The sequence below is a fragment of the Odocoileus virginianus genome, chromosome 8 (assembly GCF_023699985.2).
Source record: "Odocoileus virginianus isolate 20LAN1187 ecotype Illinois chromosome 8, Ovbor_1.2, whole genome shotgun sequence".
Taxonomy (NCBI): domain Eukaryota; kingdom Metazoa; phylum Chordata; class Mammalia; order Artiodactyla; family Cervidae; genus Odocoileus; species Odocoileus virginianus.
Window position 1 is genome coordinate 17,535,823 of NC_069681.1, and position 265,168 is coordinate 17,800,990.

The 265,168-nt window shown below is 39.4% G+C and overlaps 3 protein-coding genes and 2 long non-coding RNA genes across 16 annotated transcripts; 3 read left to right on the top strand and 2 right to left on the bottom strand.

Moving 5' to 3' along the window:
• Window positions 1–77,311: 77,311 nt before the first annotated feature.
• FNDC3A (fibronectin type III domain containing 3A) lies at window positions 77,312–187,073 on the top strand. 8 transcript variants are annotated; one of them, XM_020904033.2, is made up of 26 exons: window positions 77,312–77,401; window positions 96,847–96,984; window positions 115,574–115,649; window positions 137,683–137,759; window positions 150,392–150,629; window positions 153,358–153,627; window positions 154,724–154,782; window positions 156,152–156,309; window positions 158,203–158,262; window positions 159,497–159,635; window positions 161,357–161,410; window positions 163,672–163,796; window positions 164,169–164,343; window positions 165,921–166,007; window positions 168,541–168,679; window positions 169,205–169,273; window positions 170,081–170,199; window positions 171,545–171,650; window positions 171,738–171,913; window positions 173,242–173,355; window positions 174,068–174,217; window positions 174,317–174,600; window positions 174,713–174,925; window positions 178,241–178,407; window positions 179,587–179,714; window positions 184,562–187,073. In XM_020904033.2, exons 2-26 carry the CDS (start codon window positions 96,886–96,888, stop codon window positions 184,874–184,876), a joined length of 3,597 nt encoding a protein of 1,198 aa, XP_020759692.2. In that variant the 5' UTR covers window positions 77,312–77,401; window positions 96,847–96,885; the 3' UTR covers window positions 184,877–187,073. The 8 variants fall into 8 exon arrangements, with proteins under 8 accessions (XP_020759692.2, XP_070327345.1, XP_020759691.2 ...); XM_020904032.2 differs by lacking the exon at window positions 77,312–77,401 and adding an exon at window positions 78,001–78,092; XM_070471243.1 differs by lacking the exon at window positions 77,312–77,401 and adding an exon at window positions 83,007–83,095.
• Window positions 184,092–201,725, bottom strand: LOC110144141 (uncharacterized). Its single transcript, XR_002315803.2, has 3 exons — window positions 201,625–201,725; window positions 192,258–192,353; window positions 184,092–184,375 (listed from the first exon to the last, which is right to left on the bottom strand). It is a non-coding gene; the product is annotated as an uncharacterized lncRNA (long non-coding RNA).
• Window positions 201,726–201,976: 251 nt separating this feature from the next.
• MLNR (motilin receptor) lies at window positions 201,977–204,458 on the top strand. The gene is made up of 2 exons (XM_020903987.2): window positions 201,977–202,871; window positions 203,645–204,458. The coding sequence occupies exons 1-2, from the start codon at window positions 201,977–201,979 to the stop codon at window positions 204,013–204,015; spliced, it is 1,266 nt and encodes a 421-aa protein (XP_020759646.2). The 3' UTR covers window positions 204,016–204,458.
• LOC110144119 (uncharacterized) lies at window positions 203,200–211,403 on the bottom strand. 2 transcript variants are annotated; one of them, XR_011488997.1, is made up of 3 exons: window positions 211,307–211,403; window positions 208,306–208,902; window positions 203,200–206,072 (listed from the first exon to the last, which is right to left on the bottom strand). It is a non-coding gene; the product is annotated as an uncharacterized lncRNA (long non-coding RNA). The 2 variants fall into 2 exon arrangements; XR_011488998.1 differs by lacking the exon at window positions 203,200–206,072 and adding an exon at window positions 206,101–207,431.
• A 93-nt stretch (window positions 211,404–211,496) lies between these two features.
• Window positions 211,497–243,590, top strand: CDADC1 (cytidine and dCMP deaminase domain containing 1). 4 transcript variants are annotated; one of them, XM_020904027.2, is made up of 10 exons: window positions 211,497–211,617; window positions 212,376–212,473; window positions 217,029–217,103; window positions 220,161–220,338; window positions 223,071–223,640; window positions 227,725–227,774; window positions 231,491–231,660; window positions 233,283–233,472; window positions 235,804–235,864; window positions 239,837–243,590. In XM_020904027.2, exons 1-10 carry the CDS (start codon window positions 211,536–211,538, stop codon window positions 239,908–239,910), a joined length of 1,548 nt encoding a protein of 515 aa, XP_020759686.2. In that variant the 5' UTR covers window positions 211,497–211,535; the 3' UTR covers window positions 239,911–243,590. The 4 variants fall into 4 exon arrangements, with proteins under 4 accessions (XP_020759686.2, XP_020759687.2, XP_070327351.1 ...); XM_020904028.2 differs by having other exon boundaries at window positions 239,799–239,887; XM_020904029.2 differs by lacking the exon at window positions 211,497–211,617 and adding an exon at window positions 213,463–213,542 and having other exon boundaries at window positions 212,383–212,473.
• Window positions 243,591–265,168: the final 21,578 nt, after the last annotated feature.

Below are 265,168 nucleotides of genomic sequence, written 5' to 3' on the forward strand. Positions count from 1 at the left end.
GTCATTAGAATACGTCAGATGATGCAGGAGAGAGTAGTTGTTTAAGGGCTATGACTTATCCTCCATCAGAACAAATTTGGAATCACAGTCCAGCAGACCCAGACCAGCTTGGCAACTCTGCTTTCCCCTACAGGAAAGAGAGAAGTCCGGCCGGGGTAAGCAATTTTTTGACAGAAATTTAAGACTTGCCTCTGCTTACATTCCGTTAGCTAGAGCTTAGTTGAATGGCCAAATCTAGCTTCAAGGGCATCTGGTTAACAAAGCCCATACAGAGGGGCCTGTTATTCACCCCAAACTCCACAATAGGGAAGAAAGGGGAGAACAAACTTGGGTTGTGAAGAAAAGCAATCTGCCACATACTCCAAAGTTAGCACAGAGCAGCGTTTAAGAATTGGAGCCCTGGGGATTTTCCTGGTAGTCCAGTGGTTAAGACTCCATGTTCCCAATGTGCAAGGGTTTGGTCCATGGTTGGGGAACTAACATCCTGTATGTCAAGAGATGCAGCCAAAAAAATAAGAAAAAAAAGAATAGGAGCCCTGAAGACTTCTCTGGCCATCCACTGGTTAAGACTGTGCACTCCCAACGCCGGCGGCATGGGTTGAGTCCTTGGTGGGGGAAGTAGAATCTCACATGCGAAAAAAAAAAGTGAGGGAAGAGGGAAGAATAGAAGTTCTGTCTCTCTAACAGCTACTCTCACCTAGACTAATTAATTGCTAAGGACTTAGGACTTTTACTTAACCTCAGTTTGCAAAACGAAGACATTGAAATTCATACACCAGTTAGTTATGGGAATTAAATTATTTAATTTTTATAAAGTGCTTATAAAATGTTGATTGTACTTACTATATATCCAGAACCAATAGAACATCACTAGCATATGGTCAGAAGAGAAAAGTGAACATAATAAACCAAGGAAGCAAAACCCTAAACTACAAGTAAGCATGCTCAGTCACTCAGTCATGCCCAATTCTGTTGTGACACATGGACTGTAGCCCACCATGTTCCTATGTCCATGGGACTCTCCAGGCAAGAAGACTGGAGTGAGTAGCCATTTCCTTCTCAGGGGATCTTCCCGACCCGGGAATCAAACCCACATCTCCTGCACTGGCAAGTGGATCCTTCACCAGTGCGCCACCTGGGAAGCCCTACATTAAATACAGTATAGTGGCTAAAAGCGTTAACTCTAGAGCCAGGCCGCCCAGATTTACCCACTTGGCAAGTTAAGTTACTGCCAGATCTCAGTTTCCTCATCTGTAAAGTAGAGCTCTCCATTAGTATCTACCCTGTAGGGTTGCTCTAATGATTACATGAATTAACGCAGAAATAGTGCAGCACAGAGCCTAACAGATAGCAAGCACTCTGTAAGTTAGCTTCAACTCATGATTAGTGTTGCCCAAGAAAATAAACCAGCATTTTTACAAAATTCAGTAATTCACCTGAGTATTTGCAAGTGACTTCCACCTCCATACACACTGACCATCACATGAACTATCACACCATTTCCATTCCTGTTACCCAGTACTAAGGGCTCTGGGCTTTCCAAAATCAATAGATTGGTATTCCATAGCGTAGGATCTCGGAATACATTCATCATGCAAATCAGACAGGAATAACATCTACGCCCAATTTCATTTCCTTTTGGAGAGTCATGCATGTTCTCATACGTCTTCCTTGGTTCTTGTAATACATGCTCCTGAATGAACAAAAGTGTCCTTTCAGGTTATGAATCTTCCCAAAGAATGTCCCTGTTGATTCTGAGACCTTCAGATTAAAAATTATTCTCAGAAGCCAGAACTGAATTAGGTTTTGTCTTCTTTTCTATTGTTTTTAATCAATGCATTCTTGCATAATGACATATGCCCCAAAGTCCTTCAGTATGATGGCCACACTTTAGCTGCAATTAAGTTTATCTATCAAAATCAATGATGATTTGTAATCAGAAAGAAAAAAAATCAAGATGGTCAGAACCTCCCTGCAAGTTAGATTCTATCAATCTACTCAGTCTCTGATAAATGTAATTCATTTGTGGCCCATTCCCAGTTTTGCAGAGGATTGCTTTTCCAGAAACAGTGGCTTAAGTCAAAATTATGTAAGCTTAAAATTGTTTCTTCACAGACTTAAAGTCTTATTAGGGCATTAAATTCCTAATTAAAGGTTTAATATCCAACTTTGTTTTAAAATGAACCTATAGACTATGTTTCATCAGTTACAAATTATATACCTAATATATGCTACAAAATATTTAATGTCATATACCAAATTTTTATCTTCTGTATAATTTCTGCCCTACTTCATTGCATAAATCTAAGGGTAAAGGAATGTCTTCACAGAATTCAGAAAGACTTTATTTTCTAACTTGTAATTCTAAAACAATTTTAGACTTCAAGAAGGGTTTCCCTTGTGGCTCGGCTGGTAAAGAATCCGCCTGCAATGCAGAAGACCTGGGTTTGATTCCTGGGTTGGGAAGATGCCCTGGAGAAGAGAAAGGCTACCCACTCCAGTGTTCTGGCCTGGAGAATTCCATGGACTGTATGTGCAGGGAGTTTCATATCCCCTACACTCAGTTTCCCCAAATTTTATCATTTTACATAACTATAATAAAATTGTTAAAACTAGAACATTGACACTAGTACAATAAAACTAACTCATCCATAGATCTTATTTGAGTTTCACCAGTTGTTCTACCTATGTCCTTTTTCTGGTTCAGGAACCAAGCCAGGATCCCATGTTACAGTTAGTTGTCATGTCTCCTGGTCTCCTCAATTTGGAAAAGTTATTCAGACTTTCATGAACGTGTACAATAGAGTCCATTATTTTGTAGGATATCTCTCAGTTTGAATTTGTCTGATCTTTCTCATGATTAGCCAAGTTTATGCATTTTGGGGGGAAGAGTATAGAAGTTCAACCTTCTTAGTGCATCAGACCAGGAGGTACATGATATCTGTATGTCTTATTGTGGTGATGTTAACTTTGATCGTCTGGTTGAAGGAATTTCTGCCAGGTTTATACTTTTAAGTTACTATTTGGGGTTTCCCTGGTGGTCCAGTGGTTAAGACTTAGCCTTCCAATGAAAAGGATGTGGGTTCCATCTGTGATCGGGCAGCTAAGACCCCACATGCCTTGAAGCCAAAAAACCAAAACAGAAAACAGAAACAATATTGTAACAAATTTAATGAAGACCTTAAAAATGGTCCACATCAGAAAAAAAAGGTCTTAAAAATAAATAAAGTTACTATTTTTCCTTTACATTAAGAATATCTTGAGAGGGAAACTGTACAAATATCTGTTTCTCATGATGTCTTCGCCGTTGATTTTAGCATCCACTGATGGTACTTGAAACAACTATTACAGAGGTGTTTGCAAAAGAGTGGTTTTTCTATTTCAGTCATTCCTGCTCCATTCTTTAACTGGTAGTCCATAAGGAAGAGCAGTCTCTCTCTCTCTCTCTCTTGTTATTTACTCAATTATTTATTAACATCAATATGATTTCTTGGATATTTGTCTTATTTTATGCATTATAATCAATCACTATCATTATTTATTCTGTTGTGCAAATTGTCCTCAGCTTGGCCATGAGGAGCTCCAGAAAGGCTTAAAGGTTTCAGCTGTCTCTGACGAGACCTGCAGGGGAGATCTAAGTTCACTTGAGGGCTTTTTAGAAAACCAACCAAGGGATGTGTTTGTCACTCTTTTATGAAAACAATTCTGGGCAAGCACAGGTATTAGAGAGGAAGTTTGGACGCTGTTCAAAATTGCCTGGGGAACAGACATTCATTTATGTTTACTACCATAAATCCAGGAAGTATTAACATGGGTTAATATCCTTTGGAGTTTCTCTGTTCAAATGTACAAAATCACTTTCATCTCTTTTGGGAAGTCAAATTCTCCCATAGATAAAGGAGTGTCCAATAATATTTCTTATTCCTCTCTCCAGTTTATTACAAGCTCCTCCCCAAAGGGAATGAGAATTGCCAATCTGATTAGAGATTAAATGCTAACTGCACTGTGTTTAATAGTGGGCCAACTTACTGTGCGATATAAAAGATAGATAGTCATGCTCGGCTTTTTCTCTTGCTGAACCTGTGAGGTAAGCTAGCCTGAACGGTTTGCTGCTGAAACAGCCCAGTCAAGGCCTCTCTCAGGCCCATTCTACTCTATTCCAAATGAACAGAGACACTGCCTTTCTGTTTTCAAGCAGAAATGAATCCAAAGCCTTGCTGGAGCCTCCCGGCCTAAGCCACACTTGAAAATATAGCTTTTGACTAGAGAACCCTACTTTGGAGAATGTCGGGTGCTCATTGTGGTGTTGTTTAGTCACTAAGTCATGTCCGACTCTTTTGTGACCCCATGGACTATAGCCCTAACCCTAACCTGCTCCCTATTAGTTTCATTTGGCTGAGAGCTCAACCCACTCTTTAATGTTTCCCCACATATACACAGGGCAAGAAAAACAAAGACCAAACTCTGACATGTGGGAATTATCCTGACCTTCCACCAAGCCTTTTTTTTTGGCTGCACTGGGTCTTCTTTGCAAAGTGTGGGCTCTTCCTTGCATTGCATGGGCTTCTCTAATTGTGGCCTTCAAGCTTAGTCGTCTCTTGGCATGTGGGATTTTAGTTCCCCCACCAGGGATTGAACATTCGGCCTTGCATTGAAAGGCAAATTCTTAACCACTGGACCACCAGGGAAATCCCTCCGTTAAACTTTTTTAAGACAGGGACCAAGTTTTTAATAATCCCAGAAATAATTAGCATCTTGCCTTAAAATTTACGATACTAAACTGTATTGAGAGTTCCAGTTTCAGGTAAGATGGAATAAGCACATGCTACCTGTTTCTTCCACTGACTACAGAATGCATGGGGCAGCCATTCGAGGATTCTGTAAACAGTAGTAGGCAGATTAGGGGAGAAAACAGATTTCAAAGTACCCTCAAATCCACAGTGAGTTCATTATATTTCCCTTATATTTCCCCCTTACTGTCTCCCCTGGTCTAGGCTAAAGGCAGCCCAAAACCTGGAGGTGGGCATTGGTGTGGATAGAGAGAACTTCATGAGGAATCCCATAGTTCAGACTCAAGGAGGAGTCAGTCCCCAGTGGAGCAGGGCTAGTGGGGACCCACAATGTCTGCTGTCGAATTGGTGCTGAATTGCCCAATGATGGTGATAATAATAAATTATATAATGATGATATTAAAAACACTAGCTAGGATTTATTAAGGTCTTACTATGTGTCAAGAACTCTTCTTGAGTTCATGGCTAACTTTATCTTCATAAAAGTGCCATGATATAGATAATATCTATTCTATTTCAGGGATCTGCAAGCTTCCTATTAAAGGGTGAGATAGCAAATATTTCACGTACTATGAACCAAATGAGCTCTGTCACAACTACTCAACTCCACTGTTATAGTGTGAAAGCAGCCACAGAATATGTAAGCAAACCACATGGCTGTGTTCCAGGTAAACTGTATTTGTAAAAAGAGACAAAAATATGGGTGTGGCCCAAAAGCCATAATTGTCATATACATACACACACACACACACACATGTGTGTGTGTGTATATGTATGTGTGTGTGAGACTTTTTATTTACTCTTAACTTTTCACTTTGTATTGGGGTATACTGCTGCTGCTGCTAAGTCACTTCAGTCATATCTGACTCTGTGCGACCCCATAGATGGCAGCCCACCAGGCTTCCCCGTCCTTGGGATTCTCCAGGCAAGAAAACTGGAGTGGGTTGCCATTTCCTTCTCCATTTCATGAAAGTGAAAAGTGAAAGCGAAGTCGCTCAGTCGTGTCCGACTCTTAGCGACCCCATGGACTGCAGCCCACCAGGCTCCTCCGCCCATGGGGTTCTCCAGGCAAGAGTACTGGAGTGGGGTGCCATTGCCTTCTCTGTGTATTGGGATATAGTCAATTAACAATTCTGTGATGGTTTCAGGTGAACAGCAAAGGGACTCATGTATTCATGCTCCCCACACTCTCTTCCCATCCAGGCTGCCAAAGCCCATAGTTTTCTAAACCCTTCCCCATTTCAGAGATGGGAAAATTGAAACCCAGGATGGTTAAGTAACTTGCCCAATGTCACAGAACTGAGAAATGGCAGTGGTCGTGTGTGCTCAGTCATATCTGACTCTTTGCGACCCCACCAGGGTCCATGGGATTTCCCAGGTAAGAATACTGGAGTAGGTTGCCATTTCCTTCTCCAGGGGATCTTCCCAACCCAGGGATTGAACCCAAGTCTCCAGCATCTCCTGCAACACAGATGGATTTTCACCACTGAGCCACTGGGGAAGCCCACAAAATTCAAACCTGGTTGAGTCTTAATCAACTGTGCTACATGGACGTTTTTGAGTTAATGAATGAAATGATGACATAGAGATGGACCCAAGAGATATGTTTGGTATGAAACTTTTCAGAGCCCATGAGTAAATGCTGAATGTCAGGACGTGCCAAAGAAGATAAAATTACAAGCCTGAATAAGACTGTACTTGCTTCCCATTGCTGCTCTAACACATCACCACAAATGCAGTGGCTCAAAACAACACAAATTTATTATCTTAATGTTCTAGGGGGGTCAGAGGTCAAGAATCACTCTCACTAAGCTGAAATGTTGGGAAAGATTGAAGGCAGGAGGAGAAGGGGATGACAGAGGATGAGATGACTGGATGGCATCACCGACTCAATGGACATGAGTTTGGGTAAGCTCCAGGAGTTGGTGGTGGACAGGGAGGCCCGGCGTGCTGTGGTCCATGGGGTCGCAAAGAGTCGGACACGACTGAGCTACTGGACTGAACTGAGCTGAAGCTGAAGCTCCTTCTGGAGGTTCTAGAGGAGAAGCCACTTCCTCGCCTCTGTTTCCACTTCCGGAGGCTGCTTGTATCCCTGGGTTGTGAACCCTTCCTCCATCTTCAAAACCAGCAGCGTAACATGACTGGCCCTCCTATCTCTAATAAAACCCTGGTGACCTCACTGGCCCACTTGGATAGTCTGGGATAATCTTCTCATCTCAGGTTCCTTGATTTAATCACACCTGCAAAGTCTCTTTTACCATGCAGGTGACATTCACATGTATTAGAGATTAGGACGTGGACATCTTCGAGGGGCTGTTTTTTCCCCCTATCACAAAGACCTTTGGGACAAAAAGCACCGACTCAGCTGCCTTTTTCCTCTAATGTCGGCTCACAATGCCTCTGGCAATTTGAGTGAAAGCAGAACTCGTAGAAACTGTGCTGAGCCCTCATGTCTTCATGCATAAGAGTGCACAGCACAACCCACTGTCAAAGGAAAAATTAAACACTTTAGGACCTGAGATAAACCAAAAATAAAAGAACATGACACTTTATCTTGGTATTTCTGGTCTAACTGAAACTGCTAACCTCGGACTGGGACTTGAACACATGTATGGGGACTCAAACCCAACCAAAACCCATGGTATATGGTTTCAGGACCAGGTTCTTGATGCCTCATTGCAGAAAGAATTCAGTGAGAGACAAAGTGTTGGTAAGAAGTGGATTTACTCAGATTCAGAGAGAAGCACATGCCACAGACAGCATGTGGGCCATCGCATAGGGCAAGTGCAGCCACAAAATGTGGTATGATTAGTTTTTATAGGCTGGGTAAAATATGCTAATGAGTGGGAGGGTTATTCCATCTATTTTGGAGAAAGGATGGAGATTTTAAGGAATTAGGCCACCACTCCTTGGTCTTTTGATAGTGCCTTAAAACTGTCATGGGTTTCCCCAATAGTTCAATTGGTAAAGAATCTGCCTGCAATGCAGGAGACCCCGGTTCAATTTCTGGATGGGGAAGATCCACTGAAGAAAGTATAGGCTACCCACTCCAGGATTCTCGGGCTTCCCAGGTGGCTGAACTGGTAAAGAATCTGCAGGTGGGAGACTTGGGTTTGATCCCTGAGTTGGGAAGATCCCCTGGAGAAGGGAAAGACTACCCACTCCAGTATTCTGGCCTGGAGAACTTCATGGACTATATAGTACATGGGCCGCAGAGTCAGACACGACTGAGCGAGCGACTTTCACTTTGGAACTGTCAGGGCACCTTTGGGTGTGTCATTTCACTTGCTGATTGAGGATCAAGGTCTAGTCTTGTCTGCCATCTTGGTCCCATTTGATTCTAGTTGGTTTATGTTGTGTCCTTGGGCTACGTCTTTCTTTCAAAAGTTGTGCCCTGCGCCTTTCCCTTCTGTTACAAAGCTACCAAAATAAATGAAATCCTAAGCCTTTCTTTAACAGGATGGTGATGTTTCACTTTTGTTTTTCCCAGCAAAAATGTCAACCCTGACCTGTTGTTGGTCTCTGAAGATATCAGTGTTGGTTTGGTTTTCTGGGAAGTAAGGGTTAAGATGGAATTAGAGATGCAAATATTTACTGAAAGAGATGCTTATAAAGAATAAGGGGGCAAGGGAGCAGGAAGAAGCTGAGAGATACGAATGCCAGGAAAGGAGAAAGAAGACGCTGCCAAGATGAAGAAGGGGGCTTCCCTGGTGGCACAGTGGAAAGGAATCTGCCTGGCAATGCAGAGGACATGGGTTCAATCCCTGGTCTGGGAAGATCCTACATGCCTCAGAGCAACAAAGCCTATGCCCCACAACTACTGATCCAGTATTCTAGAGCCCATGTTCTGAAACAAGAGAAGCCACAACAGTGAGAAAATAATTTTTAAAAATACATGTTAAAAAAAAAAAAGATGAAGAAGAGAGCCTTGCATCTCCTTCCTGCTCTTCTATCTCCCACCACAGCCTCCCGTTGGCCAAATCGAGTCAGACACCAACTGGCAAGAAAGCCTGGGAGATGCAGGCTTCAGGGGTCAGCCCCTGTGAAACAGAGCTGGAGAGGGAAAGGGCAGAGCAACCTAACCTAGGACACACTCAAGCTCTGTGCCCTGGCCAGCTCCCTAGAACCTTCTAACTAGCTTATAAGGAAAGAAATTGCCCTTGAGGCAGATAAGGATGCACAGGTTAGAGGTTTCTTTCTCATACGATGTTGCCGCATTTTCAATAAACTGGCTTCAGATGGAGTTATGTAACCTATAAGAGGAACTCTTTGTTTTTCTACAAACTGTCTATCTTCTCTAAATGAACAATGCTTCTTTGAAAATCAGTTGCTCACGACTTCATGGTCATTCTTTCAAAGAACCGATATTGCGCACTGGTTAACTTACCAAATAAACATTTTTCAGGTATCCTTTTAAACTGTAATTATAGTAATTATATTTAAAAAATTCACACCTCTTCAGGATTTAAAATAATCTGGAATAGTCAATTCAATACTTTGGCCACCTGATGTGAAGAGCTGCTCATTGGAAAAGCCCCTGATGCTGGGAAAGATTGAAGGCGGGAGGAGAAGGGATGACAGAGGATGAGATGGTTGGATGGCATCACCAACTCAATGGATATGAGTTTGAGTAAACTCTGGGAGTTGGTGATGGACAGGGAGGCCTGGTGTGCTGCAGTCCATGGGGTTGCAAAGAGTTAGACATGACTGAACAACTGAACTGAACTGGGATATTCAAAATATTAGAATTCTCAAGGACAGTGGGACAAAATATTTGAGTTATACACTCCTTCAAATTTTTAAATTGTAGAATCCTTCCACTAAGATTACATTTGCTCCCAAGTAAAGCATATGCCTACAGGAAAATGCATTGCAATCCAGCTCAAAAGACCAAAATACATTTCTATCTCCTGTGAAATTCAAAGTGAGATTGTTTATCAAATGTAAGGAATCCTTTTGGAACTGAGGATCCAGGTAGATAAGGGAACATTTACCTTAAACAAATACTATCTTCATCTATGTATCAGAAAATGGGATAATAGTAGTCCAGTCATGGAAGTAGCCGTGTCTTACATTGTAGAGTAATACACAGTCACAAGGACTTCCCCAGTGGCTCAGAAGGTAAAGAATCCGCCTGCAATGCAGGAGGCACAAGAGATGTCGGTTCCTTCCCTGGGTCCAGAAGATCTCCTGGAAAAGGGAATGGTAACCCACTCCAGTATTCTTGCCTGGAGAATTCCATGGACAGAGGAGCCTGGTGGGCTACTGTTCATGGGGCCGCAAAGAGTTGAACATGTCTAAGCGACTATCACTTTCACTTTCACACAGACACAAACAAGGTCAGAAGACTATGTGCACCTGTCTATAAGCCAAGTTATAGCTTGGGGCACTGTTGGGAGGATTCACATTCATGTCAACAACTGTGGGTCACCATTCTAGGATTCCTTTGTCTGGATTTCACTGTCCTCCTTCTCCCCTGGGCCTGCATTTAACTGAACATCCAGACTCCGAGTCACCATAGGAATTTTTAAACTTCTTTCTTGCCCTCCTTCTCAGATTTCTTTTTTAATTCGTTCCCTTTGGTTTGGCCCCTGATCATGTCTTCATATTCTTTTATTTTAATTGAAGTATAGTTGATTTACAATATTGTGTTAGTTTCAGGTTTACAGAGAAGCAGTTTAGTTTTGTTTTTTTTTTCAGATTATTTTCCATTATAGTTTATTATAAGATACTGAATATAGTTCCCTGTGTTATACAGTAAATCCTTGTTGCTTATCTATTTTATCTGTAGTTGTTCATATCTGCTACACTCATACTCTTAATTAATCCTCCTTTGGTAAACGTGTTTGTTTTCTTTGTCTGTGATCCATTTCTGTTTTGTAAATAAATTCATTTGTATTCCTTTTTAGATTCTACATATAAGTGAGATCATATAAAAGCTGCCTCTGTCTCACTTACTTCACTTAGTCTGATATTCTCTAGGCCCATCCATCTTTCTGTAAATGCCATTATTTCATCCTCTTTTATGGCTGAGTAATATTCAGTTATATATATCACATCTACTTCTGCTTTATCGACTATGCCAAAGCCTTTGCCTGTGTGGATCACAACAAACTGTGGAAAATTCTTCAAGATATGGGAATACCAGAATACCTGACCTGCCTCCTGAGAAATCTGTATGCAGGTCAATAAGCAACAGTTAGAACTGGACATGGAACAACAGACTGGTTCCAAATCAGGAAAGGAGTACATCAGGGCTGTATATTGTCGCCCTGCTTATTTAACTTATATGCAGAGTGCATCATGAGAAATGCTGGACTGGATGAAGCACAAGCTGGAATCAAGACTGCCAGGAGAAATATCAGTAACCTCAGATATGCAGATGACACCACCCTTATGGCAGAAATCAAAGAGGAACTGAAGAGCATCTTGATGAAAGTGAAAGAGGAGAGTGAAAAAGTTGGCTTAAAGCTCAACGTTCAGAAAACTAAGACCATGGCATCTGGTCCCATCACTTCATGGCAAATAGATGGGGAAACAGTGGAAACAATGACAGACTTTATTTTGGGGGGCTCCAAAATCACTGCAGATGGTGATTGCAGCCATGAAATTAAAAAATGCTTGCTCCTTGGAAAAAAGGTTATGACCAACCCAGGCAGCATATTAAAAAGCAGAGACATTACTTTGCCAACTTTGCCAACAAAGGTCCATCTAGTCAAAGCTATGGTTTTTCCAGTAGTCATGTATGGATGTGAGATATGGACTATAAAGAAAGTCGAGGACCAAAGAATTAATGCTTTTGAACTGTGGTGTTGGAGAAGACTCTTGAGAGTCCCTTGGACTGCGAGGAGATCCAACCAGTCCATCCTAAAGGAAATCAGTCCTGGATATTCATTGGAAGGACTGATGCTGAAGCTGAAACTCCAATACTTGGGCCACCTGATGCAAAGAACTGACTTGTTGGAAAAGACCCTGATGCTGGGAAAGATCGAAGGCAGGAGGAGAAGGGGACGACAGGATGAGATGGTTGGATGCTGTCACCAACTCAATGGACATGAGTTTGAGTAAACTCCGGGAGTTGGTGATGGACAGGGAGGCCTGATATGCTGCAGTCCATGGGGTCGCAAACAGTCGGACACAACTGAGTGACTGAATTCAACTCAAATCAACTCAACTCAACTCATATATCACATCTTCTTTTTGATGTGACATATACATATATATCAGGCTTCCCTGATAGCTCAGTTGCTAAAGAATCCACCTGCAATGCAGGGGACCCCTGTTTGATTCCTGGGTTGAGAAAATCTGCTGGAAAAGGGATAGGCTACCCACTCCAATATTCTTGAGCTTCCCTTGTAGCTCAACCGGTAAAGAATCTGCCTGCAATGCAGGAGACCTGGGTTCAATCCCTGGGTTGGGAAGATCCCCTGGAGAAGTAAAAGACTACCCACTCCAGTATTCTGGCCTGGAGAATTCCATGGACTGTATAATCCATGGGGTCACACAGAGTTGGACTCAACTGAGCAACTTTCACTTTCATACATATATATCTCATGTATCTTTTTGAATTAGAGTTTTCATCTTTTCTGAGTATATGCCCAGGAGAAGAGTTTCTGGATCACATGGTAGCTCTGTCTTTGTTTTTTTTTTAAGGATATGGCTTCATACTTTTGATTCACAGTACCAAGTCTGTCTCTTCCCTCTTGTTCTAACACACCTTCTTGTCCCTGAGTGGGCTTCTAGCCGCAACCTTTCCTGGCATGGCCCACCCTACCCCACTGTCCCCACAACAGGATACCTTATATTTACACAAGTATTAATAACCTTGCAAGGTTGACCAGGCCAACCCCTTAGTAGTGACTAGACTACTTAAAATCTACTTTTGGAAAGTATTCTGAGGCCAAGCTGTAGTACATACTATGATTGATTAGCAAGATCTGCCACGGGCAGGGTACTTTTTGTATTAACTATGATGACAGAGGGAGCTTCTAAAGTTTGAATGCTTGCTGTGCATCAGGCCCTGGGCTTAATAGAGCATTTGCATGCTTTCTTATTTAACCCTCATGAAGAAAAGGAGGCTTTAGTAGTTAACAACTTCCCAGAATCGCACAGTTAGTAAAGGAAAGGCCTGAGACTTGAACTCAGTTTTGTTTCATCAGAAACCCTGGCTTTTAGATCAAACACTTCTTGATATTCTTAAAAGACATGTGACAGAACAAGTGCCCATTCCTGTGGATTGTACACTCATTAGGTGTATGATCATTGGTAAGCCATGTGCTTGTCTATTGAAATATACCTGTCTATTGAATATATATATTGAAATATAGGTTCAGACCTATAAGGAAATTGGAAAAAAGATAGAAGCTATGAGACTGAAACACTGTGGTGGGGCATCAAATTGAGGAGTGCAATGGAAAAATCAATCAAGAAAGATCTAGAAGAGATAGTAACTGATATCCTATTTTAAACATGGTGTTGAGAACAAAGCATTCATCTTACTCCCTCAATCACTGCACCCTGTGTTGTACACACTAAGGCCCTGCAACCTGAAGTCTTCCACTTGAGATTTCTGTTGGAGAAAAATGCAGCAAAGGAGCTTCAACATGCAGCTATCTGTTCCCCACCCAAGGATTTGTCTTTGCATGCATGTTCAGTCATGTCCAACTCTTGGTGACCTCACGGACTGTGAAGTCCACCAGACTCCTCTGTCCACAGGATTCCCCAGGCAAGAATACTGGAGTGGGTTGCCATTTCCTCCTCCAGCGGAATCTTCCCAACCCAGGGATCGAACTTGCATCTCCTGTGGCTTCTGCCTTGGCAGGTGGATTCTTTACCACTGAGCCCCCTAGGAAGCCCTAAGGAGACTTAGCAACTGAACAACAACTCAAACTTTCCAGCCACTGAAACCTGGGGGGCCCTCCCAGTACAAAAGCCCCATTTCTTGTCTGTAGGTAAAAGGGTTCAGCTTTCTAGACTTTCCCTGAGTTCCAACAGGTAGATTCAAACAGTTACTAATTGGGAAATAAGGGGATGCAGAAACAAAGGAAAAGCTGTGCAACAATAGAGCAGCAATAAAGTAGAGTCCTGGTTCCTCCTCGAGGGATACACATACAAATATGTCTTTGAATTTTTCTAAAGGAACTAAGGCCCTCACCCAGAGGGAGGATGGTAACTTCAGGCTGAGGACAAGATTCCTGGAGTACCACCCCACTGTCTCACCACCAACTAATCCAAAGAAAGTTGCAATCCTGCAACCCTCACCCCAAATTTTGCCTTTAAAAACTCTTCCGCCTAAACCATCAAGGAGTTCAGATCTTTTGATCTTGAACTGCCCGTACTCCTTGCTTGACCTGCAATGAACATTGCACTTTCCTTCACCACAACCTGTTGTGAGTAGATTGACTTTGCTGCCTAGTGAGCAAGCAGACCCCAGTTCGGTTTGGTAACAGCACCATGTGACTGCACCCAAGCAATGGGATCTCTAGAAGCCCAGAAAGGGTGGAAGGGTTGCCAAGTATGGGTCTGACTCCACTCACCAAACTGGGTGCTTCAGGCTCAGCCCTGTCAATCTTGGAGGAAGAATGACTGTTTCTAATTCTCACCCAGAGCGCACACATTTTTTGAATTCAGGTAATAGCCATTTCCCTGCTTATAGTCTTTTCTTGGCCTCACCAGACCAGATTTTGTCTACTCTGTAGTTCCTTAGACCTTTCTCTGGGAGTGGAATGAGCTAGAGATGGAATTTGTTTATGTTGTTGTTCAGTCCCCAAGTCATGTCCGACTCTTCACAACTACATGGACTGCAGCACATCAGGCTTCTCTGTCCCTCACCATCTCCCAGAGTTTGCCCAAGTTCATTTCTAGTGAATCAGTGATGCCATCCAAACATCTCATCCTGTGTCACCCTCTTCTCCTTCTGCCCTATATCTTTCCCAGCATCAGGGTCTTTTCCAATGAGTCAGCTGTTTGCATCAGGTGGCCGTAAACAACGTTTATATTGTTATTTTGATTATTTATCAACAGCCTCAGAAAAGAACTTGGTAGACTCTCTGGAAACCCTATTGATATCTCTGAAAAATACATTGAATGGGTATCAGTAGATCAAAAAGATATGTTGGTAGATCTCTAAAAGAATTACAGAGAAACAAAAGAAAATGTTGAGTATTGGTTTATTTGCTCAAAACTATAAAATTCTAGAGAGAAAACCATTCTCCACTGCAGAGATTGGCTTTAGTGTCTAACAGCCTCCCTACCAGCAGGGGAGACTGGAAAACAATTTCACAAAGAACTCCACAGTATCCCAGGCTCTGAGCACAAGGAATGCAGACAGTCAACAGTCAGTCTTACAGAGGTCTCCACAGTGGACATCCAATGACTACATGAACCAATGACGCAGGTTCTATTTCTGTCTTTTAAAACATTTAACCATATTGCTTTGTTCAAGGCAACGTTGTAGTGATTTTGATTGATTCAATTTCTACTCTTGTAATATCCAGATGAAAGCTAATTATTCAATAATATTAGTTGCCTTAAGCTGTCAAATTCCAATAATAGTTCATCATTTTCAAAGGCACTCAGATATAGTGGTGAAATGTTTAAAAGAGACAGACGGATCAGCATATTTATTTGATTAAAAATAAACTACCTTGTTCACTTTCTTTGCTGGTTTCTTTATCTCATCACTGTAGCAACATGGAAGAGTCTATGTTTGGGAGCAACTCAACTGCATCCCACTGCACGCATCTCCCCAGTCCTAGACAAAATGGTACTGGCAACCAAACATCCCTACATCACAACAGGAGCAACTCTGGTTCTGCGGGGAGGAATCTCAGAAGCCACACTCAACACATAGAGGACACAAGTGACAGGCTGTCATGAGCTCCTCAGATTTCCACTGGGCTAATTCAGCTTTAGCTATTTGACTAACACTTGGTCAGCCCACTACCTCGGGGGCTCATGATCTTAGTTCATTTTGCTGGATTCCAAATCCTTGGCCATAGCTGGAAAGCTTACACCATGGATGTTGTCCTGGATACTGCATCTAAACGGACTTCAGTGACCTTTGCAATGTTGTTTTCCTCTCTGAAGGGAATCATTTGTTCATACAACAGATACTTCTAAAGCATCCAGTAATGTACCTCAAACTATTCTAGGCTTTGGAGACACAGCAGTAAATAAGAAGGACGCAGTCATAGTAGAAGGGGAGTCAGATAATATACAAATATAACATGTGGCAATGATAAAATGAGCATGGAGCAATGTAAGAGAGTGAAGGGAGGAGGTACCATTTTTGAAAGGGTTAAAAAGGAAGATCTCTTTGATGATGTGACATCTGAGCAGAGAACTGAAGGAGTGAGAGAGTAAACTATAAGGCTCTTGGAGGGCAAAAAAGTATTTCTTACAGAGAAAAGGAGATGCAAAGGTCCTGAGACAAAAGTGGGCTTGGTGTGATCAAGGGACAATCGGGAGACCAATATGATCAGAGAGACCAGCAGCAATCTGTAGGAGAGGTCAAAGAGGTAATAGGGGTTGGGGGGCTGAGGCTTTTGTTCTGGAGTAGATGGGAAGAATGTTGAAAAGACATAACCGTTGATTTTAAAAGAATCTTTAGGTTTTAAAAGGCTGCTGTGCTGGGAATAGACTAAGACAAGGAGCTGGGAGGAGGCAAGAGTAAAATCAGAAAGAAGAGTTAGGGGACACTTGTAATAACCCAGGAAAGAGGTCATGGTGGCTGCAGTCAGGGTAACATCAGTTGAGGTGAAGAAGTGGTCAAATTCTGAATTTGTTTGGAAGATGGTACCAACTGCATTTGGCCAATGGATTTGATGTGAGTGACTCTGCATCACTCAAAGTTGACTTTGTGTGCCTGAGCAACTGGAAGGACAGAGAAAGATGAGGTTTGTAGGTGGAAATCAGAAGTTAAATGTCGTACATATTACATGTGAAACACCCATTAGTCTTTCAAGAGGAGGTGTTGAATAGAGGAACTGAGAAAGCGGTCTGCTGGAAGGCATTGTTTCGAGGAGGAAGGAAGATTGTTTTCAAAAGCTCCTAAGAGAGTAAGTAAAATAAGGACTGAGAATTGACCTGCAGATTTGGCAATTTGTGGGTCGATCGATAACAGTGTTTACAAGAACTATTCCAGTGGAGTAATGGGGCAAAAGCCTGATTGAGATAAATTCAAAGGAGGATGGGAAGAGATGAAAGTATCAATAGAAACAGTGAGTGGAGACAATTCTGCCAAACAGCTTTAATGGGACAGAGAAATGCAGTGGTAGCTGGCAGTAGTTGGCGGGGGATGGGGAAGTTACAGGGCAATTATTTTGATGGAAGACACTATAACTTCTTTGAATGCTAATCAGAATGATCCAGGACTTCCCTGGTGGTCCAGTGGCTAAGACTCCATGCTCCTAACTCAGGGGGCCTGGGTTCGATCCCTAGTCAGGAAACTAGATCCCACATGCTGCAACTAAGACTTGGTACAGCCAAATAAATAATAAGTTTGTTTTGTTTTGTTTTAATGAGAATGAGAGCTCTCCTGGTGGCTCAGTGGTGAAGAATCCACCTGCCAATGCAGGAGACACAGGTTCGATCCCTTTTGTCCAGGAAGATCCCACATGCTGAGCAGCAACTAAGCCCATGCTCCACAAAACTGAGCCTGTGCTCTAGAGCCTGGGTGTCCCAACTACTGAAGCCCACACACCTAGAGCCCATGCTCCACAGGAAGACAAGCCACCGCAATGAGAAGCCTGCACTCCACAACTAGAGAGGAGCCCTCGCTCGCCGCAACTAGAGAAAAGCATGCACAGCAACGAAGACCCAGCACAGCCAAAAACAATAAATAAATAATTTTTTAAAAAAAGAAACTTTAAAATTGAGAATTATCCAGTGGTAAGGGGAAAATTGATGATACATGAGAGATACCCCTGAAGAGGAAGGAGGGGAGGAGGTCTGTGTGCAGGTAGTTAGGTTGGCCTAGATAGGAGTTCCAGCTGGGCTCTTATCTTCCCACTCTAAGAATAGATAAACATCTCTTACTGAAATTCTTTGATTCTTTTCCTTCACCCACCCACACCCAAGCAGATTTTTCTAATCTGCCCACAGCAACTCCAATATGTAACCTACTTTCCCCCTATTTCCTAACTAACTGACATTGCTGATTTTCCCTGATTTCAATAAATTTTTCTCTATCACAAGTCCTTTGCTTCACTGGCTTATTCAGTCAACAAACACACCCTTCTAGCTCTCCAGTTCTCACCATCCTTAAGTCGTGGAAAATAACTACCATCCTAGAATTCTACATCCAGTGAAATTACCTATCAATAACAAAATCAACCTAAAGACATTATATAAGCAAAAACAGAAAGAGTCAGCCACCAGCAGGACCTCAAGGAAGGAAATGCTAAGGTATTATTGTTGTCAGTCACTAAGTCATGTCCAACTCTTTGCAGCCCCATGGACTGCAGCACACCAGGCTCTTCTGTCCTTCACTATCTCCTGGAGTTTGCTCAGATTCATGTCCAGTGAGTCAGTGATGCTATCTAACCATCTCATTCTCTGCTGTCTCCTTCCCCTTTGGCCCTGAATCTTCCCTAGCATCAGGGTCTTTTCCAATAAGTAGGCTCTTCGCATCATGTGGCCAAAGTATTGGAGCTTCAGCATCAGTCCTTCCAATGAATATTCAGGGTTGATTTCCTTTAGGATTGACTGGTTTGATCTCCTCACAATCTAAGCTTAAGGATGTACTTCAGGCCAAAAGAAAGTGATTGCAAATGGAAGAAATGAAGTGCATTGAAAATAGTAAATATGTACATAAATGTAAATTAAAATCATATGAAACAAACATAATACTTATATAGTAGTAATTACTATATTGCTAATAGTAATAACACTATATTATTAATGTTTAAAACAAAACAAGAATTAAATATTTAACATTTATACCATATTGGTGAGGAATGTGAACAAATGCAGTGTAAGAATCAGAAGTCTTCATATTATTTGGAAAGAAAGTTAAGCTATTAAATTTAGAATGATGCCAGTTAGGGCCCATGGTGTAATTTCCGGGGGAGTGAAAAACAGTGAAGAATAAAAATGAAGGTGTGACTGTCAAGCTAGTGTGTTACTTCAAGTTCATGGAGAAGCAGATACCACAACAGGATTAGGAAGACAAGGGATCTGCTGGAGAAAAAGTCTGTGAAAGAGAAAGAGGCTGAAGTCAGAGACAGCAGAAAAGACCCTTAGACAGACTCAGATGCAGATCTGACATCCACGAGGGACTTGGGAAGGGAGAAGGATTGGGTAGGATTCAAGCTACTACTGGGGGAGAATGTTCCAGGAAAAGGAGGAACAAATACAAAGGCAGAAAGGAGAGCTCATGAAGCATTTGTCGTCGTTGCTCAGTCGCTCAGTCGTGTCTGACTCTTTGCAGCCCCATGGACTGCAGCACGCCAGGCTTCCCTGTCCATCACCAACTCCCAGAGCTTGCTCAAACTCATGTCCATCGAGTCAGTGATGCCAGCCAACCATCTCATCCTCTGGTGTCCCCTTCTCCTCCTGCCCTCAATCTTTCACAGCATCAGGATTTTGGGGTTTTTTTTTTTTCCTAATGAGTCAGCTCTTTGCATCAAGTGGCCAAAGTATGAAGCATTCAGCAACCTCCCAAAGGTTCAGTAAAACAGGAATATTATGCAAGGAGCTCTGAATAGCAAGACAGCAGGAGACAGAACAACCTGATAAGGGTACAGTTGCAAGGACCTTACATGCCACCTCAGGAAGAAGTATGAATTTTAACCTGAAAGTGATAGGAAGTCATTGGATGATATTTTCCAAGAAAATGGCTTCTGTTCAACAGGTACTGGAGCACCTACTATACACTAGGCACTCTGGCTGCCTCGGAACGAGACAGACGCAGACCTCACCTTCCAATCAGGATTGCCAAAGGAGGTCATAGACTTTTGGGGAGGGCCAGTCAGTGGATAGCAATGTGGGGAATTAGGGTTATGAAAATGAATCAGTACGCATGAACAATGGATAAGACTCAAACAAAATGTAAGACCAGGCCAATGGAAGAGTGCCATCGTGTCTCTGTAGGGCCTAGACTAGGAAAAGGCAAGCAAGATACCCAGGGGTCAAAATTTAATGAGGTATTTAATTTTAGGCTCATGCAAGTGTGGGGTTCACACCTGAAATGAATGCTACCTTATTTTTTTTCTTTTAAATAATGGCTTTATTGGGAATTCCCTGGTGGTCCAGTAGTTAGGACTCGGTGTCTTCACTGCTGAGGGTGTGGGTTCAAACCCTCTTTAGGGAACTAAGATCCTGCAAGATTTTCAGCCAAAACAAAACAAAGAAAAAAAAGTACTATCTTTATTAAGATATAATTCAGTACCCTAAAGTTCATCCTCTTAAACTGTGAACTTTAATTCTCAGTATTATTCACAAAGTTCTGTCTCCCTCCACTACCATTCACTCCAGAACATTTTCATCACCCTAAAAGAAATCTCATACCAACCAACCCTCAAATCTCTGTCAACCAACTAATCTATTTTTTGTTTCCATGGATTTGCCAACTTGGACAGTTCATAGAGATGGAATCAGACAGTCTATCTGGCTTCCTTCAACTGGCTTACTGTTTTCAAGGTTCAACCATGCTGTCGCATATATTGGCATGTCTTTCCTCTTTCTTGCTCAATCATGTTTCATTGTATGGATCTACCTTTTCTTTATCCATTCATCCATTAACACTTCAGGTGTCTCTACTTTGGGGCTCTTAGGAATTCTACTGCTATGAACATTCACGTACAGGTTTTCGTGTGTACATTTATTTTCAGGTCTCTTGGGTGTGCGCCTAGAATCACATAGTAACTCTGTCTTTAACCTTTCAAAGAACTACTGAAGTGTTTTCTGGCCTTCCCTGCTGGCTCAAACAGTCAATTGCAGGTTCCTGCCTGCAATGCAGGAGACCTGGGTTCAATCCCTGATTTGGGAAGATTCCCCTGAAGAAGGAGATGGCAACCCACTCCAGTATTCTTACCTGGAGAATCCCCATGGACAGAGGAGCCTGGCAAGCTACAGTCGATGGAGTCACAAAAAGTCGGACAGGACTGAGAGACTAACTTTCACTTTCACTTTCAAAGTGTTTTCTAGGGCTGCTGTATCACTTTGCATTCCCATCAGCAACATATGGGAGTTCCAATTGCTCTACATTCTGACCAACACTTATTTCTCCTTCCTTTTCATTATAGCCAAGCTAGCTGGTGTCAAGTATTCTCTCATTATGGTTTTGGTTTGCATTTCCCTAATGACTAATGATGTTGAGCATATTTTCATGTGCATCTTTTCAACACACTTATCACCCAACCATCACTTTAGAATCTAAAGAAATGAGGAAGACAAAAACATCTCCTCCTGCATAATGTAAGAGACTCTGGGCATACCTGTCCTGTGTCACTCCTACACCCAGGAGGTGCTTAACTAATTCCTCCTAGCAAGAGAAGTTCAGGATGTACACATTTTACCAATAGGTAATCAAGCATCCTTAGGTTTCAGTCACAGACTCATGCTTACATCAAAATCACCATACAACATAATTTCCCTTATCAAGAGAATACTTGGGGTTTCCTTACAAACAACTTGCCTAGAAAGACCCATAGAAAGTATGACTCCTTAACCTCATTATTGAACTTAGAGCTGAACCACATTTTACTCTTCTCAGACACAGGAGAATAAACTCAAGTGTTTGTTTTTGTTTGTCTGGGTTGAGCTGAAATGTCAAATATTCTCTATGCAGACAAAAACACTTGCCAGACTATCAGGCTAGCACAGCTAAACTTAAATGTTCACATGTGATTTATTCAGTAGTAGAGTAAATTACACAGCTTGTTTATATCAGCCTTGTCAACAGCAAAATGAAGCCACTTACCAAAAAAACATATTGATAGAGGTTGTTGCTATGACACAGGACTGAAATCTGACTGAAAGATATCAAGAAACACCATCTGTGTTATGATTTATGACAATGCTAAAAAAAAAAAGGTTCTAAGACTGCTTTGGAAATACTAAACGCATTAAGGGCTAAATGCAACACTTGGTACTACATTTTATAATTTGAATGCATTTTAAGTATATCTGTCTTTGAAATGCACTGCAGTTTCAGGGGGAAAAAAAATATTTTTCTTAAGTCTGATTTGTTTTGAATAAGGATAATCATGGGAAAGTTAGACATCAGCTTATTAAAACTTAAGCCAAGATTCAGAACAGTTTAATTACAGAGAATCCTTGCAATTAGACCCTGTAGGAAACTTCTCTCTGACTAAAATGTTTCCATATTTTGTTCCTTATTTTTAAGGCGAATTTCATCAGTCATGAATCTACTATGAATCACTAAATTGGAACAAATGTATCTTAAGTTATAAAGAATGAGAGCCTCTTTTTATTAGTGTGGTATCAATTAAATTTGAATTTTGCCTTTTAAAAGAGTTCTCTCACAATAAGTTTCAAGATTTTATAAGGAATCAGTAAAATGTCAAATGGCTGCAAATTACACAATGACACAAATAAACCTATGTTTAAATGAAATTCCAAGTTGCATTTTTCTTCATTATTTTTCCTTCTAATTAAACCATTCAATTCTACCTTTTTTCCAGCCTTCAGGACTTCTGTCATTGGGATATAAATTCCAGTTCTTATAAGCAATAAGCACAATCCTTTAAAGGCTTTTGTTTTATAACATTGGATTTCTGAGTAAATAGTTACCTCTACTAAAGTGATAATTATTGCTAATGGTTTGTAAATGTTTCTTCAATTCTCTCATTGCTTTGCTCTCTCATACACTCAGAGGAATAAGAAAATTGTAAGAAGGAGAGCCAAACAGGGGTCTGAACAGTTGTCCCATAATTTCGAACATATCCTTCCATTCTCTGCTTGGTGGAGCCCATGCCAGGACCTTGCAAACCACATTTCTGCTTTGCCACCGAGTTCCCTGTCAGCCTCACCGTAAGGTAGCACTAGAGAGAGACTGCAAGGCTGGAGGAAGAAGAAAGGACTTGCACTTCCTGTTTGCTTCCTCTTTGCTTCTCGTCTGCTTCCGGTTCCTGTGAGTATCATCCTACATCTTGACAACTTCAGTCCCTTCCCATCGCAGTAGTTGGATGAGTTTGCAATTTTTCCAGCACTCGCAGGACAAACCTCGTTACACTCCCTCAGAGACACCAGCACCAACTGGCTAATGTCCCCACCTCAGGAGTCTGGGCCTCACCTCCACAGGGCTTCTCCTTCAAGTTCAGAGACGGCAGAGACAGTCAAACTGTATCCCCTTCCCAGTCGTGTGAGCTCCTGCTCACAGTTGGGCGGGTGGGGAGCAACTCCTCCAAATTTTTGAGTTTTAATAATTGCAGCTTCTTCCCTTTGATTGCCCAGCCATAAAGATGGAAACTGTCCTCACAGTTGCTGTCTTCGTGATGTATTAGTGTTCTCTTTCTGCCTCTTCTGTTACCTTAAAAGAAAAAAATTTTCTTTTAAGATTATTTTGGGACCTTCCTGGTGATCCAGTGGTTCCGAATCTGCCTTGCAATGCAGGGGGTGTGGGTTCAATCCCTGGTCGGGAAACAAAGATCCCACGTGCCTTGGAGCAACTAAGCCTGTGTGCTCTGGAACCCATGTGCTACAACTAGAGAGTCCATGGGCAGCAACTGAAGATTCTACATGAAGCAACAAAGATCCCTCCTGCTACCTCTAAGGCGTGACACAGCCATAAATAAAATTTTTTTAAGATTTTTTTTTTAATGTGGACCATTTTTAAAGTCTTTATTGAATCTGTTACATTTTGTTTCTGTTTTATGTTTTGGCTTTTTGGCTGAGAGCCATATGGGATCTTAGCTACATGACCAGGGATCGAACCCACACCCCATTCATTGGAAGGTGGTCTTAACCACAGGGCCACCAGGGAAGTCCCACCTAATTATCAATTTAATACCTAGTTAATCACTCTTTATATTAAATTATCTCTGTTAAAATAACTTGTATAAAATCTCTCCTGAGACTTCAACTACACATGAATTAATACCAGAAATTTCTAAGGGAAATTTTTAAAACTATGATTTAGGGGATTGATTTGGTTGTGTCCTTGAGCTTGAATGTAGTGCCTTGACTGTGGCACTAGTGAATACTAGTGATTCATGCATTGGTATTACAGTTAATAAAATTATACCTGTGGTTGGTTATAAGTTCTCAATGGATTAAGTGCTTTGGAGAAACAAATGATTGCTTTGCTTGACTGTTATGTTGACTACAAGGATTGTGGCGTTGAATGGATTCTTCTGAGTACAAAGGGAGCAGTTTCAGAAAGAAAATTATGAGTCCAGGTCTCTACACACTCCATCTTGTCACAGATTATCAGATAATTTCTGTTCTATCCCTGAAAGAATCTCTTATATCTGTGAAGTGAAGTCACTCAGTCATGTCCAACTCTTTGTGACTCCATGGACTATAGCCCACCAGACTTCATCCATCAGGTTTTCCAGTCAAGAATATTGGAGTGGGTTGCCATTTCCTTCTCCACTTATATCTGGTAGCCACAGGCAAATATCATTGAAAACTGAAGACAAAATTTAACAATACAGGTTGCAGAATTACAATGTAAATTGAATTCATAGTCTACCTAAGTCTCTCATGTAAAAGTGAAGGAATTGATTGGATAAGAGTGAGATGAGATTTGGAATGAAGACGTCTGCTTGGCTTCAGAAGATGAGAATTTTAACCAGCTCCCCCATGCAGGCCCTGCCACCATCACCATTACTAAGTCACTTTGAGATTCTCTCACCAGTAGAAGGAGCCTGCCCTACATGTCTAAAGGGAAGCGAAAGTTGCTCAGTCATGTTGGACTCTTTTGAACTATACAGTCCGTGGAATTCTCCAGGCCAGAATACTGGAGTGGGAATCCTTTCCCTTCTCCAGGGAATCTTCCCAACCCAGGGATCAAACCCAGGTCTCCCACGCTGCAGGCAATTCTTTACCAGCTGAGCCACAAGGGAAGCCCCTCCATGTCTAAGGAGACTATCTATTCCTTGCTTGAATACCCCATAATAACTTCATCTGAGGCAGTTGCCTTATAAAGTGGCACTCATCCTCCTGAAGAATTTGCCTCAAAGTTCCTTGTTGTCAGGAAACCAGATCTGAAAGAGACACGTGCACCCCAATGTTCATCGCAGCACTGTTTATAATAGCCAGGACATGGAAGCAACCCAGATGCCCATCAGCAGACGAATGGATGAGGAAGCTGTGGTACATATACACCATGGAATATTACTCAGCCATTAAAAAGAATTCATTTGAATCAGTTCTAATGAGATGGATGAAACTGGAGCCCATTATACAGAGCGAAGTAAGCCAGAAAGATAAAGACCATTACAGTATACTAACACATATATATGGACTTTAGAAAGATGGTAACGATAACCCTATATGCAAAACAGAAAAAGAGACTCAGATGTATAGAACAGACTTGTGGACTCTGGGAGAAGGCGAGGGTGGGATGTTTCAAGAGAACAGCATTGAAACATGTATATTATCTAGGGTGAAACAGATCACCAGCCCAGGTTGGGTACATGAGACAAGTGCTAGGGCCTGGTGCACTGGGAAGACCCAGAGGGATCGGGTGGGAGGGAGGTGGGAGGGGGGACTGGGATGGGGAATACATGTAAATCCATGGCTAATTCATTTCAATGTATAACAAAAACTACTGTAATGATGTAAAGTAATTAGCCTCCAACTAATAAAAATAAATGGGAAAAAAAAAAAAAAGTTCCTTGTTGTCACCAGGTACCTACAAGGTTAGATCTCATTGTGTTCAAAGGGGGAAAGTACATAGGCTGATTTAGGAGAAAATGGCTTAAAGAAGTGCAAGGGTTGTTGATTGTGCGGACATAGACATGGAGAAAATGTGTGAGAATGTAAACCAGAAGGTGAAAGATGAACCCCATGAAAATTCAGGAACCCAGCTCCTCAGTAAAGTTTCCAGATTCCCATGAACTAGAAAATGCTGACACATCCATCAAGGCCGAAAAGAATAACAAGTCGCTGCACCTTCTACCACCAACCACTAAAAAAGTGGCACGACACGTGGTGAGCTTTTATTTTGGATTTTGGAGGCAATTTATACCACCTTTTTTTTTTTTTGGCTGCACCAGATCTTAGTTCCTGCAAACTAACACAACACTGCAAATCAACACTTCAATAAAAATAAAAGGAAAAACAAAAACAATAAAAAGGAAAAAAAAATGTTTTTAATTTTCAGCAAACCAGAAAATATAATTTAGAAATAGAAGCAAGCAAAAAGCTTAAGAATAAATATAATACATATCTATAAGAACTTTATGAAAAAAAACTTTAAGATGCTATTAAATATAATGTTCTTTAAAAAGACCTAAAGAAATAGTTCCCCCAAGCACAATTTTAAGACAGGGGTGGATTTTTTTGGAGGGGAAAGGGATGTGGTTCTATGAATCTTTGTCCTTGAGGACTGCTGGGATTTCCATCAAGTTGGAGAGACATAAATAACCTAGCTTGATAAAAGTTATAGTCTGTAAACAATACATAAAGTCCTTACTGCTCCAACCAAGCCTCTGGCACCCCTCGAGGAATGTATACTATGCTCTTGCCATAGGAGCAGTTCTGGGGTCCATATGGTTTCTGCAACTAACAGGATTGGGAGGAGTGATTCATATGCATGATGAGCCCTCTCTTTCCCTCTTCTACTACTCCTTTTAAAGGTAAAAGATCTCCCAAACAAAAAAGGCAAGGGATTTAATTATGCAAGTAATCACAATATTGATAAATTAGAGATCAACTTGAACCGTTAGTACGGTAATAATGATTGCCAACACATATGGAGCTCTCACTGCATGCCAGAAGCACTTTACAAGTATTATCTCATTGAGTCATCACAACAACTCTAGGAGTAGGTAATATTATCCTCTTCTTTTTATAGAGCAGAGACTAAAATATAGAGGGTCACTGCTGCTGCTGCTGCTAAGTCGCTTCAGTCGTGTCCAACTCTGTGCGACCCCATAGATGGCAGCCCACCAGGCTCCTCTGTCCCTGGGATTTTCCAGGCAAGAACACTGAAGTGGGTTGCCATTTCCTTCTCCAATGCATGAAAGTGAAAAGTGAAAGTGAAGTCGCTCAGTCGTGCCCAACTCTTAGCGACCCCATGGACTGCAGCCTACCAGGCTCCTCCGTCCATGGGATTTTCCAGGCAAGAGTACTGGAGTGGCATGCCATTGCCTTCTCCCAAAATATAGAGGGTTAGTTAACCCCAAAGTCACATCTAGTGTATTGGTTTCTTAGGTCTTTCATAACAAATTATCACAAACTGGTTGGCTCAAAACAACACAAATTTTTTTTTTTTTCAAACAGTCCTCAAGGCTGAGTCCAGAAATCAAGATATTGTCAGAGACGATTCCCTCTGGAAGTTCTGAGGGAGAATCCCTCCCATGCCTCTCTCTTAGCTTCTCTGCAGCCCTTGATGTTCTTGGCCTTGGGACTGCAGAACTCTTATCCCTGCCTCCATCTTCATGTAGCCTTCTCATGTATCTCTGTCTCTTCTCCTTTTCTGCTTCTAATAAGGACAATCGTTATTAGATTAGGGCAATGCAGGAGAACCGGGTTCAATCTTTGGGTTGGGATGATCCCATGGAGAAGGGAATGGTTACCCACTCCAGTATTCTTGCCTGGAGAATTTCATGGACAGACAAGCCTGGTGGTCTACAGTCCACAGGGTCACAAAGAGTTGGACACAGACTGAGTAACTAACACTTTCACTTTCTAATCCAGGATGATCTGGTCTTAAGAGCCTTACCTTAATTACATCTGCAAAGACTTATTCCAAATAAGGTCACTTCCTGAAGTTTCTGGTTGACATAATCCAGTACAATTAGTAGATACTAGAACAGATACAGTCCTGTTTGAGATCTCAGTCTCTTATCCACTATTTTACACTTCTTTTTTACCAAGTGTTAGTTATAGTAGATGCTCAATAAAAGCTTCATGGCTGGACAAAAAGTAAAAAATAAATAAGATACTTAGTCTTAGAATTTGTTGTACTGGAATTTATTCTCTGGTCACTTCTCAGAAGACTGATTCTGATTAATCACGCTGTGTATAGTTACTAGTCCTTCTACAAAGATATCACTGACTTGCCACTTCCTCCTTGTCATTATCCAGTTCCTCTTTGATCCTTCACAATCTGTTTTTTTAAAAGCAGAAACCAAAGGCAAATTACAAATTCACTCAGGAAAGAATTAAAGAGAGAGGTGTGGTCAGTGAGCCCCACTAATGAGGTAAAATGGTCAGTACCAAGCTTTATTCCCACTGATCAAAAGGCAAAATGAGCAGTCACAGGCCTCTCTCGGCGTCTCTGTTTTCGACTCTCGAGTAAACACTGGACTGTCACACTAATCCCCTTCTCATGTTTTCCAAGAACTAGAGAGCAGAGCTCCTAGAACAAAAAAGGTGGCCGGGTCATGGGGTGTTCTTGGGCTTTACTGTGATTTGAGCCTCAGGATGTTTCCGAGGTGGTTAATCTCATGTCTATGTCCCAGAAGTGTAAGGACGTGGAAAAAAGAAGAGAAAGAAAAAGCAAGAATTCCACCTGAGTATCTTTTTAATTGAAAAATGTGGTCATGTGAATGATGAATAAAATGTTTGAGATGAGTTTACCAGTGAAGGCTAACAGCTCTTTCTTTTTTAAATGATTTCTCAAATCTATGAAAAGAAAGATTTAGGTTCAGAATCATTAGCCATGTGAGGTCATCTCCGTATTTGTACACTGAGGAGGCATGGTGTATTCCCATAGTCAGTAAAACCGTTTCAAAGTCAATTTAGTGCATATAGGTTATTGTGAGCTATCTTTCTAATTATGATATGTCAACTGCAATCATGTTCTTAGAGGATGACAACAGAAAATTATTTTGGAGGCTATGTGGTATGGAATTAAATTCTTCTCAAATTGTCTGATTTCCTCCTCACCCCCACAAAAGCAGGGCTGGGGAAGGAAATCGAGAGACACAGTTAGGAATTGGTGGATTGGTTGATTGCTTGCTTGCTTTTATCCATGATGTCAAGCTTTCCAGAAACTTTCTATTTCCAATTTCCCCACCAGAAAGAATTGGTTTGACCAAAAAATTCATTCGGGTATTTTTCCATAGGATGTTACAGAAAAATCTGAACAAACTTTTTGACCAAGCCAATAGACAGTGTTTGGAGAAGGAAATGGCAACCCACTCCAGTGTTATCACCTGGAGAATTCCATGGACAGAGGAGCCCGCAGGCTACATTCCATGGAGCTGCAAGAATAAGACACGACTTAGCAACCAAATCACCCACCACCAACAGACAGTGTTATCTTACTGAGAAATGTCTTACAGTGCTAACTTAAGTCAATGTCTATATGCTTCTTTAAGACATGTATTCACATTTTTTAACTAAAAAGTAAAGCCATGGAGTTCACAATTCCACCACTCCAAAGCATGCAGTTGCTATCCAAAACTAATATTTGTTGCATCCTGAGCAAGCCCTGGATCTCAGATACACCAAGAACTTCACTTCTTTCTCCTTCTCACCCCGATCTTTCTTGAATGGTCTGGGACTCATGGTTGAACTTCAGCTTGCATTATCCCAGTTCCAAAATTTTGTCCACCTTTGTCACAAAGCTCAGTGGTCTCAGGATGGTTTATGGCCAATTTCACTCAGATCCAACACTCCTACTTCATCTCTATGTTGTTGTTATTTAGTTGCTAAGTCATGTCTGACTCTTTGTGACCCCATGAGCTGTAGCCTGCCAGACTCCTCTGTCCACGGGATTTGCTAGGCAAGAATACTGGAGTGGGTAGCCATTTTCTTCTCCAGGGATCTTCCTGACCCAGAGATCGAACCCATGTCTTCTTTATCTCCTGCATTGGCAGGCGAATTCTTTACCACTAAGCCACCTGAGAAGCCCTTCATCTCTCTGAAATCATTTGTTAATGATTCAGGTACACTATTACTTTGACTTCCGGGAGACTTCTATATTCTAATTTTCTCCCTGCCTTTCTGACTACTCTTCCTCATTCTCCTCCTTTGAATTTCTTTCCCAAGTCAACAACTTTTAACACTGATGTTCCTCTGGATTCTTCCCAGAGCTTCTGGCATTTGTGGCCTCCCGCCCCAGGCAATCTCATCCAACTCTATGGTTTAAACAAGACATCAGCAAGCTATAGCTCCCAGGCCCAATCTGACCCATTGCCCTTTTTTATGAAGTATTATTGAAACACAGCCACGTTCATTTACTTGTGTATTGTCTACAGCTGTTTTGGGGCTACCACAACAGCACTGAGTCGTTAGACCTAAGGAAGGGAATATTGGTGGAGGAACAGTTTTAACAGGCATGAAAGGTAGCAAGAGAATAGGTTTAACTTTGCAGTCTTTTCAGTTGTGTGCCAGTGGGACAGCGAGTTTACATCGAGAAAAAGTCAGAAAATGGAAATTCGAGGGGGGAGTGTGAGAATACAGATTTGGGAGTCATCACAATACACAAGACTTAAGTCCTGAACTCAGAATGAGATCTATTGGCAGGCACATGGAAAATGTATTCAGCAACCCCAAGGAAAGGAGGACAAGAGAAATGAATACCTTCTTCGGTGTAACCCTAACTCACTAATTTGGTAAATGCTGATACTACTTAAGGAAAGAGATAAGTTAATCCACAGACGAAGACAACAGAGCCGTGCCCTAAGTGCTCCATGCCAGGGATCAAATGCTCGAAATCTTTGTTGCTGCAGTAGCTGCTGTTGCTTTAGGCAGCCAACCTTGTAACTTTAGATAGTTTGATAGAAAGATAAGCAATTCCCTGGCAAATGTAATCCATGCAAGCCACCAGTTCAGATCAATCTTAGCATTCATTCTCAGTGACAAATTCTTTTATCTGAATAGATAGGAATGGCTAACCATTCCTATACCCACTACGTTTTTTTCATTAAAGAATTTTTGTGTGTTGACATATATAGTTATATTTCAAATAAAATGTATTAGTTATGTTTACATGTAATGGATTTATTTTTTTAAGTAAACTTTTCATTTTGGAGTGATTTTACATTGACAGAAAAGTTATAAAGATAGTACATGGTTCCTATACACCCCTCACTCAGTTAACCCTGATGTTAACATGTGACATTGTTATTATTGTTGTGTCTGACTCTATTGTGACCTCATGGACTGTAGCCCACCAGGCTCCTCTGTCCATGGGATTTCCCAGGCAAGAATACTGGAGTGGGTTGCCATTTCCTTCTCCAGGGGATCTTCCAAATCCAGGGACCAAACCCACATATCCTGCATTGGCAGATGTATTCTTTACCGTTGAGCCACCAGGGAACCCCCAACATATGACATTACAGTAGAACATTTGCCAAAACTAAGAAACCAACATTGGTACATCACTATTAACTACATTCGGGACTTTATTTGGATGTCATCAGTTTCCCCACTCAGATCCTTCTTTTTAAAAATTTTAATTTTGGGGAGTGCCACATAGCATATTGGAACTTAGTTCTCCGACCAGGGATCGAACCCTCAACTCAGGTCATTTACCTGCCCCAGATCCCAATCAAGTTGCCACCTGGCATTCAATCATGCCTCCTTTGTCTTTTCTGCTCTAGGACAGTTTCCCAGTCTTTTGCTTTCTTTCCTAACCCTGACAGTTTTGCAGAGTATTGATCAGGCATTTTGCAGAATGTCCCTCCATTTGCATTTATATGATGTTTTCTCATGATTAAATCAGGGTTATGGATCTTGGGGAAGAATAACTCATAGGTAAGGTGCCCTTCTCATCACATCGTATCACTGGGCACACGATCTCAACATGAATTATTGCTGGTGATGTTGATCTGGATCATGGGCTCTGATAGGGTTGCCAGAATCTCTGTAAAGTTACTATTTTTTTCCTTTCCATATTCTATTCTTTGGCAACAAGTCACTAAATTCAGTCCACACTCAAACTTCACCTTATGGAGAGGGGAATATCTACTTATATAATTTGAAATTCTTCATTAAGGAATACTTGTCTCTTCTCTCCTATTTATTTGTTTATTCAATTATTTTTTTAGTTTTACTGATTTCTTTCTTTCTGGCTGTGCTGGGTCTTCATGGCTGCATGGGCTTTCTCTCTCGTTGCGGAGAGTGGGGGCTCCTCTAGGTTGTGGAGCTCGGGCTTCTCACTGCCGTGGCTTCTCTTGTTGCAGGGCACGGGCTCTAGGCAAGACAGCTTCAGTAGCTGCGGCACTTGAGCTCAGTAGTTGTGGCACCTGGGCCTAAGCTTCCCTGCCTTGGAAGTCAGATTCTTTACCACTGAGCAACCAGGGAAGTCCCTGTTTATTCAACCATTTATTTATATCAGTGTGAACCAACACATATTTATTTTATATTTGGACTGTGATCTAACACTGTGCTGTTTCCTTTACCATTCAAATTGTTCCAGGTCATTGGTAGCTCCTTTAGGCTGGCTCCCGTGTCCCTTTAATATGCCTTCATCTTTTATTTTTTTAGCACTTCCATGCTTTCTTGCACTACAGATGCCCCAAGCTCATCTTGTATTTTTTCTGCTAGAATCACCCACTTCTTAGCCATTTAAAATAAAGGAAACAGCTTGGCAGTAGCTTCAGGCATTAAACATATAGTTATCATATGACCCAGCAGTTCCTTTGTAAGAGGATGGAAACATATGTCTACATAAAAACCTGTATGCAAATGTTCATAGCAGCATTATTCAACATAGCCCCAAAGTAGGAACAATACAAATGTCCATCAATTGATGAATGGGTAAACCAAATGGAATACCCTGTGGAATAGTATTCAGGCATAAAAAAGAAAGAAATACTGATATATGCTCTAACATGTCTAAACCTTGAAAACCTTATGCTAAGTGAAAGAAATTAATCACAAAAGGCCACATATTATCTGATTCCATTTATATGAAATGTGCAAAATAGTCCAATTCACAGACACAGAGATAGGTAAGTAGTTGCCAAGGGATGGGGAGAAAGGGAACAGCTAGGAGTTATGGGGTTTCTTCAAGGGGTGATAGAAATTTCTAAAGTTAGTGATGAGAGTGGCATAATTCTGTGAATATTCTAAGAACTACTAAATTGTGTACTTTAAAAGGATCAATTTTATGAAACATGGGTTACATCCAATAAAGCTACTATTGAAACAAATAACTTTATATGATTGTCCTTTGGACACCTAAAGGCCTTCATCAATATACAAATGTGGTAAGATTTTTCAAGTAAATAAATCTTTAAAATACTGAATGAGCATGGCAATAATAATGGCTACTTTTTTTTTTTAATTTGGCAGTGTGGGGTCTTAGTTTCAGCACTTGGCATTTTTAGTTGCAGCATGTGGGATCCAGTTCCCTGACTAGGAATCAAACCCGGGCCCCCTGCATTGGGAGCACAGAGTCCTAGCCACTGGACAACCAGGGAAGTCCCAATAATGGTTACTTTTAACTGAGTACTATATCTGGAGAAGGAAATGGCAATCCAATCCAGAATTCTTGCCTGGAAAAATACATGGACAGAGGAGCCTGGCAGGCTGCAGTCCATGCAGTTACAAAGAGCCGGACACAACTGAGCATTCATGCATGCAAGTCAAGACTAGGTTCTTGAATGCATATCATTTTCAGCACCACATATGTCCCCACTGGCTAGCAAGTAGTTCCAACGAGGTGAACTGAGTTGCCTGAGGTTAATGAATACCTGAAAAAGCCAGGATTCAAATCCAAATCTGCCTACTGCCAATGCTGAGCTCATTCTGCTGGTCCTTAGTGGCTCCCAGAGTAAAGGGCGCTCTTGAATTTTACATGTGATGATTCTAACCATTATTTTAATGAAAATTAGTCATATACAAATATACTTGCTTTTAAAGGGGGCAGGGAAAATTGAACCACTCAACTTTCAACTTGGCATAAACTCTTGAAAGAGCCCACATCAGAGCTTAGTATCTTCTGATTTCAGACTTTTCAATTTTAAGGTGTTGGTGCATCTCTAGAACTGCTAATAGTCCTGACATCTCTAGGTAGGCAGAACTTAATATTTTTAATCTTCTGACTGTTTTCTAGGACCAGAGGGGATGCGGGAACTTTATGCAAATCAGAAACAATCAGTGTACACAGGTTGGACAAGACTGTTGACTCTGACATAAACTGCTCTTTAAAAAAATTTTGTCATGTGCATTTCATTTGCTTTTTTGTCTGCTCTGTTTTGGGTTTTTGGCCTCCCAGCATGTGGGATCCTAGTTCCCAAACCAGGGATTCGACCCACACCCCCTGTATTGGAAGTGTAAAGTCTTAACCACTGGACCACCAGGGAAGCCCCTGACATAAACTGCTTTTAATCTTCCTTGATTTGTTTCTAACTTTATCTCAGGATTTCTCTACCCTATAATTTGGTCTTGCCCCAAATTCTCAGAGTTTGATATGAATGCAGATTTTTAATGACTAGAACTTTTTCTCCTCTGTCTCGTGCCAATTTCCTCTCTTATTTGATGCTTTATCTCTCCACGTCTATTTCTTCCAAGTTTCTCCATTTGAGAATTAGCATCAAATCTCTTCTCTGTGTTGAAAGAAAGTATTAGTTGCTTCAGTCGTATCCAACTCTTTGTGACCCTATGGACTGTAGCCCGCCAGGCTCTTCTGTCCATGGGATTCTCCAGGCAAGAATACTGGAGTGGGTTGCCATTCCCTTCTCCAGGGGATCTTCCCCACCCAGGAATTGAACCTGGGTCTCCTTCACTGCAGGTGGATTCTTAACCATCTGAGCCACCAGGGAAGTCTCTTATTTGTGTTGTCACATTAAATGTCATACAAATGCTATGAAAAAATAAAGTTTAGACTGTATCTCTAAATATATATTTACAGGTTGGGTTTTTTGTTGGGGAGAGGTGGAGCATGTTAGCATTTTCTACTTGGTCTTACAGAGCACAGAATGAGTATGTGTGTGGTTGGAAGAAAATAGAAAGGAAATAATAGCTTCCCCACCCAACCTCACATTCCCAACACTTACCCTGTTTTGTCTCCTTAGACCTCAACACCATCTGACATAATATTCATTTGTTTATTTTCTCTCTCCCCACATTCAAATGAAAATCCCAGAAGGGCAGAGTAGTTTATTACCGGTTACATCCCCAGTCTAAAATGGAGCGCGGGCTGTTGAAGGCTCGCAATAATTATTTGTCATATAAACAAATGAATTAGCAACAAAAACACAAAAGAAACCATTACCTTAAGGAGAATGACAGGCCTTTTTTCCCTCTAAAATTTTCTCTACAGTTATGATATCGTATTTAACAACCAATCAAAAATGAAAGGAAAAAAAAATGCTTCTTATTCAACCTGAAAATGTTAAGTTCAAATGCTGACAAGCTTTGTGAGACTAGCTGACTGGTCTGAAACATGAGAGGAGGGTAAAGATTAAATGATTTATCTCAGGGAGAAGAGCAAGCATGAGGGCCGCTGAGCAGGATGACAGAAGGAAAGAGAAGCTCATTTGACAAGACCAGGGAATACATTTTTCTTCTTTTATTTTTTTCCTCTTTCTCTTCCTTTGATGCATAGCTGATTCCTTTGTCTTAAAATTAATTGCAATAATCAGAAAAGATCCTAATTAAGAGCAAACTCTGTTTAAGCAGGGCGAGTCGATTATAACCCGGTTTGAAGGCATGTGGCCTTTGGCTGGGGGAAGAAGTGATTCTGAATGGCTGAGCAAGTCAGGCCACATGCTCAGAGCCAATTAGATTTGCCGGATGTCCAAAATGTAGCAATTTCTAGTTTAAAAATGAGCTCCCCCCCCCCCCCCACTAAACAGCCTTACTGCCATTTAAAGACAAACTCCTTATTATTATGAGGGTTTTTTTTTTTTAGTAACTATAACCTGTCATTCACCAAAATGACACCTAAAAAAGTCAATTTCAAGAATCACCTTGGCTGTCACTCAGTCTCATAAATCTTTCCAAATCCCTTTAGAGCCTGCCTGACAGCACAGCCTCACACAATTTAGGATGTAAGTCAGCTACACCTGTTGCCTATAAAATATGGTTTATTACAACAAATACAATTGTAAACCTATACACCCCAATGCTGTTTTATGGCAAAAAGCAAGCACTCTTGACTCCTCTTGTATTTGATGCTGAATGGCTGTCATGAATAACACACAACATTTAATCTCTCTCAACATGGCCATTCTTGATGCACATAGATCATAAGCTGGACTTTTGTGAATCGTGGCTTCCCTAAGATAAACCATATTGCCTATGAAATGATTAAAAGGTAAACAAGTCCATCATGTGATCTCTTTAAAAGCCTTGCATTTTTCTCAAATAAGAATACAGTATGTCTCTGACATAAGTTTCCTGACCAGATTACAAATCTAGTAATTATATCCTGACGCTATAAATCTACCCCCCTTTCATTTCAGATGAATGAATTATATTCATCTCATCTTAAATGCTAGGGAGATTTGCTCTGCACAGTTAAATTGCTGCCATCCTTCTCCCCAGAGAGTAATAATAATTTACATTTGTATAACTTGTCACAATTTGCAAATTCCTTGCACATAGCTTTTTTTCTTTTAATTTATCATAGAATACCTCTGAGCCAGGTCTTATTAGCTCCAATTTTACAGAAGAGAGAGTTGAGGCTAAGAAAAGAGTGTTAGTCGCTCAGTCATATCCAATCCTTTGCAACCCTATGGACTGAATAATGGAGTAGGTTGCCATGCCCTCTTCCAAGGGATCTTCCTGCAGATCTCCTGCAGTGCAGGCAGATTCTTTAGCATCTGAGCCACCAGGAAAGCCGAAGAAGAGTTAAGTAAGTTGCAAAAAGTCAGACAATGATCATTCTCATGCATTTCAGCCTTAGGCGGTGCTATCTTTCACCAGTAACTTCAGCCCTGTCTGGGTTCTAACTAAGGTATGTCTGGGTTCTGACCAAGGTAGAGGGTATACATACATTAGGAACCTCAGGCACTGATCAATAGAGGTTTGAAGTTGGTCTTGCTACAGACCAGACTCAGCCAATCCTGGGCATTCTGATGCCCTGAGACCTGCTACTCTTCCATGCCTCTGCTTCAGCTCCATCCCAACACCTGGTTCCCATCTCAGTTCTCGCCCTTGTACTGAGTTACAGTGATAGCCCACTCCTGCTCGCCTTGGCTTAAAACCTGACAATATGCCAAACTCATGCCAGCTTCATCTCTTTAGGAATTGAATCCAGTACCCTTAACTGCTGCTGGAAACTTGCCCTAATCCATCTATCTTGTCTGTGTGCATGCTCCGACTCTTTGCGACCCCACGGACTGTAGCCTGCCAGGCTCCTCTGTTCATGGGATTCTCCAGGCAAGAATACTGGAGTGGGTTGCCATGTCCTCCACTGGGAGATCCTCCCACCCTAGGGATCAAACTTGCATCTCCTATGTATCCTGCATTGGTAGGCAGATTCTTTTAACACTGAGCCACCTAGGAAGCCCTAACCCATAGAATTCCCTTAAAACTATAATATTTTAAGGCCAACACTGACCTGCAAAGAATGAGCCACTCTCTGGAGAATCTCACCCAAGAGCTCCAGATACCAGATAAGACATGATCCCTGTGAAGACTATAGAAAGAGACCAATCACTAACATAGCTCCCAGAAAGAAAGCTCCTACTGTACAAAATTGCACACATTTGTCTTACTTAAGAATTGATTATCAAAACCCAGATTTGCTCTCAGTTGTTTCTTAGCAAGTAATAGAACACCCTGTGAAATGAAGAGAAGTGAAAAGCAAAGGAGAAAAAAAAAGATATTCCCCTATGAATGCAGAGTTCCAAAGAATAGCAAGTAGAGATAAGAAAGCCTTCCTCAGCGATCAAAGCAAAGAAATAGAGGAAAACAACAGAATGGGAAAGACTAGAGATCTCTTCAGAAAAATAGAGATACCAAGGGAACATTTCATGCAAAAATGAGCTCAATAAAGGACAGAAATGGTATGGACCTAACAGAAGCAGAAGATACTAAGAAGAGGTGGCAAGAATACACAGAAGAACTGTACAAAAAAGATCGTCATGACCCAGATAATCACAATGGTGTGATCACTCTCCTAGAGCCAGACATCCTGGAAAGTGAAGTCAAGTGGGCCTTAGAAAGCATCACTATGAACAAAGCTAGTGGAGGTGATGGAATTCCAGTTGAGCTATTTCAAATCCTGAAAGATGATGCTGTGAGAGTGCTGCACTCAATATGCCAGCAAATTTGAAAAACTCAGCAGTGGCCACAGGACTGGAAAAGGTCAGTTTTCATTCCAATCCCTAAGAAAGGCAATGCCAAAGAATGCTCAAACGGCCGCACAATTGCACTCATCTCACACGCTAGTAAAGTAATGCTCAAAATTCTCCAAGCCAGACTTCAGCAATACATGAACCGAGAACTTCCAGATGTTCAAGCTGGTTTTAGAAAAGGCAGAGGAATCAGAGATCAAATTGCCAATATCTACTGGATCATCAAAAAAGCAAGAGAGTTCCAGAAAACATCTATTTCTGCTTTATTGACTATGTCAAAGCCTTCAACTGTGGATCACAATAAACTGTGGAAAATTCTTCAAGAGATGGGAATACCAGACCACCTGATCTGCCTCTTGAGATGCCTGTTGCAGGTCAGGGAGCAAGTTAGAACTGGACATGAAACAACAGACTGGTTCCAGATAGGAAAAGGAATATGTCAAAGCTGTATATTGTCACCCTGCTTATTTAACTTCTATGCAGAGTACATCATGAGAAATGCTGGGCTGGAAGAAGCTCAAGCTGGAATCAAGATTGCCAGGAGAAATACCAATAACCTCAGATATGCAGATGACACCACCCTTATGGCAGAGAGTGAAGAGGTACTAAAAAGCCTCTTGATGAAAATTAAAGAGGAGAGTGAAAAAGTTGGCTTAAAGCTTAACATTCAGAAAACTAAGATCATGGCATCTGGTCCCATCACCTCATGGGAAATAGATGGGGAGAGAGTGGAAACAGTGTCAGACTTTATTTTGGGGGGCTCCAAAATCACTGCAGATGGTGACTGCAGCCATGAAATTAAAAGACGCTTACTCCTTGGAAGGAAAGTTATGACCAACCTAGATAGCATATTAAAAAGCAGAGACATTAGTTTGCCAACAAAGGTCCATCTAGTCAAGGCTATGGTTTTTCCAGTGGTCATGTATGGATGTGAGAGTTGGACTGTGAAGAAAGCTGAGCACCGAAAAATTGATGCTTTTGAACTATGGTGTTGGAGAAGACTCTTGAGAGTCCCTTGGACTGCAAGGAGATCCAACCAGTCCATCCTAAAGGAGATCAGTCCTGGGTGTTCACTGCAAGGACTGATGCTGAGGCTGAAACTCCAATACTTTGGCCACTTCATGGGAAGAGTTGACTCAATGGAAAAGACCCTGATGCTGGGAGGGATTGGGGGCAGGAGGAGAAGGGGATGACAGAGGATGAGATGGTTAGATGGCATCACCTACTCGATGGGCATGAGTTTGAGTAGACTCCGGGAGTTGATGATGGACAGGGAGGCCTGGCGTGCTGTGATTCATGGGGTCGCAGAGAGTCAGACATGACTGAGCGACTGAACTGAACTGAACTGAGAACACCATATTCTTGTGAGATCACCACCTCTTCTTGGGACCCTTCAGACATATGCATATAGAACAGAAAAATCCTGAATCAGTTGGGATTAGGTTCAGCTTTAGTATTAGAAAACTCACATTAATAGTAGCCAAAACATGAAATACTTTATTCTAAAGTTCTAAATTTATACTAACTACAGAGTTGGTGTGAAATCCATTAAGTTCTAAGGAACATAAGTTCCGTCCAGCTTTCTGCTCTACCATCCATAACATATGTGCTTTATCAACCTGGATCAAAATGGCTGTTTGAGTTCCAGTCAATGCTTCCATATTCTAGCCACTAGCTAAAAGGAACGGATCAAGAAGAGGACACCACAACCCTTTGAAGATTTCCCAGGAGTCACATATGACACTTCTACTTAAATCCCATTGACTATATTTTAGTTACATGCTTACATCTAACTGCAGGAGAGGTCAAGATTTAGTGTTGATTCTATGTAACTGTATGTCTCTCTGACAATTTTCCTAACAGAAACTTAGAATTCTGTTAATAAATAATAAGGATTCCCTGGTGGCTCAACTGGTAAAAAATCTGCCTGCAATGTGGGGGACCTGGTAATGAATGTGTTCTGTTTGTGAAAATTCAGCATTTATACTTAAAACATACGCATTTAAAATGTATACTATACAGCAGAAACTAACATAACATTGTAAAGCAATTATACTCTAATAAAAAAAATTAAATATATATTCAGTTCAGTTCAGTTCAGTCACTCAGTCGTGTCCAACTCTTTGAGACTCCATGAATCACAGCACGCCAGGCCTCCCTGTCCATCACCAACTCCCAGAGTCTACCCAAACCCATGTCCATCGAGTCGGTGATGCCATCCAACCATCTCATCCTCTGTGATCTCCTTCTCCTCCTGCCCCCAATCCTTCCCAGCATTAAGGTCTTTTCCAATGAGTCAACTCTTCCCATCAGGTGGCCAAAGTATTGCAGTTTCAGCTTCAGCATCAGTCCTTCCAATGAACACCCAGGACTGATCTCCTTTAGGATGGACTGGTTGGATCTCCTTGCAGTCCAAGGGACTCTCAAGAGGCTTCTCCAACACCACAGTTCAAAAGCATCAATTCTTTGGTGCTCAGCTTTCTTCACAGTCCAACTCTCACATCCATACATGACCACTGGAAAAACCATAGCCTTGACTAGACGGACCTTTATTGGCAAAGTAATGTTTCTGCTTTTAAATATGCTATCTAGGTTGGTCATAACTTTCCTTCCAAGAAGTATATATTATGCTTCAATAAAAAGAGTTTCTATTAATATTTAAAAATATTTCCAGATGATTCTGTTGCATGTCAAACTATGGAAGCACAGAAAAGAAGCTTAATCAAAACTTGACTATAACTAGTTTCTGGAGTCAGAACCTTTATCTAAGCTATTTTTCCTGGCTTAACTGCCATTATTTTTCACACCAATTTTACTGAAGGAAGCAAGCACTCATTTATTCACATATTGACAACTGAATCTAGGTTTGAAACAGATGGTAGGAGAATATGAGTTGGAATAGTCTTCTGCATTTTTTTGGAAAATCTGAGTTCATGCTACCAATTCTCAACCTCTAGGAAGCATTCTAGGATATGTTTTGTTTATATTTTTTATTGATTTTCCATTCATTTTCTCCTCTCTCTACTGTCTTCTCCTCTCTGTGTGGTCTACCTTTCACTTAGAGAAAGACTGGCCATTGTCACAAAAAGCAGTAGAAGTAGGGGCTTCCCTGGAGGTCCAGCAGTTAAGACACCATGCTTCCATTGCAAGAGACACAGGTTCGATCCCCAGCTGATGAACTAAGATCCCAAGTGCCAATGTGGTATGGCAAAAAAAAAAAAATAAAATAAAAAGGTAGAAGTAAAGAAAAGTTCAGATGGACAGGAAAATGAGTTGTAAAAGAAGAGATTCTATCTACCTAAGACAGTCTTGCTTTGCACATGTGAGAGATGAATGCAGGCCTTCTTGCCCCTGTGAGATGACAGGAAAATCACCAGGGCAGGGCATGCCATCAGCAATTCTGGGCTCCATCCCTATTTGAAGTGTCAAGGCACTGTACAAAGACTTGACCCAACATAGGCCTGTCTTGAAGTTAAAAATATTAGAAAATTCCCTGTAAGAACCAGCATACTGAGCAAAAACGACCTCACAGTCCAAGACTTGCTTTTCCCACAAAAAAATATGGGTGGAGATGTTTTGAAATACTTGCCTATCTTATCAACTCCAAATAAAACTTTCACTGAAGTCATAACAATTTTTACCTTAGATCCATTTTGAAATGTTTGCTGATGATGCAAACATTCCTGTTGGAAATGTGCTTGCCTTTAAGACAATGCCAAATGAAACAATTTTCTGTGCGTATAGAACATTTTATTTTGAAAATCCTTGCTGATGTATGCAGGGTCTGTGCAATGTCAAGAAACATATTTAATCAAACATCCCTGATAGAGCTGCTTAGTACCATTAGCCTCATCACACAGATAAGAACACTGAGATCTAAATAGGTTAACTAGGGGTTGCAGAATGCTCCATAACAGCAGAGTGCTCTAAAAATACTGTGCATACAGAAAGAAAAATGTGATCTCTCATAGGAAAGAGACCAGGGAAAACAGCTCAGAGGCGAGAAGTTATATTTTTGTTCTGAAAGCTTTCATGGCTAATGTCAAAGAATACATTGTTCTCCTGAGCCATGCACAATTTTCTCACCCAATATTTTGGGGAATTATGGCACTTCATCTCCAGAATTCAAGCAAATTAGATGCATATCTGTGGCTTTCCTCTATGGAGTGCAAAGCATAGAAAGAAAAGTCTGGCTATGTTATTGCTATCAATATCTTGCATTACCAGCACATTGCTGATGGCACCATATTCCATACACACCTAATAAATAAACTGCAGGAACATATCAATTCTTGTTTCTTCATTCGTCCAACATTTATTGGGTGGCAACTTTGGATCAATCAATGAGTTAAGCCTGGAGATTCAACGACAAATAAGATAACCCCCACTCTCTAGTAGGGACTTTCCTGGCGACTTAGTGGTAGAGAACCCATCTGCCAATGCAGGAGGTACAGGTTCAATCCCTGATCCAAGGAGATCCCCTGGAGAAGGAAATGTCACCCTCTCTAGTATTCTTGCCTGAGAAATCCCATGGACAATCTTCTCTGGTTAGAGAAAACAGCAAAAGAATTAGAGGCTGTGACACTGAAACATTAAAACAAAGCAAGGCAAACAAGGTCAAAGGCATTGCACATGGATTAGAGGTGTACATGGAAAGGCAGAGAAGGGTATACATACAAAGGGCATACTATGGGAAGAGATGGGAAAAGTTTGAAAGTTTAGTCATTCAGTCGTGTCCAACTCTTTGCAACCCCATGGACTGTAGCCTACCAGGCTCCTCTGTCCATGGGATTTTTCCAGGCAAGAGTACTGGAGTGGGTTGCCATTTCCTTCTCCAGAGGATCTGCCTGACACAGGGATTGAACTCAGGTCTCCCACATTGTAGACAGATGCTTTACCATCTGAGCCACCAGGGAAAAGATGGGGAATGAAGATAAAAGATCAAATGAAGAGCTACACCATCTATAAGGAGCCCATGAACATTGTAAAGAGGAAAGGGACACCATCACACTTGTATCTTAAAAAGACAAATTTGAGTATAGGACAGACAGACTGAAGAGGGGCATACTGTAGGTAATGGGGCCTGCGAGAAAATCCTGGGTCTGTGCAGTGGTTCATGACAGAGATGATGAAAACTCGAAGCTTCTCAATGGCAGTGAGGGTAGAGAACAGAGAATAGATTCAAAAAATGGCTGCATGGTAGAACCCACACAACTCGGAGACCAATGCTAGAGGCAATGACTTGGGTTTTAGGGGATGCTGGTAGGATTATGGGGAAAAGAGCAGGTTTGGGAGAAGATAATCACTTGGGATTTTATGTATACACGACTTTCTTCCTGAGTGAACAGAGTACAGGAAATATACCTGAACCCTTTATTGATTGTCTTGCAATACCATACAAACATTGTCCTGAAATAAAGAGCTCTCCAAGTCCATCAGAAATGTGTAAGTATATGAGTTCAGCAGTGCTGGGTTTGAAGTTTCCTTTTTGCTTGCCTTGAGAGAGAGGCTTCCTTCCTGGCCCCCAAATATAAGCTTTGCAGGGCTATTTCTGAATATATTTATTGAATATAAAGCCTGATAGAAGTCAACATAGCAAAGGTGCATGAGAAATGGGTATTGAAAGAGACAATTCAAGACAAGCCTTTCCGTCCTTGTGTTCCCAGCTTCTATTAGAGGATATAGCCCATGGACCATGCTAATGAAATTTGAATCTCATTATCATCCGCTAAGATCTGTAATAAGTCAGTGTGGGAGGTCCTAGCTTTGACCATTAGAAGCAATTAATGACACAGATATGGAGATACTGTTATTCAGGAAATGCTTCAAAAAGAAAGATTCATAACACACTGACCTTGTGAGTGACATCGGCCATGGAAATGTTTAAGCATAAACGTCCTTGGGTAACCGCAATTGTGTTTAATAATGTGACCCAGAAGTCGCCATGGCACCCATGTTCCTGCCTAATGGAAAAGTTGCTTTCAGTTTAGACCCCAATTAAGAAATTATTCTCCCCATCCCCATGACACAACAGATCACAGCAGCTGGCCAGAACAATTAGATTAAAGATGGAAAAGGTATGGAGCCACACAGGGAAGAAAATTATTCCCAGGTAATAAGTAGTGGAAGGCATTTTATAGATCATAGTGAAGCAAGTAACTTCATTTACATGTTATTAAAATAACATTTATACTCTGAAGAATCACATAAGAATTGAGATTTTTGGCAAATAATGAATTTGATTTTAAAATAAAGTCATTTTAATCTCTCATTTGACTAAATTTTTAAGATTATATAGCGCACACGACTAAAGACTTCTATCTCTCAGAACTACTCAAAGCCTACTCTAATTAGGGGACTGTAGGACTCACCTGTTTACCTTCACAGGCATGATACATAAAAAAGGATGCAAATGTGGTCTTTCTGTTCTTCAAAGGGGAAATTCTCTATTCTCCCCCAAATTTAGATGTGTCAGTTTGTCGAAAGCTCTATAAAAACTTAGACCAGCTTCCCTTCTCAAACTACAAATCTGGATTTCTCAGTTCATTATTTTGTTCTTGGAACAAAGTCAGGGCTTCCCTGATGGCTCAGATGGTAATGAATCTGCCTGCAATGCACAAGACCTGGGTTTGATCCCTGGTTGGGAAGATCCCTTGGAGAAGGGAATAGCAACCCACTTCAGTATTCTTGCCTGGAGAATTCCATGGACAGAGGAGCATGGTGGGCTACAATCTACGGGGTCACCAAGAGTGCGATACGACTGAATGCCTAACACCAAGGAGCAAAAGGATTCAGGTACAATTAGACATTTACTGATTATTATCATATTATTTACCTTGTGGAGAAATCTGTCAAGAATCGCATGAATCTATAAACATTTTGTTGCCTTTACTTGCATTGATTTGAGAAACAAGACTCGGTTACAGACAATGCAACACAAATGCAAGTTCAGTTATTGATCCTCATAGATGGTCTGCATTTTAATATTTCTGGTCAAATGGGAAATACCCTTGCAGTGTAGACAGAATAATTCAATTTTTATTTCAATTATTTGAACGCATGGTCTCCATTCTCCTCTAGTAATCCTAGTGATAGTTTCATTTTGTTTTGTTTTATTCTACTTGTTCACTTGTTTATTTTACTTAACTATTTCTGGTGCCTGATTATCTTCAGGAAAAAAAAAAAAAAAACTTCATATAAGTCCCTGAAACTAAAACTATCTTTAAAATATGTCCTCCAAAGGGTAATTGACTCATATTTCCTGACTCCAGGCAAAACATTAATCCATGTAGTAACTTAAATTACATGGTGAGTTCATCAGAAAGCTATTTTGTTTAAAAAGAGAAATATTCCATGGGAGCATTACTGAGATTTTTCTTGGCCAAAATTATTTGTCATGCTCAATGGGTTAAAACTTTCAGGAATTCAATCATATATTTTTCATGGGCCTAAGAGGGCTCACTCTTTCTTGAAGAAAGCTTTTCCTCTGAAAGTTGCTTTTGATATTAAGTTACTATCTTCACCAGCTTTTCCTGTAGCTTGTCTGAATCACCCAACTACAAAGTGTAACAAATGCATTTCAGGTTAACTGGTGTCTCTAGATAATTGAGCTCTTATTATTATAAATGATTAATAATTTTTTCAACATAGACTCCATGTATTGAGTGTGACTTTAAAAATGCCTTTTCAAAATAGCTTGTCCTATTTCAAATGAATAATGCCATTGCAGACCACCTCAAGGATTGTGGCTGCAGTTCAAAGGAGGTTTCTTCAAACATAAATGCTTTAACCTTTTTAAAAGAGATCATTATTTGGTTCTTTACTACAGCCATTCACGTTTCTGTCTGCTTTAAATAATCTTACGATAGACGTTAGCCCACAGGTTTTTACTTTATGGATACATGCAAATTGATTTCAATATTTTCAGTTCGATGTTTTATTTGGAGGAAGAAGTAACTGTGGAGTGTTCTTAATAAGCATCAATTAAAGAAGAAATTATCTTTCCTGGAAAAGTGGAGTGTGGTAGAAGCAAATGGTTATTATCCTCATTTCAAACTATTCCTAGAAATGTTTTCACCTGAGTATTTTGGTCAGTGGGATTAAGGGGAAGAAAGGAATGTATCAAGACTTTGTCCAAGAGAAATAGGATCCGAGTCATTTCGTCTGGAAATGGAGTCAGTTTACAGCCAGATCAGCCTCCAGACAGAAGTGCTCTGCCATCCCCACCTTTGTTCTCTTATAAGGCAGAACCTTGTGTTCAACAGGAGGAGGGGGTGTCTGGAGATACCTGAACAAAAAGAAGTCATTTACCACTCAGCCTTTACACAAAGCATGTAACTTTTCAGTAAGTCTCTTTGCTCTCACTGAGCTGTGGCATATACTGAAATTACATGAATCTATTACTTCCTGTGACAAGATGTTTATATCGTTATGACTTTGAGATTCAAATTGCCCTCTCAAAAATATTGTTTGGATTTTGGTCAACATAAAATGATGTCTATCCCTTGCTCCCTATCAAAAACATTGTGCTACAAAGACAGAAATATAGATCAATGGAACAGAACAGAAAGCCCAGAGATAAATCCACGAACCTATGGTCACCTTATCTTCGACAAAGGAGGCAAGGATATACAATGGAAAAAAAAAAACCTCTTTAACAAGTGGTGCTGGGAAAACTGGTCAACCACCTGTAAAAGAATGAAACTAGAACACTTTCTAACACCATACACAAAAATAAACTCAAAATGGATTAAAGATCTAAATGTAAGACCAGAAACTATAAAACTCCTAGAGGAGAACATAGGCAAAACACTCTCCGACATAAATCACAGCAGGATCCTCTATGACCCACCTCCCAGAATATTGGAAATAAAAGCAAAAATAAACAAATGGGACCTAACTAAACTTAAAAAGCTTTTGCACAACAAAGGAAACTATAAACAAGGTGAAAAGACAGCCTTCAGAATAGGAGAAAATAATAGCAAACGAAGCAGCACACAAAGGATTAATCTCGAAAATATACAAGAAACTCCTCCAGCTCAACTCCAAAAAAATAAATGACCCAATCAAAAAATGGGCCAAAGATCTAAACAGACATTTCTCCAAAGAAGACATACAGATGGCTAACAAACACATGAAAAGATGCTCAACATCACTCATTATCAGAGAAATGCAAATCAAAACCACAATGAGGTACCATCTCATGCTGGTCAGAATGGCTGCTATCCAAAAGTCTACAAACAATAAATGCTGGAGAGGGTGTGGAGAAAAGGGAACCCTCTTACACTGTTGGTGGGAATGCAAACTAGTACAGCCACTATGGAGAACAGTGTGGAGATTCCTTTAATAACTGGAAATAGAACTGCCATATGACCCAGCAATCCCACTTCTGGGCCTACACACTGAGGAAACCAGAATTGAAAGAGACACGTGTACACCAATGTTCATCGCAGCACTGTTTATAATAGCCAGGACATGGAAGCAACCTAGATGCCCATCAGCAGACAAATGGATAAGAAAGCTGTGGTACATATACACCAGGGAATATTACTCAGCCATTAAAAAGAATACATTTGAATCAGTTCTAATGAGATGCATGAAACTGGAGCCCATAATACAGAGTGAAGTAAGCCAGAAAGATAAATACCAATACAGTATACTAACGCATATATATGGAATTTAGAAAGATGGTAACGATAACCCTATATGCAAAACAGAAAAAGGGACACAGATGTATAGAAGAGAATTTTGGATTCTATGAGAGAAGGCAAGGGTGGGATGATCTGAGAGAATAGCATTGAAATATATATATTATCAAGTGTGAAACAGATCACCAGTCCAAGTTGGATGCATGAGACAAGTGCTCAGGGCTGGTGCACTAGGATGACCCAGAGGGATGGGGTGGGGAGGGAGGTGGGAGGGGGGTTCAGGAGGGGGGTTCAGGATGGGGAACACATGTATATCCATGGCTGATTCATGTCAACATATGGCAAAAACCACTACAATACTGTAAAGTAATTAGCCTCCAAGTAATAAAAATAAATGAAAAAAACAAACCAAAAAAAAAAAAAAAAAATTGTGCTAAAAAAAAAAAAATTTGTGTTAAATCCCACATTAAAAAGTTTCCAAAACCATATATTTAGGACCTTTGGATCACAAGTGTTTGTTTCTAAAGTGTTAAACTTTCCATCTTATGTTTATCTAGTCATTCATCCATTCGCCAGTACTTATATGTAGAGTTCTGTGTAGATACTATATGGTGTTCAAAAGAAGCTTGAGGAAAGGCATACTCCTATTAAATATTTAAGTGACATAAGACAAAACTTTAGCAATAAACTGAGTGGCGAAAGGAATTCAAAAGAGAAAACTATGTGTGTGGACAGGAGTGGTCTAGAGTAGCTTCATTGTAGAGTCATCTTAAAGCCAAGATTATGAACTAAGATCATGGCATCCGGTCCCATCACTTCATGGCAAATAGATGGGGAAACAGTGGAAACAGCAGCTGACTTTATTTTTTAGGGCTCCAAAATCACTGCAGATGGTGACTGCAGCCATGAAATTAAAAGACGCTTACTCCTTGGAAGGAAAGTCATGACCAACCTAGACAGCATATTAAAAAGCAGAGACATTATTTTGCCAACAAAGGTCCATCTAGTCAAGGCTATGGTTTTTCCAGTAGTCACATATGAATGTGAGAGTTGGGCTGTAAAGAAAGCTGAGCACCGAAGAATTAATGCTTTTGAACTGTGATGTTGGAGAATACTCATGAGAGTCACTTGGACTGCAAGGAGATCCAACCAGTCCATTCTAAAGGAGATCAGTCCTGGGTGTTCATTGGAAGGACTGATGCTGGAGCTGAAACTCCAATACTTTGGCCACCTGGTGCTAAGAGTTGACTCATTGTAAAAAACCCTGATGCTGGGAAAGATTGAGGGCAGGAGGAGAAGGGGATGACAGAGGATGAGATGGTTGGATGGTATCACTGACTCGATGGACATGAGTTTGAGTAAGCTCTGGGAGTTGGTGATGGACAGGGAGGCCTGGCGTGCTGCAGTCCATGGGGTCACAAAGAGTCGGACATGACTGAGCAACTGAACTGAACTGAAGAAGTTGCTCCCTTCCACTGCCTTCCTTTCAATACCCCTTACTTCAGGTACCCATTCCCTCCTGTCACCTTCCTCATGCCTCCCTCTTCTTTTCCTGTAATTCATCCAGTCTTACCTATACATTAGACTATCTTCCATGGAGGGTCTTGTTTTCTGCTACACAACTTTCCCACATATCCCATGCCTTCATGACTAATTCAAAGAAATGGTTTGACCATAATATTGAACACCAGATTGAACAGGTTGGTGGTAGTAATATTTTTGACAAGAAGGTCAATCTAAGTAGCCACAGCTTTCGCCTACACAACTGGCCAAACTTGCGCTAGTGGTAAACAGCCCTCCTGCCAATACAGGAGACATAATAGACTCAGGCTCGATCCCTGGGTTGGGAAGATCCCCTGGAGGAGGGCATGGCAACCCACTCTGGTGTTCTTGCCTTGAGAATTCCATGGACAGAGGAGGCTGGTGGGCTATACAATCCATGGGATTGCAAAGAGTCAGACAAAACTGAAGCGACTTAGCACGCAGCATAAATGCATTAAAATGCATGCATTTTTACTATCTCTGTGTTAAATTGACTTCCCTTAGAACAGGGACAGATGAGATGTGAACTGCAAAAACTTCACTTAGTGCTTTCAGGACATTGTCCTATAAGGGAGTGAAAAACAAAGTTAAAAGCAAAGTAGCCTCCAACCAATAAAAATAAATTTAAAAAAAAATTATAGCCCAACCCCCACAAAAAAAAAAAAGCAAAGGAGCTGACCTGCAAGGTTGTTGCGATTGAGTCCTCAGCCAACCCTTTAAAGGGCTCTGGGGCTGGGTGTGGTTCCATACTGAGGCGTGGGGGCTGGTCCTTTTCTCTCTATATCCTCCAGTCGTAGGTCACTAGCTGCTGCTTAGTGAGAGCAGTTCCTTGGTGGCAGTTCCAGTGAGAAACACAGAGGGAGCTGAAAGCAGCCAAAGTGCCCAGCAGCTGGGGGATGAGAATATTAATCCTGAAGAGAGAATCTGATAGGGGACCAAAGGGCAAGATTGGGAGAGGGTCTATTAGTATTAGGTCACCCTTAGCTCCCAAATTATTTTTAAGAGTAGTTTTCCCACATTAACAGGGTGGATGCTAACATTATTCCCTTATACGTTTATATTTTGTGGTCAATAAGTTTGACTACTCATGACGACTGTCTCCATCACCTTAATAGAGTTCCCGGGTGACAGGAACATGGTTCAAGAGACTCTTTAGATAGTCTAAAGGATGTCCTCAGGTTCCTGATGATCCTTCTGGAAGGGTGCAGTGAGCTCTTCATCTTAGACTGCTGTCACAACCACCTGACAACTAGCATACAATGCGTTCAGGCTTTTAAATTCATACATACAGAAAGAAACTATATTTTTGACTGAAACTCTACTTTTGCAATGGGACAAGAAATTTGGTCTCTACGCATGCTCAGTCGCTCAGTCGTGTCCGACTCCTTTGCAACCCCATGGACTGTGGCCCAGTAGACTCTTCTATCAGTGGAATTTTTCAGACAAGAATGCTGGAGTGGGTTACCATTTCCTCCTCCGGGGTCTCTATGGAATCAATTCATTTACACATGTGGAAGCAAAATAGTCCTCTGAGATACCATGATTTTGCAAACGTTTGAATTCTCAAGTAATTAAAGAGGGGATTTCATGCTTTCAATTTAGTATGCAGTCCAAATTTTAATTTATTACACTGTACTTCTAAAAGGGAATTTCATGAAGAGGACAAAGGTCCTCATTTTAGAACACATAATTTAATGTGGTGCCATTTCATTTGAAATATTCAGACTCAACCTTCTACCAAAACTAGCTGGTGTTGAATTCAAAACACATCCCTCTAGGCTAAAAATTATATCCTCTAATTATCTGGTCTAAATTTATGATGTTCTCTATTGAGTCTCTAATCTGTTTAGACATACCCTTTCCTGAATCATTGTACTTGTGACAGATATTCAGGTTGTTATTTGAAACTCCTTAATGTCATTTTGAAATTCAATTTATATCCCTCGAAATATCATTTCTATCAAATCATGAGCTCTTTGGCCAGTTTAAAGCTGGATGACTTTGGAATTATAACTCAGGAGGTTGAAAGCTTTGGGAGATGGCTGGGTAAGCATCCAAGTCAAAACTGATTTCACGCAAAGGGTCTTATAATTCAATTAATTTAACTGGCAAGTTAAGACTGTTGTTGAAGCATTGAACTTTACTTCCATCACCAGTCACATCCACAGCTGGGTATTGTTTTTGCTTTGGCTCCATCTCTTCATTCTTTCTGGAATTATTTCTCCACTGATCTCCAATAGCATACTGGGCACCTACCGACCTGGAGAGTTCATCTTTCAGAGTCCTATCTTTTTGCCTTTTCATACTGTACTGTTCATACATTCTCAAGACAAGAATACTGAAGTGGTTTGCCATTCCCTCCTCCAGAGGACCACGTTTTGTCAGAACTCTCCACCATGACCCGTCTGTCTTGGGGGTGGCCCTACATGGCATGGCTCATAGTTTCATTGAGTTAGAGAAGGCTGTGGTTCATGTGATCAGATTGGTTAGGTTTCTGTGATTGTGGTTTTAGTACTCCAACAGTACGTGAACCGTGAAATTCCAGATGTTCAAGCCGGATTTAGAAAAGACAGAGAAACCAGAGATCAAATTGCCAACATCCATTGGATCATCAAAAAAGCAAGAGAGTTCCAGAAAAACATATACTTCTGCTTTATTGACTATGCCAAAGCCTTTGACTGCATGGATCACAACAAACTATGGAAAATTCTTCAAGAGATGGGAATACCAGACTACCTGACCTGCCTCCTGAGAAATCTGTATGCACGTCAAGAAGCAACAGTTAGAACTGGACATGAAACAACAGACTGGTTCCAAATCGGGAAAGGAGTACATCAAGGCTGTATATCGTCACCCTGCTTATTTAACATATATGCAGAGTATATCATGAGAAATGCTGGACTGGATGAAGCACAAGCTGGAATCAAGATTGCCAGGAGAAATATCAATAACCTCAGATATGCAGATGACACAACCGTTATGGCAGAAAGTGAAGAAGAACTAAAGAGCCTCTTGATGAAAGTGAAAGAGGAGGGTGAAAAGTTGGCTTAAAACTCAACATTCAGAAAACTAAGATCATGGCATCTGGTCCCATCACTTCATGGCAAATAGATGGGGAAACAATGGAAACAGTGATAGACTTTATTTTGGGGGGTTCCAAAATCACTACAGATGGTGATTGCAGCCATGAAATTGAAAGATGCTTGCTCCTTGGAAGTTATGACCAAGCCAAACAGCATATTAAAAAGCAGAGACATTACTTTGCCAGCAAAGGTCCATCTAATCAAGGCTATGGTTTTTCCAGTGGTCATGTATGGATGTGAGAGTTGGACTATAAAGAAAGCTAAGTGCTAAAGAACTGATGCTTTTGAACTGCAGTGTTGAAGATGACTCTTGAGAGTCCCTTGGACTGTGAGGAGATCCAACCAGTCCATCCTAAAGGAAATCAGTCCTGGATATTCATTGGAAGGACTGATGCTGAAGCTGAAACCCCAGTACTTTGGCCACCTGATGCGAAGAGCTGAGTCATTTGAAAAGACCCTGCTGCTGGGAAAGATTGAAGGCAGGAGGAGAAAGGGACGACAGAGGATGAGATGCTTGGATGGCATCACCGACTCAGTGGACATGAGTTTGAGTAAGCTCCGGGAGTTGGTGATGAACAGGAAGGCCTGGCGTGCTGCAGTCCATGGGGTCTCAGAGAGTCAGACACAACTGAGCAACTGAACTGAGCTGAAAGCTGTTGTTAATTCCCTGAAAAGCGTAAAAACTTCCCAGTAACTAATCTCTAGAAGTGTATGATTCTTTTAGGAATACCCAGACAAATTTATATCACCGTATTGCAGTTAAAGGACCTGCACAATGCTTTATGAGACCCCAAACTAAACAGCCACATGTTCTTGTATTATTCATTCAACTGGGGGGAGAGGGGCAAGTAGTACTGCTTATGAGAATATTGTTAAACCTCATTAGCAGAACCTATCTAACTCCTCGAAGATACAAACAAACATGCAGGGAAACCCTGTAATAAACTGTGTTTATTAGAGCTAAGAGGAAAATTAGAGGTTAGATTCCTGTCTCTCCCCACGTGTAGATTTGACTGAAATGTAGCAGCGGGGGTAGTGGGGACTCGTAGGAAAGATTAGATGGTTTGGAAATAATTTATCCTTCCCAGTTTAATTGGAAATACTAATAAGGACAGGTCCTTTTGTCTTTCCCTTTGAGCTTTTAAAAGACAGGATGTTCATAATAATGCTTAATACCTAAATAATACCTTTCTTCTTCAAAGAGTTTTAAATACAGTAACTACCTGCTAGAATCTGTACCCAGCAGGCCAGGGGAGCCTCTTACCTCCATCCTCATCAAACTGCTAAATGGCACATGCTAAAGTGCAGTGAGAGTGGAAAATAGGTAGGAAATAATTGATCTACAATCACCCCATACCATAAAATCATAGAGTGACTGGTTAAAATCCTGAACCCTTTTATATCCTTTCAAACCTACTGTATTTTCAAATAAACGTTTAGGAATCATTTTTTTCTCTTTACAAAAGGAGCATATGCTTATTGCAAAAAACTAAAGAAGCTCATGCAAGCGGGAAAAAAAGCTTAGTGAGCATCACAACCAACTTTATATGTTGTGATGGTCGGCCTCATGACCTTCGTCCCTCTTTTGTTTTTAAAAAGTGCAAATCAGTTTCCCAGGTGACTCAGGGGTAAAGAATCCGCCTGCCAATGCAGGAGGCACAAGAGATGTGGGTTCCATCCCTTGGTCGGGAGGATCCCCTGGAGTAGGAAATGGCAACCTGCTCCAGTATTCTTGCCTGGAAAATTCCATGGACAGAGGAGCCTGGCTGGCTATAGTCCAAAGAGTCAGACACAACCAAGAAACTGAGCGCGCACACACACACACACACACACACACACATACAATGAGTCACAATAAAATATTGAAGGTTTAAACCTGAAAGCAGTTGCAACATAACTAGAGAAAACAATGAATATATACATTAATGAGAAAGAGCGAGTACATTTAAATTCAGCAATTTGATTTTTTTTGTATGTAATTTTAAGCCAACTATTCTTAAACAAGATGCTTTGGTTTCAATTTCAACAGCCAAAATATTTACTGGAATGTGTTAACCAGGTTTTGCTAATTTTTTTCCCCTCTGAATCTTCCTTGTTCTTTATTCATGTAGTAATTCAGCAATTAAGTACTGAGACTATCATGTGTGAACAGTTTGTGCCAGCAGCTGAAAAAGGTATTTAAGCCAAGAAAAAACTGAGAACCTGACTTCTTGTTCCCTGAGTTGGATTCATCTAATTTTTAACATGATAAGTAAATAATACTAACATATGAAGGAAAAATTTGAGTAAGTATTTAGAAAATAAAAACCTTTAAAGGTCTCAGATTTCTCTAGTTTTGTTTTAAATGTAATATTCTACAACAGATTCTAGATCAAGCTGATTTAAGGATTTATTTTTCATACTACATATTTGAGCCTTATCTTAACTACATAGACCTGCATCCTCTCTTGAGAAACTAACTACAGTGCTTCATATATAACACTTCATGGAATGTGAATTTCACTGCTAAGAGAAACATTATATAAATTATAGGGTAGGAAAAATTTTAAGGGTAAAAAAATTTTACTTAACTTTTATTAAGTAAAGAATTTCTAGTTCAATGAGCTCCTTTAGCCCATTATACAGAGTGAAGTAAGCCAGAAAGAAAAACACCAATACGGTATACTAATGCATATATATGGAATTTAGAAAGATGGTAGCAATAACCCTATATGCAAGACAGAAAAAGGGACACAGATGTATAGAACAGACTTTTGGACTCCATGGGAGAAGGCGAGGGTGGGATGATCTGAGAGAATAGCATTGAAACATACATATTATCAAGTGTGAAACAGATCACCAGTCCAAGTTGGATGCATGAGACAAGTGCTCAGGGCTGGTGCACTGGGAAGACCCAGAGGGATGGGGTGGGGAGAGAGGTGGGAGGGGGGTTCAGGATGGGGAACACATGTAAATCCATGGCTGATTCATGTCAATGTATGGCAAAAACCACTACAATATTGTAAAGTAATTAGCCGCCAACTAATAAAAATAATTGGGAAAAAAATAAATAAAAAATCAAATAAAATAAATGGGAAAACAAAAAAAAAAGTTAAATGTAATAGTAAGAACATTCTTATTATTAAAAAACAAAACATCTTTCCTAAGAATATTAGTTAATTAAACAACAGCTGTAGGGATGAAGCAAAGGACAAGATTTTAAGTCATCAGAAGGGATTTGGGCTCTTGTACTACTCCCCCTGGGAACCCTGAGCTGCCGCTGAAAGTCTGACTGCACCACTGTGATGGAAAGGCCACGTACAGGTCCATGCCCTACTCGGCCCAGGCTTCTAGCCATTGTCACCAAGGCAGCAGGCAGTGATGGAAGCCATCTGGGACCCTATCAACTCCACGTGGAAAAGAAGAATCACCTGGCTGATTCCTGACCTACAACATCGTGGTAGATAATAAAATGATTTTTGTTAGAGAAAAGGAGGAGATCTTGAGTTCTCACTATTCTCTTCTCTTGGGAGAGTGGTCTCACCTACCCTGGAATCCACTTTGAAGGCTGGAGACTTACTGTCTAAGAGTGACTCTCCTCCACAGTTTCCTGGCCCTGCTTGGGACTGAGGGCGTTGTGCCAAGGTTACTTTCTATCCTGTCCCACCTGTTTTACAAGCAGCCGTCTTAAAATCTTTCTATAGTTAAACACAGGAAGCTACAAAGTGATCAGTTTGTTTAAGAAGAAGAATGGGTATATTGGATAAAGTAGACAGGATTTAAAGTAGTTCTTTTTTTTTAGTTTATTTTAAAACTTTTCATTGTTTATTTTTTGACTGTGCTGCATGGCATGTGGGATCTTAGTTCCCCAACCAGGGATTGAACCTGTGCACCCTGCAGTGGACACAAAGAGTCCTAACCTCTGGACCACCAGGGAATTCACTAGAGTAGTTCTAAAGAGAATATGTACTAACATATACAATCATCACTGTGAAAATCTCCAGGGCTACAGTGTTGCAGCTTTTTAGGATTTTCTGTAAACAGAACCTCCTGCAGTTACATAGCAACAGTGGTTTGGGAGGTACTCTGGGAAAATACAATGAAACATAAAGGATACAGCTGTATGAGGCAGGGTTCTCCAGAGAAACAGACCAACAGGACACATGTGGATGTGTAGACATAAGAGGAGATTTATTACAGGAGTTGGCTCCCATGGTTAGAGAGGCCGAGAAGTTCCATGATCTGTGTCTGCAACCTGAAGAACTGAAAGCCTGGGTGTAATTCAGGCCTGGTCTGAAGGTCTGAGAACCAGGGGAACTGATGGTGCAGCTGTTGGTCTGAATCAAAAAGTCCCAGAACCAGGGGTGCCAGGTGAGTTAGGAGAGGAGAAATCAGATGTGCCAGCTTTAGCAAAGAGAGAACAAATTTGCCTTCAGGTGGCACAGTGGTAAAGAATCTGCCTGCCAATTGCAAGAGACACAAGAGACTCAGGTTGGAACCCTGGGTCTGGAAGACACCCCCCCCCCCCACGCCCCCGGAGTAGGAAATGGCGACCTACTCCATTATTCTTGCCTTTAAAATCCCACGGACAGAGGCGCCAGGCAGGCTACAGTCCATGGCGTTGCAGAGTCTGACATGACTGAACGGCTTTCATCATTTCATCATCCACTCACATGGGTGAGAGTGATCTTCCTTACTCAGTCTACTGATTCAAATGATATCTGTGGTGACCCAAGGACAAAAGAGCAGATAAAACCAAGGAAGGGCTTGGAATGCAGGAACAGAAAAACCAGACCCTCGTTGACCTTCCCTCCTTGATGTAACTATCAACGAATTTCAGGTCCTTCTGACCAATATAAACTTTCCTGCCCTTTCCCCATATAGGGAGAAGGTATTTATCTTACTCTTCACCCCTACCCAATATACCTACCTCATCCAATCAGCAAATGACCCATAAGACCCCTTTCCCACTCCTTACACCCAGGGTATAAAAATGAATCAAGAACCCCTGTTCACTGTCGGCTCTCCCTGACTGTCAGGAAGCTGGCCCGCTGTGCTGGCAGTGACTCTCCCCTCCCCACTGTAATAAACTTTATTCTTCTTTCATTCTGCCTCGTGTCTGGAAATTCTTTTCCAACCCATGACTGGACCACGACGATAATGTCTCCCAGAGATACCTTCACAGACACACCCAGAAATAATGGGGTTTTTTTGGCTTAAAAGTTGTTATTATTTTTGGTATTAAAAGTTCATACATCCCAGTCAAGTAAGAGATTCAAGAAAAATATAAAATTATAAGAAATGAAATAAAAATAATCTAAAATCCCACCACTGTCAATTATTGGTAAACATCTTTCTAAATAGCTATGTATTTGTATACATATATACTTACTGCATATACACACACCATATATGACTTTATAAACATGACATTGATTTTATAAATGCCACTTTAGGACTTCTGTGGTAATCCAGTGGTTAAGAATCTGCATGCCAATCCAGGGGATATGGGTTAGATCCCTGGTCCAGGAAGATGCCACATGCCATGGGGCAACTAAGCCCAAGGGCCAGAACTGCTGAGCATGTGTCCTATAGGCTGGGTGCCACAACAAGAGAAGCCACTACAATGAGAAGCCCATGCACCACAGCTAGAGAGTAGCCCCTACTCTCGGCCTCTATAGAAAGCCTGCACATGTCAACAAAGACCCAAACCCAAAAAAAGTGCCACTTTATAACTTAGTCATGGAGAAAGCAGATAGAATGTATATCTGATCTCTATAGAGGTCAATTAAACAACCAAGTAATAACAAGTTCTTTCAGTTTCCTGCTGCACTAACATAGGTTCATAGGAATGTAACCTTACTCACTGATGAGGCTAGGTATCCATCATCCAAATGCTTGCATTCTACTGCAGAAACCCAAATAAAGGAAGGTAGAAGAGGTGGGGAAACAAGAGAGAAGGGGAAGAGTAACTTGAATAAACTGGGGTTTTATTTTTCTCTAGCTGCAAGAAATCGAGAAGTAAAAATTCTAGGGCTGGTCAGCAGTTCCAGGATGTAATCAGTGTCCAAATTCCTGTATCCTTCACTCAGCCCTGCTACTCTGTTCATCACTTTGGGCTCCCAAGATGCCACTCACTTCCCAGCAGTGTGTCCATGTTCCTGATGGAAGGAAGCTGAAGGTCCAAAGGGAAAGGGCAAAAATGTTCAAACCAGCTAAACCTGTCCTCCTTCTAAGGGTTTTCCTGGCGGTCTTGCTCAATAATTTCTGTTCCCATCTCAGCATTGGGAACAGAATTGTCCTCTTCTGCAAGGAAGACTGGGAAATATGAGTTTTTGCTTTGTTTTGGTGGCTTGCTTATAAGAAGTGGCATTTTCACTTTAGGAAGGCAACTATCTCTGCCACAATAACTAATATGTGGTATTTTTAATACACATTGGTGAATGTATATGTACATATTCCCAAGAAACTTGATCGAAGAAAGGAAAAGATGAAATGAATAAAACTTTTTTTTGCAAGTGAAGTTTTATTTGGGGAAAAATGAGGACCACAGCCCTGGAGGCAGTACCTCAGATAGCTCTGAGAAGCTGGTTCCTAGGAGGCGGTGGGAGAGCAATATATGTGATTTTGGTGAAGGAAGAGTTCACATAATTAAGCATTTATCTTACAAAGGTTTTCTGCTAGTCACAAAGAGCTGATGTCACCATGAAGGGATTTAGTGCTTTTCTAGATATGATGAGATGCAAGGATTGGGATCATGAAATCAGTTTCTGAAAGTATCTAAGTATCTAAAGACCTCTTCCACCAGTTTTCCTGGAGCACAAAGTGCCCCAAAATGAATAAAACTTTCATATAGATAGAGAAGTCTGAAAGTATGAGATTGATTTTAGAATGAAATCTATGAGAATTTTCAATGGAAAGAGAATTTCTTCATTTTCAAGTTAACAAATATCTAAGATATGAGAAGGAAAAAACCCATGATGGATAGAAATATTTTCCTGCCCTCAAGGATCTTAGCCTAGTGACACAGGTGTTCAAATAAATAATTTAATATAAAAACCCCTCTTTCATGAGAAATGCATAAAGGAATATGTGAGGGGTGGGAGAACTTTAGAAAGGAATAAAGATAGGGTCTCCCTGTGCAGTAGGCTTAACAGATAAATAAAAGTACATCAAGGGGATGAAATAAGAGAAGGACTTTTCAGGGCAATGGAGTGGGGAAGTGCAATGTAAATCAGGTTCTGACTGGTCCCTTTAAAATATTGTGTAAGATGTCCATGCGTAGCCCAGGTTGCTCAGAGTTTGGTCTATGAATCACCCATATCACCAATATGATACTCCAACCCCTAGTGATTCTGATCCAACTAACTCAGTGTTTCTGAACTTACTCACCAGAATTCTTAGGCACATCAAAGTTTGAGAACCCTAGGTCTAGCTTGATGGAAGAGAAACTGGGTCAAAGAGACTATTACCTTATCAGTAACTTCTTGTATTCCTGTCTTGTACAGTCTAACTATATTTCTAAGTTATGATGACTTTTGACTCCTTCTTGGACACTCCCTCACTGAGGTCTTGGTTCTGAACCCCAACCACAGAGCCAACGTAGGCAAAATAATTCGAAGATGTTAAAGCCCTGGGTCTGAGATTTTATCCACTTTTTGGGTGAAAAACCCCTTTAGTAATCTAGTGAAGATATGGCACTCACTTCTAAAAATAATGTTTTAAAATACACAAAATTAAACACATAAAACAAAGTACATCAATTATGTTGAAAAATCGTTATCAACATATTGAAAGAAGGAAGTAAATTTGCCCTACCATTATATGCTTTTTTAATGTTCTGTATAACAAGAAAATGTATATAAATTATATGCAGAGAGATATAAGTTTTATAGGTTATACATAAATAGATGTGGTCTATAAGTTCTCACATTATAGACCAATGGGAAAGTTATTGTTGCTGGGCTTGAACAGAGCATTAATGGTGGTCTTTGACAAAGCAACGAAGTATGTCCTAGCAAGTGTGAAAGTCTATGTATCTTTTTTTGGAGTCCATGGATCTCCTGAAATCACATGAACTTCTGCAGACCCAACGTGAAGAATCACTATCCAGGAGAGTAACTAGCTGATTTGGCCTCAAATGAGGCAGTACTGCCCTTATGGTGTATGTGAGAAATGTGAGGAGGCAATTTGAGTTATCACAGTAATTGGGAAGATACTATTGGCCACTAGAGGACCGGAGGGCCAAGAATGCTGGATGGTCAGCTACACGCTGAGGAAGTCCTGTTCAACAAAACACTGTTCTGTCCTGAATGACTCTCTAATGTTCTACCATATACACATACAGGTGAAAATCCTCTCTGTAATCCTCTGAACCTAAGATCTAGCTCCATTTTTACATAGGAACACAAAAATTGTTCATAAGATAAAAAAAAAAAATAGGTGAAAATCCTCTCTATAATCCTCTGAACCTAAGATCTAGCTCCATTTTTACATAGGAACACAAAAATTGTTCATAAGATAAAAAAAAAAAATAGGTGAAAATCCTCTCTATAATCCTCTGAACCTAAGATCTAGCTCCATTTTTACATAGGAGCACAGAAATTGCTCATAAGACAAGTCATAGCTGACTCTGTGACCCCAAGGACTGCAGCACGCCAGGCTATTCTGTCCTCTACTGTCTCCTGGGGTTTGCTCAAGTTCATGTCCACTGAGTTAGTGATGCTATCTAACCATCTCGTCCTCTGTCGACCCCTTCACCTTTTGCTTTCAATCTTTCCCAGCATCAGGGTTTTTTCCAGCGAGTCATCTCTTTGAATTAGGTGGCCAAAGAATCAGAACTTCAGCTCCAGCAACAGTCCTTCCAATGAATATTCAGGGTTGATTTCCTTAAGGACTCACTGGTTCGATCTCCTTACTGTCCAAGGGACTCTCAAGAGTCTTCTCCAGCACCACAATTCAGAAGCATCATAAAAAGGAAGATGGAAAACATGTTAAACAAACATGGAAAAGTTTGCTTAACCCATTAGAGAGCAGAAAAGGAGAAAGCAAAGAAAAATACAATTTAAAAAATACAACTAGTGTGTAGAAATATGTCTGAATAGATGAGTAATCATGATAAATATAAAAAATTGCATTCACCTATAAAACGATAATCAGAATGTATAAAAATACAGCCTCTGGATGTTTATACAAGACACAAGTAAAATAACTGCACAGAAAAACAAAAAATAAAAGGACAGAAAAATGATATATGCTAAATCAGACAAATAGAAAAACATTTACTAGCAAAAGTAAAATGAGCCAAAAGAGAATTTAAGGCAAAGACATTAATAAGATAAAAAGAGACATTGAATAATAAGAAAGATCTACCAAGAAAATATAACAACCTTCAACATGTAGTGTGAAAGTGTTAGTCACTTCAGTCATGTCCGGCTCTTTTTGACCCCCTGGACTGTAGCCCACCAGCCTCTTCTGTCCATGAAATTCTCTAGGCAAGAATACTGGAGTGGATTGCCATGCCTTCTTCCAAGGGATCTTCCTGACCCAGGGATAAAAGCTGTGTCTCCTACATTGCACGAGGATTCCTTACCATCTGAGCCATCAGGGCAGCCAATGTGTACTTAAAAACAGAGCTCCAAAATGTATAAAGCAACATTTACTAAACTGCTAGGAGACATGAATGTACTGATAATCTCAGTGGGAGATTTTAAATGGAGAGCTCAAACTTAAAACGACTAATAAGAATTTTCAAGAGTTGAACAACAAAACTAAAAGGCATAAACCAATAGATATGAATAGATCTTTGCATCAGATAGAAAATTTACATTCTTTTCAAGTGCATATTTTTTTAAAAAATGACTACATATACATCACCAAAGAGCGTTCAACCACTTCAATGAATCAGCTATTATATAAAATACATTCTCTGCCCAGGATAAAAAATATTAGAATTCAAGAATAAAATGTGAATTTAAAATGTTTGGGAAGAACAAAAAGTACTCATAAATAACTCTATGGATTATAGAGAAAATCATAATAAAAAGTAAAACATTTGTCGAACTGAATGGCAATGAATGAACTACACAAAAAGGCCCTCAGGAAGTACTTGTTGAAAAAGTAAACTAGTATCCAGAATTTTTGACTCCCAGGTTGGTAGCTTTCAACTGTTATTATGAAAAATACAAAATGAAGAATTTTGAAAACAATAGACAAAAATAAAGGACCAGGTAAACTCTAAATTAAAAAGATAACAAGTTTCAAACTGTCAGACTGGCTTCAAAAGATAATTCAGTTCAGTTCAGTTCAGTTGCTCAGTCGTGTCTGACTCTGCGACCCCATGAATCGCAGCACGCCAGGCCTCCCTGTCCATCACCAACTCCAGAGTTTACTCAAACTCATTCCAGCCATCTCATCCTCTGTCGTCCCCTTCTCCTCCTGCCCCCAATTCCTCCCAGCATCAGGGTCTTTTCCATTGAGTCAACTCTTCCCATGAAGTGGCCAAAGTATTGGAGTTTCAGCTCCAGCATCAGTCCTTCCAATGAACACGCAGGACTGATCTCCTTTAGGATGGACTGGTTGGATCTCCTTGCAGTCCAAGGGACTCTCAAGAGTCTTCTCCAACACCACAGTTCAAAAGCATCAATTCTTCGGCACTCAGCTTTCTTCACAGTCCAACTCTCACATCCATACATGACCACTGGAAAAACCATAGCCTTGATTAGATGGACCTTTGCTGGCAAAGTAATGTCTCTGCTTTTTAATATGCTATCTAGGTTAGTCATAACTTTCCTTCCAAGGAGTAAGTGTCAAGTGTCTTTTAATTTCATGGCTGCAGTCACCATCTGCAGTGATTTTGGAGCCCAAAAAAATAAAGTCTGACACTGTTTCCACTGTTTCCCCATCTATTTGCCATGAAGTGATGGGACCAGATGCCATGATCTTAATTTTCCGAATGTTGAGCTTTAAGCCAACTTTTTCACTCTCCTCTTTCACTTTCATCAAGAGATACTTAGAGTATCTAATTAAACAAAAATGTTTTAAAGATCTCACAAAAAGGGTATTATGCCTACCACCTACATGATAAATAGACCAGGAAGAAATCTGGTTTATAAAAGAAGCAAACAAAAATTCCAGGAGTAAACAAATAAGCCACCATTAAGAATGAGCTACCTAACTGATAGAAAATCAGAACTTCATATCATATACTGTCCCAAACCTATCAGCTATGAATTTAAAAAGCTTAAGTAAGTCTTCAGTTGAGGGAGTAGCATTGATATATATGCACAACCATGTATAAAATAGATAGCTAGTGGGAAAGAGCTGTATAACACAGGAGCTCAGCCACATGGTCTGTGACAACCAATAGGGGTGGGATGGGGGCCCTCAAGAGGAAAGGGATATGGGTATACATATGGCTGACTCATGTTGTTTGGCAGAAACCAATATAACAATTATCCTCCAATTAAAAATAAATTCAAGTAAATAAATGTCTTCAATAAAGTACAAGTTGAAAGAAAAGAGAAATATCTCTTATTTTGCTGTATCTACTTCAATTCTTTCTAAAGAGGAAAAAAGAAATTACTTGAAAGAGTAAAATTAACTGGAAATCCAGGCAAATGTTTTATATCCTTTTCCTGAACAACAAATATTTCATTCCCTGGAAAAGCAAAAAAATTAACACCAGGTTTCGTTTATAGGTGTTTGCCTACATCTTTTGGTGTAGTATTCAATGGAAAATTACTGCAATAATCCCTACAGTTCTAGTCTAGAAAATTTTCACCTACAGGCTACAAAGATCATCATTAAGAATAGTTTAAGCAGGCTTTTTAAGATTAATGGATGCAATTCTTTGAGTTACCTTTGCATTGTAGAGAAAAGCTATGCAAAAAGATAACAAATACTGTCTTCATGAGAGAAATACTCAGGTGTTTTTTTAATTCATCATTTTACTCTTTCTACTTATAGACAAAATGCTTGCTTCCTTATAATCAGGCCATTAATGGAAAAAAGTCATTAGGTTTGCCTTTTCTTCACACTAGGTGGGTTGCATTTTTAAATCCCCTTTTCCCAAATAAGGTATTGGATTTGAAAGAAAGATACTAATTTGAAATCCTCTGAGATTCAGTAGAGTTAAAACCGTGTTATAATAGACAATCTACATTCAAAGCACAGGCAGTCCCTAAGTTGCAAATAGGTTATATTCCAAAAGTTAATTTGAAAGTCTGCTGTTTAGAACTTGTAAAGGCATTTTGCCATGGAAACAAAGTTATGAATGACAGTTGAATTTCCAGACTAGCCCACAGAAGTCTATCTAACCCATAATGTGTCTGAATCCAATTGCTTCAAGGAGAGGTTTGTAACAGAACATAATAGTCCACTGACAGGTTGATGGGTGGCCCACTTTATTGGTGTCTCTCAGTTTAGGGTTGCTGACTTGTCATTTTAATATCTCTTCATTTTATCCCTGAAAAATGTATTAGTCAAATAATAATACCTTTCTACAAAAAGTACTTCACATTTTTCATAGCCATGTAGATTACTTTAGGACTTTGATTTATCTTAGAGCAAAGGATAAACAAGTACTCTTTTTTTCCTCTGTGATAAAAACCAGTTTCTTTCTCTAAAAGTTTTTCTTTTTCTTTCTCTTTTTTGCTTGATGTTTGCTTTTTTGCTAACCCTGAAATCTATGCAAAGTTAAAATTCCTTTTCTAATCACTTGTTTTGATGGTTAATCCATAAAGGTTTTCCTCTTGTCTTTATTTATTGATTCTTTAAAAAGCCTTTGGTAACAACAGCGGCTTGACAAATAACAGTGATGAAGTTCATTAATCAACAATACCAAACAGCTTTTCACTTCTGCCATTTCACTTCTCTGATCCCTGATTTAAAATATGTGGTTTCTAAATTCCTCATGTGCCACCCAAGGTCCTTCTTAATCTGGCCCCAACCTACTTTTTCTGTCCTGTGTGATGGCTTTCATCACAAACTTTTGCACAAGTTTTATTTCTTATCCCCAGGAATATTTGGCATTTTCCCAGTCTCATGCCTTTGTTAGCTATTGTTCCCATTAAAGTGCTCTCCTCTGACCATTCTATTTGAAGCTTATTCTTCAAGATCCACCTCAAGTATCACCCCTTCTGAACTAACATGGAATAATGGAAAGGATGCATACACAGACCTAGGTATGAATATCACCTTTGCTACCATCTTAACTGTATGTAAGCATATATTTAACCTCTCAGAACCAGTATTTCTCATCTGTAGAATGAGAACAAATAGTATTTTGATCACACTGTTGAAGATTAAATCCAAAAAATTTAATTGAAAAAGTATGGGACTTCCCCAGTGGTCTAGAGGCTAGGATTCCTTGTTCCCAGTGCAGGGGACCTGGGTTTGATCCCTGGTCAGGGAACTAAGATCCCACAAGCTGCAACTAAGAGTTCACATGCTGCAACAAACATTGAAGAGCTCACATGCCACAACTAAGACCTGGCACAGCCACACAAATAAATAAAATTATTTTTAAAAAAGAAAGAAAAGCCATGATGCCTGTGTTTGATCAACCTATAGCAACTGATTGGTTGCTTTTTTGAATTCTTGCAGGATATTTTATCAGAGTAGTTTATTTCAAAGGTTATTTTTCTGAATGTTTCTTTTTTTTGCATGAGTAAATATTGTCTCCTTGACCAGATATTTTAAATCTACCAATCGGAGTCCAGGCAGGAAATCAGAAACCATGCTAAGTATTTCAGATGGAGGACTTTAATTCAAGGAATTAGTCACATGGATACTGTAAAACTGAAAGGGCAACAAGAATGGTAAAGAATCTACCTGCAATACAGGAGGCCCAGGTTCAATCCCTGGTTCAGGAAGATCCCCTGGAGAAGGAAACAGCAACCCACTCCAGTATTCTTGCCTGGGAAATTCCGTGGGCAGAGGAGCCTGGTGGGCTACAGTCCATGGGGTTGCAAGAATCGGACATGACTTAGTGACTAAACCACAGTCACGTGGGTATTGAAAAACTGAAAGGGCAACAGGAATGCTGAAAGTATTAATAGCTAGCAACTGCTGGGTTGGGCTGGGGCAGGGCAGAGAACTAAATGAAAAAACTTCTTGCTTATAGGAAGAGTCCTCATATTGTTAATACCTGGGTCTATGAGGAAAGTACGTCAAGGCTGTATATTGTCAACCTGCTTATTTAACTTATATGCAGAATACATTATGCAAAATGCCAGGCTGGATGAAGCACAAGCTGGAATCAAGATTGCCATGAGCAATGTTAATAACCTCAGATACGCAGATGACACCACCCTTATGGCAGAAAGTAAAGAAGACCTAAAGAGCCTCTTGATGAAGGTGAAAGAGCAGAGTGAAAAAGTTGACTTAAAACTCAACATTCAAAAAACTAAGATCATGGCATCCAGTCTCATCACTTCATGGCAAATAGACAAGGAAACAATGGAAACAGTGATAGACTTTATTTTGGGGGGGCTCCAAAATCACTGCAGATGATGACTGCAGCCATGAAATTAAAAGATGCTTGCTCCTTGGAAGAAAAGCTATGACCAATCTAGACAGCATATTAAAAGGCAGAGACATTACTTTGCCAACAAAGTTCAGTTTAGTCAAAGCTATGGTTTTTCCAGTAGTTATATATGGATGTGAGAGTTGACTATAAAGAAAGCTGAGTGCCAAAGAATTGATGCTTTTGAACTGTGGTGTTGGAGAAGACTCTTGAGAGTCCCTTGGACTGCAAGGAGATCCAACCAGTCCATCCTAAAGGAAATTAGTCCTGGGTGTTCATTGGACGGACTGATGCTAAAGCTGAAGCTCCAATACTTTGGCCACCCAATTGGAAGGACTGACTCATTGGGAAAGACCCTGATGCTGGGAATGACGGAAGGCAGGAGGAGAAGGGGATGATAGAAGATGAGATGGTTGGATGGCATCACTGACTCAATGGACATAAGTTTCCGCAAGCTCCAGGAGTCTGTGATGGATAGGGAAGCATGGCGCGCTGCAGCCCATGGGTGGCAAAGAGTCAGACACAACTGAACGACTGAACTGATAAGGGAGGTGTTGTATGGCTGGTGTTTACACTAATAAGGAAGCAGGAGTTGCCTAGTCCTAGCAGCACTGGAGGGGTGTGGCATCACTGGTGCTAAATATGCCCAAAGATATTAAAATTATTTTGTAGCTGTTATGTTTTGACAGGAATTGCAAATAGAAAGCAAGTCCTGTCTCCCCTTTAACACCCTTCCAATATCTCTTTAATTATCATAGCCTCCACTGGGTGACCCTAAGATGAAGGTAACTGGTAAGGCAGTCTGGGAAATGTAGTTTCCAGACCCAGACCCAGCATCCCAGAGCAGAATACGAAAGGGTGGGCATGGAGCTGAGAGCACAACATAAATAATCAGCACAAAAAGTAAATTTGTTAAGGGCAAGGCATTTGTTCTTTGTACAGAACCTTTAACATAAAAGGTATTCTATAAATATTTCTTGATTGATTCTCTCCTTTGCAATGGAGAGCTTCCCAGATGGTTCAGTGGGGAAAGAATCCACCTGCAGGAGACCCTGCTTCGATTCCTGGGTCAGGAAGATGCGCTGGAGAAGGGATAGGCTACCTACTCCAGTATTCTGGCCTGGAGAATTCCATGGACTATACAGTCCATGGAGTTGCAAAGAGTCGGACGTGATTTTCACTTCACTTTTTTGCAATGGACTTCCCTCTGAAGCAGATTTGGATTATCAGTTTAAATTCTTAGGAGGAAGTAGTTGTTCTTTTTCAATGTTGAGTAAGATGCTTAGTCTAATATCCATGTTTAATGAAAGTGAAGTGTTAGTTGCTCAGGCATGTCTGACTTTTTCTGACTCCATGGACTATAGCCCACCAGGCTCCCTCTGTCTGTGGAATTCTCCAGGCAAGAATACTGGAATGAGTTGCCATTTCCCTTCTCCAGGGGATCTTCCCTACTCAAGGATCGAACCCAGGTCTCCTGCATTGTAGGCAGATTTTTTTACAGTCTGAGCCAACAGAGAAGTCCAATGTTCAACAGAAGCTGTTATTAAGAATATTAATATAGTAAATCATCTCTTTAATATCCAAGACCCTCTTCAGAAGTTGTTTTTGTAGCTGGGGTCACAGTTTGAGCTAAACTGTTTTTTGGTCTAGGATTTGAGCATGTTTGGGCACATTAGCAAAGCAGTAGAGCAGTCTATTTACAGAGGAAGGGAAAAAACAACTCACCCTAAGTGAAGAGAAGTACGAAAAGTTCACTTTAAGGTCAATTGCCCAGTGTTAGAGGAAAAGGCTTAGTGGAACGTGTTGTCTATTCCCTGAACTCATGCCTAAGTCCTAGAGCTACAAATAAATTATATAATTATATGTTTTTCAACAATGTACATGGGAGTTTGGGAGCTAAAGACAAGAGCAAGGGGAAATAGTGCCAATGGCAAACTGTATCTTGGTACAGACATAAGCACCCTTCAAGTTAGGAGTTGGCAGCTTTGGCACAGACAGAAATGCAGCGGGGGAGTTTTGCTGGGTTTGGAACTAACAGGAGAAAATACCTCAGTACACCAGGGGAGGGAAGGAGGAAGTCGGTGAACGCCATGGAGTTTCTCAGAGGACTAATTTCTTGGACTATCCCTGGGGACTGTTAGAAGCCTGCGGAAGAAACTTGCATGTGGATGGGAGAAGAGGGTGAGCCTACTCTTCGAGTTCTACCGAAGCTCTGTTTTTAATTTTAGTTTGCTGTAACTTGGGAAAATGAGCTACATCTGAATTTCTAATGTTTTAAGTCAGTAGTTTCTCTAGTTTGAATCTAAATATGTAGTTGGTAAAGTCATGTTTCATTATTTTTAAAGTGAATCTCTTCATTTTGCTTTATTTTAATAATGGTAATTACTTCTAGTAATTCATTTTAGTTTTTGTCTTTTCAATAGAATGGTACTGGATTTATATCTTAGATGTACACTGTAAAGAGAAAACAAGGTCAAAGGTCAGATGTGTCTTGATTTTTAAAAACTTTATACATGAAAGTTTGAAATTAAATTAGTATTTCATTTACCTCATTAAAAGTATTCAATTTATAAGCAATTTCCCTAGTTTTTCCCATTACTATACCTCATTGTCCTTATTTAAAAGATACCTGTTTCACTTGTATATGTAAAAATTAACAATAACTTATTGTATTAAGATATTTGCTCTACTTACCATGAATAGTTGATTTGCCAGTTAGTTTGAAAACACAACTCCATCTAAATATTTACTTCTGAAATTTGCTGAAGAACTTTGGTGACAATTACATTTAGAGTATCTGAATTTTCATTTCCTAATTTCTTTAAATTTTATTTTTATTTTTTCCAGATTAACATCCCATTGTTATCTTGATAAAGCACTGCTCTGGTTTTGAAATTTGATATTTTGAGAAACAAAAGGTAGGTAGTTTGGAGATAGTTTTTTTTGAATCCTAAGTCATCTTTGGCCTTATTATCCTTATAGATGGCTATCTCCTTCTCCTGTCTTTAAAACTGATTCATATGTCATCTGGTTATGCTGGATAATGATTGTGGTGTGTTCAACTCCAGGGCTGCTATCACTGCCTCCTAAAGCTGTACAAAACATCAAAGACCTGTTGACAGTCTAAAAGACAGATATAAAAACCTTATTTTCTCTACCTAGAGAAAATCCTTATACTCTGGCTATTATTGTATGGCCCCTTCAAATCAGGAACCTATTTAATAAGTCCTGGCCAGTAACCAGATAAGACTTTTCCCTCTTTGGAAGTAAGATTGTCTCCTGTAGCATTGCTTTGAAACCGTATCACTAACAGTAACAAATTTGGACTATTAGGATATCATTTTGTGATTAAGGAGTTAGGAATTAGTCTTTCCTAATTGTTTTCTCTATAAAGAAACAACATGAAAGACTTGAACCATAGATGATCAGTTTTCTTGAACAACTAAGTCAATCTGAGTTTAACTCCATGTCACAGAGAGAAAAACCATCTCATTTGTGAAAGCTGACTGCTGTCTGGGCTGTTCTAAAATGTTCAAAGTATGGCCCATGGACTGCCTTTGTCAGAAACTCTTGGAGTGCTTATAAAATACAGATTCATGAATCCAACTCTTTGTGTGGAGGACACATGGTAGAACCACTATATCTTAAATAAGCATTCCAGGTGATTTTCATTCATGCTAAATTTTAAGAACTACTTCTGTAAAACAGAGTTAACTCTTTATCAAAAATCACTGAATGGATCTTTTTGATTTTTAAAAAAGAAAATAAACCTTCCAAAGCTATTTGGGCTACAAATGAGGACAGAAGACAAAAAGCAAAATTTCTAAGTAATAAATGAACAAGAATTTGGGAATGGTCCCAAGACAGATTTGGGGGGTGGGTCCCAGAAATTTAAAAAATCATGGGGAACGTTCTTAGCAGAGTGAGGATCCAAGGCAACAGAGTGGCAGAGTGGAATCTGAGGAGAATGATGGCCTATGAGAAATTTCCTGTGATGAGAATGGCCAGCATTCAATGCCAAGTTGCTTTCTATTTTATTCCGTGTTTCCTTTGCTTTTAGGGAAGCAGCTATTTCATCCACACAGGAAAGCATGGGTGGGAAAGTGCAGTGAAGCATGGAAATTGCAATAGGATCAAGAATTTGAAGCAAAATTTGACTCTGACCAACTCCTGTCTTTGGAAATACTGAGGAAGGTTCTGAACTATCCTACCCTCACCAGGTCACAATTATCCAGGACACCCTAATCATATAGTTAGTAATATTACTTATTTATTGAGCACCAGGCATATATCAGGCATTTTCATGCATCATTCCACTTAATCTTGCAAAGTAGATATTTTATCTTTAGATTACAGGTGAGTAATTGAGGCTCTGGAGGAGAACATGCCCAAGATCAATCAACCAGTCAGAAATAGAGCTGAGATTTGAGCCCAGATTTACCTGATTTCAAAGCCTTTCTCGGGCTTCCCAGGTAGCACCAGTGGTAAAAGTACCCATCTGCCAATGCAAGAGACACAAGAGACTTGGGTTTGATCCCTGGGTTGGGAAGATCCCCTGGAGGACGGCATGGCAACGCACTCCAGTATTCTTGCTTGGAGAATCCCCCATGGACAGAGGAGCCTGGTGGGCTACAGTCCATAGGGTCACAAAGAGTCAGACACAACTGAAGTGACTTAGCACACTTACACACAAGCCTTTATCTCCTCCCCCACATTACATCACACCCCTCAGAGACAAATGAAAAACTTCAGGCTGCTTTAACTGGGGTACCTGCAGATCAATTGCTTTCACCTCCCTTTCCTCTTCCTGACTTGCAACAGTTCCCTATCCAAAAAGAGGAGCAAATGACAATTAGTGTTCTCTCTGACTCTTGTTCTGAGTTATGACTCCCAGGGTTGCTCAGGTTTGACCAACAAAATGCTCCTACTTCAATCTCTTGTCCCAGCTCTCTTCCTCATGAGAATTTCCCCCCAAATTTCCCAAAAGACAAATCTCCACCTGCTGTTTGACCTTTTCATATCTTTCTTTTGCTTCAATGCATTGTATCTTGTTAAGAGCTGTGAAGGATCTGAGATTTTATGCTCCCTGTAAGCTAATAACTTAGCCTACTACAGTTTCTTGGATGCTAGCAGAAGATCTGACTCTTCTGGGTCAAAGGACTGTATTACACATGGCACGAGTTTCCCTTCTGGTTCAGCTGGTAAAGAATCAGCCTGTAATGCAGGAGACTTGGGTTCAATCCCCGGGTTGGGAACATAACCTGGAGAAGGGAAAGGCTACCCACTCCAGTATTCTGGCCTAGAGAATTCCATGGACTGTATAGTCCATGGGGTTGCAAAGAGTCAGACACAACTGAGTGACTTTCGTTTTCACTTTTTCACAGCAAGGAGCACCAGCTTCCTGTTCATAGCAGTTCCCGTGCCTCCCGGGTCTCAGCCAGGGAAACGTGGAGTAACCCAGGTGACGCTGCACATGCAGTGGGTTTGCATCAGAGCTGAGGAACCTCAAGCTTAAGAAGCCTACATCTTTTACAATGAGCTACAGGTAACTTATATACGGAGTACATCATGTGAATTGCCGGGCTGGATGGAGCACAAGCTGGAATCAAGATTGCCATGAGAAATATCAATAACCTCAGATACGCAGATGACACCACCCTTATGGCAGAAAGTAAAGAAAAACTAAAGAGCCCCTTGATGAAAGTGAAAGAGGAGAGTGAGAAAGTTGGCTTTTCACTTAAAACTCAACATTCAAAAAATGAATATCATGGCATCTGGTCCCATCACTTCATGGCAAATAGATGGGGGGAAAATGGCAACAGTGAGAGACTTTATTTTGGAGGGCTCCAAAATCACTGCAGATGGTGACTGCAGTCATGAAATTAAAAGTTACCAACTCCTTGGAAGGAATGTTATAACCAACCTAGACAGCATATCAAAAAGCAAAGACAACACTTTGCTGACAAAGGTCCGTCTAGTCAAAGCTATGGTTTTTCCAGTAGTCATGTATGGATGTGAGAGTTGGACAATAAAGAAAACTGAGTGCCAAAGAATTGATGCTTTTGAACTGTGGTGTTGGAGAAGACTCTTGACTAGAAGGAGATCAAACGAGTCAATTCGTAAAGGAAATCAGTCCTGAATACTCATTGGAAGGACTGATGCTGAAGCTGAAGCTCCAATACCTTGGCCACTTAATGCAAAGAACTAACTCACTGGAAAAGACCCTGCTGCTGGGAAAGATTGAAGGCGGGAGGAGAAGGGGACAACAGAGGATGAGATGGTTGGATGGTATGACTGACTCAATGGACATGAATTTAAACAAGCTCTGGGAGTTGGTGATGGACAGGGAGGCCTGTCGTGCTGCAGTCCATGGGACTGCAAAGAGTCAGACATGACTGAGCAACTGAACTGAACAGGTAAACTCATTCAACCTTCACTACAGAAGGAGAAGTTATCATACTGGATGGTAAACAAGGTGTGCCTCCTGCTCCAGTGGGAAACACGATCTCAACCTTCTGATATACAAACATCTGGAAAAGATAGTCTAGAGCAAAACTGTTGGTGTCTCTGCTTACTAGATGTACTGAAATATGACAGCTCCGTGAAGAATCATCTGCCAATGTATACCATATCTCTTTCTACTAATCATACAGAAGTTTCCTCTCTCTGATCTCCTAATTGCATGACTCAACAACTTTCCAGAATGCCAAAAGGAACCTCAGAGGACATTCATTTAAGAAATATTTATTGGGCAGCTATTAAATGTCAGGCACTATGTAAGCAAAAATAGGTTCAGTCCTTCTCCTCTTGAAGGGAACAATAGACACATATGCAGTATGTACGCATACCAAATGCTACATGTGTGTGCTCAGTCGCGTCTGACTCTTTGCAATCCCATGGACTGTAACCTGTCAGGCTCGTCTGTCCATGAAACTTTCCCAGCAAGAATACTGGAGTGGGTTGCCATTTCCTTCTCCAACCAAATGCTACAAACTGAGGTAAGTCATAGAGGAAAAGGTGCATTAGTTGTAGAAGGGCTTCATCAACAAGGGGCCTTGAACTTGTCTGGGAAGTTAGAAATGTTTTTTCCTTACTCAAGTTAAAAGGGAGAAGAGGGTCATGTGCAGAGAGCCTGTGCTGTTGGGACTGCAGCATGTTTGAGAATATAAAAGGTGGTGGGGAAGTCTTCCACACAGGAAACCAGGGGAGAGTGGTGTCAGATCAGACTAGAAAAGGCAAGACCTCACATGCCCTGTTAGGCCACCTTAAGAATGCTAGTCTTATCTTAGAGCAGGGAGATGCTGTTTAAGTGTTTTATGTGAAAAGAAGAATAGTCTTACTTGCTTTTAGAAAAAACTGTTTTAGCTGCAAAGTGGAGAATTGATGGAAGGGCTCAGATCATATACAGTGAGACCAGATTAGATTGGTGACAACCGGAAAGATGTAGGCCAATTTGAGAGATTTTGGAGAGAAAATTGCCAGAACTTGGTGTTGCAGTGAATCTACTGGAGATATCAGGGGGCGACTACTGCCTGTTTGATTTGAACAACTGGATAGATGAGGATAGGGCTTCCCTGATAGCTCAGATGATAAACAATCTGCCCGCAATGTGGGAGATCTGGGTTCAATTCCTGTGTCGGGAAGATCCCTTGAGAACGGAATGGCTACCCACTCCAGTATTCTTGCCTGGAGAATCCCATGGACAGAGGAGCCTAGCAGGCTACAGACCATGGGGTCATAAAGAGTCCGACACAACTGAGCAACTAAAATGTGCGCACGCACACACACACACACACACACACATGAGGAGAAAGGAAAACAAGAAGAGTTTATCAACTAAGTTGGTCTAAACTTTGTAACTTTGAGACTTTAAGTGAATAAGTTAATGAAGCAGTTGATTTGGAATTTAGGATAAGGGTCAGGGATATAGACACATACATGGTAATCATCAACTTCTGATGATAACTAAAGTAACTGGCGTCGGTGATGATGTTCAGACCAAGAGATTATAATCAAAACAGAAAAGAACTCAGACTAAATTGTGAGGTACTCCTATATTTAACAGTTAGGGAGAGGAGAAGAAATCTGTGAGGGAATTAGAGAAACAATAGCCTGAAAGGTAGTGGGAAAAGCCAAGAGAATATAGTGCCAAAGGAAGAACTATTCAAGGAAATAAGTGTTGGATATTACTCAGAGCTCAAGAAAAATGAGGATTTTAAATAACTTTATCGATAAGCAAAATGAAGCACTGAGAAGTGACTTGTTCAAAGTCAGTGTAAATCCCTGTCCCTCTCTGGATTCCCAAAGGATTCATACTGGTGGCCATGCTAGGGTTATTTATGTGTGTGATTCATTCTCTCCACAGAACATAAATTCCCCAGTCCTCACGTGACTCAACCTTACAGCATCACATACTGTTGACTAATCTATGTCTACTTCGATGGTATTCTGAATTATGTCTTAGTCCCCTCCAAAATAGCTGTTCTTTCCTGGTGTGCCTATACATGTAGGTATGCCCCAAATATAATTTTTAATAATATAGCTTTTTAAAATGACATTTTTTCCCCTCACCCCCACCCCAATGCCAAAGGAATTAAATATTGAGGGATAGATTACAAGATTCTGTTTTTTTAAAAAGCTCCTGAATAGGAAGCTTTACTTAGAGTTGGGTTTGGAAACCACTAGTGTAGTCTCAGACCAAATAGAGCTAGGGAAGCAATATGGAGAAGCCACCCAACTCGCCCACACTCTGATAAATCCTCCTATTTTAAAACATACAGTTATCCTTCAGTTATTCAGAGATCAGCTTTCCAGCAATTGTCTGGAAGAGGGCCAAATCTGGAAGTTAAGAAAAGGAAACACCTCTCTCTCTCTCTTGCAGGAAAAGAACTTTTGAGAGTGAACAACAATGAAAATATCTCAAGATACTACTTGATATAGAGTTACTGTCCTATTTACTGATGGGAAAAAGAGGAAGAAAACAAATCTCTCATTGGCTGATTGTGGATATAAACACCTCATCAATCATTACCTGGAGCCATAGAGATAAAGCACACAAGAAAGGAGAAAAGAGTAAAAAATAAACAGTAAAGCAGAAAGGATGAGAGGAAGGATCTGAGTGGTTCAAGAGGCAGATAAGAGGAGAAGCAGTAACAGATATTAGAAAAGGTGGTGAGAACATTTCAAAGAGAAAAAAAAGAGATCACCTAAGTAGAGACCCTATATACCTCAGCAATCTTTTGGGATTTTAGGTTATGGCCAAGCTATGGCATCTGATGGCCAGTCATCAACAAAGGATTTCATTAACCACTGTATTCCTTAAGAAGGCAGGGAATAAATACATTTTCAAAGGATTCCTGTTAAAAGGTGGAGGAAAAAAGCACTGCTATTTTTGAAAGGCAGCACAATAACCGAAATAAAGCCAGACAAAGAAGCCTGGTTACATCACCATTGTTTCTGAAGGGAGAGTTCCTCGGTTAGACTCCCCGTCCCAAGGACTACCCCCATTCCAAGTCTTCTAGTAGAACCCGCAAAAGGAAGCAGCCCAGGGCAGCCCTCAGGCATTATTGCAGCGCCCCCAGTCGCTGGAGGTTCAGGGAAATCTCGGCTGCGTTCCCTTCCAGGTCTTCGGGCTGTTGAACAAATTAAGGTAATGGGATTCCATGCGATTTGACTGAGGAAGAGGCTAAAAAACTAACCCCCACATTTTCAACTGCAGTAAATATCTAAGTATTTTTGCTTGCTGAGGAGATCCCGGGCGCTAAAGCGTTTGGAATTGAAAACATCCAAGCCCACTTCGGTTGGCTTCCTATTCCTTGGGGGAGTGTCTTTAAAAGCACCTGCCGGCATTAAGTTTTGTGCTTTCGGAAAGAGACAGACCCGGTGCGCCTCACAGGGAGTCTTTTAGAGTTTGGACTGAGAATTGTGTGAGTGGTCCCAGGAACGTCCATTATTAACTCATGTCCCTAGTGTCGCCAGCAGCCCGGCCGCCGCGGCGGCTACGACGACTCGGGCGCAGGCGGGCCTCGGAAGAGAGCCCGGAGCCCGGGAGGGCGGTGGGCGTCCCGGGTTGCGGCGAGGTGGGGTTACTCGGCCGCCCGGCGCTCCGGGGAAAGACCCGCGGGGCGGCTGGCGCGGGGCGGGGACGCGGGGTCCGGGCCGGCCGGGGGCGCCGTCGGCGGGGCTCGCGCAGCCGCACTCTGCGAGCCGACTCCGGGCTCCTCCTCCCGGCTCCGTAGTAAGCATGGCGGCGGCGGCGTTCGCGGTCCCTCGGGTGAAACAGAAAGCGGGAGCTACGCGGAGAGGGAGCGAGGAGCGGGGCTGAGGCAGCGCCGTCACTGCCGGGAAACCACCCCAACAGTCAGTGCGCCGGCGGCTGCGGCGGCCCCGAGAGCTGGCTCTGCCGCTGAGGTGGAGCGAGGACGATCAGGAACCCGAAGAAGAGGCGCCGGGGTAGCCGCCTTCCTCCGCCTCAGAGCGGCGTGACTCGGAGGTGAGAGCGCGGGCGCTCCCTTCGGGAAAGGCGGGCGAGACTGAGGCGTCCCGGTCCCGTGGCGCCCCGGGGCAGGCGTCACGGAAACCGTTAGGCTGAGTGTGAAGGGCCAGGGCGCCGAGCGGGGGTTCGGGCCCGTCGAGGGGCGCGGCCCAGCCCGTCCAGGGGGCGCGCGCTCTGCGAGGGCGGGGAGTGGGCCGCGGGCGGGACGCATCCGCTTGTCGGGCACCTGCCGGGCCCGAGTCTCTCCGGGAGGCGCTCGCGGGGGCGCGGCCACGGCCCCGCCACCAGCCCGCGGAGGCGGCGCGGGGGCGCGGGCGGTCCGCCCTCCGCCCCCCCCTGGCCAGCGGCCCGCGGCGAGCAGCGCCGCTCCTGGCGGCGCGGGGGTCGAGTGCCGGAGCCCTCCCGGAGAGGATCGCCGAGCGTCCGCAGTCGCCCGGGGTCCGCCGAACTTGAACGCCCCTCTGAAGAGACTTTCCTCCCGCGCCTGTTGGGGTTCAAACCTCTAAAACCCGCCCCGGTGTGTTGGATCTTGTTTGGCTGGTGCCGGTACCTGGCCGTTCCTTCAGCCGGCTGAGTTAACCACCTGTTCAGTCGCGGGGGGTTGGACTCCAGGCTGCAGTCCTCGCCCTGTTTAACAACCTGGATCTTTGAACTTTTGACACGGCGGTGGAAGGACGTCATGTGTTAGGTAAAGGAAAATGAACTCATAATTTAGCCGTAAAATCGCGGGCAGAAAAGCGGCTATTTTAATTAGTGTTAGTCGTTCTTTTATTAAATTGTTAGCGTTAAAAAAAAAAAAAACCCGTGGGATATTTTTGTGTGGGGAAAAGGGGTGGTTAATGGATAGTGGGGGTGCTAGGAATCGTAAATTAGGGATTTTCTTTTGTGAAATTTCATGTAAGTTCCTTTGGATACCTTTGTGTCTGAGCATCTATTAACTAAGAATACCAGGCTGACAAATTTTTTTTTTTTTTTTTGACTCTGTAAAGCTCATGTGCATGTAGATTTGTGGACTCAAAATTGAGCGGCAAAACGATTTTGCTTCTTTCCGTGTTTTTAGTTCTTGAAAGCAAAATTGGTATTTTTCTGTACTGTAAGAATGAAAAGTTGAACTGTTACTATAATATTTTATCACCATGATAGTACCAGCACTAGTGCTAAACATATGCCACCCAGGAGTTGGAGCCATATGTTAGACAGAAACTAATTGAGTCTTATGGCTATGATCTTGTATTTGGATAAATATTTAGTTTTTGTGTATTTGCTAAATCTGTAGTTCTTGCCATCGTGTAGGCTTTTAAATCACCTGAAAATAGTCCAGAGAAATGAGTCTCCTGCCTTTTTGATATTTTCTCGGTTGATTTGATTTTACTTAAGTAATGAGATAAAAGTGCACACTGAGACAGATGGTGGACTTAAAACAGTGATAAAAAGGATTTGTTGTAACACATCTTCTATAATGTAGTGCCTAAAATTTTGCTTTCAGCTTCTTAACGCACTGATAATTCTTGCCATCACCACTTATACCAGTTAGTGGGAACAGAGGATACTGACTTGACAGGAAAGAAAATATTTGTTAAAATTTTTATAAATAATTTTGTTTCAGAATTTTAGCACTATCACAGTAAATTTTATGAAATTTTCTTTTTTCCTTTCAGAGAACATGTCTCAGTTTTCCTGGGTAGGTTAACTGAAATTTTTTTTATCCCAGGCTGGCTGCTTTTAACCACCTGTATGCTTCTGAATGAACTCCCTCTTTTTCCATTTTGTCTGAACCCTCAAAAATCATTGACTGTTTAGGAAAAATTAACTGCTGGTTAACATTGGTTTCAATCAAACATAGGGGTAATTTACTTCTCCCAAATTAATGATATGCATTCAAAAAAACAGATTTAGGTTTACCTTTTGATGTCGTCTGTGTCATCACTTTCCCCCTTTATATGAGTAACTGAAAGCTGATTTATTTTCTCCTGCATTTAATAATTATGTTTTAAATTTTTAAGTTCTATGGTATAATATTGAGCATATTTTATTACTGATTAATAAAAAATTTCTTCCTCTTCTCTGACCAGCCAGGCAAAGGTCAGGATTGAGAGGCTACAAAACCCAGAAAAGAATAGGGATGCATGATTACTATTTTCATCATCTTTTGTAGCTTTTCTTAGGTAAAGAGCATTTAATTTATAATTTTAGTTTAGATTTATGGGTAATAGTTATGTCTGTTTAAAAAATACTTGTATATTTTAATGTGTATATACCCAAGGCTTGTGCATCTTCTATTTTGCCTGTATTTTTAAAATACAGTTTGATGAGGTAACCTAAAGGTTTTGTTTTTTTAAAAAATGTTCTTGGTGTATTTTTCTATGAAATGAGTCTAGATGATGTCTTTGAGAATGATGTAGGGCTTTGCATATGATTTCCAATTTTATTAGCCAGGTGATCAAAAGATAAATGATTGCTTTATTCCCCCGAGCAGTCTCTAGCAGATTTCAGATAAATTCACAATATTGTAAATCCAAAGGTTTAGAATGCTCTGCCTGCAATTCCACTGAGTCTTTTTCAGTACTTCTGTTTATCACATTGCAAAAAGAAAAAGAAAAATGGCCCCTGGGGATATCAGTGTTGAGAGCTGCTTGCTTAAAAGAAATGAATGACCAATAATGGTGAAAGACAATTTTTTTTTAACCTGTATTGGGAGCTTTTACTATTTTCTTAATATTTTGGCCTCATTTTATTTCAGAGTGTTATGCCGTGGCCTCTTTATCCCTTGATCTTATCTCCATCCTCCCACTGTGGTAGTTTTGCTTACCTTTCACATACTACTTTATAAGTTTGTGGTGTAACCTATGGTTTTACATCAGGTTCCTTTGTAGGTGTCTTCCTTTGATATTTCCAATCACTTATTACCCATTGCCAGGCCTCAGGCTTTTCTTCCTCAAGATAGAGTTGCATGTGTCATCTCTGGGAAGATGACATGCTCAGAGGATGGTGAGCTATTAGAGTGGGTATACAAAAGCAATGGGATGTGTTTCCTTCCTTCAAGTAGTTTACAGACTAGTTGGGGATACTAGACTAAAACACAAGAAATCCTTAACAAAAAATACAAGATGGCCTTATTAAATTATGTGGCAAGGACTGGAATTTAAAGGAAAATGAGGCTACGGAGGGCAGGAATGATCCTGGAAGGCATTCAGAAGAAGTCAGACTTGAATCTTAGGAAGGATTTCAGGATCAAGCAAAAGGAAAGACATTCAAGGAGACCAGCCTGAGAGGGTAAGTATCAGGAGGAAGAAGAATAGAAGGTTAAAGTCAAGATTTTCGCTAAGTGCCACGACATGGTCAAGAAGGATAGGCAGGGCTGGACAGGACAGTTTGGCTGTATCATTGTGAAGCCATCACTGGAAGAATGCTGCATCTACTTTGACATATTAATAACTTAAGCTTTATGTTTGAGGAATAGCTTATATATTTTATATGTGTGTGTTTATTACAGCTTAGATCAGGGATCAGCGGACTTTCTGTAGAGTGCCAGATAGCTGATACTTTAGGCCTTGTGGGCCACTTATAGTTTCTGTTGAATATCCTTTTTTATTTGTTTTCTTCCAATCGCAGAATTTGACCAGCGGGCCTACTTTGCTGACTGTTGGCTAATAATTGGCTAGTTAATTGTCCATATAGCACATAATGTGAGCTGCCTTACATCATTTGTCTGCATGGTTGTTTTGTGTGTTTTGAGTATCATTTATGTTTTTCCATATGTTATAATAAAAATAAAGAGAACATGCAGAAATAACTTCTACTGTAATTGCTATTTTGTGACCAGACTTCCAGCAACTGCCTAGACTGGGTCTCAGAACTAGGAAGTGAAAGAAGAAAAGCCTTTGAGCTAGTCCTTAGAGCAGTGAAAATAGCTACTCCAGGGCTTGATTTAGAATCTGTATATGGTTAAGTATATCAACTGCCTATTCAGGTTGTACATATTTTAAACTACAACTGGCATTTTAGAAGCCTTGGCTAGGATGCTGGTGGCCTGTAAGTGACAGATGGGGAGCAGGCAGCAGGAAACATTGTTAAAGTAGTTCAGGATGAGTTAGTGAAGAGAAGAACAGTTGCAACATCCTTCAGTAACTCCAAGAGTCACTGTGTTACAGAATAGTCTAATAATTGACATTTACATTGATGAGCTTGAGTCATCAAGAAAAGATTATATCACATGTAGATTGAGGCAGAGAAAAAAGACCTAGAAGTCTCTTTTAAAATATTTTCATTATGATTGTTTAAAGATGTTATAGTGATTTAAAGGGTAAGTATCAGTTATTTTGAAAATTCCTCTACATGAAATATCTCCTTTGAAGTTTCTAAATTTATAGATGTGTGTTTCTAAGGCAGTTCTGTTTCCTTCAGCACATTGTGTTTCATGTACCATTACCAGATAAATAGTGGTGCTTCAGGTTATGGTTGCATGAATAAAATTGGCTACGGTTACTCTGTATTTTGTCTTATCAAGAAAGTAAGAATATAGCATGAGAGGTTTCTTTGAATCAGTAGGTATTAGTGAATACATTCTGTATGTCAGAGGTAGCATTAGGTGCTGGGAAAAGTAAAGATATATGAGATGGAGAGCTGTCTGGGTAAAATCAGTGGAGTTTCTTTTTTTCCTCTTAAAGACATTAAAAGCAGACAAACCAACAAAACCCCCAAACTGAAGTTAACTTTTGCCCTTTTAAAAAAAGCATGCCATTTTCCATGCTTTGTGTATGTGTGTACTGTTTTCAGTTTTAAAGCATTATAGACCTTTTCAACTAAATTTCAAGCCTTCATGAATTGCTATATAATAAAAGTTCAGCTTTTAAAATTTTGCTTTAAGGAGGAATTAACAATTCACTTTGCCACCCCACTTTTGTCAGTATTTGAAACAGCTTCATTATTCCAGCTGTTTCCGTTTGCTAGATAGGAGATAAAGTACTTTGGATCTTAGTTCCAACTTTACCCTTATTAGCCATATGATTTCAGATTAGGGTTTTGTTTTTTTTTTCAGTCTTGAGTTCCCAGTTCTTAAAAAGAGTAATATATATCCTGTTTTCCCCACAGAAATAATGTGAGCACGCAAAGAGACGTTGGAAACCATGATGGTATTAATGTACCATGTGTTTTTACATTAATACTACTACATTGGAAGCAATGCAGCCTTTTTTTAGTAAGACCAGAAATCATGAGTTCAAGCTTTATTCTCCAAAGTTCTGTAAATAATAGTATTCCAGTAAGCATTTAGTTTACTCAAAACTTTTAACTGCCTTCTTGGCAAAGAGAGTGCACATTTTAAAAGCTTTCTTTCCATTCTTATTAATCTTTCATTGTTCCTATCCAACGCCTGTGTTCCTCTTTGCAAGAGAATACTGATCTATTCCAAGGAAATTCAGCTAGTCTTTCCACAATGGGATAGAAATATGCAAAAGTGAATTCCTTATGTGTGTTTTTTTTTTTTCAAGTAGATGACTATTTCTGTATGTATAGTAATAAGATCCACTTGAACTCTGACTGGAAAGTTGATTATATTTTTTTAAATCCTATATAGACTGCCAGATATGTGGTGGTACTCTAATTTTACTTATGAAACTATTCTGATTGACTTCCATCTCTTCCTGCCTCACTTCTTGAGATTGCTTATGTGCTAGTTATTAGAAATACAAAGTAAGTATGATATGTGCTTTGAAATAAACCTTGGTGTAAAAGATCTCTAAATTTGATAGATTGTTAATCAACTTCTATCGAAAATGTCTGAAAGTTACTGTGTTCTGCTTTCCTTTTTCAGAATCCACATTTTAGCATATATTTGAACAGAATAATTTAAACAATTTAAGTGATTTCTTAGTGAAATCCAATTCCCTAGTGAGGAGGGAAAAAAAATCTGCCTACTTCTCTGGCAGTTCTAAACAGATGTTTAAGTACATTTTAAAGCACAGTTAAGACTTTTCTTTAAAAAGTAATTATATGCTTTCTCGCAGGAATAGATGTCAAATACAACTGTGTACTTTTGTTGAAATCTAGCTTGAAGGGAGTAGTGATTTCATTTACTTCAAAATCCATTTGTCTTAAGATTGGCTTAAGTAAAAATAAAAGTGAAGATGTAATTTTAATTTGTGACTTTATTATGTTTTCATTCTCTAAATTTTTTGGTTGGCTTGTGATAGCCATTCTTTTTTGTTTTCCACAGTTTTTTTTTTTTTTTTTAACAGTATAGTTGATTGACAATGCCGTGTTAGTTTTGGGTGTACAGCAGAGAGATCAGTTATGCATGTATCTATTCTTTTTCAAATTCTTTTCTCATTTAGGTTGTTCCAGAGTATGGAGCAGTGTTCCCTTGCTGTACAGTAGGTCCTTGGTGATTATCTGTTTTATATATAGCAGTGTATACATGTCAATCCCAAACTTCCATTGTATCTCTCCCTCCTACCCTTCCCCTCGGTAACCATAAATTCATTCTCTTAGGTCTGTGAGTCTTTTTTGTGACAGCTGTTCTCAATCACAGTTTCATTCTTAGACTTGATTTTTTTCTATGTAATATTTTCATTTGCAATATGTATTTTCCCTTACATTTTAGTTAGTAGTTTATGAAATATATTTTTGTTTCTTCTGTATTAGGACTAGCTCTTTCCAGTACTTCATTATTCCTCAAATGCCATAGTATGCTAGCAATTATATTTTTTTTATCAATTGCTTGAACCTGACCAAAACTGGTCTAATGTGTGTGATAGAGTAGACTTTGGGTAAAATGTGTGGGCAGCTGTCCCTCTAGTTCATCTTCAGGCTGCTTCCAGACTGTTCCTTCAAAAATACAAATTTATTCAAATCATTGCTCAGTTTTAGAAATTAAACTACACTACAGTTCCTGCTGCATCAATTATAATGTATTCTGTCTTTATCTTAAGAGTTTGTGCTCTGATGGTATCCTGTGACTGGGCGTCCTGGGTGGCTCAGTGATAAAGAATCTGCCTGCAATGTGGGAGATGCAGGTTTGGTGCCTGGGTTGGGAAGATCTCCTGGAGAAGAAAATGGATACCCACTCTAGTATTCTTGACTGGGAAATCCCATGAACAGAGGAGCCTGGCCAGTTACAGTCTTGAGGTCTCAAAGAGTTGGACATGACTTAGCAACTAAACAAATTCTTTGACTGTATTTCCCACCAGTTGCCACCTTTGTGTTATAAACAGGATATATTTTACGTTAGGCAAGTATAGGTTTGTTTGTTGACTTCTTCCCTTACTGGCCGTTAGGAACATGAACGTATTACTTTACCTTAGTTTCTTCACTTTAAAGAGGGGTAATACAGGGATCTGTCTCCTAGAATTAGCTGTTATGGGGATTAAAAGAAAGAACCTATTTAGCATGGCAAGTAAAATACTTGTCGTGGGATACTTATATCTAGACCTTTGATAGGCATTTCTAATCCTTGTTAGGGTATCCAAATTCTTGTTTTCACCATTCACTTATGTATCTATCATTTGTTAAAAACTTAAATGTTCTGGATACTTAGAATATGAATGTCTCAGAAGTCAACATTGTATTCCTTTCGTGTAGCAATTCACACATTTGGATAAGAGAAAAAGACATATAAAAATATTTTAAAATGAAAAGTAAATAAAATACCACTTCTCTTATCTCTCTTCTCTTGTGTGAATCCTTTCTGTATTTTAGTACTGAACTGCCATATGTTTCCACAGTATGCTCAGAATATCATGAATGTGTACGTAACATACTGTAGCATATATATATATATATTTTTTTTTTTTTTTTTTTTTTTAACTTGCCTGTCTCATCTGTTAGACTGAACTCCGTGAGTTTGAAGAGTACTTCACAGGTTGGCAGTTTTGTTTTTTTCTGTAAAGGAGCAGATAGCAAGTATTTTAGGCTTTGTGGCAATATGAACTCTGTTGCAACTACTTAACTGTGGTTTGGGAGCCTTAAAAATAGCCATAGATAAATTATAAGCATTGGGTATAACTGCATTCCAATAAAAGCCAGCAGGAGGCCGGATTCAGTGCACAGGTCTTAGTTTGCTGACCCCTGTGATGCTGCATACCTTTTGGCAGGCAGAGGTAAAGCACTCGGTAAATGGTAATAATTATTTATGTATTAAATGCTTTCTGTATTCTGTATACTGTTGTAAACAATTTTATATATATATATATTAGTTTACTTAATCCTTAAAATAACTCTTTGAGGTAGATATTATTGTCATTTTTAAAATGAAGAAACTGAAACACAAAGAAGTTAAATAACTTGCTTAAAATCATATAACTAGTTAGTGAAAGATTTGGGATTTGAACCCAGGCATCTGACTCCAGAGCCTAGCTTTGAATCATACCAGTTCTGATAACATAGAATTCCAGGAGTGTAATATTGATTCAGTATTAGGAAATATATTAATGTAATTCACTATATTAATAGGTTAGTGGGGAAAAGTGTATGTTTCTCCCTTTGGTGCTAAAAAAAAAAAAATCATCTTCTAAAATTCAGTTATCCCAGACAACTTCTTATCAACCAAAAATAACCTTGTAAAGAGACTCTACCAGAAACCTGTATTAAATGTCATAGTGAACTATTAGAAGTACTTTCATTAAAAGAAAGGAACATTGGTCAAAGTCTTAGCTAGTACATTAAGAAACAAGAAAAATAACCTCTAAATAATGGGGAAGAAGAGTGAGGTGGAATATATTATAGTTACTATTTGCAGTTGGTATGATTATCTACTTAGAAAATATAAGACAGGCAACAGAAAATGATTTGAATCAAAAAGAGATTTCAGCATACCAAGTGGCTATCAGATAAACTTAGAAGATTCATTAGCTTTCTTATAAACCAGCAATAACCAACTGTGAAAAACAGTAACAAAAGTAGAAGCCTAAATTATAAAATCCTTAAGAAATTTTTACAAATATGTTGCACCATCTGAAGAAAAAAAGTACAAGAAGATCTTAAACTGATAGAAGAATAGTATATTCCTGAATGTGAGAACTTAATTGCCAAATTAATCAGTAAAGACAGTGTAATCCTAATTAGAAATCCAACAGAATTTTTAAAACGGGATTTGACCAACTGATGTTTCAGGTTTTGAGAAGGAAAGTGCACCAGAATGGACAGATAAGTTTCAATATGAAGCATGACAAAAGGGAATTTACCCATCAGAGATAAAAAACATACTGTAAAATTACAATTATTAATAAGAGTTTGGGGTAGGAATGAGCATGTTGATCGAAGGAATAGAATAAGGAATTCAGGAGGAGCTCCATGGTTACAGAAGAATTTATTATTTGATAAACAAGTGAGTAATGGAAGAGCTAGTCTATAAATGATGTCAGACAATTGGCTATCCTGTTGAGGTAAAGATAATTAAGTACTCACTTTGTGGCACTCTCGAAACTAAGTTCCAGTTGGACTAAATACATTCAGTAAGTAAAAAATAAAATGGCAAAAATTTTGGAAGAAATGAATTTTTAAAAAATTTCAGGGCAGTGAAAGCCATTTCAAATGAGATGTCAAACTTAAATGGCATTAAAAAAGACAAGCAGTGGTGGCCTGGGCTAAAAGTATTTGACATGTAATAGACAAAGTTAATATTCAGGATATACAAGGTGTGCCTACAAATCAACTTGGTAGAAAATGAGAAAGGATGTAAGTAGGAAATTCATAGAAGTAGAAATATAGCCTATAGAGTTTTGAAGAGATACTCAAACACACCAATAATAGAAATTCAAAACATCAATGAAATAAGATATTTTTAAATCTTTGCTAATTGGCAAAAATTGGAAAACCTTACATAAGTATCAAATTGGAAAGTAGCCACTCAAACTGTTGAACAGAGTATGAACAGTTTTATCTTTTTAGGGTAAAAGTTTAACTGTATCTATCAATTTTGAAAGTGTATACTTCTAAACCAAAAGTTTCATTTCTGTGTATCTATAATACAGAAATAATATCATAGGTTCATAGAGAATATTACATGATTTTTCCTTGAAGAAAGGGAAATACATGAAGAAAGGTGAAAGCATGTTGTGCTCATCATTGGAATAAATTATAGTATACCCTCCTGGTAGAATATTAGACAGTCGTGAAAGAAGGATGAAGTAGATACAGATATACTTCTTTAGAAAACTCTTAAGACATTTTACATGAAAAAGCAAGACACTCACCAGTCTACACAGTTACATTTAAACCACTCCCCTAAACCTCATGCAGGCTTCCCAAGTGGTTCAATGGTTAAGAATCTGCCTTCCAAGCAGGAGACACTGGTGCACAGGCTTTAGTAGTTCCCAGGTCCTAAACGACAGCCCCAGTAGTTATGAAACATGAGCTTAGTTGCTCCATGGCATGTGCTATCTTTCCAGACCAGGGATCGAAACCTATGTCTCCTGCATTGGCAGGTGAATTCCTTACCACTGAGCACCAGGGAAGCCCTGGCTGTGTCAGGTCTTAGCTGCATCTTGCAGGATCTTTACTTGTGTTGCACAGACTTTCTAGTTGCCATGTGTAGGCTCAGTTGCCCTGCGACATGTGGGATCTTAGTTCCCTGACCGGGAATTGAACCTGCATCCAGACCTGCATCCTCTGCGTTGCAAGGTGGATTCTCAACCACAGGACCACCAGGGAAGTCCCAAATTACATACATTTTTAAGAGTCATGTTTCTGGAGTACCATTAACATCAAACAGGGTAATTGAATTAATTAGTCTTAGGAAAAATATAGTCTAACATCATGTACTTATTGTTAAATCTGTGAAGTGTTTGTTTTAGGTTTCTGGTAAGAAATAATAAGATGATTTTGCATAGTGATTCCTGTGACTTTCTTCTTGATAAGTTTCACTGCAGGGGGATTTTAAAATGCTCCGCCTCCTCTTTTTTAATCTAATGTAGTCAAGTTTAGAAAGTAAAAAATCCAGACATTTGAAAAAAAAATAGTATCTAAATTGGAAAAATACATTTTAGGATATCAGTTCATAAGATGAATTAGTAATTTGGATAAAAGTCCAAGTTCAAGCAGAATTTCTTGAAATTTCCCTGAAAGGGTATTTAGATAGTTTATTATAGCTGGATGTGACTCTGTAGTTGCCTTGAGTTGTGGCTTCTCGAGACTGTTCATTTTTAAATCAGCATTTTGATAAAAGTGATATAACCATAGCCACATTACAAAACAGTTGAAGAAATAGATTTTTAAAAATACTGTAATTCCACTATCTTAATATAGTTGCTGGTGTAATTTTAATATTTTTACCTAATGGTTTTTCATATATATATTTTCAAGTAATCCTAAAGTGTAGATTTAAATGTACTAAATCTACCTTGGAGTGTATAAAAGTCTTGTGATTTCATGTGTGGCCTTGGGATCCTATAATTTTTAGTTTCATTGATTTAGACAAGGCAAAAGACCAAAAAAATATATTGGATTTCTCAACCTATTAATAAATGTACATAATTTTCCTATGTGTCTGTCAGTTACACTCTGGCTATAATCCAAGTAGGATCTTTCTTTGTATTTTCCCACATACTTTTTGAACAAGTAGAGCTGAAGTTTCAAACCCCCAGCCAAGCTTATTTCCATGAGTTACCTACCTTGGCTTCTAGGTCTCAACTGTTATTATGACAGCAGCATCATTAAAATAGAACAAATTCATATAGAATGGATGACTGTTAATAAGAAGGTTAGGAAGAGAAACTTTGATAAAATGTATGCACAAGGAAACTGGTACCGTTTCAGAGTTATGACAGGGACTGAGAAAACAGCACTGTTTCTAAACCTAGTAGTGTTGAAACTGAGTATCTCCTCCCCGCCCCACCCACCCACACAAATTCATATCTTGAAGCCCTAAACCTCAATGTGATTGTTTTTGGAGGTGGAGTCTTTGGAAGATTGTTAAGCTTAGATGGGGTCATGAGGCTGGAGGTCTCATGATGGATTCACTAATCCTTATAAGACACAGAAGAGGGCAGAGCTTTCTCTCTCTTGGCCATGTGAAGATAAAGCAAGAGAGCAGCCATTTGCAGGCCAGGAAGAGGGCCCTCACCAAGAATCTGTGCTGGCACTTAATCTTGGACTTTCAGCCTCCAAGAACTGTGAGAAATAAATGTGTGGTGTTTAAGCCACCCAGTCTATGTATTTTGTTCCAGTAGCACAAGCTAAGACAGTAATTGGTATGATAAGTAGAGTGCAGTGGTAACATATTTATCTAAAAATGTGCAAGTGGCTTTGGAACTGGGTAATGGGTAGAGGCTGGACCAGCTTTGACATATGTGCCAGAAAAAGGCGTGCTGCAGTCCATGGGGTTGCAAAAAGTCGTACGCAACTGAACGGAACTAAGGTCCCTAGCATGAAAAGACTGGACTGGGGAGAAGGAAGGGCAGTTTGACCCATGTTCATTTCACCTACTTGGAGAAGGGGCAGGAGCAGTGGGGAGCAGTAAAAGTCACTGTTTCTTTAACATTTTGGTCTTTGAATTACTCCCACTTGTCATTTCCACAGTAGAAGAACACTAAGCCCAACCAGGTAAACCTTGCAAAGAGGACAAATAACCCTTGGACCCACGGTAACTTTGACTCCTCCAAGAAAGAAATGATGAGAATGAACATTCAGTATGATAAGAATCACTATGACCAAATGATGAGAATGAGATCCTGCTATGGGCTAGATGTGGTCCTAAGTGCTTCGTATGTAATGTTAAGTGATACAGGCAGCATTCCTGTGAAATATGTAGTGTTCTCATTTCAGTATGAGGACACTCCAGCTCAGAGAAAAAAGTAACCTGCTCTAAGTCACAGAGAACCTGCTTGTCAATCACTTCTTGCACCATCCAGCACCAGTGAGAACAGAGCACTGAGTGGTCTCACCCAGCTTAGTTCTCCTCCCCATAAAGTGTTTTGGAAATTTGTAGAATTTATCTTCCAGTTTAGCCATGTACATGTTGACATACATATCAAGTTATATTCTTTATATTTCTCTTTCATATGACAGGTGGTATTTCACATTTATTTTTTATTATCTGTATAGTTAGATTGCCTTATCTGTGAATTTCATTTCAGAATAGGAAAGGGATATCTCACAGTATGTGATTATATGAAGGGAGGCTCTGAGTCTGAGGAACCTGAGAACCACTGCACTAACTAGTTACTCCCAGGTTCATGGAGAGTTGACTAAGTTTTGCAAGCAGTTTCTTTACCAACTGAGCCACCAGGGAAACCCAAAATTGTTGTTAAGGGACTGCTAATGGCAAATAGTGAGAGCTTAGAAAGAAGAGAGGAGAGCTGGAGGAGAAAAGCTCCATCATTTTAGAGAATTCATAAATAATCATAAACAGAATGTTGGTAGAAATATAGACTGTAATGGCCATTCTGATGAGGTCTCAGATGAGAATGAGGAACTTGTTATTGGACAATGGAGAAATGGTGGTCCCTGTTATAAAGGAGTAGAGAACTAGGCGGCGTTGTGTTCATGTTCTAACATTTTGTGGACGGTGAAACTTGTGAGTGATAAAATTAGATATTTAACTGAGGAGGTTTCTAACCAGTGTTGAAGGAGTGGCTTGATTCCTTCTGACTGTGTACAGCAAAATGTGAAAGGAGAGAAATGAATTGAAGAAGGGTTTGTTAAGCAAAAAAGAACCAGAAGTTAAAAGTATTTGGAAAAGTCTCAGCCTATCCAGGTTGCAAAAATGAGAAAGCACCTTCAGAAGAAAACACCAAGAGTGTGGCTCACCAACCATTTAATAAGAATATTAGTGTGGAGCTGAGCCAAGGATCGAATCAGCATCTCAACAGAAGCTAGGAAGAGATGGAATTATACCATTAAAAACACTGCCAGGTGAGACTAAAGGGCCAGGTGTGAGACTCAAGGAGGCAAGGAGAATGCAAAGAAGGAAGGCTTTAAACGTGTTATTCTTCAAGAATGGACAGGTATCCCAAAGGTGACTCAGGGTCATCAGGGCTGCTGCTGCCACAGGTTCAGAGTGCACAGGCCTGAAGGGCAGGGTGCCTCCACCTTGGTTTCGCAGGATGGGACTTCTGCCCTGCAGAGCCGCATGGGAGGACTCTGCCAAGCGAAAGGCATGTCTGTGGAAGTGATGGCACACCCCTTAGGGTCCAGAGGGCAGAGCCTGGAGCCAAAGATATTCTCTGGCCTGAAAATCTAATGGTATTTGCCTTGCCTAGATTTTGAACTTCCTCGGGACCTGTCGCCCTTTTCTTCTGATTTCTTCCTTTTGTAATGAGAATATCTATCTTATGCCTATTTTACTGTTGTAGTTTGGAATCGTGAAACTTAACAGGTTTCACAGGTTCACAGTGGGAGAGGAATTTTGTCTCAGGATGAATTGTACCTCAGGTCTCACCCAAATCTGATTTAGATGCAATTTTAGACTCTATGTTGAAATGGGTTAAGACTTTTGTGGCTATTGGGATGGAATGAATGTGTTGGGTTTTTTTGTGGTTTTTTTTTTTTTTAATTTACATAAAAGAGGATATGAATTGGGGGGGGGGGGCAGGGGCAGAATTTAGTATGGACTAAGTGTTTGTGTCCTTCCAAAATTCGTATGTCATAGCCCTGTGTTGATATTAAGGAGTGGGGCCTTTGTGAGGTAGGTGATTCATGAGGGTGGAGCCCCTATGATGGGATTGGTGCCCTTTAAATCCAGGAAGAGGAAGAGAGACCAGAGCTTTCTCTCTCTTGGCCATGTGAGGGTACAGAAAGAAGGTAGTCCTTTGCAAGCCAGGAGAAGGGCCCTCACCAAAAACCTGACCACGCTCGCATCCAGATCTTAGACTTCCTACCCTCTAGAACTGTGAGAAATAAATGTCTGTTGTTTAAGCCTCCCAATCTGTGGTATTTTGTAGCAACTAGAGCTAAGTTTGCAAGTATTTTTTTTCCATTTCCATAGGTTGCCTTTTCACTCTATTCATAGTGTGTCCTCTGATGCACAAAAGTATTTGCGTTTGATGTCCTATTTGTCTGTTTTTGTTTTTGTAGACTTTACTCTTAGTGTTATATCTAAGAAATAATTGCCAAGTCCAGTGTCTTGAAACTTTCCCCCTGTCATCTTCTTGGAAAGTTATGGGTTTCACATTTGGGTCTTTAATTCATTTTGAGTTAATTTTTGAATGTGGTGTACAAGATAAGAGTTTAACTTCATTTGAAAAAAAAAAAATTTTTTTTTTTTGGCATGTGGATATGCAGTTTCCCAACACTGTTGAAGATACTGCCTTTTCCTTGTTGACTGGTCTTGGCATCATTGTCAAAGATCATTTGACCATATACATGACAGTTTGTTTCTGGGCCCTCTGTTTTATTCCATTGGTGTATTTATCTTTATGCCATTATCACACTGTTTGATTACTATGGCTTTGTAATGTGTTTTGAAATCAGGACATTTGAGTCTTCCAACTTTGTTCTTTTCAAAACTATTTTTCTGTTTTGGATTCCTTCAGATTCCATAGGAATTTTAGACTGAATTTTTCTGAAGAAAAAAAAAAGTGCCGTTGAGATTTTGATAGAGATTACATTTGGTCTGTAGATTGCTTTGGGTATTATGGACATCTCAACACTAATGAGCCTTCTAACTATGAACACAGGGTAACTTTCCGTTTATTCATGTCCTCTTTAATTTCTTTTAGCAACCTTTCATGGTTTTAGTATACAAACCTTTGTTCTCTTTGGTTAGATTTATTCCTGATTATTTTATTCTACATGGAACAGATATGAGATTGTTTCAGTTAGTGTATAGAAATGAAGCTGATCTTTGTGCATTGATTGCATGTCATGTATTTTTACTGAATTTATTTGCTCTAATAGTTTTTTTTAAAAAATCTTTAGGGTTTTCTACATGTAAGATCCTGTCATCTGTGAACAAAGATAGTTTTACTTACTTATCCCCAATTTCTTATTTATTTTTTCAATTTTTTTCTTCAATCTTTTTTCTTATTTCAATTTTCTTATTTCTTTTTCATGCCCAATTGCTTTGCCTATGACTTCTAGTACTGTGTCCAATACTATGAATAGGTGTGGTGAGAGTGGGCATTCTAACCTTTTTCCTAATTAGAAGAGAGCTTTCAGCCTTTCACCGCTGAGTATAATGTTAGCTCTGAGGTTTTCACACGTGGCTTTTATTATGTTGAAGCAGATTCTTTCTGTCCCTAGTTTGTTGAGTCTTTTTATCATGAAAGTGTGTTGAATCTTATCAAGTGTCTTTTTCCTGCATCAATTGAGGTGATCGTGTGTTCATTTTAACTTTAAAAAATAATTGTATTGAAGTATATGCAGAGAAGTACGTACATAGATACAGCTAAATTTATAATACACTGAAAGTAAAGTAGCTCAGTCGTGTCCGACTCTTTGTGACCCCCATCAACTGTAGCCTGCCAGGCTCCTCTGTCCATGGGCATTCTCCAGGTAAGAATACTGGAGTGGGTTCCCATTTCCTTCTCCAGGGGATCTTCTCCACCCAGGGATTGAACCCAGGTCTCCCACATTATAGGCAGATTCTTTACCCTCTGAGCCACCAGGGAAGCCTATAACACACTAGTAATTACCATGTAACAGACTCCCAGGTCAAGATGTAGAATAATAGCAGCAACACCAAAACTGCCTTCATGCCCCTCCCGGTCCCCATCCTTTCTTCCTTTCCAAAGGCAGTCACTACCTGATTTTTCATACCAGACAAATTTAATTGGTTTTTAAATTTTCTATAAATTTTTCAGTATGTACTCTTCTGTGTCTATTTTTACTCACATTGTATTTGTAAAATTCATTTTTGTTGTTCTCTGTATCACTAGTCCATTAATTTTTATTGCTGTATAGTAGTCAGTTGGATGAATCAGATACAGTGTTCCATTTACTGTTAAGGGACATTTAGATTACTTATAGTTTGGGGCTGTTAAAGATGAATGCTGCTGTATACCTTCATATACTTTTCTTTTGATACACATGTGCATGCATTTCTTTTTGGTGTATGCTGCTGCTGCTAAGTCACTTCAGTCGTGTCCGACTCTGTGCGACTCCATAGATGGCAAGCCACCAGGCTCCCCCATCCACGGGATTCTCCAGGCAAGAATACTGGAGTGGGTTGCCATTTCCTTCTCCACTTTTTGGTGTATGCTAGGAGTCTAATAGCTGAATCATAGCCAGGTCATAGAATATTCATATACATTCAATTTTGGTAGATAATATCAAACTGGTTTCCAAAGTGATTTTTATGAGTTTTCATTCACATTCCATATGATTGTGTCAGTTGCTCTTTTCAGTTCAGTTCAGTCACTCAGTCATGTCCACCTCTTTGCGACCCCATGGATCAACTTCACTAATACTTGGTATCATTAGTCTTTTCCATTTTTATCATCCTAGTATGTGGTAGCATTTCATTGTGATTTTAATTAACTTTTTCCCAGTAATGAACTTGAGAATCTTCTCATGTTTATTGGTCTCTTGAATTTCCATTTTTGTGAAGAGTGTATTCAGGTCTCATCTCATATTTCTTTTTTTAAAAAACTCAATTTGTTAGGAGGCCTGAATTTGCTAAATATGTGCTCTTTTACAGTTATATATGTTGTAAATATCTTTCATTCTGTGGCTTGCCTTCTCATTCTCTTAAAGATTTTTTTAAATGAATCATAGTTATTAATTTTAATTAAGTTCAGTATGTCATTCTTTTACTTTATGATTTAAGAAACATAATTTATACCCTATTTAAAAAACCTTTCTCTGTCTCACAGTTATGAGATTTTCTTTTGTGTTATCTTTAGGAGGTTTTTTGTCTTACCTTTTGCATTCAGATATGCAGTCTATCTGGCATCAATTTTTTAAGCATTGTTTAATTTGACATTAGTTAGAAAAAAAATTTGCAATAGTACAAAGATATCCAGCTATTCTTCACCCAGACTTACTAGACATTAATATTTTATTGTATTACTATCACATTGATGGTCAAATATTGATATAGAGAGTGAAACGTTGGAGCCATCTTGTACTTGGGTACAAAAATGATTGTTAAGAATTCAGGCATTTTCAGATCAGTTTTTAAACCATGATGGCTTGAAATGGACCATGGGGGAATGTGTATTCATTCCATAGAAATTAGCAAGTGTGACAAATCATTTCTTTTTTTTTTCACATATCAAATTTACTAAAAAAACAAGTGAAAATAGATGCATAATTTAAAACAAGTGGGTATATTTGTGGCCGCAAGATAAGATGAGAACATAGGAACTGAGTAGTAGCAAAATTAAAAGAAATTGATTGAAAGAAGCTGACAGTGTTCTCTGGGCAGGAATGAAAGGAACTTTTAGGTTTCCAAATGCAACGTTTTAGTTGCATGACTGAAGTTTCTAATTTGCAAGCTGAAGTAAAACCACCTGCTTTGCATGTAGCGTGAATATGGCTATACAAGAAAGCAATCCAGGGGTGAGGGCTGGATACCGGCCATGGAGCTGAGGTCTCACATGCCAGGCAGCGCAGCCAGAATGAATACATAAAAACAAATTCCATCTTAAAAAGCTAAACATTTTGACCCTACTGAATTGTAGACTACTGCAAGCATCCAAAAATGTTTATTTTACCTTTCAGTATAGATTTGATAGAATTTATGATTGACCTCAGTTGTAGTTATTTTGACATATGATTTGCTGACATGGGTTGATGTTATATATGGTAGATTGATACTACCTCAAATCTTTTACTTTTTATAAAATATATAACAAGTGATACTGTGTATACAGTTAAAGTGTTCTAAATGTATGAGCTTTTATCACTGAAATGATTTGGCTTGCTGTAAGGTTCTTAGGAAGAAATAATAAAACCAGAATGATAGAAGACCAAAGCCAGAACTTAACCCTTAAAACTTGAAGTTTCTTTTTCTAATCCTAAGGAAATTTTTCTACCATTTTGCTCTGTCTGAGGAATCAATAAAAGATTGTAGTTCTTGTATAGTTCCTAGAGACTGATAGGGTGATGAGAGTTAATTTTTTCTTCATAAACACCTTCTCAGCTCAAATTAAAAAGAATCAGTGATAGAGTTGCCTCACTCAGTCATGCATTTTAATTCTTATTCTAGGGTTTAGCTAAAGTAGTGGTAGTTAAGCAGATAGTATGTAGAGATGGAAGGAATAGAGAGACAGACAGACAGACATGGAATTTAAATAGAAGCTCCTGATAACATATCTTGATTTGCTGTCTACATTAACAGACAGTTGGTAAATAAGAAATGTGTTTCCTTAAATGATCTGTTGACAGAAGAGTCAGCAGAATATATCTGTTGACAGAAGAGTCAGCAGAATATATCTGTTGACAGAAGAGTCCGCAGAATATATAAGATTTCCTCTGACAAGAATATCTCTTTATCTTGAATGCGTTGTATTTTAGTGTATTTTTAAGGATGTACATACAAATGGCTATATATTTTTGTTTTTCAGAGTTGGAGGGTTATCCGGTATATTAATGTCTTATTGATAATGGCAGAACATCCACCACTACTGGATACAACTCAGATTTTAAGTAGTGATATTTCTCTTCTGTCTGCCCCTATTGTAAGTGCAGATGGAACACAACAGGTAAGGAAACTGAAATGTTTATTTTCTGATATCTAGTACACATGTATTTTCTTTCAGAAGAATGCAAAATTTAGAACAGAATGAGGCATCACAGCAGTGGGTTCCTGTTAATATTTTAAAATCCAGTTCACACTGTTGTTCTGGTTTCATAGGAAAATGAAATGAGACTGTTTTTGAAGCTGCTTCTAAAATGTCTCACTAATTAATGGTTAAATTTCTTGTGTTTCTGTTTAGTTGCCACTGAACTTGTTTTTATTTTACTTTAAGCAAACAGTACACTAGTCCCTGAACGTTTTTTAACTAAGTTTAACCTTGTGCCTTAATGATTATTATAGATCATTACTTCAAGTCATTATGAAATCATGATTTAATTATATGATTAAATGACTGCCTGCATTATATTATAATAAAATGTTTTCTTACCAGAATTCCCTTCCCCCCTAAAAGCAAACACACAATTCCTGGTGTGTTTTTCTCCCAGGGCCTTATTAATAAAGTTCTGTTATTTCATTGATGCCTCATTCCCTCAGAAATCCTAAAGGGATGAGAATGATGGGCTTTCATAGGTACCTGTGATGTGCCAAGCTATGTACTTAATTCTCACAGCTACTTTGTATGGTCCGGATTTTAATGTTTTAAGTAAGGAAACAACGATTAAGGACATAGAAAATGAGGGAAGAGAAGGAACAATTTAAGTTCTCACTATGGGAAAAAACATGTCCTAAGAACTTTATGATCTTATTTAATTCTTTCAGCAATCCTGTCCCTATTGCAGATGAAACAAAATGAGTTTCAGAAAGGCTCAAGATCACACAAAGCTTTTTTGCTCCATTATTCATATTGCTTCCTTGGGAAACTAAGAGAAATACAATCGTATTTTGTTACTTTATAAACTTAGTGTCTGCAGTGGGCAATTATTTGCTTACCAGATAACAGACTACTCTGTTCACTTTGCTGTTGAAAAATCAAGTGATGACTTGTGTTCTACATTTTTCTGTTTTAAATAAACGTGGTATGAAAAGTATACACTGGTTTTTATTTTCACACGTGCTCTGATAGCTTTTAGCAGCAACTTCATTTCACTAAAGTTGCTTTTTATGATAAAATTCAATTCTGTTAAACAGGTTTTTTTCTCCCTTAAAAATAATATGTGGCAGATATTCATTTACTTTAAGGCTCTGGGAGTGCCTTTTATCATTGTTGCCTCAGGCAAATCACTGGCTTCAAGTTGTTTATAGTGTAATACAAGAAAGAATCTCTGAAGCAATAAATTACAGTACACTGATGTAGTTCCTATGGTGTATAGTCTGTTAAAGGGAAGACAATAGGCTGAAACAAGACCAGAATGCCCTCTTAAGACTTATTTCTCTCTTTTCTTTCAAAAGGAGATTCTTTTGGCAGAATTTTTCTTGAGATCTTAAGAGCACCATGACTAGCATATAGTAGTGATTGTGTAGATGGATACAGAGAAAGGAGCTGGGAATAGAAGAGCATACTAGAGCAAGATTTGAAGGATCAGGTGGAGTCAGTAGTTCTAGAAGACATGTTTTTAGGTAGGTTTTGAAAAGTCAGGTGTCAAGAGATGGAATAAAGCTTTAAATTCTAACTAGTTAGGGGAGAGACATCAGTAAGTGGAACAAGCATAGGATTGGTCGATAGATTTGATTTGGGTGACTTAAGACAAATTATTTAACTTCTCTCTGAGATAGAGGTTACAGTAGGTGTAGCTTTGAGGGTGAAATGAGCTTCAGTAAATATTTGCTGAATTTGAATTGAAGCACTCAATGAATGCTTAAAAGACTGAAGAAACTGTAGGTACATCAGTCAGGACTTAAGTCAACAGATGTAGTTATAGTAAGCTGAGATAATTATGACTGATACTGAGTATAAGTGTAAGAGAATGGACCAATAGCTACGGTAGACTGTAAGGAACTGAACAAAAGTAGGTAACAGTTAACAACACACATCTCTTTGTCTTAACTCAGGAACTTACTGCTGTGCCAAGCATGGCCAAATTAGAGCTTGCCTGTGGTGATATGACACCACCTGGTTGGTGCCCAGAGTAAAGAAGCAAGCTGAAGACAGTTCCTAACAGAAGGAAGTCTCATGTACATGCATGTTGTTAACAATTTAGGATAACAGATAGGTTGTCCTTTGTCTTTACTCTCTTGGGAATATCATTCTGTTTCTTCTTGGGAATATGAGATGATTTCTGTTCCACCTCTTGAGATCAAATTAATTTTCTTATGGTTGACCATCCAGATTATCTAAAATACTCATCAATATTTTCTCATTTTTTATAGCAAACATATTTTATACAATGTCACATACATAGTGGGTCTTTTGGCTTATGAATTACACTGGAAGGAATCACTCCTGACATCCATACTGCTAGTGTTGCTTTTAGGGAAGCTATGAAAGACATTTATGTTTCATTTTGACTGGCAGCACCTGAACTGTTTTTTGTGTTTGAAAATTCATTCATTCATTCTGGAGTGTTGTAGGTTTACAGAAAAATTTAGCTGAGAGGTTTTCTCATTTACATCTTACACACAGTTTCCCCTATTATTAACATTTTATAGGTAGCATTTGTTGCAGTTAATAAACCCATGTGCTTAATTGCTCGGTCGTGTCTGACTCTTTGTGACCCCATGGACTATAGCTTGCCAGGCTCCTCTGTCCACAGGGATTCTCCAGGCCAGAATACTGGAGTGGGTAGCCTTTCCTTTCTCCAGAGTATCTTCCCAGAGTATCAATCCCAGGGATCGAACCCAGGTCTCCCACGTAGCAGGCAGATTCTTTACCATCTGAGTTACCAGGGAAGCCCAATAAATAAACCAATAATAACCAATATTGATACATTATTAAGTTCCACAGTTTACATTAGGGTTCATTGTACAATTCTGTGGGTTTTGAGAAATGTGTAATACTAGGTATCATCATTATAGTATTATACAGAACAGTTTAACTTCCTTAAAACACCCCTGTGCTCCATTATTCCTCCCTCACTCCCCACCACCTGAAACTTTGACAAATAGCTGTAGTTTTACTGTCGCTATAGTTTTTATCTTTTTCCGAAGTATCTTATAGTTTGAATCATACAGTATGTAGCCTTTTCAGATCAACTTCTTTCACTTAGCAATATGATCTAGAAAATTTCTCTTTGTGGCTGTTTCAGTAGCTCATTTCTTTTTATTATAGTATGAATGATACTGTTGTATCATTCATTCATTGTCTGATTGTATTGTATGAATAATACATTATATGAATGAAACTTCATTGTATGAATATACTAGCTTATTCATTTACCTATTAAAGGACAGCTTGGTTGTTTATAGTTTCTGGCAATTATAAGTAAAAATGCTTTAAACATTTATGTGTAGGTTTTTGGATAGACATAAGTTTTCAACTAGTTGGATAGATATCTAGGAGCATCATTGCTTGATCTGTGTTCAGCTTTATAAGAAACTAACAAGCTGTTTTCCAGAATGGCTGTGTCGTTTCACATCTTCAGGCATGTGCTTGGTCTGAGATTGTACGGTTTCTTGGTAAAGCCCTTATGAGTGCTCCTCCTACCATTAGAACCCCCACGTGTGCTTTAGGAAATTTGAGCTTTAAAGTACGTGAAATGCTCTCAGTTCTCGTCACTATTGGTACCAACAAAAGGAAAGTTCAGATACTTTGGGTTCTTGTGTAGTTCAGCACTTTCCTGTTTTAACTTTACCTTCTCTAATTTCTATTCACTTACCTTCCAAAAACATTGAGTGCATGTAAACTTTTGGTAATCTGATAACATGGACCACAGCCTTGTCAGTGAAACTTAGCCATGCCATGTGGGGCCACCCAAGATGGCTGGGTCATGGTGGAGAAGTCTGACAGAATGTGGTCCACTGGAGAAGGGAATGGCAAACCACTTCAGTATTCTTGCCTTGAGAACCCCATGAACAGCATGAAAAGGCAAAATGATAGGATACTGAAAGATGAACTCCCCAGGTCGGCAGGTACCCAATATGCTACTGGAGATCAGTGGAGAAATAACTCCAGAAAGAATGATGGGATGGAGATAAAGCAAAAACAACACCCAGTTGTGAATGGGACTGGTGATAGAAGCAAGGTTCGATGCTGTAAAGAGCAATATTGCATAGGAACCTGGAATGTTAGGTCCATGAATCAAGGCAAACTGGAAGTGGTCAAATAGGAGATGGCAAGAGTGAATGTCGACATTCTAGGAATCAGCAAACTAAGATGGTCTGGAATGGGTGAATTTAACTCAGAGGACCATTATATCTACTACTGTGGGCAGGAATCCCTTAGAAGAAATGGAGTAGCCATCATAGTCAACAACAGAGCCCAAAATGCAGTACTTGGATGCAATGAACTAACACCCAAAAAAGATGTCCTTTTCATTATAGGGGACTGGAATGCAAAAGTAGGAAGTCAAGAAACACCTGGAGTAACAGGCAAGTTTGGCCTTGGAGTACAGAATGAAGCAGGGCAAAGGCTAATAGCGTTTTGCCAAGAGAACCCACTGGTCATAGCAAACACCCTCTTCCAACAACACAAGAGAAGACTCTACACAAGAATATCACCAGATGGTCAACACCAAAATCAGATTGATTATATTCTTTGCAGCCAAAGATGGAAAAGCTCTATAGAGTCTGCAAAGACAAGACCAGGAGCTGACTGTGGCTCAGATCATGAACTCCTTATTGCCAAATTCAGACTTAAATTGAAGAAAGTGGGGAAAACCACTAGACCATTCAGGTATGACCTAAATCAAATCCCTTATGACTGTACAGTGGAAGTGAGAAATAGATTTAAGGGACTAGATCTGATAGACAGAGTGCCTGATGAACTATGAACGGAGGTTTATGACATTGTACAGGAGACAGGAATCAAGACCATCTCCAAGAAAAAGAAATGCAAAAAAGCAAAATGGCTGTCTGAGAAAGCCTTACAAATAGCTGTGAAAAGAAGAGAAGCAAAAAGCAAAGGAGAAAAGGAAAGATATACCCCTTTGAATGCAGAGTTCCAAAGAATAGCAGGGAGATAAGAAAGCCTTCCTCAGCGATCAATGCAAAGAAATAGAGGAGAACAATAGAATGGGAAAGACTAGAGATCTCTTCAAGAAAATTAGAGATACCAAGGGAACATTTCATGCAAAGATGGGCACAATAAAAGACTGAAATGGTGTAGACCTAACAGAAGCAGAAGATATTAAGAAGAGGTGGCAAGAATACACAGAAGAACTACAAAAAAGATCTTTACAACCCAGATAATAACGATGGTGTGATCACTCACACTCACCTAGAGCCAGACATCCTGGAATGTGAAGTCAAGTGGGCCTTAAGAAGCATCACTACGAACAAAGCTAGTTGAGGTGATGGAATTCCAGTTGAGCTACTTCAAATCCTGAAAGATGATGCTGTGAGAGTGCTGCACTCAATATGCCAGCAAATTTGAAAAACCCAGCAGTGGCCACAGGACTGGAAAAGGTCAGTTTTCATTTCAATCCCTAAGAAAGGCAATGCCAAAGAATGCTCAAACGACCGCACAATTGCACTCATCTCACATGCTAGTAAAGTAATGCTCAAAATTCTCCAAGCCAGGCTTCAACAGTACATGAACTGTGAACTTCCAGATGTTCAAGCTGGATTTAGAAAAGGCAGAGGAACCAGAGATCAAATTGCCAACATCCATTGGATCATTGAAAAAGCAAGAGAGTTACAGAAAAACATCTATTTCTGCTTTATTGACTACGCCAAAGCCTTTGACTGTGTGGATCACAACAAACTGTGGAAAATTCTTCAAGAGATGGGAGTACCAGACCACCTGACCTGCCTCTTGAGAAATCTGTGTGCAGGTCAGGAAGCAACGGTTTGAACTGGACATGAAACAACAGACTGGTTCCAAATAGGAAAAGGAGTACATCAAGGCTGTATATTGTTACCCTGCTTATTTAACTTCTATGCAGAGTACATCATGAGAAACGCTGGGCTGGAAGAAGCACAAGCTGGAATCAAGATTGCTAGGAGAAATATCAATAACCTCAGATATGCAGATGATACCACCCTTATGGCAGAAAGTGAAGAAGAACTAAACACCCTCTTGATGAAAGTGAAAGAGGAGAGTGAAAAAGTTGGCTTAAAGCTCAACATTCAGAAAACTAAGATCTTGGCATCTGGTCCCATCACCTCATGGGAAATAGATGGGGAAACAGTGGCTAACTTTATTTTTTTTGGACTCCAAAATCTCTGCAGATTGTCATGGCAGCCATGAAATTAAAAGACGTTCACTCCTTGGAAGGAAAGTTATGACCAACCTAGACAGCGTATTAAAAAGCAGAGACATTACTTTGTCCGCAAAGGTCTAGTCAAGGCTATGGTTTTTCCAGTGGTCATGTATGGATGTGAGAGTTGGACTGTAAAGAAAGCTGAGTGCCAAAGAATTGATGCTTTTGAACTATGGTGTTGGAGAAGATTCTTGAGAGTCCCTTGGATTGCAAGGAGATCCAACCAGTCCATCCTAAAGGAGATCAGTCCTGGGTGTTCATTGGAAGGACTGATGTTGAAGCTGAAACTCCAATACTTTGGCCACCTGATACGAAGAACTGACTCATTGGAAATGACCCTGATGCTGGGAAAGATTGAGGGCAGGAGGAGAAGGGGACGACAGAGGGTGAAATGGTTGGATGGCATCACTGACTCAATGGACATGGGTTTGAGTAGACTCCGGCAGTTGGTGATGAACAGGGAGGCCTGGCGTGTGTGGTTCGTGGGGTCGCAAAGAGTCAGACACGACTGAGGGGCTGGACTGAACTGAACTGAAACTTTTGGTTAAGGTCTTTCAAAACTCAGTGCCTATCTAGTGTCTTTATCAGGATCTTCTCCATTTCATTAATTTTTTAATTGTTATTTCTAAATCTCCATTACTATTTTATCTCACTTGTCCCTGTAGGATTTTAATTTATGAAGATGACTTGAGTAGTAACATAGACGAAATTTATATTACTTATATTTCTTGAAAGAAGAGAGCATGCCATGCCATGCTGGGCCACAGGGAAAACAGCAGATTTTGGTCAGGAAACAGAAGCAGAAATAGGCAGAAAGCCTAGACCAAAGCCATTAATTAGTGTTTTCTCAGGAAAGACACAACAGGGTAAACAGCTTAGGATTGTCTGTTCATTAATTATGTCAGGCAAGAAATAAATATTGACAAGGATGTGGAGAACAGGGAACCCTGTTCACTGTTGATAGGAATATAAATTGGTGCAGACATTATGGAAAACAGTATGGAGATTCCTCAGAAAAATTATAAGTAGAACTATCACATCATCCTGCAATTTTACTTCTTGGTATTTATATAAAGTAAGTGAAATCAGTGTCTCAAAGAAGATATGTGTACCCCTGTGTTGTGTTTGTTACAGCATTATTTGCAATAGCAAAGACGTGGTATGGGCTCACTTATATATGGAATATTTTTTTTTAATTAATTTAATTGGAGGTTTATTGCTTTACAATATTGTGGTTGTTTTTACTGTACATTGACATGAGTCAGGCTCGGATGTACATGTGTCCCCATCCTGAACCTCACTCCCCACCCCACCCCTCTGGGTTGTCCCAGTGCACCAGCTCTGAGTGCCCTGTCTCATGCATGGAACTTGGACTGGTCATCTATTCACATATGGTAATATACATGTTTCAGGGCTGTTCTCTCAAATACACCCACTCTCACCTCCCACAGAGTCCAAATCTGTTCTTTCTATCTGTGTCTCTTGCTGTCTTCTGTATAGGGTCGTCGTTCAGTTCAGTTCAGTTCAGTTGCTCAGTCGTGTCCAACTCTTTGCAACCCCATGGACTGCAGCACACCAGGCCTCCCTGCCCATCACCAACTCCCGGAGTTTACCCAAACTTATGTCCGTCAAGTCAGTGATGCCATGCAACCATCTCATCCTCTTTCATCCCCTTCTCCTCCTTCCCTCAATCTTTCCCAGCATCAGGGTCTTTTCAAATCAGTCAGTTCTTCACATCAGGTGACCAAAGTATTGGAGTTTCAGCTTCAGCATCAGTCCTTCCAATGAACATTCAGGACTGATTTCCTTTAGAATGGACTGGGAGGGTCATCATTACCATCTTTCTACATTCCCTATATATGCGTTAATATACTGTATTGGTGTTTTCTTTCTGACTTACTTCACACTGTATGATAGGCTCCAGTTTCATCCACCTCATTAGTACTGATACAAATGCATTCTTTCTAATAGCTGAGTAATATTTATATAGAATATATTTTTAAATGAGCTCATAGGTACAGAGAACAGATGGGATATTAGCAGAGGTGGGGAATTAGGGTGGTGGGCAAACAGGGTGAAGATGGGCAAAATGTACAAACTTCCAGCTGAAAGATAAATAAATCTTAGGAATGTAATGTACAACAGAATGACTGTAGTTAACAGCACCATATTTGAAAGTTGCTAAGAGAGTATATCTTAAAATTTATTATCACAAGAAAAAACTTGTAACTGTGGTGGTGGACATTAACTAAACTTACTGTGGTAATTATCTTGTAATATATTCATATCAAATCATGCTGTACACTTAAAACTACTAATACAATGTTCTGTCAACTATATATCAATGTTAAGAAAATAAAAAAATGATTCTGGCAGATTTGGGGCTATACGGGTGGTCTTTAGTTGTCTGTTATTTGGCCCTGGGATGATTTAGAGCAGCAGAAATATTGGCTTGGTGTGTAAGAGTTCAGTAAGGAGGTTAGTTGGAGCTATAGACTTGTAATTGGTTGGTTTGCATATGAGGGGTGTGCTCCTGACTGAGCCCTTTGCCACTTCTAAGAATTGGTTAGCCCTGGGATGGGCAGTCTTTTCCCTAGCCAGCTCAACAATAAATGCCAAAGCATCAAGAACACAGAAAATAAGAAAATATGATTAAAGTAATTGGTTCTGTGATGAACAGATGTCAGATAAAGAATTTAAGAAAACAGGGAACATTCCCTTAGCTTACTGTTTTCAAAGCCTGTTTAAATTGTAAGCTACAACCTATATATATAGAAAAGTACATAAAACAAAGATATAATATAGCACATGATTATAAAACATAAATTCTTATAACTGCCAGCCAGACTAACTGCCAACATCCTAGAAATCCCCTGTGTATTCCTTCTACATCACAATACCCTCTATATTTGGAGGTTACCATTATCTTTACTTTTATGGGAATTACTTCCAGACTCTTCTTTATAGTTTTATGTATGTGTATATCACTAAACAGTAATAGTTTAGATTTGCCTATTCTTTATCTTTAAAGTAATCTTTACTATAACAGATCTTTTGTGTCTTGCTGGTTTTATCCCACATTGTGATTCACTTGTTGTTGTATATTGCTGAAAGGTGTTCTTTTCCTTGCTGTATAGTATTCCATGTATGGATTTACCACAGTATATTTGTTTATCTCTTCTTTTCTTGATGGACAGCTAGACAGTTTCTAGTTTGATGCTGTTTTTTTCTTTCGATTTGTGATTCATTTGTTGTTGTATATTGCTGAAAGGTGTTCTTTTCCTTGCTGTATAGGATTCCATGTATGGATTTACCACAGTATATCCGTTTATCTCTTCTATTCTTGATGGACAGCTAGGCAGTTTCTAGTTTGAGGCTATTTTTTTCTTTCGATTTGTCAAAACCCTTTGTATATATTCTGGATATAAACCTATTATCAGGCACCAGTATAGTGAATGTTTTCTCTTATCCTTGTAACCACACTTTTTAGTATCTTGATAAATAATTCTTAATTTTAATGTGGTCAAATTTATCAATTCTTTTATCTAGAGTTTGTATTTTTTGTTTGTTTAAAAAATTCTTCCCTACACTGATGTAATGAAAATGTTTTTCTACATTATCTTCTAAAAAGTATGGTTTTGCTTTGAACATTTTATTTAAAAATCCACTGGAGTTTTCTTCTGTGAATTGTGTTAATTTGAGTATTTTTCCGTACGTATATCAAATTATCTCACACCATTATTGAAACAACTGTCATTTTCCTGTTGCTTCACAGTGATATTTATGCCATAATTAAGTGACCATAAATCTGTGGGATCTTTTCTAAATTATTAATTCTGCTCTGTTGATCTGTTTTGATTATCCCTGTACCAGGAACATACCAATACTTTAAAGGGAGTCTTGGAATCTGGTAGGGCAAACTGTATCACTTTGCTGTTCTTTGAGAGTGTCTTGATGTGCTTGGCCTTCGTGTTACATACAAATTTTAGAAATAGCCTCTCAGTACACACGGACACAACCTTCTGAGATTCGGATTTGGATTACTTTGCATCTGTAGATCAAATTAGGAGAGAATTGACATCTTTACAGTATCAAGTTTTTCCGTCCTTAAAGTTCAAGTTGGTATATCTAAGCTATTATAAATTGTATGCATGTGTATGAAATTTCATGTTCTGTTGTTGGTAAATAGAAACACAGTTTATTTTTGTATACTGCTTTAATATCTAGCAACCTTGCAGGATAATAATCTCTTATTATGTTTTTATTACAAAAGAGTGGTACCCCTCCCGTTTTTATCCCTTGATTCTTGGACTTGAACTGGCTATGAGTGAAATAGCAACATATATTGGACACCAGTTTAGAGCATATGCCACCTCCTAGGAAACCTTACTGCAGCCCTGCAATGTATTGACACTTAGCTGTTTCTGTAACTTAAAACATTAAATTTTTTACATTATTTTAATGAAATATTTATAAGTATATACACACACTTAAACCTGTTGTGGAAGACAGAATCATCAAATCTAAAGGGAACAGCATCTTAGGGAAATAAAGCATAATGGTCATGGAATTTTGATGGACTCTGATCTAAAAACAATAGATATTCTATTAAATTAACTCCTGGATAGTCTACAGTTAGAATAATTGCTAATTCTCTAGTTAAGGAATTCTGTACTTAGTCAACTCCTGTGCCCCAGAATCATGTAAGAATTGTTGACTTTTAAGAAATATAAGTTGGACTGAAGTGAGAAAGAAATAAAGAATGACTAGTAGGCATCACTGAATAAAGAGAGAAATGCATTCAACTGAAATTTATCCATGGGATACTGAAAATTCTTTAAGTGAATCTGATTATAAACTTCTGTAATAAGAGACACTAAATGAAAAGGAGGCTTTTTACAAAGATGACTTTTCCCATGATCTTTTGTATGTTCTTACGTTAGCTTAATACAAAGCGAGATTTTTTTTGTCAAAAATTATACAGATGTTTGTAGAACTGGAAGTTGAATTCTGCTTTTTCAGTTCTCATAATGTTTCCCTTTCAATAATAAACTTATGGTTGTTTTATATTCAAGTACTGTTGTATATCTACTTACTGCCAGATAGAATGCCCAGGATTCAAATTCCTGAAATGCATTTATGTGATATTTCAAAAAAGAACATTTTGAAAATCAGACAAATATGCACACATATATAAACACATGACAGAAAATTATACAAGAAATTATAAGCAGGGATTGACCCCAGAAAAAGAGTTTACATTTTATACAACCTTTTGTACTGTTTGAGTATTTTTTAATCTTGTGGATTTATTACTTTTTAAACTTAAAAAGTTTAACAATTTAAAAAAGGAAAAAAAAAACCACTCAGTTCCAAGTGTACATACACATATATCACAGGAAGAAAAGCTCTATACACATATATATCCATTTATTAACAGTGGTTCTTCTTAGGAAAGAGGAGTTAGTTGGCAAAAGGTTAAAATTTTGCTTTTTCTGAACTGTTTTAAGAAGTGCACAAATCATTTCTGTACAGGCCAATTAAAAAACTAAAAGGAGTATAACCCTTGTAACCATCTTTACCAGTACCCCCAAGAGACTTCTTGGGAAGGATTTGAAAGGTAATCCCAAGAAGTCTCTTGCATTATTTTGGTCAACATTATACATATGACATTCATTCCTGTTACCATTCATAGCATACATAGTATTTGCTGTATAATATTCCATCCTATAAACATGCCTCAGTTGCTTCAATTTATTGTTAATGGACAATTGGGTTGTTTCCGGTTTTTGCTTACCACAAGTGATTCTTCAAGAACATTCCTATACACATCTTTTGCACATGTGTATGCTTTTCTTTTGGGTATATACCTAGTAATGGAGTGCATGGGTCATAGGGAATATATTAATATATGTTCAAGTAGTAACTGCTGTTATTTTTGTTTGTTTATATATACATCCCCAATACCTCAAATACAATTGAACTCTTCTCATATTCCCTCACACACCAAGCTTTTATTACTGCTTCAGTTTTTCCTTATTGTTGAGGACTGTTATTTTCCCCAAATAACTGCTGCTTCCCTCTAGGGTAAGATTATTTTTTCCTATCCTACTATTGGCAAAAAGAAAAAGCGGTTTCCAAAGAGGCAGCACCAGTTCCACAAGCAGTATGTTTTTGGCTATTGCTCTGCAGTCAAATCAGCATTTGGAATTGTCTGTTTTATTTTATCTATCAATTCGATAGATATATATATACTATTTGAATTTGCCTCCAGTGTGAACAAAAATAGATATGCCTCCACTTGGGGAATATCTGAATAAAATACCTGTTATTAGTGAATATCAATCCCAGTGTCTCTTGAGTATCTGTGAACATATGATTGGCCACTTGGGGTCTGTGTGCCCATGTAATATGCCTCCCTATTGGCTCAGTCAGTAAGGGGTCTGCCTGCAGCGCAGGAGACCCAGGTTTGATCCCTGCGTCGGGAAGATCCCCTGGAGGAGGGCATGGCAGCCCACTCCAGAATTCTTGCCTGGAGAATCCCATGGACAGAGGAGCCTGGTGGGCTACAGTCCATGCGGTCACAAAGAGTTGGACATGACTGAGCGACTTAACACATGCCTATGTAATATAAAAGCTGATGTTTTAACACTAAAACCGTTGGTAAACTTACCTGGCATATTGATGAGTGCTTAGTGTGTAAGGGAAGAATTTCATGTTAGCTGCAAAGTTGGCAACAAAGTGCCTGTATGTAACAAAGTGCCCTATCTTCTCGGGGATGATTCATTGGACTAATCAAGGGTTTTAGGAGAAAAAGGAGTTTGGAGGTGTTTTGAAGAAGGGAAATGCTAATTAAAACCTTAGTGATCATGTAAATATTAAGAAACCTGAAATATAGTAAGTTTGTGGAACAGTGGAATCCCTCGCACGCTGCTGGCACAACTATTTTTCAAAGTGGTCTGGCAATATTTAATAAAGCTGAAAAAGTGCAGACCTAAAATCTAATAGAATATTCTTCTAGGTTGTTATCCTACAGAAAATCTTATACAGGCATACAAGGTCACATGTGCATGCCTGTTCATTGCTTTGTAATAACAAGAAAACAAGAAGTAATATAAGTATCTAACATTAGAGAAATGAATAGAATTTGGAGGATGTGTATGATAGAGTGCCTTTGTGCTTGCTGTCACTTCAGTCATGTCTGACTGTTTGATACACCATGGACTATAGCCCACCAGGCTCCTCTGTCCATGGGTTTCTCCAGACAAGATACTGGATTGGGTTGCCGTGCCCTCCTGCAAGGGATCTTCCCCACCCAGGGATCAAACATGTGTCTCTTACGTCTCCCGCATCGGCGTGCGGGTTCTTTACCATTAGTGCCACCTGAGAAGCCCTCATATGATGGAATGCTAGATATGATCACCAGTATTCCATTGTATGAGTCTGTACTATGGATAAATCTTAAAAAGTAAAGGGTGCATAAAACAGCAAATTAGAAAGGGATATTATATATGAGCATTATATTAATATAATGATGCCACTGACAAACTGGGGGAAAAAAGCCTTACAAATCAATAGTTATGTATCAGTACTAATATTGGATATATACAAACATGAATATTGAACAAAAATGAAAAAGATACACTGCAAGTTTAGGAAAAAATGAACTATAAACATATTTCTTTTTTCAAAAGAGCTCTGATACAACATTGTAAATCTGTTGGATCTTGTATTCAGAATATGTACAGAACTCTTAGAACTCAGCAGTGAAAAGACAGTTAACCCAATTAAAAACTGGGCAAAGGCTATGAATACTCATTTCTTCAAAGAAGGTATGTACAGGACCAATAAGTACATTAAAAGTTGTTCAACGTCATTAATGTTTCAGTTCAGTTCAGTCGCTCAGTCGTGTCCGGCTCTTGGCGACCCTATGGACTGCAGCACACCAGGCCTCCCTGTCCATCACCAACTCCTGGAGTTTACTCAAACTCATGTCCATTGAGTCAGTGATGCCATCCAACCATCTCACCCTCTCATCCCCTTCTCCCACCTTCAGTCTCTTCAGACATCAGGGTCTTTTCAAAACAGTCAGTTCTTCGCATCAGGTGGCCAAAGTACTGGAGTTTCAGCTTCAGCATCAGTCCTTCCAATGAACACCCAGGACTGATCTCCTTTAGGATGGACTGGTTGGATCTCCTTGCAGTCCAAGGGACTCTCAAGAGTCTTCTCCAACACCACAGTTCAAAAGCATCAATTCTTCTGTGCTCAGCTTTCTTTATAGTCCAACTCCCACATCCATACATGACTACTGGAAAAGTGATAGCTTTGATTAGACAGAACTTTGTTGGCATTAATGTTCAGTTAATTTAATTAATGTTGGTATTAATGTTTATAAAAATGCAAATGAAACCACTTCATACCCAGTAAAATGGCTAGAATCAAAAAGTCAAATAGTAGCAAGTGTTAACAAAAACATGGGAAAATTGGAACATTCATATGCTGCTGGTGAGAATGTAAACTGGTGTATCCACTTTGAAAATAATCTGGCAATTCCCCAATCAAACATGCAGTTATGATGTGACCCAGCAGTTCTCCTAGGTATTTACTCAAGAGAAATGAAAACATATATCCATATAAAAATTTGTACAGCTTTTTTATTAATATTTAAAAGGTGGTAACAATCCAAATGTCCACCAACAAGTGAATAAACAAAATGTGATACAATGAAATGTTATTCTGCCATAAACTATAATGAAGTATTCCACAGTCTAGATAAAAGATTAAATGCAATACAAAAAGAATCCTAATTAAAGGAAATGTTAATTGTTTTTGAGGGTCTGCTATATGTCAGGCACTGTGCTGGCATTTTGCATATAGTGTTTCTGTTAATCCTTCAAAAAGAGGACACTAAAGTTCATGGAGTTTAAATAATTTGTCTAAAGACCACATTTATTAAGCTATAGAGCAGAATTTCAGTATAGAATTGTCTGATTCCAAATTCATATTTTTTCTATTATAGTGCTTTTATTTCTAAAAAAGCAATTGTGAAGACAGATGACCATAATAGAAAGTATTTTCTGTTTATCACATATTATATTGTATACCTTGTATTCTAGCTTATCATTGTAATTGGCTATAACTAATTTCCCTTAATGATTCATCTGTATATCCTCAGCTCTTCAAAATGTGCCTAATGTTTAGTATTTGCTCATTAATTACTTGTCAGTTAAAAGAGTGGATGGTTAACAGATCTCAATTGTTTGTCTATATGCTGGTATTCTTACCTGAGTTTGAAAATGATTTTCCTTCATAGGACTAAGAATTAAACTCAAATTCATTAGTTTGATAGCTGCCCTTTTATTTACAGTTATTAATCTCTATGTAGACTTCAGCTGAAATACGTTACATCAGCCAGCCCACCGAGAGATTGAAGTGAAGGACCCAGTGAAGAACAAAGCATGATTCAAAGTTCTTAATAGTGAAGTCAGCTTAATAACATTTTGATGTTTAAATAATTCATACTTGTTTGTGAAATCAATTTCCTGGCTTAATTTCTTAGGAAAATCATATAATGAGTTCAAATTTAGACATAATAAGATTGGGTATCTGCAGTTTATCAAGGTAAATAAATCCAGAAATTAGTTGGAAATACAATTTTGGAGTTTGGGATATCTAGAGCTATACTCAGTAGCCATTAACTGCATGTGGCTATTTAATTAAAATTAAGAAGATTAGAGAAGATGAGTTCTTCATTCTCACTGGTCACATTCCAAATGCTCAGTAGCACTTGTGTACATTTTCAGGCCATGTGTAGCCAAATATAGCTAGAGGCTATTATCAGACAGCACCATTATAGAATACCTTCATCATCACAAAAAGTTTTATCAGCTAGCCCTGTTCTCAAAGCTAGAAGAAAAGATTTAGGAGCTATTTAGAGACTGAACAGTAGTTAATTCAGCAAACATTTGTTCATCTTCTGTAGTCTCTGCATATATAAATAAATAAACTGAAGTAAAGGGCTCATGTATGTTGTAGCAGAGTTGACAACATGCAAACAAGTGAATACAGTCTTGTACCAAGTATTTTAATAAATATACAAAGTGCTGTGTCTCTAATACAGTAATTACCTAACTCTGCTTTAGGGTGCCAACATGTTGAAGGATGAGTAGTATTTCTGAAGAAGGAAACAGTTCCTCATAGGAAAATGTCAGCAGAAGTCAAGTGTGAATCAGATTGTGCTGGAGAATAGGCCAGGAAATGAAGATGAAACTTTTGACTATGGAATACTAGATTGAACGAAATAGAGCAGACGGATAGCTGAAAAGCTATAGGGTGGTCAGTACAGGAAAATACGGAAAGTAAGAGGCAGGCAGGTGTCCAGCATCAGTTCAGGAGAAATCTTATAAACATTGTGTCCTGTGTATGTTCTCTCTCTGTCCTGTAAATTGGTGCGTTTCTCCTATGCTAGAGGGCCATATCCTTAAAGCAACAGATCTGCACTGATAAAAATAATAAAAAATTGTTCACTCATTATTGTGTTTCCTTTAAAATATATGTAGATATTATTAATAAATGATTATGCCCTGACATTTGGATAAAGTTTGGCACTTTTATGTAGTAGTTCAGATTCCAAGGTGGTAAATTGAAATTGGAGTTCATTTGAAATTGGAGTAGTAATTTAAGTAGTTTAAGTACTTAGTTGTACTAAGTACTTACTCACTTTAAGTAGTTAGTTGATAAGTTTTAAGTCCACTGCACTGGGAGTTTACCTTAAGAGAAAATTTGTTTGAATGGTCTTGGAAAATGAAGTGACTTTTCAATAACAACAATAATCTCTTATTTTACTTTAAAAAAAATAAATCTGCATTGGACTAAATGATATCTCAGGTTTCCTTAGCTCTAACTTTCCCCAGGCTGTATGCCCTGTTTGTTTAGAGGTGTTCATGTCAGGCTTGCTGATTTCTGTTATCTATCTATACATCTTGGTCCTTCTTTTTCCTTCTCACTCCAGAGATGTCTTTTTTTGTTGTCTTGCTTTTTTTGAAAATTATTTCTTTCATTAAGAAAATTATTTTATATTTGATCCTCTTAAATTTTATGTTTTCTTCCATAACTTCTCCAAGCCACTGTATTTTTTAAATTATTTATTAGGAAATTTAAGAAATGTTAAATACATTTTTCTAGATTTTTCTAATCTTCATTAAGTATATACTAAGCATGGTTATAACTTTAATCAGGGACATTTTCTTTTTTTTTTTTTTAATCAGGGACATTTTCATTACACTTTTTTGTGTTAAGTTTATGTGACATTTTGTATTAGTATTTGCATGTATCATGTTGTTGTTAAGTTGCTAAGCTGTATCTGACTCAACCCCGTGGACTGTAGCCCTCCAGGCTCCCCTGTCCATGGGGTTTCCCAGGTAAGAATACTGGAGTAGGTTGCCATTTCCTACTCCAGGGGATCTTCCCAACCCAGGAGTTGAACCCACATCTCCTGCATTGGCAGGTGGATTTGTTACCTCTGAACTACCCGGGAACCTCATGTATCATCATAGCCTACTTGTAAGAATAATTTAAGTCTACATGATAAGGCATTATTTGCAGTCATTGTCAACTTTATCTGCCCTTTGGTGGTAGCCATCTTATCCAAAACATATGTTTCAAGCAGATGTTTTATCTGTTATTCAGGAAGTAATATAAATATTAGTAGTATGAATATTCAGAATACTTAATGCTCAATAGCTGTATGTATCTCTGTTCAAAATGCTAAGAGAGCTAGAAGTTAACTATTGGCACATATTCAGGCAGTAACTTTTATCAGTTGTCCACTCACCCCCTGTTGACAGTATTAACTGAAACCGGGCATTAAAAGCATTTTCTCTAAAGAATGACAAAAGAAAACTGCCTGGCTGATCTGTCCTGCGAATTGAGTGAGGTCTTAAGCATGGCAGCAGGGATACAAGGATGTAAGAAATGAAAGAAGCTGAGTGGAGAAGAGAACCTATTCAGTAATTTTACAGAATGCAGTGTAACTGTCAGATCTGAACTCTGGTTTTTTAAAGGGGTTAGGAATTGGAAGGTCAGCAGTGCAGTGTCTTTTTTTATTCCCTTACTTTTGACTTATGTCTGATCTCCAGAAAAGTGAAGTAATTAATTTTTTCAACAAATGTGTAGTCCCCGATTTCCTTCCCTATTAAATAGCATACATCTACTCTCTTAACTTGCAACATTTAATATCTTGATGTGCAGATTTGATCTGCTGTTCTTATAATTAACACTTCTTCCCCTCATTTTAAGGTTATTCTGGTACAAGTTAACCCAGGGGAAGCATTTACAATAAGAAGAGAAGATGGACAGTTTCAGTGCATTACAGGTAAGAATGGTCATTTATTATCATTTGAGACAAGACTAAAGGTTATGATACATAAAAGTGTTATATGCTTGTGGTTTCTTCCTTTCTTTCTGACTGCCACCACACCAAGGCACGAACTTTGCATACTTTATGGCTTAACTATAGCCAACTATAGTCTCTTTCCCAGGGTTTCTTGGTTAATATACTATAATGTTGTTCATGTCACTCCCCTGCTCAAAAATCTTTGGTGAATCCAGTTCAGTTTCCTTAGTCTTTTTGAAAGATCATTTCGTCATTCTTGCTTGCTTTTCTCCCCACTTTCCTTTCAATACTGTTGTGCTTTCAATACTGTTTCCCTTTCAATACTGTTTCGCTTTAGTCTTGCTAAGTTGGCTTATCTGCTATCTCTGAACCCTTTTTATATTGAATACTTTCTGTACTGTTTTTTCTTATCTACAGTTTACCCATATCACCACTACCTCCAGCCTATCCAGGTGCTTCCAGACTGAGCTCAGATCTTATCTTTAAAAGGTTTATTTATAAAGACCCATCATTACGTGTACTCATGTACTGGTTAGATGAATTACTTCATAATTCTTGTGTAGTAAAAGAATTTTGGTTGTGTAAGTTCCAGCATTTATTCTAACTAAAGAGTCCTTGATTCCAAAGTAACCTGTTAATTAAACTAAAATCTTAGTTAATTTTGGAAGTGAGTACTCTGAATGAGAGCCCTAAATTTAACAAGTATATCTGTGCAGAGGCACATTTCAAAGAGTAATCGAGCTAGTGAATAGATATTGCTCCTAATAGACCTGTATAAATAGGATGCCCACTAGCTAATTTACTAATTCAAATTCCTAATGAAATAAACACTTGTAAGAGAAGCTTCCACTAAACTTCAAAACTTATAGAAATAATGATGCTGCCTTTAGCTTGGTACATAAAACCTTACTTAACAAAAATGTTCAAGGAGTAGCTTCCTTCTATTTTGATTTCTTAACAAGAAAAACTGTCTTTTTTACTTTTGATTCTCTGTGCTAAAATAATGCCTTTTGTTTAGTGGGTGTGCTGTTGATATTTATTAAAACTAACTGCTAAAATATTTTAAGTATATTGGTATGCTTGTTTGCCTTGGTAACTACTATGTACTGAAAATATATTTTTATACTCAGAGGTATTTTAGTGCCTTAGAGTTTTCAATATGAGCACCAATTAAGATTGCATAGTAATATGGAAATTTTAATGTAAAAATACAAATGTAGTGAGCCATAAGTAATGCCTAGATGTTAACCATTTAGCCAAATCCTGGATTTCTGGCTTTTTTTTTATGATTTGACTCTCAAGTGTAAAAAAAATTGTTGAGGTGAATTCGGGTTTATTGCAAGCTGTAGCTCACCTTACCTCGAGAAGTCAGGAACTAACTGAGGGTCCCCCGTGTGTGGGTTCTGAGCCCCTTCACCCGCTAGAGTCAGTGTGCCATTAATACTGCCTCTACCTCTTCCTGCTTTCCGTTTTGTTTCCAGCTAGCTCTGACCAGCTTCCTAGTAGTTACTGATGTGTGTTTCGCCGTTGTTGCTGCTGGTGTCACTTTCTAGTCTGCCAGTGGGAGGTGATTGGACCCTTGGTGCTTCTGCTGCCGTCTAACTCAGAGTGACCAGCGCTGCTGCTCCTGGGACGGTTACTGCCGCCCCTCTGTTCCTCTTCGTCTTCCCCTTACTGCTACTGCTCTTCATCACTGCTTTTCTGCTCGCAGTATCTCCTCATACACCTGATCTTGACTCTTCCTGCCTTTATAGGGGCTTCTGGAGTTAGGGAAGGTTTGTCCCCACTAGTAAGTACCCCTCTGTTCTCCATGTGTTTGGGGATCATGGTGAGGATAAGCACACACGTGGTCAGCTCTATCATATTTGCCATCTCCTTTGCAGAGCATTTTGTTGGTAAGTCTCTCCTAAACTGATCCAGATGACATTTAGGTCTTTAGTAAAACAACATTTTGTTAAATACTTAGAAGCTCTGTATCCCAGTTATCCCAACTCTGTTACCCTAGCGTGAGTTCTCTGCACTCCAGATGTTAGCACTTCTGGCCTCTGTGTTCTAGTATGAATTCTTGTGCTCATGAGGTCTGTTCAGAATGCTTTTGTCTTTATAGTTTTACCTTTGCTAGTAGTATCTCATAAATGAAAGCATATGCAGAATTTTACTTTTGGTGTCTTTTCACTTAGTGTAACAAGTTTGAGGTCCATCCATGTTGTTCCTGTGTCATTCGTTCGCTCATTCTTATTGCTGAGTTGTGTTACGTTGCATGAACACCCCCATATTGTGTCTGTTTAATCACCTGTTGAGGGACCTTTGAGTTGTTTCCAGATTTTGGCTAACATAAATTAAATGGTTGCAAATATTTGTGTTTTAAAAAAAGGGCTGTTTTCTCCCAGGATGTCTTTGTTGGGAATGGGAGAGGAAGATTTCATCCAAGTCGGACCCCTAGTGACCTGCTCTGATATCCTAGAATCCCTGAGACATGTGTACAAACTACACCTCAGGCCCCATGAATCTTGTTAGATATGTCAGATCTTTAATATTAAAAATGTCTGAAATTTATTCAAAGTTAAATGTCTGTTTTATATATCATGGTCACTATATTATTTGCTATAATTACTATAACTCGCAGAATGAAATATAATTTTTCTTACTACATTCACAATAAAACTTTAAAAAAATATTAATAACAAAATGTATGAATTAATTAATGGTGCATTTTTAAAGGTACAAGTCTGGTCAGCCTGGGTTCTGGGACTAGTGGGTGGGAGTTAAAGGGAAACAGATTTAACTCAGAATGAGGAACAGCTCTGTAATAAACAGAGCCTGTCAGAGAGACTCAGGAGCAATCAGTTTCCCATTTGCCTTTGTAGGTGGTAATGCATCTACTGAGTCTCACTTGATGGTGCCATTAGCAGGTTTAATTTCTCTTCAGTGGATGGTTGGAGTTAATGCCTTCTAAGATTCTTCACGAGTCTAAAATGTTCTGATTCTATATCCTTCAGTAGATTACTTAAATTCTGCCCATTATTTTGCACATCTGTGAAATGAGGATGCACTAGTGTGAATTAGATTTTCTACCAACTCTCATTTTTTTACATTTTTTTGGTATTCATAATTATGGTAATATCTTATGCCATATCTTAAATTTATTTTAATAATAAGTAGATCAGTATTCCAAGAATTTTTTAAAAGACCACTGATTATCTTTGGACTAAGGACTTTTTTTTTTACTACAAATCTGACTGAACTAAATGAAGCTCTTTAAGGTATATGGAAATTATAATTAACTCAAGTTCAAACCATATATAGTAGTCTCATTCCCATATGATTAGCTATTATTTACTTTTTTTCATAATTTAACAAACTAAATCATGGAGAAGTTATATCTTTTATACGTTACTTAGGAAATCTTAACTACCCTTAGGAAATACTCTAAAAGCATAAGTAACTATGTGGTGGAAATCCCTTATTAAAAAGTGCCCTCTACATTTTTCCTTCTAAAATGAAGACATCAGTTTCGCTAGAGAGGCTCAAAAGACTCATTTTGAAATATTAATAAGTCTTGTTTTTGAAAATGAATCATAATGGATCATCCATTCATAAATTCACCCATTTTAGGTTAAGTGAATGACTCATCCTGAGTACTTTGTTTAATAATCCCAGATTGTCCCTAAATGCTATTAAATGTTACCTTTCAAGAGAAACCATGTTATATATGACTTAGTTAAGAGACAACTGCAATGTTTATGCTAAAAAGGAAAATTCAGGCAAATTAAGTTGTCTTCAATTCTTTATGTTCCTAATGAATAAAATATCATTGTTCAAGTTGTTCTCTTGAAAATAGGAAATCTCAACTAGTTCAGTGAGTCCTGTTTTTTTTTAAGTGATAAAAATCTCAATTAAAAAATTTTAATGAGTGGTGATGGCAAAAGGAAAGTAAGACCTAGAAATATAATTGTGTAAAATAGCTAGCAAGGAAATGAGAATCTTAGTCCTAGAGCTGTAAGAATCTCAATTTCGCCACAGCCTCATGAGATTGGAAAAGGACTCTAGCCTCCAAATGAGAACACACCCTAGCCAGTACTTTGATTTTCCCTTTGTGAGACCCTGAGTAGAAAATCCAGTTTATACAACACTCAGATTTATGAACTACAGAACTGTGGGCTAATAAATAGGTGTTTCTTAAAACCACTAAGTTTGTGCTAATGTTAACAGAGCAATAGAAAACTATGACAATTGTAATGTGAACATTTTTTCTCTTGTGTGTCTTGTTCAGAAGTCTGTTAGTACTTGTATGGAGTTCTTTGCCCCATAGGTAGTAAAGGAACTCAGGTTACTTCCATCTTGATCTGCCATCCCTAGAATATTACACTCGTCTGCATGATCCATGGTGGCTCACCACCAGTGTTCATGTCCCAGACAGAATGGAAGAGAGGAAGAGAAGAAGAAATAAAAGATATGCCCTCTTTCTTTAAGGACATACTTTGGAGATTATACAGGTAACTTCTGCTCACTGGCCATAGCTTAGCTGATCAACTTCTAACTAAATAAGAGAACTAAAAGTTGTCTTTGGATGAGGTGCCCATGGATCCAACTAACATCAGAAGATTATTACTATGGAAGAAGTGAAGAACAAGTACCAGAAAATAACTGATAGATACCACAGGCTATTCTAAATAATAATAATAACTGAAAATCTTCAAAGATCCTCCAAAAATACAGTGTTTACTTATGGAGTGGTGGTGCATGAAATTGGGAACAGGGATGAAGGGAAAGTTTTTCTTCTCTTCTTTTTTATACTTTTTCATTTTTGAATCTTGTAAAATATAAGGGTTGTATATAAGAACCACCCCCTTTTTTTTTACCCAAAAGATACTTGTCTCCCTTCCCACCACCACATTTTACCTGTCCCGATGTGATTAGTATTTCTCCACTGTTCCTCCTTGTCCCTTTTGAGATTTTCATCATTTGGAGTTTGTTTAATCAGTGACCTCAGCCCAGTGGAGGCCATGTCAAATTTATATATATATATATATATATATATATATATGTATATATATATATATATATACATATATATATGTATATGTATATGTATATATACACACTGCATATACATATGTATAATGGACTAAGTATATGAGGCGTTTTTAAGCATTTGATACACTCTTATCTATTTTACAGTAATACGAAAGGTCATTCTACTCTGTTGTCATTGCACATGAACAGTATTTTAGCTACTTTTTAGGCCATATCAGTATTTATTTTGTGAGTTTTTAATTATAGCAGAGCCTTACTACCATTTATAAAGTTGAAAGAATGGAGTAGTATATTCTGAGTTTGAAATACCTATTTTGCCAGTTGACTTTCTAATAAGCTGACTACTGTTTGTATGAAGCAGCTTCTTCCTAAATGAGGAAACCAAGGCTGATGATACTGTAATTTATCAAATCAATCTGACTCGCTGTATAAATTGGGGAAAGTGAAAGTGTTAGTTGCTCAGTTGTGTCCAACTCTTTGCAACCCCATGGACTGTAGCCCACCAGGCTCATCTGTCCATGGAATTCTCCAGGCAGGAATACTGGAGTGGGGTTGCCATTCCCTCTCCAGGGGATCTTCCTCCCCCAGGGATCAAACTGGGGTCTCCTGTATTACAGGCCGATTCTTTACCATCTGAGCCACCAGGAAAGCCCTTGATAAACTGGGGAAATTTCCACAGATAGCCACATTAGAGAGCTATACTTTCTAACTGGATTTGATTAAAACTTATCACAGAAATCTGTCTATGTATTATACCTAGTTGAGTAAGTTTCATGCCCTTTTGAACACGTTACTGTGAAAGTCGCTCAGTCGTGTCCAACTCTTTGTAACCCCATGGACTATATGGTCCATGGAATTCTCCAGGCCAGAATACTGGAGTGGGTAGCTTTTCCCTTCTCCAGGGGATCTTCCCAACCCAGGGATCAAACCCAGGTCTCCTTCATTGCAGGCAGATTCTTTACCAGCAGAGCCACAAGCAAAGTCTTTTAATAAGCACATTAGTCCCACATTGATTTGGATTCAGATTTCTTTACAGAAATGTTATTTTCCATATTTGTTTCTGTAACTACAAGTTCGGCCTTCCTAAAGCACCCCTTTTTTTTTATTACTATGCTAAAAACAAACTGAAAAGCCTTGCCTTCTTTCATTTCATACAGCATAGGACTCTTAGCCTCATTTTCTAGGCATTCCATCAACTCATTCCAGTCTTTCTTTCTAGTTTTAGTTTCAGAAACTTCTACTCCAGATATACCAGAATTAGTAGATACTCCAGTTTCTACCCCTGGAGGAGAGCATGGCAACCCATTCCAGTATTCTTGCCTGGAGAATCCCCATGGACAGAGGAGCCTGGTGGACTTCAGTCCATGGGGTCGCAAAGAGTTGGACACGACTGAACGACTAAGCACAGCACCAGTCTCCAAATATCTCTTACAGAGACCCCTCTCATACCTTTGTTCACATTGCCCCTTCATTAAAACTTACACAAGTGTGCATTCACATGTGTACACACGAGAGCTTTCTGAATTTTTGCAATTCTTCAAAACGCAGTACAAACTAGGTCCCCATCTCTTGAGATTCTTTCTGAACACCCAGGGTTAAAAAGTGCTCCTCAGTTTCCTTTTGCACTCATGGTCTGGCCTATATCTCTAACTTGGCGTATGTCTTTTATTGGTTTCTATGTCACTTACTGGTTTTTGTCTTTTTTCTATTTTAGAGTCCACCACTAATCATGTAATTGAGTGCTCATTGTCTGACAGCATTGTGATGTGTACAATTAATCTTACTTAAACCTTAACAGAGTAAGAAACTTGAGGTTTGTTAAAGTCTCATAGCTAGTTACTGGAAGATCTGGGACTCAATTGAAGGTCTTTCTGACTGTAAAGATTATAATTTTTATCCCTCCACCAAGGGATCAGACTCAACAGGGAAGTTTAAACATGCAGGTGTCTAGACCCACATCAACCTTTCTCAAATGATTATGGTACAGACCATATTGTGTCTAGGTCTCCTTTCCTTCCCCGTTAGCATCTGGAACTGTCCCTTGCATCTATAGAAACTCTAAATGTTAATTGACTCATTTTAGGAATAAGCAACAGAGTTGTCTTTATTTCAGCAGTTATTTCTAACTGCAAGACCAATGCTTTATAGAACTGCAAGTAATGGGAAAAAGGGCAGAAAGTGACTTATAATTTAATTAGCATGTATGATACTATCTAATGGTTATTGAACAATTACTGTACCAGTTACAGTAAAACATTATAAATGTAATTAATCTATTTAATTATCCTATCACCCCTGTGAGATAGCTATTACTGTCTTCATTTTATGGACAAGAAAACTGAGACCTAGGTTAATAACTTGCCCAGTTACGGGTGACTGAACAGCTGAGCTGGGACCTGAACTCTGGTAGTCTGGCTACAAAATCCACACTTTACAGCCATTTCTCAAACATAAGTATCTGATATGGCACTCAACTCATGACTTAGCAATAGTTAGCTTCTCTCAACCACATAATTTTTTTCTGAAATGTTTTCATATATTTACTACAAGTCGTTCAAAATTCTATTCTAGAAATGGGAGTGTCTTGTTTCAAAAGATCCAAAACAAAATTACTATACCCTAAGAATTTTATAGATTCATCTCTGAACCCTAAAACCAGCCCTATCAAAAAGTACAACATGGCTTTATGTATGTTGTACTACATGATGCTAGGGGGGAAGAAAAGCTCTTTTAATTGTAAGATATAATTTTTTCCTCAGAGCACTGAGAAAGCATGTTTCATTTCATTTATTGATCTTCTTTGAGGAGAGAACCTACCATAAGAACTTTAAGGAGTAAAGAGTACCATATTTTATATTAACACCCTCTAAATATTAGAATTTGAAAAGGTTCTTTTCTCATTTATACTTGAGAAAAATCTTAATTTTTATTACCCTAAAATGATGGGGATGGTTGACAGGAAGATTTGTATCTTTCAATTTGACCTTCTCATCTTTTGGGGAAGAAACTCATCAGTTGGATTTAAGTATTTTTGCTAAAGCTGATATTATTAGAGTGTTAATTAAGCAGTCTAACTTAGTATGGCATAAGGTATATGCCTTAAACTTTAACCTGGGGCAAGGTGTTCTTGTTAAAATACCTTTCTGAGTAACTGAGAACCAGAAAATCTTTTTCCAAATCATGTAACTGAAAATATTTACAAAATAAACACTTAAATTTAGCCTTAGTGAATAGAATATACTGAAAATAATTTAGAATCTTCCAGTGCCCTAAATCGTTATAAGCATTAAAACTGATTGTATGGTGGTATAGTGTAGATTATTTAGAAGACTGAGTTGCTGGGTAAATTGCTGAGTCTAGATTAGGATATTAGGTTTCATTTAAAAGCCATTCTTTTATTTAGCAAATTATTATGAACTTGATATGGACACTGTGCCAAAACTCTGGGGATTTACTGGTGAGTAAGATAGACCTTATCTCTGCCATCCACAAAGTTTGTGATCTCGTAGGAAAGATTGTCAGTAACATGAGAAAAGAGTTGTGATGGAAGAAGACAGGATGGGTGCTATACAAGCTTCGGCAGGAACATCCAAACCAGCCCAGGGACTAGGAAAGACTTCCTAGAAGACACACAAAGGATAAGCTCTGGTTTTACTTTTTATTTCCCCAAAATGGAAGATTAAAAATATTATTAATTAGTAGTTTTGTTTAATCAGGACTTGAATCTTGAAGTCTCTTTATTGATTATACATTACTGAAGGTATCAACATAATTAGCTTTTTTGTAATAAGGAAAAATACTGCTTTTAATGAGTACATATGCATCAAAACTAATTTGAGCACATTTCCTTCAAGTACTTGCCCCTATGTGGTAGGATTATAGGAATCGCTTTCCTTCTTTGTTTTCTGTATAACTTGATAATTTTGATGAATATTAATTGCTTAAATAACCATTTAAATGTTGTAACTCCTTTAAAATTTAGTCCCGATTTTATTTTATAAAATTTAGAGTTTGGGTTTTTTTTAAGCTGAGACCCTGAGCTTATTAAGGAAAATGGTGGACCATTTTGGTGCAGATAAGTGATTTATTAACTAGTGAAAACTAAAAATATGGGACATACCAAGCTTACAAGTATATAATATTAATAATAGTCTGACAATTTTTAAATCAGGGGTGGAAAAAAGAAATGTGTAAATTTGATACCATAATTTAGAACTGGCTTAAAGAAATCTGACATTCAAATGGACAGATATGAACCCAGGGCATAAACCATTAGATGTTGAGGATTTTGTCAGCCCCATAAAAGTACTAGTATAAGTAAGCTAGGCTGTATTTATGAAAGAAGAAGTGTTTGTTTGGATCCCCTCTATTTAACCAAATCATTCTGTGAAGGGATGCTAGAAAGGGAACAAGTATTTACTACAAACCTACTTTGTGCTTTGCATTCTTTTTCTTAACCTTATGTCAGAATGTCTAGATCACTTTCCTTATTAAAAATAAAGACCAGACTCTCTAAAGTTAGCATCACTGGAAGGATCTCCTGGTGAGATGAGCAACTGAGTACAAACTGATACAGAGAGCTATCTTATTTTAGCCCTGTAGTAACTGCAGCCACAAATTTGGACTCAGGGAAGTGTTAATTAAGCAGTCTAACTTAGGCATAAACATTTCTGGTTTTTTCCCCCAAAGCATAGCTGGAACAACACAAGGCTGCGATCTTCAGTGAACATTTATATAAAGTTATAAAGAGACTACCATGAAATAATTATATAATCTGATTTATATATCCTTTTACCTATTGCAGAGATTGTCCCAGGAAAAAAGAAAAGATCTTTTCTGGTTCCTTTCTTTATATGGCAACAATATTGAATGTGATTTTTAGTACCTACCTAGATATAAAGAGCTGGAAAAAGTCATTCTTTCACAATTCTCATTTTCCTGTGTCACAGCAGCTAACACAAGGCATAATTTCATATCTAGTACAGACCCTTCTTATATTTATAAAAGTATGACTTTGCCTCTGACTGTGGTTATTAAGGCACATCCAAACATGCTACCATTAAACATAAGAGTCAGGCAACAACATAATAAGGGTGGTGGTAGAAGTTTTCCTTGCAAGTCTATATTAGTTTCTCTAAGGCTCCAGAGGCAAAGTTACTGTCTGCCAGAGTCATAATTTTGACATAGGACTCTTATCTCAAAATATGTGCAGTAACATTAAGGATGTTGATTCACTTTTAGAAGGTGAACTTTAGTCAAATCCTGTTCCCATTTTATGGATCAGCAAAGTTCTCTTGTCTTTGACATCCTCTTCTGCTTCATTTTATCATCTAATCCCTCAACATTTTTGGAAAAACCCTCTATCATTACAATGAAAGATCTTATTTCAGTATTTTACTTTATTTTTAGTCTTACTTTGTTGGAATTTCTCAGCATCCTGTACTCAGTCTCCCATGCTTGGGTGTTGCCAGAATACAGAAAACAGTACCTGAAAGTGTGTGCACGCTCTTTTCCTGGAAAGAGAATTTGCCCAAATCTCTAACTGTTCTGAAGGACAACTCATTCTTGACAGCCATTTGAAAGACTTAGACCCTGCCTCACAGCATAGTGGGGAAGAAAGGCAAGTAATCTACAGTTAAAACAGAGAAGGTGATGTACTATGATGGAATTAAGTGTGCCCAGCTACATGTGGGAGGCCAGAGGAGACATACCTAACCCAGCTAGGAATGTTTGTTGAGTACAGTTCAAAGGGTTGCACAGAGTCAGACATGGCTGAGAGACTGGACACACACATGTGCAGGAGAAAGCTTCCCACGTGGCACAATGGTAAAGAATCTACCTACCAGTGCAGGAGACACAAGAGATGCGGGTTTGATCCCTGAGTAGGGAAGATCTCCTGGAGGAGGAAATGGCAATCCGCTCCAGTATTCTTGCCTGGAGGATTCCATGGACAGGGGAGACTGGTGGGCTCTAGGCCTCAGGGTCACAAAGAGTCAGACATGACTGACTGAGGACGCAGACACTCACGTGCAGGAAAAGATGATGGTTAGAGAAACAGTTGTTTAGCCAAGAGGAAGAGTAACTGAGAAATATCTTAGAAGCAGAAGGAATAGCATGTGCAAATGCCTAGCACAGAGAAATTAGAGAAGACTGAGAAGGTATGAACAAAGAAATTCATTGGAAAACAGAAAACACTGAGGGGTATCTGAAAGTGAGACTAAAAGTGGAAACATAGGTGCTCAGTCAGCCCAGGAGTCAAACCCACGTCTCTTGCATTTCCTGCATTAGCAGGTGAATTCTGGTCAAATGCGCCACCTGGGAAGCCCCATAGGGTGTGTTAACAAATATCTTTATAGCATGCTAAAGAGTTCAGGTGTTATCCTGAAAGGAACAAAGAGCCACTGAAGGATTCATTTTAAGCAGGAAAATAGCAACAACAAAAGCAAATAAGTAATAAGGATAAGACCTGGGCACTCAGTGTGGAGGGTAAGAAGAAACTAGAATGATTTACAGATTGCAGTCAGTTGAGCATAAAGATAAATGACAGTGTCTTTCGCTGTGCTGCAACACATACAAGGAAAAGAAAAAAAAATTGGTTTGGGTAGAAGGATAGAGATGATTAATTTATTACTGAGCAGGGTAGGTTCAAAATGCTTTTTGGTTTTATAGCTGTTTCTCATAAGAAAGGTTTGGAATGTGTCTTGGGGCTCTCCAGGAAGTCCCAGTTTGATAACTGCTGGTAGGGGTGTGTTGACGAGAATATAAATACAAACTCTGAGATTTGATAACTTGAAAAACAAATTCTCTTTGATATAGCAATTTCACTTCTAGTAATTTATCCTGTTGACATACTGATACATCTGTGAATTATGTTTGTGCAGAGGTGTTCATTACACCATTGTTTGTAATAGCAAAATGTTGAAAATAAGTTGAGTGTCAACAGGGAAATAGTTAAATTATGGGACATTGTTATGGTGGAGTACTATGCAGCCATTAAGAGATTGAAGCAGCCTATGCTTGTACCCACATGGAACGCTTTCTAAGCAAACCATATTATTAAGGTGCAGAACAATGTGTGTACTATACTATCATTTGTATTTTTAAAAGAGTATACACATAATTGCTTTTGTATGCATTAAATACCTCTACTAAGATTTATACACTCGAAACTAACGCATGGTTAATCAACTATACACCAATAAACACAAAACTAACACAACACTGTAAATCAGTTATACTCCAATAAACACTGAAACCACAGCAACTCGCCGACCTTTCTTACGTTCTCATAAGAAGCACCATTACTTGAGGAAACAACATGAAAGCAGGTGCCTGAAAGCTTGAGAAAGACATGCTTTCATGTTAGCCTGATTATGTCAAACAGTGATAGAAGGAAACGCCTCCAGCTCTCATCTCCTTCCGGCCTTCCAGTTCTCCTGGGAAGTGATATTCCTTGAGAACATGAGAAATGAGAAGGAAGGGTGATGCTTTAAGTGTAGAGACCAGGTTCCTTTTCAGAAGAACCTGAACATCCTGTGGCACATCTCCAGGGATAGGTTTTGTTCCTGTTACAGGAGATTAAATCTCTAATTCCACGTGGGTACGCATAATTCAAAGAGAAGGTATTTTGACACCTGATACATGGTTATTCTTAATAAGCCTATCTTTTCCAATCTGTCTGTAACCATAAGAAATTAATATTTTGATGCCAATAAAACTAAAAACTGTAAATGCTCAAAGAGGAAGGTGACAGTGGGAAGAAGACTGAGGTTGCAGCAAACTGAGGCACGGAGTAGTGCTTCCAGTCTAAATCTGAATGTTGTTTGTTAAGCATGCATTGTATAAAATACTTAATCAGTGGTGGTGTAGTCTTCAAAAGATTTGTCTAAAGAGCCTGGCTACGGAGGCCATTTGCCAGATAACTCATGTGGCTGGCGGAGCCTTAACATATGTTTTAAAGGTCCAGACCTTAAACCACAGAAGCTGTAAGGAAACTTAAAGATAAATATAGAGTCTATATGTGGGAAATCTATAATTAAAATAAAAAAGTTCAACTGTTGTATAAAAAGGACCTAACACAAGCCTCTTCAGCAGCAGCAGTACTGATTTAATGCAGTCTGTACATGTTGGATGACGGGTCTGCCCTGCCATGCAGGCACCTTTTTTTTTTTTAACCTCTGTGGCCTTAATGTTTGATCCTGACAGGATTTGCATCACTGATCCATATCACTGCCTGTGTGATGTCAGCGTGTGGGTGTACAGTTAGTGAGCCTTAGTTAACCTCATGTGCTGTAGTAAATCCCAAGCACCATTTCCTACTAGAATAACAAAGAATGATTCATGGTTGTTCACATTGGACTGGTACTAAAAATAGTAATATTCACAACCTGCTGTATCCATGCACATTAATATCAGAGCCTTTGTAGCTTCCTAAACAAGAGCCCTAAAAATAACTCTCGTTTAGAAGCAGGTGCTTGCTTGGTAAACATATCTACTGTTTTCTATCTATATACAGTTTGATTTAGTGCTAAAGATAGATTCTAACCATAGTATGATAGTCATTCTTCATCCTTTTCCTACTTGATATGCTTGTCACTGATACATCTAAATGCTTAGCAAGTCTGATTATAGAAATTTTTAGTTACCTGTACACAGATAAATGAAATTACCCATAATTCTGAATCATCCTTAGACCCCTGATTTTAATAGTCTACTTTATCCAGCCTTAAAAAAGAATAATAAATTTTCAAGGAAAAGAAAGGCCCCTAAAGCAGTGAATAATAATTACCTTGATCTTTTCTCTTTCTTCTTTAATTTCCTACTTCATTCTTTTCCCAAATTATAATTGTCACACACTTCTAATGCCCAGGATTAGTGTTAGAGTCCATACTTTCAAGGACCTCTCAGTTACACTAAGAAAAATATATGATCAAAAAAATACATACAAGCAAATTACAATCGCCTAACCCAGTTCAGTTCCAAGACTGTATACGCTTGTGCTGATTGCCAGCCTCATGTGAATAAACATTGTCAGGCGTTTTGTAACCTTAACAAATAAGCATCGCTTATTAATAGGGTGACCTTCTGTCCCATTTTGTCTAGGACAATCCCAGTTTATTCCTCTCATCTTGATATCTAACTGGTTTAACATTTGTTCCAGACTTTGCATTTTTTAACAGAGTATAATTAATAGTTCCATTAAAATAAGCTCTGATGTATATGATCAGCCATCATTTTGTGTTGCCAGTTTCTGCCATGATCTCCTCTAAGCAGTTTGTCTATCTCTTGTTTTTACTTTAACCTGTGATTAAACTTAAAAGCAACTAGAATAAACTGTTTCTCTTTTCCTGACCCCTGTCAGAAGCAAGTCAAGCATGACAGTTAAGGTACTTAGTAGTAGAGCGGAATGTTCTTTGATAAGGAGGGCTAAGGACAGAACTCCTTCCCCTCTCCTGCTGGTGGCCACAGCAGCATGTGATGCTCATGCCCCCTGATGGCCACTTGGTGTCACCAGGCCTCCAGTAACCCTCTGCAAACATTTGAGGCAGTGTTGAGAAAATAAAAACCAGGAGCCTTTTGTTTGTTAAAGTTGTCATATAATCAGGTACAAAAGGGAAGATGAAAAAGTGTATTCATCACTACATAATGTTTTCCTGTAATTGTGATGTTCTCAATGCATTCTCTCTCTATTTCTGTGGGAAAATTGATGCACATTGTTAAATTAACATATCTTTAGAAAACATGAAATAAATTTAACTTTTATTTTTCTATTATAACTGAAAAGTCAAAAGTATGGACCCTGACACTAACCTTGGGCATTAGAAGTGTGTGGCAGCTGTGGAAATAGTTGAGGATCATGAGGGGATAGAGCTGAATCTTGTTAAGAGGGTACTGAAGACAGACCCCCTGCTTCCCAGGTGGCACTAGTGGTAAATCAAATAGGAAAAGGAGTACGTCAAGGCTGTATATTGTCACCCTGCTTATTTAACTTATATGCAGAGTACATCATGAGAAACGCTGGGCTGGATGAAGCACAAGCTGGAATCAAGGTTGCCGGGAGAAATATCAGTAACCTCAGATATGCAGATGACATCACCTTTACGGTGGGAAGTGAAGAACTAAAAGAGCCTCTTGATGAAAGTGAAAGAGGAGAGTGAAAAAGTTGGCTTAAAACTCAACATTCAGAAAACTAAGATCATGGCATCTGGTCCCATTTCATGGCAAATAGATGGGGAAACAGTGAAAACAGTGGCTGACTTTATTTTGGGGGGCTCCAGAATCACTGCAGATGGTGACTGCAGCCATGAAATTAAAAAGACGCTTACTCCTTGGAAGGAAAGTTATGACCAACCTAGACAGCATATTAAAAAGCAGACACATTACTTTGTCCACAAAGGTCCATCTAGTCAGGGCTATGGTTTTTCCAGTAGTCATGTATGGATGTGAGAATTGGACTGTAAAGGAAGTTGAGTGCTGAAGAATTGATGCTTTTGAATTGTGGTGTTGGAGAAGACTCTTGAGAGTCCCTTGGACTGAAAGGAGATCAAACCAGTCCATCTTAAAGGAAATCAGTCCTGAATATTCATTGGAAGGACTGATGTTGAAGCTGAAACTCCAATACTTTGGCCACCTGATACGAAGAACTGACTCATTTGAAAAGATCCTGATGCTGGGAAAGATTGAGAGCAGGAAGAGAAGGGGACAACAGAGGATGAGATGGTTGGATGGCATTACCGACTAGATGGACATAGGTTTGGGTGGACTCCGGGAGTTGGTGATGGACAGGGAGGCCTGGTGTGCTTCAGTCCATGGGGTCACAAAGAGTCGGACACGACTGAGCGACTGGGCTGAACTGAAGACAGACCCCAGTAGAGGAGGAAGTGGAGATCGGATCAAGACTAGAAGGGGAGAGATAGCTTTAATACAGTGTGAAAGGACAGGGATTCTTCTGAAAATAGAAGAGGTGAGAAGAGTTTGTAAACAACATTGAAAGAGTTCAATTTTGTGCTGAGATACGTAGTTGAGGTTGAACTGGGGGGCATCCTTAAAGAGTGGTGGGGATCTCTGATAATCCCTGTAGAAAACAGGATATAAGTTTATTACCCAGGAATAAATTCCTGAAAGGATTCCTGAACAGTGCTGATGGCTCAGTTAAGGTTAGATATAACTAAATTCATAAATATGCCAGTCCACATAACATTTGATTTCTACAGTTCAGGTCTAAGGTATTTTTAGTGAAGGGGAGGTAAAAGGAAGACATGGATGGGAAAAAAGATCAGGCCATGAAGACACAGGTGGATCAGGAGAAACAGGAGATCACTATGAGGAAGACCTAATGTTGTAGAAGAAAGAGAACTGGTCAGATGAAAGATAGATACGGTTACCAGAGGTTGAAACATGAAAGTTTTAACATTTCAAAGATGAGATCCTATAGTGGAACTCTAAGTGATAAATTCTAGGATATATCATTGAACATGCGTTACTAAAAACAGAATAGAAGAGTTCAAGAAAGGTATAAGCTAGGTTTTCTTGGACATGGAAGTCATCTTGCTGATGCGCAAGAGCTGGGAAAGACACTGCAAACACAGTGCCGAAGTTCTCAGTAAATGACAGCAGTGAGAAGGGCAGAGGGTGGGGTATTCCCACGTGTTACTATGGCATAATCTCAAGGAAAAACTGAAGCATGAAGCAGTAACGGCAGTGGCGTTGGGAAGCAGCCCTTCGGGTGTCTGGAGCCTACTTCCGGAGAGAATGAGAAGCCGCTGCTCCCAGCAGCTACTGGAAAGCTGTCCTGGAGGCGAGCTGGGTTTCATTTAAAGAAAGCCCATCAGCAGGTGTTCTGTGAAAACGTTGAGGATCTAGGGGAGTTTATAACAAGGAAAATGTTCCAGTGAGCACAATGGGAAGAAATGAGAAGATCATCAGTTAAAGAAAGAGTCAAGAAACGGAAACACAGCTGTGAGAGAACGTGAGCCAAAATGAGGAAGTGGGCTGCCGGGACTTGCTTTTTGTTTAGGGGCTAAAGATCATAGGCATGATTGGATTTACTGGGAGCCTGAATCCAACATTTATGAGAAGATTCTGTTGAGACCAGGAGACTTTAAGGTATTAAGCTATGCTCTTCAGGGTAGCTTTGCGTTTTAGTGGGACTTAGAAGGTAACAATTATCCTTCCCCACTAGTGAGAATGATACATCGATGTCTTATCTCCTCTGAAATGTCTGGCATGTATTTATTGAAACCTCCAGGTTATCCCTTACCAGTTCTTTTCCAGCTTTTGGAAGACTGAGTCTTTGAAGATGGTTTATATATGTTTAAAATATTGCCTTATTGTTAAAATAATCCTGGCTTTGCCTCATTGTGTGCTCTTGGCAAGTTACTTAATTGCATTCTGCTTCAATTCCCTTACCTATAAGTGATGCCTTTTTCAGTTATTGTGAGGATTGAGTTAACACATGTAATACATTGAATAGTACCCTGTCCATTATTACTTTCTCAAACGTGTGTGTGTGTGTTCAGTCATGTCTGACTGTGACCCCGTGGACTGTAGCCCACCAGGCTCCTCTGTCCATGGAATTTTCCAGGCAAAAGAATACTGGAGCAGGTTGCCATTTCCTACTCCAGGGTGTCTTCCTGACCCAGGGCTTGAACCCATGTCTCATTTGTCTCCTGCACTGGCAGGCAGATTCTTTATCACTGAGCCACCTGGGAAGCCCTATAGTGGCCATTCTTATAATAATAACTATCATTTATTGAGTGGTGCCAGCCAGTGTACTTGGTACTTTAAATTTATCTAGTTTGATTCTCACAGCAGTGCCATGAAGTTGATTGTTTTAACCATTTTATAGAAGGAAACTGAGTCTCATAGAAGAGCAGTAAATTGCCTTGCTAATAAATATTGACGCTGTTGTTAAAGCTTACATCTTTGATACCAAAATCCACTTTCTTTCCACTGTTCAATTTATTACAAATCACAGTCATTATCATTACCTGTATATTTGTATTAGCTATAAATAAGTTTCCTTAACTACACAGCACCATAAAGTAATGAAAAGCCCTCCAAAGTTCTTACAGTCTTACTCCCTTCTCTTATAACTGAACATTTAGTCTTCTCTCTGGTCTCTATACATGCTTGAGTAAAGTACTTCAAGCCCCAATCATGACCTGTCTTTTCAGATTTCATGAGCATGAGTGAGAATGCCATCTACCAAGTATCTGTATTAGTGTCCAGGTTAAACCTTTAGAAACAACAAGAAAAAATCAGAAGAAAAGAAAGTAAAACCAGTAATTTAAAAAAAAGAGCGTTTATTAACTTGAGATGTTAAATGCTAGTCTGAAATAGAAATCCCATGTTTAAAGAACAAGTTGATCAAGCCTGTATTCTGTAGATAATTCTTCTGTGTACTGTGGGCTTTCCTTAAGGGTTGCCCACAATACTCAAAGGAATTTTAAGGGTTGAGTATGGAGAGTGCATCAGGTTACACAAGGACATTTCGGAGTGAATCTTCTAAGTTAGTGTTACATGTATCCTAAAACTTATAAATGAAAAGCAGCCAGCTGGGGTAATAGAATTGGACTTAGTATGTAGGGCTTTCCAGGTGGCTCTGATGGTAAAGAACCCATCTGCCAGTGCAGTAGGCTGATGAGCCGCTAGTTCGATCCCTGGGTTGAGGATCCCCTGGAGAAGGATGTGGCAACGCACTCCAGTCTTCCTGCCTGGAGAATCCCGTGGACGGAGGAGCAGAACAGGCTGCAGTCCGTAAGGGTCGCAGAGTCGGACGCGGCTGAAGCGACTTAGCACACAGGCCTGTGGGTTACCGGAGGCAGATGAGAACAAAGGGAGTTATTTTACATCAGGTTCTATTTTTCCGTGAATGTCTTGATGCGCTTTTGAGTTGGTTCATAAAGGAGTCTGAAAATTTTCAAATCCAGGGCAGAATCAGTAGAAATCTTTTAATCATTTACTGTATGCCAAACACTGCCAGCAGGAACGCTTGCTTTTTTTTTTTTTCCCCCTTCCCTTTCCGCGGGTCACTGCAGGTCACGTGGTCGGCATCATGTGACTCGGTCAAAGGATCTTTTCCTCGTAGCTTTGCAAAAAAAAAAAAAAAGCAGCAACCGCGGTTCTCCAATTAAAGCTGTTAACGTGTACTACGCTGTTTCCTTGTTGGATTTTCTTGTTCTCTGCTGCTACTGTAAAAACAAAATGAGTGGTAAGCTTTACTGGTTTTGAACATTCTGCTTTTATTTTAAAACGTAGCAAGTATTGTATTACTCTAAAGTCATGCCGTGTGTTTTTTCAATAGATGCCAGCTCTGTCGCTGTAAAAATTTTACATTGTGGCCGTGTAGTTATAAAAAGATTAACTCTGTTTAGAGTTGGGTTGATTTTACATTCCACAGAATATTCCTTTCCAGAGCCTTTACTAGGATTTTCTTTTTACAACTAAAATCTGCAAATTGGCATCAGATTATTTGGAAGCCATTGTGAAAGCTTGCTAGTAAAGAGAATGTGTGGCACGTCAGCAGCCCGTTGCATGTTAAGAATTTGAACCCAGGCAGATCTTTTGTTTTTTTAAATCAAATGTCTGCTAATGTCTACTATTAAGGAAAAAATTTAAAGAGTTGACATTTTACTAGATGAAATACCGTCTTTACTAAATCCTTGATGGCAGTTTTTAAGGAATTGAGGCTTCTCAAATTTCTTAAGGCAATTGGTAAATAGAGTTGTTTACTCTTATGCAAGATTTTAGAAAAGGATATATGCCCTTAAAAATCAATAGGTGTATGATTTGTGGTAGATTTTGCTAAAATCGTATATATTATTAAGGAGTTACTTGGTGGATCTACAGTGGTTCAGATACAGCTACTCTCCTGCCAGATGTGTGTTTAATGGTACAGTCTGTAACAGACTTAGCTTCTTCGCTGGGACAGGAGCTCCCTCACTGCCCTTAATCAAGAGTTTGCAGTTAATCTTTTCATACCTCCTAAATTAAAAAATATTGGTGGAACTAAGGAGGTGATGGAACTTCTGCATCATCAGGTTATGCAAGGTTTTGGAGTTTTGCTACTATAGACAGGAATAGCAACAGAAATGGTGCTGTAAATATGTTACTTCACACCAGTATTTTAGATATTAAATAATGCTATACATGAACTTTTTGTTTGTTTGTTTTTTTAAAGAAAAAAATCTAACCTTGTACCATTTTTCCTCAGGGTAAGAAAATTCACTTGGTAAAGTGAAAGGATTACTTCATAGGGATATGAGTTAATCATTATTCCTGGACTGCAGCTAGTTATGGGTTTACTGCTGGTTTGCGATTAGGTTTGTTTTGTGCTCTCTTCAGTAATCACACTTAGATATAATTAAAGAATAAAGTAGAATTTTGTACTACTAAATTACAAACACTTAGCAGCTTTCAAAGTATGTTTGGTTTGAATTGCAACTACTTAGTATTTATATATTCATATCTTTAGTGAAAGAAGAGCAACCCAAAGCAGTTATGTAGTTTATAAGATTAAATGTAATTGGTAATAACTTATTTTTCACTCTGATGGCTAAAAAACAAAAATTTGTTCTGATAACTTGAAATAGGGATTAAACTTGACCACATATGCAAGGAACCAGTCTCTGGCACATACAGTAGAAACTCAACAAAGTAATTTCCTTTATTAAGATTACAGATAACAGTTTTCAATGAATTCTCTTTCTGGTTCTCAGCTAAATTTCACACACTGTGAATAATCTCTAAGCCAGATCTCAGGATTCAGAAAGTTAGCTTGCTATAGTTTTCTATAAATTAGCTAACAGAAGTAAACCAGCATAACTTTAAAACTGCTGTCATTTCTTGAGTCCAGCATGTAGAAGTTGAAAGGTGAGTTTTGGATGAAGCCTCTCTTGCCTAGAGGTATAAAGCACTTCACAAGTATTGTCTAGTAAATTTATAGGTAACATTGACTTAGATGTAGAAAAATTTTGTTGTTTTTATTTTCCAAGGATATAAAAATAAAGAAGGCCTTACTTGTCCTTAGAAGCATCAGAGCATATTTCTTAAAGCTCGTTACATCAGTTGCCAAAAAATACATGATATTTTAGTGTTTACTAAATACATAGTAGAAATATATCCTTAGATATGAAACAACTGTTTGAAAAGTTGTTGGTTAGGGAAGGATATCACTATAAAAATGAAAGGAAATGTAGAATAAGACAGCTGAATTTTCTTTTTTTTTAAAGGACTTTTCAGTGTAAGGAACAAAAAAGTTTTCTTTGGGTAAATACTTGTGTATTCCATTTTTCTAACTGTTCTCAAGCCCCCAAAGGCATGACTTACGTACTATAGGGTTAAAAGAAATTTTTAGCCCTAAGAAAACAAGTTCCAAATTTCTGACTATTCTTCCTCTTACTGCTTCTTCCTCTTGACTTTTTCTTGATTTTTTTCTATTGTTTTTTTTTCAAATTTTGCCTTTTGTATTTTTCATTGATTTTATATGCAAAGTTTGGTTTGATTTTCCACTGGGTCAGTGTTTCTTAATTTGCAAAATTTGCACAGGAATTACCTGGGATGTTTGTAAGCACACTGATTCAAGACCCCCATTTACTGTAAGCGTACTAAACAGGAATCTCTAGCTCCCTGACCAGGGGTTGGACTCGCTGCCCCTGCAATGGAAGTGCAGATTCCTAACCACTGGACTGCCAGAGAAGTCCCTGTGTGCTTTAAAAATCCCCCCAGGTGACTGTTACCATCACCAGGCAGGTTTGAAAAACACCACTGTAGGTAAAGAGCAGTCAGTGCCCTTTACAGGATAAACACTTCTATTTTTTAGCAGGTGAATCATCTGAATTTCTTTTCATGGTTATACACTATTAGTTTAAGGGTTTAGTTTAAAATGAAGCATTCAAAATGCAATTCAAATTGTTTTCAATTTTTGCTCATTAAGTAACCCAGGATTAACACGTGACTTCTGTGATCTGTGCAGGTCCTGCTCAGGTTCCAATGATGTCCCCAAATGGCTCTGTGCCTCCGATCTACGTGCCTCCTGGCTATGCCCCACAGGTATGTTCTGTGTTACTTTTGTCCACATGTGTGTGTTAGCGATCATAACGCTACTATTGAATGCAAACAAAATTTAGATGCCGAAGCTTATTACCCAGTATAGTGTATCTTTGGTAAATCTATTTCAAATATTTTAGCACATTCAGTGCTATTTGGAAAGGAGGAGAAATTAGGTTAGTAGCACTCATCATTTGGCCTTGTCTTTGGGTGTTGAATTATAATCAAGAGTTAATTTTAGAGTTTTATCTCCTTGGATATGTGAATAATATACTTAATATCATAAGGTTTAAAGGCACCCATGCTTACATTTTAAAATTAACCATTTACTTAAAAGTAATCCAAGCCAGTGCGTCCAGCTCCTTTTTTACACTCGTTTACAGGTGCCCATGATCATTGGATGGCACGTTGTGGTCTATACAAGAGATGTAGACCTGCAGCCCTAAGGGCTGACAGGATCAGTATCACCGAACACCTGTAGCTGTTTCTTACATACAAGTTGCAAGGCTCTGACTTAAAGAAAAAAGGATAGCTTACTTATTTGCACAGGCAAACTTAGTAAAACTGTAAAATCTATAGGTGTCAATATCTGCTACTGACATTCTATGTAGTCAGCACTCATTGCTTCAAAAGCTTTTTGGAAGTAGCCAGTTTCTTATCCTAGCACTGAATTTATACTTGAAAATTTTTTAAGATGTATTTATTTATTTAAATTATGGCTGTGCTGGGTCTTCGTTGCTGCACGCAGGCTTTCTCTAGTTGCTGTGAGTGGGGGCTGCTGTTCGTTGCTATGTGCAGGCTTCTCCTTGCAGTGGCTTCTCCTATTGCCACTCCTGGGCTCCAGGGACACAGGCTTCAGTAATTGCAGCACACAGGCTGCATGTGGGATCTTCCCAGACCAGGGCTTGAACCCATGTTCCCTGCATTATAATAAGGCAGAGTCTTAATATAACAACATATATTAAATTTATATTTATTATAATTAATGTATATTTGATTATATTAAATTTTTAATATTAAAATATAATGTTATATCATAAGATATATAAGATATATATTATAATGTAATGTATATAATAAAGATATGTAATGTATATGATTTGATTATATGTGTATATATATATACATATGTACAAATACAAATATATATATACATATACAAATACACATACAAATATATGTGTGTGTATATATATACATATATACATATGTACAAATACAAATATATATACAAATATATATATTTGATATAATTATATAATTTGACTATATTAAATATATAATATTAAGATATAATGTTATATTATAAGATATTTAAGATATATATAAGATATATATACGTGATATATCTTATATATCATATAAGATATATTATATCTTAATATAATAAGAGATTCTTAACCACTGAGCAACCAGCAAAGCCCCTATACTTGGAATTTTCTTCAGAGCCTCTCATATCCTCCCTGATTATGCCAAAATACTGGTGGGCTATTGTGGTAGATTCACTTGCCACTATCTGAAGCCTACCCCACTATATGAATGACAGCAGAGAGGGACCATGATGCTGGGGAGAATGTAAATAGTATGAGAATTAGAGTCAGAAAGCTGGATCCGTATCATTTTTAAAACCCTTGCTGGCTGCATGGCCTTGGACAAATCAACTTCCTTGAGCCTCAGTGTCCTCACTGTAAGATAAGATGATAACATATATGAGATAACATAGTCGAAAGTGGAGAAAGAAATGGTAGCTCACTCCAGTATTCTTGCCTGGAAAATCCCATGGACAGAGGAACCTGGCAGTCTACAGTCCATGTGTTCACAGAGTCAGGCACAACTGAGTGACTACTACTTTGACTTTCTTTCATATTTGAAAGTACTTTGTAAACTTTCCAGAAGAATAGTTTGCTCATTATTTCTGCTTTTGTTTAGCACACTGACTCCTTAGCCTGCCTGCCTTTTTTACCCTACTAAATCTACTCTCTGGTATACACCAAACCAAAGCCCTTTTTTCAGCATAATCCTCTTTGACTTCTAAACATTTGTTAGAAACATAGTCATGTATAGATGTGAGAGTTGGACCATAAAGAAGACTGAGCACCAAAGAATTGATGCTTTTGAACTGTGGTGTTGGAGAAGACTCTTGAGAGTCCCTTGGACTAAAAGGAGATCCAAGCAGTCTATCCTAAAGGAGATCAGTCCTGGCTGTTCATTGGAAGGACTGATGCTGAAGCTGAAGCTCCAATACTTTGCCACTGACATGAGGAACTGACTCATTAGAAAAGATCCTGATGCTGAGAAAGATTGAAGGCAGGAGAAGGGGATGACAGAGGACAAGATGATGGGATGGCATCACTAACTCAATGAACATGAATTTGAGCAAGCTCTAGGAGGTGGTGAAGGACAGGGAGGCCTGGTGTGCTGCAGTCCATGGATTCACAAAGAGTCCAACACGACTGAGCGACTGAACAGCGACAGTCCTCTTTGACCTCTAAACATTTGACCCTTCCCTGGTGGCTCAGTGGTAAGAGTACGCCTGCCAATGCAAGAGCCTTGGGTTTGATCCCGGGTCAGGAAAATCCCCTGGAGAAGGAAATGGCAACCCACTCGAGTATTCTTGCCTGGGAAATCCCATGGACAGAGGAGCCTGGTGGGCTACAGTCCATAGGGTCACAAAGAATCGTACACTACTTAGCGACGAAACAACAGTCATGTGATTTATCCCAGATTACCCCAGATTTTCTTGAAGTAATACTATCCTGATTCTTCCTTCTTCTCTGGTTGCTCCTTCTCAGACCTTTCTGCATCTCCATAAAGAGGATCACCTAGTTTTTTCTCTCTAGCATAACTCAGTTTAACAAACATGTTGAATGGCATCATGTGCCAAGCTCTGTATTGGGTGCTAGTGACATAAAGATGATTAAGACAGATTATTCAAAGGCAGTTGTAGGTATTCTGCTCTTCTCTCAGCTAACAGTACCTTTCATTTTTATGGCAAATTTCTGCTCTTCTCAATTGTAGAATTAACTTTCCTTGAACCTTTTCAGGTGCCTTTCCGTTTGGGTTCTCATAGCACATTATGTATATCCCTCTTTGAACAAATTTTTCACATTGTTTAGTTAATAAATTCCCCTTCCTGAGAAGAGAAGATTATGAATTCATACAGTTCCTGTGTTTAACAGTGGTCAACAGATATGTGTTGAGTGCTCTTATATGTTAGGGACTCTCTCACTGCTTGAATGAAAAGAGGCAAGGACCTCTGTACTTCTGTAGTTTACATTCTTGTGGGGAAAAGGAAACAGTAATCATAATAAATGGATAAATTATATAATGTATTAGGTGGTGTGTAAAATGGGAGGAAAAGAAGGAAAGCAGGGCTAGTTACATTTTAAGATAGGGTAGTCAGACTAGGCATCATTGGAAAGGTGCCTTTGAACCAAGTCTTGAAGGACAGTTGGGAGTTAGCCCAAGCATTTATTCAGGGAAAGAGGATTCTGGAAACAGAAACAGCTGGTGCAAAAGGCCTAAGATGAGAGCATGCTTGGGAACAACAAGGCGGCTGTTGTGGCTGGACTGAGTCCTTAAAGCAGAGTAATAGTAAACAGTGAGGTCAGAGAGGTCATAAGACTAGATCATACAGAATTCTCATTCATCTTTATTTCCTCAGTGCTGAGTACAGTGCCTGTCATGTATTAAGGGCTCAATAAATGCTAGTAAATCAATCAAATGATCATCCAAGTTGAGATTCTATATCTTTTTTAAAATTTACTTTGCCATGCCACACAACATGTGGAATCTTAGTTCTCCAACCAGGGATTAAACCTACACCCCTTGCATTGGAAGCACATTGTTTGTTAACCACTGGACCACCAGGGAAGTCCAAGGTGCTGTATTTTTAGGGCAAGAGCCACTAAAATAATCTTCCTATATAACTTCTTTAATTTTTTCACTTCTGTGCTCATTAGTTGGCTTGGCCACTCAGTGAGGTCTAACTTTCTTGACACATAAGGCCTTAACACGGTTCTTTTCTGGTTTGTCTCTGTACTCTTCTCTTGATAAATCTAATCAGCTATCTTTTTTTCAGCCAAACATGACTACTCACATGCTCACTTAATGTTCTGCCTTCTCTATGGTTTTCTTAATGCTGTTATCCAGGGAATGTTATTCATTCCCTCATTTCTGCCTTTTGAAATTCTACCCATCTTTGAGAACCTAGATCAAGTTATTTGTACCATTCTTTAGTTACATATACGTACCTGATACTATAATTGTGTGTCTATATATTCTTATATGGGATTTTAAGTTCCGTGAGTGTGTGGAGGTACCTTTTATTATTTTTGTTCTGTAGTAGCTCAGATATAGTATGTATTTCATAAATATTTGTCAAATAAGTGAATGAACTTTAACAGTAATCATTGTCTCTAGGAAATGTATCATTTTTAAGCACATAGTGTTAATCCAAAGACAAAAATCTAGTCTCATCATTATTGAAATAATTTAAGTACTTAGTGTGTAAGAATGAATTCTAACATTTTGACATCACTGTTGAAGTACAACCTCTATTGCCTGACATATAAAATTTCTCATGTTAGAAAATACTTACCAAGAGCCAAGTTCTTGGCACAGCTAAGAGCTTGGTAATTGTCCAAAGTTTGACACATAAGCAAACATAATTTTATTAGCAAAGATAGAAGCTGGGAGTTGAACCAAACATTAAGACACATAGATGGCTATTATAAAGTGCATGTTGTATTTGGCTCAGTGGGAACTAAGGAGCACACACACTAAATCCAGGAATAGCTGTCATCTGCAGTCTCTTTTTAGACTTCTGTACACTGTTCTTCTCTTGGGGCAGCAATTTTATCAACTCCATCCCTGCCTACTGTGTATCTGTTGTTGAAGGCCAGTGATCAAAGGAGGGTCAAGTAATGTTTTTGCTATACCATCATGTAATTCAGTACATACACAAACAGGATTCAGCAAATGTAAATATCCTAAAACATTTGGTCAGGCAAGCAAGGACTGCAAAAATTTAAATCCAGTACGGCAGAAACCAACACAGTGTTCTAAGGCAGTTATCCTCCAATTAAAAATAAATAAATTTAATTTTAAAAAATTAAAATCCACTGTTGGGACTCTCTAGCTCTACTACTGAGGAAGCAATCATGCTACAAACCAAAGAGCATATTGAGGCCAAAAAATGAAAGATTCAAAAGATAAACAATCTTAGATGAAGATCAAAATTTAAGTAAAAATGAAGAAATCATGATTTACCAAGGATAAATCAGCCTTCAAATTTTTTATGTTTGTACGAATGCATTAAGTTTAGAAGCACTTCAGACGTGCACTTATCAATAATTCACATATATTTTAACTTGACTTTTGAGAATAACAGACAGGGTATTATATATTAGGTAATTTGGGGATTCATTGGTTCTGTTTTTCTCATTTGCAATTTGCAAAGCCCAAAGTTGCTGTTAAAATTGCCGATTTTGTTATACTTTCTTTGCTTCTTTATCCAAGAGTTCTATAATATTGTTAATTTATATTTGTACCTTCTTTCTCTGATACTTCAGCATTTTACTTAGCAGTAATGAGAATAGTCAGACTTAATTTTTTAGTTACATAGCTTTTGTTGTTGGATCAGAAAAAGGGATCATCATTTTAAAAAAATTTTTATTAACCATAAGATACTTGCAATATGATTGGGAAACCTAAAATTAATTAAAATTTTACACATAAAGTAAAATGTAATTGTTCACCAGAAGCTTAAATGTCAAGGAATATTAGTTTTTCAAGCAAGCCAATGGGAAATATATTTAGTGATAAAGAACAAATATAGTTGGACATTTTCTGATCATTATTACATGGAAAACTTGGAAAACATGTAAAAGGGTAGGGAAAAAATTCCATTGAGTGTTATAACCCAGAGATACTCTTTGTAAACATTTAGTATGTTTCCCCTTAGCCTTTTCTCTAATTACAGACATAATTTTAGACATAACCTTAATGAAGTTGATTATTACAGTTTAACAAATAAGAAAGGGAAATTTATGAGCGATTTGACATACTGCATAGAGACAGAAATATGTGCCAGCTGAACTCAGACACCAAAGGGAGAAACAGTACAGTAAACAAAAACAGTGAAAACAAATGATGACACAGAAAGCATATGGTGACAGGTCTAGAAGGAACTTAGTTTCCTGGCAGATAGTAACAACTTGTAGTCCCTAAGGGCATTGCAGCTCAGAATAACACTTGATATTTTAGTGATGAAGATAATGAATTATCAAGAAAATAATGTAGACTTAACCTGAATGGGACTCCTGAAAGGTAATACCAAAAGTTCTCTCCTTCTGCCTTTCTGTAATGGCTCCTTGTTTTTTATGGAATGTGGGTTGTTATGGTGATGAGAGGGTATCTAACAGGGAGGGGATTGTAGATCTCATAATGTGGGGAAAGGACCATTGTCAGCTTCATGAAAAGTTTCAGATTACTCCTTTGAGCTGGACTTGGTATTTCACTGTGCCTTTATGTCAGCACGCAGCAATGAGGTTAGTAAATCTTTCAAAGATTGTACAAACAAGTCTAATCTCAGTCTTTGTCTCTCCTGGAAAGGACAACCAAAACAGATGGACAGCAGTGTAAGAGACTGAAAGGGGATTTAGTGGTTTCGATGAGGATGAAGAGACACAGTAAGAGCTGGAGAGAAAGGTTGTAGTTGCTTACGTTGCTGTGTGCTTGATTAGATGTTGGATCAATCTGTGAGATGAATGGCCAGAAATATCTGTAATACTCTTCAATAGCTTAAATTTGGAGTAGTTCAGAATGATGCAATAGAAGTAGGTTGCTAGAAGTAGTGGGAAGCAAAGGTTGTAGGAATTGAAGAAGTCACAAAACCACAGTAGTTGGCTATTGTTAAGAGGGGGTGGGAGATTCGAGTAGAACTAATAGCATTTATTTCTGGTCATATCAGTCATCAAACAAATATTTTTTGAGCATCTGTCATACACTACATGTACCGTACCACTTATTGGGGAGAAAACAGGATACAGAATGGATCTGTCACGGAATGTCCATTCTGGAGCACAATATAAAATATCAGTAAATAAAAACTTTCTCTGCAGCCCCTCTCAATTATGTCTGTGTTCAGTGAAGGAAACAAAACAGGGCTTTTGTCTAATTAGATATTGCATGGTGTATGTGGTTAGGTGGTCAGACTGTGTTGATATTTCCATTTATCTCATCGTCTTTAATTTTTTTAACATAGACTAATTTGGACTATATTTCACCTTTTTTTCCTTCTCAGAACTTGTTGATTTTATCTTAATCTCTGCCATCATTGTACCCTGTTGGTGTAAAATTCAGTGTCTTGGCTATTTCTTGGCAGCTAGAAACTAGGCGGATCGTTTTGAGGTCTCTGGCCTCACTCTGAAGTTACTGGCTGCTCGGATGATTTATTGTGGTGGAGTTCTCCACACCCTCTAGATCCTGATCTGGCTCTTTTTTTTTTTTTTTAAATCTCTGTATCTTTGTTTTGTTTTCTTTTCTTTTCTTTTAACTGTGGTAAAATACACATTAAAAATATACCATAACTATTTTAAAGGTATAGTTCAGTGGTATTAAGTACGTTCACACTGTTTCGCTACCATCTGTCCCCAGAACTCTTCTTCTTGCAAAACTGAACTCTGTACCTTATCAGCCTTAAAAATAAAATATATAGTTAACAGCAAAATGATGTTCTTCAGGAATAGCAGAGAAATTGCAGTGCAGGACATGCAGACTACAGCAAACCATAGACAAGTTCCCAAAACAAAGAAGAGGACCATTCTTAAAAGAGGGGAGTCGGGAAGAGATGGTTTTTGAGCAAAGTCCATTGGAGGAAAGAGAGTTGAGGGTTATGGATGCTTCTGATTAGGCTAGTTGTGGTAGCTTCTCATTAGCTATACTAAACAGAAAAAAAATTTTCCTTCCTCCAGCTGGGGTATATAAAATAAGCTTCCTTCCAGTTGGGAAATGTGATTCCTGCTAGAATCTGCAAGGGACAGCAAACAGTAGTGCATGAGAGTTCCCCTTCTTCAGGGCTTCCAGACTATTTTAAATCAGGTTTCTTGTATTCATTTCACAACCTTTTAAAACAATTAACTCCCCAGTCTCCCTTCCCTCAGCTTATCTTTATATTTGAAGTGTTCTTTTTCAGCAGAAAAGTGGTTTTAATTTCATAAGCAGTTTAGCCATTTCTTTTTTAACTGATGAGATCTCACTTGTGTTTGTGAAATTTAAAAAGGCACTAGGAGGCAGGTATTTGTGGATTCTGTGCCGACAAAATGAATAAGAACATGAAATTGAAGCCAGCTTACCTGAGTTCAGTTACTAGCTCCTCCATTTACTGCCTGTGTGACCTTGCAAGTTATTTAACATCTCTATGCCTCAGTTTCACCATCTAAAAAAATGGAAATAATAATGCTACCTATTTTAGCATTTTTTTGAGGATCAAATAGTTAACACATGTCCCTTGAGAAATTTACAGTTAAATTATAGAGTAAGACATGTTGGAAAATTAACAAGTACTACAGTGTTAGGGATACCAAACAGATGATAGAGAATAAATGCAATAGAATTGATAGGAGACAACACTGAAATTCTGGTATCTAGGAAAGGGTTCACAGAGAGCAATCAAGAAAACTACAGACTCCTAACCCCACATCTCTTATCAGCATCTGAAGTTACATTCTCTACCTTCTCATTTCATCAGTCCGTACTTCTTTTTCATCTAGATCAAAGACAGACTTTTCTGCTCCTGTCTAAATCCTGTGCCCCAGCTGGAGTCCTGACTGTCCTCTCCTTTTGCCTGCTCAAGGACATTACTCTAGCTCTCTCTCCCCTACATCATCAGTTTCTTACTCTGATGGATCATGCTCATTAGTATATCAGCATGTTGTAATTGCTCCCACTAAAAACAGCAACAGATTTTTTAAGCTGCTTGACTTTTCTATTGTCAGTTACCACCCTACATATTCCCTTCTACAGGAAAACTTTCCAAAATTGTGAGAAAATTTATCTCTCTAATTTTCCTCCCCACTTTCTCTCTTAAATCTACTCCACTCAGGCTTTGCCTCTATGATTATGCTAAAACTTCTCTCAAGGTCCCTGTGACTTCCAAATTGCTAAATCCAATGGTCAGTCCTTAGTCTTCATCTTATTGAACCTATCAGCGACACTTAACAAAATCGATCCATTCTCCCTGGTATACTTAACCAAACTTCCAGACTCCACACTCTTTAAGTTTTCTTCCTGCCTTATTATTTGTCCTTTCCTATCTTTCTGGAACTGCAGACCACTATTCTCTAACTGCCTACTCAACATTTCCACTTATAGACTTACCAAACTTACATGTGCAAAACCTAAAACTCCAGATCTTCTCCCTACTTTGCTAAAGTAACTTGTTCTAACCTATAGCTTTCCCTTTCACTGTTGGTGAAATACCATCACTCCAAAACTTTTTCACACTTCTCCAGTGGAATTACCAGCTAATCTTGTTCTACCTTTAAAGGTACGCAGAATGTGGGCAACTTCTCACTACCTCCACTGCTGCCGCCATGGTCCAGGCCACCACCATCTCTTGCCTAGATTTCTACAATGACTTCCTAAATGATCTCCCCATTTTTGGCTTTGCCCTACAATCTATCCTCAACTCAGCAGCCAGAGTAACCCTGTTAAATGTAAGGGTATATCAGGACTTCTCAATCTTGGCACCATAAACAGTGTAAGCCAATAATATTTTGTTTTGGGGGGGTTGTCCTCTGTGTTGTAGGGCATTTAGCGCCATCCCTGACCTCTACTCACTAAATAGTTAGTACCTCCAACTCCAGGTGTGACAACCAAAACTGACTCCAAGCATGCTCAGTCGCTTCAGTTGTGTCTGACTCTTTGTGACCCCATGGACTGTAGCCCACTAGGCTCCTCTGTCCATGGGGATTCTCCAGGCAGGAATACTGAAAGTGGGTTGCCATGCCCTTCTCCAGGGGATCGTCCTGACCCAGGGATTGAACTTGTGTCTCTTAGGTCTCCTGCGTTGGCAGGCAGCTTCTTTACCACTAGTGCCACCTGGGAAGCCCTAAAAATGACTCCAGATACTGCCAAATGTCCTTTACAACCAGGGTCCCCAACCTCCAGGATCTAATGCCTGATGATCTGAGGTGGAGCTAATGTAATAATAATAGAAATAAAGTGCACAATAAATATAATATGCTTGAATCATTCCAAAACCATCCTTACCCTAAGTCCATAGAAAAATTGTCTTCATAAAACCAGTCCTCCTAAAAGTTGAAGACTATTGCTCTAAGGAGTAAAATCACCCCTTGATGAGAACCACTTGTTTCTGTGATAGTCCTCCACTTCACTGAGTACATGTAAGTCCTTAATAGCCTATACAGGACAACCTGCCTGACTTGGCCATCATCTCTACCATTTTGTGTCTATTGATCTCATCTGCTTCTGTCTTTTTTCCTCCTTTACACTGATCCAGTCACACTGGCTTCCTCCTAGCCATTCCTACTTTAAAGGCTTTGTTCTGACTGTTCCCTCTTCCCAGAACAGTCTTTCAGATTTTTCCCTGGCTAATTCCTTCAATTCCTTCACATCTCTGCTCAAATTTCACTTTGCCAGTAAGGCCTATCCTGATCATTCTTTTATACTACAACTGTTCCCCTTTTACGGTACTTCTGATCCGCCTTACCTGGTGTGTTGTTTTTTTTCCATAGTGTTTATCACCTTGCAGCATGCTAAATAATTGACTTTTGCTGTCATGTTTGTCTGCCCCTGTGAGTGTGTGTGCCCACACGAACATGTCACAGCTTTTTTCTCTGCTGAATTACCACTATCTTTTTGTTCAAAAACAAATTTTTTTTTTTAATGAATGGAGGTGGTTAGTGCTAGATTTGGAAGGATAGATGGGACTTTCATAGATTTAGACTGGGGGAAAGTAAAATGAAGAGGGAAGATGGCATAAGCCAAAGTACAAGATAAAGAAATATGCAGGTAAGTATGAAGATAGGTGTTTTAGTATACCAGCCTGACTGGAATGAAGGGTTCAGAATTTGGTGTGGAAGAAAGATCACAGCTATAATGAGAGGTTGAAACCAGATGGAATGCTAGGTTGAAGAGTATGTACCATGCAATCCTATCAGCAGTGGGGGTCATTTAACATTTGTGAGTCAGACAGTTGATAAAGGTGAAAGTGGTATGTTAATGGCAGACACTGTGATTTGGCTCACTTAAAATCCATTTCAGACTTCCTCTCAGGTCCCTTCCTGTAGGTTAGAGGCTGAAAAATGGTAAACAAATTCCAGTTTATCTTCAGCTAGTGTTCCAGATAGGACGTTCTTTCCACCAGTCATAGGCAGTTGTCCAGGCTTGAATCCAGAACTGGGTTAAATAGGGAGACATGGCATATGAGGTCTCCATTGTGCTGGAAACAAATGTTGTAGTCTCTACCTAGGTTATCAAGACAGTGATTCATTTGCTCTTCTGGTTCTGTCTTATCTCACGAATCGTCTCACACTTCAGCAGAGAAAGTTAGTTTAATAGCCTATTTAATAGCAACTATATTCTTTCTAAAGCAGTAATTTATTTGTAAGTTAGGCTTATCTGTATCCAAGTAACTGTGTTTTCTAACATCCCTACCAAGCACGTATGTTTATAACTAAATTTGCTATTTGTTTAGGTGTAGTAAAACTTATTCTTCCATAGTAAAATGTGAAAATATTAGGATTTGCCTTTAAGTTACTGCTTTACATTTTAATCATTTTCTGTTATTAAATGTTTGTTATACTTCAGTAGTAATTATTTGTCTGAAAGATAAAGAACTCTTCTCATAGAAGGATTTCTAATTTTAAGGTAAAATCTTGTATCTTTTTAGTCCTTCCTATATGTTCTTGTTGTTCCAGTGAGGTTCAAAGGGAGTAAATCTGTCATTTTTAAAAATATTTTTCCACAGTGTGACCCCTGTGTAGAAATACGTGATTTCTAAGACTTAGAGCCGCAGATGTTTTCCTTAACTGGGAGTTAATATATGAGGTGTTTGCCTCCCTTGACAGGATCTTCAACTATCAAAATTGTTCTGGTCATGGTCCTAAGAGTTTTATGCCTAAATTCAATATACAGTTGATCTGAGGAGTTTGGGTCCAGTTTTTTTCCCCATTGCTATTTCACAGTTTCTGTTCTTTCCATATCTTATTTTTCCCCTACCCCACAAAAAAAAAAATTCCTGACCCTGTTACATTGAAACCAGAAGGTCCCTTGAGACATTTGGTCCCATTGCTACATTTTTACTGTATCACTAAATGCATGTCACACCTAAGATAAATACCTAATATCGTAACTCACTGTGGATATTATTATTTAGCTAATCTTGTCAGTGTTTTAAGATTTATATTGCATTGTATAACAAAAACAACTTCATGCTGTTCAGTGCTAATTCACATGTATGTAATGTATTTAATAAAACCTTTTCATGTTGATTCTGTAAAATTTCTTAATTAACTTCTAATCGGTGTAATAATTCTTCCTCTCACATATCTGGAAAAAACTGCTTACGTCCTATGGAAGAAACATTTAATCTGTTGTTCATTTTATAGGTTATTGAAGACAATGGTGTTCGAAGAGTTGTTGTGGTTCCTCAGGCACCAGAGTTTCACCCTGGTGGTCACACAGTCATCCATCGCTCTCCACACCCTCCTCTGCCCGGTTTCATTCCAGTCCCAGCCATGATACCCCCTCCACCACGCCACATGTACTCACCAGTAACCGGAGCTGGAGACATGGCAACACAGTATATGCCACAGTATCAGTCTTCACAAGTGTATGGAGATGTAGGTAAGACATCTAGAAAGTATTCTTGTTTTGTGGGGTTGGCTGTTCTTTGCTTGGATATAATAGGTGCTATTATCACATTATATAAAAGAAAAAAATGGTAACTATCACAATAATTTTCTGTCACTCAAATGCTGTGTTAAGGGAATTCTAGTCAGTACTCTGTAATGACCTATGTGGGAAAAGAACCTAAAAAAGAGTGGATACATGTATATGTGTAACCCATTCACTTTGCTATACATCAGAAACTAACACAACATTGTAAATCAACTATGCTCCAGTAAAAATTAACTTTAAAAAACATGTTAAATATTTCATTTTCATGCCCACCCTTCAAGGCAGGTGAGTAAACAGAAAATCAGGAAGGGAAAGTAACCCACATCAAGCAGCAACATTCATTGGGGACACATTCAAACAAGAGGTCTACTTGTCTGTTCTGCTGCTCTCTGAGGAAATTTTTTAGCCAGGAATGATCATGCTACTGTTAAATTCTGAAGCCTCTGATGCCACTAACTAACATTGCTAGGTTCTGTAAGAAACTGGGGAAAGAAAACAAAACATAATCTCTACCCTCAGGGAGTTAATATAAATTGTTGAGAAGAATAGACAGCTACATATACACAAGATAATCATCTTACTCTTTCCTGTGGCTTTAAATACCATCCATAGACTGACAGTTTTTTTTTTAATTTGTATCTTCAGTCAAAAACCTCTCCTCTGAGTCCCAGACTTTTATTTCTGTCTGTGGTTTGGTTTTTTTTTTTTTTTTTTTTGACTGTGCTGCATTCCCAAGCCAGGGATTAAATCCAGGCCATGGTATTAAAAGCCTGGACTCTGGAATCCTAACCACTAGGCCACCAGTCTACTCTCCTAACTGCCTTCTTGATAACTCCACTTAAGTGTCTCATACATCTCAGTTATAGTATTTTAAAACATAATTATTGAACTTGATTTTCTGTGTCATCTTCATCTCCATGGATGGTACCACTGTCCACTCAGTTTGCACAAGTGAAAACCAGATGACCAAATTTGATTCCTCCTCTTTGAACCCCCACATCAGTGGGTATCTACTGTCAGAAGATTCCCAGATGTGACGACTTTTCTCCACTGCTGCTCAGACTTTGTCCACCATCACCTCTTGTCAGGACACCTGCAGCAGCAGCCTTCCAGTTGGTTCTCTGCTGTCATTCCTGCCCGCAACCATCCACACTCAGCCAGAGGAGTCATTTAAAATACACATCAGACCATTCTTCTAGTTCATAGAGTTCAGTGACTTTCCGCTGCATTTAGAATAAAATCCTAAACCTTTCCCCTTGACCAGAATCTCTCAACCTCAACACTTTGATCTTGGGAGGAGGAAGAGTCTTTACTGTGGAGGGCGGAACTGGCTCTAGGGTGTTAGAAGGAGCCCCGCCCCCTACCTGCCAGCCGCCAGCAGCAGGCAGCTCCGCCCCTCCCCCTCCAGCTCAGCTAGGACAACTCAGCATCTCTGCACGCTGCCAGGCAACCCCTGGGGGCCACTGCCCTGGGCAAGATCCTGCTCTGGCCTCTGCCTGGTCTTACTTGTTCCCACCTTCGGTTTTTCAGAGCCAAGCTCTTTCTTACCTCAATGCCTCTACACATGGTGTTCTCTCTCCCAGAAGTGCTCTTCCCCCCTTTGCATGCAAGCTGCTGCTGCTTTGGGTTTTTTGTTTGTTTGTTTTAGATTTTAAGCTTTCAGAGATCTTCCCATAACCTTTCCTTGTCAATCTCTGAAACCTGTTTCTTTCACAGAACTGAACACAACTTGATTTTTGTGTGTGTGTATTTAGAAGTCTTTTTCCCTTATTTAACTGTAATTGCCTGAAGAACTGAATCTGTTTTTTTCATTGCTGTTTTCCTCGCACTTAATCAGTACTTGTCATTCAAGCTTAGTAAATTTGTAGAAGAAATAACTCTAAATACAGATTTTAAATTATGCAACACAGCCTGCAAGTAGTAGATATACTACATATTATGTCATATATTACATTTTTTTCAGACTTACTTCTATTGCTATTGAAATAAGCAATAATAGCTATTGCTGTTTCTATTTCTATTGAAATAAGTCTATTTCAGACTTATTTCAGACTTAATTCTGTAGGTCTGAGTGTGGTTTGGTTTTCTGCATTTCTGACAAATTCCCAGGTAAGTCTTGTGCAGTAGCCCAATGAACATACTTTTGATAGCAAGAGTTTACACTACAAATCAGTCTCTTTCATTTTTTTTACTCCTAATTAGGACCTAGTTTTTTAAAATGTGAGAAAATTATAAGAAAAATCTTAACTACTACAGTATACTACTATTGTACATTGTTAAAAGCCATTGTTATTCAGAGATGTTTGAAGTTGAAAGAGATGCTAAAATTAATGGCTACAAAAGAATACAAGAACTCTACACAGCTCAGTTCAGGTCTTATTCCCCTCCTGTGACAGTCATAGCTTAGGACCAAGCTGTTTCTATGGAGATTAATACTTGAGAAAAGAGGAAGGAAACAAATATCTGTAAGCTTATAATTATAATCAGGTCATAAAGCTTGGTTCTCTTTAGTTAGTGGAGACACAGAAATAGCTTTGTGTTGTGCAGGATTTTTCTTTGAATTATAAGTTTTATATAATATAATGATAATTTATTTCCTACTCTTTTCTCATGCCATAAATGTGTTTGAAGAAAGCAACCTTTTCTAAATGATTTTTACTTTATTTCTCCTTAGATGCTCACTCTTCACATGGAAGGTCCAACTTTAGAGATGAAAGATCTAGTAAAACATATGAACGTTTGCAGAAAAAATTAAAGGATCGCCAAGGAACACAGAAAGATAAGATGAGCAGTCCACCATCATCACCCCAGAAATGCCCTTCTCCTATCAGTGAACATAATGGGCTTACAAAAGGGCAGAATGCTAGTGGTACAAACACAGGATCAGTGAAGAACAAGTCAGGAAAGGGAAAAGGTGGTGTACAAATTGATACAGAAATAGAAGGTAACTATTTAAAATATATTCATCATTTAACCTACTAAGAGTATAGTCTGACCTTTCAGTCATTTCATCATGCTTCACATAAACTGTAGATTGGTAGCATAGCACTGTCTAAATGTGAGGGGTAAGTTTTAGAACCTGAATTGTTACTAGGGTATTTCTTTTTACATTTTGGGAAAGCTCAATCAATACTTACACCTATATCATAAATTTTACTAACCACGAAAAATTTGTTTGATAGGAAAACTCAAAGTTCATTCAGATTCCTTTCTTCTTTCTGAACCTAAATAAGGCTAAACTGGTTTTTAATCAGAACTCTTATTCTTTCCAGCTTCTTCTTATACAAGTCCCTGATAGCAACTAGTTATGTAGTTCACCAATCCATTTATATACTCTATAAATATTATAGTTAGGATATAGTCTTCTCCTTTTCTTTGTTCAAAAGTTCTTTTCTGTTTCCCTTAGATCCTTCCTCTAACCTGTGACTTCCACCATATGAACTCTGAGCACTACTTCCTTTTCTTTAAAATTTCTATTTCCCATCCATTTAGTGCTTTAACAGCCTCTTGGCTTGTAATATAAACATTTATTAAAATGTTCTCCCATATTTTTGAGACCTTCTGATCATTCTTTTCAGCATTGGTGTTTCAGAGGAGTTAAGCTAAAGTTTCAGATACTTCAGTGGTGGTTTTAAGTTATGATCTAGTCAATTATATTCCTATTTTGGGAACCACAATTAAGGCATATATGAAACAAATGCTTAGTTAACTTGTCATTAAGAGGTATGAGATTGGCAAATAAGGATTTTTAAGAGAGAGAGTACTCTATTTTTTTAAAGGGATATATGTAGTAGTACTATAAGTAGTTATTATGGTTAAAAGGGAAATAGAAACTGAGGCAAAAGAACTCTATAAAAAGCCACAAACTGCTGAATATGAACTAAGGAGTAGAAACTAGAAAATAAAATTCTCAAATTCCAACCTCTTGTTACATGTTTTAGAAGACATATTGTGAAGGGAGCAGTATATTGCATTTAAGTTGTTTTTTTTTTTAATTGCCCCCCCAAAAAATTTTTTTTTTTTTTTTTTTTTTTTTTAAGAAAAAGATGAAGAAACTAAAGCTTTTGAAGCACTTCTTTCCAACATTGTCAAACCAGTGGTAAGTATCACATGTATTTTCTTGACATTTACATTTAGTATATTCACATAGGATTTTGGTAGGTTCAGGGCTTACTTAAAATTTATATGTAAGGAATGTGAGATCAGTAATAATAGATCAGTACAGATCTGACATAGGAGAGCGAGGCTGTTAATCAGTGTGGCAGGATACTCAACCAGCAATTCATTTTTTAAACAAGGTTTTAGTATATGCTCAATGACATTCAAAATCACTGGACTGGGCAAAGATCTAATGACGAGTGTAGGTACAACTGATTATCATTTAAAGAAAAAAATTTGTTATTTCCATGTAAAGTACATCCAATTAACTCCAGTTGCAAAAAGAGTTAAAATCAAACCATAGAAGAAAGTTAGTATTTCCCAATGCTATTTGTGTGCAGATGTAATAGAAGAAATCAGAAAAATGTATGACAGCAAAACTGGCTCCATAAAATTTTCTGTGTATTTTGCATGCGTGCATGCTAAGTCACTTCAGTCGTGTACAACTCTGTGACCCTGTGGCTATAGCCCACCAGGCTTCTCTGTCCGTGGGATTCTCCAGGCAAGAATACTGGAGTGGGTTGCCATGCCCTCCTCCAGGGGATCTTCCTGGCCCACGGGCCGAACCTGCATCCCTGCATTGGCAGGCGGGTTCTTTACCACTAGCGCCATCTGAAAAGCTTCTGTGTGTTTTAAAATAGCCTAAATAAAGGCTATCATTCTGATAGGAAAAATATTTCCATCAGATAAAAGATTAATACTAAGTAAAATGCTCATACAAACTGAATTTTTAGACCCATTAAGACCCCAAAGAGTTCTTCACTAGTAATCAAAAGAAATACAAACTTTTCTGAAATGGTGAGGTCTTATTTCTCAGTTAAAAACTTACACAAGTGAAAAGAGGAGAAAGTTATGCTCTGTACAGATTGTTTAATTATGAAGGTAGTTAGATATATTTTTTTTAAATACGATTCAATTATATTTCTTTGGACAGTCCCAGTCTTTTGCTCATTTTTCTCTTAAGGTTTTGGTCTTTTTCTTATTGTTAGACATTTTCTAAAGTGAGGAAATGAATCCTTTCAAGTATGTTACAAGTGAGTTTTTTCTGCCATTCTTTCAACTGTATATGATGTTTACACTAATCGTTTTAAACAGCCAAAAAAATGGTCTTTGAACTTTGTCGAACTCATCTACCCTTTCATGGCAAATTGTATCTCATTTACAAATGGGCAGGTTTCTATTGGTGAATCATTTTATGTAAATAACTACAGATAAATTTTATTTAATCTTGAAACCATATTAGATTTTGTGCTGTTTGTTGTGCACATTACAGTTGTTTCATAGAGCTTTTAAATATTATGTTTTTGCAGGCCTCAGACATCCAGGCAAGGACAGTAGTTCTTACCTGGTCACCACCTTCCAGCCTCATAAATGGTGAAACAGATGAGACTACTGTACCAGAGCTCTATGGTTATGAAATTCTGCTCTCAAGCACTGGAAAAGATGGGAAATACAAAAGTGTATTTGCGTAGGTATTTGTTTTGTTTTACTCCTTCCCGTTATGTAAGTTAATGGTTTATCATAAAGAGCTTAATACTAATTCTGTGCTGTTTTCCCTCTTCATGCTTTTATTTTGAATCTATAAGTTGACCATTGATACTGATTTCAATGTAAATAGTCCATATGCCAGCTGGTTCACATTTCTGTCTACAACTCCCTTGGAATAACTCACTTTCATTGGCCACATTCAGCGTTTTTGTTTTTTTTTTCAATAGGCTCCCTAATAGATATTTCACTATCCACATATTCCTGAGACATAAATATAAATTGTAGTATGTAGTATGTAGAAGCCAGGACCAGAAACGGAGAATTCTTACATTGTGAACTCATGCACTGTTGCTCTTCTAGCGAGTTGGATTTCATTCTTACATATACAACCTCTTGTGCTATTGTGAAATGAATTTAGTACCATTGTTCCTCATTTGTGTATTGAAAATGCCATAGTTCTCTTTTCTTGGTTCAAAACTGTATTATACCCCAACAAACAGAAAGTGTCAGTGGCTAAAATTGTGACTTTGTGATTGACAGCTGTAAAATAAATTATTTTTCTGTTCTTGTTCATATAGAAATTGTTTATTCTGGTGAAAAAGAGTAAAATCAATTACTGTTATGTAACTTTACCAGGAAGATTGTAAAGCAGGACGTGGTTAGCCATTTGAATGATCGTTATTAACACAAAACACTGGATAAATCAACCTTCTTGGTGTATTTTTAAGAAAAAATAGCTAGTGTGGGGAAGAAGGGAAAGTGAAACTGCTTCAGTGACTGTCATCTAGTAACAAGGTCTCCTCCTGTTTGTTGGAGACTCCCTTGTGTGTATTGTATTTCATTTTCTTAAAAGAGCAAACCTACCTATGGGGTAAATAGAGAGTAAAGGACCATCAAAGTAAAGGCTTCTTTTTTGTGTTAGTGGCTGTTCTAGTTTGATATGACTGCTTCCTAAGGGAAAGAGTTTATCTCCATTTGCAGCCTGACCAGAGAGCACAGGAGGGACATTAGTCAGCCTCAGTCACCTCGTTATCCTGTGCCAATTAAAGCCTCTTTCTGAGGCTGCTGCTACAACTGCCCTGATTCAGTAAGGTGTCCTTCCATCAGTGAGACCTGTTTCCTTTCTCATACTATTCACTGGCTTTGATTTGAGAAATAGGATACCTGGAAGGAAAGTAGGAGGGGGGTGGGAGGAAGAAATCCATTAAGTGGAGAGGAGAGAAACTTGACTGAAGGAAATGGAACAAAAAACAGTGATTTAAAAGAAAAGGAAGAGAAAACAGGCTAACTTGTTGGCTACATGCCTAAATAATAGCGGTAGCAAATAATTATTTAAGAAAATATGTGCTATTATATTTGAAAATGTAATAGTGGCTACAAAAAATGCTTTACCTTAAATTGTGATTCACTTTTTAGAAACCTACTCATTAAATTGTAACATTTTAAATAAAGTTTCACATTATATTTTAAATAAAATCCAATAGTGGCAGACTCCTTGTAAAAATTTGATAGTTTTGATTTCAGTTTTGATTTCATGTGTTACTTAGCATTTTAACTATATGCCAGTAACTGAAAATGGTTCCATTTCTTCAGTTAAACTAAATATCTACCCTAAGTACACACATACACATACAAAGTCTTATATATACAGTTCATTTACTTAGCACATGTGTTATGCAGGTACATACCTAAGTGTGGCATATATCCTAAATATGCAAATTGCTTATTGATACAGTCTGAATGTGGTTACTGTTGGGAAAGTTAGAAGCAGTATAATTGCATAAAATACCACAAACTGTAGTATACATAACACACATTCTCTAAAAAATGCTATATTTATCAAATAATGATATGTTACCTTTTTTCCCCCCAGAGGAGAAGAAACCAGTGTCACTTTAAATGATCTCAAACCAGCTACAGATTACCACGCAAAGTAAGGAATTTCCTGTATGCTACTTTTATGTGATATATTGTAGCATAGGGTTTGTTTTTAATGATTTCCTTAAAAGTCTAGAATATAGTTTCAGTATTAATTTTGGATTAAAAACATGGAGTTTGTGGATTTTGATTTTTCTTTTACTATAATTATCAACACATTTCCCAAAAAGACATTTAACTTAAATGTTATATTGAAGGGTAAATGGCCTGGTTTGTAGGACCTAGGGATTAGAATGAATACACATCACCGACTCAATGGACATGAGTTTGTGTAAACTCTGAGAGTTAGTGATGGACAGGGAGGCCTGGCGTGCTGCAGTCCATGGTGTCACAAAGAGTCGGACACGACTGAGCGACTGAACTGAACTGAATTGACAGATAATATGTACACTATATCTGTAATACCTGATTTAGCACTGGAAGACTGTGCCAGCTTTTGAAATTTTTACAAAGCAAAATCATAAATAATAATTGCCACTTAATGTATATTTATTCCATCCTATTTTGTAAGAGTTTGGAATATTAAAACTTAGAATTTCATAACACTTAGTTGGGACAGCTTAGATACTACTGTTTTACTCTGCACAGTTCTTCTATTATGATTTCACAAAATTATTTTTTAGACTATAGGGCCTCCCCAGCTGGGACTCATATAACAGTTTATTCAGTCACCTATTTTTAAAAAGAACACTTGTACTTGAGATTATCCTATTAAACTATTAAACTGTCTTCAATTATACTCTCTGTGGATGAACCCTAAGTATTATCCAGCCTAATATTTTTCAAACTGTGGATTGTAACCACCATTGAATCATGAAATTAATTTTGTGGGTTATAGTCAGAATTTTTTTAATTAAATATAATCAAATGGAATAGAAAATATCAGTATATTATCCAATTAAGGATATTGTTTCAGAATACTACTTTTGTTGTGTGTGTTCATGTATGTGTGTGTGTGAGGTATATGTGCGCATATGTATAAATACATATTGCAGAGACAGTCATAGTTTAAAACGTATTTCTTACTTTGAGCAGTTAGAAAAATATGAAAGCCACTGTTTTATTCTATTTTTCTTTTTTTTTAAGCGTTACCCTTTACTTCTGATATGCGTATTTCTCGATAGAACATTTAGAGGGCACTTCACTGACTTGCACATACTTAAAGGTGATGCTATAGAATGGTAGGACAGTGATTCTGCAGGATAAAACTATTTATTTTATCACCACAGAGTCCAGGCAGAATACAATTCTATAAAGGGAACTCCTTCCGAAGCTGAAACCTTTACCACCTTGAGCTGTGAACCTGACATACCTAACCCACCAAGGATAGCCAATCGGACCAAAAATTCACTTACTTTGCAGTGGAAGGTAAGACTATAGAGTGTTTCCAACTGGACATTTGTTTCCTTTTTTTTTTCCCTGTACTATTAAACTTCATTTGTTTTCAGAGACAAAAAGAGGTTTAAGCTAACTTGCTCTTGCTCTTCACGGTATATTAAATAGGCATTGTTCCTTGTATCCTAAAATAACACTCTTATCAGTTTTTCTTACATAACACAATATAAATGTAACATAAATATAACAGGAACATTGTTACAAATAAATTATATGTTATATATAACATACATATAACAGAAACATAAAACTAAACAGAAACAGAAAAATATAACATTTATGTAACATAAATATAACAAAAGATTGGCTTAAATTAGCAGTCCTTTGCTGAATGTGTGATGACACTGCAATGTGTTCTCAGGCTGCTTTCTATATTTTGTAGTAATACCTTTATATCCTGAATTTTATCCTAAAATGAGATTCATAATAACTTAACCCAAATACTAATATGATGCCATAAAGGAGTAATAAAGTTATTTCTAATAGAATGCATGCTGTGTCATTTCAGTCATGTCTCTTTGCAACCCCATGAACTGTCTATGGGATTCTCCAGACAAGAATACTGGAGTGGTTTGCCATGCCCTCCTCCAGGGGATCTAACCAACCCAGGGATCAAATCCACGTCTCTTACATCTCCTGCATCAAAAGGCAGTTTCTTTATATTTTTTTTAGTGTATAATTATTTGGACCCAATATTACACAAGAAGATGTAATAAAGTGGATAGACACTAGATAGAATTGGATCCTAGATAAAACAGGCATTGTTGTCATCAGTGACATGATTTTCTGAAATCGTAACACAGTCTTGGTAAATTTCTGAATAAAATTAAGTACAGTCTTTCCCAAATTGCATAGTAGTTGCATTTAGGGGAATACACTGTTAAAATTATACCACTGATAACCTTGGAAAATGGAATCAGGTTCTAGGCTATAATAATTATAAACAGATATTCATCTATATGGATATCCAGGAATACGTTCAAAAGTCCTGGAGGAAGAAACCAACACAATATTGTAAAGCAATTATCCTCCAATTAATTAAAGAAATTGCCAAAAAGAGGATGTAAAAAAACAGAAAAAAAATTTAAATAATCATAGGCTCTCAAAAAAAAAGTCCTGGAGAAAAAATACAATTTTTCGTGTTCTGAAATAAAGGTGAAATTCTTTAGTTCTGGAGTGACCAAATCCTGGGGGGAAATGACTAGAACTGAAATTTTCACCTCTGAAAAGTAACAGATTGATGAATTAACAGTCTTAGGCAGTCAACACGTGGAGCCTAGAAGTGGAGATCCAGATAGTATGCGCCCTTGGAGTTCCTGTCAGCACACTTGCTCTTTTACGTTTTAGTGTATTACATGGTATCACTTGCAGACTGTATTGATAAGCTGAGTTTTAATGAAAATGACAGGATCTATCCCAGAAGCTTAAAGATGATAAACTTTCTGATAAAAGATAGTTCTTGATAAAAGAGATTGTTCAGAATTCAGAAATATCTGAGTAGCCTCATGCTTTGTTTTCTTTTCTGGCAGTTAAAAGGATTATAGGATGTACATCTATGTCTGTAATCCCAGAGAACATCTATAGCATAATAGATGCCTTAGATTAGATCATCACCAATACCTTTTATGAAAGTACTAACTTGTACTCATTTTGGGTTTTGTTTTGTTTTGTTTTGTTTTTGGTGTTTGTTTTAGGCACCTAGTGACAATGGCTCTAAAATCCAAAGTTTTATTTTAGAATGGGATGAGGTAAGTACATTTGAACTTTTTAAATTAGTCTAAAATGTATGTATACCTTCAGGCACAAATGCCTTTCTGTTAAATAATTTTTTCCTCTTTAAAAACAATATGAATGATCTCATGTGGTGCTTGAGTCAGTTGATGGTGTTCTTAGAAAATGTTACTGACCAGACCTCCTGATGTTTTAGATTTTCCAACTAAACCAACCGTCAAAGCAATCACTTGGTTAATTAACTTAATGGAATATTTTCTTTCACATCAGCCTTAAAGGCAAGCATGTTTGTTTACTGTGACTGCTTTAACAAATTACCACAAACTGGGCACCTCAAAACAACACTTTTATTCTTAAAATTCTAGAAATCAGAAACCCAAAATGGCTTTCACTGGGCCAGAGTCAGGGTGGCACCTGAGCCCTGCTTACTCCAGGGACTCTAGAGGAGAACCCATTGCCTGGCCTTCTCCAGCTCCTGGAGGCTTCCTCATTACTTGGTTCATGGCCACATCAGATTGCCTTTTCTCCCCCTGCTGCCCTTATCACATGACCATCTTCAGGTCCTTCTCTGCCTCCCTTTAGAAAAGATACTTGTAATTCCACTGACAATGCACCCAGATGACCCAGCATAATCTCTCCATCTCAGGAGCCTGACTTTCACCACATTTATACAGCCTGTGCTGCCATCTGAGGTCATATTCACATGTTCCAGGGGTCAGGATCTGGGTACCTTTGGGGGCCTACCACAGCAAGCATCTTGGGCTTTACTATTTAGTACTTTGTTTTACTGTCATTTGTCATGTTCTCTTTTTGCCCTGCTGCTTCACTGCAGCAAAGAGGAGGGTCCAGAGGGAGTAGAAGAAATTCCAGCCATATATTAAAACAGTAATGAGGTGCAACCCAAGGAAGTTTTATTCCAGAAGTTCTAAGTGAATACAGAATTAGGCAATCTGTTGCAGTATCAGAGTAATTGAGAAGAAAAACTATATCATCTTGATAAATTATGACAAGTATTTGATAAAATTTATTACCAGTTTCATTTAAAACTCAAATTAGGAATAAAAGAGTAATCCCTTATTTGATAGTTTTGTATTAAGTGAAGTACTATCACTAAACAATAAAAGCATTTCTAGCCAAGCAAAAATAAGTCAAAGTTACCAGTTTTTGCCACCTTTATTTGACATTACTCAGGAAATTACAGCTAAAGAGTGTCAAAAAAAAGAGGTAGAGCTATGGTGGCTGGCCTGGGGAACAAAATTATCATTGTTTAGAGATGATATGAATTTCTATTTAGATAACTCAATAGAATAAACTATAAACATTATTAATACTAACATTAGAGTTGAACAAAGCAACCAAATTCAGACTAAAGATTTTCTATGACAGAGGTTGTTCTAACCACCCTTTACGTGTGTGTGTGTGTGTGTGTGTGTGTGTGTGTGTTTTAAGTCACTTTGACTTTTTGTGACACTATGGACTGTAGCCCACCTGCAGGGGTCCTCAGTTGAAGAGATTCTCCAGGCAAGAATACTGGAGTGGGTTGCCACGCCCTTCTCCAGGAGACCTTCCCGACCCAGGGATTGAACTCGCATCTCTTATGTCTCCTCCATTGGCATGCGGGTTCTTCACCACTAGCGCCACCTGGGAAGCCCTATCCTTTACCTCTACCACACAATAAAGAGAAATGGGTAGAAAATGAGAAATTTGTAGATGTTATATAACACTTAAATTTCTAAAACTCTTCACTTGTCCTGAACTGCAAACTTTTCTCCCTCCCATCTTAATACATATAATGGAGTTTTTCTATCTATTTATACTTTTTCAGTGTTAAATCTAATCAGTAGTAGCATCAAAGTCTTTAAGGATGTTTAGCAGCTGTCCAGGTGGTTTGAAGATGCATAGGTTAAGGAGAGCAGCCAGATACTCATGTTGAAGATCAATCTATTTCTACCATTACCAGTCCTTCCATAGAGTTGTGGGGTCCATACCCAGAAAGAGTTTCTTTTATTAAAAGCCAGAGGATTACCATCAGCTCTAAAATGGGATGTTTAGTTCAAGAAGCTATACAGAGATGCCTACTCTTTGGTTTTTTAATTTTGCATTAATTAACAATGAGTATTATGTAAAGGATGTGTTATCTCAACCTTTTCTTGAGATTCATGACGTATATGTAACAAAGATGACTTTAAATGTATACTAGCTAATATGTTGCTGTCAGGAATTAATGTGGATATCTGTTTACATTAATGTACATTGATGTATAAAAACTTTCTTTTAGGGAAAAGGAAATGGAGACTTTTGTCAGTGTTATATGGGCTTACAGAAGCAATTTAAAATTACTAAACTGTCACCAGCAATGGGTTGTAAATTTAGACTATCAGCCAAAAATGATTATGGTACAAGGTAAGATGCATTTTAATATAGATATTTTAGACTGTTCATTTGTATAAATTATTTACAGTCCAAATTAACCACTGAAAATTCTGCCTTAGTCTATTATCACTTTATTGATACGATTAACACGTTATTAACCTAGCAAAAGCTATAAGAGAAATTTAATTATGTAAATGGCAGTTTTTAAAAATAATAATTCATCGTTAGGTATCTGACCTAGTTACCATAAAGCTATTATCACATCAAAGATACATTATTGGAGTATAATTCATTATCAAATTTATCATTTTCACCAAAAATGTCATTTATCAAAACTGTGTTTTTTGGCTTTAGAAAATTAACTTTTCTTCATTCCTTCTTAAAAACCATTTGTTTCAACAGCGGTTTTAGTGAAGAAGTCTTGTATTACACCTCAGGCTGTGCCCCATCTATGCCCGCAAGTCCTGTGTTAACTAAAGCCGGGGTTACTTGGTTATCCTTACAGTGGAGTAAACCCTCAGGGACGCCATCAGACGAAGGGATTTCCTACATTTTGGAGATGGAGGAAGAAACTTCAGTAAGTGTGTGTATTTAAATAGGGCATATAGAACATTCAGTGTGACATTGATCCTGGTACAGTAGATGCTGCCACAGTAGCCAGCTCCTTCCCCAGGCCCTTTGAAGCCTTGGTTGGTCACTGTCTGGAAAGGACTGGACGTGAGGAGCAGCTCGGCCTTTTGCTCCCTCAGTATGTGGGAGGGGGGTTTGTTTTGTGTGTGTGTGTGTATGCACTCTGTGCCTGGGAACAGCACAGACCCCATGTAAGTGTATATGTTCTGGGGACAGTAGAGAGAGGGCAAGATCACCACAGCCTCAGACTAAGCAGCGCTAAAAGATAAGGAAAGAGCTGTCTGCATTCTCCAGCGGTGGGCAAACGCTGCTCCCCAGGTGCCACAGAGACTTTGAAGAGCCTCACATGAGACTCTCCAGTCACAGCGTCTCGGCTCCTGTGAGAGCACTGAGCTGAGCAAGTGATAGACTGTCGTCTGTTAGTTACCTTTAGCGCCATAGCTTTTCAGAGTTACTTTGAAGCAATATGAGTCGAAAATAGCTTGGTCCATCCTAGATATATACGCAGAAGAACTGAAAGTACATTTGTACAAAACTCTGTACCCCAGTGTTCTTAGCAGCATTAATCATAATAACCAAAAAGTGGGAATAACTGAAATGTCCGTCAACTAATGTTAATAATTGGATAAACAAAATGTAATATATCCATGTAGTAGAATATTATTCAGCCATATAAAGGATTTGAGTACTGACATATGCCACACATGAATGAGCCTTAAGAACATCATGCTAAATAAAAGAGCAAAGTCACAAAAGACCATACATTATGTGATTCCATTTATATAGGTATTGGCAAATCCATAGAGACAGAAAGTATATTAGTGTATAAGAAAAGAGAGGAAGTGACTGCCAACCAGAAAATAAAAGTACTTTGTTTATTTAGGCTTTATTCTGGAACTAGGAATTAAATGATGGTTTTGCAAGCTTATGAATATACTGCAGACCATTGAATTTTATACTTTAAAATGGGAATTTCATGGTTTGTGAATTATATCTATTTTTTTTAACTTTTAAAAATAACATTGTGAAAGTAGTGAAGCATTGTCCCTAGGGCTGGAAATAATAATGCCAAACCTAAATGACATCTCAACCTGCCAGCCCAACCAATCACTCATCTTTCACCTAAACACAGTTGTGTGTTCAGGGAGAGTTGAATATGTTAAATAGTTATAGTTTTGTTTAATTCTTGCAGCATCCGTCTGGGAAATTCCCTTAGTTCTAGGGATAAGCTTACTGATGGTGATGTTACCATTGTCTTTTATTTTCCCTCAACACAAAGACCTTCTCTTGGTTACTGTATGTACTGAGAATCAGTGGTGGTCTTCGTCCTCCTATAAATGGTCAGCAGCATTTCTTGATCTGTCTTCTCAAGATGGAAACATCAGGGAAAAGATCACAGTCAGCCAGGCATTACTCACATTGCACACAGCAGAAGATGAAGGGGACCTGAATCTTTTCACATATTTCTTATTCCCCGTATTTCTGCTGTTAGGCATCTAATGAAGATTTTTTTTCCCTTTCCAGGGATATGGTTTTAAGCCTAAATATGATGGGGAAGACCTTGCTTACACAGTGAAAAATCTCAGACGTAGTACAAAGTATAAATTTAAGGTAAGCTTTGAAAGCCCTTGAAAGATTTACTGTTCTTACTGTTCTGTTTTAAAACCAAGTACATGCCTCATTCCCATAGTTTTAAATCTTAAATATTTTGGCCTTTTCTCATGAGCTTTATTGTTTTACTCTCTTACTATGTAATAATGCTTCTCAAACTTTATGTATTTAAATTCAAAGCAGTCTTAATGCTTAACAGGACTCTGTAAAACGTGAACAAAACATCTTTTAAAATGTGGCTGTCGTTGAACATAGTCAGAATATGCTTTTTTGGCAGGTATATCAGAAAAAAGTAACGCTGTTATACTCTTTGAAGTGCTACTTAAGGTGATATCTGCCTTGTTTCTTTGCTGTATAGTTGTTCTTTCTCCCTTTGTAATAAGTATTTTGAAAATACTGTATAGACATCTTGTTCCTCATCAAAGTCTCACCCACTAGTTTTAACATCCATTGATAATTCTTGCCCTGAATCATTCAGTAACCATGATTAATGGTTGCCAAGTGGTGGTTTTTAACATTTCTTCTACATTGATTAGTTGGCATTATAATATAAGGAAAAGCTTTCTCTTCTCATTTATATTAGTATGAACTCATGGATTCCTGTTTACTGAGTGGGTTATATTTTGTTGCTGTGGTTATCAGTTATGAGGTTCAAATTATCTTAGATTTTGGGAGCCCTTGTTAAGCTGACTTCTAATTTTTTTGACATGTCCCCCACCCCATCATTCTTTGAGCCCCTCCTTTCTGGCACATGATACTACATTCTCATCATGTACTTTCTCTTCTTCAAATTTGACATTGACCATTTCTCAGAGCACCTGGGTCCTTTAAGCAGACAGTGGTGTTTAGAAGTCAGGATCTGGGTAGTAAGTGTAATTAGGTAATTAAGTAATAATTAAGTAATCCTTAATGCTATAGGATTTTGCTACTCCTAGGCCTCCTCTCAGTGGACAAAGCCAAGAACTAGACATATGTGTGTATGTTTTCTGTGTATGTGTTGACACACATAGACCCTTTACATGCAGTAACACATATTTCTACATATATATCTATTTTTAAAAGTCATGAGTTTGCACCCTATACCTCCATTTGATCTAGTGCCACAGATTAATTCTAATTTTCTCACTTTCCTTATTTCTAACACCCATCATCATCAGTGAGAAACTTTTTCCCATTTATATTCATGGTATTTTACTTACTGGATGAAACCCAGTAAGCCTTTTAGCCTTCCCTAAAGTCCTATCCAGAGCACTTGAGTTTGTGCAGGGTGAATGCTCCTGCCTCCGCCCAACCTTCATCCATCCCCCATCACACGTGCTTGTCTCACTGTCCCATCTGATGGCCTTCTGACTTAATTATTTTAGGAAAGTAGAGATACTCTTTTTGTATTCTTGCTCATTGGAGGCCTGGGAGACTCTACATATCATTCTTGCTCACTTGAAGCAATAGCAAGCTTTGAAAAGTCTCCTATGGAGACTCCTGAAATCCTGAATCTTTCCAAGCATCCATTCTAGGATATAGTCTATCTTTGACTTGGTCAGTGATATACATTGCTATTGCTTGGCAGACAGGGCCTTGAATTAGCTAATATACAATTTAATATAAGCCAGCCTTCATTTTCATGCAGAGGTTTTCCCAAAAATGTAACAGGATGCTTACTAGTTGAGAGATTCAACATTTGAATTTTCCTACCATTGTGTGTTTAAACAAATTATTCCAAATAAATAATAGAAGCCATTGTAAAGTGTTTTCACTATTAAAAAGCTTTATTACTCCTTGAGAACCTAAGAAAGAAAATTCTAGTGATATCGGGAAAGTTGTTTATGTAGTGCGTAATTATATCTGTTATGTTTTATTCTGGGCTTCCCTGCTGGCTCAGACAGTAAGGAGCATGCCTGCAATACTTACTTTGTATACTAGCTTCGTTTTCAAAACTTCTGATGGCACTGGGTCATTTTAATTTTCAAATACAGTTTTTATATTGACACAATTTACAAAGTATCTAAGGAATACATACATTTTTCCAGTTTTCCTCTTACGATGTTGGATTGCCTTTTTGCTTCAGTCACAATTATAAAACCTCACCACATGGGCTTCTCCATAGGGAAGCTACACACACCATCATTTCTGCTACACACTTTGTTAGAAGCAAGTTATTAAGGACAATTCAAAAGGAGGAGTTAACCTTTATCTTTTAAAGAGAGGAAATTCAGAGAATCTGACATTTTTTTAAATCCCTGAAGAATATTAAAAGAATAAGTGAAATCAAGCCTCGCCAAGTATCATCAGATTATATAGCTTGTTCCAGTGATGACTCTTGTTTAGTATCAAAATGTTAGACTCACTTGTATTTTCAGGACTGACTGAAAGGGGATTATACCTGAATTCTCTTCATATGTGCTGAGTTCCTTTTGAAGACAAGCAGTTCTCACATAAATCTTTGATTGACCCTGTTTGTCTCCCATCACTTTGTTCATTAAGCCAGTATCATTAAGTATCAGACATTAATTATGTCTTTGTGTTCTCATCATAGGTTATTGCTTATAACTCAGAAGGTAAAAGTAGTCCAAGTGAGGTGGTAGAGTTTACTACCTGTCCTGATAAACCTGGAGTCCCTGTAAAGCCTTCAGTTAAAGGAAAGATACATTCACATAGTTTTAAAATAACTTGGGGTAAGATATTATACATATTTGTATGTCATTACTTTTATATTTGATTTAAATTATTTGAATATTTAGATCATTTTTAAGATACTTGAGTAAATTTGTTAGCTCGGGTAAGTTCACTGAGAAATGTGAGACTCACTGAGGATCGCTTTTGGAGAGCGTTGTACTCATAGATACTAAGTTCAGGTTTGACGGAGGAAGAACTTGGGGTCAACTGTAGAACTGTGAGCAGGGGCCGCCTGTGTGAAGTGAAAGATTATTGAGCTTGTAGCTAAAGTTTTCATGGCTCATTCTGGTTTTTATGAGAAATTAAAATTACTTATTCATTTAAAACAAAAAATTATTGAGAATCTGCTTGTGTAAAAACAAAAGAGTAAATAAGATGCTGGTATTAATTTTTAAAAAGTCATTGTAGGTGATTCTTCTTTCTTTTAGAGCAATCCTGAGTTTGGTATTCTGTTTATTATGAGTTTATGTCATTTTTTGAATTGTGTATACTCTGCCTAATACCACATTTGCTTCTTTGGATAGACCCACCAAAAGACAGTGGAGGGGCAGCCATCAATAAATATGTAGTAGAGATGGCAGAAGGTTCTAATGGTAAGAATAACTGTTAAAACTGATCATTTAAACCAGTCGGTCTGCCTTTAGTCTTCATGGTTCTAAATTTTACATGATGTTTTTTCTTTCCTCTTGATTTTTTCCTTTGTTTGTAGCAGATAAGATTTTGCCTGTTATGACCCACTTTAAGTTGTAATCTCCAGATATACAGTGACTCAAATGTAAGACTGCTGTATATGTATATTATTACATTCTTATTTTTTTCCTCATTGGTTTGCATTGCTCAATTTCAGTATACCTAGACTAAAGTCTTCTGAAGGTTAGCTCACTCAGATTTATACCCAGATGTATCAGAAAAATCTTCTAAAATTTAACTTATAGTAGTTTTAGTAATTTCTTTGTCTAGTGAACTTTATTCTTGAATCACACATTTTTATCTTTATATCAAATGGCCTATTTCCTTGCAAAAAATAAAGATGTCTTTTAATCAAGACTAAACTTCCTATGGTATTGGTTCTTTCTATTCTTTGTGTGTTATAATGTTATTTCTGGGCCAGTAAGCACATTTAAAATGCTTAATTAAAAGCAAATTATAGATCTAAGTCAGAGTCTGTACAGAGTTACAGAGATATTTCACTTCAACAAAGCCATGCAAATTTGTCTAGGAAGCTGTACATATAAAGAAAATTAGATCATTTCCAGGAAACTCAAAAAACAGGCTTAAATCGTTTCTGACAAATTACATAAATTCGTACTTAGTGAAGCTAGGATACCTGCCACGTCCATGATACCAAAATGTTAAACATTACCTTGTCGCTGATGGAGCATAATTTTTCCATCTTACAGGAAACAAATGGGATATGATATACAGTGGAGCTACTAGGGAACATCTTTGTGATCGACTGAATCCAGGCTGTTTCTATCGTTTTCGAGTTTACTGCATCAGTGATGGAGGACAGAGTGCGGTAATACTTACGTGTAGATTGTTTTTCTCAAGTTTGGTCAAGTGAGATGAAATCATCAGATGCCACCTCAAATATTGAAGTACATCCATAAAATGTATAACCCAGGTGGTTAAATTTTTAGTGACCAGACTAGCTTAATGCAGTATTTAGCTTGTAGTGAATATCTGTAGTCTGGTTGCTGTTTAGCTTTGGAGAAAATAGGTATACAAAAACATTGTAGAAAATTTTATAAATTTTAGAATGATGCTCAATTAACCCTACCTAACAGAAATAGAAACAAAATAATTATTTAGACACAAATTCTAAATATACACTTATTTCAGAAAAGTTTGGCAATTATTTTATTTCTTACTAGAGACAGAAATGGATTTAAATGTGCCATTGATTATATATGAGACATTTGTAATACTCTGGAAAAGTATAATGTTTTTTAATAGGAGTGATTTTTTTAATGAATTCAACCAATAATGTATCTTAGAGCATTCATAATTGTTATTTTTTTCAAATGAGATTTAATGCAATGAAAGTAATTTTTTTTTTAATGAATTAGGAGCATTTTGTTGAAAATGAGAGTACAGTGAAATTGAGTTGCAAGTCATACACAACAGGCTTTGGATCCAATTTAATACAGTGCAGATAATGAATATAGCACTGAGTTTGTGTCAGTGCTTTTAAGAGAATTTCTTTTAAAATAAAACTAAAAGTTTTATTAAAATAAACTTTTATTTAAACTATTTTATTTTTATTTAAGCTATTTTATTTAAAATTAAAAGTAGCATAGAAATGAAAACTAATACCAAATACCTAGAAAGATGCCAAGTACTTGCGAACACTTATCTGATCTTTAAACTATTTTTAGGGTGAAAGAAAAGATTTTTGTTAATATTAAATTAGCGTTTAGGTTGAAAATACAGTCAAGTGGGCAAAATAGTCTAAACCTCCTAAAAACACAGCAAACAGCATTTATAGAATGTTAAACATTCTTCTTTAGAAGAGATTTGTAGATCCATTTGGACACCAAAAATAATGTCCATTAGGTTATGAGGGAGGTTTTTTTTTTTAATTATGGAAAGAAGAAAAGAATTCTTTTTTGGTGTTTGTTGTGTTGTTTTTTTGTTTTTCTGGTAACTTTATATCTAGTAAGCACGTAATACTTGCCTGTGTAAAATTTGTTTTAATGATTTAATTAGATTTTATTTTATTCAGAACTTTATTCCTTTTCTGTTGATACTCAGATGCAAATTATTGGTGCCATCTTTGTGTTTGTCTTATTTTCCTTTAACAAAAGCAGTCTGATTATTTGGCTTGGGGCATTTTTGTTTTGTTTTTGCTTTTGTTTTGGCAGGTATCTGAATCTTTACTTGTGCAGACTCCAGCTGTGCCTCCTGGCCCATGCCTCCCTCCCAGATTACAGGGTAGACCCAAAGCAAAAGAAATACAGTTACGATGGGGTAATTTTCATTTTGGTAATAAATTATAATTAAGTCGGTACTAAATATATTCCTCTTGTTTAACTGCGTGAATCTTTCCACCTTTAGGACCCCCTCTGGTCAATGGTGGATCACCCATTTCTTGCTATGGGGTGGAAATGTCTCCTGTAGAAAGAGATGAACCCAGAGAAGTTTACCAAGGTCCTGAAGTAGAATGTACAGTGAGCAGCCTTCTTCCTGGAAAGACTTACAGCTTCAGACTACGTGCAGCTAACAAAATGGGGGTAGGAAAACCGAGCTGACTGAATTATAAATCCCAGTAGTATTTCATACAACCTGTCATTGTGCCCATTATTTGACCATTTTGCTTTCAACATGTGACTCCAAATTTTACAATTTTTAATAAGCGTCTGTTGATAAATGAGAAGTCAGTATGTACCATAGCTTAACTGTTACAGAATCTCAGTACTTTAAAACTCCAATTACTAATATATGACACTTTGAACTTGAGCTGAGCCTTTCAGGCAGTGCTGATGGAGTTTACTTAGTAAGAAGAGTAGAAACATGATCATAAGAGGAAATACTTAAGAGTAAGTAAGTGTTTTGAGGCTGGTTGTACGCAGTGTTTATTTCCAGTTGACAACTACTCGTGATTCATTTTTTTTGCCTAAGGGAAAAAACTTATATTCTAAGCATTTCTGGTTTTGTGTATTTTTTTTTGTTTGTTTTTAATTATCTCTGTATCTGTATAACTCCATAAAATGGACAGAATAGGTGATATCTCCATTTTATAGCTGAGGAAGCTGGGGCACCTGAAAGCTAAACTCCTTGCCCCAGCAGTCACACACACTAAAAAGTGGGAGACATCAGTCACTTTGTCCGACTTTGGAGCCAAAACCCTTTCTGCTCAACTGTGACATCTTTCATCTCTGAAATAAAAGTTCTCTGAGGACCAGCCAGTTACTTCTGATTTTGAGTTAGCACTGTATTTCTTAAACTACACAGTATAATTAAAATTTCATGAAATTAAACTGACAAGTCTTTCCCCATTGTTTCAGATTTTAGTAAACTCTGATAATCTTGTCAGCCCCACAAAGCTGCAATACATGGGATAGCATCTTTAATACTAGTGTCTATAATCTGTGTTTTCAGGTTTTTAATAACTTGTCAGAATCATCTTAAGTAAATATTTGTTCCCTATATTTTCACAGAATGCATTTTTACACCCTACTAAAGCTATTACTTAAGTTATAATTTATGCCTATAATCTCTCATGCCTTTAATTGGTATTCATTTCTTCACTCTTGACATGATTTCTTCTTTTTATTCGACCTAATTCCTGAATTCCCCTCCCTTCTTACAAAAAACCAATTCATGAAGGAATAAGGGGCAAGAGAAGAAACTATAGTAAATGAAACTTTAAAATACCTCAGATATTTACTTCCATGATCATTAATTAAATCTTTACTTTCTGTGATTTCTTTTAGGAGAATTTTATTATGACTAATTAGTCTTAAAGGAAAGGGATGATTAATTATCTGTGAATATTTATGGAGAGCTGTGCAATTGGTAGGTGAAAAATGAAAACACTGATTAATACTTGTTTTTCTAGTTTGGGCCATTTTCAGAAAAACATGATATTACTACAGCTCCTGGACCACCAGATCAGTGTAAGCCCCCTCAAGTGACGTGCAGATCTGCAACTTGTGCACAAGTGAACTGGGAGGTATTGTAATTTCCTTCACTTACATTTGCTTTAAATGATTAAAATAATTTTACATAAAAGAATGAAGATACTGCTCATTTCATCTCCATAAATTATATAAAGAGTAAAGTCCTAGTTAAATTCACTTGGTAAAAAGTAAATTCTTTTTTCTCTTTGAAGTATTTAAATAAGGTATATGTTTACAAGTATTTAGATTCTTGTTGATGATGGTGCCCCATCTCAGTACTGAGATATTTAGCCATGGTGCACTTAATGTTCAGAACAAACATTCATAGGAATTAGTGTGTACTCTTTCTCTCATGTTCATTATCTTCCATATACTTACTGCATATAGTAGTAATCAATAATGATGATTACATTTTCTGTTTCCTTTGAAATTTAACAAAGAAAATATCCTCATATGATTTAACATGTATATTACTTAACAGAATTATTTTAAAGTATATTTACCTTAAGATACTCTTAAGTGATTGAATCATATTTCTATGTCTGATTGAAAACAGTTATATTTTTGATAGATCTTTAATTCAGGTGGCCTTAATGAATAAAAATATAATATTAAACAGTTTATATTCTGTTAAACATTTTTTTAGACATCCAAAAACAGTTCAGTTTTTTACATGTTTGGGTAAATAACATTTTTGCCCCAAAACTATGTAATCATTATCAGAACTTAAGACAAAAGACTTTATCCCCTTTTCTTAACTTTAAGGTCCCTTTGAGTAATGGAACTGATGTCACTGAATATCGATTGGAATGGGGAGGAGTTGAAGGAAGTATGCAGATATGTTACTGCGGGCCCGGTCTCAATTACGAATTAAAAGGACTTTCACCAGCAACTACCTATTATTGCAGAGTCCAGGTAAAGGTGGTTAGGGTCTTGTCACCCTATCTAGAGTTTTGTGTTTTGTGAGCATTTGCATGATTATGTCTTTAACTTTGGGGCTCTCTTAATTTGTAGGCTCTGAGCATTGTGGGTGCAGGCCCTTTTAGTGAAGTAGTAGCCTGTATGACTCCACCATCAGTTCCTGCTATTGTGACTTGTCTTCAAGAAATAAGTGATGATGATATAGAAAATCCCAATTATTCACCATCTACATGCCTTGCAATAAGCTGGGGAAAGCCTTGTGATCATGGTTCAGAAATCCTTGCCTACAGCATAGACTTTGGAGATAAACAGCCCTTGACAGTGGGAAAGGTTACAAACTACATTCTAGACAATCTGCAGCCAGATACAACATACAGGTACACAGCAAAAACTATCTTAATTTTTGCCTAGACCAGAGAGACACTAAATAGAATAATCATAAACTAAACGTTTTTTTTTTTGTTTGTTTGTTTTTAACATGGCACTTAGAATACGAATTCAAGCCTTGAATAGCCTTGGAGCTGGTCCTTTCAGCCACACAATAAAATTAAAAACTAAACCCCTCCCTCCTGATCCACCTCGTCTGGAATGCGTTGCCTTCAGCCACCAGAACCTTAAACTGAAGTGGGGAGAAGGAACCCCAAAGACATTGTCAACAGATTCGGTTCAGTACCACCTTCAGATGGAGGATAAGAATGGAAGGTGGGTGTTTCTAATTGCTTCTTTATATAGTTTCTTAGGTATTAAGTATATAAATTTTTTTTAAACACTAGAAATAAATTAAGTTTTCAAAAACAGAAGTCTCATAAGAAATAATTTTTAAGTATGCCATTTTTGAAACATCAGAAGACATAGTGAAGAGAGAAAATAATAGGGAAGCTGGTTTTTGGCTGTCTAACCCATTCACTCTCTTCAAGCTAGTAAAAGGAACAATCTTTACTGCAAAATAAGTTCTTCAATGCTGATTTCCAGCAAGAGGCAGTTTTTACAGTAAACAGTTGATTGGCATAAGGCCTTTGAGATCCTTGAGGGTTATATCTCACCCTCCCCCACACTCTCACAGGGCGTGCACATCATGTGAATGCAGGAGTTCACTTCCTCACCATCAGATCTTAGACCCTCTAATAAATAGTCCAGCCCCTGGCTACTCAGGTTCCTCTCTGTTCTGCTGTCCTTTGCCATCTCATGACATGCGTGCTGTTTTATTCCACTAAATCATGCATTTGAATTATAGTGTTACTCAAAGTAATTAGTGCAAATTATTCAAAATCCAATCTGGGGCAGTATATTGATATTAAATCAAAAATAAACAATGCCATATATCTTCCCCAGTTGTTACTTTAATCTTTTAAGAATTTTGTTTTGTTTATGTTTTTTATGTTTCACTCAGTTTGTTAGAAATAAATTTGTGTGTCTGATAGAGTACTAGTGACAGTTTTTCCCAAGGCTACTTTGTTTTTTTGCATTGGGTTTGTATGTCAGCCAAATATTCAACAATGGAATACTCAAGGTACTTGTATATCAGTACTTTCTATCAGAAATAATTACACATTTAAAATAGCATACAGAATTAAACATCCTGTATCAATCATAAGAGCATTACACAGAGCAGATAGTATTGATCATTTATCTCCTGAAATCTGTGCCTCTCTGAATATTAGCCTTTGCTCCTGGCAGAATTTTATGTACTCTTTGTAACCTTACATCTGGAAGGAAATTTTTTGCCTTGCTGCACGTTTTTGGTATAGACATTTATCTTTAATATATGTTGTTATTGTTAGGTGAATTAACTGATTTACATTTAGGGTCATTCAAGATTTACTAGAAACAGACTTAATTGGTATTTGGTTGAAAAATAATAGAACCAAGATTCTATGAAGTATAGATGATATTAGTCTATATTCTATTGTAGAACTTTAAGCATGATTAATGTTTAGCTGGCATCTAGAGAACTGTTGCAGGGTATGGGGTATGGCTTATGGTCTTTGTGGAAAATAAAGTGTTTTATGATATTGTAAATTTACCACATGAATTTCATAAATTAAATCAATTTAATATCTTTTCTTTCCTTTGATTTTTCACAACTCTTCACATTTGTTGTGGGATCGTGTCGGAATGCTACCTCATCTGTTCCCTGACCACAGGTGTTTTATCATGGTTCAGCTTTTTACAACACTGGCTTTGCCACTGGTTTTTTTAATCCTCTCAGTTTTAAAAAAAAAAAAAGGAGATTCAAAAGGCAAGGCTATCCAATTACTACTTCTTGGAAACAGTGTTACTAATGATCATTAAGTATTCCTTCATTTTAAACTAACTACAATTTTCAGACTGTTAGAACTACATGAGTATTCATTATTCATTCCTCAATTTCCAAAAATTTTTAAAACAGCCAATTAAAAATTTGGAGAACATTCAGCATATGTATGACATCAGTTCAGTTCAATTCAGTCGCTCAGTCGTGTCCGACTCTTTGTGACCCCATGAATCGCAACACGCCAGGCCTCCCTGTCCATCACCACCTCCCGGAGTTTACTCAAACTCATGCCCATTGAGTCGGTGATGCCATCCAGCCATCTCATCCTCTGTCGTCCCCTCCTCCTCCTGCCCCCAATCCCTCCCAGCATCAGGGTCTGTTCCAAAGAGTCAACTCTTCATATGAGGTGGCCAAAGTATTGGAGTTTCAGCTTCAGCATCAGTCCTTCCAAAGAACATTCAGGACTGATTTCCTTTAGGATGGACTGGTTTGATCTCCTTGCAGTCTATGGGACTCTCTCAAGAGTCTTCTCCAACACCACAGTTTAAAAGCATCAATTCTTTGGCACTCAGCTTTCTTTATAGTCCAACTCTCACATCAATACATGACCACTGGAAAAACCATAGCCTTGACCAGATGGACCTTTGTTGGCAAAGTAGTCTGTCTGCTTTATAATATGCTATCTAGGTTGGTCATAGCTTTCCTTCCAAGGAATAAGTGGCTTTTAATTTCATGGCTGCAGTCACCATCTGCGGTGATTTTGGAGCCCAAAAAAATAAAGTCTGCCACTGTTTCCCCATCTATTTGCCATGAAGTGATGGGACCAGATGCCATGATCTTAGTTTTCTGAATGTTGAGCTTTAAGCCAACTTTTTCACTCTCCTCTTTCACTTTCATCAAGAAGCTTTTTAGTTCCTCTTCAGTTTCTGCCATAAGCGTGGTGTGATCTGCATGTCTGAGGTTATTGATATTTCTCCCAGCAATCTTGATTCCAGCTTGTGCCTCTTCCAGCCCAGCATTTCTCATGATGTACTCTGCATATAAGTTAAATAATCAGGGTGACAATATACAGCCTTGATGTACTCCTTTTCCTATTTGGAACCAGTCTGTTGTTCCATGTCCAGTTCTAACTGTTGCTTCCTGACCTGCATACAGGTTTCTCAAGAGGCAGGTCAGGTGGTCTGGTATTCCCATGTCTTTCAGAATTTTCCACAGTTTATTGTGATCCACAGTCTGACACTAAACTTTCCATTGAACAGTTCAAGTGGATAATTTATGGGAAATTAAATACAGTGTTATCTCATACTTTTAGGTAAACATTAAGAAAACCTCACTAAATCAATTAAAATTATGCCTAGGAAAGGGAACTTTCTTTTTTATGTGACAAACTGTATGCCTGTAACTCTAGTTAGAAACAATTGATAATGAAAATTGTGATGTTCTGAGTGTCTTTTAAGATGTATACATTCAAAAACAGCAGTCAGAAGCTATACCAGAAGCCTGAAAAGAAACAGTTACTGTGATTGGATGTGAAATTTTGCAATAAATTTTCAGGAAACTATGGCAAATTGGGAAATTAACTAATTCTGTGATTTTCATCTGATGAAAAATAGGATTTATTGAGTGACAAACCATTGTGGCATTAAATTCTAGGAGTAACTTACTGCTCCTAAATAATGTCTGAACTGTTCTTTTTTAGTGGTTTTTAAACATTTTTCATAAGGTAGCCAAGGTTTATTTTTCATAAGTCATTTCCATTTTAGGTTTGTATCCTTATACAGAGGTCCATGTCATACATACAAAGTACAAAGACTTAACGAGTCAACGTCCTATAAATTCTGTATTCAAGCTTGTAATGAAGCAGGGGAAGGTCCTCTTTCCCAAGAATATATTTTCACTACTCCAAAATCTGTCCCAGCTGCCCTGAAAGGTAAGTTCTCCATCCTCAAGTTACTTGCTTTAATAGTAAATTAATCTTAAGTGCTCTTTCATAATGTACTTTTTGTACAGTTAAAATTTATCATCTAGTATGTGTCTAACATTCAAATTATAAAAAGGAAATGAGCTAGACAGGCCTACTTGGGGTTTCACTTAATAATAAAAGTTATTTTTTCTGGCATATTGATAATCAGACAGTGCTGTTTTTTGTCACTCATCTTTTAAATAAACATACTAAATTGAATAAATAGGCTGGTTTTCTAATAGGGCCATTTACCGTTTTCACTATTATTAAAGAAAAAAAAAAATCACAATTCTTGTTGTTTTGAGTCATTGCTATTTCATTCATTTGGATTTCAGGGGGAAAGTCAGGTCATCTATTTAGCAAAACATAAATACTCAGTTAATTTGAATTTTTAAGTCAAATTTACATACACATTCACACATTTGTGCGTGTGTTATATATTTAAGATTAATTTCAGCAGAATTCTTATTTTAAAGTGACCCTGGCAAGTATTGCACTTTGTGCATTTAGCCAAGAAAAAGCTAAAATTCCTTTCCCTCTGAGGACAAATCACAAACACTTCTAGTACAGTGTCCTGGATCATATACTTGCATGTACCATCTGTTAACGACCCATAATATCAAGATTATTCTTGAATACTCCTTCTAATAATGTTAATGGATTTCACAGAGTTATTTTTCTGTTTCTTCATCTGGTTTGGTTGTCTCTTAACCTTAAGAAGATTGCTGGTTTTGATACCTTCTACCCCACTACTGAGTCATATGTGTGGTCAGGAAGTTGGGGGTGTTTTTCAACTCATTCTCTTAGGAAATTTCTTAAATTATAAAATTTCATGTAGTTATGCTCTTTGAAGTACCATAAAAGATGTTGTAGAACTACCACTAGCTTTTTAGCTCAGTGAAAACAGTACTTATCTTGACAAATCTTTTAATCAGTCTGCATTGTAATGCTTATAGATTGTATGGCCTGGAGGATATAAGAGTTAGCCATTGACCATTTCTCTGCAGATTTCAAAAATTCACTGATGCTTGCTTCAAGTTTATAACTAGGTTTTAAAGTCTGTTGATTTTGATTAAAACAAAAGTATGTGATGTGTCAAGTGAAAAATCAAGTCAAGCAGATTTTATTTATATTTCTTCTCTACAGCCCCCAAAATAGAGAAAGTAAATGATCACATTTGTGATATTACATGGGAGTGTTTACAGCCAATGAAAGGTGATCCAGTTATTTACAGTCTCCAGGTTATGGTGGGAAAAGATTCAGAGTTCAAACAGGTATGTGTCAAAATATAATTCTATAGATACATGTTTTTACCTTTTTCACTTTAACGTATTTTTAGTACAAGATTTGACTAACCTTTATCTTCCTAATTCAGAAACATTTGTTCATTGCTTACTGTGTTCCAAAGATTAGTAACTACACAGTATATCAGCATTCAGAATCTTTTAGGTATGAGCTGTACTTAAACAGAGTATTCATTCATTTGATAGGCTTTATTGAACTCTGTGCCAGGCACTCAGGATACGCATGTAACAAAAAGTCCTTGCCTTCATGCTGCTTACATTCTAGAATGCAGAAAAAAGATACTAAAAGCAGATAAACACATCACTGTATCAGTGTTAGATAGTGATGAGCATAATGGAGAAAAAATAAAACTGGATAAAAGGAGTAGGGAGTACTAGGACAAGGGACAGCTAGTGCTGTTTCATACAGGACAGCAGGTAACATTTGAACAGAGACTCAAAGGAAGTGAATATGGGGAGAAGAGTGTTCCAAAAAGCAGGAACAGTAGGTGCAAAGGCCCTGAGGTAGGAGCATGCTTGTTAAATTTAATGACAAGAAGTCACTGTGGCTGGGGCAGTGTGACCAAGGGGAGGAATAATAGATGATGTCAGGGAGTTAATCTTGGAGGGTCTGTGAGCAGCATGGAGGTCATGCAGGGTGTTATAGGCCACGCTCCAGCACTTACTCCACGTGAAATGAGAAGCCAGTGGAGGGTTGTGACCAGAGTAGTCACATGATCAGGCACAAGGTCATTGTGACCAGAGTAGGATGAGGACAGATGCAGAGACACCACTGAGGTGACTTTGACAATGTTGGTAATAGTCATAGTCAGAGGGCAGAGTTGCAGTATGGAAGCCTAGAGGAAGTATCACCTTCCCAGCCGAGAAGTTTCAAAGACAGGTTCCTGGTAGAGAATGAATAGTCGATGAAGTAAGGAGCTGTCAGTATTCATTATAACTTATAAAAGAGGTCTTTATGCAACTCAAAAGCCTTATTTCTTTAGGCATTTCATCTGCTTCTCCCTTTTTGCTGTCAAACTTCTTGATTTTTGAGGGCTTTTAAACTGGGTTGTTTTTAATTCAGTATCTTACCTTGTATTTTCTTTTCCCAGTAGAAAAATCGGTCATTCATCTGTTTTATTTCATTCTTGTGCTGTTATAATTATTAATAATAGATTACTTCTCAATATAGGTATAATTTTTTCCTTTCAAGTTTCGCTAAATATGGAAGCATAATTTCTTAACCAAAATTACAGAAGGCCCCAAAGGGTCAGATTAAATTTGGAATGTAGTGGTTTTTCTTTATTAAGTCATCTGCAAATTGACATGATAATTGGATTTGAATATAATTTACAGATAAGCAGGTTTCCTTCCAAGGAAGAAATAAAATTAATACTAAAGAAAATGTAATTGCATTACATGTTTAAAGGAAATAGGGATCCCACATTTGAGTAGTATGTGAACACATCACTACATGAAACAGCAGTGCTAATTCTAATTTAAAAGCTAAATTATCCCTATCAACACTCTTACTTTAGATTGTAAGCATACTGTAAAACTGATTTCCTTAGAACTTCATCATATATATGCATGTACGTATGCTCATCTAAATCTCTTAAATGTTTATATAATTTTATAATTTACTGACAAATTATATTCTAAAAGTTTGAAGGTCATTTTTTAAGAGTTTGATCTCATTTGTGGAATTTAATATTTTACTTAAAATTTACTTGATATTCAATACACATGTATTAAATACTACATATGAAGAAATAGAGGGGGCTACATTATTAATATTACTGTTCTTATTTTCCACTTATTACACATTAGCAAGCAAGCAGAAATACTATAATTGACATTTTATGTAAGCAAACAAAAGGTCATAATAAAGATAAAACATACTTTATAAGAAGGAATGGTTTTTTTCCCCTTGGACTTTAGAATGTTTTCCAAAAGGATTATCACTGAAGGGACTCTTGAGGGGCTGGTGTGACTCAAGTGTGGCTTGAGAAAGGCTCAAGAATGGAGTGTGGAGTGGAGGAGGCCAGGTCTTGGTGGGTCTTTATTCTACAGCAGTAGGAACTGTTGATGTTTTTAAGTAGGGGATTATTTTTTTAAAAGTTGGTGGTTGACTTTCTAGGCTAGCCTATAAAGACCTGTTTAACCTGTAATGCTGCTGGTTTGGGGGATCTGAAAGCAAATTAGCATGGCAGCAACCAGTACTTCTGACCCTGGGCCGCACTTAGAGTTCTTTATCTTCTAACCTTTTCTGCCCTGTTTGATCAGTCATTTGCTTTGACCAGACTTCCCACTCTGTAGCACCTCACCAAGGCTTGGCCTAGTTCTCTAAAATTACACTCTTGCCCTGACTCTTGCCTCCCTCCCTCACATACATTGTAACTCTCATCTCCACAGTATAACTGACCTTATGGGCATTAGGAGAAAAACTTTTTGCTTGGGAAAATCCATATCAAAAGTCAAGCATCTGCTGGCTCTTTGATCCTCCCAGCAGTGTATACATATTTTAAAGCAAGTGCTTTTTAACCAAAGCAGCATTTCAAGTGGTATAACAGAGTGAAGTAAAAATATTGGGGGACAGTAGAACCACCTTCAAAGTAGATAATTCCCATTTGGGAGTCTGTACCTGAAACAGTTCTTGTGTCCAAACTCATTAATGTTACAGGTACCAGGAAAATTAATTCAAATTAGTGTATAAAGTATAAATCCTCTTAGAGAGAAGCCTGTAGGTAGGCAGGTTGATCCAGGAGCTTAATGCAGTCATCAGGGACATAGTTTCTCTCAGTGTTCATTGCCTGCCATGGGGAACTTACTCTTCCTTATCACATTCAGCAAAGTCCTGTATCTACAGTTACCTCTAGGATGTCTCCCTGTTTAGACATCTTCCCAACATCTAAGAAAAAATGATTTTATCATCTTCCTTCCCAGTCTCTTCTCTCCACTTTCCTCCTCATTTATCACTATCATAAACACTTCGGTATCCATAAACACTTCCCTGGTAGCTCAGCTGGTAAAGAATCCACCTGCAATGCAGGAGGGTCGGGAAGATCCCCTGGAGAAGGGAACAGCTGCCCACTCCAGTATTCTTGCCTGGAGCATTCCATGGGCAGAGTAACCTGGCGGGTTACAGTCCATGGGGTTGCAGAGAGTCAGACACAACTGAGCAACTAACAGTTTCACTTGAAACCTTGTGCTTTTATCGCCAAGAGCCCCTGTCATGCCCAACTCCCTCAATCCCTCACTCAACCTTATGATCAGAATTCCTTAAACACTTTAAATAGCACACAGTAAAGTGGCCCCTGGGGAATTAGACCTAATTTCCAGTTAGTGTATTAACATGGTCCTCTTCTCGGTGTCAAATCGCCCCACCTGTCACCCTCATGCCATTTGTTGAGGTTTTTTCCTAAATCATTTTATCATGATCATTTGGAGATAAATTGGAAAGTAAAGAAAATTTCAAAGGCAAAAATGAGTATCATCCACTGTACCTATAGGACAAATACATATTTTTTAACTTTTACTAAATTGACCCATTGTATGTATATTGTTTCACAGTGCTTTCTAATACAGTCTTCTGATTTACTTAAGTTCATCCTTTTACCATCTATGAGACATAAATCATTTCTACATTCCCACTCCCTGAAATGCTCATCTGCATCTTCAGGACTAAGGCATATTCAGCATTTTTTAAAGACTGATTTTTCAATAAAAATTCATTTGTATATCTTTTCAGTATCTACCAATACACATTTTGATATATACATAGTGAATACTAATATTGTGGCCTTTTATTAATAAGTACCTGTTATATGCTGGAGACACAGAATTGAGGGAAAGATCTTACCTTGCTCATTTAGGAGCAAACCAGTATGTAAAAATTTAGATTTATAACACGGATACAAACAAGGCAGCTAAAATTGCTTGACCTTACTTGTAACCCACCAGCTAGCTGGGGAAACTCAACTGGGAAGCCATTGAGTCTTGGTCTTTTCATTCAGAGAATGAGTGAAGGGATTCAGTAGTGGAAGTGAGAGCTTCCATATATTGAGCACTCGATATATGCTGGGCACTGTGCTAAGAAGTGCCATGACATTAGTTTACTTCATTCTCATAATTACCATACAGGACGACTACTATCACACCATCACGGCGTGTGCAGGGGTAGAGCAGAGCTCGGAGCCCAGTCCCTGCAGTCACTAGCCCTCTGCTTTGAAAATATGTGGAATTCCATTCTTGTTATTGCCCTTTTGGGGGATTGAGCAGAAGAGTTGGGTTTTAAGATCTAATTCTATGGTTCTAAGTGATCTCTCATTTTGAAGTTTATAAAATGATTTGCCACAGACACCTGCAGCAAGCTCTCCTTTTTCATTTATTATTTCATTCATCACATCTGTTTGAAACATTAAAGAAAACCAGTTTTACAAAGATACCATGGGAGAGGAAGATCAGACACTGTCCCTCTCTTCATGGAATGATTTCACAAAGTTTGACTTCGTACATTTGGTGAAACCAGAGAGGCGCCTGTGGGCCGATCGTGCTTATTCTGTAGCCACTCTGGGGGCACTTCTTCCTTCTCCAGCTGCTCTGTAGGCTCTGTGAGGGGAGATGGCACACCCTGACTCTTCAGATTTCCCCTGCAATTATACAGCAGACAGTTGAGTTCTTTAACATATAGGTATTTTAAAATCTCATTTAAAAGAGCCAGGCAGTGGCTGTCACAAGCATCCATGTCAAAAATAACTCTAAACCTAGCCAATTTTAACAGATTTTCTACCCAGCCTTCACATACAATTCTTCTTTTCCTCGTGTCTTACTGTCAGATTTACAGAGGTCCTGACTCTTCATTCCGGTATTCAAGCCTTCAGCTGAACTGTGAATATCGTTTCCGCGTGTGTGCCATTCGCCAGTGCCAAGACCCTGCGGGGCATCAGGACCTCGTCGGTCCCTACAGCACCACAGTGCTCTTCATCTCCCAGAGGACTGAACCACCAGCCAGCGCCGGCAGAGACACTGTGGGAGGCTCGAGGCCCGGGCGGGCACTCAGCGACGAGCAGTGCGCGGCCGTCATCCTCGTGCTCTTTGCGTTCTTTTCCATTTTGATTGCCTTTATCATCCAGTACTTTGTAATCAAGTGAAAATATAACTTTATTTTTAATATTACATTTTATTTTGTCATGTACTAAAATTATTTCTGTATTGCTTTTACAAAAACAGTGGCATTTAGCACTGGCATTGAGACTCTAGTACATCATTTTGGCCATTTTTAATGCTTTATATTGCTAGGTAGAGGCTGGCACCTTATTAGAATGCAAGCCACAGAAATAGCAATTTTTGGCTTTTTGTTTGGTTGGGGCTCTTTTTTTTCCTTCCTTTCTTTCTTTTTTTTGACATGCCTTCTTGTGAAACAAAATTTCTGAGAGGCAACAATACAAATTATAATTGATATTTTGACCAGTCGGCATGAGTATAACAGTGACATCCTGATCTGTTTGTTCTAAAGATTATTACCTGGTGAAAAATTCAGAATGGTTAAAATTCACACTAACATACTATATAAAAATGTTTAAGTATGATGATGCTGTGAAAGCAATCTAGTGCTATATTTCTACCTCCTCATTTGTCTTAATTTGGTAAGTGGGATTATGATGAATAACTGGAGGGGCTTAGCAGACAAAAACTGGATGAAAGAATATGCATGGAAAAAAGCTTCTTGTTTGATAAATGTGGAGTTCTTCATTACAAGTATATATCCATGAATTCACAGATAAGTCACTTGAAGAAAGCACAGACAGTTTACTTGGCCTAAAAATATTTTAACATTTACTCAGAAATACATCTTCAGGTCTTGAAAACATGGAAAAGAACAGAGGGCTTTTAGATAGTTAACTTTTTAAAAGTACTTCATAATCAGTTCTGAATTTCAAACTTATTTGATTTTTGAGCCTTTGAACTATATGTGTGTGTATAAGGACATGCACGTACATATGGCTTTATATATACCAAGTGTAGAAATATATATATATAATATATATACACACAAACACATACACTCTCACTCCATCTATCTGGTATAGGCTAATTTTGAAGAACTCCCATAAGTTTTGCTGCTTCTCCCATAACTACTGCCATCACCATCAGAATTCATAATCAAACCTAACCTTTTTGTTTGGGGCACCAAATCTGAAGACAAAATTAATTTGCACCAGTAAACTTCAAGCTGCTTTCTTTCTTGAAAAACTAATGTTTAATGTAATGTCTGTTTGGATACTGTTCCAGTTGTTGATTGCATGTGGTTAATGTTGCATTAGAGCACTTTGCAATTACATAATTCATTAATGTTTTGTGAGCTTGCATTTGTGAGTTATTGGATGATCAGACTGAATCTTGTAAAGTATCACATTTTACATCTTGCATAGATGTCCATGACTGCCAGTAATAATACAGTTTGTAATGAAACTATCTAAAATTCTTGTTTTATCACATCTGTTATCTGTAAAACACTTGTAACTAGCCTTTTTAATTTATTATTTGAATTTTAGGATAGTGAATCACTAATTTTTAGTTGCTGAGGTTAGCATTTTAGTGATTACTAAGCACTTCTGTCAGTCTTTGAAAAAAAGGACGTATGTTTTGTGCTTTGAAGATCTCTGAAGAATTTCTTCTGTTAGAATGGGCATGTATTGTAATTGTTTTATGTCAAATGATCTGTGCTGTAGAAAAAAAACATTAACTTTTGTTCAAAAAAGAAATGGATAAACTTGGCCTTCCCAAGTGGTAAGAATGATCTGTCACTATAAAATACTGTATGTTTACATTTTATTTAAATTTAATCTCTTATATGTAGGCTGATAACTTCCCCAAAAACAGTGATTGTTTTCTAGAAACTTCTTAAAAGTGCCACATTTGGCAGTACAAATGAGTTTGAGTGTAATAGCCCAGAGATTTCTATATAGTTGAATGTCTAAAATGGTAAAATGTGCCACTGTGGCAGTTACAGTGGCTTATGTTTTTCATAGTATCTCAAATGAACTCCTATTTTTGATAGTAAATGTCATTTAATAGTGTACTTGCCATTTGAGCCTCACTGCAAAATGAGTGCAGAGGAGAAACAATTTTTAATGTAATCTTGATTTTACCTCATATACTGTACATTCCAAAAACTCTAAACTTTTTAAAGATTATAGATACACTACCAAACATATCACCTTAAAATTGTGTAAGGATGAACTTCATACAGATGAAAAAATATAATCTCATAAAAATACATAAACTATGTAGCAAAAATATCTTTAAAATCCATGGAAAATAAAAGTTGTATCATTCTTTTTTTGAGCTATGTTTATTGTATTCATAAACATTATTTGCTGCCTCTTTTTTGGAGAATGAAATGTTAAGGTCTCCCCTCTTGCAATTGGCTTACAACAGTTTCCCCAAAATAATTAAATCTTCAACAGGAGAGGATCCATATTCAAGAAGGTCAAGTTTTATCCTAGTGAGCTGATTTTGTGCAATTCACTATATATCTATATATAAAGAAAACAAGATATCTAATGAATAAAGATGGGTCTGAGGTAAACTTCCCATTGGAAAGAAAATCTGACCTCTCCTCACCTATCCTGCATTCTTTGCCTTCTTTCCCACCTACAGGGGCCCAGAACAAGGTCTGCTTTCCACCAGAAGGTTCAACATTCCCTCCTACTTAATACCATAAAATTCTCACATGTACCAGGACATTCAACATCCCTTATTTATCTAAAAATTTCCATCCCACAGACCTCATCCAGGGATACATTGCTTTTTAAAATCTAAGTGGATCTATAATTGCTGCAACTGTAGGCACCACAAGAAAGTTTAAAATGTTAGGCTGGGGAAGATGAGAAACTGGACGTAGGGGCATTGCTGCATGGAAGCAACTGAATTGGAATCCACCCTTGAGAAGAACAGGATACTGGATTCAGGGTTCTGCGTCACCTCTTTTTTTTTCCTATAGATTGGAAATAGGAACATTACATGTTGTGCTTAAGCATTTTGTGGGTTGGTTTCCAACACGTGTATGTACCTTAACATCATCAGCAGATTCTCTGCAGGAGGAACCCATGTCTATGGTGGCTCAGTCAGGCAAACAGCCTGCAAAAAGGAAATGGGTCCCCTGAACCTAACACTTGTCATCCTAGAATCTAAACACCTACCATCAACATAAGTGACCACAGTGCTTTGTGTTTTTTAAACACCCTGGTCTCCCACATTGCAGGTAGATTCTTTTATTGTCTGAGCCACGGAAAGCTTTTAAATATCACAGATTGAGAATAATCTGTATGTGTCCCTTTACTCATTTGTTTTCTCCCTGACTCAAAGGAGAAGTTGAAAGAAGAACTAAGATTTTAATAGTTGGGGTCAGCAAACCTTCAGTGTCTGCAGTGGTGCCTTCAAATGTTTAGATGTTATAAGGACTATTTTCCATCTTATATATAACAGGATGCTGTGGGAAATTTGCCAAGAGAAAAGTTTCAAAAACATTTTAAAGCCACATGACCCATTCAAATCATAACAACATCTATTGACCACTCAGTGTGTTAAAGATGTTGTATTCGGTGTTTTACCTTAGTTATTTCACAATCCTTTAAATTGCTCCATTAAGTATAAACTGGAGCACAGGGCATTACCTGCTAAAGATCACATGGCTAATAAGTGAGAAGCCCGAGATTAGATGTTTGAACCCGTGTGACTGGTCTGGTGCCCCCAAACTTGACCACTCTCCTCTGCTGTCTCCCAGAGAAGCCCTAAACTCAAGGAAATCAAGACAATAATTGACCTTAATTAATTGCATTTATGAGAGCATTTATTGAATACTTCCTGTATGTCAAGCTGAACACCTCACCACATCAAAAGCAGCTCACAGTCCCCTTAAAACTGAACAAAAAGAAATCAGACTAGGAGAATCTGGTACAAAACAAAAACAGAAAAACTCTGAAAAAGCAATGAGAGGGGATTAGCTGCACTAAATTATAAAGCCTTAAGAACTTACAATCCAGCACACACATACACAGAAAAGAATAGAAAGCCCATAGTCCCAAGTACATAGAGAATCTGGTACAGGCATTTCAGACCAAGCATAAAGCTCTAATTTCTTTCTGCCAAAATTTCATCCTTGGATACACTGATTCCCATTTTGAGCCTCCACCCTGCCCTAGGTTTAACTCATTCTCTTAAACACTCATTCATCCACAGGTGAGACATGCTCACTTGTTCAAAAAGGGAATATAGCTACTGGGTTGGCCAAAAAGTTCATCCAGGCTTCTCCGTGACATCCTACAGAAAAACTCAAACTTTTTGATCAACTCAGTACAATGTGACTGAAACTTTGAAAATAGGCTGAGTGAAAGAAACTAGACACAGCAGGTCACATATTGTGTGATTCTATTCATTGGAAATATCAAGACTAAAGAAATCCATGTAGGTAGAAAGATTAGTGGTTGCCAGGAGCAGGAAGGAGTAGGAAATGAGAAGTAACTGCTTAATGTGTATGGTGTTTTGCTGGAGAAATGATTTGGAACTTGACAGAAGTAGGTGGGTGTTGCACAACACTGTGACTATACCAAAAGTCCCTGGTGGTCCAGTGGCTAAAACTCCATGCTCTCAATGCAGGGGGCCCAGGTTCGATCCCTGGTCAGGGAACTAGATCCCACATGCTGCAACTGAGACCCAGCACAGTCAAAATAAAAGCCACTGAAATGCTCACTTTAAGATGGTTAATTTTCAGTGACTTTTTTACTTCAATTTCTAGAAGGGACTATAAGACACTCCTAAAGACTGATCTACAGATAGCACATGACTAGAGAATCCTGGACATCGAGTCAATACAATAAATTGACCTAGTCATTAAGTCCACGTTTCCAGGGACACAGACCAACTTCTCACTTCCTTTTCCAACTTCCCTGATGTCCTTGGGTGTTCCCACTCCCTTTAGTTGGTGGGTTGTGCCTGGTAAAACGGAGTCTTTTATGGGTGTCGTTAATAGCTACTAAATGATGTGGCCTGCCCACTAGTTACCAGCTCTGTCTGACTCTTGACATTTCTAGGATGACCCAGGGATGTTGGAGAGGAAGTTATTACAGTTTCAGTTTGCCAATGACAGTAGCTCTGCAGTAAGAAGTCCATATAGGGCAGCATAAGACCTTTTTCCTTACAGCCTGTGTTCTGAAAAGCAACCTACAAATCATGTGATGAAAATTCATGTATTAATGCTCCCCTGGGGGCTCAGACAGTGAAGAATCCGCCTGCAATGCAGGAGACCCAGGTTCCACCCCTGGGTTGGGAAGATCCCCTAGAGAAGGGAACGGCTACTCACTCCAGTATTCTGGCCTGGAGAATTCCACGGACAGAGGAACCTGGTAGGCTACAGTCCATGGGGTCGTAAAGAGTCAGACATGACTGAGCAACTTCCACTTTTTTCAAGTACTAATACTCAGAGAATTAATTTATGATTCTCTAAATTTGATTCAGACCTTTAAAACCAGCATGAAGTCTAGTATCCAGTCATGCTGTGAACAACGTGGATTCCAATCATTGTAAATCTGGCTCAAAATGGCCTCAGCGGGGGACTTCCATGGTTGTCCAGTGATTGAGAATCCACTGTGCAATGAAGGGACCCAGGTTCAATCCCTGGTCGGGGAACTAGGATTCCACGTGCCAAGGAGTGACCACGCCCGCATGCCACAGCTGTAGAGCCTGCTTGACAGAATGAAGATCAGAGTACCGCCACTGAGATGCGAAGCAGTCTAGTTACTTAACCAAAAGATTTTTAAAAAATTACCTCAGAGGGGTGACAAGTATAAAACTACAAAGGATCCAGGGAGTACACATTATTCTAGAAAGAGCACACACAGTTTATGACAATATCATCAATAACATTTTAAAGGAACACCAAATTTTAAAAGCCAGCATAAATACTACTGTAAATAAGTAAACTGTCATTCATTTGGAAAAACAAAAATAGAAAAATGCTGAAAAAGAGCAATGAGAGGGGACTAGTTGCACTAAATTATAAAGCCTTAATAATACCAGCAGAAAAGATTTGTTTGGAACTGACTAGAAAGTCCATAGACCCAAGTACATAGAAGAATTTAGTACTTAATAAAGCTGGCACCTCAAATCAGTGGAGTAAAAATGAACAAGTCAACAAACGATGGGTAAAGAATCTGCCTGCCAAACAGGAAACACAGGTTCAATCCCTGGGTTGGGAAGATCCCCTGGAGGAGGAAATGGCAATCCACTCCAGTAGTCTTGACTGGAGATTTCCATGGACAGAGGAGTCTGGCAGGCTACAGTCCATGGGGTCCCAAAGAGTCAGACACAGCTTAGCAACTAAACCACCACAACAGATGATATTGGTACAACTGGGTAGCCAGCTAAAAATTAAAGTTGGAGCCACATCTCACACCTTATACCAGGATGAGTTCAAAATGAATATAAATATAAATGATGAAACTAAATAAATGAGAAGATATGGGAGAATTCCTTTATAATCTTGGAGTTGTGGTGGCCTTTCAAATTGTGCCTCAAGACATAGAAGTCACAAAAACACTGATCATTTTAATGCCATAAAAATAAAGACTTCTGTATAGCAGTAAACAAACAAACAAAAAATAGTTAAAACAAATAGCCAACCAGGAAATATTTGCACTAATATCCCAGAAAAGGGCTAATCTAATCTTTCTAATAAGGAAAATGTAAGTTCTGAAATATGGAAATGAAATAAGAAGCACAAAATAAAAACCCGGAAAACCCATTTTGATTCTCACTGGCAAAAATGCAAAGCTTTGATTACACACCATTGATAACTGTAGAAAAACAAGATAGTGCTGGTGGAGCTTAAGCTATACAATCCTTATGAAGGGAAATTAAATTTTGTTTACACTCTTTGAGCAGGCAGTCCACTAACAAATATTTATCTACAGACATGACACATTGGACAGCACCATTCATTGCAGACCCGTTTGTACCAGCAAAAGACCAGAAACGACCTAAATGAGCAACCGTGCGAGACTAGTTAAATAAATTGTACACCCAATGCAATGGAATACCATATGCAGCTATAGCAAAAGAGATTAAGGTAGCTTCCTATTGACTGATCTGGAAAGAGTGTCAAGATAAATCATTAAGCTAAAAAACAAAGTGCAGAATAATGGAGGTACTCCGGTCAGGTGCCCTTGTCCTCAGATTTCCTGGATCCAGGCCAGACCATCAGAGAATGAGCTTCCAACGATGCCATTCCCCAGGCATCTCCCAGCCTTTGGGGTGTCAGCCTACTGGTTGTGTTACCGAGTGCAAGCTCGCAGTGCTTGCTGCAAGACAGGGCAGTAAACTGAGAGACCAGTTGTTGGGGCAACAGCAACTTCAGTTGGAAAGCCAGCAGACCAAGAAAGGAGATGGGAGATTTGGGTCCTAAAGAACCATCTTGCCAGAGTTGGGATTCAGGCTTCTTTTATACTAAAAGGGAAGGGAATAAAATCAAACCTTTCCTGGTTCCGGCCAGCCGCTGGAGAGAACGTGTTAGTTACTTTCTGCCTGCAGTCATTCACAGGTGGGCCTGGTCAGGATGTTTCCTGTGAGCTGAACAAAGGTATTTACCTTAATGCTCATTAGCTGGGAGGCAGGGTTCCCAGAAATGAGCCATTTATGTATAATTTAAGTTTAGAGGCAATATCCCTTTAGTGATTAATTTGTAATAGAATACAAAGGTTCTTCTCTATTACAGTTCCCCAGTGTCAATGTCAGTTCCAGAATCCTGTGGGAAAAAGGATGAAGATGGTTCAGGCTACTTCTTAGCCTGAATGGAGGTGATGAATATTCTTAGAATCTCTAATCAATCTTCTTTTTTTTATCTACAACTATTTGAACCTGATGAAATCCTGCTTCTTCACAAAATAGGTATGTGTGCTGTGCTTAGTCGCTCAGTCACGTCCGACTCTCTGCGACCCCATGGCCTGTAGCTCACCAGGCTCCTCTGTCCATGGGCATTCTCCAGACAAGAATACTGGATTGGGTTGCCGTGCCCTCCTCCGGTGGATATTCCCAACCCAGGTCTCTGCATTGCAGGCAGATTCTTTAATGACTGAGCCACCAGGAAATCCCGAGAATCCTGGAGTGGGTAGCCTATCCCTTCTCCAGGGGATGGATCTTCCTGACCCAGGAATCGAACTGGGGTCTCCTGCATTGCAGGCGGATTCTTTTCCAGCTAACTGAGCTACCAGGGAAGCCCCAGTACAGCTACAAAGTCATTGAAAAGCCACCGTAAAGCCATAAATAGCAATTGCTCATCTCTAACTATTAAAAAGATGCTTTTTTGCTTTGGCATCAACCAATTAGGATTACAAAGCAGATGAAAAGACACTTGGCTACTGCTGTGACATACAATTTAAGATAATTACTAAAATTATGACTTATTATCATTTACCAGGATATACCAGAATTTTAGGAATTTCACATAATTTCTAAAATGTATATAATTAACATTTACCCATAGATACAATCTAAGAAGTTCTATGATACAATCGATTTCATTACCATTTATTTTACAATGCTTCTTATGTAGTTTAACATACCAAACAAGCTTAATTAGCTTGATATTCCTCTGAGATAGAGAAAATAATTTGAGGTATTCCAGGGACCCTTTGGAAAGCCTCAAACTTAGCTTGAGGTCACGTGAACTTCATTTAGAATTTGATCTTTGGCCAGTTTGTCAAAAATATCAAAAGTTTTAACCAGTGATAAAAAAGTATCTCAATGACAAATACAGATCATTTAAGGAAACGCACAATTATCAAAAGCAGTTCAATATGTTAAGAAAATCTTGTCCTCTTAGAGAACAGGTTTTGTACATTATTTTTAAAATTCATTTTCTTAACTCAGTTCAGTGTTATCTTAGCCAGTCCTGACCATGCACAAAACTCTTTCAGTGTTCCTGATCTAAGAACCCTCTACAATTTCTGTATCTGTGTTAATCTATCCCTCACTTTCTTTCCCATTCAGACACAATCAGCTCAAGGTTTTCCTGTAGTCCAGTGGTTAAGAATCCACCTTCAAATTCAAGGGATGTAGGTTTGATCCCTGGTCAGTGCCACATGGCAACTAACCCCGCACTCTGTAACAAGAGATGCCCACGTGCTACAATGAAGGCCCAGTGCAGCCAAAATTTTAAAAATAAACTTATATATAAAAAAGAAACAGTCATCTCTAAGACAAAACCACCTTTTCTGCTTTAGCAAAATGCATTTTCATTCCTCATACCGTCTTTGCTGAAAACACATGTCCTATTATCTTTGCATGCTAAAATTTTACCTTACAATTCTGAACCTTAAAACCTTCACCTCTAGTGAAAAACCAAGAAGCAAGTAATTGGAAACTGTCATAACGCATTTCCTAACTGACAAACTTGAGCTTTAGTCTTCCTCTCCTGAGAAGGCAAAAGTAGGTAAACTTAGACATGCCCAGCAAATATGTTCTAATATTTTATCCCATTTGAAATGACCCAGATATTCAATGAATCCTCTTCAGTTAATTTTGTTGAATTTCAAGTTACATAAATCTGGAGAAATTATTTTAGATAGATATTCCCAAAACATAATTATTCCTATTTGTTGTTTAGTCGCTAAGTCATGTCTGACTCTTTCGACCCTATGGACTATAGTCCCTCCACACTCCTCTGTCTATGGGATTTCCCAAGCAAGAATACTGGAGTGAGTGGTTTACCATTTCTTTCTCCAATGGATCTTCCCAACCCAGGGATCGAACCCATGTCTCCTGCACTGGTAGGCTGATTCTTTACTGCTGAGCCACCAGGGAAGACCCAGCTATTTCTATAGTGTTTACTGAAAACTCTTACCTCATTTATTCCTATTTTATTTACTTAAAAGCTTTATCATATTGTTATTTTTCTTGCTGACAAACTTTGTAATAAGAATAATAAGGTCTTACAGTATTTGATTTCTAGCAAACCTAGACACAATAAAAGTATTATACTTGATGTTGATGACCTAAAACATGTCTGTATTAATCAAACAAACAAGCTTAAGCTAACTTTAATACCAGACATTAATTCAATACTGAATATTTCCTAGGTCACATGAACCTGAAATTCCTTCTGGCCAGTGTTTTAAAAAATATTTGAGTGTTTATTTAAGCACTTAAATTCCTTTGAAAGTGGAAATCACTCAGTCGTGTCTGACTCTTTGTGACCCCATGGACTGTAGCTCACCAGGCTCCTCTGTCCGTGGGGATTCTCCAGGCCAGAAATACTGGAGTGGGTAGCCATTCCCTTCTCCAGGGGATCTTCCCAACCTAGGGATCAAACCCAGGCCTCCCAAATTGCAGGCGAATTCTTTACCATCTGAGTCATCAGGGAAACCCAAGAATACTGGGGTGGGCAGCCTTTCCCTTCTCCAGGGGATCTTTCCGACCCAGGAATCAAATCAGGGTCTCTCACATTGCCGGTGGATTCTTTACCAGCTGAGTTACCAGGGAAGCCTAAATTCCTTTAGGTCAATTAAATTCTTTTACAAATTAATTCTGGCAATGCCAGATATCTGTAACATGTACAAACAAACAAACACAGTTCCCATGCCAAAATTTCAGTCATGAATCAGGTATAACATTGTATAACCCATCAGTTACAAAAGAGAGTGGATTCAAATTGGGTTTCTGTCAGAATAAATCCTATCTGTCTAAATGGCAAAACCCCTTATTAATATTCATGGAAAAGACATGTCTATTTCTGTTTGTAGCTTTTGGTAATTTTAGGGACCAAGTGGAGGATTTCTCTTCTTCCTGGGAATATCCCACTCTTGGACAAAAAGAGAGTTTGTTTTCTCTTTGCTTTTTTTTCCTGTTCCTTTCCTCCACTTGACATTAGTAAAAAAAATTTTAAATATCACAAAAGTGGGCTGGCTATAAATGGGGAAAGAGTACCAAGCAAAACTGAAAAAAAAAAAAAAAACAAACCAAAGGACAATCAGAAAATCTAAAGAAACCCTCAATTTTGGTCTTGGGGGCTTTAAACCATATGCCAATGACGTAGGAGACCCTAAATGACTTAATTAACACAACAAGGATAGCAGTACAAGGTGTCCAGGGTCCCCAGATAACCTGCCTCAAGCCCTCCTGGAAATCCTAACAGGCACTGTGGCCACACATTGTTTCAATAAAATACCTTCCTCTCACTCATGGGTTCACAGCTGTAATCAGAGCACTGATCCAAAATGCACCTCAGAGGTCTTTCTTCAGGAATAGTTGAAAAATTCTCCATTTTTAAAGACAGAAATTCAAGAGAAACAAAGAATTCTGTAAAGCAACTATCCTTCAATTAAAAGGTGAGTAACTAAAAAAAAAAAAAAAAAAGGTGAATGACTTTAAAAAAAAAGACAAAGCCCAAACTGCACATACAAACACTAGCATCCGAAGAAACAAATGAACGGGCTCACGAATCAGGTAAAAAGCCCAACAGCTCTTTCCTTTCTCCAACAGGGTTCCCCCACTCAAATACAAAACAAATTGGCTTATTCTGGAGAAAAGCCCCAAACAGAGAGGAAATAAACCTTCTGGCTGCACACACCAGAGCAACTTACCCTACCGTGTGGAGCCTGTCAGCCAAGCGCTGGGGCAGCCAGAGCCACTCTGGGGCATTTTGAGGGCAAGATTTTCAAGACAAGTGGTCCCAGCAGCTGCTAGGGCTTTACCTGAAAACTCCCCAAAGGGCACCAGCTGGCCATGAGTAGCAAGGCTCCTGGCTGACTGCACGAAAACTCGTTATCAAGTCCACGCTGGTACTGTTCGCCACATGACAGGCCGAATAAACCGAGCAACCTTATGCAGAAAGCCAGCCGACCAAGAAGCTGGGGAGCCAGCTTGCCTGAGTCAGAATTCAGGCTTCTCTTTTGCTAAAAGCATAGGGAGTAAAGACAAACACGTCCGGTTCCAGGTCAGCCTCCAGAGGGGATGTGTTCATTTCTTCCCCCCTACAGTCATTCACAGGCGGGCCTGGTCAGGATGGTTCAGCTACCCAAGGTGTTTTAGCTTAATGCTCATTACTTGGGAGGCAGAGCTCCTTAGAGGTGGGCCATTTAAGTTTATAGGCAACATCTCTTTGATGAACCTGTAATAGAATACAAAGGTTCTACTCTATTAGAGCTGGGCGGAGAACCTCCACGCTGACCCCTCACTCTGCCTGAGAGCCAAGTGAGTTACTGTGGCCCAGTCTCCAGGTACCAGTGCAGATGAGAGAGACTGCAGCCCAAGGGCAGCTCCCGAGGGAAGGTGAGGGGCAAGAGCCTGCTCAGCGATGACCCAGCCCTCCAAGGGCTCCAGGGGCACGGGAAATGGCACTCTAAATGTGAAACTGACACAGCGTGCTAAATCAGCAATGGTGGTGGTTTAGTCGCTGAGTCATGTTCGACCCTTGTGACCCCCTGGACTATAGCCCTCCAGGCTCCTCTGTCCATGGGATTTCTCAGGCAAGAATGCTGAAGTGGGTTGCCATTTCCTTCTCCAAGGGATCGTCCCCATCCAGAGATCGAGCCCAAGTCTCCTGCATTGCAGGCAGATTTTTTACTGCTGAACCACCAGGGAAGACCCCAAATCAACTATACTTCAATTAAAAAAAAAAAAAAACTTCTGTTTCCATTTGTCCACAAAAATCTGGTTTATGGAATACAAACTAAAGGATACTTTCCGAGCAGAAGTTGATCACACGAACCATTCCTAAGACTGGTTGTGCTGTGGCCTATCAAGCCAGAGGCCCTGGCACAGAGGGCATGCCTTTGGCCTTGGGAAGCAGACACTCACCGGCTGCATGACCTAAGGCAGCTTCTCTATGCCTTGGTCTTCTCATCTATAAAATGGACATACTGAAAGCACCCGCTCAAAAGGCTGTGGTTAAAGACTCAATGAGTTACCATATGCAGGTACTTGAAAATGTGCCTAACACAGCAGAAAGTTAGCTTTATTATTTTTTTTTCCAGAACATTCCAGCCTATGAGGCTTCCAGCCAGGGGTGAAGTGCCTATTAAGGACACCAGCCCCTTGCTTCCAGGGAAGCAGGGGGAGAGCTGGGTCAGAACTAGACTCAGTTTTGCCCCATGCAAGCAGCAAATGTGAAGGTGGATACGTCACATTTGGCAGAGGAGGACGGTAGCCACACAGCTGGACTACTGAAGATTCTCCCTCTCCTCCAACGAAAAACAACATCATGAGCTGGCAGATGGCTTAGAAATACAAAGTAGAAAGAGGGTTTAGTCATTCTTCAGATATCTGGACCCATTTCTTCCAAAAACATGGAAGGCTAAGCCATCATAATAGGGTTCAGATCTGCCCCAGGGGCCAAGCCATACTTGAGTCAAAACATAACAAAAACCTGGACGTGAATCTAATTCTCCGTATCAGTATTCTGTCTCCAACCAGATTATCAAGGAGCGCTTGCTGAACACCCCCTGTAATCAGAGTACTTTTCTCAATTACCAGGAATTGTAAAGAAAATAATGGTGCCCTGTTCTGGAGAGGCTTATTCATGCTCTGAGATTAAAAAATATTTATTGAGTTCTCACTTTGTACTGGGCACTAGGGAAGGGTGAAATCCTGTCTTCTGGAGCATGTGATGTCGGGAGATGGGGGGGGCCGGATAACAAACAGCTAAGTAGATTCAACAGCAGGTGAGTTCGTCATAAGCTCCAGAGAGAAGATACAGCAGTGCAGGGGAGCGTCCGATCGGAGGTGTGCAGACACGAGATGGACAGCCTGATGTGCAGACACGCTCTGCGCCCCGGTGGGCTTTCTCAGAGCTGTCATGTGGCGGAGATGGGTGAGGGACCTTTCAGCAGATGTGGGCAGACCACCAGGCCAAGGAGCAGAATGGACCCAAGGACAGAGAATTGGGGGAGCTGCAGCCTATGACAGCTGACAGCTGGTACCTACCAGGTGCTCCTGGGAGCATCAGGGGAGTCAAAGAAAAAGACCACAGGTTCACGCGCCACAGACCTCTGCCTTCAGGTTAGCAGAGAGCCTGGTGACCAAGGGGGACGAGGACCCTGAACTGGAGTCCAGCAAGTACCAGCCCCCCAGGAACCAACACAAAGCTAAGCAGCCCCTCCCTCCTGGTTTCCTAAGGCCCTTTAAGCCACCTGACCTTCTTCGGGAAAGACGGGGCAGAAGGAGGAAGCCATCGGAGAGAAGAGGACGGAGCACTGCTGAGAGGAGCTGTCTAATTCATTCAACCAGACAATGCTTTACGCAGGCTAGCTAATTGTTTCTTGCTACCCGAGGGAGTAAGGGAGAGTTCAGATCAACTAGAGATGGAGAAATTACATTTCCGCCACTTAGGCAGAGAGGGAGTGGGGAGGGAGGAAAAGGGGAGACAGTGGATGCAGAAGCTCTTTTGAGTTTTGCTGAAAACATGGAAACGATCCAGAAGAGGGAGGAAAATCTGATGATGTATGTGAGAGAGAACTTCCAGAGTGATTTCTAGGATTTTGAGCAGGTAAATGAAGTGCCGAGTGGCAGAGTTTAGTTCAGGTACAAGTACCATCCACTCATTCATCTGTTCAGGGGGTGAATGGGTGTGTGTGTGTGTTGAAAAGCAGAGACATTACTCTGCCAACAAAGGTCCATATAGTCAACATTATGGTCTTCCCAGTGGTCACATACGGTTGTGAGAACTGAACCGTAAAGAAGGCGGAGTGTCAAAGAATTGATGCTTCAAACTGTAATATTGGAGAAGATGCCTGAGAGTCCCATGGACAGCAAGGAGATCAAACCAGTCAGTCTTAAGGGAAATCAATCCTGAATACTCATTGGAAGGACTGATGCTGAAGCTCAAGTATTTTGGTCACCTGATGTGAACAGCGACTCATTGGAAAAGTCCTTGATGCTGGGAAAGATTGAGGGCAGAAGGAGAAGAGGGCATCAGTGGATGAGACGGCCGGGTGGCGTCACCGATGCAATGGACGTGAACTTGGGCAAACTTTGGGAGATAGTGAGGAACAGGGAGGCCTAGCGTGCTGCAGTCCATGGGGTCTCAAAGAGGCAGACTGGGTGACTGAACAAAATATCCACTCATTCATCTGTCCGGGGGTTGGGGGGATGGCGGCTGTGATGATGGGAGCATGTAGTTCTCTTCCAACCGCTTCTATTCTTTCCAGGAATTAAAGTACAAGGTCACCACCTGAGCGTGAGGATGGGAAGGAAGTCTTGAGGATCAAGGAGACAGGAGGATGTACAGAGTGGTCTGGAGGGTGGGAAAAGCAAATGAAATAGGATAAGGATGAGGACGGTGGGAGAAAACTAAGCCCCCAGCTAAAGGTTGTCAATTTCCAGAGATGCAGCTCTACTCAAGACACTTGGAAGCCTGCACAAGGTAAGCAGAGGTTCAGCTTCACCAGGGCTACGGCTGAGCTCTGGCCAAGGAGACCAGAAAGAAACGTGCACAGGCATTGAGAGTGTTTTCCTGGAAGCCCTTATCATTGCCCTTGGAGTTTAAATTCGTTACAGTCGGGAAGTGTGGACCTGAGGCTCGTGAGGGACAAGGTGGAGGAGAGGCTGAATGGAGGCCCCACTGAACTCCTGCAGTTGGAGGACTGCAGGAATTTAGGTATTAGAGAAAGTGAGCTAGAAAGACAGGGGGTGGAGGTCAGAATCTGCGGTGGCTGAAGCTAAGATGAAGGCAAGCTCCCAGGTCCTGGGAATGATAAGGCGGAAGGGATGTGTTCACAGGGGCCACTGCCTGAGGCAGGGAAGAGGACAAGACCACGGATAGACAGGAGAGGCAGAGGAATTGTGTAGGGGTGTGAATTTTATTAATATCAGGAGCTCTTGAGAAAATGAAGGTCAGGCACCAAAATTCTCAAGAATGAAGGTGAATGGGGGGGGCGGGGCTGGAGAGGGCACAGTGTGAGGAGGTTAGATTTAAAGATAGGTTTTAGAAAGATGCGGACAGTGATGATGAGGCCGGTGACCGGTACCCTTCCTCCACGCCCATGGCTCTGCCTGTGAGGGAGGGGTGAGCTGAGCAGGGGGAGCCAGGCTAGAGCAAAGCCTGCTTTCAGTTCCAGGAAGAAGAAGGGAACTCGGGAAAAGAAGTTGAGGATTTAAACCTCCGTACGATGGATGGAAAACTAGATGGTGTCCACCCACAAACAAAGAACTCAGCCCCAAGAACTTGAAAATTAAATGGAAAGAACAGCCCGGGACACATCTGAGCTCTCAGCGTCAGCTACTGTCATCAAGACCACACTGAACTGACTCGTGGATCAGTTTTCAGTCTTCCCCACCCCCCCGGATTTTAGTTCTTCCTGTGTGACGGTCGCTCAGTGAGGTCCTACTCTCTGCGACCCCATGGACTGCAGCCCGCCAGGCTTTTCTGTCCATGGAATTCCCCAGGCCAGGATACTGGAGTGGGTTGTCAATCCCTTCTGCAGGGGATCCTTCGGACCCAGGGATCGAACCCAGGGGTCCCGCATTGCAGGCGGATTCTTAACCGTCTGAGCCCCCAGGGAAGCCCCTTAAAACGAGTAGACATGGTCATGTCCATAGATTTCAGAGTCATAACAGATCGTTCAAATTACTTGGTCAACTCCACCACCATTTGAAAATTTACAGAAGGGGAGAACTGACTGCTGCCCCCTCAGGCTGGGGCTGACCTGAGATGACTCGGCCGTCGAGCCACCACCAGAACCCAGGAGGGGCTCTAGATTCTGGTCTAAGCTCCTCTCCCACTATTAGTCCTGCGGCTCCCTCCCGAGCCATCGAGAGGCAGTCACCAGCCGAGGTCCCTCAGAAGGTCCCTCTCAGAACCCAACCGAAAAAAAGCGCCCGCACTCCGCTGGGTGCAGTAACCTACGTGGTTGGGGTCTCAGAAATCGCTTTCCCGCGTCGGGGCAGGCGCGGTCCGGGGCGGCCGCCTCCCGCGTTCAGTTGGGGAGGGACGCGCCTGGAACCCGAGGGACCGGGCGGCGGCCGGGGGCGGGGACTGCGCGCCACCCGCTCGGCAGCCCTCAAAGCGGACCCTGCGGAATCGCGTTCCGGCGCGCGGTGCAGCGGGGCTCGAGCCGTGCGGGCGCCGGGAGCTCCGCGCGCAGTGTGCGCGCCTGCCGCCGAAGGAGGCGCTTTCGCAGCGGGGCCAGGCGCTAGGCACCCGGCCCTGCCCCGGGGACCCCGCGCGCGTCCGTGCGTCTGCCCCGCGCGCCGCGCCCATGGGCAGCCCCGGGAACCGTAGCCACGCTTGGCGGGGCGCCGGGGAGCCGCCGTGGGCCGCGCTGCTGCCGTGCGACGAGCGCCGCTGCTCGCCCTTCCCCCTGGGGGCGCTGGTGCCCGTGACCGCCGTGTGCCTGGGGCTGTTCGCCGTCGGGGTGAGCGGCAACGTGGTTACGGTGCTGCTGATCGGGCGCTACCGGGACATGCGGACCACCACCAACTTATACCTGGGCAGCATGGCCGTGTCCGACCTGCTCATCCTGCTCGGGCTCCCCTTCGACCTGTACCGCCTGTGGCGCTCGCGGCCCTGGGTGTTCGGGCAGCTCCTCTGCCGCCTCTCACTCTACGTGGGCGAGGGCTGCACCTACGCCACGCTGCTGCACATGACGGCGCTCGCCGTGGAGCGCTACCTGGCCGTCTGCCGCCCGCTCCGGGCGCGCGTCTTGGTCACCCGGCGCCGCGTCCGCGCGCTTATCGCCGCTCTCTGGGCCGTGGCGCTGCTCTCCGCCGGGCCCTTCTTCTTTCTGGTGGGCGTCGAGCAGGACCCCGGCCACGATGCGCTCCGGGACCTTAACGGCACCGCGCGGCCCTCCCCCTTGCCGCCGCCGCCCTTCCTGGGGTCCTCTCTGGCTTCCCCGCGGTCCCCGCCGTCGGGGCCCGAAGCAGCCGCCGCCGCCGCGCTGTTCAGCCGGGAGTGCCGGCCGAGCCCGGCGCGGGTGGGCGCGCTGCGCGTCATGCTGTGGGTCACCACCGCCTACTTCTTCCTGCCCTTCCTATGCCTCAGCGTCCTCTACGGGCTCATCGGTCGCGAGCTGTGGAGGAGCCGCGGGCAGCTGCGAGGCCCGACCACCTCCGGCCGGGAGAAGGGCCACCGGCAGACGGTCCGCGTCCTGCGTAAGTGGCGGCGCCTCTGTTCCAAACACCCCAACCGCGCGCTGGCTTCCTTTTGTGGTTCGACCCCAGCCTCCACCTGTTTATCCCTCCACTCTCCGTAGAAAACCATCTCCCGTCTTCTAGGAGCCCTGTGTCACCCAGGGAGCCCCCCTAACGGTGGGATAGCCGGGTCTGGTAAATAACTATTATTTCCAAAGCCTCTGTGAGCAGAGAGCTAAACTGATCCAAGATGAATGATTGCAGGCTCTTAAGCCCACCGCCTGTGTCTGTTAGACGCGGCAGATGTGGAATTATTCACAGAACCCGGGAGAAGACAGGATACCTCACATTAAGATAAAGTTTCTTTAATAAATGTTATGGTATCCTGAAGACTGAAGTGAATCGTGCCCGTAACAACAACAAAAAAAAATAATAAAGATTGTGCAGACGTTGCAAAATTCTTTTCAACGGAAAATAGAGAACATGTTTCTGAAACAGGTTTGTGGAAAGAAACGATTTCTACTTGTTAGAACTTGTTAGTAGAAATCACTCTCTCTGGTTTATGTCCGGCCTTGGTAGTGCATGTATGAGCTGAATATTCAGTTGTTGTTAGTTGTTCTCGAATATTCAATTTCAAAGCAGATATCAATGTTGTCTGTAACCTGGTAGTTTTTCTGGGGTGGGGATCTGGCTAGGCAAGAGTTTTATTTATTTCGCTGTTAATTATTGCTTCAGTGGGAACTCTTGTTTTCGGATGCTTTAGCTAATTCTGGTGCCTGTGTTTTGTCTTGCAGTGGTGGTGGTTCTGGCGTTTATAGTTTGCTGGTTGCCTTTCCACGTTGGCAGAATCATTTACATAAATACCAAAGATTCCCAGATGATGTACTTCTCTCAGTACTTTAACATCGTTGCTCTGCAACTTTTCTATCTGAGCGCCTCCATCAACCCCATCCTCTACAACCTCATTTCAAAGAAGTATAGAGCAGCGGCCTGGAAACTGCTGCTGGCCAGATGGTCCAGACAGAGAGGTTTCTGCAGAAGCAGGGAGGCCGCAGGGAACTCCGCCGGTGTCAGGGCGGGCTGCACGGAGGACAGCGCCAACGTGCCGATGTCAGCAACTAGCACCGCTAAACCCTGCGCCCTGTCCCGTGGCTCTGGGACTTAAGGGAAAACAGATCTGTAGGGCGCAAAGAATCAGGAAGGGGAACAGACGCTGTTAGGGAGAATTGGAAAGAGTAGCTGACACTTTGCAATATAAGGAAATCAACCCTAAATACTCATTGGAAGGACTGATGTTGAAGCTGATGCTCCAATACTTGGGCCACCCGATGGGAAGAGCCAACTCACTGTTAAAGACCCTGATGCTGAGAAAAATTGAGGAAAGGAGGAGACGGGGGCCACAGACGATGAGATGGTTGGATGGCATCACTGACTCAATGGACATGAGTTTGAGCAAGCTCCAGGAGATGGTGAAGGACAAGAAAGCCTGGCATGCTGCAGTCCATGGGGTTGCAAAGAGTTGGACACAACTTAGCGACTATAACAATAACAAGAAAGAGTGGTTGACATTTTGCAAGTTTGTCAGCAACTTAGCATGGATTTTTTTTTTTTTTAAAACAAAGGTATGAGATGTATCTGTACCAATCTCTCTGGCTTTCATTTCATGTACCTCCTTGGGGAAGTTCATTTCATCCTCCTGAAATCCCACATCACAAAATGTGCTCTGGGGAGGTTTTTTAGGTCCTCACTCTCCTACTCTCAGGATATGACACTCATTTTCCAGTTAACAAGTAATCCAGACAGACGGTGCCATAAAAACTGTCACCTGTGAGGTCAGAGGTGTATTTTGTTTTAGATGTATGTGTTACGTGCCATTTTTGTTTTATGTTTTAGATAAATGTGATGGTGCATCTACAAGGAATCCAGGATAATGAGAGTTTGATTTAAGATATTACTTAATGTTTACATATGGCAGCAAAAATGTTTAGAAACAAGTGAAAGGAATTCTGGGTAGAGTTGAGGGATCGGGGGTCTCCCCTCTCTCAGGCTCAGAGAAAATCATTTACTTTAGGCACAGTCCCCTCTGTTCAGAACCTAGTCACTGAAGCCTGCGGGCAGGGAGCTGCAGCAGGATTTGGCTTCCACAAAGAGACTGCGATCACATTGATAAGAGCTTTAATATGCCTTATTTGCCTTGGCTTGGTGGGCTAAGCAGTGATGGATTCAAGTCTCAGGTCTGAGTCTGATCTCTTAAGAGCCTTACCCACTCCCACCCTGAGAAGCTACACTTACAGAAAAACATGAGTCAAGGGAAAGACTGGGGGCGTGAGAAGGGGGCGACAGAGGATGAGATGGTTGGATGGCATCACAGACTCAATGGGCAGGAGCTTGAGCACGCTCCAGGAGACAGTGAAGGACAGGGGAGCCTGGTGTGCTGCAGTCCACGGGGTCGCAAAGAGTCGGACACAACTGGGTGACTGAACAACAACAATGGATGCAGTCAGGGTGAGACAGACTGTACTGGATATTCTGGCAAACAACTGTGTAACATTGTTTTTTTACAGTTTGAAACATAAACCTGTTTCTAGAGGGCTACTGCTGCCTCTGCGAACTCCAAAGGGCCTCATCCACTGCCAGGGTCTTATGAATGGTGGCCCCTGGAGGTAAGCAGGATGCAACTAGCTCAGCTATGAGCTACAAATGGTGACTCCATAAAAAAGGGTCTGCTCCACATGCTGACCAGGTCCTCTTTCATGCTTTTTCATGTGATTAGCTATGTACATGATGCCTTCAAGCCCCCTTGAAGCATCCTAACACCCTGGCCCTGCCCTCGTGAAGCAGCGAGGAAGCCTCCTGTCTATACTTGTGTTTCTGCCAACTAATGGAAGAGGCATACTGGTCACTTGGGGCAGCAGTCCCTAAACTGTGTTCTGCAGATTTTAAGAGAGCATTTGAAAAAAGGATTCTGTGGTCAGCTATGATAGAAAAACACTGCATGCTGCACCCACCTTCCCAAGAGTCACACAACACAAAAGACCATGTCGGAGGCTCTGAGACGCTGTTGCTGGGGACACTGCTGGGGGGGCCTCACTGTGCTCCATGCGGCCTTGGGCCTCCGCCACGCCTCTACTTGGTGGCCTGAAGGGACACGTGCTGGAGCTGCAACCACAGTCTTTCTTCTCATGGGAGTTCCTCTCTGGGGCAGTCAGAGTGGCTTCTTCCCTGTGGAAAATCATGGCTAAGGACTTTATTGATACCTTATTTATAGTATAATGCTTTTATGTTTTTATTTATAATGTTTTATTTATGGTATAAAGTTTTAGAAGCAAAGAGCTCTCCTTTGAGCTTTCTTGTTCAGATTCTAGAAAAGAGGGATCTACATCACACTTTCCTGTGACAGATGTGTGTTTCCAGGTGTCACAAGGAGTATCACCCTTTCTTATCACCACTGGGTCCCTGAGATGGAGTCTCTGAATTCCATTGCTCCTGTGGGTGGCTGGGCACCTGCTTTCAAAATGCCCACCTCACCCATCAGCAGATTGTGAGATGAGTGCAGTCTGTCATATGTTTATTGGAATGTGAATAGAATAATTGGTGTATCACGGGTACTAAGGCCAATTGTTATGTTGTGAAACTTTTGTTGCAATTATGTATCAGTTGGTATCTTTCATGGTTCATAAAATAAAATGTATTCTCATTGTGGGTCATAGTCAAAAATATTTGAAAAGTTGTTCTAAGGTCTAAAATTGTTCTGTGTTTAGTCATGTCTAACCTTTTGCAACCTCATGGATTGTAGCCGATCAGGCTCCTCTGTCCATGGGATTTTCCAGGCAAGAATACTGGAGTGGGTTGCTATTTCCCTCTTCAGGGGGATCTTCCTGACCCAGGGATCAAACCCATGTCCCCTGCATTGGCAGGTAGATTCTTTACTATTAGCACCACCTGGGAACCCCCAAAGTGTTCTCTAGCACAGCAGAAAGTGTCCTCTTGTGTTGACCACTAGCTGTTAAGGGGAGAGGCATCATGGGAAGATGTGAGGAGTGCCCTCACGGGTCTCAAGTCAAGGGTCACTGGAGAGGGCTAGATGGCTGCGATTTCAGTCCTGGGCCTCCCTCTGCCCTGCGGATGGTGTCCTGGATGCTCTGACTGGGAACTCTCACTGCCCCCAGAGAGAACTCTCTTTGAGCCCCCCAGCTTTTTTCAAGTGAGGCACCAACCTTGGGGAAGGGTTTGTGTTTCATTAATTGACTCCACAAATACTCACCGAGCAAAGTGCATGACAAAATAGAAACTTTAGTTCGTGTTATGGGGTTGAAATCATCTCGACTTTTGAATGGCCTTTTTGGCCTTGAAATGTATGACTGTATTGTCTAGACTAACCACAGATTCAGCTCACAGGCCAATAAAAGCACTGACATCAGAAAGGCCTACAGAATTTCAAGTGATTTAAAAAAAAAAAAAAAAGGTGGTTCTGTACAGATTCTGCTTTGGTAGGTCTGAAGTAGGGCCCAAGGTTCTGCATTCCTAATAAGCTCCTAAATGATGCTGATGCTGCTGGTCCAAGGGCCTTAGCTTCCTTGCCTGTAAAATGGAGATCGATGAAAATCTGCATCATAGATGTTGTATTAAATGAAGTGATGAGCATTTATATCTTTCTCCCACCCCTCTCAAGCTGTGTCTGCTTGATCAAGGTACTCAATGTCTCGGTTCTTATCAGTAGGGATAAAAATAAAAATACATACTTCATACGGTTGTTGGAAGGAGTCAATGAATATATAAAAAGGGCTGGACTTCCCAATTGGCTCAGTGGTAAAGAACCCGCCTGCCAACGCAGTAGACGTGGGTTCAATCTCTGGATCAGGAATATCCCCTGGAGAAGGAAATGGCAACCCACTCCAGTATTCTTGCCTGGGAAATCCCATGGACAGAGGAGCCTGGTGGGCTACAGTCCATGGGGTCAAAAAAGAGTTGGACGTGACTGAGCACTGAACACATGCAAAGTAGCTATAACAGAGCCTGGAACGTAGAAAACGCTCTGTACTGTAAGATACCATTATCATTACCACCATCATTGTTATAAAGTTGATTCAAGTAGCTGGTCCACCAGCATTAGGTCCCTATTTCCTCTTACCTGTCCTCTCATTCCTACCCCTCCCTCCAGTCCCTTGACTTCTAACATGAATTATCAGAGAACCTCTTCAGGCTGCTGCTTCAGAAACGCCCAAACCCAGTCCAGAAGGTGCTGCACACACGGGGAGCCTCACAAAGCATGGTCGTGGACCCTGATACCAGGCCCACCGCCTGGCTGCTCCCAGGCCGCCAATGGCGGAGAGCCCCAGGACATCACAGGAGGCGGGCCTGCTCGTCCTTGCTACCTCGTGGGGGCACAGACGTCCTCAGGGCCCCTGGACAGCCTTACGTTGTAGCGCAGTGATCTATGTGGCACCAAGTTTACCTTTCTGAGGAAACCAAGAGGGACAATATGTGGAAAACTTGAGAAGTGACTTCTCTCTGGCAGCGCTGCCCTCCATAACAAAGCAAATGTGCCATGAAGGGCGTCTGGATTTTGTTTTGGCTTCTCTTTGCTTCTTTGAGGTTGAAGTGCCGCCAGGAACTGCCTTCCAAGAACTCTTCAGGAAACCTCAATTTCTGGATGCAGGGTGGTGCTCAAGGTTACCTTCTTGCCTGAAACGACCGCACGAGGGCCGATCCTTTGTACAAGGGTGCACTGGCCACCAGGGGTCGCTATCAGTCCCGCAGGGACCGCTATCAGTTCCGCAGGGACCGCTATCAGTCCCGCAGGGACCTCATCCCCAGGCATGCAGGAGGCACGGTCATTGGTCGTGGTGTGCCTTCCAAATACCAGAGCAAGACCGAGGGTGAGGTAGGTTTCCTTCTACAAGCCAGGTGTTCAGTCTCTGCCAAATGTCACCAGTACCAACAAATCCAGCACAGACACGATGAGCTCCCTGGGACCTCAGCTTGTTTTATTGTAAGAGGATTCTATCCAAATACACACACTGCTAGCACCAATGTTCCCAATCAGCAGGACCTAGAATAAAAGGAAGAGATCCAAGTTATCTACAGAAAATAAGTAAATGATACATAAAGCGGGGAGGGATACTAATTAGTGATGTTGAGCATCTTATTAGTTGATGTTGAGCATCTTAATTAGTTAGATGTTGAGCATCTTAATTAGTGATTCTTTACGGGCACTGCGCTACCTGGGATCACTGAGTTTTTAAGAAAATTTGTGATAAACATAATAGCCCTCCCTGCCTTCCTCCATCCCCTCCATTTGTCTCTCCCTCCTTTCTTCCCCATTCTCCGATTAAGCTCGCCAAATAGTCATTTGACAGGACTTCCCTGGCGGTCCAGTGGTTAAGACTCCAGCCTTCCAATGCAATATATAAATATTTTAAAAATAAACAAGTAAAATAAAACTTACATGGAAGATTAAAGGGTCAAGAATAACTAGGATACTCCTGAAGAAAATAAGGTGTTTTTGGGGTGGGGGGAGGAGTTAAGGGGGCAGAGGTATAATAAACCAATAACATACAATATAGAACCCAGGAACAGATTTACGTACATATGGAAACTTGATACATGACATGCTGGGCTAACTGATTATCCAAGTGGAAAAGAAAGTGGATTCCAACCTAACATCATACACAAAATTAAATTCTAGATGAATGATGATATAAATATGAAAGGAAAAACTTATGGCTTTTAGAGGAAATAAAAAAGTTACTATTAAAAAACATATAATTGACATAGACAAAAGATATCTTTATAAACAGATAAAAATGCTTTATGAAAAGATACAAAACCCACTTAAGAAAATTATTTGTATGTTTGGCACATTAAAATAAAGAACTATGCACTGAAAAAATAATTAAATGAAAAAGCAAGTGACAAATGGGGAGAAGACATTTACCATACACATTCCCACCCAAGAATGAGTATCGAGGATGTATAAAGGATGTTTACAAATGAATAAGAAATAACTACAAAATAGAAAAATGGTTAACAGGTATTTCATAGAAAGGACACATGTATGAGCAGTGCATCTAAGTAGAAATCAGGGAAAATCATAACCACAAGATATCATTTTATGCCAACCAGATTGGTAAACATTAAAAGTTTGACAATACCCAAGAATTAGTGGGGATACAGAGCTATGTAAATTGGTCCAGTCTCTCCAGAAAACTTTTCAGCAGTATCTGGAGAACTTGACAACTCAAGAATTCTACTCCTAAGTGTAGTCCCTAAAGAAGCTCATCCATATGAACATAATAAGTGAAGTTGCTCAGTCGTGTCAGACTGTTTGCCACCCCATGGACTGTAGCCTACCAGGATCCTCAGTCCATGGGATTTTCCAGGCAAGAATAGGAGTGGGATGCCATTTCCTTCTCCAATACAAAAAAGTTTAAAGCAGCATTGCTTGCAATAGCAAGAAGCTGGAGATAGAGCAAATGCCTCGTGACTCAAATATGGGTAAATAAATTGTGGTATATAGCTACAATGAAATACTACACAACAGTGACAATTAATGAACCACAGTCATATCCATCAACACTGAAAATTCTCTTCAGTCTTTTACAAAATAATGTACTCTCATAACGTTGGCTTTTGCTTTCATAGTCTCGGAGCAGTTTTTGTGCCTATTTTTTAAATATTTCAAATCATGATAACAGCTTAGGTTGGTGATGGAAAATGGGCTGAGTCACTGGGGGGAGGGAGGCGCTTCATTCTGAGTCATGCCTAGGACACATAAAATAATAAAACTAAATTGCACTGAGCACAAATCCACAATGTCTGATACCTCTCAGATTTTCCAAGGGCCACTTCCTCCATCCTCAATTTCCTGAGGACAGTTCTACCCTCAAAGTCTTCATGTGTTTAAGCAGCAGCAGGATGTTCTTGTGGCGGTCCCCGGCACTAAGTTGCCCAGCGCCGGCCAACCTTAGAGGATAACCACCTGGGACCGCCCAGCTCCCACCTCATTCGCCTCTCAAACTCCCTGAGACCTTGACCGCTAACTGAATGGGGGCTAGTTTCCATCTTAGTGGCTCAGGCAGTAAAGCATCTGCCTGTAATGCAGGAGACCTGGGTTCAGTCCCTGGGTCGGGAAAATCTCCTGGAGGAGGAATTGGCAACCCACTCTAGTATTCCTGCCTGGAGAATCCCACGGACAGAGCAACCAGGGGGGCTACAGTCCATGGGATCGCAAAGAGTGGGAGAGACTGAGTGATTAACACTGACTTCCATTTCAATTTTCCTTCACTCTCGGGCCAACTCTCACGTATGCGAAGACCTCTTCGCCCTCGCCAAGTGTGCGCAACTTGGGACTTCGAGCCAAGACATCGTCAAGAGACCAGACTTCATTCAGCAAACCCTAAGAACGCAAACACGAGCGTCAAATGATCCACGGCCCCGTGTCCCCTACTACTTGCCGGGTCGCCAAGGGAGGAGCAGCCCCTGTGCCACCGCGGCCGCGCCTCGCCGTGACGTCACACAGGGCGCCCGGAAATGGCCGTCGAGCTCGTGCGTCATCTGAATGCGCCGAGTTGGCCGTCGCCGTACTGTCTGTTGCTGGGAGGAGGCGCGAGGTGGGGTTGCTGGGGCAAAGATCATGCAGGACTGCGAGAGGTTCCCTGGGCAGCAGAGGCCGCTAGGCTGGGGATGAGAGAAGTGGGGCAGATGCAAAATCTGGAGAGCGCGGGGGCCGGACGGTCAGTCAGCACCCAGACGGGCAGCATGACCGGTGAGTGCCCCGAATCCTGCTCCCGCCGTCAGCCTCTCTCTGCTCTGCGCGTCTCCCGCCGTTTCACTCCGGGTTTGCTGCTTGCTCTTCTTCGCCTGCGTTTCTGCTCCTGGGTGTCCCATCCCTGCCCCGGGCGCGTCCCCGCCTCGGTCACCGGGATCTCCTGGCCCGGCTGCACTGGCTTCTGAAGTTGCGCTCACGCCTCACTCCCCTTTACTTTTTCCTCCCAGGTCCTGGAGCTGGGATCTCGGGGGATCGGCGAGCCTGAAAATTCCCTAAACCGTGTTTTGTGTTGTTTTTTAAATTTGATTCCAAAATTAACCGCACGCGGCGCTTTCCTGTATTTCAGCTGCTTTACCTTTTAAGGTCACCGTATTTTTAGTTTATGTTCTAATCCCTGCCCTTGTTGCAGCGCCTCATCACTTCAGAGTGAAGCTTGCTTCACCGTGATCTCCGATGCAAAGACTTGTCATAACTTTTTAAAAATATAGTTCTCATAGCTACGTGCATCACTTGTACTCTTTTTTCCCTGCTGGGTGAAAGAGGGCCCAACTTCGGAAGGTGCTGGAAGAGGTTGCCCTTATGGAGGCTGAAACTTTCTGATAAGAAAGTGCTTTGATTCTTTTGCACACGAATCCTTTTTCTCTGCCTCTTGCTAAAACAGCGGAGCCAAGGCTGCAGCTCCCAAGTGGAAGTGAGCTTAGTTCTGATTTTCATCATCAGTAAAAGTTTTAAGTGTTTGCCCCCTCTTTTTGTAGGTGAAATACCAAGGCTTTCTAAAGTCAACCTTTTCACTCTGCTCAGTCTCTGGATGGAACTCTTCCCAGCGGTGAAAACCCAAAGACAGAAATCTCAGGTATAATTTGTTTCGTAGATAGTTTTTCAATCTTTAGGCAAGCGGTGGTCTAAAATCTGATTTTATTGCTCTAGTTTCGGTCACACTTAAAAACAAACTCACCAAGCCTTCAAATTTGCAAAACACTTGCGTGGTTTAGTGTGATGCTTGTAGTTCATAGCTGTGATGGTTTCGCTTTCCAGACTAAAAATAGAATATTAACAGTTACGCTTTCAGACTGCCATCTGTATTTTCTTTGGTCAGCTGGCTGTTAAGGTCTTCGGCCCACATTTTAATCAGGTTGTCTGTTTTCTTATTGTTGACTTTTAAGAGTTCTTTGTATATTTTGGAGAGCAGTCTTATCAGATGTGTCTATTATAAATATTTTCTCCTAGTCTGTGACTTGTCTTCTCATTCTCTTGAGACTTTGTCTTTTGCAGAGTGGTTTTTAATTTTAATGAAGTCCAACTTACCATTGATTTCCTTCATGCATCATGCCTTTGGTGTTGTATTTTAAAAGTCTTTGCCATACTCAAGATCATCTAGGTTTTCTCCTATGCTTATTTTCTAGGAGTGTTATAGTTTTTTGGCCTGTGACTCATATTGAGTTAACTTTTGTGAAGAGTGTAAGGTCCATGTGTAGATAGGGAATTTACTTCATGATAAAATGATAGTTCTTGGAGTGATTTTCTCCCAATACCTATGTGAAATGTTTTATAAATAAAACATTATTTAAGATGTTGTGCATTTTTATTTCCTATTTTTCAACCACTTTCTATTATTGGCTTTGAGAAAGTTCTTCATTTTCTTCATGGATTTTGAAGTCCTTTATCCTTCCTAGTTGTTAATAGCTTAGTATTGTTTTATGAAAATAGAAGATTGCCAAGCCGTTGGTTTTTTTGGTTTGGGGATTTTTTTTTGCTGATGGAATTTGTCTTAAAGAGAGAGAAGCAAATGTTTAAGATTTAAGCCTTTTAAAGTGTATTTAAAAGTTGGACTTTACATTGCAGTGTTACTCAGCTGTGAGACGGAAGGACATCCTCCTATTTGTGGCATAATAAATGGACCTTGAGCACATTATGCAAAATGAGTAAGTCAGACAGAGAAAGACAAGTACTGTATGGCCAAACTCGGAGAGAGTAAAATGGTGGTTACTGGGGGCTGAGGGGACAAGATAGATGTTGTTTAAGGGTACAGGCTTATGAGTAGTAAATAAGCCCTGGAGATCTAGTGCACAGTCGCAGGGAATGCAGAAAACAATATTGTTTTATAATCATCAAACTTGCTAAGAGACTAGAATTTAACTATTCCAACTACTAGAAAGAAGTGAATAGTTGTGTAACATGATTGAGTTGCTAATTATTGCTATAATGGCAATCATAATATACAAATGTATCAAATTAATGTACACCTTAATATTTTACAATGTTATATGTCAAATGTATTTCAATTAAACATTAATTAAAAGCGGGGCTTTTTACAAATTGACTAATAATTTTGAAGAAACTTTTGTAATATAAAATTTGGTATCATTTTAATTCATTCATACACACTACACACACACACACACACACACACACACACACACACCCTAAAATATATCTTGTTCTTTTCCATCAGACAGGCACATTAATTTATATAAATAATTCCACTATTAATTGCACATGATGTTCACAAAGTTAAGATCTTTTTCCTATTAAGAAAAGTGTTCTCTAAGCTAAAGTAATAAATTCGTTTCACTTAAATTCTTTATCCTGCTTTTGCTATAGAAAGTAAGCCACAGAAACTCTTAAGATGCCATTTCACGTGTACTTGTATTGGAAACACTGCTTTTGACACTCTAAAAATCTTTGTCTTTTTAAAAATAAAATATTTTTATGTGTTACAAAAATAATACATGTTTATTATTTACAAAATAGAAGGAAAAAAATCCCTCATAATTGCACCACTTGGAGACTACTAATGTTTTGGTGCTGTTTCACAATCTTTTTGCTCTATTTCCTTTATTCATTGGATATCATTTAATTCTGTATCCTGCCCGTTTGACTTAACAACATTGAAAATGCTCATGTTGTAATACTGTTATAAACACTGGAGTGGCAACTTAGTCTAATGCTTTCAGAGTGGCCAGTGGTTCAGCAATTTCTCCCACCCTTACCCCTATCTTTGTCAACCATCATTCTGTTCTCTGTATCTTTGAACTTGGGGATTTTTGATTGTTTCTTTTGAGAATCCCATATAAGAGAGATCATACGGTCTTTGTCTTTCTCTGTCTTACTTCAGTTAGCATGATGCCCTTGAGACCCGTTTATGTTGTTGTAGATGACAAGATTTCATTCTGTTCTATGGCTAAATAATACTCCATTGTGTGTATTGAATACTCACACAGTGTTTCTTCTCCATTCATCTGTTGATGGATGCTGAGGTTGTCTTCATATTTGGGCTATTGTAAGTAAATAATGCTGCAGTGAACATTGCGAGTGCATATCTCTCTTCAAGTTAGTGTTTTCATCTTCTTTCAATAAATACCCAGAAGTGAAATTGCTGGTTCATGTTATAGTTCTGTTTTTAATTTTTAGAAGAACCACCATACTGTTTTCCATAGTGCCTGAACCAATTTGCAGTCTCAGCAGCAGTGCCTGAGGGTTCCCTTTCCCCACACCCTCCCTAACACTTGGCAGTTCTAGCTTTTTTGATGACAGCCATTTGAACAGGTGTGAGGTGATATCTCATTGTGGTTTTGATTTGCACTTCCCTGATAATTAATGATGTACAGTATCTTTTTGTTTACCTGTTGACCATCTGTATATCTTTGGAAAAATGTCTATTCGGATCTTCTGCCCATTTTTTAATTGGATTTGTTGGACTTTTTTTTTTGCTGCTGAGTTGTGTGAGTTCTTTATATATTTTGAATATTAGCCTTTTGTCAGATATGTGATTTGCAAATATTTTCTCCAGCTCAACAAGCTTTTTAGTTTGTTATATTTCCAGTTGTTTATTTTTGCTTTTGCTCTTTTGCTTTTGGTGTCAGATTCAAAAAATCGCCAAAACCTATGTCAAGAAGCTTACCACTTGTTTTCTTCTAGGTTTTTATCATTTTATTGTCATCTTAATGATTGCATAACAATCCATCCTGTCAATGTAATATGTCTATTCTCTTATTACTGCACATTTAAATTATAATTTTTGCCAACCTTAGGGAATTATTAACTACAACCATTTCTCAATATAACTGCTATCTGAGTTTTCTGTGTTGTCAAATATTTACACTGTATGAATGTGTCTTGAGGATTGTTCAGCAAAGTATACATAGTATAAAGAATAAGAATTTTTAATTATCCAATCTAAAACTAGATAAATGAGTGGGACTTCTGAGGGAAAAAAAACACCATAAGTACTTAAAAATTTTGGAATACACAATGGTATATTACTCAGCCATTAAAAAGAATACATTTGAATCAGTTCTAATGAGGTGGATGAAACTGGAGCCTATTATACAGAGTGAAGTAAGCCAGAAAAAAAAACACCAATACAGTATACTAACGCATATATATGGAATTTAGAAAGATGGTAACGATAACCCTATATGCGAGACAGAAAAAGAGACACAGATGTATAGAACAGTCTTTTGAACTTTGTGGGAGAAGGCGAGGGTGGGATGATTTGAGAGAATAGCATTGAAACATGTGTATTATCATATGTGAAACAGATCACCAGTCCAGGTTAGATGCATGAGACAGGGCACTCAGGGCTGGCGCACTGGGATGACCTAGAGGGATGGGATGGGGAGGGAGGTGGGAGGGTGGTTCAGGATGGGAACACATGTATACCCATGGCTGATTCATGTCAATGTATGGCAAAAACCACTACAATATTGTGAAGTAATCAGCCTCCAATTAAAATAAATAAATTTGAAAAAAATATTTTGGACTAGAAATCTATTATTGAACATGGCTGTCATTTAAAAATAGTTATCTCTCCTACTGGTTCATAGTTTTAAATTTCAGTTAAGTAGGACTTACCTAAAATTTCCTGAATATTACTTCAGTAAGACTTTAGAATATCTGCATTGTTCCCTCATATTTCTCTGTACATCATGTACTGTCTTTCTCTCCCAGCTCTTCCCATGGTGTCCTCTGGGACCTTATCTTTATGGTGAAAGACTTCACATACTTTTCCAGGACAGAAGTAATATAGCATAATAGTGAAGACAGTGGATTAGGGGCTCAGATCCCTGCTTACCCATTTATTAGCTCTGTGACCATGGTTGAGATATTTAATCTCTATCCACAGTTTCTTCATCTGGAAAATGAGAATAATTATCGCTACTTTGTAAAGCTGGGATAATTAAAGAAAGTGATTTAGGACCAGATACATGGTAACTGTTAGGTATTATTATTATCGTGGTACATACAGTCAGCACCACCACTACCACCATCCACACCGCCATCATTTTATTACCAACATCATTACTTCCTCCACTTCCTGTTTTTTACATAGGAAATATTGAATTAATCACATTTTATGTACTAATCTTTCCCCCCCACCCCCCCTGCCCCAATCTGCTTTTAATTAGGAAAAGGAGGAAGGAAAGCATGGACCCTTAGGAGACAATGAAGAGACGGCCAGAGTATCTGCTGACAAAAAACAGGTGCATTTTTATGATTTTTAAAAAAGACATGTTCATAATAACAAAGCAAAAGGGATGATACAAAGTAGAATAGAAGTTTCTTTTATATTCAAGTTCCCCTTTCCCATTTCCAGGAGAGTTTTTGTGTACCTTTCTAAAAATCATACATTTACAAGACTGTGTATGTCTCTCCAGAGGCTGTGGGTGGGGAGGTGAGACCAGATAGGATTATTTAGTCTATATCTGTTCCTCCATCTTGCTCTTTTTTTTTTTTTTAAACATTTTCAAATTTCACCCTAGTCACCTTCCCATATGAGTTCATATAGAATGTGTTGAGAAACGCTGTTCCATATTCTCTCAAACTCCAACACATCCTGCTGGTCTCACCAAGAATGTGCTTTGCCCAGGCCATTTCTCAGGAGTTGAGTTTGCAGCAGGTAACCTTGAAGGTTGAAGTAATGTCTCTCTCTGGGACATAGAACAGGTTTGCTCACTATTCTCAATAAAACACAGCAGAATTCCCGAGCACAGTGTTCCTCTCCTATCACGCAGCTAGCTCACTTTGTGTCTAGAAATCTATATAGGCCTGTCCACATGACCGCTTGTGGGCCAGGGAACCATTGCAGACATAGGCTCACACTGCTTGCTGTACTGTGAACCATAGTTGTTTCTGACTTAGGATGCCTTCTGCTATCATCTATGAAACAGTACCAGGCCAATTTACTAGCTTATAAGTAGAGTAACATCAAAGCCCAAACCTGACCAGATGAGCCTCATTCTTTTTAATATGCATAGTATTTCCTTGCTATCTTAATCTTTGAGTTTTCCAGAGAGACTGTGATTCATTGGGTGTGGACTGGAGACATAACATTCATATTTGGAAAAAAGTTACCTTGTTGTACAAAAAAGTTACCTTGATGTACATTCCTGGAGACTTCTGGTTATTTCTGAGAGTGAGTCTCGAAAATGCTCAACAAGAATATAGAAATAATTTGTTTGAGGATATTTAGATGTTTTTAATTATAAGAAAGGCAAAAGGAAAAAAGTAATGAACGTATACAAAACAGACTGTCCTCTTTCACTTCTGTTCTGTTTTACTGTAAAACTCTGTAATTAGGATTACGTAGACGACTTGCCAAGATGTTAGTGAAGTGAAGCAAAACCAGGATCCAGAACAGTGACTCACTGCAAAGATTTAGTCTTCTGGGAGTTGAAGTGAGCAGAGGTCCCAGAATGGAATGCAACAGAGGCTTTTATTGGCTTTAAGTCTGGGATGGGAGGATCCTGGTCTCAAACTTGAGGTTTTGGCCCTAGCTAGAAACAAAATGGGAAGGAAAAAAAGATATTTTTGAAAGTAAAAAGTACTCTCAACAACAAAAAAAGTGATAAATGTGGCCTAAAAGATTGTTCCAATAAAAAAATTAATTGATGAGTAATGCTTCATTTTTTAAGAATGATTTTTAGATATTCCACTGAGTCTCATTTTCCACCGTTACAGAAATTTATACTCATAACTGAAACTGAAACTTGGCTCTTTTAGTTTGGTCTCTTCTTGAAAGTGATTTCAAACGTGTCCTCTTGGGAATAACTTTAGAGTAAAATCTTTTTGAAAGGGAATAGCGAATAATGGACACTGTTCTTAGCCCAAGTCCCCCTCGTATTATAAAATCCCTTATGAACCCAAGGATTAGTTTTATGTCTCTTCCTTCAGAATCTTTTGCTGTGAAAAAGGCTGTTTTGTGGCACACACAGAACTGATTTTTAACCTTAATGTGTTTTATCTGATGTAAGATTGTTGCAGCTGCCTTTCTGATTAGTATCTGTATAAATTAGGTCACCTTAGGTTTAAAGGAACCACTCTTTAGCCCTTCAGCCCATGCCCAGCTTCTGGGATTGAAAAGTAAGTCAGCCCAGCCCCCTGCTGTGGGCGGGAGACGCCGAGGCGGCTGTGGCTTACTGCCCTTGCTCTGAGTTCTCTCTCCTTCTAACACCTGAGGTTATGTCTTCCTTTCCTTGAGCCTGACGATATGTTTTAAAACATTTACAAAATTATAAATAACCTATATATTTGTGGGAGGTGGATCCTAACCACGTTAGTCTAGACTGCCATAGTTTTAAAAATTAGTAGAATCGTTTGTTAGAAAGAAGTTGGGAATTATCTTTATTTTAGTCAGCATTTAAATATTTTAGGGACTGCCCTCATGGTCCAGTGGTTAAGACACTGTGCTCCCAATGCAGAGGGCACAGGTTCAGTCGCCAGTCAGGGAACTAAAATCCCACATGCCAAAGCCAAATAAGTAAATAAATAAGAATAAAAAGCAAAATATGATCAATTAAAAAATTTTTAGTTAGTAGATGTAAACTTTTATCTATATAGAATGGATAAACGGCAGAGTCCTATTACATAGCATGGAAAACTATATTCAATATCCTATGGTTAACCATAACAGAAAAGAATGTACATAAAAAAATGAATGTATAATGTGTAACTGAGTCACTTTGCTTTACAGCAGTAACTAATACAGCGTTGTAAATCAACTATACTTCAATAAAAAAATAATTTCTTTTTTTAAATTTAAGATGACCTCTGATTTAGTTCTGGCTTTTACCATCTGTGAGTCTTTCAGAAAGTCATGTAAATTTCCTGGGCTTCACTTACCCATGTGTAAAATCACAGGGTTTGCCAAATTTTTCCTTTTTACTATCTAGAACCTCAGTACTAAGTAGTCTTAGGCTATATGCTATAAGAAACAAGTCAAATCAACTTCATTATTGCCCTTTACTAGGGTAAAAAGTAATTCATTTTTTACTAGGATAAATTTGTGATAATTAAATGCTTGTTTGGTTAAGAAAGCCTAGATTTAGAAAATTTCTGGTATAAAGTCAACACTTTAAACCTTCAGAAAATTTTTTGGACCTAATGAGAAATGTACATTTGTTCAAACTATGTTCAGATGAAAAATTAAACTTTACAAAAAAAAAAAAGAATTAAACTTTCATTTTATTCATAAATCAAGTATAATCCATGATATGATCATTAGATATTATAAAATAAATTACTTTTATATTTTAATATAGGTGAAGAAAACTGGTCTTGTGGTGGTGAAAAATATGAAAATTGTTGGTCTCCACTGTTCAAGTGAAGATTTACATGCTGGGAAAATTGCTCTGATAAAACATGGGTCAAAGCTGAAAAACTGTGATCTCTATTTTTCCAGAAAGCCATGTTCTGCTTGTTTGAAAATGATTGTAAATGGTAAGTGCAGATAAGGCTTTGTTGGGGATTAATCGCATTTATCTGAGAACAAATCAAATTGCCTAATATAATTTAAAAATATACATATGTATATGAAGACAGTTTGATATACTGTAAGAAGAATCGGAAAACATGTATTCTGGTCTCAGCTGTCACTTACTAGTTAGATGACCCTCAGTGTATTGGTAGACTAATACTAGCTGCTTTAACAAACACCAACATTCCAGTGGCTGAATATATTAGACACTCATCACGCATGTAATAGTTCATTGCAGGTGTTAGCGAACAGCAGCCAGCTGTTACGTGCTTGATCTCTGGGCCTCAGCATATTCTGTTATATTGCTTCTGGAATCCCTGCTGGCCTCTCCTGTGTCTGGAGACAGGGTAGAGGAGTCATGTTGTTGTTTAGTCACTAAGTCGTGTCCGACTCTTTGAATGTTTGAAAAATGTTGCTTTGTTATTGTTGTTTAGCCTCTAAGTCTTGTCTGCTGCTTTTGTGACCTCGTGAACTGTAGCCCACCAGGCTCCTCTGTCCATGGGATTTCCCAGGCATGAATACTGTAGTGGGTTGTCATTTACTTCTCCAGGGGGTCTTCCAGCCTCAGGGATCAAATGCAAGTCTCCTGTGTTGGCAGGCGGATTCTTTACCACTGAGCCACTAGGGAAAGCAAGAGAAAGCGTACCCATTTCTCAAAAACCCTGGCCTGGGGAAGTCACAGACACCACTTCTGTTTGTGTCCATTGTGGGAACTGGAATTCCTGGCTGGGTGGCTGCCTCCCAGTGGCTACTCTACCCCTTGAAGGAGGAGCATAAAGAATTAGTGTATAGCTATCTATACACGCTGGGCTGGTCTCTAATCTCTGTGTTTATGGTTCTGTTTTGCACCTAGGTATGTATCCAGACCATTTTCCTATTTAAAAAATGGTATGTCTTTTACATGAGCTTCCCAGGTGGCTAGTGGTAAGGAATCTGCCTGCCAATGCAGGAGAGTAAAGATCAGATTGGTGGTAAGGGGAGTTCCCTTGAGCTATAGGCACTTCCCGAAGAAGTGGTCTCATGGCTGGAGCCTCCTTCAAAGGAGGCCTTCACAGTTCCCCTGCAGCCCCAGCCACAGCAAGTCTGTAGTAGCAAGGAGTAGATAGAAGTGTGCGTTTGTTCAACTCAGGTGTTTATTATTTTGAATATAGAAAACCTTTGGGCCATCTGTCTATTCACCTCTGGGCACAATGATAAAAAAACATAAATGCCTTTTCTAATGGAAATTATATAAGATGTGAGCAAAGGGGTTTCTTTGTTTTAAGTACTAATTAATTGATGAACATTTATGCGTTTAATTCTGTATCATGCGTCTTGTTGTTCAGTTCCAAACACAAATTTAAAACTGTTTTCATGTTTGCTATTCAGTTTTGCTTTCTCTTTTGTAAATTTACTTTCTCTCTTGTCAATTCACATGTGCTCTCAAGAATTTCGATCTCTGTACGTTAAAGGTGGGACTCCTTGGTGGCTCAGCGGTAAAGAATCCACCTGCAGTACTGCTGGGTTTGATCCAGCTTCTGGGTTTGATGCAGGTCAGAAAGATCCCCCTGGAGGAGGGCATGGCAACCCCCTCCAGTCCTCTTGCCTGGAGAGTCCCGTGGACAGAGGAGCCTGGCGGGCTACAGCCCATGGGGTCGCAAAGCGTCGGACATGACTGAGCCGCTGAGCACAGCAGCCCAGATTAAAATGACTCACTTTTCCTCCGCTACTTTGACTGAAAAATGTTCCTTCCAGTTTGTTGTTTTGTCTTTAATTTTGCATTCATAAAAGCAGTTCACACTTCTTCCTCTCCCCCTGCTTCCCTGTTCCTATCACGTTATAAATTCTTTGTGGATGTTTTGGATAACTTTATATTTTATTATGAGGAGGACTGTAATGTGTTAAACTGTTCCCCCATTTTGGCCATTTAGATTTTTTTCTATTTTTACTGTTTTAAACAATGCTGCATGAAACATATACGTACATGAATTTTTATTTTTTGTCTTTACTTCAAATATTTTCTTAGATGAGCTTCCCAGAGAAAGAGTTTAAAGTACCAGTTCATTTTTCATGTGTGGATGAATTGTTTATTTTAGGTTCAAAACTCTAGTCAATATCAGTTATGCTGTACTATTTCTAGAAGCAGCCATTTCATTACTGGGAGGACCCTGGTACATCTTCCTAGCTCTGGGCTTTGGGACCACACTTAGCAAAACCATTGATTCCATAGATACTTCCCATGGGCTTTGTTGTCAGCAAACATATCCTATAAAGGGCCTCATAGTAAGTATTTTAGGCTTTGCAGGCTGTATCGTATTCATACAGCTATTCAGCTCTCAGCTCAGCTAATCCATCATAGTACAGAAACAATGAGACTATGTCAATGATTTGTGTTCCCACAAATCTTTACGGGCACTGAAATTTGAATTTTATGTAATTTTCATTGTGTTACAAGTATTTTCCTTTTGATTTTCTCAACTATTTAAAGCTGTGAAAGCCACTCTTGACCCGGAAGCTGTACAAGAGTAGGCAACGGGGCAGATTTGGCATGTGGCCATAATTTGCCAACACTTGGGCTATGTTACTGGTGATTTGGTAGTAGACATTTATTACATTGGGACCTCAGGATCTACCGCAATGGTATAATGGATTTATCAAGAAAACCCTTAATTTCACCAGGCATCTGCTAACTACCTTTCATATTTTTGTATTTCAGCTGGAGTTAATCGAATTTCATATTGGCCTGCTGACCCAGAAATAAGTTTGCTCACTGAGGCTTCTGGTTTCGAAGATGCAAAGTTAGATGCCAAAGCAGTGGAAAGACTGAAGTCAAACAGTCGGGCCCACGTGTGTGTCTTACTTCAGCCTGTGGTGTGTTACATGGTGCAGTTTGTAGAGGAGACCTCTTACAAATGTGACTTTATTCAAAAAATTTCCAAAACATTGCCAGACACTAACTTTGATTTTTATTCTGAATGTAAACAAGAGAGAATAAAAGAATATGAAATGATATTTTTGGTTTCCAGTGAAGAAATGCATAAGCAAATACTGATGACTATAGGTTTGGAGAACTTGTGTGAGAATCCGTACTTTAGCAATCTAAGGCAGAACATGAAAGACCTTGTCCTTCTCCTGGCCGCAGTAGCTTCCAGCGTGCCCAACTTTAAACACTACGGATTTTATTGTGGCAACACGGAACACAGTAATGAAATTCACAATCAAAGTTTGCCACAAGAAATTGCAAGGCACTGCATGATTCAGGCCAGGTTACTGGCGTATCGAACTGGTGAGTTACACGCTTAGTTCCTAAATCGGGGTTGATGGGGTTGTATTTGTGTCAGACATAAAATGGTGTTCATTTCACTTCTGGTAGCCTTTATTGACTCTTAGATACTAAAGTGTTGCTGCTCATACCAACATAGAGAAGTTAGTGAGACCCTTGAGTACACAACTCTTTCTTAGAGCAGTTTTAGGATTTCTTGTGGCCTGTATTGAATGCTGTATTTATAAATCAGGATCTAATTCAGCCCTTTCTGCTTCTTGCTTTCATCATTTCCCAATTGAATGAGCCCTCCACTAGAGAAAGGACAAAAAGAGAGAACCAGAATTAGTCCTCTTTTTTAACTGCTCAATATTCTATATGTATTCAGTATTTAGTAAAAACTTTAAAAATCTTTTAACTAAAAATATGAATTTCTAATAACCAGAAGAATCAAAGTAAAGAAAATTTGGCAGATTCTTCCAATTTCTGGTATGTTTTCAAACAGCAAGGGGAGAAATCAAACAATTTTTACTTTATTAAGTTGTACATGAGTATGTGAAGAAGGAAAATATTACTTGGGAATTTTACCTTATCATGATAAAGTGTGTTATCTATATTTCCAGTTACAGAATAGTGTTTTTACATCTTACCAGACATAACATTTTTGAAAGTAGAATGATGATCACTTTTTAAAATGCGGCTTTGAAATAAGGAAAAGAAAATGCCGGCAGAAGGAACAGTAGAGGAATATCTGGTGAGTGGGCTATATAGTAGGAATTTTAAAACTTATCCCAAGAAGAGAAGGAGGATAGAGAAAATCTTCAGAAAAAGTCCATATAGATGCACTGGTCTGCAGTGCACGCTCAACAAAGACCACGGGTTGAAGTAATTTCAGTAAAATGGAGTTTTTAAAGGCAGCTTGTCAGGATCACCATAGAAACCTTTATTAAAAGTGAAAGTTATTCAGTCTTGTCCGACTCTTTGCGACCCCATGGGCTATAGCCCACCAGGTTCCTCTGCCCATGGGATTTTCCAGGCAAGAGTACTGGAGTGGGTTCCCATTTCCTTCTCCAGAGGATCTTCCTGACACAGGGATCGAACCCAGGTCTCCCACATTGTGGGCAGATGCTTTACCATCTGAGCCACCAGGGGAGTCCTAAGTACAAATGCTCAAATTCTAACCCAGACCTACTAAGCCTGGTCCCTGTGGGTATGTCCTAGGCCTGTGAATTTTTAAAATTCTGCAAGGGATTCCAACAATCAACAGGGTTAATCATCACGCGATTCTTAAAAGAATTGGATTCTACTACAGGCACAGACTGTATGATGCCAAACAACTGTAGGGCATCGCATCTTATCTATCTTGTTTAAGTGTGAGTTTTGATTTCTTTTTATGTCCTGTTTTCCATTAGACTAGGTGTTTTCCAAAGCTGACAATTATGCCTTCCTCCTGAACCACACAATGTTGATGATGAAAGTAGGGTGATATAGCCAAAAAGCTTAATTAACTGTTTCAAATCATAACTCAGTGATTCCCAACTTTCAGTTGAGGCGATGCTCATGAGAAATCCAGCTTCCCAAGTCTGCTGCCTCCCTTGGAGAGGTTAAGTGAGGGAGTTTCCATGGGGGTCAGGAGTCTACCTTTTGAACAAGCGTCCAGTGATTCTGATGCAGTTGGTCTATGGACCACACTTGGACAAACCCTGATGTGACCACAGAATTGGGAGTGAAAATAACCATGCCTGTGTTCCAAAACAATAGCAAAGAGTCCTCTGACTTTCGGTGATCAAAGGGTCCTAGGAGTTTGGCTTAGTGATTACAAGTTGACCTTTCCTTCGAGGGTACACAGAGAAAACCCTGTGAATGAGCGGATCCTGGGTAGCAATTTATAGACATGAAAGATTTTTTTTTTAAGAAGTTTTACAAAAATTACAGCTGTGAAATGATTTTTGAGAAATTACCTCATCTGTCATCCAACCTTGAGAGCTGAGTGAAACCTTCTCCATTGTATATGGATGAAATTTTATTCCAATTTCAAAAGACATGTAGTAAAGTGTATTCTTTTGGTGAAACTAACCTTAGCTGAACAGTGGAGCTTAGTTTAAAAATGACGTTTTGGGGGGCTTCCCTGGTGGCTCGGTGGAAAGAACCTGTCTGCCAATGCAGGAGACACGACTTCAATCCCTGATCCAGGAAGATCCACGTCCTGTGAGACAGCTAAGCCCAGGTGCTATTGAACCTGTGCTGGAGAGCTCGGGAGCTGCAGCTGCTGGGCCCATGTGCCCCAGCTCCTGAAGCCTGGGCGACCTAGATGAGAGCCCACGCTCTGCAACGAGAAGCACCTCAGCGGGAAGCTCTAGCACGGCAACTAGTCCCAGCAAGAATAGCCCCCGCTCACCGCAATTAGAGAAAAGCTTGCGCAGCAGTGAAGACCCAGCACAGCCATAAACAAAATTCTTAAAAAAGAAGAAAATTTTTAAAAAATCACATTTTTCCCCCTCTTGACAAGATTTAGTCTGTCCTTAGGCTGAAACAGAAAAAGTGGCTCCTGGACTGAAAAATAATAATATGAAGAATACTTAGTGTCTTCTAGGAAAGACAGGAAGTGGTAGGAAAAGTAGACTTGATATGAAGAATTTCTCTCCCCACCCCCAGCAAATAGATATTCTTATTTCATTAAAATCATATTACTGTTTTTTTCATTCAGCAAACGGTTTTTGAACTTTTACCATATGTTATTCACTGCCCTAAGCTCTCTAGATAAAGTTAATATTTTTAACTTTTAAAATTAAAAGCTTGGGATTTGAAAAATTTCTATGAGTTTTTCATTTTTTGTTTCAGATTTATGCATGTATTAAGTACAATTTTACTTAGAGGTTTTCATTTTTAGCTTCTGCTATTTGCCTTAGAAATGATCATAAAGCCATAATTATGTTCTTTTCTCACCATGTTATATTCTGAAGATCTTGGAAGGCACAAGACTTTGTTTATCCCCAAATCCCTTTGCTGACAGTCTCCACCTCTAAAGTACATTCCTGTCACACTGTTCCTCAGTATCATGCTCCTTTCCTTTATAGCCCAGCACACTGCCTTTGCTTTTAGACTCTTTCTCGTTACCACCTTCCTCCCACACCAGACCATGAGCTTCATGAGTGTAGGGACTCAGGTATCAGTAAAGGGAAGTCTTGGTTATGAAATTCTTCATGTCAGAGGAAGGCAAGCAGGTTGGGTAAAGAGACCTAAAATCTTAATTACTTAATTTGAATATGTAGAATTTCTATTTTGGTGTTGTATTTTCTGTGTAAGGTTAATAGTTTAAAGAAATAGAGCTTTGCTTGTTGCAAAGTAATTAAATTGGTTCTGCAGGGAAATTTTAATCTAATATTTATAACTTCTACCACTTGATTTAGAAACGAGCGTCATGTCACCAACTTGGCTTTCTTCTCCCCACAAGGTAAACTCTGAAGGTCAGGGAAAAGACATCATTTTGTATAAATTAAAACTCCTTTCATGTATATTCCAGCAATATGTGTGTGTGTGTGTGTGTATATATATATGGATGTGAAGGCCCATAAGGATATATGTTTATGAGTTTGAACTTTTTTCATAGCAAGAACACGTCCATGAAATGTATTTTCCCTGATGAGAGTGCAAAAATTGTTAGGAAAAGACACATTTGATTGTTGTGAATGGTTATTCTATTAAACCAAATCCATTAGTTCAGAAACTTCTGTCTTACTTTCATCATCTATTAGAAATAGGTATTTAAAAACTGACTTGGTGAAAATTCAGTTAAGTTACCCTAAAGTCTGGTTACAGCTTTGAAATCACCAAAGTGTGGACACTGCTACTGCAGTGATCTCTGCACAGCATCATCTATGACTGGTTTGGTAGTGACACTGTCTATAATTAGTTCATACCTAGCTCCCATATTCTATGTTTGCCAGTATTTATTCTCATACTTTTCCATAATTAGTGATGTTGTCAAGGATTGCCGCTACATTTATGCAGTATATTTCAATAAACATGTTTATTATTTTTGGAAAAACTATTTCTGAAACTAACAGATCATTGGTTTTCACTGAGTCACATGCCATGTATCTTTCAGAGGATCATAAAACAGGAGTCGGGGCAGTCATCTGGGCAGAAGGAAAATCTGTAAGTGTGAAATTAATTCTTTATAATCATTTAAACTTGACTTTATTTAACATATTTTGATCTTAAGTGCATGACATTTTGTTGACCCATGGGGATTAGTATTTCTTATTAGGGTATTTATTAAGTTCTAAAAACATTTTGTGCTTTCTTTCAGCAGTTTTCTGGATAGATACATTCATTTAGTAAACCTTCATTCAACACCTTCCACAGGACGGGGTAGACTCTGTACCCCCCGTGAACAGTGGGAAGTTAAAGGCCACATATTCCACCCTTCATGGCCTTACACAGTCTAGTGATGGAGACAGAGGTGAAAAGAGACGGGCATATAACCGTAATCATAACATGACATCGTGAGAGCATAGAGGAGGCCTCTTTCTCTGCTCGGAGAAATAAGTAAAGCATTCCTGGAGGAGGTCAGGTGCTATTAGTATTGAAGAATGAGGAGGAGTTCATCAGCAGAACAAGTTAGTGGGACTCGGAGGGTAACATGCAAAGGTAATGTGTAAGAATATGGGGAAATGCAAGTGATTTGGCACATTGGAGTCCAGAGTCCTATGTTTAGTAGAGTAACAAAAAAATTAGGCTGCACCATGAAGAATTTTGTATACCATGGAGAGTTTAGACTTTATCTTTTCGACAGCGGGGATACCCTAGCATGGCATTAACCAGCAGAAATAAAAAGCAAGCCACATATGTGATTTAAAAATTCTTAGGAGCCTCATTAAAAAAAAATAAGAAACAGGTGAATTAATTTTAGGAATATACTTAATCACCTGTTGAGAAATATTACCATTTCAGCATGTAACCAATATAGAAATATTGGTTAATATTTTTAATAAAATATTTTGCATTTGAGGGGAGTATTGAGTCTTAATAATTCTATGTGTATTTTATACTAATTTGTTGTTGTTTAGTCACTTCAGTCATGTCAGACTCTTCTGCGACCCCCTTGCCTGTAGCCCACTAGGCTCCTCTGTCCATGAGACCTTCCAGGCAGGAACCCTGGAGTGGGTTGCCAGTTCCTTCTCCAGGGCATCTTCTGGCACCTCTCGGTTTGCACTAACCACGTGTGCCTAATGGCTCCTGTATTGGACAGTGCAATCCAACAATATCTTAAGTGGAAAAATGATCAGATTCCCATTTTAAAAATAAAGTGGGGCTAGACAGGAAGTAGGGAGATTAAGAAAAGAGATGATGAGGACTTGAAATTATGGGGATGTGTTGAGAAGGAATGGAACTAGGAGACAGTAAATATGATACTGTTGATACTATCACATGAGTAATTATAATATTAATATATTGAAATTTTGTGAGGTTTATAGCTCCCAACTATTATGAACAGGTTTGGTTTATTAAATACTTCACTCTTAGAGTTGATAAAGCATTCATATTAACACCTAATATGCCACTGACAAGGAGAAAGAAAAATGCCACTTAAGTAGGAAGTTCTATTATATATATACACACACACACACACACACACACACATACATACACGCAATAGAGGTTCAGTAAACATAAAGATGAAAGGAAAATACATTATTTATTTTCCAACTATATATATAATAGCACGTGTTTAACCCCAAACAGAAATTGTTCAGAATATTTTTAGAAGTTCTGACTTGCTAGCCAGTAGCACAGCACAGAGCATATAATAAATTAACAATAATTTATAATAATATAGAGTACCTGCTCTGTATGGACCACTATAATAGGTGTGCTTTAAGGGCTAGAAAGAAGCTACAAAACATGGTTTCTGTTCTCTAGGATTTTATAACCAATCAGGGAGGGATGTCTGAGTCAAGTGAAACAGTTTGTGAATTAAGCTAGTTTTTAACTAACTGCTAAAATGAAGGACTGTCTTGATATTATATACTAGAGATGGGCACCCGTGCGAACATGGTGCTGCAAGCGGTGCGGAGCGTGCGGGCGCGGGCGGCAGCCTGCGCGCCGTCTGGGCCCCCAGCGCGCTGCTCGCCGCGGCCCTGGGGACTGCGGGCGGGCGCAGTCAGGGCGCTGCGCCCCGGCCCTGCGCTGCTGTCGGCGCGGAAATTCACAGAAAAACACGAATGGGTAACAACAGAAAACGGTGTTGGAGCAGTGGGAATCAGCCGTTTTGCACAGGAAGCTTTGGGAGACGTTGTTTACTGTAGTCTGCCTGAAGGTGGGACAAAGTTGAACAAACGAGGAGTTTGGTGCTTTGGAAAGTGTGAAAGCGTCTAGTGAACGCTATTCCCCTCTATCAGAAGTAACGGAAATTAATAAAGCTAGCAGAAAATCCAGGACTTGTCAACAAGTCTTGTTATGAAGATGGTTGGCTGATCAAGATGACATTCAGTAACCCTTCAGAACTAGATGAACTAATGAGTGAAGAAGCGTATGAGAAATACATAAAATCTATTGAGGAATGAAAATGGAACCCCTAAATAAACTACTTTGAAACAACTTAATCTAGCATAGTTGCCTTAAATTAGTGGCAATTCTTTTAAAACTTAAAAAGAACTTTTAGCAAAAGAAACTACTTGTAACAATGTTTCCTGAAGAAAATACCCCTTAACTTTCTAATGCCTTCAGATAAACACTGTGCATCTTTTCCACAGCATCTTGTGATTTTTAGGCTAGGCTCCAGTTATAATATTCAGAATTCCTGAAATTATCTCTGGTAAAACTAATTACAAAAATTATGTAATTCAAGGATAACATGGTTATCTTTTACCTTATATGACATTGTAACTTGCTTATAGCTATCCTTGGATTGGGTCAAAATGATCTTCCCACTAGAAATAACTGCCGGTGAAGAAAAGTTTGTTAGTTGTGTAGTGTCCAGTGAAGAATACTACTGTCTTACTTTTGCAATATACTGTGTCTGCTGGTGTTATTTTTATACAGTGAGGCAACAGCCTTGCAGGAGAATAAACAATAAAGTATTCAGCTTCTTAATCATGGGGGGAAAATATATATATATATAAAATATATATATATATACACTAGAGATGATCAGCCTGCTTGAAATTTAACTTTGACAAGATCACCCTGCTGAAGGAAAATCTAATACTGTATTTTTCTGATGGCTCAGTTTATCACTGTTGTTCATTGTTGAGTCACTAAGTTGTGTCCGACTCTTTGCAACCCCCTGGACTATAGCAGCCAGGCCTCCCTGCCCTTCCCTATCTCACAGAGCTGGGTCAAACTCATGTCCATTGAGTCAGTGATGCCATCCAACCATCTCATCCTCTGTCATTCCCTTCTCCTCCGGCCCTCAGTTCTTCCCAGCATCAGGGTCTTTCCAATGAGCCGGCTCTTTGCATCAGGTGTTCACAGTATTGGCACTTCAGCTTCAGTCCTTGCAATGAATATTCAAGATTGATTTTCTGTGGGATTGACTGGTTTGATCTCCTTGCTGTCCCTGGGACTCCTGAGAGTCTTCTCCAGCACCACAATTTGAAAGCATCAATTCTTCAGCACTCAGCCTTCTTTATGGTCCAGCTCTCACATCCATACGTGACTACTGGAAAAACCATAGCTTTGACTGGGCAGACTTTTGTCAGCCAAGTCTCTGCTTTTTAATATGCTGTCTAGGTTTGCCGTAGCTTTATAGTGTGTTATGGAAAAGTGAATCCGTCATACAAAGTGTGATACTAGGCTTTAAAGATACAATGTAAGATGTCTTTTCAGAACCTTGAACACAGCTTTGTTTGTTTGCTCACTTTCCATAGAGAAGTTGTGATGGGACAGGCGCCATGTACTTCATAGGATGCGGTTATAATGCTTTTCCTGTTGGATCCGAGTATGCTGACTTCCCGCACATGGATGACAAACAGAAAGACAGAGAAATAAGGAAATTCAGATACATCGTGCATGCGGAACAGAATGCCCTAACATTTAGGTATGAAATCTGTTTATGTGTATTTTGTATAAAATGTAGCAAGGGTTAGTTGAAATTAGCTTTCATTTTGCTGTAACTCACTGCCTTTTTAAAAATTCCAAGAAATATCCTTTTCAGAAGTATAGCTCCGGTCATACTTGGTTTTTGCTACGTGACCAGAGGCCATTGTCAGGGATCCTCCAGGCCTTCAAATTTATCGAGTAAATCTTTTTTCCTTTCTTCCTTCTCTCTCCAGGATAAAACTGCTTAAAGTTTGTCCTTAGGGTCTTGCATATTTCTGCATTGTAAGATCACCTTTGTTTTCTAAATTCTGAGCATGTATTTATGAATATATAGATATTATTATGAACCAAATTGCTTTAACATAGTTTTTGTTAGAGATTGTCACTGGCATTACCTCCTTTCAATGTTAATTTAGATAATTTCCACAAATCTTTCTCAGCATTTACCATTTAGTGGGTGCTCTTGGGAGATTCAAATCTGCAGGAGTCATGGTTTCTGTCCTGAGGAGGTTATAGTCCAGTGTGGGATATAAGACTGTACTCAACCTAACATGATCAGTTGTGTGAGAAGGGCCAACACAAAGTGGGTGGAAATTCAAGGGCTGCAGTAGATGGAGGGGGAGTGTGAGGGAAAACCTTTATGGAGAAACTGGCATTTGAGCTGAGCTTTAAAGGTTTGGTAGGGCTATGGCAATTGAAGATGCTTACTTGAAGGGAAACCATTCTTGCCTGAGGCATAGCAGTGGGCTAGAAGTCAGAAAATGCTTGTGCATTTAGGAACATAGATGTTCCAGTTAGGCTGGACCACAGGCTAGCTTGGGACTGACAAGGGAGGACCTCGAGTTTAGACCTCATTTGGTAGCAGTGGAAAGACATTGACAGAGCTACAGTAATGATTACTTCAGTTGCAGGTGTATGGTTTGAACAGGCTAGATGCATACAATTCTGCTTCCCTGGTCCAGGGGAACAGAATGAGACTCTAAACTGAGGACATGGATGCTGAACGCTAGTGATGGGAAACATAAGACCGAGAGCTTTGTAAACCACAGAACCCAGAAGTACAACTCCTCTATCCTCAGTCCTAAACTACCCCAGCGTGCAGAATTTCACCACACAGGCTTTTTTCCTTGAACTCTTCATTACTTGCTTCATTTTGTCAAATCCAAGTGTTTGTTAAATTATCCTATGTGAGGTAAAAGCAGTAAGGGAACTATAACTCAAAACAGAACTCTAACATTAATCAATTTAGTAAGCATTTATTAAATATCTGTGAGGCACCGGATGAGAGGTAGACCTTCTGGCGACCACAATGACTTAATGTCTAATCACACATGGTACATTCTCAGGGAAGGCATTAGTTCTGGCCCATAATTCTGGCTTTATAAGGAGTTTCCTACTTAGCATTATTCTGTCTGTTTTCTTTTCTTTTGTAGTCTAAATAGTGAAAATCTTGGCATTGACTAATTCAGCAAGAATAAGGTTTGATCATTATTGTGTATAATATTGTAAATCTGTTTCCAAAGTGGCTCAATTTTAATGTTTCAAGATTTTTCTCAAACATAACTTACCCTTTTAGAAGGTACCTTCCTAATTTTTTCATATGTATATATATTTTTGTAGGTGTCAAGAAATAAAACCAGAAGAAAGAAGTATGATTTTTGTAACCAAGTGCCCTTGTGATGAATGTGTACCCTTAATTAAAGGTGCAGGCATAAAACAAATCTATGCTGGGGATGTAGATGTTGGAAAAAAGAAGGCAGACATCTCTTACATGAGATTTGGGGAACTTGAAGGTGTCAGCAAATTTACAGTAAGTAGATACACATTTTTTTCAAATATACTTCATATTATGTTGATAGCTGTTGTTTAGTCACTAAGTCACGTCCGACTGTTTTGTGACCCCATGGGCTGTAGCCTGCCAGGCTCCTCTGTCCATGGGATTTTCCAGGCAAGAATACTGGAGTAGGTTGTCATTTCCCCCTTTGGGGAATCTTCTCAACCAAGGGATCGAACCCATGTCTCCTGCATTAGCAGGCGAACTCTTTACCACTGAGCCACCTGGGAAGCCCAGGTTGTTAAGTTACTCTGCTGCATATTTTAAACTAGTGATTCTTACCCTTTTAAAGAGTTTCAACAAAATTTTATCATTGAGTTTATTTTTATGTGCAAGCACTTGCCTAGTCACAAATGTTCACTTAGGATCTGCCTTCTGAATATATGTCTCTAGAGAGAGAATTTTACCTTGACCTGGTGCTGTGCTGTGCCTAGGCTCTCGTGTCGTCCTCTGCGACCCCGTGGACTGTGGCCCGTCAAGGCTCCTCTGTCCATGGGGACTCTCCAGGCAAGAATACTGGAGTGGGTTGCCATGCCCTCCTCCAGGAGATCTTCCCAATCCAGGGATCCAACCCAAGTCTCACATCGCAGGTGGATTCTTTACCAGCTGAGCTACCAGGGAAGCCCTTGACCTTACAGACCTTGAATTAGTTGGTTCTATAGTGCCATCTGGTGGCTGACAAAATTCAGTAGTTCAGTCATTCAGTTGTGTCCGACTCTTTGCGACCCCATGAACCACAGCATGCCAGGCCTCTCTGTCCCATCACCAACTCCCGGAGTTTACTCAAACTCATGCCCATCGAGTCGGTGATGCCATCCAGCCATCTCATCCTCTGTCGTCCCCTTCTCCTCCTGCCCCCAATCCCTCCCAGCATCAGGGTCTTTTCAAATGAGTCAGCTGTTCACATCAGGTGGCCAAAGTATTGGAGTTTCAGCTTCAGCATCAATCCTTCAAATGAACACCCAGGACTGATCTCCTTTAGAATGGACTGGTTGGATCTCCTTGCAGTCCAAGGGACTCTCAAGAGTCTTCTCCAAACACCACAATTCAGAAGCATCAGTTCTTCAGTGCTCAGCTTTCTTTATAGTCCAACTCTCACATCCGTACCTGACTACTGGAAAAACCATAGCCTTGACTAGATGGACCCTTGTTGGCAAAGTAATGTCTCTGCTTTTTAATATGCTGTCTAGGTTGATCATAACTTTTCTTCCAAGGAGTAAGCGTCTTTTAGTTTCATGGCTGCAGCCACCATCTGCAGTGATTTTGGAGCCCCCCAATATAAAGTCTGCCACTGTTTCCACTGTTTCCCCATCTATTTGCCATGAAGTGATGGGACCAGATGCCATAATCTTCGTTTTCTGAATGTTGAACTTTAAACCAACTTAAATTCAGTAGTAGAGAGTAGTAGATAGAGGTGAACATAGTTTAAAGTTTAAGATTACACAAAAGAAGGGAACCCATACACATACACACATGCATGCATTTCTTATAAGAAAAATCAGGAAAAAATTAGAAGCAATTAGTATTTGATATTTCCAAAGAACTGCTGACATGGTAACTATTTTGTGGAAAACTCAGAACTTTAATTCCTCATGGTTTTTTTTAACTACTCTGGTTTCTAAAAACCTTTCTCTTTTTAGAAATAATCTCAAGCATGCAGAAGAGTTACAAAAATACTACAAAGAATTTTTTTCCAGAAACACTTGAGAGTTAAGTTGTTGCCATGATGCCAAGTCATTCTTAAATACTTTCATGTGTATTTCCTCAAACAGTAGATTATCCTACATAACCACAATACAACCACAAAACTTAGGAAATTTTCATTGATATGTTGCTACTATTTAATCCACAGAATTCAGTGGGTTTACCAGTTGTCCCAATAAAGTTCTTTATAGCAAAAGGATCCTGTCTAGAATCATGTGTTGCTTGTTAATGATAATTCTGGCACTTAATGTAACTTTTATATGCTATAGTTTGCGGTTAAGTACAAAAAGCATATAATAGTACTGTTTATTATAGATTTCAACTTGACTTTTCTGTTTGAGTCCAGGGTGCCTGGAACATATAAAGCACCTAAAAAATACTTACTAAACCATGCATATAAGATTCTCTAAGAATTTTGATCCTTAATCCATCAGTAGTCATATCTTCAGGGTCATCCAAAGTTGTTATTAGGGCTTGGTTGGTATGACACATTAACTTTTCTTACTGTTTTAAGCTGTTTGGATATTTGAAAGCACAATGCTGAAATGCTATTTATTAAAACCTTCTTAAACATATACATAAAATGTTTGTGTCCTTTTATAGTGGCAACTGAATCCATCAAGAACTGGTGTTCTTGAGCAAAATGAGCCTGAAGGCAGAGAGAGTAAGTATCTACGAGTCCTTTATTGAGGTTGATTTTGTTGCTAAGAAAAGAAAAATAGTGACTTATAATGATCAGATGTTGGAAATTGCTGTGGTTGGAGGTGGAGCATATTCTTTTTGCAGATTAGATTTTTCCTATTCAGTTTGTGCACAGACACTTGTGTATCGACTATATATGCTCGATGTCATGGGAAGTGCTGATTAATGACTAGTCCTATGGACTCTGCAGTTTAATACAAATAATCATGCACAAATTGAATTTATAAATTAAATTTATATGAGACTAGGCAACAGTGCTCTCTATACCAAAACAAAAGCCTCTTGGGCAATTAGAAAGGAAAAATACATATAATTAATACAGATGGATCTAGAGCCAAATTATGAGGCTATGTAGATTCTTGTTAGAGTAAAGCCATATTAGCTCAGATTGGTCAGAGAACAGAAGTGTCCTGGTTATTTTAATACTCTAATTAAGAGTCATCACAGATACCATAAATGAATTATTAGTCTTCAGAGTTTTACTGTTTATATATTAACACATATTTTTAATGTAATATAGTCTCTAGGAGACCTTGCAATTCTTCATGCGTATTATTTTGAATATGAATTATTACTGTACAATATTATTTTAAAATATTAGTTATGTTATCTTTATGTTTGGATTCAAGGTAAGTAGAAGTTCAATATAATAAGTAAAATTTTCTTGATAATAACAATGATTTGATTACTCTGAAAAATCAGTAACTATGAAAGTCTTTATGAAAATAATGTCTATGTGAATATCCTGATTTTTGTGTTCTAACTTAGCTTTATTTTATTCAGGTAGTAAAATTTTAATTTGCAGTCTGGAAAAAAAGTACATATCCACTCCATCTCTCTTTTTAAAATTTTATCAGGGGGGGAAAAAAAGTAGCTAAAGATGAAAGGAAAAAATATGGATCTGATTAAAGAATATGTATTCAATAATAGTGTTTGAGGGGGGTGAGTTAATATTCCCTGTTGTTAGGGAGAAGACACAAAAAAGCATTAAACATAAAATATGAATTCATTTATCTGTGTTAAAATAAAGAACATCTGTTTGTCAAAAGATAGCACTAAAAGAGCACAAAGGCAAGCCATGAAAGGGGAGATTTTTGCCACTTACAAGCAAGAGCCGTAGCCAGGGTTCCCTGTCCCTAGATCACTAAGGTGAGGGTGACGTACTGTGGGGGGAAGGGGGGGTCGTGGTGGCGAGGGGATGAGAGGAATGCTTTCATTTTGCTGGTAATGCTCTGTTTCTTGACCTGGGTGATGGTTAAATATGTTTGCTTTATGACTGTCCACTGATCTGCAGGTTTATGTTTTATATGTAGTTTTCAACAAGTGTTTTATATCAGTAAATAATATCCTTATCTCTTTTTCAATTTTATAAGAGCTTGATTGAGGTATAATCCATATACCATAAATTTGCCCTTTTAAAGTACAGAATTGGGTGGGTTTTGGTAGATTCAGAGTTGTGTAACCATCACCACAGCCTAATTTCAGAATTTTCCATCAGCTCAAAAAGAATCCTCTTGCCCATTTATTAGTTATCCCTGTTTCCTCCTGCCTTCAGCCCCAGGCCACCACGAATCTACTTTGGTTTTTGGATTCATATATTCTGGTCATTGATTTTAGATCGTTCCTCTTTTCTCATATATACATTCACTTTCTCTCTAGCATTTCTCTAGCGTTTCTTCCACTGAATGGAAGAAATTTTGATAAGTTGCGTTTTTATTTCAAAACTTTTAAAAATTTATTTTTTTTCCATTTATTTTTATTAGTTGGAGGTTAATTACTTTACAATATTGTAGTGGTTTTTGTCATACATTGACATGAAAGCCATGGATTTACATGTATTCCCCATCCCAATCCCCCCTCCCACCTCCCTCTCCACCCGATTCCTCTGGGTCCAAAATATTTTAAAATTTACCTTGAGTTTTTTGTTTGTTTGTTTGTTTGTTTTACTCATTTGTTATTTAGCAATGTATTATTTAACTTCCACATATATTTTGAGATTTCCCAGTTATGTTTCTATTAGTCTTTCCTAGTTTAATTATATTGCGGTCTGAGAGCAGACATGATTTCTATTCTTTTAAATTTATTAGGGTGTGTTTTATGGCCCAGAATGTGGTCTCTCTTGGTGAACATTCCATGTGAGGTTAAGAACAATGTCTATTTTGCTATTGTTGGATGAAGTAGTCCGTGGTTGTCAATTATATACAGTTGATTAATGGTTGAGTTCATGTGAGAATGGGTAAAAGATAGTTAAAGGTATTTCACAACAGAAGAAACACAGACACCTAATAAACACATGAAAAAATGCTCAAGCTCATTAGCAGTCATGGAAATGCAAATTAAAATCACTGCAACAGTGTTTACACCATTTGCTGTACCTACTAGAGTTGCAAAATTAAAGTTTGATGACACCAAGTGCTAGCGAGGAGGTGGATTGTTAAAATTTTTGTGTATTGCTGGCTGGACTGAAAATATATACAGCCACCTTGGGAAAGCAGTTTAATGTTACCTTTGTAAAACTGAAGATGTGTATACTCCATGACCCAGCAATTTGACCTCTAAGCATATGCCCTAGGAAAACTCTTACATGTTTCATAGGAAAGACAGAGATAGATAATACATTGCAACATTGCTCTTAAAAGCAAAAACTGGAAATAGCACAAAAATTTATCTCTGGAAATTAAAATATTACAGTGGAATATTATAAAGCAGTGAAAGTAAAATGAATTACATCTACATTCTTGAACATTGATGGATCTTAGAAATATAATGCTAAATGAAAAAATCAAGTTCCAGAAGACTAAATACATTATAATGCAACTTCTATATAGAGTTAAACAAGAAGGCAAATAGTGTATTGGTTAGTACATGTGGCAAAATTATTTCTAAGAAGCAATGGAATGATAAACAATTCAGCACAGTGGTTACTTCTGAATAAGGGAGAAAGAGGGATGGGATTAGACTGGGGGGCACGTGGGAAGTGGTAACATTCTAGTTTTGCGGGTTGGGTAGTAGGTTCTTGAGCAAACTCTGGGAAAGAGTGGAGGACAGAGGAGCCTGGGGTGAAAGTCCGACACGGCTTAGCAAGTGAACAACAACAAAGTAGGTTCTTGAGTGTTAATTTATTATTAGGCTTTAGGACTCTCATCTGTATCACACACAGTCTTTTTTTAATGTTTCCAATATTACATAATAAGAGAGAAGGCTTTCCAGATCTATTTTCCCTGCACCTTGATCCAGGTGTCCTTAAGACTAGGAAGAGTGAGGCGAGCACAGAGGCTTGAAGGGCAGGCAGATCCCTGGAGAGATAGAAAGCAGCAGGATAAAAGGAGACTTTCAGAGGTGGTGGGTATACTTACCATCTTAACCATGGTGGTGGATTCTTTGATGTGTGCTTGTGTTGAAACCCATAACATTGTGCACTTTACACACACAGAGTGTGTGTCCCAGGAAAGCCAGGGAAATCAGGTCATGGGGTGAAGTGGAAGCCAGGCCCATTTCCCACCTGACCAAGCTGATGAGTCTGCTTGCCTTCTGGTGGGGGAGTGTGGGGATGGCGGGGTGTCCCCTCACACCTCCCTGCCCCGAAGACGGCTCCCTTCTCTCCCTGGACAACAGATGGGTCATGTTGTCTCATCCAGCCTAACAGTAATAACTTTCCCCCCAAAAAAGTTTTGTGAATTGTCTATACACTGTTGATGAATCCAGTTTGTAAAAGGTCAGATACTTTGTGTCACCTGTGAGTGACTTATCTAGAGTCTGCTCTTTAACAGTTGAGAATTTTAAAGATAAAATCAATATGCCCTTTTTCATTTTTATTTTTTAAATAATCCTCTTTAGCTTAAGCATTATTTTGATCTTACAACCTCTGACTTTAACAAATGCTCATTTCTTTGAAGTGACGTTTTCCTGACGTTAAGTTATTCTTGACTGCCAGATGGCGTGTTGGGACCCGTACCCCTGGAGGAAGAACCGCACCAGAACAAGAAGCTGCGTCTTTCAAACCACTAAGAAGTCTTGTCTGAGCAAGGGCTGAAGGCCTCAAGAATTTTTATTGCACTTTTAAAATCCAGCCTTGTTAACTCAGAAAATAAGAATGGATTTTGTAAATAGTTGAAAAAATTTTTAAAGGAAGCTAATTTATTATTAGCATACAAATGATACTAATATTTTTATTTAGATTTATTTGTATGTTTTCCAGAGTACAGTGGTGCATTCTTTTCTTACACTGAAAGAAGTGTCAATCATTTCATGAGACCAGTTCAGTTGGCTACAAGGATTGATTTCTCCTGGTCTTAGCTTTAGGGGATCCAGTCTGAAAGGGGCTGGTTCATTGGAGGTTCTCATCTCAGCAGAGAAGTACACACCTTTTCAGAAATATTAATCCCTTTGGATTATGAAGGTGATAATTAGTAATCTACTCAAGGGAAATAAACAGCAACCTGACCATTTTTAAGCCAATGTGTGACTTAACAAAAGGCCCCATTTATACCCAAAACTTTCTGGTAATCAGAATTTACTTGATTAGCATGGAGTCATACAAATGAATTTGGTGGACTGGGCTCCATTATAAAAGTGTGTTCCTAACAAGGTTATTCATTTTTTTCAGTCTTGCAGTGTGTAAAAATCATCATCACTTGTTGGACTCTGGTATTACATCACTGATTCAGGGTAGCAATAGGAAGATAGCTTTATTCTCAGACAATATTACTCTCTGATCTCACTGACTCTTGAAACCACTAACAAGAGAAGAAATATTTGAGTCTGGAATTCCATTCATAAATGCTGCCCATTATCCCCTCCATATAATTAGCAGAGAGCTTTTCAGGGCTTTGAATGGAAGACCTTACAAAAACATTTGCAAACCGTAAGAATACTGAAAGTCTTGCCGGTAAACATGATGGTCAGTTCAGTTATTTTCCAAATTGCTCTTCATGAGTCCTCTCATTTTTTATTTGTTGCGGAAACTTTCAGAAGATTAGCCCAAAGATGAAGGCACAGGCTTTGTACTTCCCTGGAGATAGGGAGGGAGCCGCATGGCTGATGGCCCGCAGGCAGGCCCGGGGTGTGACGTGCTCTGTGCGGGGAGTCAGCTCCAGCTCTGCGGTCACCCACTTTCTTCCCAAGGCGTCTCGTATCCTCACAGGGCCTCCCGCCAGTCTCAGGAGGGTGGGCAGGACCACCCGCACGTGGCCTGGTGCCCCTGTTTGAACAGCAGCCCGCTCAGCCTCTGTATGTGTGTGTGTGTAAATTTTTTTTTTAACTGCTGAATCTAGTGCCTGCAACAGTATCTAGCATATGACCGGTGCCCCTGGTTGGACAGCAGCCCGCTCAGCCTGTGTGTGTGTGTGTGTGTGTGTGTGTGTGTGTGTGTGTGTGTGTGTGTGTAAATTTTTTTTTAACTGCTGAATCTAGTGCCTGCAACAGTGTCTAGCACGTAACAGGCATTCAATAAATATTTGTTGACTGAATGACTGCTGGACACTGGCTAGACCCTGGAGATGAGACGTGTAAGAAATGTTCCCTGACCTCAAGAAGCTTGCAGTCTAGTGACAGATGTAAGCGTAAAGTCACATATTAATAATAGTGCTTCTCAGAGCGGGGTCCCTGGACCAACAGCGTTAGCCTCATCTGGGGACTTGTTAGAAGTGCACATTGTTAAGCCCTAACCCAGACCTGTTGAATCAGACTCTGAGGCTGGGGCCAGCATTCCCTCAAGGTGACTCTGAGGACCTTCAAGGTTGAAAACTGCCCTGTGGATGTAACTGAAGGAACAGTGGTGGAAGGAACACCCAAGAGGACAGGCAGACACTCGGGTGAGTCACAAAAGAAGGGCCTGTAGAAGTGGAGGCCCTGAAGGAGCTGCAGGGAGTAGTCAGGGGAACAGTGAGGGTGAGATGAACATCTGAGAAAGTAATGGAGATGGGTGGTCACCCTGGGAAGTAGGAAAGGGAGGGGAAGTAGGAAAGGGAAGCGACTGGGAACTCACACAAAGATTGCTAACCTGTACCAGGAGCCCCCTGGGGCAGCTGCTGCTGCTGCTAAGTCACTTCAGTCGTGTCCGACTCTGTGTGACCCCATAGACGGCAGCCCACCAGGTTCCCCCGTCCCCGGGATTCTCCAGGCAAGAACACTGGAGTGGGTTGCCATTTCCTTCTCCAGTGCATGAAAGTGAAAAGTGAAAGTGAAGTCGCTCAGTCCTGTCTGACTTTTAGTGACCCCATGGACTGCAGCCTACCAGGCTCCTCCGTCCATGGGATGTTTCAGGCAAGAGTACTGGAGTGGGGTGCCATTGCCTTCTCCGCTTGGGGCAGCAGTACTGCCTAAAACCTAGTCACCCACAGTCACCTAGTCACCCCTCAGGCTGAGAAATCGGAACTTGCCCTTAAAAATACATCATCATTAATTTCAAAGATTGGGAAGATGATAGTAAATGCATAATTTGAAAAAGAGCTCTGCATTTGTTTACTGCCAAGGACAACAGCTGTGCCGACTGGAGGTGGGGTGAGTGCAGGCCTGGCTCGGCCCTCGGCTGTCAGTGGGGTGTATGAAGTTTTACCTGTATCAGATCACTGCCAACGCTTTTTCTTTTATTCGGCTTTTCCATGGGTTTCTCTTCCTCAGTTACTTAATGAGTTTGAGAATACACTTTCTCATAAATCTTCCTCGGTTTATGCATGAACAGTTGAGCTTTCAGATCTACCACAGCAGTCTGCTTTTAACCCACTTTAGAGCTATGTTTTGAAGTTCTGGTATTGCCAAGAGTGGCCACTTAGCATTGAGCTGTGGCTATTACTTCTGCTTCTTAAGGTCAAGGAACAGTTTAGAACCTTCATTTCATGTGTCATATTAAAGGGTTTTTCTGCGATCATTTAAAATTATTACATATTTTTTACATATAAGAAGAGTAAAAAGCCCTATTAATCAGTACCAGTTGAAAACAAGGCCTGTTTAAAATGGAATACCCTTTAGAAATGCGTCCAGAAAATGTGTTTACCCTATTCAATTACTGCACTTAAAGAGACTCAGATTTCAAAGGAACTTAGATCTCATCTATTTAGAATACTCCTCTGCAGAACTGGAAACACAAGTGTCCAGAAGGTGAATGATTTCTTAAAGTCTAGCTCAGGATGTCACAAGGGCCTAAATCAGTATCGGCTTTGGTTTTTTCTCTCTACATTTTCAGTTTTGTTTTTAATGTCAGTGCTCATTTGTCCTGTACCTGTTGACATATTCGCTGATTTTAACATGTGTGTGACAGTAATAAAAGACTTCTGTTGTCGTAAATTAAGTCATTTTTTAAGTAAAATTACACCTACACATTTTAAATGAGCAAAATAGATCTATAAACCTTCCTTTGAAACAGTAAGACCCACTCTGTCTTCTGTATCACCCTTCCCTAGAGGCCACCAGGCTCAAGGCTTTTAGCCGATTTACTTTGTCTTCAAATCACATGTTCCTTAATAGTGTTTCAGTTTTAGGTATTTTCTTTTGAATTTCCATCATGGAAGGGCTTTCTTTCACCTCCCTCTCCTCTGCACACACTACCATCTCTCCATCCTCCCAATATTCTTTTAATTTGGTTGCATCAGTATTCATTCATTGTTTGGTATTATGACTGTAAGTGCTACTCACAGCTTTATCACGTTGTGTACTGTGATGACTTTCTGTATAAAATGTATTTTCGTGCATTTCAAATTTGTCTTTTCTGCCCGGGGCTGTGGGGACATTGATTTTGTATATTTTATTGCTAACCTGTAACCAAACCCTTCTCCCAGCTGTGTAACCTTCTCTCGGTATTCAAGCACATTGCTGCTGCTGCTGCTAAGTCACTTCAGTCGTGTCCGACTCTGTGCGATCCCATAGATGGCAGCCCACCAGGCTCCCCCGTCCCTGGGATTCTCCAGGCAAGAACACTGGAGTGGGTTGCCATTTCCTTCTCCAATGTATGAAAGTGAAAAGTGAAAGTGAAGTCGCTCAATCGTGTCTGACTCTTAGCGACCCCATGTACTGCAGCCCACCAGGCTCCTCCGTCCATGGGATTTTCCAGGCAAGAGTACTGGAGTTGGGGTGTCATTGCCTTCTCCAATTCAAGCACATTGGGTGTCCTAAAAAGGGTTTCTTATTGAAGAAGTCCCTCCTGGAGCCTCTGACCACCTCCAGCCTGGACTGATCAGTCACTGGACCTTCTGCACTGCTGTCTTCCTGGGTTCGCCCTCCTCAGCATTCCTGAGGTGGGGGAGGGCGGGGACAGAGGCATCCTCCACCTTCTTGAACTGGAACCCCCAGAATCTAGAATTTTTCTCAGTTGGGCGGGCATATCTTTGAGAAGGTCCCTGAGAAAAGGTACATGGTGGTGAGATGACTGTCAGAACAGACTGTTGCTGGGAACAGTTTCAATACTGTGAGTATCTGTGAATATCTTTATTCTGCCCTCAATTTAGATAGTTTGTTGGGTGTAGAATTCTAGATTGGGAATAACCACCTCCCCCCACCCTGCCTCAGAATTCTGAAGGCCTTGTTTCATGATCCTGGTTACACTACTTCAATGAGTTTCAAGGTTTCAAGTTTCAAGTCTGTCAATCAGACTCACCAGATTCAAAGAGGGCTGCCAGGCAACATATTTTGGGACAGTATAGAGCAGAGCACAGCCTCATGCACCACAGCACATTCCCAGGCAGAGCGTCCGACTGTCGTCACGGAGTCCCCTGTTCTGCCTGTCCTGAGCTTATGTTTAAAACAAAGAAAGCCAAAACTTCACTCTCATTTTATGATTTCAGGGGCATAAACAGAGGTAAATTAATGTTTTTTCACTTCTCCATTTTCATATTTTCTGTAATGTTTTAGCTTTAAGCATGAAATTCCTTTCCTGCGGTCATTTTATTTATTTATATTTTTTTTCCTGCAGTCATTTTAATAATTAATGTATTTAGTATAAATGGGCTCAGTTGCTTCAGTCGTGTCTAACTCTTTGCGACCCTATGGACTGTAGCCCACCAGGCTCCTCAGTTCATGGGATTCTTCAGGCTCCTCTCTCCATGGGAGTGGGTTGCCATGCCCTCATGCAGGGGACCTTCCCAACCCAGGGATCAAACCCACGTCTCCTGCATTGCAGGCAGATTCTTTACCGCTGAACCACCAGGGAAGCCCATTTAGTACAAATAGCCACCCCCTAATATTATGTATCTTTCCCCTGGGGATAAGCCCCAGAGATATTGTGCCAGAGGAGTATGTGTTCTTCTGATGAGGGCTATTTTTAGATGATGAAGGTGAGGAAGGAATACCTGAAAAATACAGATTTTCTAAAATACAATCTTTGGGGATAAAAAATTAAAATCTATTCAACACCACTATAGCATTTGGGTGTCTATTTGCTATTTCTGATTGTATATTTTTAAAGGCTTGAAACTAGAAAACATTTGACCGGGCTAACCATGTATTTTTGTTCATATTAAACATCTGCTGGAATTGGTCCACTAGGTGGCTTCAGGCTCAAGTTTACTTGCACAGTATATATCTGATAGAGTTAATGCCTCAAATATACAAAGAACTCATAAAAGTCAACATTAATAGAACAAAGCACCCAGTTTAAAAAAATGAGCAGGGGATCTGAAGAGACAAATTTTCCAAAGAAAATATACAGACGATCAACAGGCACATGAAAAGATGCCCAGCATCACTCACCAGAGAAATGCAAATCAAAATCACAAGAAGATACCATCTCACAGCTGTCAGAATATTGTTATCAAAAACACAATAACAGATTACAACAGAGAAAAGGTAACCATCATTCACTCTTGGTGGGAAGGAAATTGGTATAGTCACTGTGGAAAAAATTGGAAAAAAAGTATGGCTATTGCTTAAAAAAAATTAAAAATAGATCTACCATATATTTTAGGAATTCCAATTCTGGTTGTTTATCTGAAAAAAATCAAAGCAATCATCAGGAAATATATATGCACCAATACAATCACAGCAGCATTATTTACAATAGCCAACCCAAGAGCCCATTCATGGATAAAGAAGATTATATATACATACATATGCACAACAGGATATTACTCAGCCATAGAAAAGAATGAAATCTTGCTAGTTTAGACAAAGTGAATAGATCTAGAGGGTACTATGCTAAGTGAAAATAAGACTTAGAAAAACAATTATTGTATGACTTCAATTATTGGTGTAATCTAAGAATCAAAGCAAGTGAACAGATAACAAAACAGAAACAGATTTGTAAATACAGAGGGAAAAGTAGGTAGTCACCATGGAGGGGAGTGGGAAGAGGGAAGAAACAGCTGAGGGAGATCAAGAGGTACAGACTTCCAGAGGCTTTCTTGGGTATGAGATTTGAGAAATGTAGTTAATAGTTATGTAATACTTAACTATGTATGATGACACACACAGACTTACTATATTGATCATTTTGAAATGTCCAGAAATATCTAATCGCTATGTTGGGCAACCAGAACTACCAGTGTCGTAGATCAATTATAGTTCAACAAAGGAACTCAGAGTAAAAGAGATTTGTGGTTACCAGATGCAGGCTACTCCAGGTTACAGGCAAACTTGGCCTTGGAGTACAGAATGAAGCAGGGAAAAGGCTAACAGAATTTTGCCAAGAGAATGCACTGGTCATAGCAAACACCCTCTTCCAACAACACAAGAGAAGACTACACAAGGACATCACCAGATGGTCAATACCAAAGTCAGGTTGATTATATTCTTTGCAGCCAAAGATGGAGAAGCGCTACACAGTCGGCAAAAACAAGACTGGCAGCTGACTGTGGCTCAGATCATGAACTCCTTATTGCCAAATTCAGACTTAAATTGAAGAAAGTAGGGAAAACCACTAGACCATTCAGGTATGACCTAAATCAAATCCCTTACAATTATACATAAATGAGAAATAGATTCAAGGGATTTGATCTGATAGAGTGCCTGATGAACTATGGACGGAAGTTCGAGACATTGTACAGGAGACGGGAATCAAGACCATCCCCAACAAAAAAGAAATGCAAAAAATAAAAATTGCTATCTGAGGAGGCCTTACAAATAGCCGTGAAAAGAAGAGAAGTGAAAAGCAAAGAAGAAAAGGAAAGATATACCCATTTGAATGCAGAGTTCCAAAGAATAGCAAGGAGAGATAAGAAAGGCTTCCTCCCTGATCAGTGCAGAGAAATAGAGGAAAACAACAGAATGGGAAAGACTAGAGATCTCTTCAAGAAAATCAGAGATACCAAGGGAACATTTCATGCAAAGATGGGCTCAATAAAGGGCTGAAATAATATGGACCTAACAGAAGCAGAAGATATTAAGAGGTGGCAAGAATACACAGAAGAACTATACAAAAAAAGATCTTCACAACACAGATAATCACGATGGTGTGATCACTCACCTAGAGCCAGACATCCTGGAATGTGAAGTCAAGTGGGCCTTAGGAAGCATCACTACGAACAAAGCTAGTGGACATGATGGAATTCCAGTTGAGCTATTTCAAATCCTGAAAGATGATGCTGTGAAAAGTGCTGCACTCAATATGCCAGTAAATTTGGAAAACTCAACAGTGGCCACAGGACTGGAAAAGTTTATTTTTCTTGTCAATCCCAAAGAAAGGCAATGCCAAAGAATGTTCAAACTACTGGAGTCAAGATTGCCAGGAGAAATATCAATAACCTCAGATAGGCAGATGACACCACCCTTATGGCAGAAAGTGAAGAACTAAAGAGCCTCTTGATGAAAGTGAAAGAGGAGAGTGAAAAAGTTGGCTTAAAACTCAACAGTCAGAAAACTAAGATCATGGCATCTGGTCCCATCACTTCATGGCAATTAGATGAGGAAACAGTGGAAACAGTGACAACTTTATTTGGGGGGGATCCAAAATCACTGCAAATGGTGATTGCAGCCATGAAATTAAAAGACGCTTACTCCTTGGAAGAAAAGTTATGACCAACCTAGATAGCATATTAAAAAGCAGAGACATTATTTTGCCAAAAAGCATCCATCTAGTCAAAGCTATGGTTTTTCCAGTAGTTATGTATGGATATGACAATTGGACTACAAAGAAAGCTCAGAGCCAAAGAACTGATGCTTTTGAACTGTGGTGTTGGAGAAGGCTCTTGAGAGTCCCTTGGACAGCAAAGAGATCCAACCAGTCCATCCTAAAGGAAATCACTCCTGAATATTCATTGGAAAGACTGATACTGAAGCTGATACTCCAATACCTTGGCCACCTAATGCAAAGAACTGACTCATTGGAAAAGACCCTGAAGCTGGAAAAGAATGAAGGCAGGAGGAGAAGGGGATGACAGAGGATGAGATGGTTGGATGGTGTCACTGACTCAATGGACATGAGTTTGAGTAAACTCTGGGAGTTGGTGATGGACAGGGAGGCCTGGCATGCTGTAGTCCATGGAGTCGCAAAGAGTCAGACACGACTGAGCGACTGAACTGACTGACTGACTGACTGACTGATGCAGTGTATGGGTGGAGAAGGAACTGGATGAGGGCAGCCAAAGTTACAGACCTCCAGTTATAAAATTAATAAGTGCTAGGGATTTAAGGTACAACATGACCAATATAATTAACACCACTTTATGTTATATATGAAAGTTGTTAAGAGAGTACATCATAAGAATTATCTCAAAATTTTTTTGCTATTTCTTGAATTTTATACCTGTATGAGGTGTTGAATGTTCACTAAACTGATTGGGATAATCCTGATTTATGTTCATCAAATCATTATGCTGTAGACCTTAAATGTACACAATGCTGTATGTTGATTATATCTCAATAAGACTTGAAGAAAGGAATAATGCCTTAATAAAGCCAACTTGGGCTTCCCGGGTAGCTCAAATGGTAAAGCATCTGCCTGCACTAAAGGAGACCCAGGTTGGATCCCTGGCTTGGGAAGATTCCCCAGAGAAGGGCATGGCAGCCCACTCCAGTATTCTTGCCTGGAGAATCCCGTGAACAGGGAGCCTGGTGGGCTACAATCCATGGGGTCACAAAGAGTCGGACACTAGTGAGTGACTTTCACATTCACTTTCAAAGCTAACTTAGGAAAAAACTTTATAGCAAGATTGAGTCCAACATCAAAGAATCCAATGTTTTGGTTGTTAGGAAATATATTAATATAACTAATTGACTTATAAATTTAGGAAAAGCATGTGATCAACTTGATAGACACAAAGTAGTATGGTAGAATATTACAGGGAAAAGTTATAAAAATGAAGATATTAATGCTTATGTACCCAAAGAAATGTCCAGTACCCACAATACTAGTTCACTACAGAGAAATAATACATTAATTTCCTGTAATTGTCAGAAAGATCACTAGTAGACATGAATGCCTAACAACATTTTGAGTAGTAAAAATTTACTACTGGAAAAGAAAGATTAAAGTCATCTCCATTTGTAGAGCATGTGGATCTATATCTAATAAGTCTGAAGAACCGATGGAAATTCGTTACAGAAGACAAAATATTTTAAAGACTGTAAGTATGCAGTACACAGTTCACATAGACACATTAGTTAAAAGGTATATTAAAAGGGAGGCTGCGATTTTAAAAGAAAAGAAAATAAAGTGGAAAGTGCTCATATGAATAAAATTATCATGAACTCCTCATATAGATAATACAGGAGAAAATGATTGAAGAAAAGGAAAAAATGACTCCCTTAAATATAATAAGAAATCTTACATGTAAAGAAAAATATCCCAATATCCAAATGTGTAATGGATATTTGTGTATGTCTGTGTGTTATATATATATGTGTGTATATATATATGCAAACACATATACAAGTATTTTTCAGAGGATAATTTATGGTTTACATGAAATAGTTACTTTATGAAATTAAAGGTTATTAACTTAAATATATTTTACATACAAAATACTTTACATACATTTCATGGAAACTACAAAGGAAAAATCTACTGTAGTTACATAAAAGATAACTACACCGGAAGGGGCCTATAGATATCGAGAAGTGTAAGCTGGAAAGAGGAGCTATCTGAAATTGAACTGAACCTACACTGACTGCAACAGCTTCAGAGAAATTCCTAGATATATATGTATATTTTTTGTTAAATTTAAAGAAGAAAAAAAATTTTTTTTCTTTCTTTTTTTAAAATTTTTTCTCTTTTATATTCTTTTAAAATTCCCTACTACTCCCCCATTACTCCTCAATTTTCATTTTCATATATTTTTATGATATTTTTTAATTAGAGAAAAAAATTTTTTTTTCTTCTTTCTTTTTTTTTTATCTTGTTTTTCTCTCCTATTTCATTTTAAAGTCCTCTAATACTCCTCTATTATTCCTTAATTTTCATTTTCATTTCACTATAACCTTGCAAAAAAAAGAGAGAGAGAGAGAGAAGCCCTATTTTTAAACTGAACTACATATATATTTCTAAATTTTGTGTTTTTGTTTTTGTTTTTAAATATTGTATTTCAAAGAGTCTAACCTCTATGCTAGATTTTTAATCTTTGTTTTTCAGTATGTGATATAAATTTTGGACATTTAAGAACCCAATATTCAGTTCCCATTTCTATTCAGGAGTGTGGTGATTACTCTCCCACTTTTGACTCTCTGTTTTCTACCTCAGAACACCTCTATTTCCTCCTTTCCCCTTCTCTTCCCAGTCCAATTCTGTGAATCTTTGTGGGTGTCTGGGCTACAGAGAACACTTTGGGAACAGATAACTGCGTAGATCTGTCTCTCTCCTCTTGAGTCCCCCTTTCTCTCCTCCTGCTCACCTCTATCTCCTTCCTCCCTCTCCTATTCTTCATGTAACTCTGTGAACCTCTCTGGTTGTCTCTCACGGTGGAGAATCTTTTCACCAATAACCTAGAAGTTTTATTATCAGTGCTGTATAGTTGGAGAAGTCTTGAGACTATTGGAAGGATAAAACTGAAATCCAGAGGCAGGAGACTTAAGCCCCAAACCTGAGAAAACCAGAAAACTCTTGACTACATGGAACATTAAGGAATAAGAGACCACCCAAAAGCCTCCATACCTACACCAAAACCAACCACCATCCAAGAGCCAATAAGCTCCAGAACAAGACATACCATGCAAATTCTATAGCAACGCAGGAACATAGACCTGAGTGTCAACATACAAGCTGCCCAAAGTCACACCTAACACATAGACCCATCGCAAAACTCATTACTGGGCAGTCCATTGCACTCCAGAGAGAAGAAATCCATTTCCACACACCAGAACACTGACACAACCTTCCCTAACCAGGAAACCTTGACAAGCCAGTCGTTCAACCCCACCCACTGGGTAAAATCTCCACAATAAAAAGGAACCACAGACCACCAGAATACAGAAAGCCCACTCCAGACACCGCAATCTAAACAAAATGAAAAGGCAGAGAAATACCCACCAAATCAAACAAAAGAGGAGGAGATAGGGAATCTGCCTGAAAAAGAATTTAGAATAATGATAATAAAAATGATCCAAAATCTTGAAAACAAAATGGAGTTACAAATAAATAGCCTGGAGACAAAGATTGAGAAGATGCAAGAAATGTTTAACAAGGACCTAGAAGATATAAAAAAGAGTCAATTAAAAATGAATAATGCAATAAATGAGATCAAAAACACTCTGGAGGGAACCATGAGTAGAATAACAGAGACAGAAGATAGGATAAGTGAGGTAGAAGATAAAATGGTGGAAATAAATGAAGCAGAGAGGGAAAAAGAAAAAAGAATCAAAAGAAATGAGGACAACCTCAGAGACCTCTGGGACAATGTGAAACGCCCCAACGTTCGAATCATAGGAGTCCCAGAAGAAGAAGACAAAAAGAAAGGCCACGAGAAGTTACTCGAGGAGATAATAGCTTAAAACTTCCCTAAAATGGGGAAGGAAATAGCCAACCAAGTCCAAGAAACCCAGAGAGTCCCAAACAGGATAAACCCAAGGCGAATACCCCAAGACACATATTAATCAAATTAACAAAGATCAAATACAAAGAACAAATATTAAAAGCAGCAAGGGAGAAACAGCAAATAACACACAAGAGGATTCCCATAAGGATAAGAGCTGATCTATCAATAGAAACCCTTCAGGCCAGAAGGGAATGGCAGGACATATTTAGAGTAATGAAAGAGAATAACCTACAACCTAGATTACTGTACCCAGCAAGGATCTCATTCAGATATGAAGGAGAACTCAAAAGCTTTACAGACAAGCAAAAACTGAGAGAATTCAGCACCACCAAACCAGCTCTTCAACAAATGCTAAAGGATCTTCTCTAGACAGGAAACACAGAAAGGTGGTATAAACGCGAACCCCAAACAACAAAGTAAATAGCAATGGGACCATACCTATCAATAATTACCTTCAATGTAAATGGGTTGAATGCCCCAACCAAAAGATAAAGACTGGCTGAATGGATACAAAAACAAGACCCTATATATGCTATCTATAAGAGACCCACCTCAAAACAAGGGATACATACAGACTAAAAGTGAAGGGCTGGAAAAAAGTATTTCACGCAAATGGAGACCAAAAGAAAGCAGGAGTCGCAATACTCATATCAGATAAAATAGACTTTCAAATAAAGGCTGTGAAAAGAGACAAAGAAGGACACTACATAATGATCAAAGGATCAATCCAAGAAGAAGATATAACAATTATAAATATATATGCACCCAACATAGGAGCACCGCAATATGTAAGGCAAATACTAACGAGTATGAAAGAGGAAATTAATAGTAACACAATAATAGTGGGAGACTTTAATACCCCACTCACAACTATGGATAGATCAACTAAACAGAAAATTAACAACAAAACACAAACTTTAAAGGACACAATGGACCAGCTAGACCTTATTGACATCTATAGGACGTTTCACCCCAAAACAGTCAACTTCACCTTTTTCTCAAGTGCACATGGAACCTTCTCCAGAATAGATCACATCCTGGGCCATAAATCTAGTCTTTGTAAATTCAAAAAAATTGAAATCATTCCAGTCATCTTTTCTGACCACAGTGCAGTAAGATTAGATCTCAATTACAGGAAAAAAATTATTTAAAATTCAAACATATGGAGGCTAAACAACACGCTTCTGAATAACCAACAAATCATAGAAGAAATCAAAAAAGAAATCAAAATATGCATAGAAATGAATGAAAATAAAAACACAACAACCCCAAACCTATGGGACACTGTAAAAGCAGTGCTAAGGGGAAGATTCATAGCATTACAGGCCTACCTCAAGAAACAAGAAAAAAGTCAAATAAATAACCTAACTCTACACCTAAAGCAACTAGAGAAGGAAGAAATGAAGAACCCCAGGGTTAGTAGAAGGAAAGAAATCTTTAAAATTAGGGCAGAAATAAATGCAAAAGAAACTAAAGAAACCATAGCAAAAATCAACAAAGCTAAAAGCTGGTTTTTTGAAAAAATAAACAAAATTGACAAACCATTAGCAAGACTCATTAAGAAACAAAGGGAGAAGAACCAAATTAACAAAATTAGAAATGAAAATGGAGAGATCACAACAGACAACACTGAAATACAAAGGATCAAAAGAGACTACTACCAGCAGCTCTATGCCAATAAAATGGACAACTTGGAAGAAATGGACAAGTTCTTAGAGAAGTATAACTTTCCAAAACTGAACCAGAAAGAAATAGAAGATCTTAACAGAGCCATCACAAGCAAGGAAATCGCAACTGTAATCAGAAATCTTCTGGCAAACAAAAGCCCAGGACCAGATGGCTTCACAGCTAAATTCTACCAAAAATTTAGAGAAGAGCTAACACCTATCTTACTCAAACTCTTCCAGAAAGTTGCAGAAGAAGGTAAACTTCCAAACTCATTCTATGAGGCCACCATCACCCTAATTCCAAAACCAGACAAAGATGCCACAAAAAAAGAAAACTACAGGCCAATATCACTGATGAACATAGAGGCAAAAATCCTTAACAAAATTCTAGCAAACAGAATCCAACAACATATTAAAAAAATCATACACCATGACCAAGTGGGCTTTATCCCAGGAATGCAAGGATTCTTTAATATCCGCAAATCAATCAATGTGATACACCACATTAACAAATTGAAAGATAAAAACCATATGATTATCTCAATAGACACAGAAAAGGCCTTTGACAAAATTCAACATCCATTTATGATTAAAACTCTCCAGAAAGTAGGAATAGAAGGAACATACCTCAACATAATAAAAGCTATATATGACAAACCCACAGCAAGCATTACCCTCAATGGTGAAAAATTGAAAGCATTTCCCCTAAAATCAGGAACAAGACAAGGGTGCCCACTCTCACCACTACTATTCAACATAGTTTTGGAAGTGTTGGCCACAGCAATCAGGGCAGAAAAAGAAGTAAAAGGAATCCAGATAGGAAAAGAAGAAGTGAAACTCTCGCTGTTTGCAGATGACATGATCCTCTACATGGAAAACCCTAAAGACTCTACCAGAAAATTACTAGAGCTAATCAACGAATATAGTAAAGTTGCAGGATATAAAATTAACACACAGAAATCCCTTGCATTCCTATACACTAACAATGAGAAAACAGAAAGAGAAATTGAGGCAACAATACCATTCACCATTGCAACAAACAGAATAAAATACTTAGGCATATATATACCTAAAGAAACAAAAGACTTATACATAGAAAACTATAAATCACTGATGAAAGAAATCAAAGAGGACACAAACGGAGAAATATACCGTGTTCATGGATTGGAAGAATCAATATTGTCAAAATGGCTATACTACCCAAAGCAATCTATAGATTCAATGCAATCCCTATCAAGCTACCAACAGTATTTTTCACAGAACTAGAACAAATAATTTCACAATTTGTATGGAAATACAAAAAACCTCGAATAGCCAAAGTAGTCTTGAGAAAGAAGAATGGAACTGGAGGAATCAACCTGCCTGACTTCAGACTATACTACAAAGCCACAGTCATCAAGACAGTATGGTACTGGCACAAAGACAGAAATATAGATCAATGGAACAGAATAGAAAGCCCAGAGATAAATCCACGAACCTATGGTCACCTTATCTTCGACAAAGGAGGCAAGGATATACAATGGAAAAAAGACAACCTCTTCAACAAGTGGTGTTGGGAAAACTGGTCAACCACTTGTAAAAGAATGAAACTAGAACACTTTCTAACACCATACACAAAAATAAACTCAAAATGGATTAAAGATCTAAATGTAAGACCAGAAACTATAAAACTCCTAGAGGAGAACATAGACAAAACACTCTCCGACATAAATCACAGCAGGATCCTCTATGACCCACCTCCCAGAATATTAGAAACAAAAGCAAAAATAAACAAATGGGACCTAATGAAACTTAAAAGCTTTTGCACAACAAAGGAAACTATAAGCAAGGTGAAAAGACAGCCCTCAGATTGGGAGAAAATAATAGCAAACGAAGCAACAGACAAAGGATTAATCTCAAAAATATACAAGCAACTCCTCCAGCTCAATTCCAGAAAAATAAATGACCCAATCAAAAAATGGGCCAAAGAACTAAAAAGACATTTCTCCAAGGAAGACATACAGATGGCTAACAAACACATGGAAAGATGCTCCACATCACTCATTATCAGAGAAATGCAAATCAAAACCACAATGAGGTACCATTACACGCCAGTCAGGATGGCTGCTATCCAAAAGTCTACAAGCAATAAATGCTGGAGAGGGTGTGGAGAAAAGGGAGCCCTCTTACACTGTTGGTGGGAATGCAAATTAGTACAGCTGCTATGGAGAACAGTGTGGAGATTTCTTAAAAAACTGGAAATAGAACTGCCATATGACCCAGCAATCCCGCTTCTGGGCATACACACCGAGGAAACCAGATCTGAAAGAGACACGTGCACCCCAATGTTCATCGCAGCACTGTTTATCATAGCCAGGACATGGAAGCAACCTAGATGCCCATCAGCAGACGAATGGATAAGGAAGCTGTGGTACATATACACCATGGAGTATTACTCAGCCATTAAAAAGAATTCATTTGAATCAGTTCTAATGAGATGGATGAAACTGGAGCCCATTATACAGAGTGAAGTAAGCCAGAAAGATAAAGACCATTACAGTATACTAACACATATATATGGAATTTAGAAAGATGGTAATGATAACCCTATATGCAAAACAGAAAAAGAGACACAGATATATAGAACAGACTTTTGGACTCTGTGGGAGAAGGCGAGGGTGGGATGTTTCAAGAGAACAGCATTGAAACATGTATATTATCTAGGGTGAAACAGATCACCAGCCCAGGTTGGATGCATGAGACAAGTGCTCGGACCTGGTGCACTGGGAAGACCCAGAGGGATCGGGTGTAGAGGGAGCTGGGAGGGGGGATCGGGATGGGGAATACATGTATATCCATGGCTGATTCATGTCAATGTATGACAAAAACCACTACAATATTGTGAAGTAATTAGCCTCCAACTAATAAAAATAAATTTTAAAAAAATTAAAAATAAAAAAAGAATTAATTCATACCATAAAAAAAAAACAAACAAAAAACTCAAAGGAACTGTTGTAGCCATGCATTCTGGGAAACAAACTCACTCAGAAGGACAATGCAGATAGTGGAGTGCAATTTATTACACTGGCCGGCCCAAGGCAGAGTCTCCTCTTAGCCAAGGACCCCGACCAGTTTTTGTGAAAACCTTATATACCCTAAGTGTAGGTGCACAAACTCGCCTCCCCAAATTCCCTCAAACTAGTCAGAACAAAGGAAAAAGAAAGATACAATCAAAGTTAACCTGTGATTCATATGCCTTAAGCCTAGGTAGTTAACAGTGGACAGTTATCAATAGGCCTGTGGTCATACTCCAATAAGCATAATAGAATGTATGATTCTATTCGGTTACACAGATAATTAGGGTATTCTTTTAGGCGACAGAGAGCCCCGGGGCGCTTCCTTCCGGGGGCCTGGTTTTCCAGTTGGTATGTAGTTTCCATAGATACTGGGCATATAGCTCAAAGTCCACAGTCCGGCCCAAGATGGAGTCCTGCTTGCAAGATAGAGACTGTCTTGTTTCCTCCTTCGGAACAACAACGATAACAAACAGAAAACAATGAAAATCCTTATCAACACCGTAAACATTAATGGATGAAATTCTCCAATTAAATGACGCGAAGGGACTGAACTAATTTAAGAACGGAAACTACAGGGAGTTCCCTGGGGTCTAGAGGTTAGGTTCCTGAACTTTCACTGCTGGAAACCTGGGTACAATCCCTGGTTGGGGAACAAGGATCCTGCAGGCCAAGCAGCATGTCCAAAATAAAACAGTAATTTTAAAAAGAACCTGCCATATGCTATTTACAAGTGACTTAATTCAACATAAAGACATATATAGATTAAAGTGAGAGGATGTGAAAATCTATCCCATGCCAAAAGCAACCCAGAAGACAGCAGGAGTAACTGGAGTACATATTTTCCATCCACATCAGTCACAAGAGGCAAAGAATGGTACCCGACAGTGACACAGGGGTCGCATTATCTACAGACTGTTACAAGTATAAATATATGTGCACCCAGCACTGGAACATGTAGATACTTAACAGCAAATACGAACAAAACTACATACAGAAGGAGCAGTAATAAATAGTAAGGTACTTCAATATCCCATCTGTAAACACGGGGTATGGGGACAGGAGAGAGGCTCAGATGGAAAGAAGGAAGTTTGGGGGGGGGGGGTCTCTCGAGAGAAAGGGTGCAGGGATGAGCAGAGCCCACCCACCAAAATACCGCCGCCTTTACAGGCTGCCGGTTCAGGACCGTCCCCCCCACCCCGCCACCCCGCCACCCCTCAACCCCCACCCTCGCTTTTCCAAATGCCAACACCCACGCTGGCAAGCTGCAAAGTCCCAGGGTCAAGCCAGGTAGTTCTGGGTCCAGAGTCCTGCCTCTTCAGGAACAGTCCGTCAGCCTGTCTAGCCCTTGAGCCACCCGATCAGATGGGAAGTGACCCATCGGATGCCGAAGGGGCCTCTGTGAGGTCAAGAAGTTTGGGCCGGAGAGTCAGAGGCGCCCGGGAACCAACGTCTGCTCTCTGGGCACATCCTTGGGCTCCCACCAACCGCATCTCGCAGCCTGGAGGTCTGGCCGGGGAGCCGCAGGTGGGCTCCGCTGGTGCCCGGCGCCCTCTAGAGGCCTTCCTCTCTAAAGCCGACGCTCGGCCCTTCCTCCTGCCTCCCTCCCCAGCCCCGGGGGTGCGCGTGCACTTGGGCGTCTGCCAGCCTGATTGCGCTCCTCCGCTCCCTCTAAGCGCCGTGAAGTGCCCTACAGACGTTTAGGATCTCTTGGAGAAGGAGTTCTTTTGGTCAATCACCTTGACCCTGCGAAGGTGGTTTCAAGCATGAACCTGAAATATTGTTATTTTTCTCCATGTGTTTCCAAGGAGAAAGAGCTCTAGTTTTCCAAGTTATAAGAAATACAAAGTTAGGGACGTCCCTGGTGGTCCAGTGGTTAAGAATCCGCTTTGCAATGCAAGAGATGAAGGTTTGCTCTCTGGTCGGGAATTTAAGAGCCTTCATGCCACAGGACTACTGAGCCTGCGTGCCACGACTAGAGAGTTCTGGGCAGTTATGAGAGATTCCCGCATTACCCAGTGAAGAGGCTCCGTGCTGCAACCCAATAGAGCTAAATAAATACGTAGTTAAAAATACAAAGTTATAATGTGTTTTTTATTTTCTGAGCCAAGACTGTAAAATTAACACTTTAGAAAGTTTGTTCCTTTTGAATGGATCTTTCATTGATGATAGAATAAAAGATTCCCCTGTAGATCCTTTGAAATGTAAATGCATGAAATTTCTTTGTGGACTTCGTTGATTCAGCTGTGACATTTGAAAGAGAAAGCTAAAACTGCATGAGCAATTTTTCTTCACAAAATTCGTTGGATCAATCAGCCCCCTTAAATCAAAGTGACGCTTTTGATTAAATCAGCCATCTTAAATCCCACGACCCCCATTAGCTCAATCAGCAAGATAACAGTTTTCATTTCACAGGTAAGTACCAGGAAGTGTTCCCAAGACCACAGTTCTATTTAGGCAAGTTCACATATACACAGACACACACAAAGTTTTTGAGTTCTGTGCACATATCCTACTATTTAAGACTTGCAGATAATTTATTCTCCTTTTCCTCAGTTTTAGAATTTCATTCTAAAAGGGTAGATGTGTACTTTGTACTTTGAAAACTAATGTCTAGAATCTGTAGAACATTCACATGGTGCAAAACTAAAATATATACATATGTGTTTATATTTTACACATATACATATGTAATAAAATATATTACATATATATATATATATATATATATATGTAAAGGAACCCAGTGGAAAGTTTCACATGACCCACAGGTAACTGTGGCAGTATTTTCTCATGCTGTCTAGCAGCTGCTTTACAGGCATGTAAACAATGTGAATATGCTCTGGTGATTTCCCCTTGTCTTGGTACACAGAAGTGGTTAATACCCACAGGGTATATCTTGGAATTATTTATATACCTGTAAATAGTTTACTCATCCTTTTTTTTTAACAGCTGTGTATTTGAATTTATGGACCTGTCCTAATTTATTGGATCAGTCTCTGTTGGTGGAAATGTGAGCCATTTCCAGTCCTGTACTTTCGCCATCTGCACAAATATCTTGTGCGTCAAAATAATTTCATAGGGATATCTGTGGAATAATATCCAGAAGTTAAATTGAGGAAATTGAATATTGAGGAAATTTGAATATTATCAAGTATCCTCAAAGAGGTTACCCCAGTTTCTCCTCGCATCATCAATGCATAAGATTGCTGGTCTCAAGCTTCAAAGTTCACATCTCCCAACCCCAAAAGCCATGGGGCAATTTGTAAAGCGGGGACCTTGCAGCTGAAACACCGGGCAGGTGCTCTTGTCCCCTGTGGGAATGACCTGGAAACCGGGTTGTGTGGAGCAGGTCACACCAGCGCAGTTCAGACATCCCGGGACGTGGGACTGGCTCTGAGTCGCTGTCACCGAAGAGGGAAAGCAGGGTCCCTCGGGGAGGGCCGGGGTCGGGGTGCTGGGTTGCGTCCCCGGCTTGTCGCACATCAGCTCGCGACGTGTGGCACCTGTGCTTGGCTTGGGGCGCGTGGGAGAATAGGTTCTTTTTAGGGAGACTGACTCTTCCCTCTGGTTCAGGGCCTCCTCTGTGTCCTGGTTGGAAAGCCAGGCCCCGAGTGGTCAGGAAATGATTCCAGGTGACACAGCTGATGCAGGCCGGCTGCCCAGCCCTCACTCTCTCCACCTTCCCAGGCGCCATGGTGATCCCACACGTCAGGGTCCCTTGAAGAGGCCCAGGCCTAGTGGCCGGGAGGCTCCCTGCCTAACAAGCCAGGGCGCTGCTGTGAGACGGGGGACGGGGCCTTTCCTGGGCACCGGATGTCCAGAGGCTGCTCTCAGCGAGGGGCCAGCAAGCACAGTGCACTCTGGCCTGTTTCTCCTTGGAAACACCGGGAGGAAAATACAGTATTTCAGGTTCATTGTAGAAACCCACCTTCTCAGGGTTAAAAAGTATTGACCAAAAGAGCTTCCTTCTCCAAGAGAGCCTAAACCTCCGCAGGACACTTGTTTGCACTTAGAGGGAGAGGAGGAACGGTATCAGGATGGCAGGTGCTCAAGGCCCGTCACGGCCCGGGGCTGAGGACCGAGGCAGGAGGAAGGGCGGCGAGTTGACCTCACAGCGATGGGTCGCTAGAGGGCGCCAGAGCACCGGCGGTTTCAGACCTCCAGGTTCAGGGATGGGGTTGGTGGAAACTCTTCCCAAAGCGGTGGAGTTGGTTACCAGACACTGCTGGCCTGGAGAATTCCATGGACTGTGTAAGTCCATGGGGTCGCAAAGAGTCGGACACGATTGAGCGACTTTCACGTCACTTCACTTCTGACTCTCCTGCCCCAACTGCCTCGCCTTTCTCTTTAGGAAGAGCTGCTGGCAGCATCTTAAAGAACCTTGACCCCCACATCTTAGGAGATGGGAGAGGCGAGGTTCTGTGGTGTCCCGGGGCCTGCTGCAGGGGGACTCCACCTCTCAGCCGCCTAATCACCTTCCTCCCTTATAATACTTTGCAGTAATATTTAATGTAGATCCATGAGCCCCACCTCCAGGATTTCTGACTCGGTGAGTCTAGTGTTAAGAGTCAAGTAATTTGTATCTCTGACAATTTCTCAGGTGATACTGATGTTGCTGGCTTAGGAACCACACTTTGAGACCCAATGCTTTATATTTCACTTTATTTAGGTGAACTGTGCATTAACGGAGGACAGCCTTGTGGTGAGGAAAGAGATCTGACCTTTACTGAGAACCTATGACACTTGCTTTGTGCCAGGTACCTTGGGGCTCCCCTGGTGGCTCAGACGGTAAAGAATCTCTGCAGTGCAGGAGACCTGGGTTCCATCCCTGGGTCAGGAAGATCCCCTGGAGGAGGAAATGGCAACCCACTCCAGTAATCTTGCCTGGAGAATCCCATGGACAGAGGAACCTGATGGACTATGGTCCGTGGGGTCACAGAGAGTCAGACACGACTTAGCGAGCCTGCATGCGGGTACCTCAGCAGCACTGTGCACGTATTGCCCCATGTAATCCTCACATCTGCCCCACCAATCAACCGATCCGTTCATAGTTATTTATTGGGGCCCTGTCCTGTATCATGCAACCTGCTGTGCTAGGTTCTGGGGTTATGGAACCAACCCTACAGACATAATCAGGGTACATGCTTGAGCAGATAATTACAAGAGCACTTAGTCTGACCCATAGAAAGTGGAAGACCACAGAGGTTAAATAACTCGACTAAGGTTACCTAGCCAGTGGGCAATAACACAAACTTAAAAATCATTTTACTCCAAAATGTACCGTTTTCTGCCGGACCAGAGGTTCTCAAATTTTTGGTCTCAAGACCTCTTTACACTCTCAAAAATTATTAAAGACTCGGGCTTCCCTGGTGACTCGGTGTTAAAGAATCTGCCTGCCAGTGCAGGAGACATAGGTTCAATCCCTGATCCAGGAAGATCCCCCACGCCACAGAGCAACTAAGTCCATGCGCCTCAACTATTGAGCCTGTGCTCTGCAACAATGGAAGCCTCTGCAATGAGAAACCCGAGCACTGCAACTAGAGAATAGCCCCCACTCTGTGAAACTAAACAGCCCATGCAGGAACGAAGACCCAGAATGCAGCCAATAAATAAATAAAACCATTTTAAAAATTATTAAAGACCCAAATGATTCATTTATTTGGGTTAAATCTATTAATGTTTGCTGCTTAGTTGCTCAGTCATGTCCGACTCTTTGCGACCCCATGGACTGTAGCCCAACAGGCTCCTCTGTCCATGGGATTTTCCAGGCAGGAATACTGGAGTGGGTTGTCATGCCCTCTTCCAAGGAATCTTCTCAACCCAGGAATCAAACCCAGGTCTCCTGCATTGAAGGTGGATTCTTTTACTATCTGAGCCACCTATCAACATTTACTGTATTAGAAATAAAAATGTTTACTGTATTAGAAATGAGGACCACTGCACTAAACCAGGCTGCAAATAGTAACATCTTTCTTAGATTCTGAGCCCTGACCTGTTTTAATGGCTTCTGTAGTCATCAAGAAGGAAGAAACTTGTATTTTTTTAAAAAAAATATGAGGGTCTCTTTTAAGCCTTGGCCTGTATTTCTAGTGATGACAGCTTTCTAAAGATAAGCCTGACCTGCTCTGGAATCCCCTTTTTTACATGTGTGTGCATGTGTGTGTGTTTATGATAAAGCAAAGCAACAGGTAAGCAGGACAAACTAAGATGTGGTGGCTTTATTAGTCACCAAAGGGTCTTTATCCCAGCTGAGAGCATTTAAAAGTTACAGTTCATGGGGCTTCCCTGGCGATTCCGCTGTTAAGATTTTGCCTTCCAATGCAGGAGGTGTAGATTTGACCCTGGTCGCTGAGCTAATATCCCACATGACTGGAAGCCCAAAAACCAAAACATAGAAGCAATCTTGTAATAAACTCAATAACTGCCCCACATCAAAAAAATCTTTTAAAACGATACAGTTCCTGAAAGTTTGTGACTGTGCTTTGCTTTCGGGTTTCCTGGGGGCAAACACCACCCCCAGGTAAACCCAAGGAAGGGCCGAGGGATCCCTCCTGCTGCCCCATCACAGTAACAGAGTGAAAGAAAGTGAAAAGTCACTCAGTTGTGTCCAACTCTTTATGACCCTATGGACTTGGAATTCTCCAGGCCAGAATACTGGAGTCAGTATCCTATCCCTTCTCCAGGGGATCTTCCTGACCCAAGAATCAAACCGGGGTCTCCTGCATTAGGAGGCAGGTTCTTTACAGCTGAGCTATCAGGGAAACTGAGCTATTAGGGAAACAGTAACAGAAGCAAATGGATAATTGAATTCAAGTGCTGGCAGCTTTTCTGTAATGCTAGCAGCAGAACCGTGTTTAATGGTGGGCTAATGACTGGAATTCTCCCCTCTCCCATCATTTATATTGTCTAATGGGTCTGAGAAGGCCTGGTAGATACATTCCTTTGATATGAAATGGTCCGCCATTGTTCAGACAGAGGCACCTGCTGACTCTGAATGCTTTATGGCCTTTGTTAAGTTTTACTGAGTCAAGTCATCAAATCAGAGCTGATGTAACTTGATGTGATTCTCAGCAGATGATCAATGAGTCCGGATCTCCTTTTATTTTTACAGAAACCAGTGAACTGGGGGGTTGGGGCACTGCAGCAAGGTAAGTTTGGTTTAGATACAGCAGGTCCTTGGATGAGAAGCAGATGAGATAGTTGGATGGCATCACGGACTCGAAGGACATGAGCTTGAGCAAGCTCCGGGAGTTGGTGATGGACAGGGAAGCCTGGCATGCTGCAGTCCACGGGGTCGCAAAGAGTCGGACACGACTGAGAGACTGAACTGAACTGACTGGATGAGAAGCAGGAAGAAAGAGAAGCTGCCAGTCATCTGACCAAGTAGTCTTCTTGACATTGAACACCTGCATTTCTGGCTCACAGGGAGATTTTTTTTTATATGTTTATCTAAGTGTTCTGTGTCATGCGGGCACGTCCCAAAGCCCAAACCAACCAACCTAAAGACGTATGATGCTAGATGGTCATTTGTCATCTTCCATAAAAGCTGCAGTTTGCCACCAAGCATCTCTGTCGGCTGACCTGGGCATCGTGGGGCCCTTCACAGGGCATCTCTATGCACAGGGCACATTGTACCAGGTGACTGACTTTTTAGAGGAGATATTTTTCTGGAAAGAAGCACCTGGAGGAAGGTTGACGATCGAAAGAGTGGTACTAGCAAGTTGAACCTCCTCTTCACTCTCACCTGAAACAGCAGTCTCTTATTTGTCCCCTGAGGGGCCATCTCCCAGGAGTCCTTTTAGCCAAGTTTCGCGTGCTCTTAACGCCCTGATCTTTGAGAAGGGATTTGGAACTAAGCCCAGTCAATGTCAAGTCCTAAGTTATCTCACAGATTCCAAGGCTCCTGCCTTTGGCCCCTGGCTTTGAACCTTGCCCCACCGTGTGCTTACTGGACAATCCCTGGCCAGTGACCCCCGCTCTCTGAGCCTCGGTTCCCACGTTTGTAAAGTCAGGATCATAAGAGCACTTGCCTCACAGGAGGTTCTAAGGTTTGAGTTTAGTATCTGTGAAGCACCTGGAATCAGGTCAACCCAGAGAAGGCTCAGATCGGCCATAGTTGCTCTTAGAGGCGCCTGTCTTGCACCCCCTCGCTCAGCACTCCCCAGGCCAGGCCACTGCCCTTCAGACTGACATCACTGTGACAGGAAGGATGCAGGTCACTTCCTGCTGAAAAGCCAGTTGCCTCCACGATGGCCCTAAACCCTTGAGGTGCCAATGAAGGTTCCCCTCCGAGATCCCTCCCCGTGTCCACACGCTCAGTACTCAGGGCACACACCTGTCATCTCTGGCCCCTTCCACCCAGACTCCACACTGGAGTGGGATTCCCTCTCCCACTGGCTGGGAACCCCAAGGGGCAGCTGGGGGAGTCAACATAGGAGCGACTCTGGGTTGGCACATTGCAGATTGTATCTCATTGATTCTCTGTGAAGCAGTTTCTCTTTCCCCGTCGTGTTACGGGTAGGAAAATGAAGGTGAGTGAGTCTCAAGATCAAACCCTTGTCGTGCCACTGGGATGAAGTCCAGGTATGGTTGTCCCCACTGCCTATGTAGTTCCATCAACTCCACACAACCCTTTTGTGCTGTTTAAGAG

Bases quoted from the DNA above. Each gene is read 5' to 3' on its own strand.
- CDADC1 (XM_020904027.2), top strand. From the start codon at position 211,536: ATGAGAGAAGTGGGGCAGATGCAAAATCTGGAGAGCGCGGGGGCCGGA. The intron at 211,618-212,375 runs GTGAGTGCCCCG...CTCTTTTTGTAG, and splicing joins CCAGACGGGCAGCATGACCG to GTGAAATACCAAGGCTTTCT. The intron at 227,775-231,490 runs GTAAGTGTGAAA...CACTTTCCATAG, and splicing joins TCTGGGCAGAAGGAAAATCT to AGAAGTTGTGATGGGACAGG.
- FNDC3A (XM_020904033.2), top strand. From the start codon at position 96,886: ATGGCAGAACATCCACCACTACTGGATACAACTCAGATTTTAAGTAGT. The intron at 164,344-165,920 runs GTAAGTGTGTGT...TTCCCTTTCCAG, and splicing joins AGATGGAGGAAGAAACTTCA to GGATATGGTTTTAAGCCTAA. The intron at 174,218-174,316 runs GTAAAGGTGGTT...CTTAATTTGTAG, and splicing joins CCTATTATTGCAGAGTCCAG to GCTCTGAGCATTGTGGGTGC.
- MLNR (XM_020903987.2), top strand. From the start codon at position 201,977: ATGGGCAGCCCCGGGAACCGTAGCCACGCTTGGCGGGGCGCCGGGGAG. The intron at 202,872-203,644 runs GTAAGTGGCGGC...TTTGTCTTGCAG, and splicing joins GCAGACGGTCCGCGTCCTGC to TGGTGGTGGTTCTGGCGTTT.